The sequence below is a fragment of the Lygodium microphyllum genome, chromosome 27, assembly GCF_053477565.2.
Source record: "Lygodium microphyllum isolate KBCC chromosome 27, Lygodium_microphyllum_v1.1.10, whole genome shotgun sequence".
Lineage (NCBI taxonomy): Eukaryota > Viridiplantae > Streptophyta > Polypodiopsida > Schizaeales > Lygodiaceae > Lygodium > Lygodium microphyllum.
The window spans coordinates 57567446-57855803 of record NC_141161.1 but is presented as its reverse complement, the minus strand read 5'-3'; the positions used below and the strand labels follow the sequence as shown (position 1 = coordinate 57855803).

At 39.8% G+C, this 288358-nt stretch overlaps 1 pseudogene; it reads right to left on the bottom strand.

Annotated features, from left to right (window-relative positions):
• Positions 1-76902: 76902 nt before the first annotated feature.
• Positions 76903-238004, bottom strand: LOC148012346 (small ribosomal subunit protein uS3x pseudogene; annotated as a pseudogene).
• Positions 238005-288358: the final 50354 nt, after the last annotated feature.

Genomic DNA, 288358 nt, shown 5'->3' with positions numbered 1-288358 from the left:
CAAGTTTGTGGAGTTGTGCTCTCGCATGATTCATGGCTGTTCGGCTATGATTTCTAGGTTTGTAACTATCTGTAAGGCATTCGATAAGTTCTCCCAGTGTAGGTCATACTCTTTGTCCATCAGGGTTTGTCAAATTTCTAGATTTTGTCTCTCAGACTGTGTCCGATTTACCAAAGTTCGATTCTGAAAATCAAATGTTCAATTTATCAATGTTCGATTTAGGGTTTGTCCAATTTCCTCTTGTCTGATTCTCAAAATCAGACAGAGGTGGGTTGTTCGAGTGGTGACATGATAGGTCCGATCCTATATGTCCCATTTTGGAAATCAGACAAGATGGTCTGAGCGTCTAATTCTAGAAATCAGACACTATTACAGCCATCCAATTTCAACGATCGAAACAACAACTTGAGCATGATTCGATCCAATGCCATTGGTGCGAACAATGCTAGACCTCCTCTAGACTTTCCAAAACACAATTAGGGAAGTGGAGGAATCGTCTCATAAACCTAGATGTCACAAAAACCTCCGATCCAGCTCAATCAATCCGTTGCTAAGTAGGGGCCTCCAAGCTCTCTCTCTCTCTCTCTCTCTCTCTCTCTTTCTCTCTGTGGAACAAATGAGGCTTTCCCTTGCCTCTCGAGGTCTTAAATCCTTGTTGGGCACAACCTTAATCTCACCAATTGCACCCCTTGCTATTATGACACATCTAATCACTCATTTTTTCCATTCTTTCCTTGTTTATGCCCTATTTGCGCTTGTTTTACATCAACAAACTCTAAGCTTTCCACTTTGATTTCTTGATCCTGATAACTTACTCTAAATGCAATAAAAATCAAAAGAAAAGCATTGAAATGCATTAGGGCCAAAAACACTTCAAAAATGGCACTTGTAAGAAAGTGATTAAGTTGCTAATTAGTTGAGGTTTAGGAAGAATAAAACCTCTAAATTTGGTTTTCCAGATGTGATTAATGAGAGAATATTTGGTTCATTGAAGAGGTCGGCCATTCATTGCCCTCATCTTTTAATCCAGGTCAGGGGTCACCTTTTCGGCCGTTTATTGTCTTGGAACTCGAGAGATTTTGTATTTTCAAGATTTTCGTATGAACTTCGCATTTGTTTGCTCCCGCGTTTTCTTTCTATACACTATTCTCTTTTACCATTCCTTTTGTTGCACTTGCTTCCTACCACTGTGAGATTCTTGCTCGGTTCATTTGCTAGAATGTCTAGCAATACTACTTCAAATAACACAGGCGCAAGCACACGTAAATACAAGCTATCTATTCAGCTAGATCCGACTTACACATCTTGGAGAAGTATACATCATTGAGTATTGATAGATGAGATTGAAGCCAACAGGTTGCGAACACAAGGAATGAAGCATATAGATTTGTGGGTGGATCGAAATATCTATCCCAGGGATCCTTCTACAGGTAAACCACCTCCTTTTTTGAATGTCCATGACTATATAAGATATGTTGGAGAAGGTTACAATGGAATGCTTGGCTACTGTATGAGGTTATACTCCGCATCTTACACATATATAGCTCAAGTGCACGAAATGAAAAAAGCACTAGAAACTACACAAACAAATATTTTAGAGTTGACAAGTCAAATTGATATTTTGAAAAATGTTAACAATTCATTGCAGGATAAGCTAACACGCTTGAGAGAAACTCCAGTAGGATTTAGAGAGAGGAAGAGACCATTAAAAAATATAACCAGCTTGTGTGAGAGAGCAAAGAAAAGGAGACTAAATCTTACAAAGAAATATGTCTCTAATATACTAGGCATAAATATCCAAGAGAATGAGGAAAGAATCAAACTTTTGAAGGAAACCATGAATAAGAAAGACATTTTGAGGATTCTTAAGTCACCAGAAAATGTGGATTTGAGAGGTCCAACTCTGAGAGAGTTAGTGAAGGATTTAAAAGGCACAGTGAAAGCAAATGAAATCGTAGAGACATGTGATACTGTGGGTATAAGTCGAAAAGGTTATCGTGCTATCTCTAAATTATGGTTTAAAAATCTTAAACGCAATAGGGTAACTATATTTGGATTGCCCCGAGCCCTTGCAGTTTCGACTGCAAGAATTTCCATGAATCGCAAGATTCTACATGTTTTTGGAGATTACATTCACATCAAAAGGTCTATGTCTTATGAAAAACAAAAAAAACATGCAATTTTTTATTACAATGAGTTTAACAATATATGGGTTGATCTAAAAAAGGTGCAAATTGCAATGGTTCACATGTATAAAATCACAGTAGAAGAAAGTTATGGTGTTCTAAAGTTTGCCTTGAAGTTGGATGAAGCATAGATTCAAAAGGGACAGAAGATGGAAAGAATTAGCATTTGCCTCATGAACATGCCATTGGACCATGGCAATGGCGAGGGCAAAGCTCCATTGCATAAGATCCAATCCGAGATGGAGATTTGGTGGATTGGTGCAGCCCAGGTACCAATTGAAAATTATCAAATGTTGAAATGGTTGTTCAACCATACAGGTATTCCAAATATCATTAAGTCTCAAAGTGAAGGCGAAATGTTGGTAGTTGATGGGGTTGGTAAATTTAATGTGGAATGGCATATGAGTGCTGATTTGAAAACTATCAAATGTATGCTTGGAATATGTAATGGTGCAAATGCAAAATATCCTTGCATTTATTGCATGGAAAGTATTGGATCCAAAGATTGGAGTAGTTTGCAACCAGTAAGAAGAGCCCCAAATAGAGACTCTATAGATTTGAGTAAATTTAAAAACATAGAAGACATCTGGGATCCCATTCTTTCCATCTCTCTTAAGAATGTTCATATTTGTACTTTGCATGCAGAGATTAGAATAATCGATAAGCTTCTTAGATTGCATCTTGACTACGCATATTCCATTAAGCCATTATCTTTATCAGATGAGTGTATTGATAAATGCGAGGCATTGCTATCGAAAATGGGATTTCATGGGGGCCAAGTTCACTTGAGAAAGCATCCAATACTTTCAGGAAAAACAAGAGATATCTTGGCCGATGTCTCTATGGGAGGCTCAAAAGCTAGACGATTCTTAGGAAACCATTCAAGAAGGCAGGTGAATGCGGCTTGGGAGTGTTGGAGAGAGCTATGTGAGATCACAACAAATGTTGCAAGCACGCCGAGGCTTGTGTTTCTTAGAAGGCAGGTCTGGATACACCTTGATGTTTTTCTGAAACTCCTCAGGCAACATAAGATAATATATACATATGCGGAAGAGTTCAAAAGATCAATCACAAAGCTTGTTCAGGCGATAAAAGAGGCATGGGGAGAAAAAGATATCACTTTTTATCTGGTAAAGTAATAATTATTTAATATGGGCTTATTTTGATAGGTTTTTCAATTGGTATAAAATTTGTGTTACTTTGTATTGCAGCATATTCTTCATATTCATGGACCTTTCTTTGTGGAGGAGCATGGCCCCTTAGCAACTTATAGCAACCAAGGCATGGAAAAATCCCACTATCAAGCACGCACAAGTTATTTTCGAAGCACAAGGCATGGGGGAGGAGTTACAAAAAGCAATGCTTTGGAGGAGCTATTCAATTGGTTTTTTCGACGACAACTTCAAAGAATGCAAATAAAAGACGACAATGACACATGAGCAATCGCACTTTTATATATAAGAAAGAATATATACAAAGCTAGTTTTCCAAAACTCTCACATTCTCTTCCTCCTCAGGAATCTTTCCTCTATATCGTAGAAATTTTTTTCTCTTGTAGCCAGCTATAGATTTTACATCAGTTCGGTCTGCAGCTAAGGCGTAGGATGAAAACGCCAAAAAGTATCCTGCTCTAGAAGCAAAGTAACCTAGACCGTAGCCGAAAATCCTAATGGTTGCAATCTTTTCCAAAAACATTACTTTGTGGGCATTATATTGTAATTTTGAGAAACCTAGAAGCCTTGTAATAGCTTTAATACAAAGTATCGGCCATGCTGCATCCTCTGAGAAACTACTATGAAGTACAAAAAAGGAATCAGGGTCAATCCTAGCCAAGTAGTGGCCGAGTGCAATGTCTTTGGTGGTGTTACTAGCAGCTCTCGATCCTTTGCCACGCCCCAAGAAGTTATCTATATTAGCAATCTCCAACTGCAAATAAAACCCATACTGAATGAGCATGAAATGTAAACCTACCAATGTGTAAAAGCAAATTCAAAATTATCTTACCACTTGATTTTTATCGTACTCCAATTTAAATGGATTCCATAAATTAATTGATGATGCTATTACATTGGTGTTAGTCAATTCTTTAACATATTCAGGCTCCTCTCTTCCAAAATTGGAAATCCCGAGTTCGCTTTGAATGCGATCGAAGTCCTCATCAGTAATACTCAACTCTTTCTCAACTTCTTTGGCCTTTTCAAAACAAAGAGAGAGGGCCTCACCAGCATCAATAAACTTATCATCTAGAGTTTCTTTATCAAGTTTCAGAATCTCTTCCTTTGATTCATTTTCTATGTCAATTATCCCATTTGCAGCATCAGAAGCCTCTGCAATAATTGCAAGACAATAATCTTCCCTGAGATTAAAAAGTTTTTGAATATCTGACAGTAAAATGTACTCCTTGTCCTTGAAAGGTATACATGGTAGGGAAGGAACAATATGGTGAGAACTCTCATCAGGTTGAGGGTTTGTATCTCCTTGGCTCTCCTCAATGATAGTCTCAGCTTTGAAGTGAGCAACATCCAAATTCTCAGCAATAGAAGCCTCAAAATATGTATCTACAACCTCCTCTGTTTCCTTTTCATCTACCAGATCATCTAACATGCAAAAGCTGGCAGACTTTGCTCCTTCCAATTGTTGCTCCTCAGCTTTCACAAGGTATTTGACAAGGCTAAAAACAATAAAAGCAGCAGATTTTCTCATCATCTTGCAGTTTTTGGAATGAGTGTAGCAAAATATGTCTCTTGAATAAAACCTCTCCAGAGAGTGGGCCCTGCACTTTTTAGTAAATACTGACTTTTCATTTCTTGTTGACCCAATGGGAACATGGACATATTCAATTGTGCCAACTTCAACAGAAGGACCTGCAAGATTTTCAAACTCCAAAAAGTCCTCCACAATATATTTTTCACAAGATTTCAGAACTTTGTCAAGTTCCCAATCAGGATTAAACACATTTTTCACAACTCCATAGAATGAGAGATCCATTCCATTCTGAAGCATAAAATCAAGTAGCCTCTCTGATGGAGTGATATCAGTGAGCTCTGATACTCCTTGACCTCTCACTACCGACATTCGCTTCCCTGCAGATGTACTTGGCCTTCTCACACTGGTGGCAAAGGATGGAGAGGAAAAAGAATGCACAGGCTCATCACATGTTGATACCCTTGAGCCTTTTGAAAGCCTTCTTCTTTTACCAATTCCTGGAGAAACCCTGGATCCTAGGAATTCTATGGGTTGAGACATGTTTACAACTTCTGCCGATACGGCGCGATAAGAGAGAAACGATTCAGACGGATAGGCCCCCTCGCGCCGTATCAGTGATTCCAGTAAGAAGCCCGAATGCCACAACGGTGGTCACACGAGCTTGGGCAAAATGAGGTTGAGAGGAGAGCTAAAAGAAGACTCTACAAAACCTCCAAAACGATGTGAAGAGAGGAAAGCGAAGAAGGCAAACAGTCACCCTCGCGCCGTATTAGCAATACAAACAGAGCTCCCGAAAAACCGAAAAAAAACGTACGGATAAGGAACACACCCTTATGTAGGCGCGGAATTATGCCACCTGGCAGTATCCGTTGGTTTCCGACACGTGGCAGTAGCCGTTGGCCAACACGTGGCCGATAACCACGTGGCAAAGAAGTGGATTGGTCGTTACTTGACACGTAGCACATGGACCATAAATGCAGATACGTGGCACAATCAGCGTCGGACACGTGTCCGACACGTATCATGATTGACGTGGGTATATAAGTGGTAATTTTTCCTACGTGTACACTTTTCATTTCTCGAGCTCTTCCCACCTTGCTTACCAATACGGTGCGATACAAGACTTGTGTCTTCTCCGTTTCTTAACTCTTGCGTTGTATCGGTGGTCTTTCGGCTCAGTTCTTTATTTGCTAGTAAAAAAGAGGTGTGCCGATACGGAGCGAGGGCGTCCGAACGCTATTCTCGTTTCCTCCATATCAGCAGTTTGGTCTCACTAATACGGACCAGGTTTATTGACATTCTGCTTTTGTCATTGCCAATACGAAGCGAGGGCGTCCATACGATGTGTTCGTTTGCTCCATATCACGCCGTATCAGCATTTCGGTCTCACCCTTGTGTCATTGCCAATACGGAGCGAGGGCGTCCATACGTAGTCTTGGTTTCCTCCATATCACACCATATCAGCATTCTGGTGTCCAATACGGAGCAAGGGCGCTGTTCCATTGTGCTCGTTTTGTTCATATCGCGCCGTATCGGAGTTGCTCATTTCGTCCCTTTTCGCGCCAATTAGCCTGTTTGATTTACTATATCAGATATTGTCCTTCTGGTTGTTATTTTTCCATTTCTGGATGGCAAGGACAAAGCAAACTGCAAGAAGAGTGTATCTGGATGGGAAGGACAGTGGGGGTAAAAGAAAATTAAAATTTGATGAATCTGAGGAGGAGCCCTCTTCCAAGTTTACTGAAGCTGGTCCATCACAGGCCCCAGAGCATTTTACAACAGAAATCCCCCCTACACCTGGTGTTGGCCTTACATCTTCTATAAATGTTTCTTCTCCTGAAGTTGAGGAAGCAAAGGGTGATTCTTGCCCTATGAAAGACTCATTCCCTACAATGGCACCTAAGGCTACATCTGCTAAAGCCACTGAACCTCCCAAGCCACAAAAGAGAAAGAGGAAGTCCAGGTTCTTCTATATGCAGAGATGTTTTAGTGAGATAAGGAAAGCCCAGAGAGCTACACAGCATGTCATTCCAAAAGCTGCTTTTATAAGGGTCGTTAAAGAGATCTCTGATAGATTGTCTCAAGTGGCAACTGTCTCTGGTCTAAATAAGAAGTGGCAACTCTCAGCCATTCTTGCCCTGCAAGAGGCCACAGAAGATTTTGTTATTGATTTCATGAATGACGCTTACATTGCTGCTGCCCATGCTCATAGGATCACCCTTATGAATAAAGATTTCAGCATCATAAGCAAAGTCAGGTATAGGTTTGACAAAGTGTTGAGGCCCTTGCCTTCCAATGATCAAAAAGCCTTTGAAATCCTTAATGTTCCCCCAAAATTGTCTAGGAAAGAGAAAAAGCTAAATGTTGAGGATGTTACTCACCTTTACCCTACAAGGGGTGCCACCCAGCAGGAGGCTTTCTTGAGTGAAAAAAATCAGGAGGTGCTTGAAACTGAAGACGATGTTTACAAGAGGAAAGCCGCATTATTTGCTCCCGTCAACAGTGAGAGGATGGGCAAAGTGTATGGGCAGATTCTTGTGAATGTCTCTGCGGAACCTGAGGAGGAATATCTTAGTATATCTCCCGAGGACAAGCCCATGTTGGAAAAAATGGATGTCCAACTATCTGACTCCGTGGTTTTTTGTTGCATAAGGTAAGGTTTATATTTTTTTTTTTGCGTAAGTTAAGTCTTTAAGGTTCAAGTATATTTTGGATGAAATTTGTATTGAATAGCTTTTTCTATTGTCTGCAGGGCATTGGTCTCCTCGCTCACTCTCGATATCCGAAGAACCATATACATTGTTGATCCACTTCTCTCTGTGGAACTTTTTGCAAAATTTGGTTCTAATATTTCACCATTTTTTCGTAGCTTCGATAGTGTGACAAATTACCACATCTTTTTCCCTTATGTAGAAAGGTATTTTTCTTTTTCTGTAGAGGAAAATTTATATTCATTTGCTTTCATCCTTCTACTCACCTCTTTTATGAATTTGCAGAGGGCATTGGAGTCTCATCTACATTAATTGTCTTTCAAGGGAAATTATCTTTATGAATTCTCTCAGCGGTGTTCATGGTCAAGCACGAATGTATGTTGAAAGAAAATTACTTACTTTGATTTTATTTATAAAGAAAATTTTGAACTTACAAAGTTTCCTTTTGCAGTGCTGGTAGATTCGTTTCTACATTTTTGGATACAACATACAAGGATCTTGCTGATCCTCGAAGGCCTTGTACTTTTCTTCTACAAGAAGTTCCATTGCAAAGCGATGCGCATTCTTGTGGATGGAGAGTTATCTCAAACATTTGCAGAACAGTGGATTCAAAGTTGTTACAAATAGAAGGAGTGAATGTAAGTTAATTTCATTTGATGTTTGTGCAACCCTTATCATGATTTCTTTTCACTAACTTATAACATTTATTCTTACAGTGTAAGGACTATCCCGAATCATATGTTTGGTGGATAAGGGAGAGATGCATCGAGCTGATTCTGGACAAGGCAATCACACCGTATGATCCTGACTCCCCTCTTTCTCCCAAAACTTCAATGGCCAAGGGCACAAGCAAGGGAAAGGTCAAGGGAAAGGGTAAGGACAATGGCAATGGTAAAGGCAAGGGCAAAGGCAATGGGACCACTGCTACAGAGTCAAAGAAAAAAGGAATGCCAATGCTCTCTCCTCTTAAATTTGATCCATCCCCTCTTAAGCCCCAAGAAAAGAGACTACCTGTAAAGGTGAATTTTTTTCAACAATCAAAGAAAGGCCCTGTGAGAAAAAATATCTTTGAAGAAATCGATAAAGAATGAAAACAGCAAACATAAGCATACACGAGCCTTATTATTTTGGCTTTGTACATTTTTATGCAATTTTTGTACCTCATTGTGTAATGAAAATTTTCACTTGTAAATCGAATGTAATGTACATTTTATTTATACACATTCGAAAGGCAACTTGCTTCCTTATGAGTTCCCATTAAAAAATATCTTAAGGACAGTCTATTAAGATAAAATCCTGCCAAGTTTTCATTCTCAAGGCTCAAAACTCACAATTGTGGGAGACAAACAACTCGTACAAAAGAAAGAGCACTCGGCTCTTTTACCAATTGTTACACCATTCACTTTGAACTTATATCTAGGGGATGTATTGTCTAGCAATTCCAAGGTATCCCTCACATCTTTCAGACTCCAATTGGAAGTAACATTCACCTTCTTTACTTCTTCATGCGGCAAAACGTGCACGGCAAGTTTATATGGTGTGTAATCTGTATCGGAATCGAAGGGAACCCAAATACCCAATCTTAGTTTGTATCTCCTGTAATCAAAGCCCAAAGCAAGAGTTTGGCGAGGGATACTGTAAGCCAAAGCCAAGGATTGAGGGCATGCACTGCACCTCAAGATATCACCCTTATGATCGTGCTCTCTAGATTTCCAATGCGTCCCTATAGTGTTGTCCAAATCCTCTTCCGAAAAGTTTCTACTTAGCTAGGATACCTTCGTTCTTTGTAAATTTGCTGTTTTGAAGCAAGCCACGAAGATATGGAGGGGTACAAACCATGATAAATGTATTCTTCTTGAGATCCTTCCAGCTGTCATGGACTTTTTAATATCCTGAGATATTTTGAATTTGAAACTCTGCACCGTTACCTTGTCAGGAATCTCCTAGTTTAGGGATGAAAGACTTGGAAATGGCAAATCTTCGATATTCCCATACCTATCCGCTTTAGAGGGAACCACATACTATGCATAATATATAAAAACCTTGCATTCACTATAAAAAGACACAGTTTGATCGGCATAAATAATGTCTGCCAATACCTTATGAATGGCATGGAAAGTCCCACTTAGGCTTTCCACAGGTTGCCATTCAATACTTGTTGACGGAAAGATATCTACAATGACGAACCGTTTGTTAGAACTTGCATAAATGGAAAAGAATTATATACGTTATTCAACTTATAACTTACAATGTTTTTGTTGGGGAACACGTTCGTTTGGAGGCAAGTGCATATCCTTGGCCATGTAAACATGTTGCACCTTGACAAACTAGCCTTCGGGCATAATTTTGAAGGCAATGATACGCCCCTTCCAGTGATGTTTTATATCTTCTCGTTTTCTTCTTTTCACCTTATGAGAGCCCTTGCAAGAAGGCAACATGGTAACCTAATCGTTTACAGCAAAGGTTTTGGGCTCAAAATTTCCATCTACTCCCTGGCTATAGACTGTGCAAGAGTGTATTAAACGAGAAGGGCGCTTGGAGGAAGCCATGAAAAGAAAGAAAGCGCAGAGAAAGAAGCTCAAAGAGAGGTGAATGAACTAAAAAGTAGCGCCAAGAACCCAAATGAGTATGTATTGGGCGCCAAAAACAATATTGAAAGATCTCTCGACTTTCAAAAAACTCATTATTAATTTCATCACATCTCTGTCACGTATTTTGTCAGATTTGTAAGTAAATAACGTCTTTGGGACTCCAAAACATGTCAGACTTTAGGGGTTTTGGCTAAAAAAGAAGAGAGAATCACGAAATGGACTCCACTATCTCTAAAAAAGAGGAGACAAGAATACCATATTCTTGCACACGTGGCGAACTCTCTTTGGCCCTTTCCTTAATCCCGTGATTAACAGAAGTGCATTTTTTGAAGCGTTTCTGGCCCTAATGTATTTCTCCTGCTTAACTAAACATCAAATACCAAAAATACTTACTTGTAGTACGAATTGAGAACCTAAAATCTCCTATCTATCTCAAGCTCTAGTTCAGGGATAAAATCCTTAATTCCATGCTTGATTTGAAGAATGCAAGTGCTCAAGCTTGAGGCCATTGGTCTCGGCAATGGAACCAAAATGTAAAGGGATCTCTCGCTCAACCACCAAGACCCATATACCGCTTATTCCTTCAAGTGTTTCAAGCGAGTACTAATGGCTACCTCTCACATAGCCCACATGATATCCCTCTTTATGAGTGTAGTGAGCTTACCTTCATGTCCAATTGAGTTGCTTCCTCTCTCAAGCACTCTAATAGCTCCATGATTCATGATGCAAGCTCAAGCATCCTCAAGCATCTTCCTCCAAGCTTCATCCTCCATAGCCATGTGCAAGAGAAGAGAAGAGAAGAGAAGAAGAAGAGAGGAGATGATGGAGGGCTTCACCTCCAAGATCCCTCACTCACACAGACTCACTCCCTCGCTCACTCACACCCCCTCCCTCAAGAACTCACAAGCAAGCCAGCAAGAGAAGAGAAGGAGAGAAGAAGAAGAGTCTACTTTGCCACACACCAAAGAATAAGCTCTTCATTCACTTTTCAACTTAATGTACAGAACCCTAAATTCCTTTTGGGTGGCCATCCCCTTATCCCCTTTTTTTCAAGATTGGCCATTGTGGCAAAGTCATTTTTCCCTTTTCCTCTATGTGCCTTCTATTTACCTTCTTTCTTACTAATGCCGACCTATCTTTTACAATTTGCACAGGAGGGAGCCTAGCACGCTTTTACAACAGTTTTAGAGGCATCTTACGTTTAAAAATGCACTTTTGTCTTTGACTTGAGTTTTAGAGATCGCCCTTTTTTTAGGTGATCCAAGTTACGCTTTTTCACTTTTTCTGCTTTCTTCTTGTGCTAAGGTTAACACCTATAGCTTAGGATATCTCACATAGTCAATGTAGGTCATATACATGAATACAATTGCAATGCATCTAGTAATGAGACCATGAGTTGGTTGCAATGCAATTGTTTATGAACCATAGTTTTGAATTGTTTTATAATTTAGAAATCAACATTCTAAGGTGAAAAGACATTTCTTTCAATGATTTTAATCTACATGTAATGCTATGTTGTTGAGGGTCAATAGCAAGCATTCTTGTGCTACCAGACCCTCTTAAACTTAAACCATAAACATCCTATATACCATGCATTAGTAGAAGACTACAATTTAGAGTCTTATCAACAATCAATCATCCTTAAAACCCCTCCTCCCTACTGCTTAGGTTATGCATGCATTGATAGGTGTAAGAAGCATTTTTTATGTGTTTTTTTAAATAAAAGCAATAAGAAAAGGCTGAATTGAGGCTCATCCTTCATGCTCGAGTCATGCAATACAACCACACATATAAATCTTATTTTTTCTTATTTTTTGAATGTAATTTTTTTTCTATTTTTCCTATTTTTTCTTATTTATTTATGCATAAAATATGATTTTTTAATTCTTAATTTTGGAATAATCATGTGTATGATAATTAATTTTATATCATTTTTTATTCCACATGAACCCCATAAACATCACAAAACCCCAAAATTGACCATTTTCCTTAAAATCGCATAGTTGCAGGTTTATGTATAAATTATTATGTGACAATTTTTTTTAATTTTCTTGAGTATCTTTGATATATTATAGCATTAACAACCAAAGACAACCATTTTCAAAAAATTTCAACTAAAATCTACCATAGAAAAAGTAGAACGATCACTTATGCATAAAAACATGCTTTTTGAGACTCGTATTTCAAGGTTGGGAGGCCACTAGCGCTCTTCCACAACCTGATCTATGGTCCTTTGCACTTCAATAGTACCATCACTCTATTAACATCTTTCATCAAACCCCACCCCCTTCTCTCATAGAGTCAAGCATATGAACGAGCAGCAAAAGGAGAGAGGAGAGACAGACTAAGAAATCAAAATTTCATTTCCTTGATTATATTTCATATGCTTATAGTTAAAATCTTGCTCTTGGCATGTAGATCAAGCTTCCATCTCTCTCTCTCTCTCTCTCTCTCTCTCTCTCTCTCTCTCGATCGAGCTATATTAAAGAGGCATAAATCCATCCAAAAATGGGGCGCAAAACAAAAAACGCCCCCTCTTCTAGTCATGTAAGAATTTGCATTTTTTTTCCCATTTACATGTCAATTATTAAATGTCCACTTTGAAAAAACCACTTTTACACTATTTCTTAACAGTTTTTGCCATGTTTGAGGGACAAACAAACTCCGAATTGCGATCCCGATTGGACGACTAGCTCCATGACATAAAAAATCAATAAGCCTTGACCTCATCATGTACTTTGTGGCTCCCGGATCACATACCTACTTTAGAGCAGTAAACCTTGTGGGGATTAAATGCGGGGTCAAACAACCTTTGATCGATGAATGGATACTTGCATTAGAAATCCACTTAGGAAAACTCTAGCTTGACCACTCGCCACCACTCTATTTTGCATGAAAATTTTGTCATTGGTGCCTCCTGGCCAGTTTTTCACTCCAAGAATGAGCTGAAACACTTCAAATGAGTCCCAAAATCTAGCTCTCAAGAGCATTGAGATGTCGAGCTCTACATGACCTGACATCCATTGCTTGCCTTGGTGAAATGACACAATATTATTCACTAGCTTGTTAGGTGACCAACATGAGGATATGCTAGCAATTCTACAACTAGACTACACCCATATAGTGCATCCTTGGTTATGTCACATTTATTATCCTACCTCTTCTTTCCTAGCAGATTCATGTGGTTCTCTCATATTAGTTTTCTAATCATATTGTAGACTTATTTCTTTTGTGTGGAACAAGAAGAAAGAAGATGAAGAAGATTTTAGCCTTATCTCTCTATGTTCTCAAGTCTCCATTGCTTTCGTGTGTATGTGCTCTTGGGTGCTTCATCTCTCTCCCCTCTTGTCTGTTTTCAAAATCCCTAGTAAAGTTTGACCTCATTACTTTAATTATTATTATCAGATCAAATTAATTTTCACTCTAAAAGAAAATAATACATATAACTAACATAATCAACTTCATTATCTCTATAAGACACATAAATTATATACTATCTAAAAACTTCTAAATAGCTTAAAAATTCAATATCGCAAAAATCCATGAACATTATAGTAATTATATAAGTATTCTTAAAACATACACCATAAATTGGAAATAAGAATAATGTTCTAGTTAACATGTCATGCAAGATTTATCTCTTGTTTTTTGTGCAAAAGTAGAGTTCTTTTGTTCTTGGGGACCTTTCGACACTCACTATGCACGCATACAGCATCCGATCTATGCATCAATGGTATTAGAGCGAAGCTGAGATCGAGAGCTTCCAATCGCTTACCATCTCGTTTGAAGTTGAAGCTCTTGGAATGATTGAGCTCTACAGTCAATCTCGCGACAATCCGTCGATACCAGCGCATTCCTGGCAGTGAAGAACCCCCTACTATGATGTCAAATTGCGAAGGACCATCTCTAGACGGCGGAGGACCACTTCCCAAGCTCCTTTGCAAATCGTTTCATACTCAGAGAAGTATATAAGAAATTATCATTAAGTTTAGTTTATAAGCTTAATTAAGCTTAACAAAAGCTTTATAAAAAAAAAGCTTAGCTCTCCATAATCTAACGAACCGTGGTGGCGACAGGACACACTGCAAGACGTCGACATCGTTTAAAACATACCGATGTCTTGGTTTCAAAAAAAAAGAGATTAGTTTAAAGCTTTAAGCTTTAAGCTTACTAAGCTCCAAGTCCACTAAGTCAGAAAGGTCAAAATCTCAAGATTCAACCTCTCCCATAGCGACTATTCCTATAAAGTTAGTCATGGATGCATTTTTACTTCCATCAAAGCCCCTGTTCACACCTGTGGACTGACAGAGCCAAATTTCAACAAATAGTTTGCAACACACAATCTGCACACACAAATTATCTTCTTGGAAGATGACCGTGATATCAAATTTTGAATTTGCAAAGAATAAATACTACAAAAAAACCATTTTAAAAAAAAGAAATAAGCCTTGTAAACTTGGCTTTGAGCTACGCTCATCCCGCTAACAAGATTTTGAGTGTGTGAGGTCTTTTGGAATTTTGCAGGACGTCCGATCAAACCATGGAAGATTTTATGGCTGAAGGTGACCTACCCGAACCAATGATGGAGCAAAAACTGGATTTGATTATGATGCAGCTTCAAGAGGAACGAAGAGCACGACAAACTTTACAAGCTCAATTGGCCAATCTGCAACGATCTACCGTCGACCAAGATGGACTGCAATTTGAAGATCTTATATGATGTATGATCGATGCAACATTTGAAGTGCAATCTATTCGGAAAGAAACAAAGATAAGTAAAAGAAATTTCAAATTTCGTACTTTCAATGGGTCACACGATGGAAAGACTGTACTTGCTTTTATTAGTCAATTTGATGATTATTTTCATGAAGAATAGTATGCTAAGAAAGACAAAATTAAGTGTGTCACTAATCATCTAGTGGACAGAGCATCCCTATGGTGGACTGTTGTCTGCAAGAGCATTGATTGTCCTACTACTTGGGAGACTTTCCAAAAGAAATTTTTATAGAATTTCCTTCCACCCCAATTCCACGAAAAAACAATGAAACAATGGGATCTTTTGCAATAGAAAGATCATGAGCCTTTCACAATATACCGAGCGTTTTTGGAATGCTTTATTGCAACTTTGAATGCTCAAAGATGTACCTGAGGCAACCCATAAACGCAAGTTTATGTCTGGATTACTTTGACATTTTTATGCGGAGGTCAACATGTTCAAGCCAACGACTCTCAAAGATGCAATTTCCTTGGCCCATGACACGAAAGACAAAATTCAAGAATGAGAGAAGCAACCACAAAAATTTCAAACTAACGGTAACTTTGGTTCAAAAAAATTCAATTCAAATTTATGAAGAGTCAATTAAAACCGTTTCCTTTTATCTTCATTCCGTAAATCTTGGACATGACCACCTGCTTTACAATCAAACACAAATCCAAACCCTAAGCCATATTTCCAGCCCAATTCAAACATTACTAAACTTCCTGCTACTACCAATAATGTATCTAAACTCAAACCCATAGTTTGTTACAAATGTCATCAACCTAGATGGGAGCACACATGACTTTATTTCTGCAAAATTGGTTAAAGAACTGAATTTAGATACTATTTCTACACATTATTTGTAATGAGCGGGGATCACAAAAACATGGCATGGGAACATACCAGTCACACTGATGGTATATAAGGTGTAGGAGGGTATTTTGAGGCATCACAGAATTATCAAGAATCTCTCTTTTCACCTTCACAAGCTTTCATGGCTTCTTCTTCTTCTTCTTCTTCTTCCTCCCTTTCCTCTCTTTCTCTCTCTTCTCCTTGTCTTTCTCTCTCCTCTCCCTCTTCTCCTACAGTCCTTATCTCTCTTTTCTCCCTTAGTTAGGACAGTTAGATCTCTTTCATTACAAGTGGTATTAGAGCTTTGTCCTTGATCCTTTTCTTTTCCCATAGATTTAGGGTTCTCAATGTTTTCTCACAGTTAGAAAACCCTAATTACATCTCTCTCACAGGTACACAGGAGTACTTAGGCAGGATGTCAGCCCTCTTGAAGACTATGGCAGCCTTTCTTGGAGCTTTCCCAAGAACCATGGACACATCTGGAGGTGGGCAGACAAATTTGACAGGTCTTCACTAGTCATGTAAGTTTCTTGAGGGTTTTGGGGAAAAGGAGTGTAGTAGAGTTAGAGAAGACCAAAAGCTCAGTTACTTTTTCAAGAGGACATTCTCTCTCCTCCTTCCTTCAAGATGCCATGGAACCTTTAGCCCCAAGAACCTCAGAGATCTTGCTCCCTCCTCTTCCTCAGCAGGAATGACTTGTCCCAGAGCTTCCCCCTCACCTTGCTCAGCATTGAGAGCAACCTTGATCCATGCTTGTCTTGTCTAGAGCCTCCAGGGAGTAGCCCAAAAAATGCGGCACATTTTGCGCTGAGCTTTCTGGCTCACTCCTCCTGCTCCAGCTCAGTCCCAGCCCTCCTTGCTTCATTCCTCAGCCTTTGCACACCCCTAGGCAAGCTTGAGCACGTGTATTGAACCCCCCTCATCAGTTCTTGACAATACCTCAAACCCTACTATGGGCAACAACCATGAAACCTTCAGCCTAGCTTAGGGCACACTAAATCCCCTTCAATTTTCTCACCCCAAGAGCCTTGGGAGCAACCACAAGCTTCAACAAGTGAAGATATATGACATTGAAGGACCCCATACAACCACGGGCAGCAAGACAATGGGCAACCACAAAGCTCTTGAAGGAGGCAGCCAATAACTCTTCCCCACGCTTGAATAAGGTATGTCAATCAATTCTTCCTCTCTTTTTTACATCCAATTGTTGAGCTCAGCCACTTGATGAGAGAAATGGAAGAGATGCTTGGGTTGAGATTGCCAATGGGATTCCCATCCTCAGCCCACACCCTTGGAATGCATGCATAGTTAGATAATCTTTCAATTTCTTTCCCATTGCTCAATATTTTCACTCTAATCCCGTACTCTTGTTTGATTCCGATTGAAAAAAAAAAGTAAGAAGGGTAAGTCATGCAATCAGTGAGTTATTGAATTGCAAAGGTAACCCCTTTCCCCATCCCATTTCCTTATTGATCGTGCATATCATGAAAGGCCTAAACCTCAATTTGTAAATGCATATCATGTTGGTTGCTTAATAATAAATGTATGCCATGTATATCCTAGGTGAGGAAAAGCTCGATGCCAGGTGAGGTGGCAAGACAAAATAGGGGTGACCCCCCTTTGCCATCAAAGACCCTGAAGGGGTGCACAACCCAGAGGGGAACTTTACCCACCTCCCGATGATTTGGAGCCCAAAGATTCTTGCAGGTGCAAGTACACTTGATGGAATAGCCCAAGCCCTGATCATTTGAGTCTATAGCCCTCTATGCATTGGTAATGTCATGTATCACTTGGAAATGTATGGTGGATGCATGCAAGAAGGGCAGGGTATGCAGTCATGGAAATGGTCTCAGCAATAGAACTATGGATGAAAGTGATGTATGGCTCTATGTGGCATTGAGAACCACCGTTGAGGCCCTAGATGTCTTGGGATAAGCACCTCACCATTGGGATAAGGTATGCTCCTTGAGGGAGTCTTTGCAGGAAATTGCAGACAGCAAGTCCCACACAGTCAGCCTGCAAAAGTCGATTACAGTAAAGCCTTATTGTGTGATTGAGCGCAAGCCTATATCTTGATTCAAAGAGGGCATCCCCCCCTTCAATATGAAATAAAAATCTCCCCATTCTGCCCTACGGTTTGGGAGATACACTCAATTTTGTGCTCAGAGGTACTGTGGGACATGCAGAAGTTCAACACAGTCAGCCCACAAAAGTCAATTACAGAAAAGCCTTCTTGTGTGATTGAGTGCACGCCCCATAGATCTATTCAAAGAGGGAATCCCCCCCTTTGATGTGAACCAAAAATCTCCCCATTCCGCCCTACGATCTAGGAGATAAGCTAATTTTTTTGCTCAGAGGTACTGTGGGACAGGTTGCAGTCCTACACAGTCAGCCCACAAAAAGTGATTACAACAAAGCCCTAATAATTTACTATCAGATATGTTTTTACATATCCCTATAGAAGGGATCAAGAGATTTAATTTTAATCAAAAAATTTGGCGATTGAAGCTTCCTAGCTCAAGATATTTCCCTTTATGTAACAAGGGGTCTGGTGGACTGCACTTGGGATGGTAGGCCACAAGGGTAAAGCAAAGGTCCAGGAGGACTTCCAGCGTGAAATAAGGGACTCCCATGCCTGAATGAACGATCCTAGCTCAGCCCAAGAGGATTGTGAAGACATGTTTGAAGAGGGTGCCCCTGAGATGGACCACTTCTCTATGCTCAACCAAACTCTATGCCAACATGAGACCCGTCATGCTGAACGACATCGAGAGATGGAACAACGCCATAGGGAGATAGAAACCTGCCAAATCATTGTCATTCCGAGATGATGGACAAGATGGACTTACTCATAGAGCACATGGGTGCCCTCATCCCCGCCATTGCACCCCCCTCGGATCGACCCAAGGAGAGTGCCCCTCCCCGTGAGGCAAACCGCCCTCCCCCCTTGGAGACCGGGCATAGCCCACAAGATCTTGGTGGTACCCATGGCGTTCCCCATATCACTTATGAGATGGGGGAGCCTTCCACTCGACATGATAAACCCCTCCTTCCCTCCCCCATTATGAATCATTCAAGCCCATCCTTGGGACCACAACTCCCCCATAACGGAAGCTATATGCACACTCATGGGAATGGCCAGCAAGGGCCTAATGCAAATCTTGGGCAGCATGCACATGGCAATGGGCAACATGCACATAGCAATGGGCAGCATGCACATGTCAATGGGCAACATGCACATAGCAATGGGCAGCATGCACATGGCAGTTTTGGGTAGCAAGGCCATTTTAGATAGCAAGGTCCTAATGTGCAATTTGGTCCTCGTATAATGCATGGATAGCATGGCCCCCATGGAAATTTTGGACACCCCGCATTTGGACAACAAGTCATGTATGGGCAGCATATAGCACATGGCATTCATGGACAGTGAGGCCCAAATGAGCTGTGTGACAAGATTGTGTTTACTAAGTTTAATGGGCAGTCCTCATCCCTAGCTGAATTAGAGGAATGGACCTCTAAATTGGAAGCCTATTTTCTCATTTACCCCCGTACAGATGAGGCAAAGATTATTTTTGCCTCCCTTCATTTGGAAGGTTTTGCCCACACATGGTGGAGATTTGTTCAAAGAGAAAATCAATAGTTTCATAATTGGGAAGATTTCAAGATGCATATGATCCAAGTGTTTGTCTCCTTGGTAGAAAAAGAACGCTTGGCTAGGCAATGGTATCAGTTTGATCATTGAAATCTCACCGTGAGGGAGTATACCAACCAGTTTATGAACCTATCCATGTATGTTGAGGTAGTCAGTGATGAGGTCAAATTGCATAAATACATTTATGGGCTAGATGCACATCTTTTAGTTGATGTAATGGCTCAAAAGCCGGCCATCTTGTTTGCAGCCATAGAATTGGTTGAATGATATGGTCGAAAATACCATCGCAATGAGGGCATGTAGCCCATTGCAGGACAGCAAAGATATCCTATCATGCAACCCTCATGTGTCGGTAATTATCATAGCAACAATGCAGGGAATGGCAGCCCCAAAATCCCCACTTACCCCACTTTTAATGCTGAAAGGAAATATGGCAGTTTTGGGACAGCCACCCCCCCCAAAAGTGACCCAAAGTATGCTGAAAATAAGACACGGAATGGCTTCAGTCCTAACGGTCAAAAATTCATTTCTCTTGAAGTTTTCAAGGATCTCAAGGCTAAAGGCTTGTGCTTTAAATGTGGGAATAAGTACACAGGTGATCATGCATCCAAATGCCCTTTTAAGAACGCCATTGTCAAGTTTAATAGCATGTATGTGCTAGAAGATAGTGACAAGTTGAAAGAGGACTTGCATGACAACTCTCCCATGATGACACTTGCTGAAAATGCTGAATATGAAGAGGATCTTGACATTGATTAGTTTTATGACTCACCGGACGGGTTTCCTTTTGACCTCGGTGGCTGTCCCATGGATGACATGCTTGGGAATGACCCTTTGCACCCCACATTTACCACTATATCAGCTTGCTCGATCTTCATGGATGCATGGACTGGCTCTAGAAGGCTGAACACCCTACGGGTACATTGTAACATTGATGGCAAGAACGTATACATTCTCATAGATAGTGGTAGCACACACAGTTAAATTGACTCTTGGCCGACTCTTGGCCGTTTGACATGTGTTCCTACTAGATTACAACAACCTCTTAGGGTTTAAGTGGCCAATGGAAATGAGGAAGTAAGCTCCCATGTATGCACACAAGTGTCTCTTATGCTGGCCAAAAATTATACAGCAAAGGTGGACTTAATTACCCTTGATATGGGCCCCATGGATGTTGTTTTGGATTGTGATTGGCTTTAGCAGTTGGGAAAAATCTCTATGGATTCTCTCAACTGTATATGGAGTTTGTAATGCATGGGCAGCTTGTACATTTGGAGGGAATAAAAGAAATTGCAGATTTTCTGTTTATAATAGCAAGACAACTCAAAAAGTAATTCAAGAAATGCTCCCAGATCTTTGTCTTGCATTTGCGTAAGGATAATGATGACCAGCATACCTTGGGGAAGCAAAATGCAGCACTAAAAGCACTTTTGGCCGAATATGAGGACACATTTCAGCCCCCCACCACTCTCCCTCCTCAGAGATCGGTGGATCACCCGATTGACTTGGAGCCCCATGCCAAGCCCATCAATGAACCCCAATATCGGCTCTCTAAATGTGAGAGAGAGGAACTAGCTTAGCAAGTCAAGGAGCTTACTAAAATGGGATTCATAGAGCCTAGCTCTTTTCCTTATGCCTCCCCAATTCTATTGGTTAAGAAAAAGGACGGATCCTTCCGATTGTGCATTGACTATCGTGATCTCAATAAGATCACCATCAAAAATAAATACCCCATCCCTCGAATTGATGACTTGCTTGATCAGCTCAAGGGAGCACACTACTTCACCAAGATTGATTTGCGATTCGGCTACCACTAAATCAGAATGAGAGTGGGTGATGAAGTTAAAACAGATTTTCAAACTGATCGTGGCTTGTACCATTTCCTTGTCATGCCATTTGGGCTCACTAATGCACCTGCCATGTTTCAGAGCTTAATGAACAAAATATCACAGCCATAGATTTTCGAGTTTGTGTTGGTATTATTTGATGATATACTCATTTACAGCAAGTCACTACATGAGCATTTGAAGCATGTCAGACAAATTTTTGATATACGAAGAGCACATCGGTTATTTGCCAAGGAAAGCAAGTGTGTCTCCATGCAAATAGAGGTTGAGTACTTGGGACACATTGTTAGTGAAAAAGGCATCCCAGCTGATCCTAAGAAAGTGCAATGTGTCCGGGATTGGCCCACCCCACTACCACTACCTCCTTGTGTGGTTTTCTTGGCCTCTCCTCTTTTTATCGAAGATTTATTCACCATTATTCCACAATTGCAGCACCATTAACTAACCTAATTGAAAAAGTGTTTGTCCTTGTCACTAATAAGCTCAATAGGGAATTTGAATCTAGTCATAATGTTCAAATATAGAAATTGGGCCACATTGGCTGCCTTGTTGTCCCTGAGATAGATTTCACCCATTTAGTATAGTAATTAGTGAAAACCAATATATACTTATTACCTATCCTCTGTGCAGCTTTCTTGGTATGTCCAATAAAGTATATCCCCCATTTCTAGAAGTTTAGTTGAAGTGGAAAAACTAGGTGATCTTGCATTCGGTCCTTATCCAAGAGCTAACCCTCCTCCAAATACTACAAGCATTTCTTGGCATACTAATGGGCATCTTTCAGACAATGGCCCACCACAAACTAGTGTGTAAGATCTTCCTCATCTATCTCATACTATATGAGGAGTGAGCTTGATGCAAGCATTGATTCAATCCAATTGAATTTAACACTTTAGAGCTCCTTTTGATTTCATACAATGAAAAGTAAGTAATTTGATATTCTGTTAGATTTTATGATTCTTTTTCTAAATGATTGAAGTATAATTGTTTTAAGTTCTGATTGGAGCATAATTGGAATAGACTTTGTATCTAGATGTGTGCCTTGTCAGCAAAATAAAGATAGCACTCTTAAATCGGGTGGATTGTTGCAGCCCTTACCTATCCATGAAGGAAAATGGACCCACATTACCTTGGATTTCATCACTGGTTTACCTACAACCAAGAAGGGTTTGGATAGCATCTATGTGGTAGTTGACCGACTCACTAAAGCAGCCCATTTCATCCCTACAAAATCTCAGTTTATAGCATCTCAAGTTGCCACTCAGTTTATGGAGCATGTTTTTAAGTTGCTCCATCTACAGCCTATCATCCCCAAATGGATGGGCAGACTGAGTGAGTCAACAAGTAGCTTGAAACTTATTTGCGACATTTTTGTCATGATGTGCAAAATTCTTGGGATGTATGGTTGCACTTGGCTGAATTTTCTTACAACAACTCCACTCATTTGAGCATTGGAGTCTCTCCCTTCAAAGCATTGTATGGTTATTGGGTGCCCCTTCCTACCGTGATCTTTAATGAAAAGCTCAACCCCCTTGGAAAAGAAGAGTTGGACTGCATGCAAGCTTTACTTCAACAATGCAAGGAAAACCTCAAAAGGGCTCAAGGGCACATGAAGCTCCATGCTGATGCAAAAAGAAGACCCCTTGACTTTCAAGAGGGTGAATTGGTACTTCTCAAGGTTCCCAAGTCCCATTATGCTACACTAAAGGACGGTTCTTGCAACAAGTTGGCACACCGTTACTATGGACCCTACACAATCATTAAGAAGGTCGGGGAATTGGCTTACCATCTCCAACTCCCTCCCACTACTAAGATCCATAATGTCTTCCATGTGAGCCAATTGAAACCTTTCATTGGCACTCCCAAAGATCATGTAGAGGAGCTACCCCCCATAAATGAGGAGGGCCTTATCCAGTATATTCCTAAAGCGGTCATTGGGCAGCGTGAAAAGCAACTCTACACCTGTTCCATCCATGAATACTTGATCAAATGGAAAGGCCTACCAATAGAGGAAGCTTCTTGGCATCCAACATCTATCTTGGATGAATTTCCACACCTCAAGGAGGCCGTATTGGTTGGAACTTAACCATGACACCTGTTTTGGGCTGTAGTCTGCATCTTGACAACCAACTATTTTGCACCACTTTTGGTCCATACCCATTTTTAGCCCCATTCCCCATACATGGGCTGAAAGTACACCTTGAGGGCTCTACGCCAACACCTCACTTGCCCCGATTCGAGTTTCCTAGAGGAAGTTATGGTTGCTTTTCTCTAGCCATACTATCTGGGACAGCACACTACTAACTCCTGGACAGCCCTCTATTTTGCAACAATTTTGGTCCTGACCTAATTGCACCTCTCTCCACCCACATAAGCTGAAAGTACATCTCGTGGGCTCCGTAACGACACCTCAATTGTCCCATTCGGAGTTTCTCACACAAAGTTATGGATGATTTCCTACAACACACCCTTACGGGACAGGACAACATCCCCTATTTTTCAGGACAAAAACTTTATGAGACGGGATGGTTTGTAATGAGTGGGGATCATAGGAACATGGCATGGGAACATACCTGTCACACTAATGGTATATATGATGTAAAAGGGTATTTTGAGGGATCACAGAATTATCAAGAATCTCTCTTTTCACCTTCACAAGCTTTCATGGCTTCTTCTTCTTCTTCTTCTTCTTCTTCTTCTTCCTCCCTTTCCTCTCTTTCTCTCTCTTCTCCCTGTATTTCTCTCTCCTCTCCCTCTTCTCCTGCAGTCCTTCTCTCTCTTCTCTCCCTTAGTTAGGACAGTTGGCATGGGAACATACCAGTCACACTGACGGTATATAAGGTGTAAGAGGGTATTTTGAGGCATCACAGAATTATCAAGAATCTCTCTTTTCACCTTCACAAGCTTTCATGGCTTCTTCTTCTTCTTCTACTTCTTCTTCCTCCCTTTCCTCTCTTTATCTCTCTTTCTCTCTCTTCTCCCTGTCTTTCTCTCTCCTATCCCTCTTCTCATGCAGTCCTTCTCTCTCTTCTCTCCCTTAGTTAGGACATTTAGGTCTCTTTCATTACATTATCGCATCAAGGTTGCATTCCTAAGCACTAGATACAATGGAACACAAGAAGTGCATGACTTAGAAATTAAAATTGGTGATTATGTTGAACGTAGAAATTTCTTAGTTGTGCCTTTATAATCTAGTGACATTATCTTAGGAATGCCTTGGCATCATCAGTATAATCCCGATATAGATTATTCCATGCATTTAATGAAGATTCATTCTAATGGGAAACAAATCACATTGCATGGTATGCGCACTTTCCATAATTTTCCATTACTTAGTCATATACAGGCTAATCGTGCACTAAGAAAAGGTAGCAAATCTTATTTAATATGGGTGAATGAAATCAAAGCTAAAGAAAATCAAATGCATCCTAAGCATACACAATTTCTTTCACAATTTGAAGATTGTTTTGCTGTTAACTTACCACGTGGCTTACCACCTATACATCCCAAAGATCACAAAATAGACCTAATTCCTGGATCACAAGTACCATATAGACATAACCAAATTGAACAAAAAGAAATTCAAGCCCAAGTTGAAGAATTGTTAACTTGAGGACTCATTAGGCCTAGTAGTTCTCCATTTGTTGCACCTGTCTTATTAGTGAAGAAGAAAAACAATACCTATCACATGTGCATTGATTATCGTGCCCTAAATAAGATCACTGTTAAGAATAGGTATTCGATTCCTAGGGTAGATGATCTTATGGACAAACTACAAGGATCTGCAATATTTAGCAAGATGATAGATCTTAAATCTGGATACCATCAAGTAAGATTGGATATATCTGATATATTCAAAACTGCATTTAGAACACAATTTGGACACTATGAATTCCTTGTTATGACTTTTGTTTTAACTAATGCACCAGTCACATTCAGTCGTATGATGAATCACATATTTTTGAAGCATCAGCATTGTGTCATTGTTTTCTTTGATGACATATTGGTTTTGAGTAGGAATGAGAACGAGCGTTATGAACATTTATCTTTGGTTTTCAAATTATTGAAAGAGAATCAATTATATGCTAATCCAGAAAAGAGTGAATTTTTCCAAATACAAATTGAATACCTAGGACATATTGTTTCATCTGAACGTATTAAAGCTGACCCTAAAAAGACAAAAACAATTTTCAAGTGGCCAATACCTAAAAATGTGCACGAATTACATTCGTTCTTAGGTCTTGCTAGCTTTTACAGAAAATTTGTGAGAAATTTGTCATTACTTGCATTACCTTTGACAAAACTATTAAAGAAAGGCATTGTGTATCATTGGTCCGACAATCAACAAAATTCCTTTAGTTTACTGAAACATACTTTAACTCATGCTCCTGTATTGCAATTACCTGACTTCAATAGACCATTTTTCCTAGTAATCACAAATCCTAGTGGATCTAGAATAAGAGCAGTCCTTATGCAAGATTCTCATCCCATAGCCTACTCTAGCTGCAAACTTAAACCCTCTGAACTTAAGTATTCCACTTATGATAAGGAATTGCTAGCTGTAGTACAAGCTTTACGTCAATGGAAACACTATTTAATGGAATCTGAATTCATGATCAAAATTGGCCAACAAAGCATTAAACATCTCCTTAGTCAACCACAAATATCTGACTGACACATTAAATGGACTACTTTTATTCAAAGCTTTCATCCACTCATACAATATCAACCTGGTAAAGAAAATGTTGTTGCCGATGCTTTAAGTAGAAGACCGACTATTCATAATATCTTTGTGATATCTTTTGACTCTCTTATCCCTATGAAAGATACCTATGACCAAGACCCTAGTTTTCAAGCTGATTGGAATAAAATAGTTGCAAATAATTGGATTCCCATTGATTCATTGTCTTACACTGATGGAATTATGTTTTATGAAAAAAGATTATGTGTAACTTTTCCATTTTCGATCATTTGTTTTACATGAAATTCATTGTCCCCCATACCAAGGCCATAGAGGAATTATTTCTACTTTGCATACACTGATTGAAGATTTTTATTGGCCACACGTGAAATCTGATGTATCTAACTTTGTATCTAAATGCTTAATTTGTCAAAGAGTTAAACGACACCATGGTAAAAAATATGGTTTATTAATGCCTTTACCAATTCCAAAACAACCATGGGAATAGATCTCAATGAATTTTATCACTGGTTTGCCTAACACTAAAGCTAATCATGATATGATTTGGACTATTGTCGATAGGTTTAGAAAACAAGCATATTTCATTCCATGCAAGAAAATGTTAACTACATCTGAAGGTGCTCAATTGTTCTTGAAAACTATTTTCACTAATCATGATTTGCCAAAAGTTATTATTTCTGATCGTGATTCTAGATTCTGTAATAATTTTTGGATTACTTTGTTTGCTAATTTAGGAATAAGGATTGATTTTTCATGTGCATTTCATCCTGAAACAAATGGGCAAATAGAACCTACTAACAATACCATTTTAGATCTTTTGTGTGCATACACAATTTCAAAACTGCAAACATGGGATACACATTTACATTTACTTCAGTTTGCATACAATAACACACCACATACAACTACACAGAAAGCACTATTTGAATATGGATATAGATTACCTACACCTATTACATCATTGTCAAACAAAGTTCAACCTGCTGATGATATTGCTAACATGCGTTCTACTATTTTTTATGAAGTTAAATATATGATTTCCAAAGCCCAACAATCACACACAAAACAAGACAACAAGAAAAGAAAAGCTATGAGTTTCAAAGTTGATGATTATGTTTGGTCACGTATTGAAAAACGAAGATTACAAAGTGTTGACAAACACCTTGTTGTAAAGTTAGCTCCTAGATTTTATGGACCTTTCAAGATCATTCACAAAATCAATGACAATGCATTTAAACTAGAATTACCATAACACTGGAAAATCCACAACACTTTTCATATAAGTTTATTATGACCTTTTAGAGGCCAATTACCTGTACATCCTGTTTATGAAAACCCTCATTTGCTAGAAGAAGAAACTGAAATCCTTGAGCCTTAAACTATTCTACATACCGACTTTATGACCACTAGAACTGGCCGTAGATATTCTAGATATTTGTTGAAGAGGCCCAATGGATGCACGCTCGAGACCTAAGTGCTTACCCCTCACTGCTGGCTCCACATTGAGCTAATAGCAATTGAGAACAATTGCTATCCCCCCCGGGGGTATGATGCCAGGAGGCATATTCGACGGTGGATTCCGTGAGGTTTTGCGTTGGATTCCGTAAAATTATATTTATTGCTGGGGCTCATACAGAAGGTGGATTCTTTGTGCGAAAAGTCGATGGGGACGCCTGTCCTTTTTGGGTGTCTTGTTAATTTAATGTGCAAGTGGGTGATTCCATAGCGGGTGATTCCGCAAAATACATATTTAAATTAATAGATGTTTATGAGTTTAGAGTGCGCACTCGTAATAAATTAAGGTTAGGATTGAGTTCTAACCAATTTATTAATTTTGTAGCTAAAGACTACTAGGTATTTACTTTTGTCCGTTTAATTTTATTATTTTCTAACAATTGTGAATGCTTCAATTGATGCAACTACTTTAATGTATATAATTTTTAAATGCTAAATGTAGACTTTATGTGAGGCAAACAATACATTCATACATCATTTATTTTTAAAAAAACTTCAAAAAATGTGTCATTTAGTATCACATCCTTATATACATATGCACCATAGGTTCTCTCTCTCTCTCTCTCTCTCTCTCTCTATATATATATATATATATATATATATATATATATATATATATATATATATATATATATATATATATATATATATATATATATATATATATATTTGCATATGTTCAAAGTAACTAACTATGTATTCAAGATGTCCATCTTGTGGTACTACCATACTGTTAATAGTTACTTCTCTTGAAAATAAACATGATCATCCTATATCCTTAAAGGGTTTAACAATTCTAATCTACAACCATGGTTTGTTCATATATCTTCGTGTGTCAAATATTCATGTAAAATTTCCATCTCACAGGATTGCTTATATTCTATTGCCATTCATTTTTTAGATGAAAATAAAAATGGTTGTCCTATATGATCCAAGTATTAATATGCTAAGATATATTTGCATTTGATTTCACAAAGTCCTACTATCCTTGCACAAATTTAAGGCCAAGGTGATCTCCCCCCTTGTCAAGTAGAACATCAAGGTCCTTCTCTTCAAGCTAGTTGATATATGTTGGCCCAGCAAGAAAAAGCCCCAACTCCCAAACTAGTTGTATATCTTTAGATTGAGGGTTTTTTTGTAAAAAATGATCTTAAGGGCTTATGCCTCCACTTTTGATGTGCATATACCTTCTTTATTTTCTGCAATACATACTTTTAATGCTTCCCCTTTTTTAAGATGATTGTTTTTTTTTAATTTTATTACATTTTCCTTTTGGCCTTTGATCATTTCAATTCTTGTACTTTTGCATTTATATATATAAATTTGTTGTTTTTGTTCTTTTTTGTATCATCCTCTTCTTTCTCTTCTCATCATTTCTCTCTCTCCCCTATTAGTCTATACCGTGGAAGAAGCCTGTGATGTCATTTCTCTTTCTCTTTTCTCATTTTCCATATGGAAGAAGCTTGAGGTATCATTTCTCTTTCCCTTCTCTCATGTGAGTCGCTTCTCTTTTCTCCTCTACCATATGGAAGAAGCTTGAGGTATTATTACTCTTTCCCTTCTCTTATGTGAGTCGCTTTTCTTTCTCATTTCTTTTTTTTTCATAAATTTTCTATTTCTTCTATTTGTATGCACCATTGGAGGATACTTGTTGTATCATTTGGAATGTAAAAAGCAACAAACTCAGTAAGGTATTTTTGGAATATTAGAAGTATACTTTTTCTTTAGGTTTGCATTTACAATAGTTTTAGAAGTCCTAATAATTAAACATTTGATAATTATTACCTATCTTTCCCTTCATCTTCTTTCTTCTCTCACTATTTCTATTTCTCTTTTTGTATTTGTATGCACCATTGGAAGAAGCTTAGTATATCATGTACAATACAAGAAGTAAAAAACTAGTAAACATATTTTTGGAATACTCATATAAAAAATATCTCTCAATATTTGCATTTGCAGTAATTTAAGAGGTCCTAATAAATATATTTATTGATTGTTTTAGGTCTTTATCTCTCTTCCCCACAAGGGCCTTATTGAGCACTTCTATACATCATAAGAAGATTCTTAAAGCTATTATTATAATTGTCAATAGTAATCTTTTTTTAAAATCAAGGTGGCTATTGCCTCAAGGAGTTTCTCATTTATCTCTAGATTCTCTTTTTAATTTTTGTTTGTGTTTATCAAATATCTAAAAAGTGTTGAATGTTGTAGACCTTTCTCTTCCTTCTAAGAGACATGGATGAAGCTCCATAAATTAAGAAGAGTCATATATTGCATAATGGTGAAAATACCATATTTGACATGGAGAGAAAGATTTGCGAGGTTCTCACTAATAAAGTTGAAGCTAAAAGGTTAGAAGATGAAGGTAGAAAGCATATTAATGTGGGAATATAGAATTATATCTAGAAAGTCTATTAATAAGTGAACCACCTGGTTTTGTACACTTTATATACTTCTTCTTCTTCTTGGCTATAGCCTTTGCTTTCTATCTTTCTATTGTGCCATTGGAGACATTCCAATGCTTGCCTCTTTACCACCTAGCTTGTCACCAATCAACAGTAGGGGACATAGAGCTTTTTCTGCCTTCCTTAATCTCTAGAGTATTCTCTTGATAACATTTCTTCAACTTCCTCTTTCTCACACTCTAAACTTAGCTTTCATACCACTACAGAGGGAAAGGAATTTAGTTATAAAGTTTTCAAAGTTCATTAGCCTTAGGATAGCCATTCTACCACATCATTGTAATATTAGCAGCTTGAGCAAGCAGCAATGGCGTTGGAAAGCACTGGGCGATAGTGTGTATTCAAGTTATTTAGAATAAATTACCATTTTTGATGGGCACGCATCTTAGGTGTGGCACCAATATTTATTTTGGCACGCTTATTTATTAAAGCGCCTGACATTTATTTATTATTTTATATGTGTAGGGGCGCACGATTTAAATATTTATTATTGGACATTGTATTTGGGCATCGTGCAACTCTTTGGGTGCCCAATAGCTTTAATTTTTTAGTGGGACAAAAGCAAACACAAAAGCTAAAGTGTGCAAATTGAAAATTGGGCTATTTTTTGAGCTTGGAGATGAATAATATATAAAATACGTGCTTTGTGGAGCGCTTACTGTAACGTGTCCATTTCTTATCTTTAGGACACGTCTTAGCAGTCCATCGGAAAGGATGTCTAGAAAGTCCCGCTTGGCACTCCCATGGAATGTTACGGGGTTTGCGATCTAGGACTTTCCGTGTCTACCATGTAGCGGAAGTATTCCGAGCGTTCCCACTTAGGACCGACCTGAATTAGGGTTTTCCCTATTGGTCATTTCCTAACGGCATCTAGTGTCAAATCTGAGCGAACTACTTTACGCAGAAATGCCAGGTCCGAAGTGGATTCATGCTGCAGTTGGTTCAAGGAGAATGGGAAACGAGAGGGATGCGAAGCTTAACCTCTCTACCATAAGGCATAGTCCCATTCCGTTCCCCTAAAACAGCGTAAATCGGGATCAGTTATAACTCTAGGTCAATGCTCTTGTTGTTTGTGATCTTTCTGTTGTCTATATTGATTGAGAAAAGTTCCCGGCCAACCGAGACCACCCATCCATAGGACAGACCTATGGCCACATCCACCACACTTTCCTCAGGTTGTTTTAGTTATTTAATTACCTAACACATTTAGTTGGACATGTATCCATCAACTTCCTTAATTGGCCTGTTAGGCACTGGTTCCTTTACGTAATCATAGCACTTGACATAGAAAAGCAATGTCAAACAAGTTCCTTTTTAACAGGTTATCATATTTATCTTTGAAATACAAAAAGTCCAGCCTATAGGCTTATCCACAATCCGCACGAAGGCTATCCAGCAATCCACAGGGATCACTAATCCAAGATTCCTCCCATAGACTAGTATGAAGGCCTCGAGATCCAATCACGAGTCACATTAGCCTCTTGTGTAGGGCCTGGAAGGCAAGGGATTTACGGCCAGAGACCCCCCTGGCACCCAAGCATCCTCCTTCTCCAAGTAGCACTCAACGGAGAGACCTTTCGCGGCAGGTTCGGTCCACCTTCCCGGCGCGGTTAACAACCCCCTTAATTAGGGTCAGGCAAGCAGTCAGGGGTAACTGAAGCTGCCTCTCCCTTCAGGCCTTCAACTTGAAGCATTAGATATCCATTTATCCTTTAATTCATTGATCAAACAAAGCAAAATAGTGCTCTTAAATTTGCAACAAGCACAATCATTTCCATTGGTCATTATTGTTGGTCAATTTCTAAGGAGTGAATCCTTCTTTTCGAATGCATCCAGCACTCGATCCGGGATTACTTGCGACTTGGCAAGAACCCCTATATCCTAGGTTAGGGCCGTATCCTATTAACCCAACTTGATCAATACCTTAAGTTCATATGTTATTCCAATTTATTGGCTTGTCCTTTGCTTTCAAGCAATTATCTTTACCCTAGAAAGATACTATATTAGGACGATTATTCATCCTCTTGCAAGATAACTTGCGTAAGAATCTGCCAATCTCATTTCGAGGAATTTGGCCATTTCCTTGTGATCAATTCACCAGATCGTGTGACTCTACTACTTATTGCACAAGTGTTGCATCAAGCTATGGGACTATTTACCCTTCGAATGGAGTCACGAAACAATCTATTCATGATTACATTACGCTGACGTTGTCAGTTCTTCGGTTCCAAGTTCCATCTTTTTTTAGTGAGAGATTCCTAGAAAAACCCTAGATCACTTCTTGCAAGTAGGTCATATTGTCTCTACATTCCGTGAATGTGGGCAAGTATTTAGGGTTTAGGAGTTTTAGTTTTTGGCAAGACGTGCGACTAGGTAAATGTCTCCATGGGCTAACCCTAGTCAATTCCTTGGGATATGTCGCATTGAATTAACCCTTTTCTAAACGAGTACTCCGCGGTTTTAGGTGTTTAGGCTTATGCCAATTCAACCTATCAATTCTTGAATATAATTACACTTATATTTCCATAACCACATGACTTATTGTCTACGCGTAAGTCAAATCCTAACTTTTCGGTTTAAGATCAAGCATAGATTAGATTATAGCCTAATTTCAATTAATCATTCTATAACATGCGAGCAAGATTCATGCTAAAACATGCAGTCTTCTACTACTTTCATTTCCGAATGAATTTGTCGTATGCAGAACTTACACACCCTTCCGTTAAATTAAGTTCTTAGACCACTTGCCTAATTAAATCTTCTTCATGTAGTCCTAGCAATTTCCTACAATTGCTAATAACTTTCTTTAAGAATCATTCCAAAAAATAATAATCAATAATGCAATATATGGTTTATTCCTTTCATGCTTAATCGGAGTGTACTTTCATAATTCCGTTTTGTAAATATGGACAATAATCTAAGAACAGTTCATTGAAATGTACAAAAACTACTTGCTAGGAACACATATCAATCTTCTGCTCACTTTATTTTGTTCGTTTTATTAAAAATACTAATGACTGAATTCCTCCATCGTGAGCTAATTTTTTCTAAATTAACTAAAGCATTTAAGATGAAAAATGCATCCTATCTCCGAAAATCATCTACGCCCAATTGAATTATAACGACGTAAAATAAAAATTAGGAAGAAAAACCTGGACTTGTGGTGAGATGTCCACGTGGATGCTAGGAGACGATCCTCTTGCAGTGGCTATCCCTTGTGCTTTCTTAGGAGCCATTGCGAATTCAGCCTTTTCACCTTGGGTGCGGAGTTAGATCTTGTCCGTCTCCTTCGTACGTGAACACCCTTAGAGAATTTGCTTTAGAGGGTCTTAAAACCGGTTAGAAGAGGAAAAGTACACAAGAAGGTTTTAAGGACTTGTGGGAAACCTTACGGGAAGGGATTTAGGTGGAATTCATGCGAAATTGGGTGGAAGAATCCCGAGGAGGAGGGAAAAACAAAGGTATGAAAGGGGCACACGAAGGGCTTTGGATTCCCGGGGTAGGGGGTGTTTTAGTAAGCCCAAATGACTAGGGCTAGGAGGAAGCCCAAAAGAAGAATTTGTGGGGGGTTTAAAGTCTTTCGATGGTAAGGCTTCTTTAAAACCACGAAAATGAGGCTTTTATTGAATCACCGAGGGGGGGAAAACAAAGGGTATAAAAGGGGCTAAGAAGGAATTTTGTATGGGGGGTAAAAAGGGCTTTATCGCACCCACATGAACAAGAGCCTAGAAGGGAAATTTATGGGGGGAAAGGTGTAACATAAAGGCTTAAATAGGCCCACATGAAGGCCCTTCAAGGGGAAAATTTGGGGGGGGGGGGGAGGGGCTTATAGAGGTCTTAGGAGGGAATTTGTGGGGGTTAGTCTTAAAGAGCTATAAGAAGGGGGGCTTCTTAGGAGGCCCAACCTTGGAAGATTCCAAGTCTTCTAGATATGATAGAAGCCCACGTGGAAGGAGAAAGGGCGACTTCGTGGCGAGCTGGCGACTTCATGGCGAATGGTTGGTGGCAGGCGGAGACTGCAACGACTCCTCTTTCTCTCACGGGAACCCCACCGGCTGGACTGCAGCAGCAGATGACGACTCCTCCCTCCACACGACAGCGAGATAGGGTCTCTCCTCCTCCTCTCCCTTCACGTCCACACTCTCTCTCTATGCTGTTCGATGGCCTCCCCTTTATGCTCTCAAGGCAGCACCTCAATCGTCCCTCCTCAAACCTACACACCCTCAATTTATATAGGTGAGGGGAGGGGGGATCCTCCCTCCCCTGCATGGCATCACCATGCCTCTTTCCCCTTGCATGCTCCATCGAGGAGCTTGATCACACCTTCTATTCCCATCCCCCTCCAGCATGACAATGAGCTGGGGGGATAAGGGGAATAATTATAAAAAATTATCATTTATCCAATTCAATTATCCTTTATAGAGGCGGTTCACGCGTGCTTGTGGAAGTTCGGAATGTTACATTCTCTCCCCCGTGGAGGAATTGAGATATCCTCATTTCGAGATAAACTGGGGATATTGGTGGTTGAGAGTGCTTTCATCTATCCAAGTGGCATCCTCTTTAGGATAATCTTTCCACTGGACGAGGCATTCTCTCAAGGTTCTGGATCTCAGTTGTCTCTCCCTAACATCTAAGATCCTAGGCACTTGAATTAGGTACATACTTCTTGGACATCAAGTACATGGTTAGGATTAGGTACATACTTCTTCAATAGGGTGATATGGAATACATTATGAACTTTTAGGTTCTCAGGGAGTTGCAATCTATAAGCATTAGGTCCTAGGAACTTGAGGATCTTGTAAGGTCCACAATACCTTGGACTTAGCTTCTTGCAATCTCCTAAGGATAGGGAACTCTTCTTTTGACGTACGCGAATGAAGACCATATCTCCTTCCTCAAAGATTCTATCTTGATGCTTCAAATCCTCATTTGCCCTCTGTCTATCCTTGGCAGCTTGGATGTCTTGTCTTATTGACTTTATTTGGTCATCCATCTCTTCCAACATCTGCCTTGAAGCTTCAATCCTCAAGGTTGGATCTGAGAAGTTTAGGGGACTTCGACAGTCATGGCCATATAATGCTTGAAAAGGGGTCATCTGAGTGCTTTGTTGGTAAGAAGAATTGTAGGCAAATTCAACCAAAGGTAAGTATTGAATCCACCTTTTTGGTTCATGATAGCAGTATGCCCTAAGCATATCCTCGATGACTTGATTGACTCGCTCTGTTTGGCCATCAGTTTACCAGACCTGAGATCAATCTTGGAGAAGATCTTTGCACCCTGAAGACGATCAAGAAGCTCATCTATTCTAGGAATAGGGTACTTGTTCTTGACAGTTGATTGATTCAACCCTCTGTATAATCAATACATAGTCGAAGTGTTCCATCTTTCTTTTTCTGGAACAGTACTAGAGCTCCCCATGGTGAATTGCTAGGACGGATGTATCCCTGCTAATCTAGTAGTTGCTTGAGTTGTTCCTTCGGCTCAATTTCTTCTAGTATGGACATTCTATAAGGTCTCTTTGCAATTGGTGCAGCTCCTGGTACTAGCTTGATCTCATGATCCACTTCTCTTTGAGGCACGAGTTCTGTCAACTCTTCAGGAAATACCTCCGCGTATTCCTTTAGCCATGAAGGTCCTTCGCTAGACTCCTACTTCTTATCTAACTTGTTGAGCTTAATCAAGTAGGCAGGTAGTCATTTTCTGACTCCTTTTATGATCCGAGATGCCTTGGCCAATTGAATTTTTGGATTTCCAGCCTCTCCTTGGGTTGTGACTAATTCTCTTTTAGAGTTTTGAAAGGAAACTTGGCCCTTTCCACAATGAATGTGGACGTCATTAGGTTTAAGCCAATCCATTCCGAGTAGACACTCATGGATACCAAGGCTTATGACTCTGAATTTGACCGAAGTCGTCTTTCCTCCTAGAAAGAATTCCACCTTAGCAGTTTGCTTGGTACAAGTAACCTCACGACCATTTGCGAATTCCACAAGCAAGGTAGGTGCTTCTACTTGTTGAGATATCGAGCTCCACTCGTGATACGCCAGGGTGACCGTTGTGTATTTATGTCACCGACTTGTCAGTTGCAAACGCGGTTGGTACACCGCCCATGAATAATAGCTACATGATAGCTATCCTTATCTACTCTAGTTCGTGGCTCAGTTAGTATGCCACCTTAGTTAGTTGAGTTTGGTTTGAGACCCATATATAGGGTTCTTCTATTTCTTTGTACTTGAGTTCTTTTGGCTTACACAACTAAGAAGAGGAAAACTGTTTTCAGCCTCAAGCCTTGTGTGTCTTCCCCCATTGTGCAAGCAAGAAAGCTTCAAGCGAGACTCCTTCCTTCTCTCCCACAATCTTGACACTACTATGGCTATTCCTAATCTTTTTGCACAACCTGGTGAGATAAAGGAATGTGTACTGCCACAGTCAATCAAGGTATTGAAACTTTTACCTTGGTAGTCCGACGGTGTTTGAATCATCGAAAACTAGCGATTCGGCCCTTTCTTGTGAAGAGCAGCATGGACTGTCGCCCTTTCAAACTGTGCTTCCATGGTCGGATCTTCTTCTTCTTCGCACAATTGCCTATTGGCAATGCATGTGGTTCTTCCTCTGCCTCGGGTAGCAGCTCCCTATCCACGGCCCGTTCCTTGGAAATGTGCTCGGCGATGTCCTCCTCCAAGCTTGGGACATTGCCTCTTGAAATGACCGGGCTTGTTGCAGTAGAAACAATGAAGGTTTCGTCCATTGCTTTGAGTAGGAACAAAGTTGTTGACATTGTTATTTCTTGCTTTCTTTCTTTGTCCCTGATTCTGACCTTGAACTCTCTTCATCTGAGGCCTAAATGCTCCTTTGTTCGGGTCATTATAAGACCAAGTTTTGTTACCCCTTGGTCTAGCATGCACTTCCTGAATTATAGGCACAGCTCAAATGAGAGCGTCTTGAAGATCTAATGGACGCATAGATTCGAGACGGGTATTCACTGGTGGGTTTAAACCAGTACAAAATTTGGACACCTGTTGTGTCATGTCCATCTATGTCGCATACTTAAGAAGTGAGACAAATTTAGAATAGTATGCGTCAAGAGTGAGTCCCACCTGTTTTAGCTTGTAGAACTCATTCATTTTTTGAGTGCGATATGCAGGTTGTATGTATCTTCCTTGCATGGCTTTCTTCAGCTTCTCCCAGGTAACGGATCCTTCTGCAATCCCTTGATCCCTGCATCATTGCTTCCACCAAAGCCTGGCTTCGCCGGTGAGCTTTAGTTTGGTGAGCATAGCCTGATTGGTGGGTGCAGTACCGGCTGCTTCAAAGTAATCCTCCATGGATTCAATCCAAATTTCAGCGTCTACTTGGACGGACCTACATCTCCCGTCAAATTCGGGTTGCTTAATCTGCTTGAGAAGAAATTTCTTCTCCTAGATTACAACAGTACTTGATGTAGGAGGCGAACTGGGATTTTGTACCTGGTGTTGTGCCTTGATAAAGTTTTCTTAACGTTATTACACGATAATCATTATTGATTTATATTACATCTCCAATTCCACTATCAACTAAGCAATCTAACCACTTAACTTTTTATCAATTCTCATGCACAATCAGACATTGATAAAAATAAGTCTTATTTATATTTATATGGGCATAGCCCTTTCGAAATACAACATGTCTTGGGATGATAAGCCAATTGTTTACATTTAGTTTGGGAGAATAATGTTGTATTACATTTATCTACATGAACTGGATAATAGTATGGTTTCGGATCATGGATCTTTAGGAATCGGTAAGTCATTGGAAGTTCAGGGTATCCTTTCCTTTGGAACCCATTCTTCTCATGGCGCCCCAACACTTTAATCCTGTCGGCGGGGATTACACGAGTCACTTCGTCATATAGATATGAGTTTAGTTCAACCCTCCGACCTCTAATATGTAAAGTTGAATCTACGTGAGCTTCCACAAAAATGAATAGCTTCACGCCTTTTAGGTCTTCCAACCACTTGATCCTCTTTAGGTTGGTTTGTAGGTATTCAAACCGGTGGGCAGCTATATAGTAGATTCTTGAGGTACCCGTCCATCTTCATTCCATGTACAAAGGTGATGGATTATAGATACGTTCTAGGATGTTCATCATCTCAACCCTTTTTCGATAATGCGGGGAATGCATTGCAGTCATAAACATGACTCGAAATACCAAGAACTTGTTCCATGCTTCGTAATTTTGCAAGACAGCATTGAAAGTAAGGAGATGTTTGGAACATAAACATTTTCTTTACTTCATCTTATTAAGATTTCATAAAAACAATTCTGTTGTTGGTTGTCTCTGATACCAATTGTAACGTGTCCACTTATTATCTTCAGGACACGTCTTAGCAATCCATCGGAAAGGATGTCTAGAAAGCTCCACCCGACACTCCCATGGAATGTTATGGGGTTTGCAATCTAGGACTTTCTGCATCTGCCACGTAGCAGAAGTATTCCAGCCGTTCCCACTTAGGACCGACTTGAATTAGGGTTTTCCCTATTGGTCATTTCCTAACGGCAGCTAGCGTCAAACCCGAGAGAACTACTTTACGTAGAAACGCTAGGTCCGAAGAGCGGATTCACACTACACTTGGTTCAAGGAGAATGGGAAACAAGAGGGATGTGAAGCTCAACCTCTTTTCCATAAGGTATAGTCCCATTCCATTTTCCTAAAACAGCGTAAATCGGGATCAGTTATAACTCTAGGTCAATGCTCTTGTTGTTTGTGATCTTTCTGCTGTCTATCTTGATTGAGAAAAGTTCCCGGCCAACCGGGACCACCCATCTGTAGGACGGATCTATGGCCACATCCACCACACCTTCCTGAGGTTGTTTTAGTTATTTAATTACCTAACACATTTAGTTGAACATGTATCAATCAACTTCCTTAATTAGCCCGTTAGGCACTGGTTCCTTCACGTAATCATAGCACTTGAAACATAAAAGGAATGTCAAACAAGTTCCTTTTTAACATATTATCATATTTATCTTTGAAATACAAAAAATCCAGCCCGTAGGCTTATCCACAATCCACCCGAAGGCTATCCGGCAATCCACAGGGATCACTGATCCAAGATTCTGCCCATAGACTAGTATGCAGGCCTCGAGATCCAATCGCGAGTCACGTTAGCCTTTTGTGTAGGGCCCAGAAGGTGAGGGATTTATGGCCAGAGCCCCCTCTGGCACCCAAGCGTCCTCCTACTCCAAATAGCGCACTCAATAAAGAGACCTCTCGTGGCAGGTTCGGTCCTCCTTCCGGGCGTGGTTAACAAAACCCTTGGTTAGGGTCAGGCATGCAGTCAGGGGTAGCTGAAGCTGCCTCTCCCTTCAGGCCTTCAACCTGAAGTATTAGATATCCATTTATCATTTAATTCATTGATCAAACAAAGAAAAAAAATGCTCTTAAATCTATAACAAGCACAATCATTTCCATTGGTTGTTATTGTTAGTCAACTGCTAAGGAGGGAATCCTTCTTTTCGAATGCATCCAACACTCGATCTGGGATTACTTGCAACTTGGCAAGAACCCCTATATCCTGGGTTAGGGCCGTATCCTATTAACCCGACTTGATAAATACCTTAAGTTGATATGTTATTCCAATTTATTGGCTTGTCCTTTGCTTCCAAGCAATTATCATTACCCCAGAAAGATACTATATTAGGACGATTATTCATCCTCTTGCAAGATAACTTGCGTAAGAATCTGCCAATCTCATTCTAAGGAATTTGGCCATTTCCTTGTGATCAATTCACTAGATTGTGCGACTCTACTACTTGTTGCACAAGTGTCGCATCAAGCTATGGGACTATTTACCCTTTGAATGGAGTCACGAAACAATCTATTCATGATTACATTAGGCTGACGTTGTCAGTTCTAGGGTTCCAAGTTCCATCTTTTTTTAGCAAGAGATTCCTAGGAAAACCCTAGATGACTTCTCGCAAGTAGATCCTACTGTCCCTACATTCCGTGAATGTGGGCAAGTATTTAGGGTTTAGGAGTTTTAGTTTTTGGCAAGACGTGCGACTAGGTAAATGTCTCCATGCGCTAACCCTAGTTAGTTCCTTGGGATATGTCGCATTGAATTAACCCTTTTCTAAACGAGTACTCCGCAGTTTTAGGTGTTTAGGCTTATGCCAATTCAACCTATCAATTCTTGAATATAATTACACTTATATTTCCATAACCACATGACTTATTGTCTACGCGTAAATCAAATCCTAACTTTTCAGTTTAAGATCAAGCATAGATTAGGTTATAGCCTAATTTCAATTAATCATTCTATAACATGCGAGCAAGATTCATGCTAAAACATGCAGTCTTCTACTACTTTCATTTCCGAATGAATTTGTCGTATGCAGAACTTACACACCTTTCCATTAAATTAAGTTCTCAAGCCACTTGCCTAATTAAATCTTCTTCATGTAGTCCTACAATTTCCTACGATTGCTAATAACTTTCTTTAAGAATCATTCCAAAAAAATATATTCAATAATGTAATATGTTTTTTATTCCTTTCATGCTTAATCGGAGTGTACTTTCATAATTCCGTTCTGTAAATGTGGACAATAATCTAAGATTAGTTCATTGAAATGCACAAAAACTACTTGCTAGGAACGCATATCACTCTTCTACTCACTTTATTTTGTTCATTTTATTAAAAATACTAATGACTAAATTCCTCCGTTGTGAGCTAATTTTTTCTAAATTAACTAAAGAATTTAAGACGAAAAATGCATCCTATCCCCAAAAATCATCTACGCCCAATTGAATTATAATGACGTAAAATAAAAATTAGGAAGATGAACTTGGACTTGTGGTGAGGTGTCCACGTGCATGCTAGGAGAGGATCCTCCTGCAGCTGTCAATTGTGCTTTCTTAGAAGCCATTGCCAATTCAGCCTTTTCACCTTGGGCGCGGAGTTAGATCTTGTCTGTCTCCTTCGTACGCGAATACCCTTAGTGAATTTGCTTTAGAAGGTCTTAAAACCGGTTAGGAGAGGAAAAGTCCACAAGAAGGTTTTAAGGACTTGTGGGAAACCTTACGGGAAGGGATTTAGGTGGAATTCACGCGAAATTGGGTTGAAGAATCCCGAGGAGGAGGGAAAAACAAAGGTATAAAAGGGGCACACAAAGGGCTTTGGATTCCTGTGGGAGGGGGGTGTTTTAGTAAGCCCAAATGACCAGGGCTAGGAGGAAGCCGGAAAGAAGAATTCGTGGGGGGTTTAAAGTCTTTCGATAGTAAGGCTTCTTTAAAGGGCTAGGAGGAAGCCGGAATGAAGAATTCGTGGGGGGTTTAAAGTCTTTCGATGGTAAGGCTTATTTAAAACCACGGAAAGGAGGCTTTTCTTGAATCACCGAGGGGGGAAAAACAAAGGGTATGAAAGGGGATAAGAAGGAATTTTGTATGGGGGGTAAAAAGGGCTTTATTGCACCCACATGAACAAGAGCCTACAAGGGCAATTTATGGGGGAAAAGGTGTAGCATAAAGGCTTATATAGGCCCACATGAAGGCTTTTCAAGGGAAATTTTGGGGGGGAAAGGGGCTTATAGAGGCCTTAGAAGGGAATTTGTGGGTGGTAGTCTTAAAAAGCTATAGGAAGGGGGGCTTCTTAGGAGGCCCAACCTTGGCCAAGGCTTCTGGATATGATAGAAGCCCATGTGGAAGGAGAAAGGGCGACTTCGTGGCGATCTGGCGAATTCGTGGCGAATGGTTGGTGGCAGGCGGAGACTGCAACAACTCCTTTTCCTCTCACGACAACCCCATCGGCTGGACTGCAATAGCAAATGACGACTCCTCCCTCCACACGACAGTGAGACAGGGTCTCTCCTCCTCCTCTCCCTTCACGTCCACACTCTCTCTCTATGCAGTCCGATGGCCTCCCCTTTATGCTCTCACGGAAGCGCCTCAGTCGTCCCTCCTCAAACCTGCACACCCTCAATTTATATCGGTGAGGGGAGGGGGGATCCTCCCTCCCCTACGTTGTCAAAGAGTTTACTGTTCATAATATAAATCATGGGATTCTTATGAACACAAAAGAGCTTCACTGGAAGTTAAATAAGAAATTTGCATACAAAATTCAGACATTGTTATCCAATAACCACCTTAGTTATAGAAGTTCTTTTGTATTTAGCATATAATTTTCAGTTATACCATGTATATTTATGAAAAATAAGTCTATGGGAACCTACAACTTGGTCATCTGGAAGGAATTGACAATCTGCAGGATAAATCACATTAATTCAGGAACAAAAATATGGTCAGAACCCAAGAAAGATGCCAAAAATTGCCAAAAGTCCACTAGGTCCACATGGGACCAGGAGTAACAGACTTAAGTGACCAGCAAGTGACCTAGGTTGGTCAAAAAGTGACCAAGGACTGAGCAGGGAGCAGCCCGCGTTTTTCAGCGCAAAATGCCGGCTGCACTATCTGAGGCAAAATGGAGAGAGCTGGAGCTATGGTGCAGGAAATGGAGCATGCAAATTGAAGATCAACAGGCCCAACTACTGAAGATGTAAACATGGTGAGAGCTCCACTTCTGTGCCTCTTTGGTCTGACAAAAATGCATGCTGAAACAGTTTATAAAAAAGGAAAATCTGAGAGAAGAGGATTCCGCCTACTCTTATGGACGACTTCTCTCATTTTGTTTACCTTATTCTTGGTCCAATGAAGCCCGACTTGTACCCAAGTACTTGAGTGACTTTGGGGCAAGTAAAGGGCAAGGATATTGAAGACTTATGGGCTGTTATGGGCTGAAATAACCAGTCATAAACAGGGCAGCCCACTGTTATGGTCCATTTTTATGAGCAAAAATGGGATTTTTATGGTTGTAATGGAAGGAAATGACCACTTTTCTTTAGGACATTGTTCATGAATGGTTAGAAGTGCTTCTTCTTGAGTTTATGCTCTCATTTTGAACTTGATTATGGGCTAGAATTTTCTGTTTTAAAATAGGGCTGAAGCTAAAATTATACTTTTTCAATTCATTTCATGTATCTTTGTCCCAAATCTTGGATGCATTTGAATCTATCAACAAGATACTTGAACCAAAGGGTTAAAATCTATCTATGTACTTGAAGTAAATGCCATTAGAGGTTGCATTTGACATTCATAAATGAATTGAGAATCTGAAAATATCCTTTATGATTTGATGTATGCATCCAGAGGCATTTGATGTAATCAAGATAGACTTATTCCTTCTATTCATATATGCTAAGTACATAGTGAAAAGGCTTGACCTCTTCTTCCGTACCTAAATCATTTCTAAATTCTGGATCTTATTAAACCCCAATCTATTTTCCCTTCCCGAATCTTGAATCCTAAACTCTTCTTCTGCACTAAAAGCCGTGGTGGTAGACCTTCAACTCTTAACGCAACAATAGTGGTGAACCCGACGTGAAGGTCCGCTGTAGAAGAAGAAGTCCAATGGGAGAATCATCAAGTTTGGGAGGCGATGCTTTGCAACAGTTGGTTCGTCTAATGCAAGAGAGCCAACAACAACAACTGCAATTTCAGCAGCAATTGCAATTGCAACAACAACGGAGACAAGAAGAAGAGCGGATTGATGCTGCTGCCATTAAGGCCTTAGAAGTAGTTGGGCATGAGCTCAAGCAATTTAATGGACAAAATGTGTCCTCTTTTATCCACCTCTACACTGACAAGATGGTCTTCTTTGGAGTTCCTCAACATGCCTAGAGCCGTTACTTTGCCCGCCTGGCTATGCATGGTCTCCAGGACCGAATTCATGGTCTTTTCCAAAAAGATGCTGGATGGACTGTGTTCAAGAAGGCTCTTCGAGATGAATTTTTCCTTGAAGATTCTGGCCTTATGACAAAGAAAGTCTTCACCGAATGGGTCGAAAGGCCCAATAAGGGTCTAACCGCTACTACTGCTCTTCATCGAGAATTTGAAAGAAAATTTGCCCAACTAGATCCTGATGACCAACAAGGTATGGAAAGTCAAAAGATTGAATTATTTTTAAAGGCTGCAGATTCTTCTCTTTAGGAGAAATTGACTGATTGACTTGAAGACCCTGACTCTAAGTCGAGATTGAAGACTGCTTGGAGTGATGTCACTGAAGTAGTTAATATGATTGCTCGAAGAGAGTGATTGCACCTAAGATGGGGATCAACCCCTGCAACAACTGAATCTATGAAGGAGCTTGTTCCAGTTTCTCGACCTCTTGTCTCAATGGCCGAGCAATCAAGAAATTTTGCTGTTCCTTCTCTAAAGAGGGATGTCATGGACAAGCTAATTAAAAGCATGTAAGATCTCCATCTTAATTTAACAAAAATTAATTTTCTAAAGTAGAAAGACTTGATGTAAAATTAGAAGAAAGTGGTCAGTCAACTGCCCAAAGGCCTGCATGAGAAGGCTTCAAAAGGCGCTGCATTTGGTGTGATAGCCTTCAGCATAACAAGAGGGAGTGCGGTGCATTCCGTGAAGCTGAAGCACAAAAATTAGTCTTTTGGAAGGATGGTAAAATTCATGCAACCGAAATCGGGCTTCCTCTTGAGCCAAACTTCGGCAACGGTGGCATGAAGAAAAGACTGGAGGATTTAGTAACAAGAATGGCCTATGCAGCTGTTGAAGCTGCAACTTATGGGTTGCAAATTGAGCCAAAAAATGACATTGTTAAAGCATATAAAACTAATGCAAAATCTAAAGTGTGGACGGAGGCCTTGGAACGCATGGAGCAAGGCAAGGCAATTAAGGATGATTTAACCACTGCAGTCAATGTATTCGAGGGAGAACCAGATGGTCCGAGCCTGTGGATTCATTTTCAGCTTTTTCCCAGTTTGCTGAAATTAATAATCAAGAAGCCATGATAGAAGAAAAGAGAAGAAGAGATGAAGATGTTGCCGGTCATTCTTCTTCAGGACCGACTAAATGCAGAACAAGACGTAAACCAGACCAACCGAAGGCTGCTGAAAATTCACCGCCACCAGAATTTGACATGGGAGATGCCCCTCAAGCAAAGAAGACAGAAGGAAAAAGAAAAAGCAAGCATCCCAATTACAAGTTGCAGTCAGACATAGAGACCGCAATGGATCTTAAACGGATCCTAGAAGAAAGAATTCTTGGAAGTAGAATTGATACATTAGGTAAAATTCTCGGTATTGCAAAATGAGGATTTCATGATGTAATAATTGATGCAATTAAATGAAAAAGACAATATGTTGGTGAGGAAATTGAAGAATCTGTACAAGCTTTTTTGCAAGTACTTCATGTGTATTTGCAGGATGAAGAGAAGCTGAAAACTCAAAGGATTCGATTGGAGGCAATCAAAGAATTGATTGCAGCCATAGAAGCCAAAGATGAAGACATTTATGAAGCTGAAGCTGAAAAAGCCATAATGGTGGAAACCTCTCAATCTAAAGTGCATCCCATACTTAACAAAGAGACTCTTCTTCACAATATGCAAGAAGAAAGTGAAACCCACTTCATTCCTAGTAGTCACTATTCCCGTACCCATTGCGCAAGGGCAACTACTGAAACTGTTGTTAAAATCGGTGAGAAAGAAACTCTATGCATTGCCCTTATAGACCATGGTTCGGAAATTAATGTTATGTCAAGAAGTCTCAATGAGAATGGTGGATGGCCCATTGATGTGGACCCAGGATGGCGCATGAAAGCATACAATAACTCTTCTGGCGATCTTTATGTAGCGTGTCCTTATGTACAAGTTACTATTGGTAATGTAAAAGATGAATTTCATTTCTTTGTTCAAGATTCCTGTAGTTATCCTATCATTCTTGGACAACCATTTATTTCCGAGTCTCGTTTAGAGACAAAGGCTCTTGATGATGGTTCATCATATGCTCGGATAAGAAGCAAGGATAATGATAAAGCTGTTCAATTCCTAACTGTCTATGTTAATCACCATTGGAATAGGGATCGATTAAGAGATCATCCTATTCCTCCTAATGCTCGAGAATTTAAGGATTTTCGGGTAGCGCTGCTATAAGTGGAGTCTATGGCAGTGCATCATGTCACAAAAAATTGCCTCCACATATGAAGGAGGCAAGGTCAAAAGCTGATTTGCAGGTTTTTTCAGCCAATGGTGTGGGCTGTTATAAACAATTTTCAGCCATGAACAGGGCTGAAAGAAAAATATTTGAGCCATCCTCAGCTCCATATTCCAACCGATGGTTTACTGTACCTAAGAAGAATGGATCTTTACAATTCATTCAAGATTTACAACCCGTCAATAAAGTCACTATTATAAATTTTGGATCAGAACCAATTGTGGATGAGTTTGCTGAAGCTTTTGCAGGTAGGGCAATCTATTCCATGGGAGACTTATATTCAGGCTACGACCAATTTCATCTTGCTTTGGAAAGCCGTGACATTACCACAATGAAGACGCCTCTTGGCCTAGTCCACATGTGTAGTCTACCTCAAGGGGCTACGAATTCAGTAGCTCACATGATGAAAGCTATGCATAAAGTATTGAGGGATTATATTCCTCAATTGACTCTTCCTTTTCTTGACGATGTTTCAATCAAAGGATGTGAAGTTCATGAGAAAAATGAAGAACTCAATGAACTTGGATGTCAAAAGTTTGTCTCTGATCATATTAGTGATTGTGCTCAAATCTTGTCTAAATTAGAAGAAGTCCATCTTACTATTTCAGGAGCTAAATCTGTTTTTGGAGTCGAAGAAGTCCTTGTGGTCGGACATATGTGTGGTCCATATGGCCAAAAGCCTTCTCCATCCAAAATAGATGCAATCGGCAAAATACAAGAAGAATGTACAAATGTTTCAGAAGTGAGAAGATTTCTTGGTGCATGTGTCTTCTACCTTATTTGGATTCCAAATTTTTCCCATGTTGCTGAAAGTCTTTCTCAGCTTCTAAGAAAGGGCCAAAGGTTTCTATGGACAAAAGAACACACTCAAGCTATTCGGAAACTCAAGAGAATGCTAATTTCAGCCCCCACTTTAAAGAGGGCTAACTACTCTAATGGACAACCCATTATACTCACAGTGGACACAAGTCCTATCGGAATAGGGTGGGTAGTTGGTGCAGACGACCTTGAAGGCAACATATATGTAATCCGCTTTGGAGCAAAGGTTCTTAATGAATGACAAAGAAGGTATGCTCAAATAAAAAGAGAACATTGGGGAGTAGTAACTGCATTAAAATGTGACAGGGAGTACTTCATGGGCGCACATGTTATAGTTGAGACAGATTGCCTTCCACTCTTGGGCATGATCGCCAACTGTTCCACTCCTGACATAGCCATGCTAAGATGGATAGCCTATATTAAATCCTTAAATCCTGATTTGAAACATATTGCAGGTAGAGATAATCCAGTTTTGCTGACATGCTTTCACGTGCCAGATATATATGGATAATGAAAAAATGATGGATGAAGAAAATCAGAGTTATAGCGCCAATCGACTAGTGTAGTCAGTTATTCATTGTTTGACTTAGTAGGCCACTTTCCTTTTATGTTGTATCTTATCTATACTTTGTGTACATTGTAAAGAGTGTGAAAGAAGAAGAAATCAGCAAGAAAACGTTTTGGCCTCCATCTCTCTTCTTGTCTCTTGAGTGAGCTTCTCCTTGTGCATTCTGTGTGTGTTCGGCGCAGCATCTTGAGCAACCCCCTCCACCACGCGATCCTTGACATGGTATCAGAGCCGTGCCAGTGAGAGAGGCTGATTTTGAAGGCTGAAGTGAAGGAGAAGAAGCAAGGTTCGAGCAAGCAAGCCACGTGTAAGAAGCTCTCCCATCCTTCAACTCTTTCTCTTGGATAGTGCCTGTGGAGGCACCGGAAGCAGGGCATAGCAAAAATCTCAGATTGCAATGAGATTTGGCGTGTGTGAAGAACGCTGTGTATTGTGCACATGAGCCCTTTAGGGCATTCCCGCAGTTATTTTGGGCATCTGAGGCCGTTTCAGGTCCTGTTTTAGAGCTGCAAGGTTGCGGACAACAGTTTCAGGGTACTCTATGACTTCGACTGTATTAACCGAAAGTGGATGCGCAGGTTACAGATTTCATATCTGTAAGTTCAAAGGTGTTTACCAGTGAGTAAACACAAGGTTTATCTGCAAACAGGTTGCAGATTTCATGTATTGTTGAGCAGACTGTGAAAAATGCTGTCTGGTGTATTGCTGTGCACTACAAGTCCAGGGTTGCAGAAGATTTGCTTGCTGTTGGTATTAATTTTGTGATAATGGTAGAGAACAATGGAAGCCCCATCATTGAGAAGCTGGACAAGAACAACTACCCTTCATGGAAGTTCCGTGTCACGAACTTCCTTATTGGAAAAGGCCTCTACGAGTTCGTTTCAGGTGAAGAAAAGGAGCCGGAGATGAGTGATCCTCCAACTGCAGAAGAGACAAAGGCACGGAAAGAATGGAATGCAAAGGATAAAAAGGTCATGTATAGGTTGTCCGTAGTAATTGACAATAATATGCTGGGACACATAAGAAGTGCAGAGAATTCATATACAGCTTGGACCATACTTGAAAGTATGTTTTCTGTAAATACAAAGGCACGAAAGATTCAACTCAAGCAAGAGTTGAATACATTAAAGAAAGGGAAGATGTCTATCAATGAGTATGCACTGAAGGTAAGAAGCATTGCAGATGCATTGGCACTGATTGATGCAATGCCCCATGATGATGATTTAGTGTCATCTACCTTGGGTGGACTTAACAATGAAAAGGCTTGGAAGTCTTTTGTAAAATTTGTATATGTTAGAAAGTCATTTCCAGATTTCGATGAGTTGGTCTCTCTAATGATCACTTAAGAAATCAACATGCAGAGTGAGACATCTGAAAGAAGTGGTGAACAGGTCCAGGCTTTCTACTTCAATTCAGGAAGGGGACATGGCAGGTTCTCTTCAAGAGGCCGTGGTACAGGACGTGGTAGTGACAACCAGCAAAACAGATTGAATCAGCAATTTGGCGATATGCAGGTTTCAAGAGGTCGTGGTAACTTTAGAGGCAGGGGGAGCTTTAGAGGAAGACGTGGATGGCAGAATAGAGGTTCTAACAACTCTGGTATTGTGTGCCACTACTGTGGCAAAATAGGTCATATTGCAGCCCAATGTTATGCTAAGAAAGATGATATCCGCAGTGGTAAGTTGCAGCAAGGAAACTATACATCGTCTTCACGATAGAATGAAGACAAAAATGAACGTTTGTTCGTTATGCAGCATATGCTGAATGCTGTTACAGGAAAGGGAACACATGAAGATGTTTGGTATGTTGATTTAGGTGCATCCAATCATATGACCAGCCATGCAGAATGGTTTGGAGAGATACAGGATTTGCAGAATGCAGGTTATGTGCAGACGGGTGATGACTCATGCCACCCAATTTCACACATTGGAAAAGTTCCCTTGTCCTTGCATGATGGTAAGACAAAGAGTCTTTCAGATGTATTACATGTGCCATCTATTACAAAGAACTTGGTCTCAGTCGGTCAAATGGTAGAGCAAGGGCTGCAAATCAGATTTAATGCAAAGGGCTGCTTTGTAGAAGACTTCAATGACAAGTGCAGGTTGGTAGCAAAGGGAAGTAGAGTTGGACGTATGTTCACTCTAGATGCTCGAATTCCTACTATGAATGATGCTATGTATGCCAAAGGAAAAGGTGTTGTTGCAGACATTGAAATTTGGCACAAACGCATTGGACATGCAAATGTACAAAGGCTGAAATTAATGCAGTCCAAAGGGTTGGTTACAGGTTTGCCTACATTTAAAGTTGTAGAATTTCAGAAGGTATGTGAAGCATGTCAGTTTGGTAAGCAGGCAAGACAACCCTTTTCACATGACAAAGATGTAAGCAGAAATATTCTTGATGTTGTGTATACAGACATTTGGGGGCCTACACAAAATGTATCTCTTGGAGGTAGTTCATACTTCGTCACATTCATTGATGATTGTTCTAGAAAGTTGTGGATATATTTTATGAAGGAAAAGAGTGAAGCTTTTGAGCACTTTAGAACTTTCAAGGCTGCAATTGAAAGAGAAACAGGCTTGAAAGTAAAGTGCTTGAGGTCAGATGGAGGGGGAGAGTACCTCTCCAATGAGTTCAGTGATTTTCTGAGGTCTCATGGGATAAAGAGACAGTTCACATGCAGGTATACCCCACAGCAAAATGGGGTTGTAGAAAGGAAAAACATGCATATTGCAGAAGTTGCACGTGCCTTGATGGGCTGAAAAGAATATACCTAAGCATTTTTGGTCTGAGGCTGTTCATACTGCTGTTTATATTATGAATAGAACTCCCACAGCTACAGTTCATGGTATGACCCCCTGAAGAATGTTTTACAGGTAAGAAGCCTGATGTTTCACACTTGAAAGTATTCGGATGCATTGCGTATGTTCATGTGCTAGATGAGTTGCGTAAGAAACTGGATCCAAAGGCTGAAAAGTGTGTCTTTATTGGATACTCTTTAGAGTAGAAAGGGTATCGCTGTTACAACCCTGTCACATGTAAGTTCAAAGTGAGCAGGAATGTCATCTTTGATGAAATGAGCAGTTGGTATACATCTAGTGGTGATACATTGGATGATGATGATGATCATGACACTCATGTGCAGGCTGAAAAGCAAGAATCACAAACTCTTAGCGCACCAGAGACATCGTCTGGTAGTTCTTGGTCTGGGAGACTAAGGAGTACCTCTACATCTTCGGGTTCATCTAGTAGCACTACATGTAAAGACAAAGGAAAGAATAAAGTGTCAAAAGGCATTGATGCAGTTCTTGATGGAGACTCCAGTGGCTCAGAGAGCTTAGATGATGAGCTTGGCATTCCTTCAGTGAGGACTCTAGGTGTGCAGAGAGCACGCGTTAATGCAAAGACTCCATTGAGTGATCCAGTGGTACGCAGGTCTAGCAGGGTGAGATAACCTATTAAAAGATTTGGTTTTGAAGGTTATGCAGCTCACCATTATGCTTATATGGTGAAACTAGTTGAGGATGTTGAACCCACATGTTTTGAGGAGGCTGTTGGTCATGCTCATTGGGATGCAGCAATGGATGAGGAGATGTCTGCATTAGAGGCCAATACGACTTGGGATCTAGTATCATTGCCGAAGGGAAAGAAAGCTATTGGATGTAAGTGGGTTTATAAGATTAAGCACAATGCAGATGGTTCTATTAGCAGGTACAAAGCTAGGCTGGTTGCAAAAGGCTATGCCCAGACATATGGCATAGATTATGATGAAACCTTCAGTCCAGTTGCTAGGATGGAAACTGTCAGATGTGTGATTGCTTTGGCAGCAGCCAAAGGTTGGAGGTTGCAGCAAATGGATGTAAAAAATGCATTCTTGCATGGTGATTTGCAGGAAGAAGTGTATATGGATCAGCCAGCAGGTTATGAAGATTTAGAGCATCCCACGTATGTGTGCAGGTTGAAGAAGGCGCTCTATGGGCTCAAGCAAGCACCTAGAGCATGGTCTGACAAGATCAGAGAGTATCTTGTCAATATTGGCTTTTATGTTTCTAATGCTGATCACTCACTTTATGTGAGAAAGGGAGATGCAGGTTTGGTCATCATAGTCATCTATGTGGATGACTTGATTATTACAAGTGATAGTGATAGTGGGATTGCTGAAGTCAAGGGCTTTTTGAAGATGAAGTTTGAGATGAAGGATTTAGGTGAGCTAAGGTACTTCCTTGGCATTGAGGTGATCAGATGTGATGATGGTATATGGCTGTCCCAAAGACAGTATGGCTTGGATATGTTGTCCAAGTATGGTATGACTGCATGCAAACCACTTTCAGCCCCATTGGAGCAGAATGTAAAGTTGAGTGCTGATGTTGGGGATGAGATAGAAGACCCTACTATGTTCAGGAGGATAGTGGGGAGTTTGATCTACATGACCATTACAAGGCCAGACTTGAGCTACGATGTTGGTCTTGTGAGCCAGTTTATGCAAGCACCTAGAAATCCACATTTGGATGCAGTCAGACGCATATTGAGATATGTGAAGTCCACATTACATTATGGACTTTTCTATGAGGCAGGTATAGATGTACAGGTTTTTGGATACATAGATGCAGATTGGGCTGGTAGTATGTCTAATAGAAGATCTACCAGCGGATACATGTTCTCTCTTGGTAGTGCAACAGTTACTTGGAGCAGCAAAAAGCAATCTACAGTTGCTTTATCAAGTACAGAGGCTGAGTATAGAGGTGTTGCTGTTGCAGCATGTGAGGTAGTATGGCTACAAAAGTTATTGGCTGATTTGGATGTGCAGGTGAAAGGTCTAGTTGTCATTTATTGTGACAATATGAGCAGTATACAGTTGGCTAGGAACCCTGTGTTCCATGCCAGGACAAAACATATTGAGGTACACTACCACTTTGTGAGAGAGAAGGTACTAGTAGGTGAGATTGAATTGGTGTATGTCAGCACACAGGATCAGATAGCTGATATCTTCACGAAGGCATTGGGTACAGAGAAGCTTCAAAAGTTTCGAAGCTTACTTGGAGTTGCAGAGATGTAGTTGAGCTTGAGGGGGAGTGTTGAGATGACAAGCTTAACACATGTGGACATTGATGATGGACCGCCTGGTTAGATGGGTCCACACGTCTACACTTAACACGTCAGTGGTTATTATGCATCTCACATGGCCACTGACTCATTACATATTATATTCAGGTCGTTACACCTATTTACAACTGGCATAGTTATAGCGCCAGTCGACTAGTGTAGTCGGTTATTCATTGTTTGACTTAGTAGGCCACTTTCCTTTTATGTTGTATCTTATCTATACTTTGTGTACGTTGTAAAGAGTGTGAAAGAAGAAGAAATCAGCAAGAAAACGTTTTGGCCTCCATCTCTCTTCTTGTCTCTTGAGTGAGCTTCTCCTTGTGCATTCTGTGTGTGTTCGGCGCAGCATCTTGAGCAACCCCCTCCACCACACGATTCTTGACATATACAAAGTACAAAACAGTTGCAAAGAAGGTTAAGCATGTGGCTTTGCATTTACCACCTAAAAGTGATGGGTTGGCTAAAAAAGTGACTCAACAGCCTAGTTTATGGGATCCACATGGAGTAGGACATAAATTTACAGCTTGTTTCTTGAAAATGTTGGCAAGGTATGGGAAAGCCTTTGCATCTCAATAGCCTGATGAAATTAGACGTGTTGATCCGAACATAGTTGCTCAGGCATATTTGCCCAAGCTGCTAAAGCTTTTCAAGGAGAAGATCAGGATGTGGATTTTGGAGCCCTTTTCAGCTCCATATTCAAATCGGTGGTTTACTGTTCCAAAGAAGAATGAGTCTTTGAGGATTATACACAATTTACAACCAGTTAATAAGGTCACCACCCACAAGGAATGTTGGATCAGGCTCGATAGTGGATAAATTTGCAAAAGCATTTGTAGGCAAGGCAATTTACTCTACGGGAGATTCATATTCAAATATGATCAATTCCAGCTTGCATTAGAAATCCAAGATATCACTACCCATGAAGACACCACTTAGATTGGTTAGGATATGTACCCTTCCACAGGAGGGAGCAACCAATTCAATGGCGCATATGATGAATACTATGCACAAAGTTTTGAGGGAGAATATTCCTCAGTTGACCTTACCCTTTCTTGATGATGTGCCAATCAAAGGCTGTGATATCTATGAGAAGAATGAAGAGTTGAATGAACATTGATGAAGAAGATTTGTGGTGGCTGATCATATTGCTAATTGTGACAGGATTTTGAGCTATGTCTTGAAGAAGTGCATTTGGCTTTGTTAGGAGAAAAGTCAGTTTTTGGAGTGGAGGAAGTATTAGTTGTTGGGCACATGTGTGGACCATATGGGAGAAAGACCTCACTAGTAAAGATTAATGCCATAAGCATGATGTGGCATACATGTTAAAATGGCTACCACCGCCTCTATTGCTAGCGTACATGAAGAAGAGGGAAAAGTGTACAAGGGAGAAAGAAGGGATGTCCGAAAGAGGAGGTGAAGAATCCATCCTCAAGCCATTGTGGTAGGTACATTACCTCTTCTTTCTTTGTTCTTGTGTTTTCTTCTTTTATTTATTTTGTTTTTCTTTATAATGAGATGCATTGAAAGAGAGAGAGGAAAAAAGGAAAGGAGAGAGAGAGAAGAATGAAGGAAGAGAAAGAGAGAATATGATAGAGAAAAAGAGGAAAGGTAACAAGAAAGGGAGAGAGGAAAGGAGGAAGAGAGGAGAATGAGTGAGAGAAACAATAGGGGGAGAGAAACAAAGAGAGAGGCAACAAAGAAAGAGAAAGAGAGAAAGAAAGAGAAAGAGAGAAAGAAAGAGAGGGGGGAGAGAAAAAGAAACAGAGAGTGAAAGAAGAGGTGGATAAGTGAGGTAAAGAGTGGAAGGAGAGTGAAAAAAAAAAGAGAGCTAGAAAGAGAGGGGAAAAAAAGGGATAGAAAGAGGGAGAAAAAGATGTTGAGATATTTGCAATCACACCTACTTAGTCCCTTTGTGAGAAGCAGTGAGGGCTTAGGACCAGAATCCCATATGCAAAGTAGGAGAAAGTACCACCACTCAATTCCTATAAAGCATTGTACTTGCACTCTTTTTCTAATGCAATGATAGTACTCTTTTCTTTCTAGTAAAGTGTCATGTCACTGTCAATACACAAGATTGTGTTTATGAGTCCAAGTCTCAATCTTGGAACCTAATTCACTTGTGTAACAATTTGTCCTAGTCAGGGTTAATGTCTTCATGAGTTTATTTTTTCTCTTTCAACCTCCATAGCTTCCACATCTGCCATGCTCTAGATCCCGCGTATTTCACATTGTATCAGAGCTCAGTTGAGCATGGCCCAACTCTCCTTTCACTCCTCTCAGCTCCTTTCCATCTCTTCTCAGCTTATTTTGAGTACTAGACCCTATCTTCAACTTCATTTGCATTCCTACCTTCAATGAAGCTTCCATGGCAGCCATAGACAGCAGCACCCTGTTAGTTTGAAGCTTTCATATCTCTCTCCACAAGTCAAATCTCTCTTAACTTCCTTCTCGAGAAGTGTTTCTCAACTTCCAAAGCTCCTTCTTGGTACCTCAATCATTGAGATTGGGCAACTATAGCTTTAGCATTGCCTCTTTTCAAAGTTGCTGCCATAACTGTGTCTATGGACAGCACCTACCTACCTCTGTTGGAGCACCTATATCTCATCAAGCAGGCCATATCTCTTCAAGATTTCTTCTCGAGAGTTGTTCTTTAGGTCAAGGCACAACTTCTTGCTACAAAAATCAAGGAGATTGATGCACACCATACCCGACATTTGCATTTTTCCAAATCTGGGTGCAGTTTTGACAATGACCACTTTGAAGGCTTAGATCTCTCAACTGGAGCATAATGAATACAAACACTCTTAGGGGGAGTTAGACCATTAGTGAGGGTCCTACACCTCAAAGGGTTTGAGCAGATTCAACCTGTGGAGCGTGTGGGAGGTCATTTACCAGTTGCTAGTCCATGTTTTGACAGAACAATCATAGCCACATTTTTCCTTCATTTTCTCTCTCTTGTCACTTAAACCAAGCCAAGGCCACTCTAATCTGAATTTTTTAGCAAGTATTCAACCATAAAATCACCAAGGAGGGAAAGCTATGAATATTTTTTGAAGATCATCAAGTCAAACTCAAGCAACAAACATCAAATTTCAAACTAGTATCTTTTGATACTTCACTGCCATTGCTTGTGTCTTTTGACACATACAAAGATCAACTCATTCCTAGCTATTCTCAGTCATTTGAAGCTAATTTGCTACTGGTTTCTCAAGTCAAACATGGGCAAAGATTCTCCAACTACCCGGTTCAAAGGAGTCGAGTTTCATACTTGGCACACCCACATCAAATTGATCCTAATGAAGAAGGGCCTCTGGGCCATTACCACGAGAAAAGAAAAGAAGCCTTGTGATGCGGATCATACTATCACTTGGCAAAAGAACGACGATAAGGCTCAGGCCATTATCAAACTGGAGCTTGACAATAGCTATATCCACCATGTGGATAACTATGAGACCTCACATGATACATGGAAGAGACTTGACACCTTGTTTAGTGCACAGTCTAAATCATCAAAGTATGGTCTCCTAATTGAGTTTTTCAAGCTTGAAATGAAGTTCATCACATCACTTGCCACGGACTTCTAACCCAACTTACAGGAATCAACATTAAAATGGAAGAAGATGTTTGCATCGATGTTCTACTTAAGAGTTTGCCTCCTGAATATAATAATGTATCAACAACTTTAATCAACATGCCAAATCCTGAACTTGTTGATATCTAGGCATCACTGTTAGAGGAGGAAAAGAAGCTAAAAACTAAGGAAGAACCAAGTACCTCTAGAGATGAGCATGGCAACAGGTACAAAGGCAAGAAGAATCAACTCTTCTATGACTTTTGCAAAAGGACCGGACACACCAAGAAGTTTTGCCACGCTAGAAAGAGGTCCCAAAAGGCCTATCTAGTTGCAATCAAAGAAGAAGAAGAAAATGGAGCAAAGGAAGAAGAAGAAGAAGAAGAAGACTACCAGGAGAAGGACAAACCTCATCAGTACGTTTATTCAGATAGACTTTTTTAGTTTTGTATTTCCTAGCCCTAATGCCTCAAACATAAACTTGTAAACTCCTCAATTATCCTTGTACTACAGCCTCTGTACACTTTGTGAGGTCCTTACTACAGCCTCTGGATGTCCATCATGTTTGTGGTACCCACACTTAGCCTTTTTTGCGACAACCTCTGGTGTTTTTGTCATGTTTATGGTGTGCCCACACTTTGTAGGTGTTCTTTTCACTAAAGCCTCTACACACTTTGTACTTTTGGTTGTGATTGAGGAGGGGTATTTAGATATTTGCAATCACACCTACTTAGTCCCTTTGTGAGAAGCAGTGAGGGCTTAGGACCAGAATCCCATATGCACAGTAGGAGAAAGTACCACCACTCAATTCCTATAAAGCATTGTACTTGCACTATTTTTCTAATGCAATGATAGTACTCTTTTCTTTCCGGTAAAGTGTCCTGTCACTGTCAATACACAAGATTGTGTTTATGAGTCCAAGTCTCAATCTTGGAACCTAATTCACTTGTGTAACAATTTTTCCTAGTCAGGGCAATGTCTTCATGAGTTTCTTTTTCCTCTTTCAACCTCCGTCGCTTCCACATCTGCCATGCTCTAGATCCCACGTATTTCACAAAAGAGAGATAAGAATAACAATAAATAGATATCAAGAGAGAAGGAGAGGGAAAAAATGGAAACAATGAGATAATTAAAGAGAATGTAATGATAGAAAAATAAAGGGAGAGGGGGAAGAGAGACACAAAGAGGGGTGGCAAGAGAGGGTCCTCCAATGACTTGTTTTATGAGTTTTTTATTTTCTATCTTTGATTTCAATTGTAACGAGATGCATCAAGTGTAACTGGAGCCGAAAAGAAAGAAAAATATACAGAGAAGAAGGGAGGGAAAGGAAAATAGAGAAGAAGTGATAGTGGGGAGGGAAGATGGGGGAGAGAGAAACATTGAGAGGGGGAGAGAGAAACAAAGAAGGATGAAGGGAGGAAAATAAAAAAAGAGAAAGAGAGAGAATTTTAAATGTGGGAAGGGATAAAGAAGGATGAAGGGAGGCAAATAAAAAAAGGGAAAAGAGAAAGAGAGAAAGAGGAGCTGGGAGAGAAATAAAGAAGAGGATATATAAAGATATAGGGACATGGAGAGAAAAGGAACGGACAAAGAGAGATGGAGGGAGGAAAGAGAAAGGGAGAGAAAGAGAAGTAGAGATTAAAATGAAGGAATATCATTAATGAGGGAAATGAAAATATATTGTTTGTCATAACATAGACCAAATGGAGAATGATGATGGTCATGATGTTCAAGATCACAAGGCATATCTTAATTAGCATGTCCCATGTCCTTGCACTCAATGCAAGTTGGAAATCAGACGAAAGCATGGTTTGTCCATAGAACACATACGATGTTTTGGAAATTCTCAATCAGAGATCATTGATCAAGCGATCTCAAAATTTGAGCCAATGGTAAGAAAAGTGTATATTCCTCATGCTTTACATTTGCAAAATAATTGAATATCATATAAAAAAGTACTAGATGTGCCCATGAAATTCATACAGGGAGGTAATGTGTCATCCCAAGGAATGCACCTGTTGGGGCTCATTAGAAGAGTTTGTGGGCATACAATGGATGGAGTGCCTAAGCTAATACACCAATCAGAGGGAACGACTCATTCTATGCCATTCATACTAGAGGAGATAGTTGACCTTTTTCACCTTCCTCCAATCCTTGAGCTTGAGATGGAGGAAATGATCGATGCATTAATGCCCATGGATGCTAAGACATTTGATCCACTAAGAGAGAATGTGTCCATACCATTACATGGTGGTTTTTGAGTATCTCACCTAAAGACGTTGCTTGTGTTGCTAAAGTGTGCAAGCAAAGTATGGGTGGAGCAATGCAAGTGTGACCGAATTGTTTAGGTACATTCTACGCTCCATTGATTTTTTTGACTCTATTACAAAAAACACTAATTATGCTTTTCAAGGCATCTTTTGATTTTTTTCAAGTTACTAAAGTATCATATATTATCACCTAGAAACACAATGCTTGAGTCCCATGATGATGCAAGAGTGGTGTTACAAAATCTTGGCATGAACTACAACACCACTTATGCATGTGTCAACAATTGTGTGTTGTTTTGAGGAGATTAGAGGACTATGGAGACATGTCTAAAGTGTGGTGCTCACAAGTATCGATAGGACTTGCAAAGGTGAACCATCTCTTAGAAAGTTCTTAGATACTTTCCACTTATACCGTATATATGTCATATGTTTTGTATGTCGTGGTGAGCTTGAAAATGTGGCAGTAGAATAGATCCATAGATAGAGTCCAACGAATATCAATAGATTCATACGCATGGAGCCACATTGACCCCACCTTTCCAAGATTTGTATGAGAGCCAAGGAATCTTTGACTCAATCTTGCTATGAATGGCGTGAATCCATTTGGTCTCCGATCAACTTCTTACAATATGTGGCATGTAGTCCTTATTAAGTACAATATCCAACCAAGTCTTTCTATGAAGAAAGGAGACATGATCCTTAGATTGCTCCTTCTTGGGCACTACAAAGTCAAGAAGATAAGCTTTTACTAGTTGATGAGCTTAAGATTTTGTGGAAGGAGGGAGATTTTTTGGTGGAAGACATGAGCAAGCACCATGGTTAACAGTCTGCTAATATACGAGCCATTCTCATGTGGACCATGCATGAATTTTTTAGATTTGGAGAGTGCGAGGGTAAGTGGATTTCCATTCTTGTTGGTGATATCTAGCATAGCTTGTTTAAGTTTATGTTGACTAAATAGGGGTGTTGTGACATGTATGTTTACCTTAGGTCATCATGCATATCCATTGTGAGCCATAGTTAGACTCCCGAAGGTCACCAACCATGAAGAAGATAGTATATCAAAAGGATATGCCACCACGGGGGATTCACTAGTAGTAATAAGGAGACATCACCTGCGTGCAAGAAATATAAGAAAATGCTCCTTATCTACCCCCTATTTATGGAACCTTACCTTATAAAATGTACATTCCTTCCCTTAAATAACCCCCCTCCCTTACACTCACGTGGTACCATACAGTAAACCCTAGTGAACCCCCTAGGCATACCACCTTCTTGTGAAAGGGTCATGAACTGAGGAAAGGTTTTCTTGGATGACCTCTAGTATGAATGAATGCCTAAAGCTGGTATGAGTTGAAAATGATCCACAAGCACTCACATCCAAACGAAATGTGACAGTCCTCAAATTTCTACAAGTTGGCGCATTGGACCCACTTGCAAATTAATCATCAGTGTTGGATCCCATGCATATTTTAAAAAATATGGATAGCTTATTATGGGACCACATCACAAGAAAGAGATACACTGTAGGGGTACGAATGGATTTGAAGGAGGTAGGTAAGATGGAGGCACTTTGGCCACAGTCTGAGCATTGATGGGTCACTTGCAACTACCTCATGCTCCGTGGGTCTTGTCCACTAAAGAAGAGTGCATTGTGAAGCAAATTATGAGGTTTGTCTACACCCCAATGGGTATGATATATTCCCTTAGGTCTACTTTCTCTAAAGACAACCAACAATTAGGGCTAAAATCCCATAATTGGCATAAGATATCTTAGGTTTGTCTTGACCTTAGTTTCAAGTAGCTTGCATATTTTTCTATTTAGTGTCTACTCAGTGTTCATAACGCTCCTTCATTTGTGACAGTTTGTACTACTGATTGCAATAGCAAGACGCCTCACTCTAGAGATACATGAGGCAATTTATAGGTTATCAAATTTAGTGCAATAGTTTATTGAATCTACAAGGTGAGGAGTGGTGAAGATGGTTTGTCTCTTTGAGAAGTACTTGCCCACCAATATGCTCATGATACAAACTCACCTCCTGGTGCATTTTGTAGATGAAGTGGAGATTGCAAGACCTGTCCATACACAATGGATGTTTTCTTGGAGCACTCCATGAAAACCTTGAAAGGGCTTTGTGGAACATAATGAGCTTGGCCAAAAGATAACATGGCTGAAGGTTTGTTGGTGTTGTAGGCATTAGTATATATTTCAGAGTGGCTACCAATGGTGGATTCAGACAATAGTATGTTATGGTCACTGCAAGATGATGATAGGCTAACCGCAGATGTGGTGGTTGGAAATGGAGTAGCAAAAAGAATGGATGGTGCCATGGAGGAGAAAGTGAATCATTTTTAGATATTGCATCATGCATTCATGGAGAAGTGGCTCGCTAGGTATGAGTAGGCTAGAAAAGATCAAGAAAAAGAGCGATTGGAATTTTGATGCAATACACACCATTGATCGATTCGTTATCTTGAGGGCATGGAGGAGATGTCATGGTTTATGTCTATGTGGTGGTTACATGAAGCTTTATCACAGCTTCTTATGAGGGGTAGATGTCTCTAGCGAGGAGTGGGAATTCTAAGGGAATATAGTCCTAGGGAGTCCACCTTATAGAACATGTAAGATATCACGTGAGTTCAAAAGAAAGGGTATTATATTTAGTAAAATTTAAAATATTATATTTATAAAATAGATTTTTAAATAAAAATTTAAAAAAATCCGTAAGTTACTTAAAGTAAAAGAGGTCATTTTAAGGCCTTATACCATGTGAAGAAAGAGTATCTCTTAATATCCTTTGAATACACATTATATAGATGACTTCTTATAGCTGGACTCCTTAGGGATATAGTCTGAAGGTGACCATATATTTTATAAGCTATCACATCTAGATTTTTTATGCAATAACTAATCTAGCCATTTCACTATATAGTACAAAATCAACAGTGTGGCCTGGTTGCATAGGTGATATTTCTATGTTGAGTGCATCGACAAAATGCACTCCACAATGGATTGTGGTGTCATGGCAAAGTTCGAGCAAGAGAGCCGACGATGGTAGGCCACGGATCTAAACACTATTGTAGATGAGATGGAATATTTTGGGAACTTTCAAAGTGTTATCTCAATGGATTACCGTAGCTTCTCAATTATCATTTCGATGTACAATGGTTTAAAGTGGTATTGGAAGGAGATCGGTGTAGCGAGATACATCTAGATTTCTAAAAATAGATTTCAAGATAGGATTGATGGATCTGCATGACACGTTTGTCTTACTGTCCCATTTTGAACATATGCATGATATTTTTTTAAATTTTTGCACAATATAAAATAGTCACAAATGTTGATTCACTTTTATATGTGATATTGAACATGTAATCTTCTATCCAAATCTCTGAAAATCTTGATGGTGGTATATTGTGCCATCAGTCCTCGGACTGTGAGAGTGTATGATGAAAGCAATGTTCCCAGTGTACTTGAGGAGAGTGTATAGGTGGAGGGGTCAATATTGCGAAGGGTGGAGTTCAAAGAGTCCTCCTTCTGTGGTGACCTATCTATAGACCTTCCAGTGTACACTGAGTTGTGCCAAGAGATTGACATGGGGCTATAGGCCAGGTCATATTTGCTTTTTTTTGCTCAATTTTTTAATGATTCGCTTTTAAGGGTACTTTAGAATATGCATTTTAATTAGCATCATTTTTTTCAGAGTTATATTATCGTACTTTACCTAAATCTTTATGTTGATTATGCTAATATCATTTTCTTTCTATACAAGTTACCTTTGACGATACTTGGAGAGAGCAAGATGAGTCGAGGAATAATCAACGAGGAGTTGTAGGAGATATTTACACGTGTGTATCTGAATCAAATGGCTCAATTTAGAGATATAGCAGACCTTGAGCTGTCTCAGACATCATTAGACCATTTTTTGAGATCTACTTTGGCATGCTTTGATGCTTTGGTTTCTAATAGATCAGACCAATCTTTAGATTGGCCCCAGACCACGGTAGCGGTTCTAGGGGGTGTTGTGGAGATGTACATGCTATGAGCCCATTGTTAATTCTAGAGAGGGGTGCTACCCCTTGCTCTTTTATAGGTTTCAGAGAAGGTGGCTTAGGTGAGTATTGTGGAGGCACCAATGCAGTGTCTCCATCTGGTTGATTTGGCGGATACTTGTCACCTCTAGGATTTGTCACACCTATGAGGACATCTACTCCAATGACTCTGGGTTTTTCTTAGCCATCTGCAGGCACCTTATGGTTGCTACTCTGAGAGATACTACCCTTGTGGGCACACTAGATATATAGGTATCTCCCGGTTATGTCTAGGAGCATGGTTGCAGATGCAAGAGGACACACCTTAGACATACCCTAGTAGGTGTAATGAAGGAGACCTAGGAGAGAGAAGGAGAGAAGGAAGAGACTGCAAAGAGGAGAGAGAAAGGGGAAGAAGAAGACAGAAGAAGAGAGAGAAAGACTAGTAGAAGAGAGAAAAATACAGGAAAAGAGAGAGAAAGAGGAGGAAAGACATGGAAGCTGGAAGGAAGGAGAAAAGAGACTTGATTATTGATAAAAATGATGCCCTAATTGGGTCTCTTAACACCTTATATACCCCATCAGTATAAGTGGGTATTCCCATGCAAACCCGTGTCCTACCTGTCCATCCCCACTCTTTTACATTCCATCCCGAGCCCAAAGGTTTTTGACCTCAAAAACAAAAAGAGGACTTATGACTCACAACAAAACGGGAGGGTTGCAGAGTACTACTTTGCTCAGCATTCCAAAGGAGAATATAGGTATCAGGAAGTACAATCTCATGTGGAATTGGGGCATACAAATGTGTATATGATGTATACAACATGTGCAAGTTGATAGCATATGAGTTTTGCCTCCAATTCTTGACAATTTGGGGCTGACAAATAGTGGACATCATGCTATCCAAAATAGGCTTACTGGAGAAAACTGGTCATAGCATCCTATGGGCAGCTTCGATTGAGGCGTGGCATGTGACATGTCAAAACGAGGATCATGAAGCGTACTTTCAAGCCATATAGGTGACACTTAACTGTCATTAATGCAGGGTAAAAAATATTCTGAAATAGTGTGTTGTCTGTAAGTTGTCTGCATTTCAGACTGGTTCAAATTTAGCTACTGCTCAGTCAAAATTGCATCCTTGAAGTAGGGAAAGAACTGCACTTATGAAATGCTGATCAAGATAGGGTTTTTCCAAGGCTATTCTATTCCTCAAGATCAAATGGATAACCTGCATAATAAGCATCAAGAGCACAAGGGTCATCCATATAAGCATGGGTCACCGTACTACCACCGGGGTCAAAAGGATAATTGTGATCGAATGCATCCGTTGTATCATAGAAGTAATTCATGGTGTCATCTTCAAGCACTGATGGTGGCACAAGATCCTTACCCACCCATACAGAGCATGCATTGACTTGTCCATAAGCTCATTAAGAACCACTATGAGTTCCACATGCACTACAAGGAAACTAGGCCATAGCGACACCGATTAGTGATATTAAATAGCGGCATCGCTATTAGCGTTGCAAATGCGACGCAAATAGCAACGCTCCACAGAGAAAAAAAAGTGGGCCAAAAGCCGAGCGCATTTCATTTCGCACATTTGTGAAAGTTTTTGAGAGGGAGAGCGAGAGAGAGAGAGAGAGCGATCGTTTTGCATAGAGGGTGAGAGAGGGAGAGGAAGAAGGCTTCTCACTCCTGCTGCCGCTGTCTTTCGCGAAGGAGAGGAGGAGCCGCCATTGCAAAGAGGAGCTGCTGTCACGAAGAGGAGCCAACAAACCCTCCTTCGAATCTTTACGGTGAGTCCATTCTCTCTCTCTTTTACTTGTTTAGGGTTTAACTTGTGTATATTGAGAGAGGGAGAGGAAATGAGAGAGAAAGATAGGGAGAGAGAGAGGGAGAGGGAGAGGGAAGGGAAGGAAATGAGAGAGGGAGAGGGAGAGGGAGAGGGAGGGAGAGAAAGAGAAAGAGAGGCAGAGGGAGGGAGAGAAAGAGAAATGGAGGGAGAGGGAGAGGGAGGGGGAGGAAATTAGAGAGGGAGAGGGAGGGAGAGTGCATCCTCTCTCTCTTTTACTTTTTTTTATATAATTTGTGTATATTGAGAGAGGGAGAGGAAATTTGAGAGAAAGAGAGGGAGGGGGAGAGGGGGAGGGGGAGGAAATGGGAGAGGGAGAGGGAGGGGGAGGGGGAGGGGGAGGAAATGAAAGAGGGAGAGGGAGGGAGGGAGAGAGAGAGAGAAAGAGAGGGAGAGGGAGGAAATGAGAGAGGGAGAGGAAGAGGGGGAAATGGAAGAGGGAGGGGGATGAAATGAGAGAACGAGAGGGAGGGAGAGTGCATTCTCTCTCTCTTTTACTTTTTGTTGTATAATTTTTGTATATTGAGAGAGGGAGAGGAAATGAGAGAGAAGGAGAAGGAGAGGGAGAGGGAGAGGGAGGAAATGAGAGAGGGACAGAGAGGGAGAGGGAGAGAGAGAGAGAGAGAAAGAGAGGGAAAGTGGGAGAAAATGGGAAAGGAAGAGGGAGGGAAGGAGAAAGAGAGGGGGATGAAGAGGGAGGGAGAGGAAATGAGAGAGGGAGAGGGAGAGGGAGACATTAAACATAATAGAGAAATGAGGGAGGGAGAGTAAATGACAAAGGGAGAGGGAGAGGGAGGGAGACGTTAAACATAATAGGAAAATGAGGGAGAGGGAGAGGGAGAGGGAGAGGGAGAGGAAATGGGAAAGGAAGAGGCAGGGAGAGGGACAGGGAGGGAGAGAGAAAGAGAGGGGGAGGGAGAGGAAATGAGATAGGGAGAGGGAGACATTAAATATAATAGGGAAATGAGAGAGGGAGAGAGAGAGAGGGAGGGAGACATTAAACATAATAGGAAAATGAGAGAGGGAGAGGGAGAGGGAGAGGAGACGAAAACATAATAGGGAAATGAAAGAGGGAGAGGGAGAGGGAGAGGGAGAGGAGACGAAAACATAATAGGGAAATGAAAGAGGGAGAGGGAGAGGGGGAGAGACGAAAACATAATAGGGAAATAAGAGAGGGAGAGGGAGGGAGAAGAAAAGGAAGAGAGAAAAAGGAAATGAGAGAGAAAAAAAAAAGAGAAGGATAGCAGAGAGAAAAAGAGAAGAGAAAGATAGCAGAGAGAAAAAGAGAGAAAAGATGTTAAATATAATAGGAAAAGAGAGAAAGAGAGGGTGTGGGTGAGGGTGAGAGTGAGGGAGGGAGAGGAAATGAGAGAGGGAGAGTAAGAGAGAAAAGGAAATGAGAGAGGGGAAGTGAGAGAGGGAGAGGAGAGAGAAAAAGACGTGAGAGAAAGGAGAGAGAAAAAAAGATAAAAATCATTAAACCTAATAGGAAAAGAGAGAAAGTGAGGGTCAGGGTGAGGGAGGGAGAGGAAATGAGAGAGGGAGAGAAAGAGAGAAAAGGAAATGAGAGAGGGAGAGGAGAGAGAAAAAAATGAGAGAATGAGAGGAGAGAGAAAAAGAGAGAAAAGATGTTAAACATAATAGGAAAAGAGAAAAAGAGAGGGTGTGGGTGAGGGTGAAGGCGAGGGAGGGAGAGGAAATGAGAGAGGGAGAGGAAGAGAGAAAAGGAAATGAGAGAGAGAGAGAGGAGAGAGAAAAAGAAATGAGAGAGAGAGAGAGGAGAGAGAAAAAGAGAGAAAAATCATTAAACCTAATAGGGAAAGAGAGAAAGAGAGGGCCAGGGTGAGGGAGGGAGAGGAAATGAGAGAGGGATAGAAAGAGAGAAAAGGAAATGAGAAAGGGAGAGGAGAGAGAACAAAAATAAGAGAGGGAGAGGAGAGAGAAAAAGAGAGAAAAATCATTAAACCTAATAGGGAAAGAGAGAAAGAGAGGGCCAGGGTGAGGGAGGGAGAGGAAATGAGAGAGGGATAGAAAGAGAGAAAAGGAAATGAGAAAGGGAGAGGAGAGAGAACAAAAATAAGAGAGGGAGAGGAGAGAGAATAAGAGAAAAAAATCATTAAACCTAATAGAGAAAGAGAGAAAGAGAGGGTGAAGGTGAGAGAGGATGAGGAAACGAGAGAGGGAGAGAAGGAGATAAAGGAAAATGAGAGAGAGAGAGGAGAGAGAAAAATAAATGAGAGAGAGAGGAGAGAGAAAAAGAGAGAAAAATCATTAAACCTAATTGAGAAAGAGAGAAAGAGAGGGTCAGGGTGAGGGAGGGAGAGGAAATGAGAGAGGAAGAGAAAGAGAGAAAATTAAATAGGACCTTACAATAAGCTCATCCTAGGCTCATAGGGGTTAGGCTGATCCTCAACAAACCTAAGGGGTATATGGCTAGAGAGCCCTAGCATACTTGTGCCTCCTAGCATAATGCTCTTCCTGCAAAGAGACCTCTCATACATGGGGCTTGTCCTAGCCTCCACCACGCAAGTATACAACGAAGGCAATCAGGCTATCAGTATGAAAAACATTTATTTTTCATAAAGTTATAAATCCAAAAATAACTTTGGATATTCCATAAAAATCAATCTCTTCTTAAAAAGACAAATACAAAAAACTAAAACAGCATCATTCATATACTTCCCAAAACTAAAACAACATCACCACAATATCTCTTAGGAAAATCATCTTCAACTATCAATTTTAATTAATAAATATAATATAAAATCACTTGCAAGGAAGGACACTCTTTTATCATTAACTTCTTCCTTAGAATAGTCTTAGGAACAAATTTCTACTCTAACAAGCAAATATTTGAGCATAATAACTATTTTAAGGTTTATTCTATGAGTAATAGTAGTATATATGCAACCATCAAGCTAGAGATCATGCTTTGGTATCTGTGGAGATCCCAATCTCATGCCCTCATAGAGATTGTAGTGTGCAATAGTATGGAGAGAAGATGGGTGAGTTGTAAATGGTAAAGGAGAATTCTATTGATGATGGAGAGAAGATGAGGTGAATCACCAATCCTATTCTTAGGGAGTGCAACCTACCCATAGTCCACATCATCGTGGTCGTGGTTGTGGTTGTGGTCGTAGTCATGGTCGTAGTCGTGGTCGTGGTCATAGTCATGATTGTGGTCATCGTAGTCGTAGTCATAGTCATGGTCATGATCATGGTCGTGGTTGTAGTCGTAGTCATATTCGTAGTCGTAGCAGTGGTCGTCATGGTCGTGGTCGTTGTTGTAGCCATGGTCGTGGTCATGGTCGTGGTCGTCATAATCGTGGTCGTGGTTGTGGTCGTCGTAGTCGTAGTTTTGGTCCTGGTCGTGGCCGTGATCGTAGTCGTAGTCGTAGTCGTGGTCGTAGTCATAGTCGTAGTCATAGTCATATTCATAGTCGTAGTCGTAGTCATATTCATAGTCCTAGTCGTAGTCATGGTGGTGGTGGTGGTGGTAGTCGTGGTCGGGGTTGTAATTGTAGTCGTGGTCATGGTCAACGTGGTTGTCGTCGTCGTCGTAGTCATTGTCGTGGTCGTGGTCGTGGTCATGGTCGTGGTCATGGTCGTGGTCATGGTCGTGGTCATGGTCATGGTCGTGGTCATGGTTGTGGTCGTGGTCGTGGTCGTGGTCATGGTCGTGGTCGTGGTCATGGTCGTAATCATAGTCATGGTCGTGGTCAACGTGGTCGTCGTCGTGGTTGTAGTCATAGTCGTGGTCATGGTCGTGGTCATAGTCGTCATCATGGTTGTGATCATGGTCGTGGTCCTAGTCGTAGTCATGGTTGTGATTGTAGTCGTAACGTAGAAAAAGAGAGAGAGATGGAAGGAGAGGATAACAATTTAAGAAAGAAAAAAAAAGAGAGAGATGGACGTCGTGGTCGTGGTCGTGGTCATGGTCGTGGTCGGGGTTGTGGGTCGTGGTTGTGGTTGTCATAGTCATAGTCGTGGTTGTGGTGATGGCCGTGGTCGTAGTCATAGTCGTGGTGGTGGTGGTGGTAGTAGTGGTGGTAGTCATGGTGATGGTGGTGGTGGTGGTGGTCGTAGTCGTAGTCGTAGCCGTGGATGTGGTCGTGGTCATGGTCATAGTCATCATGGTCCTGATCATGGTCATAGTCGTAGTCGTAGTTGTGGTCGTGGTCATCATGGTCGTCATGGTCGTGGTCGTGGTCGTGGTCATGGTTGTGGTCGTGGTCGTGGTTTGGTCATGGTCATAGTTGTGGTTGTGATCGTAGTCGTAACGTAGAAAAAGAGAGAGAGATGGAAGAAGAGGATAACAATTTAAGAAAGAGAAAAAAAGAGAGAGATGGAAGGAGAGGGTAACAATTTAAGAAAAAAAAGAATGATAACAAAAATAAATTATTTGTCCTAACGTAGACAAAATGGAAAATGATGAAGGTCCTATTGCTCAACATCGTGAGGTGTATCTTAATCATCGTCTCCCATGTCCTTGCTCTCAATGCAAGCTGGCAATTAGACGAAACTGTCAATTGTCTATAGAATACGTATGATGATTTGGCAAGTTTTAATTTGAGATCATTGATCAGGCGATTGCCGATTTTCAGCGAATGGTAAGAAAAGTTAATATCAATCATGCATTGTACTCACAAGCTAATTGAATACCATATACAATGTGATTGGGTCTGGCTGGCAAATTTTCTATCCATGGAGGTGATGTCTGATCCCAAGGAGGAGTGCACCCTTTGCGGCCAATTAGAAGAGTTCGTCGGCGTGTGATGGATGGAGTGCATGAGCCAATCCACCACTTGCACGGCCAATCTATACTGTCAATTCCAGAGGAGATAGACAGCCTTCCAGACCTACCTACAATCTTGGAGCCTGAGATGGAGGAAATGATCGATGCATTGATTCCCATGGATGTCGAGACTTTTGATCCGCTTAGAGATGAAGCATCCGTACCATTATATGATGGGTGCTGAGTATCTCGCCTGAAGACACTGCTTACACTCTTAGGTGTGCAAGCAAAATATGGGTGGAGCGATATGCAAGTGTGACTGAGTTATTCAGGTACCTTGTACATACACTTCGTTGAATTTTTTTTCGGAACTATTATTTAAAAAAATTGTGCTTTTTCAAGGTGTTTATGATTTTTTTCAGGTTATTGAAATACCATATATTACCACCTGCAAATACCATGCCTGAGTCTCGTGATGATGCACGACATGTTTTACGAAGCTTGGCATGGACTACAACAACATCCATGCATGTATCAACGATTGCATACTATTTCGAGGAGAATACGAGACTATGGAGACATGTCCAAAGTGTGGTGCTCACAGGTATCGACAGGACTTGCAAGGGCAAACCATCCCTCAAAAAGTTCTCAAACACTTTCTGCTTATCCCCCACATAAACCACATGTTTCTTACGTCTGGCATGGCGAGCTTGAAAATGTGGCATGCACAAAATAGGTCCACGGATGGAGTTCAATGAATATCAGTGGATTCACGTGCATGGAGCTACATTGACTCTACCTTCCCAGGCTTTGCCCAAGAGCTCATGAATCTTTGGCTCAGTCTTGCAATGGATGGCGTGAACCCATTCAGTCTGCGCTCAACTTCTTACAGTGTGTGGCCTATAGTCCTTATCAACTACAATATCCCTCCATGGCTTTCTACGAAGAAAGAACATCTCATCCTTAGCTTACTTGTCCTTGGCCACTACAAAGTAAAAAATATAGACGTGTATCTTTGTCCATTAGTCGATGAGCTTAAGATTTTGTGGGAGGAGGGGGTCACCATGCAAGATATGAACAAGCGCGATGGTCGACGGGTCTACCAATATTCAATATTTGAGCCATTATCATGTGGACGATGCATGAATTTCTGGGATTCGGAGAGTGCTCAGGTGAATAGACCTCCATTCTCATTGGTAATATCTATATTTTATCTCGTTCAAGCTTGTATTCTCTAGGTCTGGTGTTGGTGGTTACCTGAAGTTATCATGCATGTCCATTGTGTGGGCCACAGTTAGACTCTTGAAGGTCACGAACTATGAAGAAGATGGTATATCAAGGACACGCCGCTTTCTTGCCAGAGGATCATGAACTCAGGGAAGGTTTTCTTGGATGACCTCCAACACGTATGAATGTTGCAAGCTGGTACAAGCTGAAAATGGTCCACGCGGAGTCACATCCAAACGGAATGTGACAATTCTGAGTTTTCTATGAGTTGCCATATTAAACCCAATTATAAGTCACAACCACTTGTTGGATCCCATACATATTTTCAAGAATGTGGGTAGCTTGCTATGGGACCACATCACAGGAAAGAGAGACACTATAGGGGCACGAATGGATTTGAAGGAGGTAGGTAAGATGGATGCACTTTGGGCGCAGTCAAGTGCTGATGGTCGCATGCAGCTACCTCGCACTCCTTGGGTTTTGTCCACTAAACAAGAGTGCATTGTGAAGCAAGTAGTCAAGTCTATCCGCACTTCGACGGGTATGATGCATTCTCTCAGGTTTGCATTTTCTAAAGACGACCAATTATCACAACTAAAATCCCATGACTGGCATAAGATATGTTAGGTTTGTATTATGAATGGATTGTAATTGGTGTGTGCATTTTGCTATTTGGAGTGTAGCCATTATTCATAATGCTTTCTCATTTGTAGCAGTTTGTACTACGATCACGATCGTAAGATGTATTACTCCAGAAATACGCGTGGCCATTTATAGGTTGTCAACTTTGATGCAATGGATCTGATAGAAGGAGATTAAGACGTCCTCTATTGAATCCGTCAGGTGGGGAGCACTGGAGACAGTCTGTCTTTTTGAGAAATACCTGCCCACCAGCATGCTCACGATACAAATCCACCTTCTTATGCATCTTGTAGATGAAGTGGAGATTGTTGGACCTGTCCATACGCGATGGATGTTCTTCTTAGAGCGCTTCATAAAAACATTGAAAGGCTTTGTGCAACAATGAGCTCATCCAGAAGGTAGCATAGCTGAAGATTCGTTGGTGTCTAAGGCGCTAGTGCATATTTCACAATGGCTACCAATGGTGGATCTAGACAACAAAATGCTATGGTTGCTGAAGAACAATGATAGACTGACTGGAGATGTGGTGATTGGAAATGGGGTAGAAAAAAGAATGGATACTAGAATGGAGGAGAAGGTGAATTACTTTTGTATGTTGCACCATGCCTCTATGGAGACATGGCTCGCCAAGTACCAGATTCCTAGGCAGGATCGAGAGAAAGCGTGATCTAAATTCCGACGTAGTACATGTCATCGACTGATTCGATATCCCGAGGGTATGGAGGAGATGCCACAGTTTATGTCAACACGATGGTTGCGTGGAGCTTTGATCGCAACATCTCGCAACGAGGTAGAGGTCTCAATGGAGGAGTGGGAATTCTCGAGGGGATGTAGTCCAAAGGTGATGAGGTGTTTAGGATTTTTCGTATCTATATTTTATACACGACATCTAATTTAAGTGTTTCAATGTACAATACAAAATATATAGTGCAGCATGGTCGTGCGGACGGTATATTTGCATGGAGCGTATTGACAAAATGCATTGCACAATGGACTGTGGTATCATGGCAAGGTTTGAGCAAGAGAGCCGGTGACGAGAAATTGATCCAAACACAATTATAGATGAGATGGAGTATTTTGGAAACTTGCAAAGTATTGTTACGGTCGATTACCGTAGCTTCTCCATGATACTATTAGATGTGCAATGGTTCAAAGTGGTACTTGGAGGAGCTGGAGCAACAGTTCGACAAGGTCCATTTGGATTTCTCAAAATAGATTCCGAAAAAAAATGGACAGATTTGTGGGACACCTTTGTGTTGCTGGCCCATTATGAACAGGTGCATGGACTCATTTGTTTGTTAATTGTATTATGACATGGTACATGTCACAATAGTTTAAACTCTCTTGTACGTGTTTGTGAACATGTAATCTTCTATCCAAACCCCCAACATCCTCAATAGTGGTATAGTATACCTTCAGCTCCCCCAAGTGCAAGAGTATATGATCAAAGCGATGTTCTGAGCATAGATGAAGACAATATGAAAATAGAGGAGTCGATATTGCAAGAGGTGGAGGCCACCGAAAGCTTGGACCTAGCATCCACTAACAATGATGGAAATACAGGAGTCCAAGAATTCTTTGAGAATGAGGTGGAATCATCCTTTTGTGGTGACATGTCTTTCGAACTTCTAGTATATGCAGAGTTGTGTTAGGAGATTGACATGGGACCATAGGATACTTCATACTTTGAGCATCCACTTACTCAATTCGTTGACCAATCACTTATAAGGGTATATAAGATATGCATTTTAAGTGAGATCTTTTTTTAAGGATTTATATTACTATGTTTTGTATGATTTAAATTGATTATTCTAATGTCATTTTTTGTCTGTGCAGGTGACATTTTCAGGATGAGTCGAGGGATGATCGATGAGGATTTGCAGGATATCTTTACGCACATGTCTCCAGACCAGATCCCAAGATTCAGAGACATGGCAGACCAGGAGCTCTCTCGGACATCGTCGAGCCACTCTACTAGATCTACTTCAACACGATCGAATGCTTCAGCTTCCAGCAGAGACAAGGTCGATGCTCCAAACTTGGGCCAGAGGGAGGGAGTGCTTCAGGGTTAGGGGGATGCTATAGAGATACGGAGGATTGAGCCCGTGGTTGGCATGGATATAGGTACGACTCCTCGCTCTCGTGGTGGTTCTAGGGAGCATGGCTCAGGCTCAGGTGGATGTTGTGGAGGCACAAACACAATGTCTTCGTCTCGTCGTTCAGTTGGAGTTGCATCACCTCCAAGATTTGTCACACATGTGGGGACGTCTACTCTAGTTACTCCAGTTTTTGCTCAGCCGTTTGCACAATTGGCACCCCTATGGGTGCCACTCCAACAGATATTACCCCGGTTAGTACATCAGATGCACAAGGGTCTCTTGGCTATGCCCAAGAGCGTGGATGCAGATGGGAGAGGACCCATCTTAGGCATACCCCAGGGGGATATGCATATCTAGTCGATGATAGGTGAGGAGCCATCATCATGAATGATGAGGGGAGGAGGGTGATGGCTCGCATGAGAGAGTTGTGCCAACAAGTTTTTCGGTACAACGTCTTAGATCATTGGAAGAACATACCGGAGGGGAGCAAGGATTACATAGTAGCATCCTTGCATGAGGAGTTTCCGGTGCCAGCCTCAATAGATAGATTTTCTATGGGCTGGATAATGGATTGCATGCGTGCATATATGTCACACAGACAATCGGACGCATGCAAGGCACTCAAGAGTGGGGCTGCAAAGCCCGAGTGGTTAGACGCGGACGACTGGCGCCGATTGAGGGAGGAGGCTACAGATTCTCTAGGACGTTGGAGTCAGTAGCGCGAGGTGACGAGGGCACGACTCGAGGCTGGAGTGGTCCATCATCTTGGGAGTGGCGGCCACAAGACATATTTGGAGGACTTTGTAAGTTTTTCTTTTGTTTTGCTTGTTCATTTTTTTGCAATATCCTTTGTATTGACAATCATGTTTCTAACCATTAGTATTTTGTTTTCTTTGCAGCACTCCATTACAAATTGCAATCCAATCGGCCTTGAGACTCAATATGCAGAGAGGCACGGTCTCACTTCATTGATCGACCGATTGTATAGGCGCGGTGGCCTTGTACGTCACTCATCTTTCTTGTTCATAGTTACCATGGACTGATGTGTTGTTGTTTCTTTTTTTGTAGAGTCCGTTTGATGTTCCTTTGCGATGAGATGAGCTTTTGGATGGCGAGGATATGTAGCTCGCCCTTCGATCCCTAGAGCTCACACACCTTTCTTTTTTGGTCGCCTGATTTGTGTAGACATTTTCTATATATTAGTGATATCTTGTCATGATTGTACCAATCACTTTCATTATGCGATCATGTATTTATTTCATGTATCAATGTTATGATTTAGTATATTTTGTTTTTGTTTGCACGAGCATTGTACACAGTGCAAAAACTATTTTGCATGGCTCAAATAAAGCACACAGTGCTATATCTACCCTGCCACAAAATTTTTTTTCCCCTATTAGCGTCACAAATTTTACTTCTTGAATGTTACTGGCATCATTATTATCATCGCAAACTATCGGTATCAGCGTCATTATTGGCATCGGTATCAACGTCGTTATTTGCGACACTGATACTCACGCTAATACCAATTGTTCTATGGCATTGCCAAAAATGACACTTTTTGCGACGACGGGGGAAATTTTTGTTATTTACATTTTTGTCACTTTTAACATTGGTATAAGGCCTATATCTTGTAGTGAGGCATGGCTACTATTGGGCATTCCAAGTTAAGGGCCTTAGGTTGACAGGGCACTTGCTCATGAGCCTACAGCAGTGAGATGCTCTCATCATGGCAACATTCTTGAGAAGTATCATGTGGCTCATAAGGATGTGCATGTTGCTTATAGTAATGATCAAGTGGATGATGATATTGAGCACTCCGTTGTGTGCTGATAATGATGTTGTTCCCCATGTACATACTCGTATACATTTGCATGATGTTGTCCATGTACATAGTGTTGTCTAGATGGTTGTCCATGTATGTGACTAGAATGTAGCTCATAAGAACATACATATTCATCAAATGCATGCTGCTCAAAATATTCACAATCATCATATGCATGTTGACCATAAGTAGCCACATGCACTTGCCTTTGCACATCGAACCCATGCCAATGGTCATGGTACTCATAATGTCCGTGAGAATGCCCATACATACCTTGGTGATCAAAATGTCCCTGGGTGTCACGCTATCCATGCATTACATGTGGACTAAGCTGATCATTAGGGCCTTGCTGCCCAAAATTTCCATGTTGCCCATGTGTACCTGCATTAGGGCCTTGCTGCCCAAAATTTTCATGCTGCCCATGAAATACATGCAAACCAAACTAAACATTGGGGCATTGTTGCCCAAAACTGCCATGTGCATGCTACCCATGTACACCTTGCATACTATGCTACCCAAAATTTGCATTTTTCCCTTGCATATAGCTTCCACTATGGGGAGCTGTTGTCCCAAGGATGGGTTGGAAGGGTTCGTCATGGGTGAGAGGAGGATAGGCTCATCATGTCACATAGAGGGCTCGCCCAGCTCATAGGTGTTATGGGGAAAACCATGGGTGCTACCAAAACCTTGCTGGCCACGCCCCATCTCCAAGGGGGAAGGGCAGTTAGTCTCATAAGGATGACCATGTTCCTTAGGCTGAGCCAAGGAGGGTGAGAGGGTGGAGATGAGGGTGCCCAAGTGCTCTACGAGCAAGTCCATCTTAGCCATCATCTCGCTATGACGCTGATCTTGGTGGTTTTCCATCTCCCCATGGCGGTGTTCCAATTCTTGATGCCACTTAGAATGATGGGTCTCATGTTCGCATAGTGTGTCATTAAGCATAGCAAAATAGTCCGTCTCAGGAGCACCTTATTCAAGCATGTCTTCACGATCCTCTTGGGAAAAGCTAGGAGCATTCATAGATGCATGGGAATCTATGATCTCGTGCTGTAATTCTCCCTTCATAGCTCTTGATTCGGATGCAAGTAAGGCATCATAGTAATTAGATCGATCTTCAAAATCATTGTGCCTAATAGCCATGGCAAGTCCTCTTGCTACCACCATTTCTGCAACATTGATGCCATGTTTAGGCATCCACCGGCCAAAATTTTTGCCATCTAACTTTTGCATACTAGGCCCTTCCATCCACCTAAAATCATTGCCACGAGATCTGCGTTAACACTGAGGCCTTGTACTCTTCTAAATACATCATCAAGTTCAGGACCAGGAATCCCAATCCCTTCCATTCTCCTTAGAGTATCATTTCGGGCTATGGCATACTAGGTCCATCCCTTCTCCTAAGAGTCTTGTCACTAGCAGGTCGTAGTATTCCATGACCATCTATCCTCCTAAGAGCATTGAAATTTTTAGGGTGAAGCACATCAAGGCCTTCTCTTCTCTGCAAACTATTGTCATCCTCAGGGTGAAGCATAGCAACACCATCAATCATCACTAAAATGAGATCCCCTTCAAGGTGCAGTATACCATGGCCTTGGGGGCGTAGAATGCTAGCACCCTCAGGTGCAATAAACCAAGGCCTTCCATTATCTATAAAACATTATTGCCCTGTGGGCGTGGCAAAACTAGACCATCCATCCTTCTAGGCATGTTTTGTCCATCAATATGCAACAATCGAGGTCTATTAATACACCTCTTAACCCTGACAGGCCTAGGGATGCCCATGGGCCTATCTGCACCTAGAAGCCACTGCTCTCTATCATACATCCTTAGTTCTATGATTACCTTGAGGATAATGGAAGGGTGTAGTGTTTAATAGTCGAGCTAAGCCCAAAGGAAACAATGCAGATAAAGATGACAAGAAGAAAGAGAAGGCCTCTTTTCAAAAGTAGCTCTGATGACAGGATCTTTGGCTCTTCACTCTTGCAGCTCTCGGCTTCTTTCTCTAGTTCTTCAGCCTGGCTTCCCTGTGCTTCTTTCTCGGATGGCAAAGGAGCCGAAGGGAAAATCCTCTCCTCATCTTCTTTTCTCCGAAATTGCACTCCATCTACTATGCTCTCCTCTGCTTTGATTCATTCTTCACAAAATTCTTCTTCTTCTTCAGGAGTGTGAATTACATTGTCAGGCAAAGGGAGTAATAGGCCCTTCTTTGCCCTTCAAATCTCAATCTAATATAATCTTAACCTTGATACTGAGCACTCCCTGTCTAAGTAAAACATGGCAAATAGCAAAATCAATGTAGAGATTAACTGGGTGACCAAATGCAATCATGTACCCATCCTTAAACTTCATGGACTTAGCTCTCTGAGCTCCGAGTTTGCCACTGACAATGACATTGCAGCCCTTAGCACCACTTTCCATAATGAATCTCAAAACTCCATAGCAGGCCCTTCGAATGGCAAGACCACCCAAAAGCTTGTACCGCAACTACTCAACTTGAGCAATCGCACAAAGCCCATGGTTGTTGACCTTCTCAGCATAAAGCTCCACAGTTCCTTTAGGGAAATTGAATCTCTTCTGAACTATAGAACAACAGAATCAATATGGAGACTAACTAAGTGACCAGATGCAATCATGTACCCATCCTTAAACTTCATGGACTTAGCTCTCTGTGGTGCATAGATCGGACGCCATATGCGCGCGTAGTGAGCGTCAGAAGGTCCCCAAGAACAAAAGAACTCTAATTTTTACAAAAAACCAATGAAGAAAGCTTGCACGACATGAACAAGAGACCAATTGGGTGTAATCTCCCCCCATGCCTTGTGTGAGTGCTCCACAAAGCATGTATTTAATATATTATTCATCTTCAAGCTCAAATAATAGCCCAATTTACAAAATAGCACGCTTTAGCTTTTGAGTTTACTTTTGTGCCACTAAAGAATTAAAGCTATTGGGCACCCAAGAAGTCAGGCGATACCCAAATACAATGTCCAATACAAGTATTTAAATCGTGCGCCCATGCGCATACAAAAACAATAAATAAATATCAAATGCTTTGATAAATAAGCGCGATAAAATATAGGCGCCATGCCTAAGATATGCGCCCATAAAAAATTGATGATAATTTGAATACATGCTATCCTCCAATGCTTCCCAATGCCACCTCTTCTCGCTCTACACATCAACTGAAGCATTCACAATTGTTAGAAAAATAATACAATTAAATCGACAAAAGTGAATACCTAGCAGTCTTCAGCTACAAAAATAAATTGGTTAGAAATCAATCCTAACCTTAATTTATTACGAGTGCACACTCTAAACTTATGAACGTTTATTAATTTAAATATGTATTTTGCGGACTCAACCACTATGGAATCACCCACTTACACATTAAATTAACAAAATGCCGGAAAAGGATAGGCGTCCCCATTGACTTCTCGCACAAAGAATCCACTTTGCGTATGAGCCCCGGTAATAATAAAGTTTTATGGAATCCACCGCAAAACCTCATGGAATCCACCGTGGAATATGCCTTCTGGCATCACTCAGAGCTCAGAGTTTGCCACTGACAATGACATCGCAGCCCTTAGCACTACTTTCCATAATGAATCTCAAAACTCCATAGCAAGCCCTTCGAACGACAAGACCACCCAAAAGCTTGTAACACAATGACTCAGCTTGGGCAATCGCACAAAGCCCATGATTGTTGACCTTCTCAGCATAAAGCTCCATAGTTCCTTCAGGGAAATTGAACCTCCTCTGAACTACAAAAGTCAGTTCTCTGATTCCCCGTCCTTTCTCATCGAGAACATTCTACACAGATGATGATCTCTATGCACATGGAAGTGACATGGACCTCGACACCCGAGTATCCATCTTCTTGGGACCTTCACACCCTCAACTGGTGCATACGATAGGCCATAGTCGATAATGGAAGGTGTGTGTCACTTTGTGGAGCGATTCCCCTCTCAAGAGACGAGTCGTGCATTCTTTTCTATGTTTTCTTAACATAGTGGAATGTACTCTTGATATTGATCCCGAAGTAGCATTGGTTGCTATTCAGTGTCTTGCAAATGCATTTGGACTTGAAATCTCTGAGTTGGATGATTCAATACCAAACTTGGCTCTCCTATTCCAAGCACATGGATTTGATCCTTCAAGCCAGAATCAGAGTTCCAAAATGCTAAAGAGTGCACCATTGTCAAGAACATCACATCTGAGTTAGGTGACCTGGATACAAGGCTTCAAGAAAGAGAGGCTTAGCACATTCCACATCTCGTTGTCTGGCAACTCACGGACCAAGCGGAGACACCAGATAGCACAGGAAGTGCATATGCACGGTCACATGAGCATTTTTTATTATGTGGATGAATCATCCAAAGAAACTGAAAATGCGGCCTCAGAGAATGATAATGAGCCACTGCCACCAATTCATAGATGCTGGTGGGATGGTGTTGGTGGGACAGATTTTTGCAGTAAATTACAGAGGCGGCCCTGGGGCTTTGGCAAGATATGGGGTGGCAGTCAGGTACTCTAGATGCTCAAGATGGAGTGGACAAAGCCATGGTAGCACCCGTTTGCAAGGGAGGAGCAAGGTCTAAGAGATATGAAATGAACTTAGCTTGGTATTCCATGGAAGCTCCAAAAGGGAGCTTACAAGGAAGAAAGACAAGACCTCTTTTCAAACTCCCAAGAAAGTTACCATCTTGATAGTACTCCCTGACTCCTATTGTCTTCAATGTTGTACTTATCCATGCATACCTAAAAATTTAGGGTTTCCTGAGACTGAAGAGAGAACTAAATCTAAAAGAAGGAGAGAGAAAGGAAGGATCTAAAAACTAAGCTCTGATACCAATTGTAATGAAGGAGACCTAGGAGAGAGAAGGAGAGAAGGAAGAAACTGCAAAGAGGAGAGAGAAAGAGGAAGAAGATGAGACAATAAGAGAGAGAAAGACTATCAGAAGAGAGAGAAAGATAGGAAAAGAGAGAGAAAGAGGAGGGAAGCCATGGAAGCTAGAAGGAAGGAGAAAAGAGACTTGATTATTGATAAAATTTATGCCCTAATTGGGTCTCTCAACACCTTATATACCCCGTCAGTGTAACTGGGTATTCCCATGCTAACATGTGTCCTACCCGTCTATCCCCACTCTTTTATAGTAGGGTATTGATCCGAGAAAATAAAAAAAAAATATTTGTCTAAGACTTTGTTGATTTTTTGTACATTTGGAGGTTTGAAATAAATAAGAGGGTGGGAACAACCTCTTGGGAAATCCAAGAAATCATTGGATGGAAATATTTCATGGACCGGTTTACCAAGGGGGAGTGAAGAGTAAATATCAATGGAGGAAGGTGAAGGAAAAATGTGTAATGTAAAAAGAAAAGTCATGAAATGGATTTGGAGCCATCCAAAGTACATGTGAGGCTCATAATGTCATGGCTTGGAGCCTTATGCTAATTCAAACAAATGGGACCCTTCTTGAAAGCATTAGTGGAAGAAAAATCAGGCACATAATTTTGTGAGATTTTTTAAAAATACTTCCACTCGAATTGAAAAACACTTTTCAACATAAAAGTTGTAGTCCATGAGATGAAGTTTCAGCTGGTATTTTTTTATAATTTTTTAGAGCTAGGAGTCAAGATATATGGCCAAAATGGTTGATGCCAACTTTTCCCAACTACGATCGAGACCACCTCCCAATTTTATACACACCCACACATTCTTCCACACACTTAACACTTCCATAAAACATCATTCTTAAGACTCCCAACCCTTTCCCCTCTCTTCTCCTCTTTCTCAAGCTAATAAACCATTAGAATTCCCCTCCTAAATCACCCTCAAATCATCCTTAATTGTAGTAGTAATGTATGAATTCTCATTACTCTCTCTCCATTATTGCTAGATATCATCTTATTTTATAAAGATTCTCTATATTTTTTTATAGGAGAGCTCTTGGACTCAAGATATGGGGGGAAGAATGGAGACAACTCACCTATGATGGAACTTTATTAAGTACAAAATTGGTCAACAAAACATCTAGATGGAGCTTCCACATTGGTGGAACCGCCTTAATGCAGCTTTGAGGTGTTAATTTCTATTCTATCTTAACCTCCTCCCTAAACACCCTCAAGGCTTATATAAAGAGACCTTCTCCTTTGTAATTTGCAAGAGAGATCCAAGAGGCCTTCTTGAGCCCTATTGAGCCTTCCCCATTCTCTCTCATGAGCTTATGTAGTTCATTCCCTTACTATAGCTTATGCATGATCTATAGTGTAATAAGCCTATGCTATGGGTATCCATATTGTGTATATTGGTTATGTCTTGAGGGTTCTCCATCTCTTGTGCCCTCTTAAGTTTTATTGATTCATCTATTTTTTGTAGTACTCTCTCTCTCTCTCTCTGTCTCTTAGTTTTCCTCTCTTCTCCCTGACAAGCTCCTCTTCCTCTTGCATAGCTTCCTAGTTCGCTCTTCCATGACTAGGAGGATCCCTTACCTCATTCACTTTGTGACAGAAGGGAGTTTGGCATAGTATAGAGACTGCCATACCAAATTTCCTTCATCATGAATTGGTGCCCTCGTTGAGGACATTCTCATCCACAATTCTCTACCTCCTTATGTGGGACGATACAACACAGTGTGGTGCATCCTCTACAACAAGTGTTCCAAGTGTCTCTTCTCAAATGCCTTCACCAACTCTTTTTGAAGCTAGTTGAAGTCCATGACTCCTACAATGGTCTCCCAAGGAAGCCCAAGAAAGGAACCATGCCTACCGGATGACAGCACGTATGCATGTAAAAGTTCTTCAGCTTAGAAATTCTATTCTCTCACAACGGAAAAAATCATGTTGCCATCAATTGCTAGGTTCTCATAATTGTGATGAGTGTTTCGCAAACAAAGTGAAGGCCCTTTGGAGAGGTTCTCGTCTCCAAATCATCAAATCCCTCTCTCTCTCTGGCCTAATCCACATCAAAGGAGGATAACTATGCATGAATGGTGTGGAGTTTTGTAGAGATGCAAAGTATGGAGATTACCTTCAACTATAGCTAGCTCAAAGATTGGCTCTGGTTGAAAAGGTGGCCATTACACCTTATGAAATATATATTACCAAGGATGGACACACTAAGGAAAGAACAATCACTGGTGAGCAAATTCTCTATATAGCAAAGTTGGTGGGTTCTAGAAAAAAACACTCTTGGGAAAATCCTTTATAGTTCAAGAAAGTGCATTTCCTCTACTCCCTTAAGTAGTCTCCCCTTATGAATAATAATAATGGCCCAAATTTCTACACCTTCCACTCTGTACAAAGCATCCGAGTTTATGTATGCATCAATAGGAAGATTTTCTTCCAGTAGTGTCTTGTCATGTACTTTGGGACTGAAAGATTAAGGGAGATTCTTGTATCACCAGAACCTATAATCTTCCCAATGCTAGACTACAATGCATCCTTCAATGTACATGTCTTTATTTTATTATAATAGTTTCTCATGAATCACCATGAGTTGTATGGACCAATCCAACCTCTTGCTATGCAAACTGTCCATATTGTAGCCAGCACAAATCTTAGATTCCAAGGCATTATTAGAAGCCTACTGGGGCCTAGACATCTTGCTGAAATCAATGCATTTGTGAGCCCATTCATCCTTCCCCTCATAAAATACAACTTAAGTCTAGACATGTTCATCTTTGTGCTCTACTAAGGCAACATGGCATTTCCAAGCTTCTTTGGGCGCAATTGGAAAAATGCAGTGGATTTTTTGGACAACCTTGAGATGGCCTTCCTTGTCTTCGAGAGGGATGATGAAGCATTAAAGTTGAGGGATTTTCCTTTGGTGCTCAAGGAAGAAGCTAGAATGTGGTTCCAAACTCTAAATCTGGCCCAAAGAGTTGAATGGGAGGGATTGAAAGCAGCTTTCTTGCAAAGATTTCAGCAAACTAACTGAGCTGAAGAGTTATGGCAACAACTTTTGGCCCTCCATCAAAGTGATCCTTATGGTTATGCAACTTATGAGGAAGGGTTTTTGAAGCTTTGGGGGTAGTGGTCAGACTTAATGAATCTTGGTGAGAGAGCTCCAAACTACCTTCAAAAGGATCGATTTATTTCAGGTTTGTATCCCTTGCTCAGGGAGAAGGTAAAGGTGAAATTTTGAAACACTTTTGAAGATGATTTGAGAATCACTAGGAAAAAGAATCGAAAGATTCTCTACCAAGCCCAAGCTAGCCAAGCAGTTTTAGAAAACAACATCACAACTATGGAGGCCTCTCAAGTTCCCCCAAATGTATCTAATGCACCAGGCCTTGTTAGAGGTCAAGAAGACATGATCCAAAAGAGTAAATCATCTTACTAATCAACTAGAGGGTTTGAGAGTGAATCTCGTGCAAGGTGCAAAAAGACCTATCGAGGGGAATGGTGGGAATCAACCACAAATGCGGCAACAAGCAAGGGAAATGTTGTGTTACAATTGTGGAGAAAATTGACATGGCATGTACAATTGTCCTCACCCTAGAAAATATGATCACCCTACCAAAGGTCCTTGACAACAAGTAAGCCCTCCTTGTGCTAGGACTCAAGAGCAAGAGCAGTCACGACCTGCAATTTTACAACCACCTTATGTTCAATCTGAAACCCCTATAGTTCAACCAAATGTTTATGTCATAAAAAGAGAGGAGGTGGTCAAGGATAGAAGGCTCCAAGAAGAAATAGCGATAGGTAAGATGAAGGTAGATTTAGTAGAGAACATTCCTATCAAGCGGGTATGTGTCCAAACTGAGGCAAGAAAGAAAGCAATCAATGAGGCAAGTACATCACGGGCACCTAGCGATGAAGGGAAGAAGAGAAAGACTCGAACTAGGTCTAAATTTGATATCTTCAACTTCTCTTTGGGTTCTTGGACACAACCTTATGATCTAATAGTAGATGTGAGCTCTAAAGGGCCAAAAATTACTTGGCCACAACTACTTCATGCCTCTCCAAAGCTACGATGACAATGGTAAAAAATGGTAAGCACAAGGGCAAGGAAACGTAAAATGGTTAGTGCAATCAAGGCCTCAAAGATATAGTGCCTAATGGAGGCTCAAATCAAAGGTCAACGGATTCGAAAAACATACATCGATAGTGGAGTAGAGGTTTGTGTCATGACAGAAAAGCTTATGTATCAATTTGGCTTAGAAGTAATGGAATCCTCAACCTTTAGGGCAAAGATGGCCAACAATGATGCGGTCACATCATGTGTGGGTGTAGTGAAAGCTTTGATAGTTTCTATTTTGGGAATCACTGCAGTAGTGGATGTTTATGTGGTGCCAGTAAAGGAAAAAGGATATCCCCTCATCCTAGGGAGACCTTGGCTTATGGACATCTGAGCTAGGCAAGATTGGGCAAAAGGGGATCTGGAGTTGAGGCCACGTAAGGTGGGTGGCCACGATCAAAAGGTGGTTTAAAACTTGATGAGTGGGGATCAAGAGAACCTTGAACTAGAAACATCTGCCGATGAGTGAAGCTCAATTGGATTTTCCTCATCGGTAGAAAAGAAAGAGAGTTCAAGTGGAGAGAGTGATAGCACTCTCAAAGTTATGGGCGTCACCTTAAAGGAACCTACCTCATCAAAAGAAAACCCAAGAATCGAAGGAGAAGATGTGTGGGATGCTAGCCTAGAGAAGATGATATCTAAGGATATAAAGGATGAAGAAAGGGAGGGTCATGTGAATGTTCTGAAGACGCATGCATTATTGTTTATTTCTGATTATACTCACATTAGAGATGTCACTGCAATGAAGCATCACATCCAACTCAAAGAAGGAAGCAAACCTATAGTACAAAGATTGAGAAGACTAGGAGTTGTGCAATAGGATGCACTGTTGATGGAGGTGAAGAGACTCTTGAATGTATGATTCATATACCCAGTGGGAGATTTAGAATGGGTCTCCCCAGTAGTAGTGAGGCCAAAGAAAAATGGTAAGTGGCGAGTATGCATAGATTACAAGCCATTAATTGCTGCAATAAAGAGGGACCACTTCCCTCTCCCATTTCAGGATGAAATCTTGAATGAAGTAGCACGAGATGAGCGGTATACAGTGTGTGATGACTACTCTAGCTACTTTCAGATCCGCATTGCAGAGGAGGATCAAAAGAAGACCACTTTTATCACACCATTGGGCTGTTTTGCCTTTCTGGTCATGCCCTTTGGTATCGCAAATGCCCGAGCAACCTTTCAACAATTCATGAATATGGTCTTCCAGCCTTACTTTCGTAAGTCCATAAGGGTTTTCATAGATGACTTTTGTATTTATAGCTCAACGAACATACATCTACACAAGGTTGATGAAGGATTTACTCGCTTAGCTAGGTTGGTTGGACAACTAAATAAGGATAAATGTCACATTGGGAAAAGCAAGGTTACACTACTAGGGCAAGTAGTGTCAATCGAAGGAATTGAGGTAGATCCAAAAAAGATAGAAACATTACTATCTCTACCTTTCCTAACCTCCATCAAACAACTAGTCTCCTTATTACAAAAGCTAAGATATGTGGGAAGATTTATACACTTACTCTCTCATACAATATATCCCGTGTAGCAAACTGACACACCAAGAAACACTTGTATGGAGTGAACAAAGTGAAGGACATTTTAAGGAGATAAAGAAAATGTTGGGGTCACTTCCTATAATCCTCCAGCCTTGTTGGGAAGAAGCATTCTTTGTAAACCCTAGAGTGGGAGAAGAGGCCATTGGTGCTGCTCTCCTACAAAAAGATCCAAAAACATCCTTCATGAGGCCTATGTATTTTGCCAGCCACCTCATGAAAGCCTTAGAGAAGGCTTACACCTCCATGGAGCAACTAGTGTTGGCCCTCATGTTTGCAGTAACCAAATTTCGGCCATATTTGCTTCCAAAGAGGTTTGTGATCATCACTGTGGAGGATATGTTTCCCTATGCACTACAACATATGGAAATCTCTGACAAAATAGCAAAGTGGGTGGTCCGACTTCAAGAGTTTGATTATATAGTGCACGTTGAAAAAAAAATTCGAGCATGCCTGGTTGATATTTTGACAAACAGGTACTATGAGAAAAATCTCAGGGTGAAAAGAAAGGACCTTCCACCACCCCCATACATAAAGACTCTTGTAGATGCTTATAGCCTCTACTTTGATGGTGTATACAAGAGAACTAAGGATAAGGCAACCGCAAGCATTGTTGTTTTCTCTCCTTTAGGAGAGAAAATCTATGATGAAGGAATCATCTTGGAAGGTGTCCCCTCTAAGAATGAGGCAAAATATCAAGCTTTAATTCATGGTCTCTATTGGTGTCTTAGTAATTCAATCGAGAGGTTGAATGCTTTTGGAGACTCCATGCTATTGGTAAGGCAGATGCAAGGTACATATGCATGCAAAAATACAAACCTCTCTAGTAAAATGAGAGAGGCCAAATCTCTTATGAGAAGATGTAGGGGGGCACAAGTATCCTAAGCAATTATCTTTACCCCAAAAAGATACTATATTAGGATGATTATTCATCCTCTTGTAAGATAACTTGCGTAAGAATATGCCAATCTCATTCCGAGGAATTTGGCCATTTCCTTGTGATCAATTCACAAGATTGTGCGACTCTACTACTTGTTGCACAAGTGTCGCATCAAGCTATGGGACTATTTACCCTTTGAATGGAGTCAGGAAACAATCTGTTCATGATTACATTAGGCTGACGTTGTCAGTTCTAGGGTTCCAAGTTCCATCTTTTTTTAGCAAGAGATTCCTAGGAAAACCCTAGATGGCTTCTCGCAAGTAGATCCTACTGTCCGTACATTCCGTGAATGTGGGCAAGTATTTAAGGTTTAGGAGTTTTAGTTTTTGGCAAGACGTGCAACTAGGTAAATGTCTCCATGGGCTAACCCTAGTCAGTTCCTTGGGATATGTCGCATTGAATTAACCCTTTTCTAAACGAGTACTCTGTGGTTTTAGGTGTTTAGGCTTATGCAATTCAACCTATCAATTCTTGAATATAATTACACTTATATTTCCATAACCACATGACTTATTGTCTACGCGTAAGTCAAATCCTAACTTTTCGGTTTAAGATCAAGCATAGATTAGGTTATAGTCTAATTTCAATTAATCATTCTATAACATGCAAGCAAGATTCATGCTAAAACATGCAGTCTTCTACTACTTTCGTTTCTGAATGAATTTGTCGTATGCAGAAGTTACACACCCTTCCATTAAATTAAGTTCTTAGACCACTTGCCTAATTAAATCTTCTTCATGTAGTCCTACAATTTCCTATGATTGCTAATAACTTTCTTTAAGAATCACTCCAAAAAAATATATTCAATAATGTAATATGTGTTTTATTCCTTTCATGCTTAATCGGAGTGTACTTTCATAATTCCGTTTTGTAAATATGGACAATAATCTAAGATCAGTTCATTGAAATGCACAAAAACTACTTGCTAGGAACGCATATCAATCTTCTGCTCACTTTATTTTGTTTGTTTTATTAAAAATACTAATGACTGAATTCCTCCGTTGTGAGCTAATTTTTTCTAAATTAACTAAAGAATTTAAGACGAAAAATGCATCCTATCTCCAAAAATCATCTATGCCCAATTGAATTATAATGATGTAAAATAAAAATTAGGAAGATGAACTTGGACTTGTGGTGAGGTGTCCACGTGCATGCTAGGAGAGGATCCTCCTGCAGCTGTCAGTTGTGCTTTCTTAGAAGCCATTGCGAATTCAGCCTTTTCACCTTGGGCGCAGAGTTAGATCTTGTCCGTTTCCTTCGTACGCGAACACCCTTAGTGAATTTGCTTTAGAAGGTCTTAAAACTGGTTAGGAGAGGAAAAGTCCACAAGAAGGTTTTAAGGACTTGTGGGAAACCTTACGGGAAGGGATTTAGGTGGAATTCATGCGAAATTGGGTTGAAGAATCCCGAGGAGGAGGGAAAAACAAAGGTATGAAAGGGGCACACGAAGGGCTTTGGATTCCCGTGGGAGGGGGGTGTTTTAGTCAGCCCAAATGACCAGGGCTAGGAGGAAGCCCAAAAGAAGAATTCGTGGGGGGTTTAAAGTCTTTCGATGTTAAGGCTTCTTTAAAACCACGGAAAGGAGGCTTTTCTCGAATCACCGAGGGGGGAAAAACAAAGGGTATGAAAGGGGCTAAGAAGGAATTTTGTATGGGGGGTGAAAAGGGCTTTATTGCACCCACATGAACAAGAGCCTACAAGGGCAATTTATGGGGGGAAAGGTGTAGCATAAAGGCTTGAATAGGCCCACATGAAGGCTTTTCAAGGGAAATTTTGGGAAGGAAAGGGGCTTATAGAGGCCTTAGAAGGGAATTTGTGGGTGGTAGTCTTAAAGAGCTATAGGAAGGGGGGCTTCTTAGGAGGCCCAACCTTGGAAGCTTCCAAGGCTTCTGGATATGACAGAAGCCCACGTGGAAGGAGAAAGGGCGACTTCATGGTGAGCTGGTGAATTCGTGGTGAATGGTTGGTGGTAGGCGGAGACTGTAACGACTCCTCTTCCTCTCATGACAACCCCACAGGCTGGACTACGACAGCAGATGACGACTCCTCCCTCCACACGAGAACGAGACAGGGTCTCTCCTCCTCCTCTCCCTTCACGTCCACACTCTCTCTCTATGCAGTTCGATGGCCTCCCCTTTATGCTCTCACGGCAATGCCTCAGCCGTCCCTCCTCAAACCTGCACACCCTCAATTTATATAGGTGAGGGGAGGGGGGATCCTCCCTCCCCTGTGTTGTCAAAGAGTTTACTGTTCATAATATAAATCATGGGATTCTTATGAACACAGAAGAGCTTCATTGGAAGTTAAATAAGAAAATTTTATACAAAATTTAGACATTGTTATCCAATAACTACCTTAGTTATAGAAGTTCTTTTGTATTTAGCATATAATTTTCAGTTATACCATGTATATTTATGAAAAATAAGTCTATGGGAACCTACAACTTGGTCATCTGGAAGGAATTGACAATCTGCAGGATAAATCACATTAATTCAGGAATACAAATATGGTCAGAACCCAAGAAAGATGCCAAAAACTGCCAAAAGTCCACTAGGTCCACATGGGACCAAGAGTAACAGACTTAAGTGACCAGCAAGTGACCTAGGCTGGTCAAAAAGTGACTAGGGACTGAGCAGGGAGCAGCTCACGTTTTTCGACGCAAAATGCGGGCTGCACTGTCTGAGGCAAAATGGAGAGAGTTGGAGCTATGGTGCATGAAATGGAGCATGCAAACTAAAGATCAACAGGCCCAACTACTGAAGATGTAAACATGGTGAGAGCTCCACTTCTCTGCCTCTTTGGTCTGACAAAAATGCATGCTGAAACAGTCTATAAAAGAGGAAAATCTGAGAGAAGAGGATTCGGCCTGCTCTTATGGACGACTTCTCTCATTTTGTTTACCTTATTCTTGGTCCAATGAAGCCCGACTTGTACCCAAGTACTTGAGTGACTTTGGGGCAAGCAAAGGGCGAGGATATTGAAGACTTATGGGCTGTTATGGGATGTTATGGGCTAAAATCAGGACCACGATGGCTCATAGCAGAACCCCAAGCCCCAATCAAGGTCTATGGAACCTTTTGAGAAGTGGAAAATTGATGCCATTGGGCCTCTACCACGCACTCCATCAGAAAAAGAATATATTATCATGGGGGTAGATTACATGACTAGATGGGCAGAGGCTATGCCAACTAGAAGAATCATTGCTATGGAAGTGAGTAAATTCATCTTTGACCACATTTGTTGTAGGTTTGGTACCCCTCTTGAAATAGTATCAGATAGAGGACCAGGGTTTAGAGCTAATGTGGTAGGTGAACTCATGCAAAACCTAAATATTCAACGAGGACACTCTACTCCTTACTACCCTCAATGCAATGGATTGGTAGAGAAGGTAAATGGAATGATTTGTAAAATCATCAGCAAACAGGTACATTCAAGCCCCCCCCGATTGGGACAAGCACCTTAGTGGATCTCTATGGGCTTACAGAACCTCCTTCAAAACCATGTTAGGGTTCACACCTTTTCATCTACTTTACGGACAAGAGGCTCTTTTGCCTATTGAGGTGAAATTAGCTAGACTTCGGGTATTAGGTGGCATAGTAGGCTCTCAAAAGAAGAAGTTACATCAAAGATTATTGGACCTAGAGAGGCTACAATTGGATCGTGAAGAAGCCATCAACCACTACTCCTAGGAAGCTGAGAAGCGTAGAAAAAGTTCAACAAGAAGCTAACAGATAAAAACATCAAGGAGGGATCTTTAGTGCTTGGATATGGCAATCTCTTTGATAAAAGAAGGGATGGCAAGTTTCTCTACCGGTGGGAGGGTCCATTTTGGGTCACAAAAAAAATCAACAATGGCTCCTACAAACTTTAAAACATTGAGGGAAAAGTACACAAGACCAAGGTAAATATATGGCGCTTAAAACCCTATCACATCAGGGTGGGGTCAAGTCAAGATACCAAAGAGTGTCTAGAGGCATAAATACCTCTAGCCACATTGGGGGGGAGGTTATATGATTCGAGAAAATCACAAAAAAAATATTTCTCTAACACTTTGTTGATTTTTTGTACATTTGGAGGTTTGAAATAAAGAAGAGGGTGGGAAAAACCTCTTGGGAAATCCAAGAAATCACTCGATGGAAATATTTCATGGATTGGTTTACCAAGTGGGGGTAAAGAGTAAAGATCAATGGAGATAGGTGAAGGAAAAATGTATAATGTGAAAAGAAAATGCATGAAATGGATTTGGAGCCATCCAAAGGGCATGTGAGGCTCATAATGTCATGGCTTTGGAGCCTTATGATAATTCAAACAAATGGGACCCTTCTTGGAAGCATCAGTGGAAGAAAAATTAGGCACATGATTTTGTAAGATTTTTTAAAAATACTTCCACTCCAATCTAAAAACACTTTTCAACATGAAAGTTGTAGCGCTTGAGCTGAAGTTTTGGGTGGTATTTTTAAATAATTTGTTGGAGCTAGAAGTCGGGAGATATGGCCACAATGGGTGATGCCAACTTTTCCCAATTGCCGTGAAGACCACCTCCCAATTTTATACACACCCACACTTTCTTCCCCACACTTAACACTTTCATAAAACATCATTCATTAGACTCCTAACCCTTTCCCCTCTCTTCTCCTCTTTTTTAAGCTAATAAACCATTAGAATTCCCCCCCTAAATCACCCTCAAATCATCCTTAATTGTAGTAGTAATGTATAAATTCTCACTTCTCTCTCCATTATTGCTAGATATCATATTATTTTATAAAGACTCTCTATAATGTTTTATAGGAGAGATCTAGGACTCAAGATATGGGGGGGGAGAATGGAGACAACTCACCTATGATGAAATTTTATTAAGTACAAAATTGGTCAACAAAACATCTAGATGGAACCTCCACATTGATGGAATCGCCTTAATGTAGCTTCGGTGGTGTTAATTCCTATTCTATCTTAAAATCCTTCCTAAACACACTCAAGGCATATATAAAGAGGCATTTTCCTTTGTAATTTGCAAGAGAAAGCCAAGAGGTCTTCTTGAGCCCTATTGAGCCTTCCCCATTCTATCTCATGAGCTTATGCAATTCATTCCCTTACTATAGCTTATGCATGCTCTATAGTGTAATAAGTCCATGCTATTGGTGTCCATATTGTGTATATTTGTTATGTCTTGAGGGTTCTCCATCTCTTGTGCCCTCTTAAGTTTTATTGATTTATCTATTTTTTGTAGTACTCTCTCTCTCTCTCTCTCTCTCTCTCTCTCTCTCTCTCTCTCTCAGTTTTCCTCTCTTCTCCCTCACAAGCTCCTCTCCTCTTGCATAGTATTGTAGTTCACTCTTCCATGACTAGGTGGTGCCCTTACCAAATTCACTTTGTGGCAGAAGGGAGTTTGGCATAGTATAGAGGCTCCTGCTGAGGTCCACAATTCTCTACCTCCTTATGCGGGAACACAACACATAGTGATGGATCCTCTATAACAAGTGCTCCAAGTGGCTCTTCTCCAATGCCTTCATCAACTCTTTTTGAAGCTAGTCAAAGTCCACAACTCCCACAATGGTCTCCCAAGGAAGCCCAAGAAAGGAACTATGCCTACCAAATGACAGCACATATGCAGGTAAAAGGTGTTTGCCTTAGAAATTCTATTCTCTTACAATGAAAAAAATCATGTTGCCATCAATTGCTAGGTTCTCATAATTGTGGTGAGTGTTTTGCAAACAAAGTGAAGGCCCTTTTGGAAGATCCTCGTCTCCAAATCATCAAATTCCCCTCTCTCTGTGGCCTAATCCACATCAAAGGAGGACAACTATGCATGAGCGGTGTGGAGTTTTGTAGAGGTGCAAAGTTTGGAGACTACCTTCAACTGTTGCTAGATCGAAGATTGGGTGTGGCTGAAAAGGTGGCCATCACACCTTATGAAATATATGTCACCGAGGATGGACACACTAAGGAAAGAACAATCACTGGTGAGCGAATTCTCTCTATAGCAAAGTTGGTGGGTTCCAGAAAGAAACACTCTTGGGAAAATCCTTTATAATTCAAGAAAGTGCATTCCCTCTACTCCCTTAAGTAGTCTCCACTTATGAATAATAATAATGGCCCAAATTTCTACCCCTTCCACTCTGTACAAAACATTCGAGTTTATGTATGCATCAATAGGAAGATTTTCTTCCAGTAGTGTCTTGTCATGTACTTTGGGGCTGAAAGATTAAGGGAGATTCTTGTATCACCAGAACCTATAATCTTCCCAATGCTAGACGACAATGCATCCTTCAATGTACATGTCTTTATTTTATTATAATAGTTCCTCATGAATCACCATGAGTTGTATGGACCAATCCAACCTCTTGCTATGGAAACTGTCAATATTGTAGCTAGCACAAACCTTAGATTCCAAGGCATTATTAGAAGCATACTGGGGCCTAGATCTCTTGCTAAAATCAATGCATCTATGAATCCATTCATCCTTCCCCTCATAAAATACAACTTAAGTCTAGACGTGTCCATCTTTGTACTCTACTAAGGCAACATGGCATTTCCAAGCTTCTTTCGGCGCAATGGGGAAAATGTAGTGGATTTTTTGGACAACCTTGAGATGGCCTTCCTTGTCTCCAGGAGGGATGATGAAGTATTAAAGTTGAGGGATTTTCCTTTGGTGCTCAAGGAAGAAGCTAGAATGTGGTTCCAAACTCTAAATCCAGCCCAAAGAGCTGAATGGGAGGGATTGAAAGTAGCTTTCTTGCTGAGATTTCAGAAACTAACTCAGCTCAAGAGTTATGGCAACGACTTTTGGCCCTCCATCAAAGTGATCCTTATGGTTATGCAACTTATGAGGAAGGGTTTTTGAAGCTTTGGGGGTAGTGGTCAGACTCACTAAATCCTGGTGAGAGAGCTCCAAACTACCTTCAAAAGGATTGATTTATTTCAAGTTTGTACCCCTTGCTCAGGGAGAAAGTAAAGGTGAAATTTTGAAACACTTTTGAAGATGATTTGAGAATCACTAGGAAAAATAATCAAAAGATTCTCTACCAAGCCCAAGCTAGCCAAGCAGTTTTAGGAAACAACATCATAACTATGGAGGCCTTTCAAGTTCCCCCAAATGTATCTAATGCACCAGGCCTTGTTAGAGGTCAAGAAGACATGATCCAACAAGTAAACAATCTTACTAATCAACTAGAGGGTTTAAGAGTGAATCTCGTGCAAGGTGCAAGAAGACCTATCGAGGGGAATGGTGGGAATTGACCACAAATGTGGCGACAAGCAAGGAAAATGTTGTGTTACAACTGTGGAGAAAATGGACATGGCATGTACAATTGTCCTCACCCTAGAAAATATGATCACCCTGCCAAAGGTCCTTGACAACAAGTAAGCCCTCCTCGTGCTAGGACTCAAAAGCAAGAGCAGTCACACGAACTGCAATTTTACAACCACCTTATGTTCAATCTGAAACCCCTACTATTCAACCAGATGTTAATGTCATAAAAAGATAGGAGGTGTTCAGGGATAGAAGGCTCCAAGAAGAAATAGTGAGAGGTAAGATGAAGGTAGATGTAGTAGAGAACATTCCTATCAAGTGGGTATGTGTCCAAACTGAGGCAAGCAAGGAAGCAATCAATGAGGCAAGTACATCACGGGCACCTAGCGATGAAGGGAAGAAGAGAAAGACTCGAACTAGGTCTAAAATTGATATCTCCAACTTCCCTTTAGGTTCTCTGACACAATCTTATGATCTGATAGCAAATGTGAGCTCAGAAGGGCCAAAAATTACTTGGCCACAACTACTTCATGCCTCTCCAAATCTACAAAGACAATAGTAAAAAATGGTAAGCACAAGGGCAAGGAAAGGTAAAATGGTTAGTGCAATCATGGCATATGGCCTCAAAGATATAGTGCCTTTAGTGGAGGCTCAAGTCAAAGATCAACGGATTCAAAAAACATACATCGATAGTGGATCAGAGGTTTGTGTCATGACAGTAAATCTTATGCATCAATTAGGCTTAGAAGTAATGGAATCCTCAACCTTTAGGGCAAAGATGGCCAACAATGATGCGGTCACATCATGTGTGGGTGTAGTGAAAGCTTTGATAGTTTCTGTTTTTAGAATCACTGCAGCAGTGGATGTTTATGTGATGCCAATAAATGGAGAAGGATATCTCCTCATCCTAGGGAGACCTTGGCTTATGGACATCGGAGCTAGGCAAGATTGGGCAACAGGGGATCTGGAGTTGAGGCCATGTAAGGTGGGTGGCCACGATCAAAAGGTGGTTTAAAACTTGAAGAGTGGGCATCAAGAGAACCTTGAACTAGAAACATCTGCCAACGAGTGAAGCTCAACTGTATTTTCCTCATTGGTAGAAGAGAAAGAGAGTTCAAGTGGAGAGATTGATAGCACTCTCAAAGTTATGGGCATCACCTTAAAGGAACCTACCTCATAAGAAGAAAACCCAAGAATCCAAGGAGAAGATGTGTGGGATGCTAGCCTAAAGAAGATGATATCCAAGGATATAAAGGATGAAGAAAGGGAGGGTTATGTGAATGTTCTCAAGAAGCATGCATTATTGTTTATTTGTGATTATACTCACATTACAGGTGTCACTGCAGTGAAGCATCACATCCAACTCAAAGAAGGAAGCAAACATATAGTACAAAGATTGAGAAGATTGGGAGTTGTGCAATAGGATGCACTGTTGACGGTGGTGAAGAGATTCTTGAATGCAGAATTTATATACCCAGTCGGAGATTCAGAATGGGTCTCCCCAGTAGTAGTGAGGCCAAAGAAAAATGGTAAGTGGCGAGTATGTATAGATTACAAGCCACTAAATGATGCAACAAAGAGGGACCACTTTCCTCTCCCATTTCAGGATGAAATCTTGAATCAAGTAGCGCGACATGAGCGGTATAGAGTGTGTGATGGCTACTCTGGCTACTTCTAGATTCACATTGCAGAGAAGGATAAAAAGAAGACCACTTTCATCACACCATGGGGATGTTTTTCCTTTTGGGACATGCCCTTTGGTCTTACAAATGCCCCAAAATTCTTTCAACGATTCATGAATATGGTTTTCCAACCTTACTTTCGTAAGTTCATAAGGGTTTTCATAGATGACTTTGTATTTACAGCTCAAGGAACATACATCTAAACAAGGTTGATGAAGGATTTACTCGCTTAGCTAGGTTGGGTGGAAAACTAAATAAGAATAAATGTCACATTGGGGAAAGCAAGGTTACACTACTAGGACATGTAGTGTCAATGGAAGGAATTGAGGTAGATCCAAAAAAGGTAGAAACATTGCTATCTCTACCTTCCCCAACCTCCATCAAACAATTAGTCTCCTTCTTACAAAAGCTAAGATATTTGGGTAGATTTATACACTCTCTCTCAGGCCATATATCCTGTGCAGCTGACATGCCAAGAAACACTTGTATGGAGTGAACAAAGTGAAGGACATTTTAGGGAGATAAAGAAAATGTTGGGGTCATTTCCTATAATCCTCTAGCCTTATTGGGAAGAAATATTCTTTGTAAACCCTAGCGTGGGAGAAGACGCCATTGGTGCTACTCTCCTATAAAAAGATCCAAAAACATCCTTCAGGCCTGTGTATTTTGCCAGCTGCCTCATGAAAGCCTCAGAAAAGGCTTACACCTCCGTGGAGCAACTAGCGTTGGCCCTCATGTTTGCAATAACCAAATTTTGGCCATATTTGCTTCCAAAGAGGTTTTTGATCATCACCATGGAGGATATGTTTCCCTATGCACTACAACATATGGAAATCTCTAACAAAATAGCAAAGTGGGTAGTCCGACTTCAAGAGTCTGATTATATAATGCACGTTGAAAAAACAACTCGAGCATGCCTAACTGATATTTTGACAAACAGGTGCTATGAGAAAAATCTCAAGGTGAAAAGAAAGGATCTTCCACCATCCCCATCCATAAAGACTCTTGTAGATCCTTATAGCCTCTACTTTGATGATGCATACAAGAGAACTAAGGATAAGGCAACCACAGGCATTGTTGTTTTCTCTCCTTTAGGAGAGAAAATCTATGATGAAGGAATCATCTTGGAAGGTGTCCACTCTAAGAATGAGGCAAAATATCAAGCTTTAATTCATGGTCTCTCTTGGTGTCTTAGTAATTCAATCGAGAGGTTGAATGCTTTTGGAGACTCCATGCTATTGGTAAGGCAGATGTAAGGTACATGGGCATGCAAAAATACAAACCTATCTAGTAAAATGAGAGAGGACAAATCTCTTATCAGAAGATTTAGGGAGGCACAAGTATATCATGTGCCAAGAGACTAAAACAAGGATGCCGACCATCTAGCATCATCAAAGCTAAATGAGTCAATGGTGGGAGCAATGGCTATCAAACCCCCACTTCAACAAGGCAAGGAATACTTAGAAGATATTCTACACCTCTCAGAGCAAGGAGAAGCTCCCAAACACATGACTAAGGGAGAAAGGCAGTGGCTAGCTCGGAAGGCCACAAGATATCACATGGTAAATGATAGTTTGTATTGTCTTGGTAAGGATGATGTACTTAAGAAAGTGCCTTCAAAGTGGGAAATTTAAGAAATCTTAAAATCTTGCCATCATGATGTGCATGGAGGCCACTTTGCACACGACATCACAAGTAGAAAGGTTCTACAAGCCGGCTTTACTTGGCCCAGTCTTCTACACCGAGATGTCAAATATTGGTGTCAAATATGTGAAGAATGTTGGAAATCAGGACCAGGATGTCTCATAGCAGAACCCCAAACCCCAATCAAGGTCTATGGAACCTTTGAGAAGTGGGGAATTAATGCCGTAGAGCCTCTACCACGCACTCCATCAAGAAAAGAGTATATTATCATGGGGGTAGATTGCATGACTAGATAGGCCGAGGCTATGCCAACTAGAAGAATGACTGCTATGGAAGTGAGTAAATTCATTTTTTACCACATTTGTTGTAGATTTGGTACCCCTCTTGAAATACTATCAGATAGAGGACCACGGTTTATAGCTAATGTGGTGGGTGAACTCATGCAAAAGCTAAATATTCAATGACGACACTCTACTCCTTAGTACCCTCAATGCAATGGATTAGTGGTGAAGGTAAATGGAATGATTTGTAAAATCATCAGCAAACAGGTACATTCAAGCCCCCCCAATTGGGACAAGCACCTTAGTGGATCTCTATGGGCTTACATAACCTCCTTCAAAACCATGTTAGGGTTTACACCATTTCATCTAATTTATGGACAAGATGCTCGTTTGCCTATTGAGGTGAAATTAGCTAGCCTTTGGGCATTAGGTGGCACAGTAGACTCTCAAAAGGAGAAGTTACATCAAAGATTATTGGACCTAAAGAGGCTACAATTGGATCATGAAGAAGCCATCAGCCACTACTCCTAGGAAGCTGAGAAGGGTAGAGAAAATTTCAACAAGAAGATAACAGATAAAAGCATCAAGGAGGGATCTTTAGTGCTTCGATATGACAATCGCTTTGATAAAAGAAAGGATGGCAAGTTTCTCTACCGGTGGGAGGGACTATTTTGGGTCACAAAAAAATTTAACAATGGCTCCTACAAACTTCAAGACATTGAGGGAAAAGTGCACAAGACCAGGGTAAATGGATGGCACTTAAAATCCTATCACATGAGGGTGGGGTCAGCTCAAGATACCAAAGAGTGTCTAGAGGCATAAATACCTCTAGCCATGTTGGGGGGGCTATATGATACAAAACAATTACAAAAAATATATTTATCTAACACTTTGTTGATTTTTTGTACATTTGGAGGTTTGAAATAAAGAAGAGGGTGGGAAATATTTCATGGACCAGTTTACCAAGGGGGGGTAAAGAGTAAAGATCAATGGAGATAGGTGAAGGGAAAATGTGTAATGTGAAAATAAAAGACATGAAATGGATTTGGAGCCATCCAAAGGGCATGTGAGGCTCATAATGTCATGGCTTTGGAGCCTTATGATAATTCAAACAAATGGCACCCTTCTTGGAAGCATTAGTGGAAGAAAAATCAAAAACATGATTTTGTAAGATTTTTTAAAAATACTTGCACTCCAATCCAAAAAGACTTTTTGCCATGAAAGTTGTAGCGCCTAAGCTGAAGTTTTGGGTGGCATTTTTTAATAATTTTTTGGAGCTATGAGTCGAGAGATATGGCCACAATGGTGGACGCTAACTTTTTCCAGCTACGGTGGAGACCACCTTCCAATTTTATACACACCCACACTTTCTTCCCCACACTCAACCCTTCCATAAAACATCATTCGTTAGACTCCCAACCCTTTTCCCTCTCTTCTCCTCTTTCTCAAGCTAATAAACCATTAGGATTTCCCTCCTAAATCACCCTCAAATCATCCTTAATTGTAGTAGTAATGTACGAATTCTCACTACTCTCTCTCCATTATTGTTAGATATTATCTTATTTTATGAAGATTCTCTATATTTTTTTATAAGAGAGCTCTTAGACTCAAGCTATGGGGAGGAGAATGGAGACAACTCACCTATGATGGAACTTTATTAAGTATAAAATTTGTCAAAAGAACATCGAGATGGAGCTTCCACATTGGTTGAACCACCTTAATGCAGATTTGGTAGTGTTAATTCCTATTCTATCTTAACCTCCTCCCTAAAAACCCTCAAAGCCTATATAAAGAGGCCTTCTCCTTTTTAATTTGCAAGAGAGAGCCAAGAGGCCATCTTGAGCCCTATTGAGCCTTCCCCATTCTCTCTCATGAGCTTATGGAGTTCATTCCCTTACTATAGCTTATGCATGCTCTACAGTGTAATAAGCCCATGCTATTGGTGTCCATATTGTGCATATTGGTTATGTCTTGAGGGTTCTCCATCTCTTGTGCCCTCTTAAGTTTTATTGATTCATCTATTTTTTGTAGTTCTCTCTCTCTCTCTCTCTCTCTCTCTCTCTCTCTCTCTCTCTCTCTCTTAGTTTTCTCTCTTCTCCCTTACAAACTCCTCTCCCTCTTGCATAGCATCCTAGTCTGCTTTTCCATGACTTTGTGGCAAGAGGGTGATGTCTTGCATAAGAGAGTTGTGCCAACAAGTTCTTAGGCACAATGTTCTAGACCATTGGAAGAATATACTAGAGGGGAGCAAGGACTATATAGTAGCATCTTTGCATGAGGAGTTTCCCATACCTACACTAGTAGAGAGATTTTTCATTGGGTGAATGATAGAGTGTATGCATTCATACATGTCACATAGATGATCAGATACATACAAGGCACTCAAGAGTGGTGCCTCAAAGTGTGAGTGGCTAGATGTATAAGATTGGCGGAGACTCGAGAGGAGGCAACAGACTCTCTAGGATGATGGGCATAGTAATAGTGGAAGACCCCTTTCCAATAGAAACTTGTGCTGATCCTTTCATAGGTCTTGAAACTCCAAGATATCCATCTAAAGGTGAAGAATGTAGTTTCTCCATAATTTTCCGTATAAAAGATGATTTAGAAGGAATGAAAATCTTGCCATTTAACCAAATAAGGCCATTTTTAAGGTGATAATGCACGTGTACTTCCATGAGACCTTGTTGTAATTTCTAAAAAGTATGGCTGAGCTCTTCATCCAAAAGATAAGCCTCGTGTAGTTCTTCAATCCAATCACTATGTAGTTCAGTCATTGCTAAAACTTTGCAAGCGCACATACAAGAAAGAGAATCAGCCTATATTGTATTTACCCCTTGTACGAGTGATGTCAAAGTCATAATTTTGTAGTGTAGCTACCCATCTATGCTGCTTAGGAGTAAGATTGGACTGGGTAAGGAAATACTTAAGAACCCTTTGATCACTGTGGACCCTGAATCAGCTGCCATACAAATAATGGTGCCAATTCTTTATTGCATGCAAGATAGCCAAGATCTCTTGGTCATAAACATTCATGGCCATTTCTTTATCTGTCAACTTACAGCTTTCAAAGGCAATCACTCCATGCTCCTAAAACAAAATAAACCCAATGCCACGACCACTAGCATCACACTGAGCAATAAATTCTTTGGAGAAGTCCGGGCATACTAAGATAGGAGCAGAAGTGAGGAGTCTCTTTAATTGGTTTAAGCTACTATCTACAAGAGCATCCCAAAAGAAGCCTCCTTCTTCAACCTATCTGCCAAAGCAATTGCAATAGAGGCATAATGCTTGATGAATCGATAAAATGAAGATAGACCAAGAAATCCTCTAAGAGAAGTATTAGTAGTGGGTGTTTTCCAATCTTTGATATATTGCACCTTCTTGGGATCAGCCTATATCACTTTTTCACTGACAATATATCCCAAGTATTCCACTTTAGTATGCATGGAATAACATTTCTTCTCCTTAACAAAAAGCATGTGATGTATCAATACATCCAAAACCCTCCTCATATGTGTTAAGTGATCCTATAAAGTCTTACTATAAATCACAATGTCATCAAAGAACACCAAGACAAATTGAAAGAGGAAAGATTGCAAAACCATATTCATCAAGCTCTGGAAGGTAGCTGGAGCATTTGTAAGTTCAAATGGCATCAGTAAGAAATGATAGAGTCCACAGTCGGTCTTGAAAGTAGATGAACACTACCCTTCCATGAATGTTTCCCTTCATATGGAGTGTATTAGGGCTCTTAAAACCTACCCAAGCATCCATGGAAATGGAACAACTAGTGGTAGCAAGTGGCTCATGACAAGTTCCACCTAGGTCAAAAGATACACTCCCACTTGGATAAAAAGGAAAAGAGTCGGCTCGATCATAAAAATACTCTTGCCCAACTTCTTCCTCAATATCATCATTTTCAGCATTAGGTTTGATGGCATTAGCTTGATCAATCTCATCTTCAAGATCCTCAAAGACTAACATACTCTGAAGCTTGGGTTTGAAATTTTTGTATACACACTTTGTGGCATGATCATGTGTATACTTTTTCCCATACTTGAAATATAAGCCTTTTTCCTTTTTTGCTTTGTAAAGATCCATGGGAATAGACTTAGGATTCATGTTGGCTAAAATGGATTTAGGCTTGATATCCCCTGTTTGAAGTCAACTCTAGGACTGCTTGCTATCCTAAAATTACTTTGAGGTATTGAAGCATTGAACAATAGATAAGTTGGCACTCTTAAGGCCCCATTTGGCACACGATTGCCATAAATGTTACCAACTTGTCCTTGTTTTAAAACAATCCTTGTATGTCCAAAACCAGGCTAAAATGAAGATTCTTTTCTATATTTCCTTCCCTAGTGCTCTGCAAGCTCAATAGTCTAAAAGAGAGAAGTAGGGTTTTGTGCCATGACATTAGCTAATAAAGATGGCTCTAAGACATACATATACTTGTGGAGCTTAGCCTTATCACTGATGCTCTCTACATACATGGTTACGTTGAGAAATTGATTAGTGTACTATCTTACACTTAGGCCTCTTTGCTCCAAACCATACCATCTCCATGCCAATTCCTCTTTTACAAGAGGGGAGACAAAGACTTCACCTATGAGTGTCTTGAAAGCTTCCCAATTCTCTACAAGTATGTTCTCTTTTTTAATATACCTCTACCAAGTATGTCAAAGTAAGATTCCATTTTAATAGAGATACACTGCTCTAAATCAAATGGTAAATATGACTGACCATTGAACTTGGCCAAAATGATATTATCTTTCATTTTCCTTTCATGGAATAGTTGTTGTCCCAAAATAGACTGGTCATGATTTCCAGTCATTGAATCCCCAAAGTGAGATGAAAATCTCCCAATCAGTGGCTAAGAACCACTATGCAAATTTTTCGTTGGTAGAGGACCCTTAGGAAGTTGAGTATTCAACCCAAAAGCTTGAGATCCATTCAAACTGCCCAAATAGTCATCATGCCTTTGTGAAGTCTCACCTACTTCATATTGGCTATTTGGGATGCCTCTTCGTCCAATAATTCCATGACCATGACCATTTTGGTTCGGTGGTTGAAGTGAAACTGAGGGCTCACTGTTTGAATAAGCTTTCTCCTTTGCTTCTTTAGATCCCATTTGCATTCTCATCCATTGAGAGAATTGAACCATAATTTGAGCATTGGATTCCACCAACTTGTTAATAGAAGCCTTTTTTTGATTCATTGAGTCCACTAACTTCTCAATGGAAAACTTTTTTTTATCAATAGATAAAACCATCTGCTCCATTCTTGATAATAGGGCCTCATGACGTTCTCTATGCCTTCGTTCATGTGCACACAAGGTATCATTGAGTACACTGATTTCCCCTTGTTGTTGAGGCTCTTCAGGGCTCTCTTGGGGTACATTCTCCAACATAAATATCTGATTTGCTGAGTATAATCATCCTAGACCTTATTTTTGCCTTTATGCCCTACCATAATAGTGCACTCCTATAGTATCCCTGTCAAAAAAATGGCTATAACTTGGGCTACAAAACTACGATTCTAAACATTTTTAGTTCAAATAAAAGCTAATAATTCCCTCTTTAGGACTCTCTTGGGGTACATTCTCCAACATAGAATCTCTGATTTGCTGAGTATAATCATCCTAGACCTTATTTTTGCCTTTATGCCCTACCATAATAGTGCACTCCTATAGTACCCCTGTCAAAAAAATGGCTATAACTTGGGCTACAAAACTCTGATTCTAAACATTTTTAGTTCAAATAAAAGCTAAGAATTCCCTCTTTGAGATGAGCTATAGCACGCTATAATAGATTTAAGACAAAAAATTCTGCAACTCAATCTTTGAGTTTGAAGTGTCTAGGTCTGCACCCTATTTTAACCAATGAATACCCTATTTACACCGTGTAAGGTAAAATAGTAACCCCAAATGGATATCAGACCCTATATAAAGATTATTAGGACCTTTGGGTACCATGTAGTACTTTCACATGTACTTTAGTAATGAAGTTTGTATCTGTATGGACCTGCAAATGCCTTGTAGTATCCTCTAAAATCCCGGTTTTACCCTGTTTTGATCCTGAAAGTACTTGAGCCTTTGGAAACTCTTCAGTCTTCAATTCTCCACTCAATGTACTTATGTAAGGGATAAAATAGCATGACAGGCTCCCTACATAGGCTCTAAATCACTGGGAGGTAGGCAAAGTTCCCCCAGGGTCGGCTGGTTATACCCCTTCGGGATCTTCAATAGTGAGAGAGGGTCACCTCTCTTTCTATCTCCCCTGGAATCTGCCTTTTTCCTTGGTGGGTATATCAACATGGAAATAGCATGCTAATCTAATCAATTAGCGTGAAATGCATTTCTGAAATATTCATTCAGTCCCTTTCATGAGATGCAATTGGATAGAATCTTGAAAAATTCAATAGGATAAGGGTCTTACCAATGCAATTCAGTGACTCACTAATTGCTAGTACTTATCCTTTTACAATATTTCAGCTTGGGTAAAAGAATTTAGCCAATCAATGGATTAGAGTGAGCAAACTCATCAATCAATAGATTTAATCTATTGGATTCAAATGTTATTGCTGGAAATTTCAGATTGAAGCCTCTAATTCACTCATTAGAACTAATATGCATAGAGAAAACATTGCATTACATGAATGAATTGATTCAAGCAAGGGTTGGCTGAAATTTGATGGAGATTATTAAATTCTTTAATCTCTCAAACAAGTGGATTAAGCTCAGCAAATGGATTAATGAGAGAGATTAATAATTGAAGAAGAGTACCTTTGACATGGTTAACATGGTTGATGATGACTTGATCAATCCTCATATGCTTGATAAAGCCTCTGGTGGTCCAATGTTGCCAAAATAATCTTCAAGACTTGTGTATTTAATGCTTGAGAACAATGTTGAAGCTTTAAATGCTTGAGATTGAAGCATTAAACTCGTTTCCCCCAAATTTTGGCTTCATGGAAGCTCTTGAGCTTCAATCTTTGACCAGTCGTGCTTAATCCTTGCAATTTGTTGAACAATCCTTACTGAAATGATCCCACGGGCTGAAAGATGAAGAATCTTCAAGAAATTGTTGAGAAATGAAAGCTTGGGCTGAAGCTTTCATGGTGATGGGACCTGAGATGGGCCGGCATTGGCTATGGCACTAGCCGGACCTCATGCTCATGACACACAAACACCCTCACGGCCTCGCGGACCAGGAGCGTCAATCTAATGTTAAAGGACAAACTGCCCTAAAGCTTAATCTATGCATTTATAGTTTATAGTCCAACGTTTCCCTTCCCATAAGCTCCTCAAAGGGAGAACCCATACACATTGGCAATGCCACGATCACACACATATGGAGGCAACCTCTCGGTAGAAACACCACGGCCCCACTGCAGCTCTCCTACATTGCAGGGATTAGCCCCTTGATGTGCTGCTCAACATGTAACACAAACGAACACAAATTCCTCTCTTTCATATTTCTTGTATTTCCAAGAGATATACCATGTTTCCTCACTTAACGGCCCCTTAGGAAACCTACCCTCTATCCTACATTAAGGGATAACCTTACACTCTCAATCGTGGGTCAAATTCCTAAGAAAAAAATTGCTATGCAGTCCAAGAGCTTTTCCTTTGATACCATGAACCATGCATAGTGCATAATGTGAATGGTTTAGTGCACAAACAAAAGAAAATCAGCATTGTGCATCATGCGAAACCAATCTTTTCATGATTTCCATGCTAACGTTTATGTACTGCAAGAGAAAAGACACTAAGCCTTACGCTCATGCTGCCTTTCTTTTTATTTTAAAACAACATCCTATAGGCATGATGCAACACATAAACCAGATTTTAATTCATATTTTGATGCTCAAACTCCCCTCTCACCCTACCATTTAATGTTTTGCATTCGTTGATAGGTGAAAGAGTCATTTTATGTGTATTTATTTACCAAGAAAGCAATAAACATGGACGTAAACATAGAAACGAGGGTAAACCAAAGCTAACCTCGTGCTTTACCTTCATTATATGTTGCACAAACACACATGTCATTTTCTAGAATTTTTCTTTTATTGTTTCCTAATTTTCCCCCATTTAAAATCCATTTTTCACAATTTTTTGGTATTTTTCCTCTATTTTCTTCAATAAAAATGACTAAAAATTAAGATTGATTGTGGGCTATGGCCCTTAGATTCCTTGACAGTAAAATTTCAAGTTTTTTTGGCATGATGTCTTATATTTTCCATTTATTTTGCGAAAAAAATCTCGTTTTACCCCTTAAATGCGTGTTTTACAGGTTTTATAACATTAATTTCAGCCATATCACTTATGATTTTCTAATTTTTAGATTATAGACTGTTGAAACTCATAGGATACAACATCATAATGCATAATCAGCCCATGGGAACAATGTTTCATCATCCAAATAGCATAAAAACTCATTTTGTCTTCATAAAATTTTCGGTTTTGCTGTAGGACTGCGGGTCAGCCCACAGCATCTTCACAATAAGCAATATTCATGTTTACATCGATCCGGAAGCAATCCGGTTCCATCCGGACAAGCTTTCCTTCACCATTCTTCATTTTCCTCTTGCACACAAGAATAGCCCCTTAGGGGAGAGAGAGGGAGGAGAGAGAAAGACTAGAATTGGCTCTCTTCATTCAAGCCACCATTGGACGGGCGAAGACAAGCGATATGATTAGCAGAGAGAGGGAAGATCGGGGGTATGATCGGTTAGGTAGGTTGCTTGTAGGCTGCAATCATGATCCCTCCACATCATGGCGCAAATTTCGGCATGATGCAGGTGCTATTTTTTCGTGCTCTCTCTCTCCATGATTTCATGCTAAGTTTCATCTTGGCATAAAATGCCCCAACTCCCCAAAGTTCATGCCCATTTGGCCCAAAGTTTGTCCACCTCTTCATATCTTGACCAGTTTCTTGGCCATTTCCCCGTCCGGGCTCCGATTCGAGTGCTGTAAATTTTTGCACGTTCGGCTTGACATCCCGCATTGGTCAGCAACTCCTGACAACCCGCACGACAGTCTAAAAAAATATCAAAAATCAACAAGTGTCGCTCGGACACCTTTTAAGAGTCGTATTTCACTTTGTGCTTAAAATCCTCCTAGCTGGAGCCACCGCCTTCGATGTTGAATATTTTTCCCCTAAATTTCAGATTTTTTAGCAAATTTTAGGCACATCCCAGGCTCAAAACTCCGCTCTCATTGGCAACCACGGGGTAAGGTGACTCAGCCCGTCGAATCCCACAATAGATCTGCACAAAACAACCAAAGGAAGCATCAAGCCGATACAAAATAGATACATATTAAAACACAGCACAATGCTCACCCTACCCCCTGACAAAATCAAGGTATGACATCCACAAGGAGTAGGCCTAGCATAACCTGATAGAAGGTCTGAAGCTAGTCACTAACCGAGTGCTCCAACACGGTCAAACTAAAAAGAACTATCAAAGAGGTTGCCCTAAGTGGTGGTCTGAACTATCTATCTATCTAAGGACAACACAACCAGGAGCTCCTACTAGGCGAGGACTCCTATAGCCTGATCAAGGAGTATTTCCTTGTAGCATATTTCTTCTCTTAGGGTTTTTATTTTCTCCATACTCGAGCATGTAAAAAGGAGAGAGCTGAGCGTAGTGACCCAAGGAGAACAGAGCATCGGCCTCAGGACCTGTCTCGCTACCCAAGAACCTACCAAGGCCTCGCAAGGCGACACTTAATCCTTTTCTGACACTCACTTTTATTTTCGCTCCAACCTTCCTTAATTTCTCCTTTTCCAACAAGATGCCATCCCTAGGAAGACAAGGCATCAGCCCCGAGTCTGACTCGTCCCCAGGAACCTACCAGGCCTTCGCTAGGCAATGATGAACTGCTTATAAATTTTCCTTTCTTTTCTTCTCTATTTTGATAGGGGTTAGAACCCATTTTTACACACCTTTGTATATATTTATTTTCTTTAAGATATTCAAGTTTTTTTCCTCTTTATCATCATCATTTTTCTTCTTTTGGCAGGCTTCTCTAATTGCCTCACAACTAACAAGAACTCCTAGAACAACTGCCTAGCAGGCTAGTGAAACAAGGTCACTAGGACTCCCTTCTAAAATAGATCTTTCGATGTCTGGCAATGTCTTTACAGGAGGCCACGACTATTCAGACCTCCCTCAACCATACCTAACCTAAACCTGGGACTTCATGCCTTGGACGCCGGTCCCCAACAAGAAAAGAAAATCCCCCAACAAGTACATCGACACATATAGCAGAAAAACATGGTACTCATAAAGGAGAGATATCACCTGGATAGAGCCACGAGAAGCTTCCACTCAACAAAGGCTCCTTCCAAGCTCTTCTTTGAACCTGTCTAGCACAAGACTAAAACAAGAGACCATTAATTGCACATGTACTAAACAGATGACTAGCCCTCTTGGCCTAACGAAATAAATCACTTCATTACAAAAACCGATCGGCCCTCTTGGCCTTACGAAATAAGGCAATATAGCACTTACATATCCCTCCCCAAAATAGTATAGATATACAATAATAGGCTCCTTTCCAAGGAAGAAAAAGAGGCTCGCAGCCCTAAACTAAATGCATAAGGTTATGACCCATCCCTCCTGCATATATAGCAAGAGGTGTACGCATAACATGTTGTCTAATCAGCCTATGGGTCCAGGATAATAATGGTAGATTGCTATTGGCTACTCTTTGCATCACCCATATCAACCATCGTCTGCCATATATTGCATGCTCTGATAACATTCTCCACAAGTGACCGGATCCTATCTCATTATTGATAGCAATATCCAAACTAGGACCACAGTTGAAGAAAAGGTCTTCTTCATAAGCAAGATTTACCAGTGAATCTGCAAACTCATTCTAGTAACGTGGAATCAGCTAAAAATACACACTCTCAAACTCCTCAAGTAGGGTCATGGCAGTTTGATGATACATACAAAGAATGGGATTCCGCACTGTGTATGTCCCATCTAGCTGATTCAAGATCAACTGGGAATCCCCTTTTACTAACAACTAATGAACACCACCTTGTTTGGCAATATGCAGTCCCATAATCAAGGCTTTATACTCCGCCATATTGTTAGTGAATCCTACCCTGAGATAAGCAGCTAACTTCATCGTAACTCGATGTCGGGGATCTCGAATTACTACTCCAACACTTCCTTTTTTATTAGGGTCCCTGGATGCTCTGTCAAAATATAATGTGTACGTCCACAATGGGTTTACACAGCCTGCCATCACGCCTCTATTCGTAGTTATGATAGTCAAAGTTTAACATGTTGAGAGGATGAATTGACGGCTCCATCCCACCTTCTTCATTGAACTCAATAGGGATACTTGTTAATAGTCGTAAACAATGATGGCAGAAGACTTTGATCTCCCACACAAAGGTTCCATCTTCTTGCTCAATCACTTTTTAACCTTTGCTCCACCAGATAAGTTTCCCCTAATGGTATCTTTGCTCCAGATATGGGTGCTCCAAATAAGGAATTAACTGCCCCATCAACCAGCTTTAAGCTCTTTTCCAGGTCTCAAATCATCCCCAGCATAGACCTGCAATGCATTTCCTCTATATTAGCATACTTAAAAATAATAAGGTTTAATCTTATTAAGATTAACCTTATTTTTAAATTCTACTTCTTGCATATCATCTAATAGAGCCGTAGACCTATTTTTCCCTATCCTAACAATCTTGTAGGGGCCATTCCATCTAGGTTCCAGCTTCCTTGGAAATAGCTCCCTGCTCGCATCATAATACAGAACAAATTGCCCTTTTTTAAAGGTATACTTCTTCGCTTTAAGGTCGTGCAACTGCTTTATCCGACGTTTGGCTATCTCCTGCTGTAATAAGCTCTGCAACTTCAGCTCATCCAGGTGGGCTATGGTCGTAAAACATTCAAAGAGAGAATCCTAGTCTCCCAAAGAGTGGTTAATTATAAACCGTATGGTTGGCAACTCGATTTCGAGGGGTAAATAGCCCATGGACTACTGTTCATCTAGGGTTTTAAGAGAGTGAAAGAATGAAGAATAGGCAGCTCTCCAAACCAAAGTGACCTCTAGTGACTAATACCAAAGATTGACCAGAATGGGTAGGAGGAAGAAGAGCAACATCTCAGCAAGAGTTCCAGGGTCGAAAATCTGTGCAATTCATGCCAACATTCTGCTAACCACATGGCCAAGATCTCCAGCAACATTAGTAATCAATGTGACCTCTAAAGTAAGGAGAATCAAGAAATAACAATAGTTGATGCTCTTGATGCCTAAGAAGAAATATCTTCAAGGAAATCCACCATGGGAGCTAAAAGAAATTTGTAGGAAGCTCCAAGAAAGGGGAAAGGGAACCCTCTCTTTTCAAAGTAACCACAGTTTGTTTCCAAACTAAGCCCAATTAACTCTCATATAACCTTGTTACCTCTAGATTCCATCAAAATTTTATGATGACCTGCTACTTTAGCCTTCTTCCGCCATATTTGACCTTGAAGATCTCCAGATGTAGTCTCTTACTACCTATAGATGGTCTGCAACCCTCCACTCGTCACTATCTTTACCAAGTACTTGTCTGAAATTGATTTTTGATGGAGAAAATAGGACTAAAAATAGAAGGAAAAATGGATCAAAGACCAATTCTCTAATACCACTTGTCAAGAAAAGAATTGGAGAGAGAAAAAGAGAACAAATATCAGACTTACATATAAAAGCATCACATCAAGCATGTCTTAGGAAAAAGACAACCTTTAATGCTAAAAGACAACAAATATACATATGCCTTTTCAAAGAAAATTTTAATTGAAGATAGCATAAGTTCCTTTGAAACACACAACATAGTTTGCATTGTTTCCCTTGCCAATTTTGTTAGTTGTCTTAGGATATCATTATCGTTAACATTATGCAAGCCATACATGCCATACATCTGACCAAACACAAATGTATCTATGCATGGGTTTTCTTGTTTCAACACTTCTTGCTAGTCCTTATGACCCATGACCATTACCCAAACATGCAACCCAAAAGGGCACTCACACAATTTGCCTTTTGTAACAAAGCACAATATCCTTAGTGTGTCAACTTGGAGCCATGTTTTTATTGATGGGAGAGCAACAACATTCACTCTATATCTATCAAGAATGAGTTTTTATTTATGGAAGAGCAACAACACTCACTCTATTTCTATCAAGAATGTGAAATCAAGATATATCAGCAAAGGATCAAATGCCCTCAACCATAAATGATGATCCCTTTACTAATATAGAGCCCTAAACCAAATAGTATGAGACAAAACTTGCACATAATGTGAATAATGGATGCTAACTTTTTGCAAACATGCATATTGTATATGCAACATGACAATGCCCTCATGTTGGACAACACATAGCACACAGATACACCATAATTTGTGACATCAATATGTTTTATCTTTCATGGTGCATAGAAACATGAAAGAGGGAAATATTGACGCCGGTTTATTAGCCAAATGCACAAAAGCCTAAACCAAAATATGTAGATTCAAGCAATCATTTGTATACAACCATAGAGCAAACATGTCGAAGTTGAGCCAATAGAAACGATATCCTTGCATGGCATCAAAAAGATTTTTGAATGACTATTTTGCCATGACCCATAATAATTTTGATAATGTACCCTAAATCACAATTTTCATCACATGCAATGTCAATGTTTTACGATACAAATGAATGTGGGACATGCAATTGTCGTGGCATGTTTGACAGTGAGTGATGCATTGGAGAGATAGAGAGAGATTGAAGGACATGGTCAATGTTAAATGGATCAAATAGACATGGAAGACACTAGACTACCATTGTATGCCACCTTATGGCCAATGAAGACCACAAAGAATTGATGGTAGAACCAAAAACAACCAAGTTTGACTTTTGGGAAGATGGTGCATGCTTTCACCACAAAATTTGAAGATAATGCATGTTGTTTAGAAAAAACGATCATAGCATGCAATCCATACGCTGCTGAAGGCAATCCACTTTAGCAGAAAACCCATCACATAGTTTAGCTTTATGTTGCAACTGATCAAGCTCCTCTTTGGAAGAAAAAATAGAAGATATATGAGATAGAAGAGGAATAGAAAGAACAACCACCTTTTGGTGAAGTTCTTCAATAAGTTTCTTTTGGGATTCTATAGTTTCCTGAGAGTGGTGCAAGCAACCCTCACTAGTACCAATTACTAGCCAAAGTGACCATTTCCTCAAGGGATGAATTTTTCTCAATCATCAAAGATGCATTCTTCTCCCCCAATTTAGCAACCTTAGATTCCAACTCTTGAATGGTTGCCTTTTGTGAATCCGTTAAGGTTGTGGAAATAGTCATTTGTTTATGGATATCACTAAGTGTAGCCCCTTTTGAAGACAAATCCTCCAGTGCCTTACTCAAATGAGTGGTTAGGGAGTCCACCTTATCTTGCATGAAAGTGTAAACACTTGTGTATAGTGTCTAAAGACAAGAATTGAGGGAGGTTTCCAGAGTAGATTGGACACTTGAAACCATCTAGGGAAGCATGAGTCCAGATAATATGGTGTGTAAAGATGAAGGGATCTACGAATCTAGATGTCCTTCCCTTTGCTGAAAATAAATTGTTACAGGAAAGAAATGAAGAAAGGGCACTGCCGAAAACAGCAAGAGCAAATGCTTGTACAGGGGAATCTAGTACAAGAGGATTGGAAGGACCCTTCATACAAAGGTGTTTCTGTTGAAAAAAAACAATAGGGGACTCTTCATGGATGGAGGAGAAGGGACTTAAGGTGAAGGTTGCATTGGCAAAGGAGTAGGATCAAGCACTGGTACACCACCACAAGGAGGTGCAAAAATGAGAGTGCGCTATAAGAAGGTACCATAGGAGACATTATTGAGTTGACCCTTCCGTACTCACTGAAAATGTTGATCCATTGTGGATAGTAGAAAGCCTGCCCAATTGAACTTAGCACCCTCTAGAATCTTCACAGAAGCTATGAGTAGTTTCTTGGATAGATACTTACATGCAAACTGACATAGCTGCTTTCATATAAGAGAAGAGATATGGGCAATAGATACCCTTGAATTGTTAATAAGCTGGTTGAGAAGCAAGGGGGTAGAAGTTTCCTTCTTCAAGAGCATGACAATCTCTTTAGTAGTAAGTAACTGGTTACTGCTGGGCACAAATGAAGTAGAAATGGGCAAGCACAGTGCTTCATTGATATTAGCTATAGATAAATAGAAGGTGCGGTTATAAACTAGACCAGACTGGTTTTTATAAGAAGCCAAGGAGCAAAAAATGGTCAAAGGCCTGCACGTTAGATTCAATCTACCTCTAAAAGGAGGAAATAACCATGGCTGCAAGGGGAACATATTGTAGCACGATCGGAGGGGTAGAAAAAGGTGCCATTCAGACTATATCAAAAACCCACACACATAAAACCAATAATAAAAAGAGAGAACCTACAAAACCCACAAAAAAGACCACTGCTGAGACCATCGACAGGAGAAAGATTTATGATAAGTTTGATTGGACTGGACCAAACCATCCCAAGCAAACCACATCCTACAAAAAATTCGACATGACCTACGAACATATGCGACCAAAAGCTTCGAGATATATATAACAATTAAGCACCCTGATCCCTGTAGACAAGCACACAATAAAAACCAAAAGTGTCACTCATACCATAACCCAGACACAAACTCAAAAAGGAATGATTGAACCAAAAACTTTGACCGAAAATATAAAGAACACCGATCTGACTAATAATCCCAAATCCCACATAATGTTTAGCATCCTACAGTGCGGTGAAGTGGGTGGGTGAAACTAATGACTCATTTTTTTAAATGATCAATTAAGCATTGTCCATTGTTAATTTAATCCGTTAATGCATGGCGAGTTAGAAAACGTAGCCCAACCCCTCTCAAACTAGACACGACTTAACTTGACTAGCTCTCTAGTGATGTAGTTCATTTTTACAATTATATGATGTGTGGCACTTGAGTGCATGCATGCGTGACTTTGGGGGATTCATTTTAATTACAATTTGAATGTGTCAGTAACACGTATGCATGTGCACTTGTCAATGGTTTTTAATTAAAAAATTTAAGTGGGTTAGAGTGCAATGGTGCATGTGCAACAGCGGGGTTCCTTTTACAATTAACGTCCAGTTCATTTTATTGACAATTTTATGATGTACATTCCGTTAATTTGGTGCGTGCGATGGTCAGTTGATTTTTATTACAATTAAATGTGTATTATGGTGCAACGTGAAAGAGGGAAAAATAGAAAAACTTGGTGATGTGTGGATCTATTTGCAAAGTTTGATACCACGTCCTCAAAGATGGAATGTGCAATCCATGAAAATCCATAAAAATTTGACAGAAGGTCCACTAACAATAGTTGTCCTAGCGTACAGAAAAAATGAAAACCAACTAATACCTTGACCAAACAAAAAAAATGATATGCATGACCAAAATATGTAAAAATGGATATGAAGGAGAAAAATTTGATCAATTAAGGGAGTTCTTTTTTTTTTTGTCAATGATGTGGAATGTGGAGTGTGATAAAAAGATATATGAGCAGCATTTTGATTTTTTGCGGTTTGGATTTTGCTTTGTGTGTTTTTATTTATTTGGTTTTGTGGTTATTTTTTCATACCATGACGGTATAGTACGGAGATATTTTGTTTTGTTTTTGCTTTTTTTTTTAACATTCAATGGAGCGAATTTAGGGGAAAGTATGATGGAATGGTTGTTTTTTTTTGTTTTTTTTCAAAAAAACCAATTAAAAAATTTTTCTCAACAAGGTTGAAAACCATTTTGTTTCATATTTTTGAAAAATTATCGATCATGTTTTCGAATTTTCAAAGGATTTTAAATGATAAGTACATTTTTATAAATTTTCTTTGTCTCGCCGTGTTGTTGCATGCCTCACCTTGTGCGTAAATGTGCATGTTTTCACTTTTACATACCTTGAGATTCCTCATTGTATCCATGATTCTCGTGCCGCTATCCTCGCCCCATTTGATCACGTTGACGTAAATTTATTTACCCCCGTCCTACGCACGTGCAAGAGATGGGGGATAGCCATCCTTTTAATGGGTTTTTTCCCTTAATTTTCTTAATTTTAACAAAGAAAACACGTCTTTAAATTTTTAAAAAAGAAAAGAAAACTAACAACAACCCCCTCCCCTCCCGTTTCTCGCGACCCCCCACCCTCAACTACCTTCTCTCTCCCCACCCACCCCCCCTATTTCCCTCTCTTCTCCTCTCCTCCTCCTCCTCCTCCTCCTCCTCCTGGCTAGATGGGTCCGCATATCTACACATAGCATGTCGGTGGTCATTATGATACTCACATGGCCACTGACTTATCACTTATTTTATTTAGTTTGTTACACCTACCTACAGCTGGCAAAGACATAGTGACAATCGATTATGATACTCACATGGCCACTGACTTATCACTTATTATATTTAGTTTGCGCTAGTCGATTAGTGTAGTCGATTATGCACTGTTTGACTTGGTAGGCCACTTTCCTTTATGTTGTATCTTATCTATACTTTGTGTACATTGTATAGTGTGTGGAAGAAGAAGAAAAAACCAACAAGAAAACGTTTTGGCCTTCATCTCTCTTCTTGTGTTCTTGAGTGAGCTTCCTCTTGTGTATACAGTGTGTGTTTAGCCCCGTAGCTCAAGAAAGTCCCCCCACCACGCGATTCTTGACATGCTATCAGAGCCACGCCAATGAGAAAGGCTGATTTCAAAGGCTGAAGTGAAGGAGAAGAAGCAATGTTCGAGCAAGCAAGCCACGGGTAAGAAGCTCTTCCATTCTTCCACTCTCTCTCTTGGATAGTGCATGTGGAGGCACTGGAAGCAGGGTCGAGCAAAAATCTCATATTGATGTGAGATTTGGTGTGCGAGCAGATCAATCTATATTATGTAGATTAGTACTTTAGGGCTTTTTGCAGTTATTTTGGGCGTCTAAGGCTGTTTCAAGCCTCGTTTTAAAGTCGCAAGATTGCAGACAACAGTTTTAGGATACACTGTGATTTTGGTTGTATTGACCGAAAGTGGGTGCATCGGTTACTGATTGTGAACCTGTAATTTTTTAGGTGTTTGCAGGAAGAGAACATAAGGTTTATCTAAAAACAGGTTGCAGATTACATGTACTATTGAGCAATCAGTGAAAAAGGTTGCTTGGCGTAGTGATGTGCACATGTTGTGAAAGATTGCAAAAGACTAGCTTGCTGTGCTATATCCTTGTTTGTGATAACGGCAGAGAACATTGGAAATCCCATTATTGAGAAGCTAGACAAGAACAACTATCCTTCATGGAAGTTTTGTGTGACGAACTTCCTCATTGGAAAGGGCCTTTATGAGTTTGCCTCAGGTGAAGAAAAAGAGCCAAAGCTGGGTATCCCTCCGACTACAAATGAATTAAAAGCATGGAAAGAGTGGAATGCAAAAGATAAAAAGTCGATGTATTGGTTATTTGCAGTCATTGATAATACTATGCTGGGACATATCACGAATGCAGAAACTTCACATGCAGCTTGGACAATTTTTGAGAGCATGTTTTCAATAAATACAAAGGCATGAAAGATTCAACTCAAGCAAGAGTTGAATGCCTTGAAGAAAGGGAAAATGTCTATCAATGAGTATGTGTTGAAGGTAAGGAGCATTGCAGATGCTTTAGCAGCGATTGATGCAATGCCGAGTGATAATGATTTGGTTTCATCCACTCTGAGTGGCCTTAACAATGAGAAGGCATGGAAATCATTTGTTACTTCAGTATATGTACGAAAGCCATTTCCAGATTTTGATGAGCTTATCTCTCTCATGATTACTGAAGAGATCAATATACAGGGTGATTCGTCTGAAAGAAATGGTGAATAGGTCCAAGAATTTTACTCGAGTTCAAAAAGGGGACGTGGTAAATCCTCTTCAAGAGGCCGTGGTATCGGACATGTTGGCGATAACCAACAAAATAGGTTCAATCAACAATTTGGTAAAATGTAGGTTTCTGGAGGCAAAGGAAACTTTAGAGGAGGGGGAGCTCTAGAGGAAGAGGTGGATGGCAAAATAGAGGTTTTGGAAATTCTACTATTGTTTGGTATTATTGTGGTAAAACATGCCATATTGCAGCCCATTGCTATGTAAAGAAGGATGATATTCGCAAATTATGGTAAATTGCAGCAAGGAAACTATGCATTGTCTTCACGATAGAATGAAGACAAAAATGACGGTCTGTTTGTTATGTAGCATATGATGAATGCAGTTACAAGAAAGGGGACACATGATGATGTATGGTGTGTCAATTCAAGTGCATCTAATCATATGACCAGTCATTTTGAATGGTTTGGAGAGATGCACGACTTACAAAACCCAGGTTATATGCAAACAGGTGATGATTTATGCCACCCAATTTCACAAATTGGAATGTTTTCCTTGTCCTTGTATAATGGCCAAACAAAGAGTCTGAAAGATGTATTACATGTGCCATCAATTACAAAGAATCTAGTCTCTGTTGGCCAAATGGTAGAGCAAGGGTTGCAAGTCTGATTCAATGCAAAAGGTTGTTTTGTAGAAGACTTTAATGATAAGTGCAGGTTGGTCGCAAAAGGAAGTAGAGTTGGCCAAATGTTCACTTTAGATGTTGGAATTCCTACAATGGATGCTGCTATGTATGCTAAAGGAAAAGGAGTAGTTGCAGATATTAGAATATGGCATAAATGTATTGGACATGCAAATGTGCAAAGGCTAAAATTAATGCAGTCCAAAGGATTGGTTATAGGGTTGCCTTCTTTTAGAGTTGCAGAGTTATAAAAGTTTGTGGAAGCATGCCAATTTGGTAAGTAGGCAAGACAACCCTTCTCACATGATAGAGAAGCGAGTAGAAAAATACTTGATGTAGTGCATACAAATGTTTGGGGGCCTACACAGAATGTATCTCTTGGTGGCAGCAAATAGTTTGTCACATTTATTGATGACTATTCAAGGAAGTTATAGGTATACTTCATGAAGGAAAAAAGTGATGTGTTTGAGTGCTTCAAATATTTTAAGGCGGCTGTTGAAATAGAAACAAGCTTAAAAGTAAAGTGCTTGAGATCAGATGGTGGGGGAGAGTACCTCTCTAATGAGTTCAATGGCTTCTTGAGGACTCATGGGATAAAGAGGCAATTTACTTGCAGGTATACCCCATAGAAAAATAGTGCTGCAGAAAGAAAAAACAGGCATATTGTAGAAGTTGCACGAGCATTAATGGCTAAAAAAAATATGCCCAAGAAATTTTGGTCTGAGGCTGTCCATAGTGTTGTTTACATTATGAACAGAACTCCCACATATGTAGTTCATGGGATGACTCCTCAAGAATGCTTTACTATTGATGTATCGCACTTGAAGGTATTTGGTTGTGTTTCATACATTCATGTGCCAGATGAGCTACAAAAGAAGCTTGATCCAAAGGCAAAAAAATGTGTTTTTATTGGATACTCTTTAAAGTAGAAAGGTTATCGCTGTTATAACCCTGTCCACAGGTGAGTTCAGAGTGAGCATGGATGTTAACTTTGATGAGATGGAAAGTTGGTATACACCTGCTGGTGATGTTTTGGATGATGATAATGATCACAATAGCTATGTGCATAAAGATAAACAAGAATCAGGGAGTCTTAGTGGACCAGAAACATCATCTAGTACTACACCTATAGTGAGCCCTTGGTCTAGGAGACTAAGGAGTAGCCCCACATCTTTAGGTGTATCTATAAGTGTTGTAGGGAAGGACAAAGGAAATAAGAAAGTACTAGATGGTTATGATGCATCTACCAGTAATTTAGGATTGGATGGAGATTCTAGTGGTTTGGAGAGCTTGGATGATGAGCTTGATATTCCTTCTGTCAAGACACCAGGTGTACAGAGAGCTCATACTAATGTAAAGGATCCATTGAGTGATCCGGTGGTACGCATATCCAGTAGGGTCAGATACCCTATTAAAAGATTTCATTTTGAAGGTTATGTAGCTCACCATTATGCTTATATGGTGAAACTAGTTGAGAATGTTGAGCCCACTTATTTTGAGGATGCTCTTGGTCATGTTCATTGGGATGCAGCAATGGATGAGAAGATGGCTACATTAGAAGCCAATAAGACTTGGGATTTAGTAGCCTTACCTAAGGGTAAGAAAGATATTGGTTATAAGTGGGTTTACAAAGGCAAGCATAATGCAGATGGTTGAGTTAGCAGGTATAAAGCTAGGCTGGTTGCAAAAGGCTATGCTCAAACATATGGCATAGATTATGAAGAGACATTCAGGCGCTCTATGGGCTGAAGTAAGCACCTAGAGCATAGTCTAACAAGATTGGAGAGTATCTTGTCAATATTGGATTTTGTATTTTTGATGCTCATCACTCACTTTATGTGAGGAAGGGAGATGCAGGGTTGGTCATCATAGTCATCTATGTGGATGACTTGATTATTATAGGTGATAGTGACAGTGGGATTGCTGAAGTTAAGGACTTCTTAAAGAAGAAGTTTGAGATGAAATATTTGGGTGAGCTAAGATACTTTCTTGGTATTGAGGTGATCAGATGTGATGATGGTATATGGCTGTCCCAAAGACAATATGGCTTGGATATGTTATCCATGTATGGTATGACAACATGTAAGCCTCTTTCAGCACCATTGGACCAAATTGTGAAGTTCAGTGCTAATGTTGGGGATGAGATAGAAGACCCTACTATGTTGAGGAGGATAGTAGGGAGTTTGATTTACATGAATATCACAAAGCCAGACTTGAGCTATGCTATTGGCCTTGTCAGTCAGTTTATGCAGATGCCTAGAAAGCCTCATTTGGATAACATATATTGAGGTACGTGAAGTCCACTTTACATTATGGATTTTTTTATGAGGCAGGTAAAGAGGTACAAGTCTTTGAATACATAGATACAGATTGGGCTAGTAGCATGCCAGATAGATGATCTACAAGTGGATTCATGTTTTCCCATTGTACTGCAGCAGTTACATGGAGCAGCAAAAAGCAACCTATAGTTGCTTTATCGAGTACAGAAGTTGAGTATACAGGTGCTACTATGGCAGCATGTGAGGTGGTATGGCTGCAAAAGTTATTAGATGATTTGGATGTGCAGGGAGATGGTCCAATTGTTATTCATTGTGACAACGTGAGTAGCATACAACTAACTAGGAATCTAGTGTTCCATGCTTGGACAAAACACATTGAGATGCACTACCACTTTGTGAGAGAGAAGGTACTTGCAAGAGAGATTGACTTGGTATGTGTCAGCACACTGAATCAGATAGCTGACATTTTCACAAAGGCATTGGCTGCAGAGAAGCATCAAAAGTTCTGAAGCTTACTTGGAGTTGCAGAGATAGAGTTGAGCTTGAGGGGGAGCTTGAGGGGGGAATATCATAATACTCATCCAATAAAATAGAATAACACTTAATAGTCCTACGTTGGTCGTGATATACTTCTCAAGAGGTATAACCTTTTAGACTTCACTAGCATCGCTATCACTTCAATCTTCACTTTAAACACTATATTAGGGAATTTAGAAATTCTCATATAGTTTGAGACTTCCCAATATAATTAATATTTGGCCACATGATCAAATCTTGTCCCTTTACTTAAAATTGGAGTCTACCCTAATAAATATATAGGTTGTCTTTCCAAGCCCGACTTTGAAGCATGGGTTAAGATTTAGCCACATGGCCAAATCTTTACCCCTTATTTGAAAGTGGGACTTGGGAGATTTCCAAATTCTCTGATACGGTGTTTTTAAGTATTCAGCACCTACATCTTTACTTTTTTGAGCTATAAAGAGTTTCCATTATTCTCCTTTTGAGATTAGAAGGCTTTCCCGAGCTAAACATTCATCCCACATAACATTGATAGAAGTAAACTCAAGAAAAACAAAAGATATACAAAAGCTCAATAGACAACTACAGAACATTATAAAACCTCATTCTCAACAACCACTATAATCAAATAGACCATCTTGGTCTCCATTTTCCATGCTTCATATTGCCTATTTCACCTTGAATAGTGATGGCCTGGTTAGAGGGGCACATTTGTAGTTTTCTCTCTCTTCCCTCTCTCTTCTCTTATGGGTTATTCATGCATGGTGAATTAAGAGAAGATTGGGATGAGTTATGGTTGTCCCAACTTGAACCGGATGAAGATGAGATAAAATTGATGCTAATATGTGATGACCAACACTGAGTAGAACCTAAATTCAAACCAATTCCTTGGCTGTGTATGTAACTATAAAAATACAAAATATGGAAAATCTTAGTAAGTTTCTTTTTTTAATGAAATTCGTATTTTTCTCTCATAAAATAAGAGGGGAAAGTCAAAGGTTTCTTTAAAAAACTCTTTTTTTTAAAACACAAAAAGAGGGGTGAATGCATGGGTTAAGGCTCCCTTAAGCCTTAATACTAAATCTTTATGGTTTTTTCTTATCTTTTTTCTCCTTTTTTCTTTATAGGTATATGTGTGTATGCATGTGTGTGTAATTATTTTCTTTTCTTAGTAAGAAGAGTCAAACTAAATGGTTAAATTTTGAAAAAAAAAACTTAAAATAAAAATTAAATTTGAAATATTTGAGAATATTTAGGCATAAATAAATTTATAAATTTTCAAGAAAGTTAAAGACAATCTTAGTCATTTATAAAAATCAACAATAAATGAAAGTAATCTAAGATATTTACCAAAGATTTAAAGTAAATCAAGAAAATAATTAAAAATGATTAAATGATAAATAAATGTGATAAATTAGAAAAAAAAATTCATTATAATAATAAAATAAAAGTAGTTATGCATCATCAGCTCATTATTGTATGCAATGTCTTGCCGTTCCAATCTACTTATCATCTCAAAATATAATACACATAGCAATGTTGGACAAAGAAGATGGCTATTTGATCATTATTTAAATCTATTATTTCTTATTGAATAAATCTTTCTAGGACTCTGTCAGAGAGAGAACTAGTGAAAGAGAAAGAAGAGAGAGAAAACTACAGAAGAGAGAGAAAAACTACACGAAGAGAGAGAAAGAGAGTGACGAGGAGAGAGAAATACTAGATTTGGAGAGAGAAAGACACGAAAGAGAGAGAAGCCATGGAAGATGTGAGCAAGATGGGAGAGAAGGACAATAATTGTATTAATATATCAAAAAGATGTGAAAAATTACATGTCTTCCCTTTTATACCAATGTCAGTGTGACATGGCATAATATCAATATTATTTTTATATTAAGTCCTTATTCCTAGCTTCTTATAATCCATCCCTTCCCAAAAGTTTTTGTCCTAAAAAACAAACTTGAAAGACTAGAAAAGGATGGATAGAACACAGTACTACTCTGTTTTTTACAGCTTTACAAATGGGAAAATGAATGAAGAATGACTAACATATAGACCAAAATTGAAGAATAAGAGTAGGCCTCAGCAATATACATGATCTAAAATACTTCAAAAGTATATGGAGCCATAAAATCTTCAGCAGATAATCTCAAAATGAGGTAGACAGCTTGCTATGTAAACAAACACCCTGTTGGACCAAATCTACTATAACTTTTAGTAGAAGTGTCCAAATGAGGCGTGCCAAATATCAAAACGGAGCTCTTGAAGAGTGATTTAAGCCCATGTAGATAGATTAATTTTGAGAATTAGGCATGATAAAACTGTTCTAAAACAGCGTCCTATCGTGATCCTATCTGCATCATCACTACCTCCATAATCAATAGGCTTCAGCCAGCACCAATGTATCCCTTAAGAAAGGAAACTCATCCAATATATAATCAAGTCTCCAAGAAGCTTCCTGAGGTGGTAAACCTCTCCATTTGATCAAGTATTCCACGATAGAATGAGATCGAAGCTTCTTCTCACGCTGACCTATAACAGCCTCTGGGATGTATTGAATAAGACCTTCTTCATCAATAGGCAGCAACTCATCAACTATTTCCATTGGATCACCATAAAAAGGCTTGATTTGACTAACATGGAAGACATTGTGAATCTTTGTGGAAGAGGGAAGCTCTAATCTATATGCCAAGTCTCCAATACGCTTAAGGATCCAGTAAGGGCCATAAAACCTGTGAGCAAGCTTATTACTATTGAGATGGCAAGCTCAACACGTGCGGACATTGATGATGGACCGCCTAGCTAGATGAGTCCGCACGTGTACACTTAACACGTTGGTGGTCATTATGATACTCACATGGCCACTGACTTATTACTTATTATATTTAGTTTCTTACACCAACCTAGAGCTGGCAAATATATAATGCTAGTTGATTAGTGAAGTCGGTTATGCACTATTTGACTTAGAAGGCCACTTTCCTTTATGTTGTATCTTATCTATACTTTGTGTACATTGTATAGTGTGTGGAAGAAGAAGAAGAAACCACCAAGAAAACTTTTTTGCCTCCATCTCTCTTCTTATGTTCTTGATTGAGCTTCCTCTTATGTATATAGTGTGTGTTTGGCGCAGCAGCTCAAGCACATCCCCCCATCACGTGATTCTTGACATGGTATCAGAGCCGCGCCATTGAGAGAGGATGAATTTGAAGGTTGAAGTGAAGGAGAAGAAGCAAGGTTCGAGCAAGCAAGCAACGGGTAAGAAGCTCTCCCATTCTCTCTCTCTTGGATAGTGCCTGTGGAGGCACCGGAAGTAGGGTCGAGCAAAAATCTCAAATTGCTGTGAGATTTGGTGTGCGAGAAGATCAATGTATATTTTTTAGATCAACCCTTTAGGGCTTTCTTGTAGTTATTTTGGGCGTTTGAGGCCGTTTCAGGCCCCGTTTTAGAGCCGCAAGGTTAGGGACAACAGTTTCAAGCTACACTGTGATTTTCGCTATATTGACCAAAAGTGGGTGCACAGGTTACAGATTGCGAATATATAATTTTTGAGGTGTTTTTAGGAAGCAAACATAAGGTTTATCGTCAAACAGGTTGCAGATTACATGTACTATTAAGCAATCAGTGGAAAAGGTTGCTTAGTGTATTGCTGTGCACATGTTGTGAAAGATTGCAAAAGACTAGCTTGTTGTGTTGTATCCTTGTTTGTGATAATGGCAGAGAATAGTGGAAATCCCATTATTGAGAAGCTTGACAAGAACAACTACCCTTTATAGAAGTTTCGTGTGACGAACTTCCTCATTAGAAAGGGCCTTTATGAGTTTGTTTCAGGTGAAGAAAAGGAGCCAAAGCTGGGTATCCCTCCGACTGTAGAAAAGTTAAAAGCATGGAAAGAGTGGAATGCGAAAGAAAAAAAGGTGATGTATTGGCTATCTACAGTCATTGATAATACTATGCTGGGACATATCAAGAATGTAGAAACTTCACATGTAGCTTGGACAATTTTTGAGAGCATGTTTTTAGTAAATACAAAGGCACGAAAGATTCAACTGAAGCAAGAGTTGAATACCTTGAAGAAAGGGAAAATGTTTGTCAATGAGTACGTGTTGAAGGTGAGGAGCATTGCAGATGCTTTAGCAATGATTGATGCAATGCCGGATGATGAAGATTTGGTTTCATCCACTCTGAGTGGTCTTAATGAGAAGGCATGAAAATCATTTGTTACCGTAGTATATGTATGGAAGCCATTTCCAGATTTTGATGAGATGATCTCTCTCATGATTATTGAAGAGATCAATATGTAGGGTGATTCGTCGAAAAGAAATGGTGAATAGGTCGAAGAATTTTACTCGAGTTCAGAAAGGGGATGTGGTAGGTCCTCTTCGAGAGGCCGTGGTATAGAACGTGCTGGCGATAGCCAGCAAAATAGATTCAATCAACAGTTTGGTGAAATGCAGATTTCTGGAGGCAAAGGAAACTTTAGAGGCAGGGGGAGCTCTAGAGAAAGAGGTGGATGGTAGAACAGAGGCTCTGGAAATTCTGCTATTGTTTGCTATTATTGTGGAAAAATAGGACATATTTTAGCTAATTGTTATGCCAAGAAGGATGATATTCGCAGTGGTAAATTGCAACAAGGAAACTATGCATCGTCTTCATGACAAAATGAAGATAAAAATGAGTGTGTGTTTGTTATGCAACATATGATGAATGCAGTTACAGGAAAGGGGACACATGATGATAAATAGTATGTCGATTCAAGTGCATCTAATCATATGACCGATCATGTTGAATGGTTTGGAGAGATACAGGACTTACAAAACCTAGGTTATGTGCAGACAGGTGACGATTCATACCATCCAATTTCACACATTGGAAAGGTTCACTTGTCCTTGTATGATGGCCAGACAAAGAGTCTAACAGATGTATTACATGTGCCATCAATTATAAAGAATCTAGTGTTTGTTGACCAAATGGTAGAGTCAGTGTTGCAGGTCCGATTTAGTGCAAAAGGTTGTTTTGTAGAAGACTTTAATGATAAATGTAAGTTGGTCACAAAAGGAAATAGAGTTGGCCAATGTTCACTTTAGATGTTGGAATTCTTGCAATGGATGCTGCTATGTATGCTAAAGGAAAATGAGTAGTTGCAGATATTGAAATATGGCATAAACGTATTGGACATGCAAATGTGCAAAGGCTGAAATTAATCCAATCCAAAGGATTGGTTACAAGGTTGCCTTCTTTTAGAGTTGCAGAATTGCATAAAGTCTGTGAAGCATGCCAGTTTAGTAAGCAGGCGAGACAACCCTTCTCGCAAGATAGAGAAGTGAGGAGATATATACTTGATGTAGTACATACAGATGTTTGGGGGCCTACACAGAATGTATCTCTTAGTGGCAGCAAATACTTTGTCACATTTTTTGATGACTATTCAAGAAAGCTATGGGTATACTTCATGAAGGAAAAGAGTGATGTGTTTGAGTACTTCAAATCTTTTAAGGTAGCTGTTGAAATAGAATCATGCTTAAAAGTGAAGTGCTTGAGATCAAATGGAGGGGGAGAGTACCTCTCTAATGAGTTCGTGGCTTCTTGAGGACTCATGGGATAAAAAGGCAATTTACTTGTAGGTATACCCCACAGCAAAATGGTGTTGCAGAAAGAAAAAATAGGCATATTGTAGAAGTTGCACGGGCATTAATGGCTGAAAAGAATATGCCCAAAATTTTTTAGTCTGAGGCTGTCCATACTGGTGTCTACATTATGAACAGAACTCCCACAACTGCAGTTTATGGGATGACTCCTGAAGAATGCTTTACTGGCAAGAAGCCTGATGTATCACACTTGAACGTATTTAGCTGTGTTGAATACATTCATGTGCCAGATGAGCTACGGAAGAAGCTTGATCCAAAGGCAAAAAAATGTGTTTTTATTGGATACTCTTTAGAGCAGAAAGGGTATCATTGTTATAACCCTGTCACAGGTGAGTTCAAAGTGAGCAGGGATGTTATCTTTGATGAGATGGGAAGTTAGTATACACCTGTTGGTGGTGTTTTGGATGATGATAATGATCAAGACAACTATGTGTAGAAAGATAAACAAGAATCACGGAGTCTTAGTGAACCAAAAACATCATCTGGTACTACACCTACAATGAGCCCTTGGTCTGGGAGACTAAGGAGTAGCCTCACATATTCAGGTGGATTTATAAGTGTTGCGAGGAAGGACAAAGGAAAGAAGAAAGTGCTAGATGGTAATGATGCATCTACCAGTCATTTGGGATTTGATGGAGATTCTAGTGGTTCGGAGAGTTTGGATGATGAGCTGGGCATTCCTTCAATTAGGACACCAGGTGTACATAGAGCTCATAGTAATGTAAAGGGCTCCATTGAGTGATCCGGTGATACGCAGATCTAATAGAGTCAGATATCTTGTTAAAATATTTGGTTTTGATGGTTATGCAGCTCACCATTATGCTTATATGGTGAAACTAGTTGAGAATATTGAGCTCACTCTCTTTTAGGATGCTGTTGGTCATGCTTATTAGGATGCAGCAATGGACGAGGAGATGGCTACATTAGAAGCCAATAAGACTTGGGATTTAGTATCCTTACCTAAGGGTAAGAAAGCTATTGGTTGTAAGTGGGTTTACAAAGTCAAGCATAATGTAGTTGTTTCAGTTAGCAGGTATAAGGCTAGGCTGAAAGCTATGCTCAAACATATGGCATAGATTATGAAGAGACATTCAGTCTAGTTGCTAGCATGGAAACTATTAGGATGTCAACTATTAGGTGTGTGATTGCCTTGGTAGCAGCCAAAGTTTGGAGTTTGCAACAAATGGATGTTAAGAATGCCTTCTTGCATGGTGAATTTCAAGAAGAAGTGTGTATGGAGTAGCCATCAGGTTATGAGGATTTAGAGTATCCCACATATGTGTGTAGGTTAAAGAAGACACTTTATGGGCTGAAGCAAGCACCTAGGGTATGGCCTAAAAATATTGGAGAGTATCTTGTCAATATTGGATTTTGTATTGCTGATGCTGATTACTCACTTTATGTGAGAAAGGGAGATGTAGGTTTGGTCATCATAGTCATCTATGTGGATGACTTGATTATTATAGGTGACACTGACAATGGGATTACTGAAGTTGACTTCTTGAAGAAGAAGTTTGAGATGAAAGACTTGGGTGAGTTGAGATACTTTCTTGGTATTGAGGTGCTTAGATGTGATGATGGTATATGGCTGTCCCAAAGGCACTATGGCTTGGATATGTTATCCAAGTATGGTATGACAGTATTTAAGCCTCTTTCAGTACCACTGGAGCAAAATGTGAAGTTGAGTGCTGACGTTGGGGATGAGATAGAAAACCCTACTATGTTCAGGAGGATAGTAGGGAGTTTGATTTACATGACTATCACAAGGCCAGACTTGAGCTATGTTGTTGTCCTTGTCAGTCAGTTTATGCAAATGCCTAGAAAGCCTCATTTGGATGCAATGAGACGTATATTGAGGTATGTGAAGTCCACTTTACATTATGGACTTTTTTATGAGGCAAGTAAGGATGTATAGGTCTTTGGATATACATATGCAGATTGGGCTGGTAGCATGTTAGATAGAAGATCTACAAGTGGATTCATGTTTTCCCTTGGTAGTGCAGCAATTACATGGAGCAGCAAAAAGCAACCTACAGTTGCTTTATCGAGTATAGAGGCTGAGTATAGAGGTGTTGCTATGGTAGCATGCGAGGTGGTATGGCTGCAAAAGTTATTAGGCGATTTGGATGTGCAGGGAGATAGTCCAGTTGTCATTCATTGTGACAACATGAGTAGCATACATCTAGCTAGGAATCCAGTGTTCTATGCTAGGACAAAACACATTAAGGTGCACTACCACTTTGTGAGAGAGAAGGTACTTGTAGGAGAGATTGACTTGGTATATGTAAGCACACAGGATTAGATAACTGACATTTTCACAAAGGCATTGGGTGTAAAGAAGTTTGAAAGTTTCGAAGCTTACTTGGAGTTGCAGAGATAGAATTGAGCTTGAGGGGGAGTGTTGAGATGGCAAGCTCAACATGGGTGGACATTGATGATGGACTGTCTGGCTAGACGAGTCCGCACATATACACTTAGCACGTTGGTAGTCATTATGATACTCACATGGCCACTGACTTATCACTTATTATATTTAGTTTTTTACACATATGTACAGCTAGCAAAGATATAATGCCAGTCGATTAGTGTAGTCAGCTATGAAATGTTTGACTTAGAAGGACACTTTTCTTTATGTTGTATCTTATCTATACTTTCTGTACATTGTATAGTGTGTGGAAGAAGAAGAAGAAACTAGCAAGAAAACGTTTTGGCCTCCATCTCTCTTCTTGTGTTCTTGAGTGACCTTCCACTTATGTATACATTGTGTGTTTTATACAGCAGCTCAAGCACATCCTCCCATCATGCGATTCTTGACAATTACTAGACCCATCTTTTAATATAGAATACCAAGACTTGGGCACCTTCAGTAAGATCAACTCTCCTTCTTGGAACTCTAAAGGCCGCCTCTTCTCATCAGCATACATCTTCATTTGGTCTTGAGCTTTCCTAAGATTCATCTTACATTGCTAAACAAGGGTTTGCATTCTTTCTAACTCTTCCTTCCCATGAGGATTGATCCTTTCATTAAACATGACTATGGGTAAGGGCACCTTGTAACCATACAGAGCCTCAAAGGGTAAAGCTCCAATACTAGCATCGGTAGAATTGTTATAAGAAAATTGATCCAAGTGTAACCAAGAATCCCATGAAGTTTGGACATCATAGCAGAAATGGCAAAGATAACTCTCCAACCATTTATTGACTCTTTCTATCTGTCCATCAGTTTGTAGATGAGAGGCCGTAGATGGAGCCAATTTAGTGCCCACAGATGTAAATACCGCCTGCCAAAAGATACTCATAAACTTTGAGTCTCTATCATGAACAATCACCTACGGTAATCCATGTAGTCTAAAAATCCGCTCCATAAACTGACTCGCCACTTGAGAGGCAGTAAACTAGATCTTGGTTGAAATAAAATGGGCTGCCTTGGTGAGTCTATCTACCACCACACATATACTATTCCATCCCTTCTTGGTAGCATGCAAACTAGTAATGAAATCCATAGTAATATGAGTCCATTTACTTGTAGGAATAGGTGATGGCTATAACAAACCTCTTGGCTTATGGGTGTTGTCCTTATTCTACTGACAAGGCATACACTTTATGACAAAGTCCTTGACATCTTTCCATAGTCCTTTCCAATAGAAACTTTTTTTGATCCTATCATAAGTCTTAAAAACTCCTAAATGTCCAGCTAAAGGTGAAGAATGTAGTTCCTCCATAATTTTCCGTGTAAAAGAAGAGATAGAAGGAATGACACCAAATAAGGCCATTTTTGAACCGATAATGCGAATTTTCTTCCACAAGACCTTATTGTAATTTCTAAAAAATATGGTTGAATTCTTCATCCAAAAGATAAGCCTCATGTAGTTCTTTAATCCAATCATTATGCAATCATTATGCAATTCAGTCATAACTGAAACTTTGCAAGCCTACATACAAGAAAGAGAATCAACCACCATATTGTCTTTGCATCTCGTATGAGTGATGTCAAAATCATAATTCTTTAGTATAGCTACCCACCGACGTTGCTTAGGAATAAGATTGGACTGAGTAAGGAAATACTTGAGAGTCCTGTAATCATTGTGTACTCTAAATCAGCTGCAATACAAGTAATGGTGCCACTTCTTAATTGCATGCAAGATAGCCAACATCTTTTGGTCATAAAAATTTATGTCCACTGTTTCTTTATAGGTAAGCTTACGGCTCTCAAAGGCAATCACTCCATGCTCTTGTAAAAAAACAGCCCCTATGCCATGGCCACTAGCATCACATCGTATGGTAAATTCTTTGGAAAAGTCCGAGCATACTAAGTAGGAGTAGAGGTAAGGAGTCCCTTTAACTTGTTGAAGCTACTATCTACAAGAGCATCCCAAAAGAAAGCCTCCTTCTTCAGCCTATCACTCAAAGGAGCTGCAATAGCCGCATAATGCTTGATGAATTGGCAATAGAATGAAGATAAACCAAGGAATCCTCTAAGAGAAGTAGTAGTAGTGGGTGTTGGCCAATATTTTATACATTACACCTTTTTGGGATCATCATGTATTCCTTTTACTGACAATATGTCCCAAGTATTCCACTTTAGTGTGGATGAAAGAACACTTCTTCTCCTTAGCAAAAAGCCTGTGATGTCTCAATACATCAAAAACCCTTCTCATATGTGCCAAGTGATCCTGTAAAGTCTTACTGTAGATTAGAATGTCATCAAAGAACACCAAGATAAACTAAAAGAGGAAAGGCTGTAAAATCTTATTCATCAGGCTCTGCAAAGTAGATGGAGCATTTCTAAGTCCAAATGGCATCACTAAGAAATGATAGAGCCCTCGATCAGTCCTGAAAGCAGTCTTGACTTCATCACCCTCTCACATGCAAATCTAATGATACCCTAACCTCAAATCAATCTTCATAAAGAATTGAGCCCCCTTGAGCTCATCAAGCAAATCATCAATCCTAGGTATCGGATACATTTTCTTCACTGTGATATTATTAAGATCCCTATAGTCAATGCACATTCTGAAAGATCCATCTTTCTTTTTGACTAGCAGAACTTGAGATGCATAAGGTGAAGAACTTGGTTCGATGAATCCCATCTCAAGAAGTTCCTTGATCTGCTTGGCTACTTCCTCTCATTCACACTTAGATAATATGTAAGGTGGCTTATTGATTGTCTTTGAGTCAGGTTCCAAATCAATAGGGTGATCTACTGCTCTCTTGGGAGGCAATGAAGTAGGCACCTCAAACAAATCCCTATACTCCTCAATAAGAGCTGTCAAGGTTGGATGGTTTGCTAAATTATTGGGCTGATATTGCATCTCTTTATTCAAATGCAAAAAAAATATTTATGAGTGCCTCTTGTACTCCCTTTTGAGTTGTTGAATGGTAATAAGCTAAAAATATGACCTACTAGGAATTCCCTATAAATGGATGAGCTGTCCATTGAAGATAAAATCCATACACAAATGTGAGAAATCCATAGTGATCCTGCCTAATGTCATCAACCAGTCACAATCGAGTACGATGTCTATAGGTCCCATTTCCAAAGTAATCAGGTTTACTTTTGCTTCAAAATTTTCAACCAGCTGTAAAGAAACCTATTGGCATATCTGTGTGCTAATTTTCTCTTCACCATTTGCCACTTGAACTCTAATGGGCTGCTGTAAATCTGCAGGAATACAATTCAGCTTGTCGATGATGGACTTATTCACAAAACTATGGGTACTGCCACTGTCTATTAGAATGAATAGTGGCTTTCCATGAATGTTACCCTTCATACGGAGTGTATTAGGGCTCTTAGATCCTGTCCAAGCATCCATGGAAATAGAACAACTAGTGGCAGCAAGTGTATCATTATAAGTCCCACCTGGATCAAAAGGTACACTTCCACGTGGATCAAAAGGAAAGGAGTGAGTTGCATCATAGAAATACTCTTGCCCAACGTCTTCCTCAAGATCTTCATTTTCAGCATTGAGTGCAATTGTAGTGGCTTCATCCATCTCATCTTCAAGATCCTCAAATACTAACATACTTTGAAGCTTGGGTTTAACATTTTTATATACACACTTTGAGGCATGATCAAGTGTATACTTTTTCCCACACTTCAAACATAAGCCTTTCTCCTTTCTTTCTTTGTAAAGATCCATAAGAATGGATTTAGGATTCATGTTGGCTGAATTGGATTTAGGCTTGTTGTCCCCTTGTTTGAAGTCAACTCTAGGACTGTTTGCTATCTTGAAATTAATTTCAGGTCTAGAAGCATTGAATGGTGGATAAGTTGGCACCCATAGGCTCCCATTTGGCACATGATTGTTTCCATAAGTGTTACCAACTTGCCCCTATTTTAAAACAGTCCTTGGCTATCCAAAACCAAGCTGAAATGAAGATTCTCTTCTATATTTTCTTCCATAGCACTCCGCAAGATCAATAGCCTTAAAGAGGGAAGTAGGGTTTTGTGCCATGACATCAGCTGATAAAGATGGCTCTAAATCATACATGTACTTGTGGAGCTTAGCCTCATCACTGATGGTTAAGTTGAGAAATTGGTTATTGTACTCTCTTACACTTAGGCCTCTTTGTTCCAAACCATACCATTGAGAACGGAATTTTGATGCCAAGAAATGCTTAAAAATAGCTAAAAATTATGAATATCAAGGGAAAAATATTCAACGTCGAAGGCGGCGGCTCGATCTAGGACGATTTTAAGTGCCAAAGTGCTTTAAAGGCGCCCGAGCGACACTTGTTGATTTCTGATAATTTTTTAGACTACCGTGCGGGTTGTCAAGAGTTACCAGCCAATGCGGGATGCCGAGCCGAACGCCCAGGATTTTTCAGAGCTCAATTCGGAGTCCCGGGGAAGGAGCCAAGGAACCGGTCAAGATACGAAAAGGTGGACATTAGAGCGGCCAAATGTAAGTGGCTTTTGGGGGGCCTTGGGGGGCCTTTTATGCCACAACAAATCGTGGCATCAAAAAAGGAGCAAAAACGTGAGGAGCGGGTGCATCCTGATGGCACCGAAATTTGCGCTAAGAGGATGGAGAATCAAGCATCCTCGCTGTGAACAACCACTAGATCAGACATTGGGCCTTGCTTCCCCTCTAGATGCTGGTCATATCGCCGTGCTTCGCTTCTCCAATGGTGGTCTCTATGAAGAACTCTGATTTCAGTCTTTCTCTCTCCTCCCTCACTCTCTTCTAAGGGCAGATTCATGTGGTGAAGAAGAAGAAGAAGAATGGATGACTGATGCTTGCCCAATGAAGATCGGATTGCTCCGTGGTTTAAGAGGAATGAAGATTGCTGATTGTGGAGTGTCATGAGCATTAATGGCTGCTAAAAATCAGTCCCGAGACATGGCAAATAAAAACCTGCAACCCGCAAGGAACGGTAATTTTATTTTTACAAAGGAAATTGATGTTTTATGCAATTTGCTTCATGAATACTTGTTCCCATGGAATGATTATGCATTATGTTGTTGTTTGCTATGAGTTTGATCAGTTTATGCTCAAAAAATTAAAAAAATCATAATAGTTGTGACTGAAATTAATGGTGTAAAACCCGAAAAACATGCGAAATATGGAAAAATTGGGTGTTTTTGATATATAAATGGAAAATATGATGAGACACACCAACTAAATTTGTGTTTTTGCTACAAATGAACCCAAGGGCCATAGCCCACAACTTATTTTGTATTTTCAGTTATTTAATATTTCAAAAAATATAAAAAATTGGGAAAATTGGAAAAAATAAGGGAAAAATGGATTTTGAGTGTTGAAAATTAAGGAAAAATAAGAACCATGTTTGTGTATGTATAGGGGGTTTGAAGTATGAGGTTTAGCCTCAGTTTAGCCCTACCTTTATGTTTTAGTGAGTTTTTTATTACTTTTCATACAAAAAAAAACATGAAAAATATTACCCTAAACCGATCAATAATGCACAACCTAAACGGGTGAGGGGGTAGAGTGTATAAAAGGTGTTTAAATGCTGAATGAAATGATGAAAAGCTTGCTAGTTTCTATGCATACCATTTAGGTTAGTCGATAATTAAAGAATAAGGATCTAGTAGCACGAGGGTTTCTCGGTGCTAGGTTCATGCAACACCGCATACGAGCGATAGTCAAATTCATTGAAAGAATGCTTTTGCACTAAGCACAATACTGATTTTTCTTTTTTGAGCACGTGGACATTCACAAGTTGCATGAAGCATAAAATGATAAAAGGTATCAGACAATACCTCCTGGATGCATAGCACCTGTATTCTCTAGATCGTGACCAACGTTGAGTGAGAGACAGAATATCCCAAGCTGCAGGGTAGGCGTGGGATCTAGGGGAAAGTAAAGTGAGGTATGGTACATTCTTGGATGCAATCAATTGGTACCTTGAGTGGAAATATGTGCGATATTGTGTTATATATGTTTAGCGACGCATCGAGTGGCCAATCCCCAAGATGTAGGAGAGTCGCAGTGAGGTAGCGGCACTCAGCCGTGGGAGGACGTCCTATGTTTGTACTTCGTGCCTTTAGGCAATGTGCTAGGGACTCCCTCTGAGGAGTGTTAATTGGGTTAGAGTTGGACTACGAGACGTGATACAAAAGCAAGATGTTTAGGAAGATGATGTATGTGTCATTAACGCTCCTGGTCGCAAGGCCGTGGGGTTGTTGAGTGCATGATAGAGGTCCGCCTAGTGCATGAGCCAGTGCCGGCCTGTTTTAGGTCCCATCAGTGGTGCGTTTGTCGGGAGCCACTTATAAGTGGTGGTTTTCGGATTTAGGGTTTCTAGGGACCAAAAGGAAGTTGGCTTATGTCCTCTGACAAGGATCGTCAAGCCAAAATCCAGAAAGCAGAATGTGCTAAGAGAGCTAGACGGTGGTTAGAGATCGTAAGCCGTTATTCTTCTCAAAGGAGTAGTCCAGTACGTATACGAAGTAGTGGTCTTAGTCACCTAACTGCTCCACCTATTCCATTAGGGGCAGGAGGAAGCATAAGTTCGTCCTCTTCTCCACCAAGTTTATTCACTTCAAGTGGGTGTGTGAATCTGTCATTTCAAGCTCATATTGCTAATTCGATAGTCACCATGGCACAGCCTATTGCCATTCCTGCAGGGACACCGGATTGACCAGCCTTAGGAGTTCCCTTGCCCATTTTTAATGGGTTAGCGGAAGAGGATGCAAAATTTCACATTTGTGAATTTCAGAGGTTGATGTTCAATTATTGCATCCAAGACGAGGGACATCTCATGATGTTCTTCAATATGACGTTAAAAGGAAGGGCTGCGGTGTGGTATCACATCATAGAGTCTAGAACCATAACCACCATTGATCAATTCTATGTAGCTTTCCGAGTGGAATATGCCCCTGAAAGAGGTGGCCAATATTGGTTGCGGGTCTTGAATGTAACATGTCAAGATCCTCACGAGAATGTAAAAGCATATGCTAAGAAGTTGAAGGAAGTATTCCATAAGTTGCAAACTTACATTCCCATTCCACCAGCTGCCCAATTGCAATACTTTTTGCATGGTTTGGACTTTAATATCCAAGTACAATTGAGCAGTGTGGCCTTAGCAAATATAGACACCGCTATTACGCGGGCAGAGGGAGTAGAAGCATGATTACAAATGGCCTACTCCTCTCGAATGAATGTTAATGGGGGTTTAATACCTAGTGGCAATCCAACATTGACAAATGGAAGTCAAGGGATGCCTATGACGAACCCTAATGGGAGAGGGAGTGTGGTTTCTAATGTACCTTTATTACCGGCTCCTCCCAGTGTGACTATGCCCATGGCAAGTTAGTTGGCTCCATCAAATGTTGGAGGCCAAGTTTTGAATTCGAATGTTGTTCTTGTAGGTCAACAGCCAATGCCAAATTAGATGGTTAGGCAAATGGAACGACGGGCTGACGATCGAGGCTACGAGTCGAGTGCATCTAATGTCCTTGGCAAAGTTAAGGACATGATGAAGCATTATACCGATATGATCTCCGAGCAATATCGACAAATAGCCGTCGACATTAATTTCTTAAAGAAGCAAAAAATTTTGATAGGGAGTTGACACCTTGAGGAGGGTGAACCCTTTAGATTCAGTTGTAAATGGTGTAGTGGACAGCACTTCCCTAGAAATTGTCCAAATGTGAAATGTGACATTTGTGGGAAGTCGGACCATTTAGCTACTACCTGTTGGAGTAAGATTAGTTCTCTCCAACAAGGGAGTAAAGAACCAGGCCTTGTGAATCATAGAGCGCAAGGAAATAACTTGCAGCAGAATGATGCACCTAGGCAAATATTGCAGAGGGGAAAAACAACTATAGAAGAGTTGCCACAAGGCAATGGAGTCAGCCTTATTGAGGCTGTACGAGTCCATGATGCCGAAACCTCTAACTTAAGAGCCATGACAAGAGGCAAAAAGGCTAAAGAGGTTGACAAAGATAATACAAAACTGGTTGAGGAAAACCCTAAACAAGGGGATAAGGGCACGCAAGTCCAGAATCCTAGCATAGAAGGGGGACCGCTAAAGCCGGTTGATAGAAAAGGCAACCCTAAGAAGGATGAGGAAGTGCCCAGAAAGAAGGCAAGAGCTAAGAAAGAAGCACCGAAACCGGTCCTAGACCAAAAGAGGGGATGGTTTGGCGAGAAAAGAGAGCTTTGGCTACTTATCATGACTTTGATTTAGCAAGTTCTCTTTGCGAAGTCAAACCAGATGTGAACCTCTTGCAATTGATCAAATTATCTCTAGGAGTACGCAAGGAATTTAAGAAGATCTTGCGTATTGGGTATATTGTGGAACCTCTAGGCATAGCACGAGTAGGGGAAGATTGGATTGACCATGCTGAAAAGAACTTCCCTAGGGTTCCAGCTTATGTGGATGGAATATTAGTGGAACATGCCATTGTAGACACTGGATCCTCCGTCAACATCATGAGTTCAGAGTTGATGGAGAGGTTGGGTTTAGGCATCCAAAAGGACAGCTCCACCCTTCTGAGAATGGCTGATGATAGTCTAAACCAGAAGGTTGCATTACTAAGGTCCATGTTACAGCTCCAAGTGTAGAATGCTTCTTGGAATTTAGGGTGATAAGATTTGCAGGACGTCCTAGCTATCGAGTTTTGCTAGGTAGGCCTTGGATCTTATGAACAGACTGTCAAGTGGATATACCCACCGGTCGAGTGGTTCTAGGTAGAGGTGCTAATCGAGTAATAGTCGATGCTTATCCTGAGTCTCCTCAAAGTGAGAGAGCTCCTTTATCTTCTACTGAATTAGAAATAGTAGACGATCCATCTGGTAGTGAGACATCATCTAGTGATGAATCTAAAGAGGGGTCCACTACAGAGGATATCTAGCAAATATTCCTAAATAAGCCGATAGAGCCGCAAGATAGGATAAAAGACCCGGATGTGATTGAGTTAGACCTTGGCACGCCAAATGATTCGCGCCAATTAAATTAGGTTCCATGCTCAGTTCAGCAAAAAGGGAGGACTATGTGTCCTTGATTCAAGAATTCCGCGATATCTTTGCTTGGAGTTATGATGAGCTGAGAGGCATCCCTCCGAGCCTAGCTGTTCATACTATTCCCGTAAAAGAAGGCAGTCGTCCTGTGTGTCAGAAGGTAAGGCGTAGGCCTTTTGAATTGAGGGATGGGCTGTTTGAGGAGTTACAGAAGCTAAGGAAAGCTAGTTTGATCTTCCTTGTTTAACACATAGTATGGTGTTCACCACTTGTTATCAGGAAGAAGAAAAACAACCAAATCTGATTATGTGTGGATTTTAGAGAGCTGAATAAGCAGACGGTTAAAGATTATTACTCATTGCTATTCATTGACCACATTTTGGATCAATTAGTAGGTAGGGAAATATATTCATTCATGGATTGCTTTGCGGGATATAACCAAATGGCAATTGCAGAAGAAGACAAGTTGAAAACAACTTTTATTACGGTCTTTGGTACTTTTGCGTACCATGTGATGGCCTTTGGTTTATGCAATGCACCTGGATCGTGGCAAGGAACAGCAGACAAGACCTTTGGTGACATCTCCCCAGATGAATTGAAAGTATTTATTGATGACCTGGGAGCAACCACTGTAAGGGAAAGGATGTTGATGATGCCAAGAGGCATATTTCATGGTGGATTCCGTGAGGTTTTACGATGGATTCCGTAAACTTTGATGACCGGGGCTCATACACAAAGTGGATTCTTTGTTTGAGAAGTTGATGGGGACGCCTGTTCTTTTCAGGCATTTCATTAATTTAGTGTGTACATGGGTGATTCCATAGTGGGTGATTCCGCAAAATGTATATTAAATTAATAAACATTTATGAGTTTAGTGTGCGCACTCGTAATAAATTAAGGTTAGGATTTATTTCTAACCAGTTGATTTATTTATGTAGCTGAAGACTGCTAGGTATTCACTTTTGTCGGTTTAATTGTATTATTTTACTAACGATTGTGAATGCTTCAGTTGATGTCTAGAGATAGCAGCAGTGGTGGAGGAAAGCATTGGAGGATAGCAAGTATTCGATTTATGGATTACGGGCGCATACCTTAGACATGGCGCCTATATTTTATCACGCCTATTTATTGAGGCATCGATTATTTATTATTATTTTGTATGCGCATGGGCGCACGATTATGTTATTTCTACTTGGACATTGTATTGGGCATGCCAGACTCTTTGGGCACCGTCCATTAGCTTTATTCCTATTTTGTGTTAAAGCAAACTCAAAAGCTAAAAGCTTGCTATTTTGTTATTTGGGCTATTATTTGAGCTTGAAGATGAATAATACATAAAATACATGCTTTGTGGAGCGCTCATACAAGGCATGGGGGGAGATTGCACCCAATTGGTCTCTTGCTCTTGTCGTTCATGCTTTTTACCTTGTAATTTGTGCAAAAAGTAGAGTTCTATTGTTCTTGGGGACCTTCTGGCATTCACTACGCGAGCGTACAGCATCCGATCTGCGCACCAGTGGTATCAGAGCATAGCTGAGATCAAGAGCTTTCAATCGCTACCCATCTCATGCGAAGGCGAAGCTCTTGAAATGATCGGGCTCTACAGTCAATCTCGTCGCGAACGGTCGATACAGGCAGATTCCTGTTAATCAAGAACCCCTGTTTCCATCATCAAACTGCGAGGGACCGGTCTACAGAGGCGGAGGACCACTTCCAACTCTCCTACATCAAGTCGTCAAAAACTAGAGATAAGCCATATTCTTTGCCAAGTTTAAAAGCTTTAAACTTTTAAGTTATAAAGCTTAGTCAATTAGAAGCTTAACTAAAGCTTCAAAGAGAAAAAAAAAACAATTCGTGATGAAGGACAGCGGGCTGTTCTAAGCGCCGAAAATTGCGTCGAGGATATATTCTTGTTCTTAAAATCGACGATTGATCAGAAGCATTAAACCTCTTAATCCCATAAGTCACCTAAATCCAATTAATCATTCCAGTCTTCAAAGTTCCTTCAAGTCAATTTCTGTAAGTTCCACAAAGCAACTAAGTTCTGCAAGTTAACAAACTCTGCAAGTCACATTAGTCTGGTACTTTGCAAGTCACACAAGTCAACTGGAGTCAAAACTGACTTCTGTCCACAACTCATAGAAGGGTTGTTCCTGCGCAGAAACTCCGAACTGCAAAGTTGTTCATTGGAAGGTACTCTACCCATATGCAGGTTTGCTGAAGCATTTTCAGCATACGAAGAAGGATAAAATGCAGATTTTTTGAAGATTGTGAAAGCCACACCCAAAAATACATAAGCCTTGTATTCCCGAACTTGAGCTATGCTCATCCCGCTAACTTGATTTTGAGAGTGAGAAAGGTCTTATGAGTTTTTCAGGATGACGGAACCACACATGGACGATTTAATGGCTGAAGGAGACCTACCTGAACCTACGATGGAGCAAAAGCTGGACTTAATCATGATGCAATTGGATGGAGAATGAAGGGCTAGGCAAGCATTGCAAGTTCAACTGGAAAATTTACAAAGATCATTTACCGACAAAGAAGAACCACAATCTGAAGACCTTATCCGACGTACTATCGACGCGACTCTCGAAGCTCAAACCATCCGCAAGGAATTAAAGATAAGTAAAAGAAATTTCAAATTCCGTATTTTCAATGGCACTCGAGAGGGAAAAACTGTTCTTGCATTCATTAGTCACTTTGACGACTACTTTCATGAGGAAACCTATGCAAAAAAAGATAAAATCAAGTATGTCACTAGTCATTTAGTGGACAGAGCATCTCTTTGGTGGACAGTGGTATGCAAGAGTATAGATTTTCCCATTACCTAGGAGAATTTCAAGAAGAAGTTCATGCAGAATTTCCTTCCTCACAATTTCATGAGAAAGCCATAAAGCAATGGGATCTTCTTCAGCAACAGGATCGTGAGCCTATTCCTCAATACACAGAGCGTTTTTGGAATGCACTACTCCAGTTACTCATGCTTGAAGACATACCTGAAGCGACACACAAGCACAAGTATATGTCTGGACTCCTTGGGCATTACTATGCTGAAGTTAATATGTTCAAGCCTGCTACTCTTGAAGACGCAATTTCACTAGCTCACGACACTGAAGACAAGCTGCGAGGTAGAGACAGACGTCCACAGCAATTCCAAGCCAATGGTAACTATGGATCTAAGCAATTCAACACCAATTTTAGAAGATTTAATCCAGGTCATTTCTCTTCATCATCTTTCCATAAGAATTGGGCAAAACCACCTACTTTACCATCCAATGTTAACCAAAACCCCAAGCCTATTCCACAGCCAAATCCTAATGTCCCTAGACTTCCTGCCATTGCAAACAATGTAACCAAAGCCAAACCTATAGTATGTTATAAATGCCACCAGCCTGGACATCTAGCAGCAATTTTCCATTCCAAGAAGCCACCTGCCCATATCAACTACCTTGGAGCAATGGAAGAAGACGAACATGAAGATATGCCTGATTTCACGGAAGATGAGGATGACACTACTACTCCTTCAGATACTTTACCAGGTATGCCAACTCCACATTCTTTATTGACTATGAAATGTTTGGTGCATGGAAAGGAAAAGATTATTTTGCATGATGACGGTAGCACTCATGATTTTATTTCAGCAAAGCTAGTAAAGGAATTGAAGTTACAGACTGTACCTATGCATTATCGCATTAAAGCAGCATTCTTAGGTACTAGGTATAATGGTACACTAGAAGTGCATGACTTAGAGATTCAAATTGGTCAATACACAAAAAGAATAAATTTTCTAGTTGTTCCATTACAGTCGAGTGTCATTATTTTAGGTATGCCTTGGCGTCATCAGCATAACCCAGATATAGATTATTCCACACATTCAATGAATATTAATTTTCAAGGAAAATATATTACATTGTATGGTATGCATGCATCTAATGCTTTTCCACTGCTTTCACATACTCAAGCTAAATGTGCGTTATGCAAGAGTAGTAAATCCTATCTCATTTGGGTGAATGAACTACAAGTAAAAGAAAATCATATGCATCCTAGGCATAAAGAATTTATTACACATTTTAAAGACTGTTTTGCCGAAGACCTACCACCTGGTTTACCTCCTTCACGTCCAAAAGACCATAAAATAGATTTGATTCCTGGCACACAACCACCTTGCAAAGCACCATATAGGCATAACCAGATAGAGCAAAAAGAAATTCAGAGTCAAGTTGAGGAATTACTAAATAGAGGATTGATTAGACCTAGTAGTTCTCCATTTGGTGCACCTGTTCTGTTAGTCAAGAAAAAGAATAATACTTATCGTATGTGCATTGACTATCGAGCTTTAAATAAGATCACTGTAAAGAATAGGTATCCCATTCCTAGAGTTAATGACCTTATGGATAAACTGCAAGGATCTGCTATATTTAGTAAAATAGACCTTAAGTCTGGTTATCATCAGGTGAGACTAGATAAGTCACACATATTCAAGACTGCATTTAGGACACAATTTGGTCGTTATGAATTTTTAGTGATGCCATTTGGATTGACTAATGCACCTGCTACATTTACTAGAATGATGAACCGTAAATTTTTGAAATTTTAGTATTGTGTAATTGTCTTCTTTGATGATATTTTGGTGTTTAGTCAAAATGAGAAAGAACATTATGAGCATTTGTCATTGGTTTTCCAGTTACTAAAAGATAATCAACTGTATGCAAATCCTGAAAAGAGTGAATTCTTTAAAACAGAAATTGAGTATTTAGGTCATATTATATCATCTGATGGAATTAAAGTTGACCCTAAGAAAATAGATGCAATATTGAACTGGCCTGTACCTAAAAATGTGCATGAGTTACGCTCATTCCTTGGTCTTGCTAGTTTCTATAGAAAGTTTGCACGTAATTTTTCATTACTTGCTTTACCACTAACTAAACTTCTGAAGAAAGGTATTGTCTATTATTGGTCCGAAAATCAACAGAAATCCTTTGACTTATTGAAACATGCCTTAACCCATGCCCTTGTCCTACAGTTGCTTGATTTTAATAGACCATTCTTTCTAGTAGTGATTGATGCTAGTGGATCAGGAATAGGAGCTGTACTAATGCAAGACAATCATCCTATAGCCTATTCTAGTTGTAAGCTGAAACCTTCTGAACTGAAATATTCCACATATGACAAAGAACTATTAGCTATTGTACAAGCATTAAGACAATGGAAACACTATTTAATGGGTTCAGAATTTATGATTAAGACCGATCAGCAAAGTATTAGACATTTACTTAGTCAACCCCAAATATCTGGCCGACATATCAAATGGGCATCCTTTATTCAAACTTTTCATCCTATCATTCAATATCAACCCGGAAAAGAAAATGTAGTGGCTAATGCATTAACTAGAAGACCTGCCTTTCATAATATTTCTGTCATATCTTTTGATTCTTTGATTGCTATGAAAGATACTTATCATCAGGATATTACTTTTCATGCTCATTGGAATAAATTAATTCAAAATAACTTGATTCCTATTGATTCACTATCTTATAATGATGGATTTATGTTTTATGAAAAGAGATTATGTGTTACAGTTCCATTTAGATCTTTTGTTTTGAATGAGATTCATTGTTCTCCATATCAAGGTCATAGAGGTATTATATCTACTTTACGTACATTAACTGAAGATTTTTATTGGCCACATATGGACACTGATGTATCTAACTTTGTTTCTAAATGTTTGATTTGTCAAAGAGTTAAGAGACATCATGGTAAACAATATGGATTACTTATGCCTTTGTCTATTCCATCTAGACCATGGGAACAAATTTCTATGGATTTTATTACTGGTTTACCTAATACTAAATCTAACCATGATATGATTTGGACAGTAGTAGATAGGTTTAGTAAACAAGCATATTTCATTCCATGTAAGAAAACTTTAAGAGCATCACAAGCAGCAAAATTATTTTTGAAAATTGTTTTCACTAACCATGGATTGCCAAAAGTTATTATTTCTGATCATGATTCTAGATTTTGTAACAACTTTTGGATTACTCTGTTTGCTAACCTAGGCACAAAGATTGATTTCTCATATGCATTTCATCCTGAAACTAATGGACAAATAGAAGCCACTAATAGCACTATTCTAGATCTCTTACGTGCTTATACTATTTCTAAACCTCAGACATGGGACACACATTTGCATTTATTACAGTTTGCATATAACAATACACCACACACATCTACAAAGAAAGCACCATTTGAAGTGATTTATGGTTATAGATTATCTACACCTGTTGCATCTTTGCCAAATAGAATTCAGAGTGCTGATGATATTGCTAGTATGCATAATACTATTTTTGGTGAGGTTAAAGACATGATTTCCAAAGCCTAGCAATCATATACCAAACAAGCCAATAAGAAAGGACAAGCAATGAATTTCAAAGTTGATGACTATGTTTGGTTGATAATAGAAAAACGTAGACTACAAAGTGTAGATAGACACCCAGTTGTTAAATTAGCCCCTAGATTCTATGGACCATTTAGGATCATTCATAAAATTAATGACAATGCATTCAAGTTAGAATTACCACCTCACTGGAAAATTCACAACACATTCCATATTAGTTTATTAAGACCATTTGGAGGCCAATTACTTGTACATCCTGTTTATGAAAACCCACCTTTGATAGAGGAAGAGACTGAAATACTTGAACCATAAGCTATCATAGATACTGATTTTATGACCACTAGAACTCGCCGAAGATATTCTAATATCTAGTTAAATTTAAGAACCATCCTGTAGAGGAAGCATAATGGATGCACGCTAGAGACTTAAATGCTTTCCCCACTCTGTTAGCTCCACATTGAGCTAATAGCAATTGAGGTCAATTGCTATCCCACCCCTTGGGTATGATGCCAGGAGGTATATTTCACGGTGGATTCCGTGCCACTGTGGATTCTGTGAGGTTTTATGGTGGATTCCGTAAACTTTGATGACTGGGGCTCATACACAAAGTGGATTCTTTGTGTGAGAAGTTGATAGGGACGCCTTTCCTTTTCACGCATTTCATTAATTTAGTGTGTACATGGGGATTCCATAGCGGGTGATTCCACCAAATGCATATAAGATTAATAAAAGTTTATGAGTTTAGTATGCGCACTCGTAATAAATTAAGGTTAGGATTTATTTCTAACCAATTGATTTATTTATGTAGCTGAAGACTGCTAGGTATTCACTTTTGTCGGTTTAATTGTATTATTTTACTAACGATTGTGAATGCTTCAGTTGATGTGTAGAGATAACAGCAGTGGCGGAGGAAAGCATTGGAGGATAGCGAGTATTCGATTTATGGATTATATTTTGACAGGCGCATACCTTAGACATGGCGCCTATATTTTATCATGCCTATTTATTGAGGCGTCAATTATTTATTAATATTTTGTATGCGCATGGACGCACGATTATGTTATTTCTACTTGGACATTGTATTGGGCATGCCAGACTCTTTGGGCACTGTCCATTAGCTTTATTCCTATTTTGTATTAAAGCAAACTCAAAAGCTAAAAGCTTGCTATTTTGTAATTTGGGCTATTATTTGAGCTTGAAGATGAATAATACATAAAATACATGCTTTGTGGAGCGCTTACACAAGGCATGGGGGGAGATTGCACCCAATTGGTCTCTTGCTCTTGTCGTTCATGCTTTTTACCTTGTAATTTGTGCAAAAAGTAGAGTTCTATTGTTCTTGGGGACCTTTCCGCATTCACTACATGAGCGTACAGCATCCGATCTGCGCACCAGTTGATTATTTTGAGAAAGTGCTTTCAGCGTTGCAGACAATTTTGTATCGCTCTTAACCCACTGAAGTGTGTCTTTGGAGTACCTTATGGGCTATTGCTAGGCCACGTGGTCAGTTCAGTAGGGATAGCAACTGACCCTGAAAAGATCAAGGTCATAGTCGCTATGAGTCCACCACGCACTCCGAAAGAGGTTCATAGCTTTCTGTCATTGATAGGGTACTATCGGAGATTTATAAATGCCTTGGCAGAAAGAGCGTTGCCATTAACAAACTTATTATCCTTTAGCTATTCATTTGAGTGGAGCGACCCTTGTAAGGTAGCATTTGAGGATGTGAAATAGGAGCTAGTAAAAGCACCCATTTTAAAAGCACCTAAAAGAGGCGAGGTGTTCTATATATTTTCAGCAGCCACTATGCATAGTATCAGCTACTATTTAGCCCAAATCTGGGAGGAAAAGTGGTATCATCTGATATCTTTTGCGAGTTGAAAATTGGGCATTTCAGAGATTAACTATACCTACATGGAGAAGTTGTGTCTTGTGATGGTCTTTGGGACTAAGAAATTCAGGCACTACATCCTCTATGAAAAGGTAGTATTCTATACGAAGGCGGAAGGGCTGAGATTGCTTATGAAGAAGCTGCAGCCGCATGATCGTTTGGCAAAGCGGTTAATCACTTTGCAGGAGTTTGATTATGAGATTAAGAGTAAGCCACCAAGGTTGCAGGGTATTGTGGAATGCCTTGTGGATTTCGGGGAGCCAAAAGAGACTTTGGCTGAAGGAAGTGACATTGAGAAAATGTTTAAAATTGATATAGCTTCTATCCCATCTTGGTATGCTGCTATTATGCATTATCTATCAACAGGAGAGAAGGGAGCTGGTTTGTCAAAGTCTGAAAAGAGAAAAATCAAACAACAGGCTTTGAAGTTTTCCTTGATCGCAAGGACACTGTATCGGCAAGGTGTTGATGATATCTATCGCCGATGTGTGATGCCTGTCAAGGTTCCTTTTATCTTGGAGGAGTGCCATGACTCTGCATGTGGGGGGCACTTTGCAGGACGGTTGACGGTGCAGAAAGCTTTAAGAGCTGGATATTGGTGGCTGTCTATCTTCCAAGACTCTTTTGAATATGTAAATTGATGTGATACCTGTCAAAGATATGACAGTAGAGAGAATAGGAAACGTCCACTTACGCCTATCATGGCTATCCTTCCATTTGAGAAGTAGGGCATTGATTTTGTGGGTCTTATTACCCCGTCGTCTATTACCCACAAGAGGTATATCATAGTAGCCACTGATTATTTTACAAAATGGTCAGAAGCGCGGGCGACGAGGTAGGACAATGCAAAGGAGACTGCAAGTTTCCTGTTAGAACAGATTATCTGCCGCTTTGGTCCACTGAGAGAATTAGTGTTGGACCGTGGAACTCATTTTCTGAATAAGGTGATCAAAAGCTTGACAGAGGCTTGGCAGATCAAGGATAATAAAACGACTCTTTATAATCCACAAGCAAATGGGCAAGTTGAAAGTACTAATAAACAGCTTGTGGCTATCTTGTCTAAGATAGTCTCTGAGAAGAAACGAGACTGGGACAAGAAGCTGTATGTGGCAGTATGGGCGTATAATACCACATTCAAGAGAGCTACCGACCATACTCCATTTAAATTGGTTCACGGGGAAGAGTGTGTGTTACCCCTTGAAATTGAATTGCCGACCATACGGTTTGCAATTAACCATTCTTTGGGAGGTAAGGATTCCCTTTTTGAACGTTTCACGACCATAGCCCACTTGGATAAGCTAAAGTTCCAGAGCTTGTTACACCAGGAGGTAGCTAAGCGTCGGATGAAGCGGTTGCATGACCTTACAGCGAAGAAATATACCTTTAAAAAAGGGCAATAAGTCCGATATTACGATGCGCATAGGGAGCTGTTTCCAGGGAAGCTGGAACCTAAATGGGATGGCCCCTATAAGATTGTTAGGTTAGGGAAAAATAGGTCTACGGCCCTATTATCAGATCTATAGGGATTAGAATTTAAGAATAAGGTTAATCTTAATAATATTAAACCTTATTATTTCTAAGTCTTCTAATACAAAGAAAATGCATTGCAGGTCCATGCTAGGGATGATCTCAGACCTGTGGAAAAGAGCTTAAAAGTTGGTTGATGGGTCAGTTAATTCCTTATTTGGAACACCCATATCTGGAGCAGAGATACCATCAGGGGAAACTCATCTGGTGGAGCAAAGGATACAAAGTGATTGAGCAAGAAGATGGAACCTTTGTGTGGGAGATTAAAGTCTTCTGCCATCACAGTTTATGACTATTGACGAGTATCCCTGTTGAGTTCAATGAAGAAGGTGGGATGGAGCCGTCAGTTTATCCTCTTAACATGCTAAACTTTGATTACCATAATTATGAATAAAGGAGTTCACGATGGCCGGCTGTGTAAACCCATTGTGGACGTATACATTATATTTCGACGGAGCATCTAGGGGCCCTAATAAAAAAGGAAGTGTTGGAGTAGTAATCCGAGACCCCCGACGTAGAGTTACGATGAAGTTAGCTGCTTATCTCGGGGTAGGATTCACTAACAATATGGCGGAGTATAAAGCCTTGATTATGGGACTGCATATTGCTAGACAAGGTGGTATTCGTCGGTTGTTAGTAAAAGGGGATTCCCAGTTGATCCTGAATCAATTAGATGGGGCATACACAGTGCGGAATCCCATTCTTTCTATGTATCATCGGACTGCGATGACCCTACTTGAGAAGTTTGAGAGAGTGTCTTTTCAGCTAGTTCCACATTACTGGAATCAGTTTGCGGATTCATTAGCAAATCTTGCTTATGAGGAAGACCTCTTCTTTAATTGTGGTCCTAGTTTGGATATTGTGATCAATGATGAAACATGACCCGGTCGCTTGTGGGGAATGTTATCAGAGCATGCGATATATGGCAGATGATGGTTGATATGGGTGATGCAGAAAGTAGCCGAGACCAATCTACCGTTATTATCTTGGACCCATAGGTTAATTAGACAACATGTGATGCGTACGCCTCTTGCTATATATGCAGGAGGGATGGGTCATAACCTTATGCATTTAGTTTAGGGCTATGAGCCTGTTTTTCCTCCTTGGGAGAGAGCCTATTACTGTATATCTGGATTCTTCCAGGGAAGGATATGTAGATGCTATTTTGTTTGATCTCGTTAGGCCAAGAGGGCCCGTTTTGCGAGGTTTTACTGTTTTATTTTGTTAGGCCAAGAGGGCCGATTAAGTTTGGTAGTGAAGTGCTTTATTTCATTAGGCCAAGAGGGCCAGTTGTCTGTTTAGTGTAGGTGCGGTTAATGGTTTCTTATTTGAGTTCTGTGCTAGACAGGTTTGAAGAAGAGCTTGGAAGGAGCCTTTTGTTGCGCAGAAGCTTCTTATGGCCCTATCCAGGTGATATCTTTCCTTTATGAGTACTGTGGTTTTTATGCTACATGTGTCTGAGTACTTGTAAGGGGATTTTGTTTTATTGGGAACCGGCGTCCAAGGCATGCAGTCCCGAGGTTTAGGTTAAGTATGCTTGAGGGAGGTTTGAGTAGTCGTTGCCTCCTGTAAAGACATTGACAAGCATCAAAAGACCTATTTTACATGGGAGTCCTAGTGACCCTGTTCTGCTAGCCTGCTAGGCAGCTGTTCTAGGAGTTTTGTTAGTTGTGAGGCATTTAGAGAAGCCTGCCGAAGAAGAAAATAAAGATGATAGAGGAAAGAAGTCCTGAATATCTTAAAGAAAATCAATATATACAAAGGTGTGTAATAAGGGGTTCTAACCCCTATCAAAGAAAAGAAAAGAAAGAAAAATTATGAGCAATTGATCATTGCCTACCGGAGGCCTGGTCGGTTCCTGGGGATGAGTCTGACCCGGGGCCAATGCCTTGTCTTCCTAGGGGTGGCATCGTGCTGAAAAAAAATAAGGAAGGTTGGAGCGAAAATAAAAGTGAGCATTAGAAAAGGATTAAGTGTCGCCTTGCGAGGACTTGGTAGGTTCTTGGGTACTGAGACAAGTCCTGAGGCCGATGCCATGTTCTCCTTGGGTCACTACGCTCAGCTCCCTCCTTTTTACATGCCCAAGTCTAGAAAATGAAAACCCTAAAAGAAGAAATGTGTTAAAAGAAAATACTTCTTGCTCACGCTATAGGAGTCCTCGCCTAGTAGAAGCTCCTAATTGTGTTGTCCTTAGTTAGGTAGGTAGTTCAGACCACCACTTAGGGCAACCTCTTTGATAGTTCTTTTTAGTTTGGCCGTGTTGGAGCAGTTGGTTAGTGACTAGCTTCAGATCTTTTATCAAATCATGCTAGGCCTACTCCTTGTGGATGTCATGCCTTGGTTTTTTCAGGGGGTAAGGTGCGCATTGTGCTGTGTTTAATATGCATCTACTTTGTATCAGCTTGATGCTTCCTTTGGTTTTTTTGTGCAGATCTACTATGTGATTTGATGGGCTGAGTCGCCCTATCCCATGGTTGCCAATGAGAGCGGAATTTTGATGCCGAGAAGTGCTTAAAAATAGCTAAAAATTACGAATATCAAGGGAAAAATATTCAACGTCGAAGACAGCGACTCGATCTAGGATGATTTTAAGTGCCAAAGTGCTTTAAAGGCGCCCGAGCGACACTTGTTGATTTTTGATAATTTTTAAGACTATCGTGCGGGTTGTCAAGAGTTACCGGCCAATGCAGGATGCCGATCCAGACACCCAGGATTTTTCAGAGCTCAATTCGGATTCCGGACGGGGAAGGAGCCAAGAAACCAGTCAAGATACAAAAAGGTGGACATTAGAGTGGCCAAATGTAAGTGACTTTTGGGGGGCATTTTATGCCACAACAAATCGTGGCATCAAAAAAGGAGCAAAAACGTGAGGAGAGGGCGCATCCTGATGGCGCCAAAATTTGCACTAAGAGGATGGGGAATCAAGCATCCTAGCTGTGAACAACCACTAGATCAGACATTGGGCCTTGCTTCCCCTCTGGATGCTGGTCATATCGCCGTGCTTCGCTCCTCCAATGGTGATCTCTATGAAGAACTCTGATTTCAATCTTTTTCTCTCCTCCCTCTCTCTCTTCTAAGGGAAGATTCATGTGGTGAAGAAGAAGAAGAAGAATGGATGACGGATGCTTGTCCAATGAAGATTGGATTGCTCCGTGGTTCAAGAGGAATGAATATTGTTGATTGTGGACTGTCATGAGCATTAATGGCTGCTTGAAATCAGTCCCAAGACATGGCAAATAAAAACCCGCAACCCGCAAGGAACGGTAATTTTATTTTACAAAGGAAATTGATGTTTTATGCAATTCACTTCATGAATACTTGTTCCCATGGGATGATTATGCATTATGTTGTTGTTTGCTATGAGTTTGATCAGTTTATGCTCAGAAAATCAGAAAATCATAAGAGTTGTGAGACTGAAATTAATGGTGTAAAACCTGTAAAACATGTGAAATATAGGGAAATTGGGTGTTTTTGATATATAAATGGAAAATATAATGAGACACACCAACTAAATTTGTGTTTTTGCTGCAAATGAACCTAAGGGCCATAGCCCACAACTCATTTTGTATTTTTAGTTATTTAATATTGCAAAAAATATTTAAAAATAGGGAAAAGGAGGAAAAAATAAGGAAAAAATGGATTTTGAGTGTCGAAAATTAAGAAAAAATAAGAACCATGTTTGTGTATGTAAGGGGGGTTTGAAGCATGAGGTTTAGCCTCAGTTCAGTCCTACCTTTATGTTTTAGTGAGTTTTTTATTGCTTTTCATACAAAAAAAACATGGAAAATATTACCCTAAACCGATCAATAATGCACAATCTAAACGGGTGAGGGGGTAGAGTGTATAAAAGGTGTTTAAATGCTGAATGAAATGATAAAAAGCTTGCTGGTTTCTATGCATACCATTTAGGTTGGTCGATAATTAAAGGAATAAGGACCTAGTAGCACGAGGGTTTCTCGGTGCTAGGTTCATGCAACACCACATACGAGCAATAGTCAAATTCATTGAAAGAATGCTTTTGCACTAAGCACAATGCTAATTTTTCTTTGTTTGAGCACGTGGACATTCACAATTTTCATGAAGCATAAAACGATAAAAGGTATCAGACAATACCTCCTGGATGCATAGCACCTGTATTCTCTAGATCGTGACCAATGTTGAGTGAGAGACAGAATATCCCAAGCTGCAGGCTAGGCATGGGGTCGAGGGGGAAGTAAAGTGAGGTATGGTACATTCTTGGATGCGATCAATTGGTACCTTGAGTGGAAATATGTGCGATATTGTGTTATATATGTTTAGCGACGCATCGAGGGGCCAATCCCCAAGATGTAGGAGAGTCGCAGTGAGGTAGCGGCAGTCAGCTATGGGAGGACCTCCTATGTTTGTACTTCATGCCTTTAGGCAATGTGCTAGGGACTCCCTTTGAGGAGTGTTAATTGGGTTAGAGTTGGACTACGAGACATGATACAAATGCAAGATGTTTAGGAAGATGATGTATGTGTCATTAACGCTCCTGGCCGCAAGGCCATGGGGTTGTTGAGCGCATGATAGAGGTCCGGCTAGTGCATGAGCCAGTGCCGGTCTGTTTTAGGTCCCATCAACCATCTCCATGCCAATTAATCTTTTTCAAGAGGGGAGACAAATACTTCAGTCATAAGTGCCTTGAAAGCTTCTTAATTCTCTACAAGTATGTTTTCCTTTTTTATATACCTCCACCAAGTATGGGAAAATCCCTCCAAATGCAAAGAAGCAAAATGAATCTTCATGTCATCAGTTTTAGGGAATATGTCAAAGTAGGAATCCATCTTAGAGGTCCACTCCTCTAAATTAGATAGTGAAGATGATTGACCATTAAATTTGGCTAAAACAATATTGTCCTTTAGCTCTCTTTCATGGAATGGTTGCTATCCCAAAATAGACTGATCATGAGTACCATGCATTAAACCCCAAAATTGAGATGGAAATCTCCCAATATGTGGTTGAGAACCACTATGTAATCTTGCTGTTGGTAGAGGACCCCTAGGAATTTGAGTATTCAACCCAAAATCTTGAGAGTTAGCTTCATTCAAACTACCCAAATAGTCATCATGCCTTTGTGAAGCCTCAACTACTTCATCTCGGCTATTTGGGATGCCTATTCTTCAAATAATCCCATGACCATGACCATTTTGATTAGATGGCTGAAGTGGGACTGAAGGCTCACTATTTGAATAGGCTTTCTCCTTAGCTTTTTTAGATCCCATTTACATCTGCATCCATTGGGATAATTATGCCATAATTTGAGCATTAGATTCCACCAACTTGTCAATAGAAGCCTTTGTTTGAGTCATTGAATCTACTAACTTCTCAATGGAAGACTTTGTTTGATCAGTAGACAAAACTGTTTGCTCCATTCTTGATAATAGGGCCTCATGACATTCTTTATGTCTTTATTCATGTATGCACAGGGTATTGCTGAGTATACTTACTTCCCCTTGTTGTTGAGGCTCTTCAGGGCTCTCTTGAGGTGCATTATCCAACATGGAATCTCTGATTTGCTGAGCATAATCATCCCAGACCTTATTTTTACCCTTATGTCCTGCCATAATACTGTAGTCCTACAGTATCCCCGTCAAAAAAATGGCTATAACTTTTGCAAGGAAACTCCAATTTCAAAAATTTGTAGTTCAAATTGAAGCCAAGAATGCCCTCTTTAAGATGAGCTATATCATGCTATAACAGATTTAGGATGACAGAAAATTCTACAACTGAATTTCTGAGTTTGAACTATCTAGGCCTGCACCTTGTTTTAACCTGTAAGTGCCCTGTTTTGACCCTGTAAGGTAAAATAGTAACCCCAAATGGTTACCAAACCTGTAGAAGGTTGAGTAGGACTTGTGGATACCCTGTAATACCTGCAACTATACTTTAGTAATAAAGGGTGTACCTGTAACAACCTGTAAATGCCCTACATTGCCCTGTAAAATCCCTGTTTTACCATGTTTTGATCCTAAAAATACTTGAGCCTTTGGAAACTCTTCAATCTTCAATTATCCACTCTTTGTACCTATGTGAGGGATAAAACGGCATGACAAGATCCCTACAGAGGCTCCGAATCACCGGGAGGTGGCCAAAGTTTCCCCCGGGTCGATTGGTTGCACCCCTTTGGGATCTTTGATAGTGAGGGAGGGTCACCTCTCTTTTGTTCCACTATCTCCCCCGGCATCCAGTTTTTTCCTCAGTGGGTATATCAACATGGAAGTAGCATGCTAATCTAATCAATCATCATGAAATGTATTTCTGAAATATTCATTCAGCCCCTTTTATGAGATGCAATTGTATAGAATTTTGCAAAACTAGATATGATAAGGGTCTTACCAATGTAATTCAGTGACTCACTGATTGCTAGTACTTACCCTTTTACAATATTTCAGATTGGGAAAAATAATTCAGCCAATAAATGGATTAGAGTGAGGAAATTCATCAATCAATAGATTCAATCAATTGGATTCAAGTGTTATGTTGGAAATTTTAGATTGAAGCCTCTAATTCACTGATTAGAACTAATATGCATAGAGCAAACATTGCATTACATGAATGGATTGATTCAAGCAAGGGTTGGTTGAAATTTGATGGATATTATTCAATTCTTTATTCTCTCAATCAAATGGATTAAGCTCAGGAAATGGATTTATGAGAGAGATTAAGAATTGAAGAAGAGTACCTTTGACATGGTTGATGATGACTTGATCAATCTTCATATGCTTGATAAAGCTTCCGGTGGTCCAATGTTGCCAAAATAATCTTCAAGACTTGTGTATTTAATGCTTAAGAATAATCTTGAAGCTTCAGATGCTTGAGATTGAAGCATTAAACCAGTTTCCCCCAAATTTTGGCTCCATGGAAGCTCTTGAGCTTTAATCTTTGACCAATCGTGCTTAATCCTTGCAATTTGTTGAAGAAATGATCCCACAAAATGAAAAGATGAAGAATCTTCAAGAAATTGTTGAGAAATGAAAGCTTGGGCTAGAGCTTTCATGGTTGCCCATGGACTGTTCATCTAGGGTTTCAAGAGAGTGAAAGGATGAAGAATATAGCCTCATCTGAGAGTTTACACATTAGAGAGTTGAAGTAAACCATGCCAAAGATAATTGAGAAGCATCAATGCTGAATATTTGCTGAAGATTGATGAAGAACATGGCTGGAAAAATCAGCGCAAAATTTGGGCTGATGTCCTGTACATGTGGCTGTCCATACAATCATGAAATTGATGCTCTATCTGTTCCATTTTTGCCTAGAAGGCCATTATGCATGCCATTGTTGAAGAGAAGAAAGGATGAGTGAAGGAAGAGAAAATATCTACTGAAAACTCCATGGAAGCTTGGCCAAAGCTTGGAGAAAGAGGAAAAGAAGACCTCTTTTGAAAAGTAACCACAGTTTACCCCCAAACTAAGCCTGGTTAACTCTCCTTTACCCTAGTTACCTCCAATTTTGCATGAAATTTGATGATGACCTGAAACTTTAGCCGTCCTCTGCCATACTTGACCTTGGAGATCTCTAGATGTAGTCTCTTACTAACTGTAGATGGTCTGCAGCACTCCACTAGTCACTGTCTTGTACAATACTTGTCTGAAATTGATTTTGATGGAAGGAAATAGGACTGAAAATAGAGGGGAAAAAAATGAATCAAAGACCAATGCTCTGATACCACTTGTAAGAGAGAACTAGTGAGAGAGAAAGAGGAGAGAGGACTGCAAAAGGGAGAGAAAGATTGCACGAAGAGAGAGAAAGAGAGTGACGAGGAGAGAGAAATTCTAGATTTGGAGAGAGAAAGATAGGAAAGAGAGAGAAGCCATGGAAGATGTGAGCAAGATGGGAGAGAAGGACAATAATTGTATTAATATGTCAAAAAGATGTGAAAAATTACATGTTCTCTCCCTTTTATACCAATATCAGTGTGACATGACATAATATCAATATTATTCTTACATTAATTCCTTATTCCCAACTTCTTACAGACTTTAGCCAATCTTGAGTGCTAGAGATCCAAAATCTTTGGAGGGTAGTTGGCTTTGCTCTACTTGAAAAATAAAATATCACACACAAACCCATTTGGGTATAAAATCTTTCTGATCTCCTTAATAGAAAGCGCTTCCCCTCTAAGTGATCTTCATTCTCAACAATAAGTGCTATACTTGGTAGATTTTGGTTTTCAAATCTCTCTTACTCTTCTCAAAAAATTGGTTGTGCTTCATTGTGATCTAGATCATCATTTTGTATGCTTGGTGCCACTACAAGTTCTTTAACTTTGGCCATAATCTAAAGAAAGAAATAATAATATTAATATATTATATTCAGATAAAATTATTAATTCGATTGAATAATAGTTAGAAATATTCAATATATTTTTAAGTTTTCAATGAAGAGTTTATATGAATCTAATAAATCAATACTATGCAATTTCAAGAACCTGAAACCTTAAATTCATTTTATAATGTGAACTAAGCTTCTTAATTAAATGCTTGCATAACTACTGTATTTTTCAGGCTACTAAGGTATGACAATTGAAATGAGCGCCTCAAGATATGTTATGGCCAATGGAAGACCTATTTGTTGCTTAGATAACACTAGTAATAGCAAAATCTACAAGTCTATCCTTTTTTTTGTGAGTGTGAGTACAAGCCTTTAACACTACACAAATAGAAGTAGCACAATCTAAATTCATTTTCTTGAGTGTGAGGCAAACCTCTAACACATATAAAAATGATTTTTATTACTTGGATTTCCTATTATAGTGCTAGTGTAGCTCTTAAGCATTAACAATAACAAATTCAAGTATGTATTTTGCTTGTGCTATAAGTGTAAGTCTTTGACACAACATGATACAACATTAATAATTTCACTTTTATTGTGAGTGTGAGTACTAGACTCTAATATAATACAAGTATAAGCATCGCAAAGTTTTTATTCATTCATAGAGTGTGAATCAAGCATGTGCAAGAATGAAAGTTTTATTGCTTAAACTTACTATTACAATGTGAGTTCAAGTGTTTGAACATTAGTCATAGCAAATTCAAACAAATCATATGCTTGAAAGTTATATTGCAATTGTGAGTATAAGCCTCTAACACAACATAACATAATTGACTAATCCTATTAACACATCTCTACTAGAGTATGATACAAGCTTCTAACATACAACATAGACATTATAATTAGAAACAATGTATATAATTTTGAAGCGTAAGACAAAGCTCTAACATAACAAATTTATTTAACAACTCAAAATCCAATCTAAAGGATCAAATCCAATCTAACATAACCGAAGTGAAGAAAGGATCAAATCCAATCTAAAGAAAGTGTGGTGTGTTAGAGATTGGTAAAGAGTTAACAATACCACTTTTCCGTATGGATTTCTTAGTTTTCCTTATATCTATAAAAGACTAATTAGACACTATGCAATTATTGCAACATCTCTGATAGCAAATAGACTAAATAATTAGGAAGCATTCTTTGGGATACCATAGCTTAGCATTGATTTAATTAGTTGAAGGAATGACTTACTTGAGCCCCTATTTAGGTCTACCTTGATTCTCAAAGGAGTTCACCATTCCATGTGATGCTAGTGGATGGGGGATATGTGTAGCTCTACTTTAAGAGTATGGAATCATTGGCTTTAAATGTCTCGAGTTGAGTGACAAGGGGATGGAAATGAATGTAGATGATCAAGACATGTTAGCTATCATTTCTCCAATAAAAAAGTGGCATCACTATCTTTAAAACATTTGATTCAGAGTGAAGAGGGACCATAGAGTTCTCAAGTACAACATTCCTCCAATAAAAAAGCGGCATCACTATCTTTACAACATTTGATTCAGAGTGAAGAGGGACCATAGAGTTCTCAAGTACTTCCTTACATAATCCTCCAATAAAAAAGTGACATCACTATCTTTACAACATTTGATTTAGAGTGAAGAGGGACCATAGAGTTCTCAAGTACTTCCTTACATAATCCAATATTACTCCAAAGAGGATGGATGGATACTTTATAGAATTATGATTTTGATTGTACTCATACTCAAGGCAAAAATAACATTGTGGCTTCTTCTCTCTCAAGAATGTGGGCTTTTAAATCTTGTATGACTAAACTTCATAATTATTGTATTGAAGATTTACTCAAGGCCTATCTTTTGGGTGAATAATGCAGCCATATTTTTTATAAGTTATAGAATGTCTCAATGGAGACAAATGTGTATTTTTAGCCTAAGAATGGTCTAATTGATTTCTTATAAGATTATTATTCCTTGTACTTCCTCATTCAAGCAAGAGATTGTGAAGGAAATGCATTCTTCATCTATAGCTAGCCATCTAGAGGTCTTTAAAACATATGATATAGTTTTTAAAAGGTTTTATTAGAAATGATTGATCTCCTCATATTCTTGTGTTTACCATTAGTCCTTTTATTGCCGATCCCACATTATCTCATGCCCCTTCTAAACCTCCACCTACTGCTCCTCCTATTCTTTTATGTTTTCTTAGTGGATTCCCTTCGAACCTTTTTGTTGAGTTCTCTTTCTTTTCCATCTTCCTTCTTTTCATTTACCCTTGTTTTATGATTTGTCTTATCCTCCATTACAATGTTCTCCTCTTAATCCATTACCCTCTACCTCCAATTATATTAACATTCCTCCTCAGTCAGTGCTGGATTCACCTGGATATGACAGTGACATACTCCATCAAAGACTATGGACGCTGCTTGATTCTGTGACATGATCGATATTTAACAGGCCTTTTATTCCATGGTCATGGGACATGTCTGTAGCATGTTCGAACTCTTACCTTCATTTTGCGAGAGTGCATGTTACTTCTAAGGATATGACTATTGGTCTTCTAGCTCATTTTTGTTGGTATCTTTCTTTCATGCATCAACAGTCAAACCTGAATACTTGAAAGAGTATCCCCCCATTGACCATCAATCCAAATGTGGATGTGATTGTTGCTCAAATGGATGTTTTGTATTATTTTGCATAGGCCTTCCCTACCAAGTTCATCATCTTATTGGAAAGGATGTGTTGTTTACAATTCCTTTAGAAGGTGCCTCAACATTTTGTTGATGAGAATAAAGCTCTGGAGGAGCATCTCAAGCTTAGTATGTAGTTTAAGAATAGATACCTTCATCCTACTTAGCAGTCGATCTTTTCATGATTGTATCATCTTTTTATTAATGGAAACTTTTTTTTGCTCTCCAATTTTTGGAGATCCATGCCATTTAGACTATATTTGTATATGGGTATTTTTTGTGTTGGGTGATGTATTTTTTCTTGTTTTTGATCGTGTGAAACTAATGAAGATGAAACTCTGAAGATTGATGATGTTAGTTATAACATGGTGGTAGTTGAAAACTTGGATGCTAAACTTTTATATCGTTTAATAGTTTGAGTTATTTTGGTTTTTTGATGTTGAAATGGTTCTTGGTATTATTGGTTTTCCTTTCCTATGCGTTTTAAATATAGATTCTATGACACTGATATGTTGGGGAAGTGATAGTAGCTGGTGACTTGTGATGGATTGAAGATTCTTTTTCACAAATATTAGAGCTTTTATTCTTCTTTTCTTTTTGAATTCATAAGGACGCTTCCTTATTAAGTGTGATGATATGTTGAGTGTGAAAATGATTTGTTTCTTGGGCTGATTTTTTGTTGTTTTTGTTGCTGAAAGCTTGTTTTTGGTGATTCATTGTTTGAATTTGAAGATGTTTTGAAGTGTTTGAAATGGTTTGAGTATGTTTTAGGGGTTTATGTTGGTTTTTGATGAGGATATGTTATTTAAAAGGATTCTATGATTCTCTCTGTTTGATTTTGTAAGGTTTGATTGCCTTTTGTTTTGTTCTACTTTGTTTCTCTTTTGGTAGTTGAGATGGTTGAATGGATGTTTTGAGAGATGGTTGAGGTTGTGTTAAAATATTTATGAAAGATTGAATTTTTTTTGTTTGGTTTCTGTGATTTTTATGGTCTTTGTTGATCTTCTATAAGGTTATATAGCTTCTATAGCTCTGTTCTTTTGTTGTCCTGTTGTTCTGTGGTATGTGCTGTTTGTTTTTGTTGAGTGTTATGCTGGATGTATGGATTTTTTGGGAAGTGTTCTTGTCTTAGAAAAGGATGAATGAAATCTCTATTCAAGCTAATTGAAGTGAAGAAGTAGTTGATGAAGATTCACAAAAGGTTACAGAAGAATAGTGACAAAAGCCAGATCTCACAGGACATTATGATGTCTCTGGTGCCTCTTCGCATCTAACACACCTTTTGGGAGGTGTATCCATGTCCTAAGAAGGATTATTGTGGGTGATTGTTGAGTATTTTAGTGATATTTTAATTTACTATTGAGAGTTTACTATTGGGAGAGATATCATATGCAAGAGATAGCCAATCCTCTGCAAAACAATGTATCTATCTATGAGAGACTGAGAGAGAAAACTATGAAGAAAATGAAGATGAATAATATGTGATATTATTTCCATTAAAAGTCATGTTTCTCTTGTGTTCTCTTTGTCTATCAATGAAAAATATGAAGAAATTGAAGAGAATGATGAATTTTGTTGAAGTTAAAGCCGTGGGAGAATTGCTTCTATGATACTACATGAAGATTTCTTACTGGTGGTGTTCTTTTTCCTTATTGTGGTTCTTTAAATAATGAAACAAAATCTTGTTGATGTTATAAGATATATTTTCTTGTAGTAGAAACCCTTTTTCCTTGGTGTCTCTCTTGGGGCTCCATGTTTTTGGTGCATAGCCGGGAAATCTGCCATCAGCCAGGAAGAAACAAAGGTTGAAAATGGAAGAATTGGAAGATTTCCTTACCAAGGCTACATTCTACAAAAGATTCATCCTCTGATGGAGAAAGCACAAGGCTATTCTGATGCAGTCCCTCTATGATGGTCTATTTCCATTACCTTCTGAAGTTGCCAAAACTTGCATCACAGTAGCAAAGTTTCTCCCACAAAAATGAAGAGTAGAACAGAGAGAATGAGTATCAATAGAGGATTTGGCCTTTATTGAAGAATTTCTAGACATTATCAAGTGGGAGATAGTCAAGAAGCTTCAAGAGTCCTGGTCAATGGAGGTTCACGAAAACAAGAAAGAAAAGAGTTGGAATTTGTTCATGGTGGATGCTCAAAAATAGGACACATGGGACGCATGGTGCACTGATAATCTCCTGTTTGTCCAATTAGCAACCCACTGGAAGTTGGTAGATAGAGTATCCTTTACAACATACGCTATTGAAACCATCAAAAACTGGCATTATTATGATGATGGCACAACAAGGATTCTTAGAATAATGAGTTTTGACACCTTTAGGACAGGATATCTCCCCCTATGTAGTGGTTTGAAGGCTGAATTCAGAGATATGGAAAAGAAGGAAGTAGAAGAGATGTTGGCCAAAGAGTCCTCTAGATATTGAAGCCCTATCTGATTCTATTCTATTGAGTATAGATCAACTGGTTGGAGCAAACCCCCTGATGAATGACACAATCAAGAGGCAAGCACTAGAATGAGTCCAGAGATACGTGAGAAGAGAGAAGGCAAAGAATGATCTTGCAGAAAAAGCCTCCTTTGACACCCCTAAAATCACTCTTTATAGAAGTCCCCACGGTGACTCAAGGTCCCCTTCCTAGTCAGATTCGTCCTAGAAATATTGATGATAGGCCAGCAAATGTAGTCCCATTGCCAATTTTAAGGGAGAGCACAATGAAGATCCTGATCTTCATGTAATAGAGTTTATGGTAGCACATGTGGCTAAACAATGCCAGAACCCCTAAGCATTAGTTAGCAATATTCCCCGCCACTTTCAAGATCACAGCGTTTCAGTGGTATGAGAGACAAGTAGTAGGAACATTTGGCACATGGGATGACATGAAGTTGGCATTCCTCACTAAATTCAAGTGTGAAGGTTTTGAAGAGCGGATGCTAGAGGAGTTCATGAACCTAAGTTAGTCCTCTAGAGAAAGACTAGAATCTTATGTCTCGTTAATGGAATCCATCATTAAGAGATGGACCAATCATCATTTGGATGAAAGCATCCAAAAAGGAGTGTTCCTCAGAGGCCTACAACCAAAAGTTTGCAAGTTTGTGGAATTGACAAGACCAGTCAATCTGCATGCTAGAGTGAAAGGTGCTAGACTATATGATGAAGTAGAGGCAATATTGTCAATGACCCCAAGAAAAGGAGTTCTACCTCCTACAATGTTAGGAATGGTGTATCAACCAAATACTGTTCCCTACCCCTATCAATAGATGCCTACAATGCCTTAGTGTAGTGCACCAAATCCACAATGGAAACATACAGTGCTCCCCATGATGGCTTCACAACTATCCCAATGGCCTTAGACAGTCCCTCAAATGGTGAATTAGCTTCAACAGTGGAATCCTACCAACTGGAATCAACAGCAGCCCAACAGTCCAGACAAGAGCCCTGAATCAGAATCAAAATAGAGGACCCTCTACATCAACTCAACTAGTCTATGTAATGATAACAAAGATGCCTCAAAACTCTGATACCAATGTGGCAAAAGGTGAAAGCTTGAAGGAATAATTATCTAACTCAGTTGCAAATATCAAGAAGGAACTCATGGATGTGTTGACAGAGTAGTTGCAGGCTGTGAAGATAAACACTGCCAGTGTGTCTAATCCCACAGGAGTGGTGCGAGATGCCCTCAGATCCAATACATGGTTTGGAAAATTCCATCAATAAGGACATTTAGCCACTGAATGTACCCACAAACCTACTATCCCAGGAGCTTTCTGTTCATGCTGCTTGAGGAAGAACCATATGGAAGATATCTGCTCTCTAAAAGAGATACATGACAGATGAAAGAGAGATGAAGACATAAGGTTCAATCTACTGGAGTCAAAGATGACAACCCAAGATATTGGGCCAAATCCCAGGGAGTTTGGATCTAATTTTGGACCAAGGAGGTTCTCGTCCCATAGCTACAGATGAAGAGAGTCTAGCGGTGGCCATAGATTAGAAGTTGAATGCTATAGATGCGGAGAAAAGGGGCACATTTCACCAAATTTTCCAAATCCTAGAAGGTCAATGGACTATAAACCTCTCTATAGCAAATGTAAAGGAGAAGGCCACACTACAAAGGATTGTCCCAGTCCAGCCCCTATCAAGGCCAATGCCACTCATAGCCATCAAAAGGCATAGGAGCCTGCCTCTAATCTAGTCGAGTTGGAAGTTGCCACTATTACGCATGCCAAGAAGAAGAAACGACTTGTCCAAAAAGAGAATAATCCTCTTGCCAAGACTGTGAAGTTCAACATGTTGAGAGAGAGAGAGAGAGAGTACAAGAGAGATACACAAGACATGCTCCCAAATAATGATTCATATTGATGTAGAGTTAGTATATATAGGTGAGACCCAAGTCAAGTGAGAGATGATATATATCATTGTAACATCCCCACTCAAACAAAGGTCTGTGGCTGTGAGTGAAAAAACCCTTGGGGAGAACAAGGGAAAAACCCGAGCCCCTACACATACCTACGATACAAAAATGATTTACTATAAAGTTTTCTTGAATACAATGATACATGCCTCAATCAATGTGACAAAAACTTGGAACAATACCACGTGCATGTCTTAATGAACTAAAACGAGCTTCACTAGGAGCTTTTGTGAAGATGTCTGCAACCATTTGATCACTGGGAGAATGCTCCACCATAATGGAACCTTTCTTGACTTCATGTCGAACATGATGATAATGAATAGCAATATGCTTTGATTTACTATGTTGTATACAGTCTTTGGTAATACTAATAGCACTTTGGTTGTTGCATCGAAGAGGTATACTAGATGATGAAGGATGTCCCAAATTTGCAAGTAGTTGTCGAAGCCAAACTAGCTCCCGAGTTGCTAATGATGCAGCAACATATTGGGCCTCAGTTGTAGAAACCGCAACACATCGTTGTTTCTTGCTGGACCAAGAAACCAAACATCCATTTACAAAGAAACAATTTCCACTTGTAGATTGCATGGATAAATGTGAACTTGCCCAATCAGCATTTGTATATCCAATAAGGTCAAGAGAAATTGAAGAAGATAAAGAAGAATCCTCTCGACGACGATAAATAAGACCAAACTCCTTAGTACCCTTGAGGTACTTAAGAATACGTTTTGTAGCACTCGAATGAATAGTGGAAGGGGAAGAAAGATATTGTCCCAAAAAGTTAGCTGCAAATAAAATATATGGTCTTGTGTTTAAACCAATAAATTGAAGACAACCAACAAGATTAGCAAAAGGTTGATGAATGGCTAATTCTTCATTGCGTGTTGTAGATGTACCCTTGGTAGAGCTCGAAAGAATGGGAGTGTTGGCAGAGTGCATTTGTTAATCCAAACTTCTTAACAATATCATTAATAAACTTTGTCTAGCAAAGAAGAAGAATGCCTTGTTGTTGGTGTCGTTGAACTTGAATACCCAAACAAGAATGTATCTCACCAAGATCCACCATTTAAAATGGAGTCGATAAAAGCTTCTTCATAGCATCCAAGAAAGCAATATTATTTGACACAAGAATAGTATCATCAACATATAGACCAAGAATAATAAAACATTTGTCCTCCCTTTTGATGTAAATATTTGGGTCAACAAAACATGCAATAAAACCTTTAGATGTGAGGAACTAATCAATCTTAATATACTAAGCACGAGAGGCTTGCTTCAATCCATATAATGCACGATGAAGCTGGCATACAAGATGCTCCTTTCCTGCAATCATAAAACCTTTAGGTTGCTCCATATAGATTTCTTCTTCAAGATCTCCATTGAGAAAAGCTGTTTTAACATCCATTTGGTGAATTTCTAGATCAAATAGTGTTGCAAAAGCCAAAAGCATACGAACAGTTGTGGAGCGCACAACGGGAGAAAAATGTTTCTTGATAATCTACTCCTACAATCTGCGAGTAACCTTTTGCAACAAGTCGTGCTTTGAACTTATCAAATGAGCCATCAGCTTTGGTCCTGGTTTTATAAACCCGTTTACATTTGATAGAAACACGATTTGGGGGGAGTTTAGTAAGAATCCATGTACCTTTGGAGATTAAAGAATCGTCCTCAGCTTGCATAGCTTCTTGCCATTGATCCCTTTGAGACGAATTGATAGCTTCCATATACGATATTGGATCCTCTTGGATAGACATAGCATCATCAAAGACATCATATTCAATAGAATAGAATCCATGCTCTATCTCAATAGGAAGATTGACATATATCTCCAAATGTTCATCAATCTTCTTTGGAGGTGAAGGAGGTTTATGATCATCAGAATTAGTAGACTCACAAAGCAAGTAAGGAAATGCACTAAGCAAAGACTGTGTATCATCTGAAACATCTGACAACCATGTGCCACCCATAGTTATTTCGTCAAATATAGCATCACGACTAATGATAGCCTTTTGAGTAGAAGGATCATACAATTTGAAACCTTTGGAATGATCTGAATAACCAAGAAAAGTAACCTTCAAACCTGGAGAATCCAACTTTTGTCGAGTGTCCTTGGGCACATGAATATAAGCAATGCAGCCAAATGTGCGAAAGTGAGAGACTGAAGGTGTTTTCCTTGTCCAGATTGTTATAGGAATTTTACCAGCAGGTGCAGTTCTTGGAAGATGATTTTGAACAAGACAAACCAAAGTGTATAAGCATGCAACATATAGCATTAAGAATAGTGCAATTTTTGCACTCAGCAACACCATTTTGCTGAGGAGAATAAGGAACTGTAAACTCATGATGAATACCTTGATCCTTATAGAAGTCATCAAATAGATTGAATACATATTCATCGCCATTGTCACTGCGAAGAGTCTTTATAGAGAATCTAGTTTGAAGCTCCACACTTATCTTGTATTTTTTAAATATAGATAAAGCCTTAGACTTATGTCGAAGACGATAGACATGTGTGTACTGTGAGAAATCATCAATGAAAGTTATAAAATATCGATATTGAGACTTTGAGACAGGAAAAGGACCGCAAATATCAGTATGAACCAAATCCAAGAGAGCACAGGAATGTGATGAAGTAGAAGTGTGGAAAGGCAAATGATGGTGTTTTCCAAGTGCACAGTACTCACATATTCCCATACATGGATGAGATTTAAGATCCATACCTTGCACAAGACCATGATGATGAAGATCAAGAAGTTTGGCAAAATCGGAGTGTGCAAATTGTTGATGCCATAATTTGCAATCTACATCTCCAGGGGTAGTAACAACATTTGCAACCGTATCATTCAATGATAGCTCAAATAGATTACCATGTTGAGGAGCCACTGCTATAGTATGTCTGTCTTTCTCTATATGACATTGATTATGATCAAAGACAACAAACAAACCAAGATCAACTAGACGAGCACCAGAAAGAAGATTTCTTTGCAAATCTGGAACATGAAGAACTCCTCTTAATATTCTAGTGGATGAAACAATCCCTAGATATAAATCACCCACTCCTTTGACTTGACAAGTCATATCATCTGCAAGGTAAACAAACTTCTTGATAGGAAGAGAATAATAATTGTGAAGCCACTGCGATTGGTATGCTATGTTTCCAGTGGCACCTGAATCAATGATGAATAGAGAACCATCATGAACATGAAGTACCTTTTCTAGAGAGATATCATGATGGACGAAATTGAGCTCCTGATGAGTATGATCATCATCATGTGTAGTTTGTTGAGCAATATAAACTCGAGAACGTTTTTCATCATATCTGTGTTTATAACAACGATGAGATGGATGATCTGTATGTGCACAATAATCACAAGGAGGAAAACTTTTGGACGAGCGAGGTTGCTTTGTAGTAACTCCATGCTCCTCATCATGTTGACATGCCCATCAATCAGAAGCCACATGGCCTTTCTTATCACAAAAAGAACAATGTTTGTTAGGATAAGCAAGACAAGAATATTTACCACCTTGATTAGGGCGTCCACCCTGCTAAAAACATGAAGCAGGATGCTTGCGAGCAAAAAAAGCAGCATCAAAATCCCTTTGTTCGCGAGTGACCAAAACAGCATCAGATTTTTCCAAGTGATACTCATGACGTTGAGAATATTCAATAAGAGATATACATGCTTTGTCAAAGTGGATATCATCCTTGTTAGACAAAATAGTGATGATATTGTCATATAAAGGATCTTTGATGGTATGAAGAAGTTGAGTAACAATCTGATTTTTAGCAACAAGAGCACTGGCAGCACCAAGCTGATTGATAATGTCTTTAAAAGCCTCGATATGAGAGTGCATAGAAATACCAACCTTATATTGAAGATTCTTCAAATAAGTTTGGGGATATAAAATTTCGGTGACCGATTTCTTCTCAAACATTGAGATAAGATACTCCCAAACAGCATGAGAGGTTTCCAGATGAAAGACATCCAACATAAGTGAGTCAGGAAGTGCACACAATATATAACGACGAGCCGCTTTGTCACGACAAATCCAATTAGTATGATCAATTTTCCATTATTCAAATAACAGGCCATCAGTAATCTGAGAATTGTCATTCATCACATCAATAGGTTGAACTGGGCAAGACAGGTCACCCAAAACAATATCAAATAATTCGTCACCTTCAAGAATTAGCATCATCTTTGCTTTCCACTCAGGAAAGCCTTGTCCTTGGAAGAAGGGAACCGAACATTGGCCAGACGGATATCCGTTAACAATTATGCAATTGGCCATGACTGTATGTCGAGAGAAAACAAATAAGATGAGATCGTAGAATCTGCAAACCATGAACAAGACGAGCGTAGTTGAGATGCGTGACAATCAAAATAGGGAGATGCACGTAAGAACGACCAAAAGTATTGAGTGACTAAAAAGAGAGCCTGAAATAGAGAGACGTAACGTGCAAGATAAGATGACACGTATAAGAAAAGTGCTATTTCGGTCGAACAAAGAACATGAACGAGAATAAAACATCGCTAAAAATAGCAAGATGTTTGCTTGATGTAATCAACGTCATTAACAAAGACAAGCGATTAATGAATTGTAATTGGGGATTAACGAACTCTAATTAGAATTATAGTTTTAAATAAAGAATTGTAGATTCGAGCAGAATTGTTGTCTTGAATCCTGAACTGTCATAACTTTTGATCCAGAACTCTGATTGACAAGCGGTTTTGACAGCATTCGAGAGCACAATGAGAGCTACGCACCCAGACCTGGTTTTTTTAAAAAAGACAAAATTAACTAATACTTCTAATTTGAACAAGTTCATGTATGAAATCATCACTTGTGCAAAGAATTCAATCAAGTATAAACAATGAAAGAACTTATCTTCCTTGTTGTTGCTACGCATCCATAGCTCTAATACCATGTTGAGAGAGAGAGAGAGAGAGAGTACGAGAGAGATGCACAAGACATGCTCCCAAAGAATGATTCATATTGAGGTAGAGTTAGTATATATAGGTGAGACCCAAGTCAAGTGAGAGATGATATATATCATTGTAACACAACCAACCAACAAAAGGGTAGACCATTATAGAATAAAACCCTATAGTACATGGTACTAGAGTGCCACAGAACGTACTAGAGACAGTTCCAGAAACAGAACCAGAGGTCCAGGAGATAAACGATACATAAATACCTCTAGAAACAGAAGAAGTGCCGATGCTTCCATTGCTGGAAGAAACAAGAAAGATGAAAATGTGTGTAGCACCATTTCCTAGCAGGCTAGAGAAGCTCATGGATCCCATTAAAAAATATGACTTCGTAAAAGACCTAGACACTTTTAAATCGAATTTAAATTTTTGACAATTTTGCTGATGCTATCTCCTAGCTATTGAAAAAAGTTCAAAAGCATCTTGACTCGAAGACATGGATTAAGGATTGCTCCTTCAACGACAACCAAGACCAATAAGGCTCCAGAGCGTGTAAAGGAACTGGATGTAGCCAACGCCTTCCTAGATCTCAGTACTTTAGAGATCAGCATGTGGATTAAAGGTTGCTTCATTGTAGATGCACTGATTGATGGAGGTTCATAAGTAAACATCATGACAGATGTCACAATGAAGGATCTAGGACTACAAGGTATACAACCTACACATTGGCTTATCAGACTAGTAGACTAGAACAGAATTAAGCCTTTTGGCATTCTCCCATATGTGAAGTTAACCCTAGTAGGAAGAGACTATTGGTTGACGTATCTAGTGGTGAAACCAAATTCTTATGGGACCTCATATCCTCTGATGCTAGGAAAACCATGGCTTTTTGAAGCAAAAGTGAGGACAGATTGGTTCAAAGGAACGTTGACCCTAGACAAAGGACCCAAAAAAGTGGTGTTGAAGTTGTATGGGTCGTAGTATAGTAATGGATCTACCTCTATCAAAGTCTTATCAGACTCCTCGAATGAAGGTATAAATGTTACATCAACAGAAGAAGAAGCTGTTAAACAAATATTTTCCAAGAAAACAGAGGTACAGTCCCTAAAAGTGGACACTATATGCCAACTCCCTCAAGATGCAAATTTCTTGTCAATGGGTGAATACTTCCTGCCTAAACCATAAAGGACTTGCAACATTACCTTTGATATCAAGATAGAGGCATGGATGTACTGCTCTCCCTACTACATGATCAAAGCAGAGCCAGAGACAGAGGTAGAAGATGAAATAAGTAACTTGTTCTTCTTTTACAGAGCTTCTACACAGACAAAGATAGAGACAGAGTCTAAAGAGGACAAAGATGATACTAAGGAAGATGGTTATGAAAGTGAAATAGAAGAATATATCCCACTTGAAGAGGATACATATGAGGAGGACGTCCTAAAAGCACTAGAAGAAGAAGATCTCATGCTATGGGATAGAATGAAGATGGTACCGTTTGGTCTGGTAAATGGATTCTCTCATATGCAAAATGTTTATAAGAAATGGATTAAAAAGAAGAATCTGTCTTTCAGTAGTGGCTCTTGCCACCCTCACCCATCCTTCCCAAGAAAAGACGATGATGATGCACCTTGCCAAAAATCACCAATCCAATGGCCCCAATAGACATCATAGGGTCTCTGTTATGTGACATTCTTGGATGCATCATCAAAAGATGAGTCCTCGATCCAAGAGGTAAGTAATTTTGAAATCAAACGTGAAACAACCCTAATCCCATTTCAACATCCCCAGGAACAACCCAAAGAAGAAGTTGGTTCTAGTGGAACATTAGACGAGGACACCACTCCCTTGAAGGAGTCAGATCTGTATCTAGAAGCAATCTGTGGAACCTTCATCTCTGAAGTAGAAGGTGAAAGACAATTGACTTTTGTGGATGCAGGTGGCTCTGAACGCCACCTAAAGGTGGGTAGCATCTTGCCAGAAGAGGAACTATTGATTCTACATAACTTATTAAAAGAGAACATGAACGTGTTTTCATGGTCTTATAAAGATTTGAAGGGGATTGCTCCCACAATATGTCAGCATCGCATTGATGAGCATGATGCCAAGCCTGTATGGCAACAACAAAGGCGAATGAACCCAGACTACTCTACCTTGGTAAAAGTAGAGCTACTCAAGCTTTTGGAAGCCGAGTTCATATATCTGGTGGCCAATAGTGAATGGGTCTAACCCATCATGGTCGTACCCAAGAAGAATGGCAAATTGTGAATATGTGTGGATTTTTGCAAGTTGAATTCAAAGACAAAGAAGGATCACTTTCCTATCCCTTTCACCAACTATTAGACATAGTGGCAGGCCATGAGCTTTACTCCCTCTTGGATCAATTCATTGGTTATAACCATGTGTAGATAACAGAAGAAGATCAGTCCAAGACAACCTTCACAACAGAGTAGGGGACCTATGCCTACAGAGTGATGCCATTTGGGCTTTGTAATGCCCCTACTAACTTCCAGCAAGTCATGATGGCCTCATTTCAAAATCATATGCACGACTTCATTGAGGTATACTTGGATGATTTCTATGTTTATAGTTTGATCCTTAAATATTTCTTTGATCAATATCAAGAGTATGGGATCTCCCTCAACCACAACAAATGCATATTTGGAGTCTCTTCTGGAGTCTTGTTGGGCCACATTGTCTCTGCACAAGGGATAGCAACAGACCCTACAAAGATTGAGAAGATTGCAACCTTGATAGCACCAACCAACCTCAAATAGTTGACTCGGGGATTTCTAGGCCATGTGGGCTACTACAGAAGGTTCATAGCCCATTTTGCAACAAAGGTAGTCCCTCCTGCATCAGCTTCTAAGGAAGGATGTGGAGTTCATTTGGACATAGGATTGTGATTAGGCCTTCAACATTTTGAAATAGTGCCTAGTTGAGGCACCTATCCTGCAACCTCTTGATTGGAAGAATGATTTCCATGTGCACAATGATGCATCAATTGAAGGCTTAGGCATTGTTTTATGCCAAAAAGACTCCTCAAAGTTAGATCAACCCATCTACTATGCAAGCCAAAAAGTCACTAATAGAGAGTGTAAATATACAATGATAGAGCTGGAGTGTTTGGCAATGGTGTTTGCCCTAGAGAAGTTTCGCCACTACCTAATGTCAACTCACTTCAAATTTTATGTGGATTATGAGGCCTTATCCTTCCTGATGAACAAAGCAGATGTGAAGGGAATAGTGATGAGATGCTTTCTTCTATTCTAGGAGTTTGACTTCAAGGTAATCACCAAACCTAGTCGCTCCTATCTTCTGGCTTATCATCTATCGCGTATCCCATAGAATGCATAAGAGGAGGATGATGATCCGGACCTCCCAGATGTGTCCTTGTTTTTGGTCCACACTGTAGTTCTGTGGTATGCAAACATCGCTAACCTCTTGGAAACCCAATAGTATCTTCCTGGCATCTCTAATTAGGAAAGGAAGAAGCTTTTGTTAGAATCAACCTCCTATACCATGTTAGGCAGTGCACTGTACAAGAAGGGTAAAGATTAAGTGCTCATAAGATGTGTTGCAGGAGATGAGATTGGGATTGTTTTGAAGGCTTGCCATGACGAGCCATAGGGAGGCCACTTTGTAGGAGAAGCCACAGCTAGGAGCGCTTTGCTCGCAAGACTGGTGGCTAACCCTCCACAAGGATGCCTATGATTATTGTAAGCGATGTGATGACGAATGGGGAAACCCACCAAGACCAGTGCCATGCCACTATACCCTATCCTTTCCTTGAAGCCGTTCAAGAAGTGGGGCATCAACTTCGTAGGTAAAATTGATCCCCCCGCCAAATGAAAGCAGAATAGATACATCCTAGTATGTATAGATTATGTCACCAAGTGGTGTGAAGCTAAAGATCTAAAGTGGGACGATGGTAATAACGTGGCCTTTTTCCTGTATGAGAATATCATCACCCATTTTGGTAGTCCCCTAGAGCTTGTCAATAATAGAGATACCCACTTCCTAAACAAAATCATGGAAGAATTGATAGAACTGTATAAGATCCGCCATCGCAAGTACACCCCCTATTACCCCTGAGCCAATGGCCAAGTTGAAGTTACTAATCGCATCCTCTGCTCGATCCTAACAAGGAGGATTTCCACACATCACCATGATTGGGGTGATTGACTTACAAAGGCCCTCTAGGCATACAAAACCCCTTCCAGTTGGTGTATGGAAAAAAAGTCGTATTTCCTGTTGAACTCAAGCTATCCTCTCTCTGCATGGCCATCAATGAGCACTTGGAAGATACTGAGTCCCTACAATGCTATCTCTTGCACTTGGAGTGTCTTGATGAGATCTGCAAGATGGCCATACAGTGCATAGAAGACACATAATCTTGCAAAAAAGGTTTATCATGACAGCTTCATCAAGCAGGAGTTCAAGGAAGGTGAATTAGTTTTTTCTTATGATTCCCAATTTGGCAAGTTTCCAAGAAAGCTTCAACAACGATGGATGGGTCCTTATAAGGTACTTGCCATCAATCTAAATGGCTCAGTCTAAGTCCAAACAATTAATGCCCTTGATTATCCCTTCCTGATCAATGGCTATCTCCTAAAGAAGTACTTCCCTCCCTAGGGATCTTGACAATCATAATCGACCCACCCTTTCCCTTTTGGGAGTCGCACTATCCTTCTCCTTGTGCTACTGATAGCCATTACGCTCTTCTTTATGAGGTGTCATCCTTCTGCTAGTCCCTCCCATCTCTACTTTGTTCTCCTCTTGTCTAATCTAGTAGAGGTGATGAGGATGGCTCTGATACATGGATTCCCTGCCATTTTTGGCTTCAAAGAAAATAGAAAAATAAAATAAAAATACATCGATCATGGGAGGAAAGGACTTTAGTCCTTGTCATGCCGACCTATTCTTTGACAAAAGGTGGAAACACCCTCGCGAGTAAGAAAGAAGAAAAAAAAAGAGAAAAAATTTAAAAGAAAAAAAACAAACAAAGTGTTATGGGAGAAAAGGAAGCAATTCCTTGTCATAGCAAACCTCGCTCCATGAAAAGATGGTAAACACCCTTGGGTGGGAAGCTAGCTGTGGAAAAGGTGGTAACACCCCACAGTTCAGGATAGCTGACTCACCAGCATAACTTCTTGAGATACAGTTTCAAGCCACCTCCCTTGGTGCGCTATCTTTGCAACTTCCTTACCTCCTTTGACCCCTTCAACAGACAATCTCTGTTCCAGCCCAATTGAAGTATCAGACGTGTTGGCTGCCTCCCTAGGTATGCCTCATTTTCAACACCCTGATGTGACTGATTCACTCGAGTAATGTCAACAATGGGACAAGTGATTGTTCTTTCATTCCGTTTGAGTGACCATGAACTAAGTGATCACCGTCGATGGTTTCCTACGATTTCCTCAATAAATCTGCCTCCCTGGGTATTACTACTGTGTGGTCCCTACCCTGATGGATGTGTATGTGCTGCAAAGGCATCTTGGTTTCTCCTGGGTCCGACTGCGACACAGCATGCGATCATCTAACATGGGCCAAGTTTTTTTAATCATACACCTTTTGTTTATTATTGATGGTCACGTCTTAAGTGTAGGGATGTTAGTAGTTGGTTTGATATGTGGTCCCAGGTCCCTGATGTACAGTTTACCCTTCCCGTTAAGGTTTTTAAGTATAGGGACGCATCCCTCTACGTCTATAATGCATACCCCCTATATATGCCTCAATTTGATCATGCATCTATGCCATGACCTGCTTTTACACTGATGGGGTCCCTTCCCCACCCACCCTTTCACTTTCGCTCCACTCCTGGGGCCATTCCTTCTCTCTTTTCATTTATCCCTTGTTTTGAAGTTTTTTCATGTGAACGTATGCTACCTTCATTGGAACCCTAATCCAACCTTACAACCCTATTTTTCTCTTTGAACTAACCATTTTTCCTTTTTACCAACCCCTATTTTGCTTGACGGTTCTTGAGTTTTTAATTTTTGAACCATTTTTTATCAATTAGACGTGTTTCCATTTGAACGCATCCTTTTTGCTTCGAAACAACAATATGATGTGACAGCCCTGCCTTACCCCTTTCCCTTGACATTTTTCCTTTTTACCGTCTGTCATTCCAATGCATGGTTTCTCGATTATTGATTTTTGCGGGTTTTCGAGACATTTTCGTGCATATTTTTTACATTTTTCCATGTGAACGTGCCCTATTTTCACCGGAACTCCAAATGAATTTGACAGACGTGTCCAGCCAACCTTTTTCCACATTTTTTCTTTTTTCTCCATCTTATTAGACTCGTTGGATTTTTAATTATTAATTTTTCCATGTGTTTTCAAGCATCTTTTTTGTGTTTTTCGCATGTGAACGCCTCCTCATTCCTTTGGAAATGAGTTTTGATGCAACAACCTTGTGAATCCCCTTCACTTGAACATTTTTCCCTTTTACTGCCCTTTGTTCCAGTCATCAATTATTCGATTATTAATTTTCAAGTTTTTTAAAAGATTTTTTCCATATGAATGCCTATCTCGATCGAAACCATGTTTCGACATGCTAGGTTTGTTGAGCACATTATTTTTCACATTTTTTCTTCTTTTCGCCCTACATTTCGACGATAAATTTTTTTAATATTAATCCTCGTATGTATTTTTGGACTTGTTTTTCACATTTTTCCCATGTGAACGCCTTGATTTTTCCTTGGACACCTTGTTGCACTTTTCTATCATCTTCACCTCATCGCCTGGCCCCTTTTTTTCTTTTTACAGAATTTCATTATGATGCACGAAGAATTATGTCCCAAAAAATATGTTGATATTTTCCATTCCAAAAATTTATCCAAAATGTAAAAGAATATGAATAAAACTTTCTCAGATTTTTCGGGATTTTTTTTATTTTTATGTATTTTTTTGGAACTTTTATGAATTTCCATAATTTTATGAATGATTTTGGTCAATTTTAAAAATTTCAAAAATTATTTAATGGCATTTTTCATGAGTATTTTTTTTTCAAATGTAGAAAAATATTTTCAACAATTTTTTTGTATTTTTTTTATAAAAATTAATGCTTTTTTGAAATTTTAAATGTTTTTTATGGATTTAATGATGGTGAATGGAGTTTTGGGATTTAGAAAAATGAATATGCAACTATGCGCGTAAGAACAACAGCAAGCTCACACGCCCATAGACGAGTCCGACGCATCTCCTCATGCATAAACACCCACGAAGACCATGGACACACGGACCATGCACGATTGCGTTGGAATAGTCACTAAGAAAACCTGAAAGCGCATCCACACGCGCAAATAGCTCATAAAGGAATGGATGATATAGTGGCTGAAAATTCTACAGAAATTAATGTTGAAAATAGGGTAAAAAAAGAGGTTATTTATGTTGACACTTTAGAGATATATGAGGTCATTCAAGAGTTTGCGGAGCATGAATGTTATGGGTTGTAAAATAGGGCTGAAGCAAGGGTGGATACAAAGTACAAAACAATTGCAATGAAGGTTAAGCATATGGCATTGCCTTTACCATGTGAAAGTGATGGGTTGACTAAAAAAGTGACTCAATAGCCTAGTTTATGGGATCCACATGGAGTAGGACATAAATTTATAGCTGAAACTTTACAAAAGCTGAAAATTGGTGATATAAGCTTTCTTTTGCCTGCAGAAAGAGCTTGTTTCTTGCAGATGTTGCAAAGGCATAGGAAAGCCTTTGTGTTTTAGCCAAATGAAATTGGATGTGTTGATCCCAATCATAGTTGCGTCTATGGTGATCTTTATAGTACCTCATGGGCCATGGAATTTATAGCCTATTCTAGTACCTTGGTCATATTTGCTTAAGTTGCTAGAGCTTTTGAATGAGAAGATTAGGATTGTAGATTTTGGAGCCCTCTTTAGCTCCATATTTGAATTGGTGGTTTACTGTTCCAAAGAAGAATGGTGCTTTGAGGTTTTTATAGAATTTACAACTAGTTAATAAAGTCACCATAAGGAATGTTGGATCATGCCCGATAGTGGATGAATTTGCAAAAGCATTTGCAGGAAATGAAATTTACTCTATGGGAGATCTATATTTAGGATATGTTCAGTTCCAACTTGCATTAGAAAGCCAAGATATCACTACCATGAAGACACCACTTGGATTAATTAGGATGTGTACGCTTCCACATGGAGCAACCAATTTAGTGGCACATATGATGAATGCTATGCATAAAGTTTTGAGGGAGTATATTCTTCAATTGACCTTACCCTTTCTTGATGATATGTCGATCGAAGGATGTGATATCTATGAGAGAAGAATGAATAATTGAATGAGAATGGATGTAGAAGATTTGTGACTGATCATATTGCTGATTGTGACAGGATTTTGACCCATCTTAAAGAAGTGCATTTGACTCTATCAGGAGAAAAGTCGGCTTTTAGAGAGGAGGAAGTATTAGTTTGTTGGGCACATGTGTGGACCATATGGGAGAAGGTCCTCACTAGTAAAGATCGATGCCATAAGGAGGATACAAGAGACATGTTTGAATGTATCTCAGGTGAGAAGAGTTTTGGGTGCATATGTCTTCTACTTGATATGCATTCTACATTTGGCTCTTGTGGTTGAAAGTTTATATCAGCTCTTGAGAAAAGGGAAAAAGTTTTGGTGGCATAAATAGAATATAAAGGTAGTTCAAAAGTTAAAGAGCTTATTGATTTCAACCCCAACACTAAAGAGATCAAATTATGAGAATGGGTAGCCTATTATTCTCACCATGGATACAAGCCCAATTGGCATTCGTTGGCAAGATGCTTTTGATGGGAATAGGTATGCCATTCGGTTTGGAGTAAAGGTTCTCAATGAACGGTAACGACAGTATTCTCAAGTCAAAAGAGAGCTTTGGGATGTAGTGATAGCTCTTAAGTGGGATACGGAGTATTTTATGGGAGCTCATGTAGTGGTAGACACTGATTGTCTACCTCTATTGGGCATGATACTAAATTGGTCAACTCCTAATATTGCCATGTTACAGTGAATTGCATATATAAAGTCATTTAACCTTGATTTTTAGCATATTTCGAGTAGAGAAAGCCCTGTGGTGGCTGACATGCTTTCATAAGCAAGGTTGGAAGATGAAGAGGAGTTGATGGAAGATGAAGAGGACAATGTGATAGGTGCTGAAAATGACTTTATGATAGTGTATGCAGATGCTGTTACTACAGGTACAACTATTGTAACAAGGATTTCAGCAGTAAGAAAGGAGCTTACAGCCATGGAGAAGAGATGGGCAGTAGAGAGAAAGCATCATCAATGTTATGATTGAGTGAGAACACAATTTTTGGAAGAGTTGTATGAGGATGATTAGCTAAAAATAGGCCAATATCTCAGCCTCATGAAAAAAGAAGGCTGAGTGGTCTGAAGCTAAATTCAAAATGATTAAAAGAAAAGATTATGGGTTTTTCTTGAAAGAGAAATATTTATGGAAGCATGTAAAGAAAAAGAGAGGATCTCCAGTATCTGTATTTGGATATAGGGCTTCTCAACAACAGGTGATACAGGAGTTTCATGAAAGTTTATGGGTTGGACATAGAGGAGTTTGGGGCACATTTGCCAAAATTGAAGAGAGGTATTGGTGGCAAAAACATGTATAATGATGTGGAGCATTATGTGGAATCATGCAATGCTTATTAGATGCCTTTCATGGTAAACCATAGAGATGGGTTGCAACCGACCTATCCATTGTCTATGCATTACAAATGGGTAGTTGATTTGGTTACCATGCCTATAGGTTTATGGAATATGAGATATCTTGTGCTTGCATGAGAAGACTTGAAAAATCAAGTGGAAGGTCGAGCTTTTAGTACAAAGACTACTCAAGCAGTTTTTAGGTTCTTATTGGAAGAAGTATTTTGCATGTATGGTTGTGCTGGTAAAGTGGTTGTAGATAGAGGAGAATTGGATGCGGATGAGGCTTAAGAAGGATTGGCGAAATTGCACGACGTGCGAGCACACTTTTTATCCAGTGGAACAACACTCTGTATTGGGAGAAAAAGGAGTGATCTAGGAGAATTTTGGCCAGGTATTGTGGAATTTTACCCCCCTTTCGGAGCCAACGAAAGGATCAGATTGGTAGTCTGAGCACTAGAGAAGAAGCTATTATTTCATGCATGTTTTTGTCTACAATAGATTTATCTTCTTAGGATGGATAAATAAACTGACAGGCTTCACCTCTATGAGTATTCTTCTACATCTTCTATTTCTTTAAACCCCTTCTCCTCCGTGTACTCCTCTTCTTGAATCTCCCTTCACCCTATTGTCTCTTACCCATGTGGTAGACTTTCAACCCCAAACACATCGATAGCGAGATATGCCATGACTGATTCACCTAGCTCTCGGATAATCTTGCATGAATCCAAGCCCTTCATCAAATTGAGAAGAGGGGGAGATTGCTGGAGTTATGTGCTAATACAGGAGGAGAATTCATGCTATTTCTTCAGCAATCAAAGACTCCAAAATTGGGATCATCATGCACCTTTTTTTTAATAAAAAATGGGGGGAGAGGGGGTAGCCTCTTATCATCATTTTCCTCCTCTTCTTCTTTTTCTTCATAAGATTTTTAAGCTTTAATGCTTAAAGCTTTGAGACTTGTTTTCTTTACTAAGTTTTAAGTGTGTTTGATCTATTTCGAGTTATGGCCCATGACTCACATTCACATGGTAACTTCTATGAAGGATGGCTATAGTCCCTATCAACCCACGAAAACGTCATGTTATGATCCTCAGACTATTTTGCTTGAGCCTTCCTCAATTAAATAGTTTAGAATTCTTCAAGTCCAATTTGTGGGTGAGAAGTCGAAAAGATTGAAAATAATGTCGGAATATCATATCCTCTTCCCCTTAAAGGAATTAACATGTCCTCATCTCGAATGGAATTGAGGATATTGGTTACATAGTGATTTTTCGTCAATCCAAGTGGCATCCTCTTCAGGGCATTCTTTCCATTGGATGAGATACTCCCTAAGGTTTTTACTTCTTAGAGTCTTCCCTCGCATGTGAAGTATATTTTCTAGTTGAAGTTCGAGAACTCGTTGATTTGGTATCATAATTTGTTGGTCATTAAGTACACGGTCCGGGTTAGGAACATATGTTTTCAATAGACTATCATGAAACACATTATGTACTTTCAAGCTATTAGGGAGTTGCAATTTGTAGGTATTTGGACTGATGCCAGGAGGCATATCTCATGGTAGATTCCATGCCACGGTGGATTCCGTGAGGTTTTACGGTGGATTCCGTAAACTTTGATGACCGGGGCTCATACACAAAGTGGATTCTTTGTGTGAGAAGTTGATGGGGATGCCTGTCCTTTTCGGGCATTTCATTAATTTAGTGTGTACATGGGTGATTCCATAACGGGTGATTCCGCAAAATGCATATTAAATTAATAAACGTTTATGAGTTTAGAGTGCGCACTCGTAATAAATTAAAGTTAGGATTTATTTCTAACCAGTTGATTTATTTATGTAGCTGAAGACTACTAGGTATTCACTTTTGTTGGTTTAATTGTATTATTTTACTAGTGATTGTGAATGCTTCAGTTGATGTGTAGAGATAGCAGCAGTGGCGGAGGAAAGCATTGGAGTTTAGCGAGTATTTGACCTATGGATTATATTTTGATAGGCGCCACGCCTATATTTTGTCATGTCTATTGAGGCATTGATTATTTATTATTATTTTGTATGCACCTATGCGCACGGATATGTTATTTCTATTTGGACATTGTATTGGGCGTGCCAGACTCTTTGGGCACCGTCCATTAGCTTTATTCCTATTTTTGTAAAAGCAAACTCAAAAGCTAAAAGCTTGATATATTTTTGTAAATTGGGCTATTATTGAGCATGAAGAAGAAATATACATAAAATACATGCTTTGTGAAGCGGTCACACAAGGCATGGGGGGAGATTGAACCCAATTGGTCTCTTCTGTTGTCGTTCATGCTTTTTATCTTGTAACTTGTGCAAAAAGTAGAGTTCGTTGTTCTTGGGGACCTTCCGAGATTCACTACGTGAGCATACAACGACCGATCTGCGCACTAGTGGTATTAGACCGGAGTTGAGATCAAGAGCTTCCAATCGCTACCCATCTCGTGCGAAGGCGAAGCTCCTGGAACGATCAGGCTCTACGGTTAATCTCGTCGTGAACCGTCGATACAGGCAGACTTCTGGTGATCAAGAACCCCTGTTTCTATCATCAGATCGCGAAGGACTGGGCTATACAGGCGGAGGACCACTCCCTCATCTCCATCATCAAGTCGTCAAATAGAGAGATAAGTGATAAATCCCAAAATTCAATATCTCAAATCTTCAAACACTAAAGCTTGAGAAGCTTAGCCTAATCTTTAAAGAAGCTAAAGGCTTCAATTTTTCATCGCGATATATCAGAGGCTGTTCGATTTTTTCGTCGCCTGGAAAAAATGGCCCCCCCCACGAAATCCGTCGATTAAGCTTCTTTAAGCTTAATCCATTAAGCTTAATCAATCAAGTAAGACAAGTCATCTCCTGCAAGTCATCAAACTCCAGGTCCCACACCAAAGAAATCAAGTTCTGCAAGTAATCTATGATCAAGTTCTGCAAGTTCACTAAGTCGGCTAAGTACTGCAAGTCTGCAACTCTGCAAGTCACATAAGTCTGCAACTCTGCAAGTCAGAGTAGTCAACTGGAGTCAGAACTAACTTGTGCTCAAAACTCCTAGAAGGGCTGTTCCTGCGCAGAAACTCCAAACTGCAAAGATGTTCGTTGGAAGGTATTCTACCCATACGCAGGTTTGTTGAAGCATTTTCAGCATACAAAGAAGGAAAAATCGCAGATTTTTTGAAGATTGAGAAATAAATACCCAAAAACACATAAGCCTTGTAACCCCGAATTTGAGCTACGCTGATCCCGCTAACTTTATTTTGAGTGAGAAAGGTCTTCTGAGTTTTACAGGATGATGGAACCACATATGGATGATCTTATGGCTAAAGACGACCTACCTGAACCTACGATGGAGCAAAAGCTGGACTTAATCATGATGCAATTGGAAGAATAACGAAGGGCTAGGCAATAATTACAAGCGCAACTGGCAAAATTACAAAGAGCGTCTACCGATAAAGAAGAACCTCAAGCTGAAGATTTGATTCGACGTACCATTGACACCACTCTTGAAGCTCAAACCATTCGCAAGGAATCAAAGATAAGTAAACAAAGTTTCAAATTTCGTACTTCAATGGCATACGAGAAGGAAAGACTGTTCTAGCATTCATTAGTCAGTTTGATGACTATTTTCATGAGGAAACCTATGCACAAAAAGATAAAATCAAGTGTGTTACTAATCATTTGGTAGACAGAGCATCACTTTGGTGGACTGTAGTATGCAAGAGCATAGAATGTCCTGCTACTTGGGAAGATTTCAAGAAGAAGTTCATGCAGAATTTCCTTCCACCGCAATTTCATGAGAAAGCTATCAAGCAATGGGATCGTGAGCCTATACCTCAGTATACAGAGCATTTTTGGAATGCACTCCTCCAGCTACGCATGCTTGATGATGTACCAGAGAAGACACATAAGTGGAAGTATATGTCTGGACTTCTTGGACATTACTACGTTGAAGTTAACATGTTCAAGCCTGCTACTCTTGAAGACACCATTTCACTAGCTCATGACACTGAAGATAAGCTATGTGGTAGAGATAGACGACCACAGCAATTCCAAGCCAATGGTAATTATGGATCTAAACAATTCAATTCCAATTTTAGAAGATTAATCCAGGTCGTTTCTCTTCATCATCTTTCCGCAAGAATTGGGCTAAACCACATGCATTACCATCCAATGTCAATCCAAATCCCAAGCCTATTCCACAGCCAAATCCAAATGTACCTAGACTTCCCGCCATTGCAAATAATGTAACCAAAGCCAAGCCAATAGTATGCTATAAATGCCACCAGCCTGGACATCTCGCAGCAAATTGTCATTCAAAGAAGCCACCAGCTCATATCAACTATCTTAGAGCCATGGATAAAGACGAACATGAGGATATGCCTGATTTCACTGAAGATGAGGACGACACTACTACCACTTCCGATACTTTACCAGGTATGCCTACTCCACATTCTTTATTGACTATGAAATGTTTGGTGCATGAAAAGGAAAAGACTATTTTGCATGATGACGGTAGTACTCATGATTTTATTTCAGCAAAATTGGTAAAGGAATTGAAATTGCAGACTGTACCTACGCATTATCGCATAAAAGCTGCATTTTTAGGCACTAGGTATAATGGTACACAAGAAGTGCAAGACTTAGAGATTCAAATTGGTTCATACACTGAAAGAAGAAATTTCTTAGTTGTTCCATTACAATCGAGTGACATTATTTTAGGTATGCCTTGGCGACACTAGCATAACCCAGATATAGATTATTCCACACACACAATGAATATTAATTTTCAAGGAAAATCTATTATATTATATGGTATGCATGCATCTAATGTTTTTCCACTGCTTTCGCATACTCAAGCTAAATGTTCATTACACAAGAGTAGTAAATATGATCTCATTTGGGTGAATGAACTGCAAGTAAAAGAAAATCATATGCACCCTAGGCATAAAGAATTTCTTGCATATTTTAAGGATTGTTTTGCAGAAGACCTACCACCAGGTTTACCTCCTATACGTCCAGAAGACCATAAGATAGATTTGATCCCTGGCACACAACCACCTTGCAAAGCACCATATAGGCATAACCAGATAGAGCAAAAAGAAATCCAGAATCAAGTTGAGGAATTACTAAATAGAGGTTTAATTTGACCTAGCAGTACTCCATTCGATGCACCTGTATTATTAGTCAAGAAAAAGAATAATACATATCGTATGTGTATTGACTATCAGCTTTAAATAAGATCATTATAAAGAATAGGTATCCTATTCCTAGAGTTGATGACCTTATGGACAAACTGCAAGGATCTTCTATATTTAGTAAAATTGACCTTAAGTCTGGTTATCATCAGGTGAGGCAAGATAAATCTGGCATTTTCAAGACTGCATTCAGAACACAGTTTGATCATTACGAATTTTTGGTCATGCCATTCGGATTGACTAATGCACCTGCTACCTTTAGTAGAATGATGAACCGTATCTTTTTGAAATATGAGTATTGTGTAATTGTTTTCTTTGATGATATTTTGGTGTTTAGTCAAAATGAGAAAGAACATTATGAGAATTTGTCATTAGTTTTTCAGTTATTGAAAGAAAATCAACTGTATGCAAATCCTGAAAAGAGTGAATTCTTTAAGATGAAAATTGAGTATTTAGGTCATATTGTATCATCTGATGGAATTAAAGTTGATCCTAAGAAAATTGATGCAATATTGAATTGGCCTGTTCCTGAAAACGTGCATGAGTTACGCTCATTCCTTGGTCTTGCTAGTTTCTATAGGAAGTTTGTACGTAATTTTTCATTACTTGCTTTACCATTAACCAAACTTCTGAAGAAATGAATTGTTTATCAATGGACCAAAAATCAACAGAAATCCTTTTACTTACTGAAACATGCATTAACCAATGCCCCTGTTCTAGAGTTGCCTGACTTTAATAGACTATTCTTTCTAGTAGTGACCGATGCTAGTGGATCAGGAATAGGAGCCGTACTTATGCAAGACAATCATCCTATAGCATATTCTAGTTGTAAGATGAAACCTTCAAAGCTAAAATATTCCACATATGACAAAGAACTATTAGTAGTTGTACAAGCATTAAGACAGTGGAAACACTACTTGATGGGTTTAGAATTTATGATAAAGACCGATCAGCAAAGTATTAGACATTTACTTAGCCAACCTCAAATTTCTGACCGCCATATCAAATGGGCTTCCTTTATTCAAAGTTTTCATCCTATCATTCAATACCAACCTGGAAAAGAAAATGTAGTGGCTGATGCATTGAGTAGAAGACCTACCATTCATAATATTTCTGTCATATCTTTTGATTCTTTGATTTCTATGAAAGATACATATCACCAGGATATTACTTTTCATTCTGATTGGAATAAATTAGTTCAAAATAAATTCATTCCTGTTGATTCATTGTCATATAATGATGGATTTACGTTTTATGAAAAGAGATTGTGTGTTACAATTCCATTCCGATCTTTTGTTTTGAATGAAATTCATTGTCCCCCATATCAAGATCATAGAGGTATCATATCTACCTTACGTATGTTAACTGAAGATTTTTTTTGGCTGCATATGAATGTTGATGTATCTAACTTTGTTTTTGAATTTTTGATTTGTCAAAGAGTTAAGAGACATCATGGTAAACAGTATGGATTACTTATGCCTTTGTCTATTCCATCTAAACCTTGGAAACAAATTTCTATGGATTTCATTACTGGTTTACCTAATACTAAATCTAACCATGATATGATTTGGACAGTTGTAGATAGATTTAGTAAACAAGCATATTTCATTCCATGTAAGAAAACTTTAACAGCATCACAAGCAGCATAATTGTTTTTGAAAACTATTTTTACCAACCATGGATTGCCAAAAGTTATCATTTCAGATCGTGATTCTAGATTTTGTAACAACTTTTGGATTACCCTATTTGCTAACCTAGGCACAAAGATTGATTTCTCATCTGCATTTCATCCAGAAACTAATGGACAAACAGAAGCCACAAACAGCACCATTCTAGATCTTTTACGTGCATATACTATCTCTAAACCTCAGACATGGGACACTCATTTGTATTTATTACAGTTTGCATATAATAATACACTGCACACATCTACAAAGAAAGCACCGTTTGAAGTCATTTATGGATATAGATTATCTACACCTGTTGCATCTTTGTCTAATAGAATTCAGAGTGCTGATGATATTGCTAGTATGCATAACAGTATATTTGATGAAGTTAAAGATATGATTGCTAAAGCCCAGTAATCATATACCAAACAAGCCAACAAGAAACAACAAGCCATGAATTTCAAAGTTGATGATTATGTTTGGCTGAGAATAGAAAAACGTAGACTGCAAAGTGTAGATAGACATACAGTTGTCAAATTAGCTCCTAGATTCTATGGACCATTTAGAATCATTCATAAAGTTAATGACAATGCATTCAAGTTAGAATTACCATCTCATTGGAAAATTCACAATACATTTCACATTAGTTTATTGAGACCATTTAGAGGCCAATTATCGGTACACCCTGTTTATGAAAACCCACCTTTATTAGAGGAAGAGACTGAAATACTTGAACCAGAAGCTATCATAGACACTGACTTTATGACCACTAGAACTGGCCGAAGGTATTCTAGATATCTAGTTAAATTTAAGAACCATCCTGTAGAAGAAGCACAATGGATGCACGCTAGAGACTTAAATGCTTTCCCCACTCTGTTAGCTCCACATTGAGCTAATAGCAATTGAGGTCAATTGCTATCCCACCGCGGGGGTATGATGCCAGGAGGCATATCTCACGGTGGATTCCGTGCCACGGTGGATTCTGTGAGGTTTTACGGTGGATTCCGTAAACTTTGATGATTGGGGCTCATACACAAAGTGGATTCTTTGTGTGAGAAGTTGATGGGGACACCTGTCCTTTTCGGGTATTTCATTAATTTAGTGTGTACATGGGTGATTCCATAGCGGGTGATTCCGCAAAATGCGTATTAAATTAATAAACGTTTATGAGTTTAGAGTGCGCACTCATAATAAATTAAGGTTAGGATTTATTTCTAACCAATTGATTTATTTATGTAGCTGAAGATTGCTAGGTATTCACTTTTGTTGGTTTAATTGTATTAGTTTACTAAGGATCGTGAATGCTTCAGTTGATGTGTAGAGATAGCAGTAGTGGCGGAGGAAAGCATTGGAGTTTAGCGAGTATTCGACCTATGGATTATATGTTGATAGGCGCCACGCCTATATTTTGTCATGTCTATTGAGGCATTGATTATTTATTATTTTTTTGTATGCGCCTATGCGCACGGATATGTTATTTCTATTTGGACATTGTATTGGGCATGCCAGACTCTTTGGGCACCATCCATTAGCTTTATTCCTATTTTTGTAAAAGCAAACTCAAAAGCTAAAAGCTTGATATATTTTTGTAAATTGGGCTATTATTGAGCATGAAGAAGAAATATACATAAAATACATGCTTTGTGAAGCACTCACACAAGGCATGGGGGGAGATTGAACCCAATTGGTCTCTTGCTCTTGTCGTTCATGCTTTTTATCTTGTAACTTGTGCAAAAAGTAGAGTTCATTGTTCTTGGGGACCTTCCGGGATTCACTACGTGAGCATACAGCGACCGATCTGCGCACCATAGACACTTTAGCACCTTATATGGCCCACAATACCTAGGACTTAGCTTTTTGAATTCCCCCAAAGATAAGGAACTTTTCTTTGGACGAACTCTAAACAGCACCTTGCCATGGCACAAAATGAATCATGAAATGTAGCTTGCTGTCCATGAAAACCTATAAGAAACCTTTCTTCCTCACCAAGAACCATGGCTCAAAGCACACAAGGAAATGGCACACAAAGACATAGGTAGATGAAAGCTATCCTCACCCTCTTCCTCTTTCTCACTCTCCATGAAATCTTGCAAAGGAGCACAAGAGAAAAAGAACTAAGAATGAGAAATGAGAGTTATGCAAAATGAGGAGAGAGGGAAATAAAGCATGAGAGGAGAATATAAATGAAGAGAGAGGATTGTAACCGCCTCAACCTCTCACCTCCCCAAATCACCCAACAAGCCTCCTTTTCTCGATATTAAAATTGAAAGTGCATACATAGACTAAGGTCTTTGAGACCCTTCATTTTTAGCATGAGACAAAAATGTTTAACCATCCCTTTTCCTAGTATAATATTTTATAGTGTGTGCATTCTGAGCTACATATTGTATTTACATTACTTCATATTTGAATTTTTTACAAGAGTTACAAAAGAAAAATGTCAATTTGCAAAGGATATTTCCATGTTGAGCACATTTTAGTGCTTATATTCGCACAAATTTCCTGGTGATCATTCCTCCCACACTTAAGTGTGAAGTGTCCCCGTGAACAAATTGGAGAAGAACCACGATCAACACTTGAGAAATCTTCATATTTATCTTTAGTCTTCATTTTCTTCTTGAATATCCAAATTTCCATGGGAGAGAAAAGGAAAAAAAAAATACACAATAGGGAAAACACAACTGGGACGGGGAGCCTAGGTCATGAGCATACCAAACAAAACCACAAATAAAAATTGAAAGATAGGACTCTTCAATAATGGTGCACATAAGAAATAGATGCACACTTAATATTGAGTGAAAGACAACCAAACATGAAGCATATAAATACCCAGAAAAAGATATCACTATGTAGCACATCCTTCTAAGAGATAATGCTTTGGAGCTTTCCCACTTGATTCATATTGGAAAGGAAAAGAGAGGTGAGTTTTATTGCAAACGTTAAAAAGAGAAATAACAAGAAATAAAATTCATGAAAAAAGGGATAGAAATTGGTATGTATATTTGAGGAAGGTATGTCTTGGTGAGAAAAGTTATGTTAGGATAGATATTGCATATGAATAGGCTTTACTAAGTGTACTTTCATAAGGTTAATGCATTAAGGTTCACACATTTATGTGAGAAAAATAGATTACATCATGAGAGGATAAGGAAAAAGAACCCACTTAAGATAAATCAATTTGTGATCACCAAGCACCATGACGAATAACCACCAGAGATATTGACTTGCTATGTAGATAGGGGATAGGGAGGCAATGTATAGGAGAAATGTCGACAATGACCAAGAGAATCTGAGGACAAACAAGCTAGTGAAAATGCTCTCGCCTTGCTTGTAGAGGGTGTTGGAGATGAAAGGGGATGATGAAGAAGGAGATGGGAGTAGCCTTCAATTTTCCACAGTCCAACAAGGCTCGAGATTAATGAAATCAGTTTCCAAAATCGTAGAGGGTGCTAAGACGCCCTTGTAGTTGCACAAGGGTGGTGCTATTGATGCAAATGGTTGTTCCCTCACGTACCCTGGTTGATAGAGGAGAAAAACCCAAGTGTTCGTGCAAGAAGGAGACATACAAAGTCCAAGAACCCATCTTCTTTTGCATCTTCTCAATCATAAAGCTCTTCCTTTCATCTTGATTCTCAACAATGCATCTATTCTTTTTGAGGATCCAAGAAAGAAGGGGAGAGAGAATATTGACATCATGCTCTCCATCATCTTCTTGTTCTTTCTTCCAAATATCATCATTCACTGTTTAAGAGAGAAACTGTGTGAAACCTTCCATAGCTAAATCTTAAAAATAGTGTTTCTTGCAAGCTCCATAGCCACCTCTTTCCCGTTCAATGCACCAAATGAATAGCATGCCACGGGACAAAATGAATCACAAACCAGCTAGGTAGAGGCTACAAATAACTTTCTAGCCATGAAAACTTGTAACAAACCTTTCTTCCTCACCAAGAACCATGCCTCAAAACACACAAGGAAATGGCACACAAGAAATAGATAGATGAAAACCATCCTCACTCTCTTCCTCTTCCTCACTCTCCATAAAATCTTGCAAAGGAGCACAAGAGAGAAAGAAATAAGAGTGAGAAATGAGAGTTATGCCAAATGAGGAGAGAGGGAAATGAAGCGTGAGAGAAGAAGAAAAAGGAAGAGAGAGGTTGTAACCACCTCAAACTCCCACCTCCCCAAATCACCTCACAAGTCCCCCTTTTCTTAATATTAAAATTGAAAGTTCATACATAGACTAAGGTCTTTGAGACACTTCATTTTTAGCATGAGACAAAAATGTTTGACTCTCCCTTTTCCTAGCACAATATTTTATAGTGTGAGCCTTTTGGACTACACATTGTTTTTACATTGCTTCATATTTGAATTTTTTACAAGAGTTACAAAAGAAAAATGTCAATTTGCAAAGGATGTTTCCATGTTGAGCACATTTTAGTTCCTATATTTGCACAAATTTTGTGGTTATCAAATTTGTAGGAAAACCATGTCACCTTCTTTGAAAATGTGTTCTTTCCTTTGTTGATCGGCATATGCCTTTTGTCGATCCTTGGTGGCTTGAATATCTTGCCTTATAGCTTTCACTTGTGCTGATCCATTTCTTCCAACATTTGCCCAGATGCTTCTATCCATAGGGTAGTGATCGAAAAAATTTAATGGTGTAAGAAAATCTTACCATATAGTGCCTAAAAAGGAGTCATTTGGATACTCTAATGGTATGATGCATAGTAGGCAAATTCAACTAAGGGTAGGTATTGGATCCACCATTTGGGTTCCCTATTACAATAAGCTCTCAGTATGTCTTCAATAACTTGGTTGGCCCACTTTGTTTGACCATCAATTTGGGGATGGTAAGCAATAATAAAGTAGAGGTGGGTTCCCAAAGCTTTGAAAAAACTCTTCCAAAAGTTGGATATAAAGAGAGAATCACAGTCTCGCTAATGATTCTCTAGGGTAATCCATGTAACCTAAAATTTTCTTTAATTAAAAGTGTTGCAATATTGGAAGCCTTGTAACTAGTTTTTACAAGAACAAAGTGTATAACTTTTGTTAGCATATTAATCACTACCATTATAGAGTTATATCCTCCTTGTACTAGGGGTAATCCAACTATGAAGTCCATGCTGATATACTTCCATTTCATTTGAGGGATGTCAAGTGGCTAAAGCTTTCAAGGGAACTTGACATGTTTAGCCTTAATTCTTTGGCAGTTTAGACATTCAGTGACATACTTGAGTACATCACCCAAGAGTCTTTCCCAATGGAAGCTTCTTTTGATTGTATTAAGAGTCTTAATATAACTAGGATAACCCAAAAATGGAGAATCATGAGCTTTCCAGAGTATTTTCTATTAAGTTCCCGATGCAAAAATACATAGTCTTGTCCTATAATAAGCAAGCTCCTCATTTATGGAACAATCTTGATACTTAGTCTTTAGTTTTGGATTTGAATCCTTGAAAAAATTTATCTTCACAATCTCTAATAGCTTGGATCATTCATGGCCTCTTCTTTAGCCATTTCTACGAGAGGGTTTTTGGGCATTGAAATCATTGTAGTAAGAGTTCCAACCACCCTAGAGGGTTATTCTAGGATTAGAGAATTATGAAATGATTTACAGCTTAGGGCATCCGCAATCACATTCTCCTTGCCTGGTCTATACTTGATTTCAAAGTCAAAATCTTGCAAGGTCTCAATCCATCGACATTGTCTCATATTGAGATTTGGTTGAGTAAAAATCCACTTTAGACTTTTATGATAAGTGACTAGAGAGAACCTATTACCAAGCAAGTAATGTCTCCATAATTTAAAGGCATGAATTACAGCAAGTAAATCCAAATCATGTATGTCATAGTTTCTTTCATGGATCTTTAATTTTCTTGAAGCATAGGCTACTGGATGTCCTTCTTACATAAGCACACAACCCAAAAAAAAGAGAGCTTCAGTTAGTTATGACTTTGAATTCTTTTCTTAGGTCAGGTAGCCTTAAGATAGGGGTGGTTACCAAACTCTTCTTAAGCTTCTCAAAGCTAGGTTGTTTAGCAGGTGCCCATATAGTGAAGACGTGCTTTTTGAGAAGGTTAGTGAGAGGCATAGTGATTGATGCATAGTCTTTAATGAAGACTCTATACCAACCCATTAGCCCTAGAAAGCTTCACACTTTCCTTGACCATTGTTGGGGGTGGCCAATCATGTACATCTTGGACCTTGGCAGGATCCACTAAAATGCCATCTCGTGATACTATGAATCCTAAATATTCAACTTGCTTCTTGAAGAAGACACATTTCTTATTTTTAGCATACAATTTGTGGGTTCTCATTGTTTCAAGAAATACTCATAGGTGTGGTCCATGGTCTTCTTCATTTTTGGAATATGTTAAGATATTGTCAAAGAAGACGAGGAAGTAATTAAGGTATGGTTGGAAAATGTCTTGCATCAACCTGTTGAAGGTGGCAGGAGCATTTGTTAATCCAAATGACATCACAATAAACTCATAATGATTGTACCTTGTGTTAAAAGAAGTTTTAGGGATATCTTCCTCCCTAATTCTTATTTGATAATGTCTTGATTTGAGATCAATCTTTAAAAAGACATTTGCTCCCTGGAGTCGGCGGTCAAGCAACTCGTCTATCTTGGGAATTGGATATTTTCTTTTCATTGTCACGTAGTTCAATCCATGGTAATCGATACAAAGGCAGAGTATTGCGTCTTTCTTTTTCTGAAATAGTATCAGGGCTCCCCAATGGTGAATTCCTTGGTCGGATGTATCCTTGTTCTAATAGCTACTTGAGTTGTTCTTTTAGCTCAATGGCTTCAAAAATTGACATTCGGTAGGATTGTTTAGCAATGGGGCAACGCTTGTGGAATGAGTTGAATTTCATGATCTACTTCCCTTGCAATGGTGGATGCTCTCTAAGGTCTTTTGAAAAAGCATCTGCATATTCTTTTAGCCAAGATGGTTGATCCTTAGCTTCACTATCTTGCACAACCTTATTGAGTTTAATTAGATAGACGGGTAATCTTTTCTTTAGCCATTTTATCATTCATGAAGCTTTAGCTAGCCAAACCTTAGGGCTCCTTGCTTCTCTCTGAGTGGTTACTTGTTCTCCCTTTGAGTTTTGAAATGTGATTTGGCCCTTTTTGCAATGGATATGGGCATTATTTGGAATTAACAAATCCATACCTAGCAAAAATTCATAAGCCTCAAGGTTCATAATTTGGAAGTCCATTTTGAAATAATTGCCACCCAAGCTAAATTCAACCTTGCTAGTTTGTTGTGTTGATAGAGCTTCTCTGTCATTTGCTAACTCCACAAGCAATCTACATGCAAGAGTAGTGTTTATGCCTAACTTTTTCACACATTTTAGTGATGCGAAAGAGTGGGTACTTCCATAGTCAATTAAAATTCAAAAGGGTTTACCTTGATAATTTGGTGGTATTTGAATTACTGAGAATTGGTGATTTGGACCCTTCTTATTGAGAGTGGCATGTAGTCTGGCTCTTTCCATATCAGATTCCATTTTGGGAACTTTATCATTACTGACCTCCTTTAGGTTTATCCAACAACCTTTCCCCTGGTATCCTGGCTTTGTCTGCGAAACTGACAGGTGCCTCTTCAAATGTCCTAGTTCCTTGCAATAGAAGCACCTTGGAGTCTCATTGCTCCTCCCTGTGGATGTAATGTTTTCCACTACATTTGATTTGGCTTTCTTCATCCTGTTTGGTTGGTACTGCCCTTAGGCTCTTTTTGGATAACCTTGGAAGTTTCCCTTATTTGACTATTTCTATTCCAAATTTTTGCATTGCTTGATCTTTGTTCGATCTCTTGAACTATTGGAGCTACTTGAATCAATGCATCCTATAAATTTGATGGTCTCATTGATTCATGACACATATTAAGGGGAATATTTAGACCATTGCAAAATTTGGATAATTTTTGTGAAACATCCATTGTAGGTGCATATTTTAGAAGTGATACAAATTTGGAGTAGTAAGCTTCTAGGCTTAGGCTCAACTGCTTTAGGTTGAAGAACTCATTCATCTTCTAGGCTTGATATGTGGATGGAAGATATCTCCCACGCACAACATCCTTAATCTTTTTCCAAGTGATAGCGCTTTTGAACATTCATTATTCCTTGCACCACTCTTTCCACCAAAGATGGGCATCTCTTGTGAGTTTTACTTTAGCAATCATGGCTTGATTTGAGGGTGCAGTCCTTGCAGCAATCAAACAGTCCTCCATAGATTCTATCCATGTTTTTGCTTCAATTGGAATGTCCCTCCCTTTACCATCAAAGTCTAGTGGCTTGGACTGCTTGAGGAGCAATCTCTTCTCTTGAGATTTTGTAATATTAATATTTAGGGTGACGTTTTGGGAAATTATGCAATTTTATGATCAATTTTCTCTCTAACCATAATAAAAAAAGATGTTTACTTGCGTAATCTACCTCATTAATTTAGGAAGAAAATTATGTACTACTTTTCCTTCTGATAATGATCAAAGTTTACACTTTAAGAGAGTTTTAATTTTTAATTAGAAAAAAATCTCATCAATTCGATAATATATTTTCACTATTTTTTATTATCAAGGACACAAATGGATGGAGAAAAATAATTCTTTACGTCAATAGAAAGGGAATACATTATTTGAGTAGTTTGAGAGCTCATATGACTCTTGGAAAAGGTTTTTCCACCCCAATCTAGCAATGGCATTGTGATATAGCCATCCCATAGTAATTAGGATTCTGGGAATGGATATCCAGAAATCTATATTTTAGGGGAAGATCAGGTAATCCATCTTTCTTATAGTTGCAGCAACTCAAGCGTCCTACAACCATGACTCGATCAGCCGGTATAACCTTTGTAACCTCCTCATAGATACACCGATTTAATTTGACTTGTCGCCCTCTAGTGAACATATTTGAGTTTGCTTTGGCCTCATAGAAGAGATAAATCTTGGCAACCTTAAGGGTTTCTATCCACCTTAACCTCTTTAAATTATTATGGAGGTAAGTAAGATGGTTTGCATCAATGTAGCAATACCCTCCACTTAACATCCATCGTCTTTCATAATACAAGGGTGAAGGATTGTATATTTGATCTAATATTCACATCATCTAGTTTCTCCAGCTAAAACTAGAGGAGCACATTGATGACATAAAAATAACTTGGAAAATCAAGAATCGTTCCTAAGGTTAATCTTTCTACCAAAAATCAAGAACATATATTAACAAGAGAAGTGTTCACTACTTAAGGGAAATATATTTTAGGCTATAATTATAACTATTTTTATTTAGTTGTGTCCTTTTCTATATCAATGTGTACTCTAATACCAACTATAATGTGCATGCCCGAGATTTCCTTGGTGGTACTTTCTTAATAGCCTATCAAGAGATATCATAGAAATCATGGTCCGTGATTTAGATGAAAACTCTCGGAGTTTACTAACTAGACACACTTGAGTCTACCCTACAGTGGAAGTTCTGCCCATTCCCATGAGGATTGATTTGAGTCTTTTTGGTCAAATCAACTAGTAACAATTTATTAGTGTTAGTGGTTTGAGTTACCATCCCTCATAGAAATTTCTGATTGAAACGAGCTTGCTTTGCACTAGGTTCAAAGAGAATAGGAAATGAGGAAAGTATGGCACCTTGATCCCTTTTACCCATGGTTCGAAAGTGATGCGAGTCAAGCTTTCTGATCTCTAATGGTCCATAAAAAATGTGATTTTTATTCCTTCTTAGAAAAGCTCTTGGCTTATCGAGACCACTTAGCCATAGGTCTGGATCCAAGGTCCATCCTCCTGCTTCCCTTGAGAGAGTATTTTTAATTGCCTAATTATCTACCAATTTAGGTTTAACATATAAAAATGGCTTCTTTGAATTATCTACTGATATAAATTTATTACACACCTTTAATTCACGACAACAAAACAAATTAAATCAATCCCTTCTCAATATGTTCCTTTAAGAGAAATAACTTTTTTACCATGATTTTTATTCTAACTAGAATGAAGTCAAGCCAAAGGTATTATTCTTTCCAAGTTTGATTCCTTAGTTAGTATTGGAACTTCAAGGACATTGTTTGGAAATCAAAGGATAGTTGACAGTTCGTAAGAGCCTAAGGAGTTCATGACCAGAGTCCCCTAGTATCCTCACCTCCTCCTACTGACTAGGATTCCCTATATGACTAGACCTTTTGCGTCATGATTGGTCTATACTCACTAACATGAAATAAAAAAGAAAACCCCTTGGAGTAGGTTTTATTCAAGTTGGCCTTGGGGAGGTCTAGCACCATCAAGAACACTGCCTTAGTCTTGGCGTTCTGTGCTCATCAAAATACTATCTTAGTTGGCGATCTGTACGTGATCAACCATCTTTTAGCCTAATGATTTTAGGAAAGATTAGTACCTAACTTACAATCACAAACATCTTAATTTGAATGCATTATACATTTCAAAAATTATTTCCAAGACAAATATTTTCTTTCCAAAAATAATAACATCAAGGCAAAACTTAAGGTAAGTGGTGGCAATACCTTCCAATAGTCTTCTCGGATTTCCCCTTCCTTGGGATCTAGTTTGGACTAAATAACAATTCTATTCTTGAGAATAACTCCCTTGGAGTTTTGTGGATCATTGTTTGCGATTAAAAAAAAATCTTGGTTAGTTTCATTACGAAAGTATTCTTTGACAATTCCATCTCAAGGTCTTTTATATACCGAGAATTAGCATCCCTGATTATCCACAAGAGGTTTTACTAGATCAATACAAATAAAAAACAGTAAGTCTTTTAGGGACATAGTACCTTGTACTATCTTTGGTTCCTCTTGTACAAATCCAAGTTACCCCTTGGAATTTTCAGTTAAGAATTAATTTAAAAGATTATATACATGAAATGAATAAAATTCATTTCATGTCTATTTTGCAAGGCATCCAAGCCACAATGCGTGGGACATTTTGAAAAAAAATTGTAAGAAAACGTAAAGTTAGTTGACAAGAAGCGTAGTAGTGGCCACACTTGTGTTCCATACTAAAACAATGTATTTTGACAAGAAGCGTAGTAGTTGACAAGAAGCCTAGTAGTGGCCACACTTGTGTTCCATACTAAAACAATGTATTTTGATTCAAAAAAATATCAAAAAAACCTTTTAAAAAGTAGATGAGTATGACATTTATATGGTAAAAATTTGACCAAATTTAAAGGGTCAACATGGACTAATTTTATGGGGCACATGGGCCAATGTTTTTGTTGGGACCTAAAATGGACCCAACATCAGCTCTAATGGCTCTAGTGGGGTCCTAAACATACCAAATGACCCCACACAGTCTGATAGCTAGGAGCATATGGGTACTATAAATGATTCTTCTAACTACTATATTTGTAGATGTAATTTTGGATTGTAGTTAACTAATTGGCCCTCCTAACTTTGAGTAAGGGAGTTTTCCATACATAGATGATTATCTTACCTCAAATCACATACATAAAGAGCATCCCTAGTGGACTATTGTGGCCCCTACAACTCTCCTACACTCTAGGGATTCAACCTAGGATGTGCATCTCAAACATATAAAACATCGTAACATACTCCTCCCTTAATATTTATTATTCCAAGAGACTTTTTATAACCTCACATAATCTTTTTCCCAAGAATAAATGCACTAACATACGGCTAGAGATTTTGGAGGATTATTTTGATACCATGCTTTTATGCTCTTTGCATGCAAGGTGGAATGCTCTAAATTTCACAAACAAAAGAAAAACGAGAGTGTGCTTCATGTGCACAATTATATATGTTCATGCTTTTTACTATACAAATTACAACTATGTAGAAGATAGCATTAAGAAAACCCATGCTACTTTCTTACACTTTAAAAAATAGATCTATATGCATATGAGAAGAATAAAAAAATTAGCACATTTAATCTCATTTTTCCCAACTCACCACCCCCTATTGATAAATTTTACAAGTGTTATCAAATTCTTAGGTATATACTAGTGAAATGGAAAAATTTGTATAGAAGTGCGCCTTAATACACAAAATGAGGCAATGTTGAGGCAATCTCCATGCCATGGAATTCATAAAAGTAATTCACAAATATATATTTATTATTCTACAATATGGGGATCCATCTAATCATTCAAATCTTCTTGAAATTTTATTTTTTGCAATTTTTCTAAATTTTATTCATATCATCGTCTTTTCAAAGCCAATTATTATAGAAATCATATTGATCAAGCATTAAAAAAATACTTTTTTACTTTTTAAATATGAATGCTTTATAAGGACATACACAATTCAAATTTTCTATTTTCAAATAAAATAAGACTTATTGTAAAATGTTCCATAAAATGTCTTATTTTTATTATTTCGATATCGCTTAGGTAGCCCAATAAAGCTCCACATAGCCACTAACAAAACTAGCTTCATGCTCTCTCTCTTCATTGCTTACATCATATCACACTCTAGCACATTTGTTCCCTATCCCTCTTAGCCCCTATGAACATGCACTATGAGGAGAGAGAAGGAGGAGAGAGAAATACTAGATATCTAAATTTCCACATTGTGCATCATTTTTCATAATTCAATTAGAGATTGGAAGAGAAGAAATTCAAGAAATCACAGCCAAGAATGCTCCTCTCATCTTTGACAATTATGAGATCACCATTTCATGAGAAATGAGGGGATGCTAAAAAAAGGTTTCCTTACCTCTTTCCCGAATCGTTATGATTTTGGGTTGTTTAGCTTCTTTAACTTTTAATTAACAAAAAACTAGTTCTTATCCTATACATTCAACTATTAACAAGTGGTTTGCGTTAAATCGAAGGGGTAACCAAGCTCAAATTCAAGATCTGAAAGTATAACCACATTCCTAGCATTGTTTTCTACTGGCTTGGCTTCTTGGACATTGTGTTTGGTCTCTTGATTAGGTAGTTCCTTTGTAATGTGAAAGTCATATCTATTTAAATGGGATGTCCAAAGAACTCTTACACATGAATGGATGCTTCCAATGCATTCTAAGCCACCTACTTTTGCTTACAAAACTCTAGTGCCTGTTCATTTTTACTGCAAATGCTTTATTTTCTACTTCAATTTTGGTATCTAGTCACACCTCACATTTATGACCATAGGATAGGACCATTCAGGTTCTCAAATCCATTTTTATTCTAGCGATCATCAAGTTACTTCAAATAAAATGCACAAAATAACATAGAATATAGGTCTCACCCTACCCCTCACAAATATCAAGGCATAGATTCCACAAGGGATAGGCCAAGCATAATCTAACAAGGAGATCATGAACTAGTTTCTAATCAGATCTATCAAATAGGTCATCCTAAGTGGTGGTTTGATCCACTTGCCTAGCCTAGGAAAACTGCACCAAGAACTTCTACTAGGTAAGTAATCCTATAGCCTAGTCCACTTGAATTCATTTATTTATTTGTTTTCTCATTATTTGTTCTTCATTATTCGGTACTCGGATTTGTAAAAAGGAGAGAGTTGATCCAAGGAGAAGAGGCCATTCGGTCTCAAGTCCAATCTCAGTACCGCTCTCATGAGGTGACACTAATTTGTTTTTTCCAAGCATCCTTATTTTCTTTTGGTTAGATGCTATCCTAAGGAAGGCATGGCATCGGCCCCAAGTCTATGATTCATCCCCAAGAACCTATTAGTCTTTTGTAAGGCGATAAACATTTTCTTTCTTAAATTTTTTCTTTATGTTCTTATTTCAAGGGTTATAATCCATTTTTACATATCTTTGTATTGTATGTATTCCATAAACATTTATCATTTTCTTCTTTTATTTGTCAGACTTTCCTCGCTATCTCACAACTAACAAGAATTCTTAGAATTAGCTTCTGAGTAGGCTAGGAGGATAGGGTAACTAGGTATACCTCTTAGATAGATCATCTTATGTCCAATATTATCTTCATAGGAGGCCAACAAGTGCTCAATCCTCCCCATACATACCTAACCTAATATTGGGACTTCATGCCTTGAGGGACTACCAGCCTCCAACAAAGAAAGGAACATCTCCAAATACCCATACACATTCTACTTAAAGAAAAAGAACTCAAAAAGGAAAGACAACACTTGGACTTGCCACAAGAAGCTTCCATGCAACAATTGACTCCCTCTAGGTGCTTTTTGAAACATGTCTAGTGCAACACTAAAACAAAGAACCGTCAAATGCACTTGCACCAAACAAGACACAAGACCCTATTGGCCTAGCAATATAAATCATTTCACTATAGAAAAAGTGGCTCTTGTGGCCTAGAAAAATATAATATTTATATCCCAAATAATCGGATCTCTTGGCCTTAAGTAATAAACAATACATCTTATACCACATCCCCCTTTGGAGTGGTACTAGACAACAATAAGATGCTCCATTCCAAGGAGGAAATAGGGCTTCTAGCCCTAAACTTGATGCATCAAACTATGACCCATACCTCCTAAATATATAGCAAGAGGTGTATGCATAACATAGCATCTAATGAGCCTATAAGTCTATGATAATAATGGTAGTCTATAGGTCTTGGGTACTTTTTGCATTACGTGAACTAGCCATCATCTACCATATAAAGCATGTTCAAATCAGAGTCTCCAACCACAATCAACTAGAGTCAGGACCATAGTTGAAAACAAGTCTTCTTCATAAGCATAATTCGCTAAGGAATTGGAAAAATAGTTCCAATGTCATAGAACCTGTAAAATAGTGAATTCTTATAGCAAGTAAAATAAATAGAAATACAAGAAATACACCATATGTGCCAAGAAACCATAGCCAAGGTGTCTAGGCATGAAATTATATTGCCATGGAAGGCTGAGAATCATAGATGAATGTTGCAATATGAATACTCGCCTCATGCCAAGGTGGAACATGGTATTCGCTCCATGATCTCGGTGGCTAAGAGTATGAACCCTCTTAGATGGTGGGAGGATGGAACCTCAATAGGCTAAGGCATTTATGCTTTATTACAGAACCAACTTAAGGGACACTCTTTTTAACTTGGTGATCTCCCTTTACTGATAATTGTTGAATATTGTCTCACTTAGTAATGTTTGGTCCTATTATCAAGGCTTTATATTTTCTCATATTGTTAGTAAATCCTACCCCAAGATAGGTAGCCAATTTCATCATGACTCTATGCTAAGGATCTCTAATAACTAACCTAATGCTTCCTTTCTAATTGGGATCCCAAGATACTCCATCAAAGTACAATGTATAGGTTCATAAAGGGTTTACACTGTGTGCTATCATTAGTACCTCTATTTGTAACTATGATCATCAAAGTTTAGCATATTCAGAGGGTGAATCAATGGCTCCATCCCACCTTCTTCATTGAAACCTACAAGGATACTTATCAAGATACTCGAGTAGCAATTGGTAGAATACCTTAAATTTCCAAACAAATGTCTTGTCTTCTTGCTCAATCACTTATATCATTTCCTCCACCAAATAAGTCTTCCCTCATAGTATCTTTTGGAGGTTTCAAATTACCAAGTCATAAACCTATAAGGACATTCATCTCATTAGTATGCTTATAGATACCAAGGCTTCATCTTCTTAAGATTAATATTATTCTTAAATTCCATCCCTTGTAAATTTGCTAATAATACAATGAACTTATTTTTAATTATTCTAAATATTCTATATAGTATGGACAATCCCACTTAGGCTCTCGTTTTTCGAGAAAAAGCTCCCTGTATGCATCATCATGCAAGACTAGTTGACCTTTTTTAAAGGTATACTTCTTTGCTTTCACATCAAGAAGCTATTTCATACGATGCTTGGTTACCTCATCATATAATAAACTTTGAAGTTTAAACTCATTGAGCTCTACTAAGGTCATAAAGCATTTGAAAAGCATAGCTAATTCATCCCTTAGAGAATGCTTGATCATGAATTTTATTGTAGGTAATTGGATGTCAAGGGGTAATACACACTACTCTTCATAGACTAATTTGAATTGGGTATGGCTAGTAGCTCATTTAAAGTTCATGATGTATGCCTATAAAACCTCGTATAATTTCCTATCTTTATCTTATTTCTTTTTTAAATTGATCTTGGATAGGATTTCCATAAGCTACTTATTGGTACTTTCAACTTGTCTATTCTTCTAATATGGATTGTAAGGTGTCCTTTTATTATTCTTAACTATCTCAATCAAGTTTTTGATCACCTTATTCAGGAAATGAGTTCCATGATCTCACACCAACTCTTTTGGTAGACCAAATTGATAGATTATTTATTCAAGAAGGAAGCTAGTAGTCTGTGTGGCATCATCCTTTCTTGACCCTTGTGCTTTTGACAATTTCGTAAAATAGTTAGTCACTACTATGATATACCTCTTCTATGTACAGGATGATGGGGTAATTGGACCTACAAAGTCAATACCCCACTTCTCAAATCATAATAAAGCTACAATATAGGAGTGAGAAAGTGCTTTCAATTCTCTTTACTATTATGTCTCTAGCATATATTACACCTCTTTACATATGCAAATGCATCCTGGAGATGGATTTCCACTAATATCAAAATTTTAGGGCTTTCTATATTACATCTCTTTACATATGCAAATGCATCCTGGAAGATGGATTGCCACTAATATCAAACTTATAGGGCTTTCTATGTAGTCAATTGTCTAGCAATGTGTCCTCCACAAGCAAAGTCCTATCACTCTTCCAAGATAAATGGAACTTTATTACGCATAATACATGAATGATAAACATTGTCTATCCCTTGTCGATATAGACTTCTTGTAGTTAAGACAAACTTTAAGGCTTGCTATTTAATTTTCCTTTTCTCGGCCTTGAAGAAAGAGGCTCCAATCTCTCTTATGGATAGATAATGTGTTATTGCCACATACTAGGATGAAATGGAGGCAATGTCTATTTTAAATAGACCCTCAAGGTCACTAACTTAACTTGATACTTATTTTGGCTTCCTAAAGTCTACAAGGCATTCTATGATGCCTTGCAATCTCAGCAGCTTATTCTGAACCTTGAAATCAAACTCTTGTAAAGTGATTAACCACTTTGCTAGACAATCAAATGGCTACAACTTGTTCAATAATAACCTTATCCTTTTTTGCCTTTGTATAAAATTGTAATGAATGAAGCTAAGAGGAGAGATGAGAATGAGAGGAAGAGAGAGAATGAGAGAATGAAGAAGAAAAAGAAAGGCTAGAAGAGGAGAGAGAAAAACATAAGAGAGGAGATAAAGGAGAAGACCACCCAAGCTAGAGATGAAGGTGAAGAGTATGTTCTTGATAATATTTGGATGCCCTAAACTAGGTCTCTCACACCATATATACCACGGTTAGTGTGACTCAATATCTAACCCCTAGTTCCTATGTATCCTTCTCGTTACAATCCATCCCCACCCTAAAAGTTTTTTCCCTTAAAAAAAAAGACAACTAGAGATACTTGATAGAGGGGTTGAGGAATAGGGTGCAAAGTACTATTTTGATAGATATTACAATGAAAATAGGTGGGTAAAGATTATGGATAGCATATTCTCCACTATAATCCTATTGAGGTAACTCTAGTATAACTTCTGATAGGCTGCTCCAAATGGGGAGTAGTGCATGTCAAAATGGAGTTGCGACATGTAATTTTTGCCGATGTAAGAAGCACATGGTTATAATTTGATTATGTACAAAATTATTCTAAAATATTATGCACTCTATAAGAAAGATGTGGTGAAAAGGGGACATAACTTGCTAGTCTTCAACCCATTGGACATATTGGAGGTGAGAAAATTAATTAATAATAGTGTCTAGGCACAAGAGAGTTCTTCTAGGGATAGGCCTTGCCATTTGATGAGGTGGGGGAAGCTCTTCCACATAGTCCATTGAGGTACCAATGAAGAACTTCAATTGAGTGACATGAAACACATTATAAATCTTGGTGGTAGAGGAAAGATCTAATCAATAAGCCAACTCACCAACTATCTTCAAGATTTAATAGGGGCCATAGAAACAATGGGTTAACTTGTTATTGCTACCTTATTTGAGAGTGGAGTAGCAGGATTTAGACACTTTCAAGAGGACTAGATTTCCCTCTTGGAATTCCAAATGCCTTCTTTTCTCATCAACATAGAGGTTCATGTGGGTTTGTGCCTTCTGAAGATTCACTTTGCATTACTGAAGTAGGGCTTTCATGTGATCCAACTCGGCTTTGCTCTGATGGTTGATCTTATTATTGAATAAGAGTATAGGGAGGAGGACCTTATACATGTATAATGCCTTAAAAATGAAAATCCCAATACTAGAGTGGATGGAGTTATTATATGCACATTCAACCAAGTGGAGCCATGTATCCCAATTGTATTTTACATAAGGGAAAAAGTGCCATAGGTACTTCTCAAGCCATTTATTTACCTGTTCGGTCTAGCCATTTGTTTGTGGATGGTATAGAATGGATGGAGCAATCCTGATCATAAACTTAGCATCCTGATCATGCACTATGAATTTCAGCAATTGATGAAACTTGAAGACATACTCCATAAACTAAGTAGCCACCTGAGAGGTAGTGTATTGGGTCATAGTAAGGATAAAGTGGGTAGCCTTGATGAGGTTGTTGAGGGTTGATATGACTATGTTTTTGGCTCTTTTTTGTTGGATTTTTGGGTGATTTTTAATGATTTGAATGATTATTGATTGATTTGGAAGTGTTTAAGAGATTTTTGGATAAGTTTGAGTAGGTTTGAGAGGCATATGATGTTTTTCAATAGAGATATGATGTGTCAGAATGTTATGTTTTGAGTGCTTAATAGCTTCCATTTCATTCTCTCTTTAGCTTCTATTTTGTTCTAATTTCTTTCTATATGAGAGTTTTAAATGATGATTAATGGAGTTTTAGAGTTTTTTAAAATATTATTGAATGATACTTGATGGTTTTGAATGGTTTTAGTTGAGTTGAATGCTTCCTGATGACCTTCTATATGGTATTGTAGACATTCTATTGAGCTTTTGTAGAGCCTCTGTCTCTATTATGTCTCTATTTTGTATATCTCTATAACTGTTTTGTGGGATGAATGCAAAGATTGGAAAAGCTTTTTAGTCTTATTCAAATATTAATACAAGTTCAAAATAGCTCAAAGAAACAGAAGAAATAGCTACTTAAGACTCAAGTAAAGACTAAAGTGACAGTGATATTGTTGAGCTACGAAAAGTCATTCTAGTGGCTCTATTAACTCTTTATATAAGGCATACCTCTTGGGAGGGCTATACACAAACAAAGAGGTATTATGGAGTGTTATTCTTCATTATTCAAATGTACTTTTGAGAAAGGGTATATGTGAGAGAGTGAGAGATAGCCAATTTTCCATGCTAAAAACAATGTATCTGTGAGTGAGAGATTAGGAGAGAGACTATGAAGACTATAAAGATGATGAACGATGAATACTATGTAATGATTTCAATTCAAAGTTGATATTTCTTTTGTGTCATTGTGGTTCTTTTGATGGTTTCTATGAAGAATATGAATAATTTGTTGAAGTTCTATTGTGATAAATCCATGGGAGAATCGCTATATGATGATGCACGAAGATTTGGGAAGATTATTATTGTTTTTATTTTTATGATTAATTAAACATTTCTTGTAGTAGATTTCCCATTTTCTTGGTTTTCCTCCTAGGGCTCCATGTTTTTGGTGCAGAACAGGGGAAAAGTACCATCAATAAGCACCAAAAGAGGCTAAAAATGGAAGAAGTGGCACTATTGAAAAGGAAGAAAATCAATGGAAGATTAGAGAATCCTTGCAACTATTGAAGAATTGGATATATTCATTGCTAAAGTTACTTTTTACAAGAATTGCATCCCTCAATGGTAAAAGCATGTCACTAACTTGATGGATGCTATATGTGAAGAGACTAATCCCGCTCTCTTTTGAAGCTATAGAAAGTTGTATCACAATAGCCAATTGTTTTCCACAACACTAAAAAGTGAAGAAGACAAGGAGAGAATGGCCATCCATGTGAGAATCAACCTTCATTGAAGAATTTCCCGATATCAAGTGAGAGATTGTGAAGAAGCTTCAAGAGTCATGACCAGTTGAAGTTCACAAGAACAAGAAGAAAAAGAGTTGGGATCTATTTGTGGATACTTAACAAAAAGATATGTGGGATGCTTGATGCAATGACAACCTTCTTTTTTTCCAATTGGCAACCCATTGGAAGCTAGTAGATAGAGTGTTCTTTACAACCTATGCTATTGAAACACTCAAAAGTTAGTATTATTAAGTCAATGGTACTATGGCAATCCTCAAAAGAATGAGTTTTGATACCTTCAAAACTAAAAATATGCCCCTCTGTAGTAGTGGAATAAAAACTGCATTCACAGACATTCAAAAGAAGGAATTAGAATAAATATTGGCATGAATGTCCTCTAGAGACTGAGCCTTCTTATTCTCTTATATTGAGTACTGACAAACTAGGTGGAGGTAACTCCCTAATGAATGAAACAATCAAGAGGCAAGCACTAGAATGAGTCCAAAGGTATGTGAGAATAGAGAAAGCAAAAATCAAAGCTGAGAACAAGCTAGCAGTAGAAGCCTCCTTTGATACCCTTGCGGCACTCTTTTTACAAAAGTTCCCATATTGACTCAAGGTCCCCTTCCTGGTTAAATCCATCTTGGAAAACTTGATGATAAGCCAACAGATGTAGTCATGTTTCCCTTCTTTAAGGGAGAGTACAATAAAGACCATGAATTCCATGTAGCTGAGTTCATGGTAGCATGTATAGCCAACAATGCTAGAACCTCTGGATCAATCGAACAACTATAGATGTTGAAGGTGAATATTGCCAACATATCCAATACTATAAGAGGTGGAAGAGATGTGATGCAATCTAATATAGCCAACAATGCTAGAACATTTGGATCAATCGAACAACTATAGATGTTGAAGGTGAATATTGCCAACATATTGCCAACATATCCAATACTATAGGAGGTGGAAGAGATATAATGCAATCTAATACATGATGTGAAAAGTATCATCAGATAGGACATTTATCCATTGAATATACTTGAAAACCAACTATCCCTAGAGCCTTCTGTTCATAATATTTAAGGAATAACCATACAAAATATATATGCTCTTTGAAGGAGATGCATGAAAGAAGAAAGAAAGATGAAACAAGATTCAACTTGGAAAAGAAACAAGGTGCGGGAGAGCTCCAAGAGTTATTTTTGCATGGCCTAAGGGGGATTTTTAACAAAACATGGGGGAAAAGGAAAGGTTATTTAGAGTAACCTTTTATGGGGAAAAACCCTAAGGGGGAAACTCCAAGGGAAAATAGTAACCGTAAAGGTTATAAGTAAGGGTCTAGGGACCCTTAGGGAAATTTGGAGGAAAGGGGGTTTCAATACACCACAAAGGAAGGGGACTAAAGAAGGTTTAAACATGGGGGAAAAAGGGGTGGTTCCAAAGCCAAGGGATAGGGGTTTAAGGGATTAGCACCGAGGGGGGGGGGTGTGTGATTCCAATATCCACGGAAAAGGGGGCTTAAGGGTTTATAAAACATGAAAAAAGGGGGCTTAAGGGTTTAGACACCGAGGGGGGGGGGGGTGGTGATTCCAATATCCACGGAAAAGGGTGGTTTTCCAACATTCATGGGAAAGGGCCTAAGGGGCTTGTGAGGGTTTTAAACAACGGGGGGGGGGGGGGGGGGTGATAAGCCCAAAAGAAAGGGGGCTTAAGAGGATTTTAAAACCCGGGGGGAGGGGATTTGATGAGGCACAAGAAGGGGGCTTAAGAAGTCCCCCGCTTGGAAGCTTCTGAACTTCTAGAAGGTTACGTGGGGGGAGAGTAATAAGGCCGTCAATAGACGTCAAAATGAAGGTGGCGGCTTGCTCGCGGGTAGGGCCAAATTGTGGCCGTGACGGTCTTGGTGGCGCTCCTCCCAACTTTCCCTCTCTCACACGGCCACGTTGATAATGGCAGCCCTCCATCTAGCATCACAGCAGCCCACACCCTACTACCTCCTTTCTCACGACAGCGGCCCCCTTCTGGTTAATGAGGGGGGAGGGGGGGATGATTCCTCTCCTTCGTGTCAGCGCGCATGGCCGTATCACTCTGCGAGCTCCATCGAGGAGCTTCCGCATCGTTTCTATTCCCCTCCCCTTCTAGCACAACAATCGGCTGGGGAGAGGAATAAGAAAAAAAATTTGCATTATCCTAAGGAAATTGCCATATCATTATCCCCCTTTCCTATAAGGGGTAGTTCAAGTGAAGAAAGAAATTTAGAATGTTACATGCAAGTTGCAACATATACCTTCATAGTGAGGAAAACACACATACTATTGTGAGGACATGCTTGAAGCCTTAAATGTTGTTTATGAATTAATTGCATGGATTCTAAATATGCTTAACTCCTCTTGATACATGAATTCAGGGATTCCTTTGAATACTTGCGATAGAGTTTATCCTTTTCAATGTCCTATTCTAGCGTGGCATAATACGAGTCTAATGCTCCTCATGTTGGAAATCAAAGTAAGCATCTATTAATTTGGAAATACATTATTTACAACTCGTATCACATGTGAATTGGCAATGATGCCCTTGCTCGAGGCTTCATTGCTTGTTGAGGGATTGCCATCTAGGTGTGACAGTTTCCACTTGGGTGCCATCCTAGACCTCTTCTCTTTTAGATGTGCTTTGCATAGGACTTCTACATCTTGTACTTGATTACTGAGGGCTAGTTGGGGAGCAAGATGAGCTTGCGGTTGAAGGATAATCATGCGGAAACAAGGTATGGGTCTTCGGCCAATGGGAGAGAAGGAATGCGTGTGGACAACCTCTACAGAGGAGGGGAAGAGAAGGGGACCCATCGGATTATTCTTCCTTCACTGTCTCACCCTCTTTCTCTCTCTCTCTCTCTTCCTCCCTCTCTCTCACCTTTTCCCCCTCTCTCTCTCTCTCTCTCTCTCTCTCTCTCTCTCTCTCTTTCCCTCTCTATTTCCCCCCCTCTCTCTCTCCCTCTCTCTCTCTCCCTCCCTCTCTCTCAATAGTAGCAGGGGGCAAGGAGGTGGTATCCTTTCCCATGATGGGGGGAAGAGGTGTTTTATAAGGGGGGGAGAGGTTATTACTAGGAGAGAAAGAGGTAGTCGGGGGGGGGGGGGGGGGGGGAAACGTGGTGTTGCATGGTGGTTAGAGTTTTGGGGCCTCCCAGCTACCCACGAACTTGGCCAAAAAGGCTAGGGAGGGGTATTTGGCCATGTGGCCTCCCCCTTGATTTTATCATTATCCTCCTCATCTCTATCATCTCCCTTGTTGTCATCACCTTCAGTAATCGTCTTCTTCCTTGACATATCCTTCATCCATGCCGTCTCTTTCCATGTCAGCATTATCTCCCCCTCTTCGTAATTATCACCATTGTCATCCTCTTTCTCCTCTCGCTGGCATCCTCTCTCCCCTCCATGTCAACTTCCTCTTTCCCCCTTGCCACCTATTGGCGACAACTAGGGGGGGGAGGGGGGAATGGAAAAAAATTAAACTCATTTCATTAAAATTAGGCAGGCAAAACATTACATCAAATGTGCTCGCCTATTAGTTGTCGAAGCACGTTTTATCGGTCCATCAAGAAATGAATCTAAGCGTCACCGCTCGGCACTCCTATGGAATGTTCTAGGGTTTCTCACCTAGGTTTTTTGAGTTCGCCTCACAATGGAATGTTCACAACAGAACCCACTAGGATCAACCTGACATCTAGGTTCCTAGGGTCAAGGTCTATTGACAACATTATAGCACCAGGTTTTGCACATCCTACTTTACACAGAGATACCCAATCCGAAGAAGATCCATACCACACTTGGCTCAAAGACAATGAGAAACGAGAGGGTTGGGCCACTCAATCTCTCTGCCCATAGGGCATAGTCCCATTCTAGTCCCCTAAAACAATATGAATTAGGTTCTAACTTAGCAATACCTAAAGGTCGAACGATGGTAAAACCTTGTGAGAAGCCTCCTAGTTCTCGGATACCACTGTGCCATAGAACGGACCTGTGGGCTATTCCGCCCACCCGCTTCCCTTGATAGCTTTAGTTTTCTAATTAGGTCAAATCACATTTATGTGGGGCATTCAAAATCGACTTCCTTAATTATGATTTTTAAGGAACGGGGTCTGTTTGCATAATTTATGGCATGGACATGAACGTAGAGGAATCATATCTTTTTCCAAACAAGTTTCTTAACTTATCTTCAAGTTAATCTTTGTCTCTTGCCCATACAGGAGAAATTATATATTCCCTTCTGTCCAACCGAAGTACCCCCTTCTGCCTTGCATAAGTAATTCGTCCATATCACATGGCACCACAATTTCCATCCATTATCTAGAATAGGATCTTCCAACGCAACAGATGTTGGGCTCAAGGCATCCTACAACTCCATCCTCGACTTGGCAAGGGGTGTCCAGAGCTCCACTGACCCCAAGTGATCTAGTAGTGAGACACAATTTTCGTGGTTGGCCTTTTCACCACTCGACCTTTGGTTCATAAATTGAGTAGTACTCACTTGGGAAATGTGCCATGACCTTGGGGATGATCCACCCGCACAAAATATCCTTCCTTAATTAATCCAACTAAGAACCAAGCACAATAAAGACAATCAACTTGATATCATCTTCCAAGAAAAACATTTAGTTATTCCCATGGCAACTTGTCATCACAGACCCCTGCCATATGCAATTATCATCAAACACAAGCACTTGGAATAATCATCCAATTCACATCCCATGATGAGTTTAATGCAAAAGCATCTAGGACATTATTTGATCAATCATAAAAAACAATGGTATCCTTTTTCAAACATTGCAAGAATAGTTACGATAACATTTCCATCGCATATTTGCTCTCCCCCTTGGGATCTAAGAGATTCCATGCAAGATTTACTTCACAATTTCTCCATTCTGCTAGGACATATGTGGAATTTTCAACATTTCTCAAGACATTATTTATAATAATCCCTTACTTTGATTGATAACCAAACCTTCTTCGTAGCGAGTACAAAAGCATCACTCTTTCCTTGGACTTAGGGTTTCCTAACCCTTGAGCTCTTTATTTGCCTTTGAGGCCTAGAGTTGTTTGTATCTATTATAGTCCCTAAAAAGGATTGATAACATCGTAGCTATCGGACAGATCTCAATGCATCTCAGTTTTAGCCCTTATGATTGTTGTTTGTGTTAATTGCACACAACATCAAGACTCCTGATCTATCAAACATAAGCTATTAACGAGAGCTTGGACAAAGGTCAAGATCTTTGATAACAATTCTTTTCTAGACTAAGTTTCTTGCCATGCAATCCTTTAGGTATCCAAATTGCAACATATACCTTCAAAGTGACGAAAATGCACCTACTATTGCGAGGACATGCTTGAAGCCTTAAATATTGTTTGCGAATTCATTGCATAGCATCTATATACAATTAACTCCTCTTGATTCATGCATTTGGGGAATTCAATCTTTCGAATAATTGCGATGAAGTTTATCCTTTTCAATGTCCTATTCTCACATCGTAATGCTCCTCATGCGAGAAATCAAAGTAAGCATCTATTAATTTAGAAATACACTACTTACAACCAATATCGCATGCAGATTGGCAGTGATGCCCTCGCTCAACACTGCGTTGCTTGATGAGGGATTTCCATCTAGGTGTGAAAATTTCCACTTGGGTGCCATCTCAAATCTTCTTCCTTTTAGATGTGCTTTGCACAAGACTTCCACATCTTGTACTAGATTAGCAAGGGAGCGAGACGAGCTTGCGATTGAAGGATAATCATGCAGAAATGGGTAAAGGGTCCGTGGCCAATGAGAGAGAAGAAATGTGTGTGGACACCCTCTACAAAGGGGAAGAGAAGGGAACCCCTTGGGTTATTCTTTCTTCACTCTCTCACCCTCTATGTCACATTATTTCTCTCTCTCTCTTCCTCTCTCTCTCTCTCACCTTCTCTACGCCTCTATCTCTCTCTCTCTCTCTTTCCCTCTCTATCTCCCCCTCTCTCTCTCTCCCTCTCTCCCTCTCTGTCCCTCTCTCTCAGCGGTAGTAAGAGGCAAGGAGGTGGTATCCTTTACTACGATGGGGGGGTGTTTTATAGGGGGAGAGAGGTTATTATTGGGAGAGAAAGAGGTAGTGGGGGGGGGGATGTGGTATTGCATGGTGGCAAGAATTTTGGGGCCTCCCAACTTCCCGCGAACTGGACAAAAAGGCTGGGGAGGTGTGTCTGACCACATGGCCTCCCCCTTGATCTCATCATTGTCGTCCTCATCTCCCTCGTTGTCATCCCCTTCAGTCGTCGTCTCCTTCCTTGCCGTCTTATTCATCCATGCTGTCTCTGACTTTCTCCTCTTCGCTTCTTCTCCCTCGCCACGTGTCAGCAACGGCAAGGGGGGGAGAAGGGAAAAAAAAATCCCTTTATTACGAAAGGGAGGGGGATTATGGGCTATGCAGGGATGTTACATCCTCTCCCCCTTAGAGAACTCGAGATGATGACATCTCGATTCCTTAAGGGGGGAAGGATGTAACATCTTGCCTCAATATAAGACCCCACCTTTTGAATCAATTAAAAGCAATAAAATAAAATAAAATACGTTCACCTCCCCCTATCAATGCCGTCGGTTGGCGGAGGGAGGGGGAGTTGATCTATAAGTCATTGGGGAGCTGAACACAAAGTCGATACAGGTAGAGGAAAAGATTGAGATGGTAGGAGATGATGTGGAAGAACTGCAATAGAAACCGTGATAATGATTTCGAAGGAGGGGAGGGGCACATGTGTGCCACCTCCAACCCCCCTCCTTTAAGGGCCACATGGCGATCCGTGCACAGGCGGTTGGAGTGGAGCTAAGGGGTCCTTGTCGTAGTGCCTCCCCCCTAATTATTATCCACCTCACCCCTATAAAAACCCCCTCCTTAAGCAAGGGTGATAATTCTCTTCTTTTTCCCTCCAACTATTACCATCTTTCCCTCATAAATCCCCCCCTACCTTCAACACATACGCTATTCTTCTCCCCTCCCCCACTTTGCTTCCAACCTGTGAAGGAGAGCAGGAGAGGGAGAGGGAAGAGGAACCTAGAATAAGAGGGGAAGAGAGAGAGAGAGAGAGAAGAGACCCAAGGAAAATTCCTTACTTGGACAAAGCCTTGAGCACCCTCTCTCCCCATCACCACTTCCCAAGATCTCTCCATTGACTACCTTTAGTTGACAAGGAGATTGCAAAATTCAAGACAAGGTGTAGGGAACTTTGGAACCAAGGAGTCCTCCGAGAGGAGTGAAGGTTGCATTCCAAGCTCTAAAATGGCCCCAAAGTGTAAACTCTCCCAAGTAACTAGAAAAGCTGTGACTACGGAAGGAAGATCCTAGGCAAAGATGCCACCACCAACATGAATAGGTTATCAGGCGTAAATGCTAACTCAACACTCTAAAACCAGGTACCACTACTGTGTTAAGTACTTTGAACCAAACATTTAAGCATGGACATCATTAGGAAGAAGACATACTTCGCATTGCATAACTTGCATAACTTGAAAGGTAGTTGAAAAGGCTTATTAACCATGGATTGAACATGTAGAGAATGTTGCAGTATTAAACCAAGTATTAGGTTTGAACTTTTGCAAATGCATCATAGATTTCCAATGTACATAAATATTCCGTCTAGGTCAATTGCATCCTGTAGACCATTAGAGTGAATAAACTTGCATTTGCGATGAACTCATGTACACTCACACTTAAATACTTAGGTCACGCTTTATGATTTGTGTAAATGCAATAGAAGGAATTTTCATGAATGGAAATCCCACATTGTATCATCAATGCAGGAAAGACTTGCATCTAGATTTGCATGCATCATGGATAGTTTCTGTGTCGGAGGGGTTTTTGTCAAAAGGTCGAATCCACCGGGGATCAGAAGTAGAAGGAAGTAGAGATAGGAGATGGAAGAGAAGATAGAGAATACCCAAGTGGTAAATACTATAAAAACAAATCACAATGAATTGAATCAATATGTATTGAAAGAGCCTGGAATCTTCACATTACTCAGAAGCAATCTCCAGGCATTAGATCTCATGGAGCTTCTTCATAGAACAAAATGTGCATAAAAATTGCAGCTTCTTCTATGCTTCTCAAAACCCAAATCTGATGGCTCTGTAGGCTCTGAAAGGGGGGCAAAACACCAAGACATCTGGTCACGGATCTCCAAGATCACTCCTTCTTCTTCTTTTCATTCAATTTTTAGCCTATTTACAGTGATCACATTGTCGCGATTTTGTCAATCTGTCCCTCTTGTGAAAATCCCCTAATTGGCTGAAAAGAAACTAGCTTTTTGCATGCCATCCTAATCTAGAAGCTTTTTTCTAAATTTTTCAAATTTTTACAATAAATAATATAAAAAATAGGCTAAAATTATCCAAAAATCTAGTATTTTTGGATAATCCATGCAACTCACACTAGTACTAATGGCTCAAATCACATTGACTCTCTAGATCAATAAAGAAGTTAGATGTTGATGCATTCCATACTTTTTCACAATGTGTCCTCATAACATCACGATATCCACCCCCTCTGAACCTGCACATCCTGCGGTATGTGCCAAAATTCTATTTGTCATCGGATTTTGAGTATGTGCCAAAATCCTAGTTGTCACCAAATTCTAAGTCCTCTTCATCCTTTGCAACCATATCCTTTACTTCTTCATCTTCCATATCTTCCTAGCTAGCCCCTGTATCAGGACCACTATTTTCTTCCAATTCTGGTAGCTCATAGGTAGTAGATTCCTACCTTTTGAATAATTTGATTCTTTTTCCTACTACCAAAATTTTGATGGTTGTCCCATCAAGCTCATTTAATGCATAAGCAGCATTATCAAACACCTCTCTTATCACATAGGGTCGAAACTATCTTTTGGAAACTTTATGCATGACACTATGTTGTTTATCTAAACTACTATCATAAACCAATACCCAATTACCATCTTGTATATTTTTTGGTCTTAGTCTATGTCTTTTGTCAAACCATTTCTTGTTTTGTATCCTTGCTACCCTTAACTTTGTAGTTGCTGCCTCTATGTCTTCTAACTTTCTTTCCAACTGTCTACTGCGTAAGGCCAACAACTCCTCTCGATTAAACTCCTTCTCCCAAGGTAACACACTCCATGTGACTGTCATCTCTTCTATCGGCATGATAGGTTTTTGACCATACATCAAATTTTCAGGCATATATCCTATAACAGTACTATGGGTTGTTCTCGCGGCCCACAAAGCATAAGGGAGCAATCGTGGCCATTCTTTTACCTTCTCTCCACATGCTTTTTCCAATGCCTTCACAATAGGTGGGTGACCTCTTTTACTTTTTCCATTTTCTTGAGTGTTATAGGCTGAAGTTAAAGCAATCTTTATCCCCAACTCTGCAAAGAAATCATGAGCTTCTTCTACATCCAACTCACCCCTATGTGCTATAATTTTTCCCACACAGCCATACCGACAAAAGATCTCTTCTAAGAGAAAATTACACACAGCATTTGTTGTCTTAGTACATAAAGATTTCCCTTCCACTTGATTAGTCAAGTCTTAACGAGCAAGCACAAGATACCTCATTTGCCAAAGACCTATAGGCATTGTGACCAAATCCACCACCTACTTAAAATGAAGAGACAATGGATATGTGGGTTGCAATCCATCCCGATTTCTCACAGATGAATACATTTGACATGTCGTACATGTTTCCAAAAAGTGAGCAACATCCTTATACATACCCTGCCACCAATATCTTTCTTTGATCTTTGTAAAAGTACCCCAAACAGCTCTATGACCAGCCCACAAGCTTTCATGAAATTCTTACATTACTTTTACTTGTAAAGCTCTATCACCCAAAACTCACAATGCCATACCCTATTTCTTTTTAGCATGTTTCCATAAGTATCCATCTTTAAAAAAACCCATACGCTTTTCTCTTGATTTTCTTAAACTCCTCCTCTGACCATTCATCTCTCTTTGTTAATGTAGTGAGGTATTGACCAATTCTCAGCCACTCTCCTATATATTTGTCTTCCAGAAACACTTCTACACAAGATACAAAACATCTAAAGTGTCTTCTCTTTGTTTTCCAAGCTTCTGTTAATGCTATAACTGTAAAAAAAAATTACACAGCACAACAAACAGAATTTGAGAAAGAGATAGAGAGTGACAGCAGATAAGAGGAGAATCATTAAATTCTTTAGCTCCAAACAACTGATATAAAGATGGCTCTGTCCACCCGTGTGCTTCCACTCTGTGAAGCTTAGATGGCGATCTAGACAGAAGATAGGTGAAGAGCTTAAGGCTAGCTGGAAGAACAACTCTGACTGGGTGAAAGATGAATGATAGATGGCTGTGAAGGGGTTTAGCTTTTATAGCCTGCGAAGGCCATTAGGTCGGGCCTAAACGACCTACCATATAAGCCTCCACTAGTCGGCCAGGAGATATTATAGGGAATATTCCCTTTACCATCGAGTCCGGGGCGCTACCCGGGACCCCCGCTAGGGATGCCGCTGGCCCCCCTAGGACCCCCCGACCAAGGACCACTTTCACGGCCCTCGCACCCCAAAATAGGGGCCCCTTTTAACTCCCTTACCCTGCAACTCGATGCAATGCGCCTCGAGTTGCTACCAGCTTAACCACTTTGTCTAACCCAGAGATTAGACCCACAATGGTCACCTTTTTGCCATCCGGTCACATAGACCTCATTTGATATACAAGTGAGGACTCCAATGTCTGGGCTCACATTTGGCTTCTCCTCATAATGGTGGCCTTACAACTTTGAGTACCATGGATCATTGGTGGCACCTAATGAGGGTGGGGCATTGATCATATCTAGCACCCCCCCTCAATGTCCACCCATAGGTGAACTATCTCCTCGGCCCAATGCCAAGTCTTTGAAGATGAACTTGAAGCGGATCCTTTGTAAGTGCTTTGGTGAAGATATCTACTCCATTCTCCTCTGTTGGACAGTAGACCAGTTCCACTATCCCATCCTCCATCAAATCACGCACATAGTGATACTAGATCTCTATATGTTTGGTGCGTGCATGAAACACTGGATTTTTGGCAATGGCGATGCAACTCTGATTGTCACATCTTAGCACAGTTGGTTCTTCATCCTGCACTCCCATATGCCATAGAATCCTTCTCAACCATACTGCTTTACATGCAGTAAAACAAGCTGCCTTGTACTCTGCTTCGGTAGAAGACAATGCCACTGTTGGCTGCTTCTTACTAATCCAAGAGAAAATTCCTGAACCCAAAGAAAAACAATAACCAGAAACTGACTTCCTGGAATCAATGTCTCCTGCCCAATCTGAGTCATAGTTCCCCACAAGAGAAGTTCTGGAACTGTATGTGATACCATAGTCAAGAGTTTCCTTCAAGTATCTGAGCACCCGCATCCCAGCCTTCCAATGACTGTCATGAGGTTCGTTTGAGAACCTGCTCAAAACACCAACAGCAAAATTGATATATCTGGTCTAGTGTTACACAAGTAGATCAGACTACCGACCACCTCCTATACCTCCCAATGTCTGCTAGTGCTGATGTATCCTCGACGGATAACTTTGCATTCACCTCCATAGGTGTAGCTATCTCCTTGCACTCGGTCACGCCAAATGCCTTCAAGATCTCCCATGCATACTTCTTCTGAGAGATAAAGATCTTTCCTGGCTTTTTCTAGAATTCAATCCCCAAACAATAGTGGAGCAAGCCCAAGTCTGTCATTTCAAACTCAAAACTCAAAGCCTTTCGAGTTTGGGTGATCATATCTTCATAGTCACCTGTAATAAGAAGGTCGTCCACGTATAAGACAATCACTACAGACTTTTCGCCATCCCTGTAAACATACAAGCTAGCATCTGAGGCATATCTTTTGAAGTTTAGGTTTAAAAAGAACTTATCTATTTGCTAGTACCATGCTCTGGGGCTTGTTTCAGCCCATACAATGCCTTCTTCAGCTTACACACTTTGTTCTTAGAATGGGGGGCCTCAAACCCTGGTGGGTGAGCCATGTACACCTCCTCCTTGAGGTCACCATTTAAGAACGTTGACTTAACATCCATTTGGTACACTGGCCACTTCTTGTTGGCAGCCACTGCAAGTACCGTGTGAATAGTGTTCATTCTAGCAATTGGGGCAAATGACTCTTGAGAATCAAACCTTTCAACTTGTGAAAATCCTTGGGCAACCAGTCTAGCTTTGTACTTTTCTAAGGTACCATCAGCCTTGTACTTTACCTTCCAAATCCACTTGGTGCCAATAACCTTTCGCTTTGCTGGTCGATCCACTAGCTCCCAAGTGTCATTCTTCATTATGCTCTCATACTCCTCTTGCATAGCGACCTTCCATGATGTATCTGCAAGTGCTTCTTCGAAGTCAGTTGGATCCTTTACTTCTCTCATAATCTCAACCATCAAGGCCATATTGACTATGTGAGCAGAAGCCCTCCTTTGCTCCTCTATTCTCTGAGACCTCCTTGGTCCATCTGCATTCTCCTCAATAGATGCAGGCATAGGATTATTGTGGTCATGGAGCTTCTTCACCTAGCATGACAATGGCTTTTCCGATGGGGTGATGTCAGGTTGGTGAACTTTTTCCTCATCATCTAAAGATGATGCTTCCTCCTCTCCTTAAGGATAAGGACATCTCTCGGGACAGGTTCATAGTGGACTACTTCTTCGCTTGATGATAAAGTGGAAGAACTTGCCTTCTCCTCCTCCACTGTATGCGGCTCCTCCTTGAACACCACATCACGACTCACGATGATCTTCTTTGCCTCTTGGTCATATAATTTGTAAGCCTTCTACTCATCACTATAGCCCAAGAAGATACATTTTCTACTTTTTAGTTTTAACTTGTTTCTTTTCTCATCTAGAACATGTGCATAACATTCATACCCAAAAATTTTGAAATGTGAGACAGATGGTTTCTTACCAGTGTAAGCCTCATGAGGTGTTTTTCCCTTGAGAACCTTTGTGTAGCTTCGATTTAGATTGTAGAATGCAGTATTAACATCTTCAACCCAAAAATGGTTAGGCAATCCCTTACCCTTTAGCATGCATCTTCCCATCTCCACAATGGTGCGATTCCTGCATTCCACAACACCGTTCTGCTGAGGTGTGTGAGGCATCATCAATTGATGCTTGATCCCTTTGCTCTTGCAAAAGCCTTCAAACTCCTTTGAGTTGAACTCACTACCACCATCTGTTCTACATTTCTTCACACTTTTCCCTGTTTCATTCTCAACAAGTTTTAGCCATTCTTTAAACTTATCAAAAGCTTGAGCCTTATAACGAAGGAAGTACACCCACATCTTCCTACTGTAGTCGTCGACAATCAACATAAAATAAGAAGATCCCCCCAAGGCCAGTGTAGGCATCTTACCACACAAGTTAGCATGCACAAACTCTAGAGGAGCCTGTGCTCTATTCTTCCTTTCTTGTGGAAATGCCTTTCTATGTTGCTTGCCCATCATACAAGCTTCACATGGTTCCTTCAATTCAGTTATTGTAGGTAGGTGAGCAACCATACCTTGCTTTTGCATCTCCTTTAACATTGCAAATCCAATGTGACCAAACCTTTCATGCCAAATATTACTTGTGCCCACTCCAGCGGTGGCTGTAAGAACACTTAGCTCATACATGTTGTTCCTTCTTTCTCCTTTGCTGACAATTGTGCCAGCACTATCAAGAATTTCAGCACATGTCTTCTTGAACCTCACTTCATGACCAAGATCAGTTATGGCAGCACAACTGATAACAGATTTCTCCTGATTTTGGAAACATACAACACATTTGAAAGCTTTTTGACTTCACCATTTTCAGCAACAAATGAAATAGTACCTATGTCTGCAGCAGGGCATTTAGCATCATTTCCAACTGTCACAGTGATGGATTCTTGTAGGGGCTGCATAGAGCTGTATAGACCTTTCTTGTTGGTCATGTGATGGGAGGCCCCACTATCCAACACCCATGAGTCAGTGGTAGATTCTTCTTGCGCCGACGAGTACACTTCCTCAATGGTTGCCATGAATAATTCCAACTTTGCTTCAGCCGTATTGGCTGTCTCTTTCCCTTTACTTTTAAGGGTACCATTCTTTTCATTTGCCTTCTTGACACGACAATCTGCAACTGCTTGTCCTTTCTTCTTGCAGTAGAAGCACTCTCCTTGAAACTTCTTCTTGCCACTCTTCTTCTTCTTGTCACCATCATTTTTGGTGGAGGAACCACCATTGCCTTTTGCATTGGCAGAGAATGCAGCATCTCCATTGTTGCTTCCTTCTTGGGCTTTCAGCCTCAACTCCTCCTCCATCAATAATGCACAAAATTCCTCAAAAGTCAAAGCTTGAGGTCTCACCTAAGTATTAAGGGCAGTTACTAGTCCATCAAACTTTTATGGACAAATCCGAAGACACCTCCGAGCTAGCTCTTCGCTAGTCTTTTGTATCTGAGCACCAGCCATCTGGTCGCGTAGATTCTTAATCTGAGTGATGAATGCTTCAACAGTCTCTCCTTCAGAAAACTTCTCCGCTGCTAGATGATTCTCCAAGTTTTGAATCCTTGTTTGGTTTCATGTTTCATACTGACTCCTTAGTACATTCCAAGCCTCTGACGCTTTGGTTGTATGCTGAATCAAAGTCAAAACAATGTCAGAACAACTTGTAACTAAGGCACACAATGCATCTTCATTCCTTCATTCCAAGCTCGTAGAAGATCTGCATTAAGAGGAATCATCACACTAGAATTTGATGGGTCAAGGGAAGGCTATGGTTCTGCGTCACTCCCCAACACAATCTTCAAAAGCTCATAAGAATCAAGGATAGTTGTAATTTTGAACTTCCACAAGGTGTAGTTTGTACCATCTAACTTGCCTTCGTTGAAGGTTGGTGGACGAATCCTCAGTGTTTGAATAGTTGGTACAGCAACACCACCTCCTGCACCGCTTCCTGATGCGCCAGAACTACTTCCGAAAGTCGACATAGTTTCTATTTGCTGTTGAAGCCTTTGCCTCTTGCACACTCTCCGATCTCTTGAGGCCCCTGGGCTTTGATGTATGCAATCCACTGGAGCATAGCAATGTTTGGAGTAGCACAATTGGTAATCATACCCAATACCGACAGACAATTGGTCTTAATGATTACATGAGCACCCATAAAATACTCCTTATCACATTTAAGAGCTGTCACAATTCCCCATAATTCTCTTTTAACATGTGGATATCTTCTCTGTCATTCAATCAATACTTTAGCACCAAAGCGGATTATATATATTTGTCCTTCCTCATCATCTTGCCCAATTGCCCATCCAATCCCGATTAGGCTTGTATCAACAGTAATAATGAAAGGATTTTCATGTGAATAGTCAGCCTTTCTCAATGTAGGAGCAGATTTTAAGAGTTGCTTCAATTTCTTCATTGCTTTCTGATGCTTCCTTTCCCAATGAAAATTTTGACCTTTCCTTAGAAGCTGATAAAGAGCATCGGCTACATGTGCAAAGTGAGGAATCATATCAAATAGAACACACATGCACCCAAGAATCTACACACCTCTAATACATTTTTGCATACATCTTGCATTCTATCAATCCCATCTATTTTTGCTGGTGATGGCCTTCGTCCATAAGGCCCACACATATGCCCAACAATCAAAACCTCTTCAACTCCAAAGACCAGAAAGAGTTAAATGCACCTCTTCTAGAGTGTCAAAATCTTATCATAATCCACAATATAGTCTGCAAAAAACTGTCTGCATCCATGAGCATCCATCTCTTCATTGGTTTCATCCACTGCATACCCTTTGATTGGAACATCATCCAAGAAGGGCATAGTCAATTGTGGTATAAAATCCTTGAGTACCCTATTCATAGCATTTTTCATGTGTGCCACTAAGTTTGTTGCACCTTGTGGGAGAGTACACATCCGTACTAACCCCAGAGGAGTCTTCATGGTTGTGATATCCCTGCTTTCAATTGAAAGCTGAAATTGATCATAACCTGAGTAAAGATCACCCAAAGTATAAATCACTCTGCCTGCAAAAGCCTTTGCAAATTCATCAACCACAGGACCTGCACCCACATTTCTTATTGTCACTTTATTAACCAATTGCATGCCTTAATAAATCTCAAAGCCCCATTATTTTTGGGCACAATAAACCAATGATTTGAGTGTGGGGCTAAAGAAGGCTCCAAGATCTTCATGCAAATCTTTTCATTTAGCAAATCCATTAGCATTGGCAAGTAAGCTTTAGGCACTGGAATAGGCCTCAAGTTCCATGGTACATGTGGCATAGTAAATATGACCATAGGAGAGAGACAATATTTGGATCCACATAATCTATTTCACTTGCCTAAAACACAAATGCCTTCCCATGTCTAGCCAACATCCATATAAAATAGTCTCTCCTAGTGCAAGAGAAACCCTTCTGCACCAACTTTCAATTCCTGTAATGTTTCAGATGTAAACTAATGACCTATATCTTTAGGATCCCGTAAGCTTGGCTGCCTTGACAAATTTTCATACATACCCTCACTCTCTAGTGGAAGTGGCAAAGCAATTGGTTTCACATTTTTTTCAACTGTCTTATACTTTGTCTCCACAAGTGCTTCAACCCATTGTAATCCTTCATGCTGAGCAAACAATGCTATAACATCATACATATCTAAAGAACATACTTGCAACACTTTGTTTTCAACCTCATTTTCTGCATGTATAGTTGCTGAAATTTCAGCCATAGTGTTAGTAATATTCAGCTCATAAAAGAGGCCTGAAATGTCATCATTTTCAGCTAAAAACCCCAATGCTCTCAGTTTCTTAGTAGCCCATTTCATAGATATGCATTCAGCCCTACAGATAGCTTCCATAGGCTTAAACCAACATGAATTGTTTGCCGTAAACTGAGAATTACCCATGGTAAATACATGCTTAATTTCATCAAGAGGTAAGTACACCCATTGAACAGCACTACTATAGCAGTGCATTACAACAGTGCTTGACGAAAATCCAAGTCCTTGAATTCCCTTGCATTTGGAACCAAAGGAGACTCTCAAAACGTATCCCGATTTCTAGGATGATTAATACAAATAGTAAGAAATTGGATTGCTTTCCTCCCATCCTTGCTTCTGACTCTTACATAAGTAGAACCATCGTTAAGCACCTTTGTTTCCATATGCACACCTGTAATATAGGGCTATCCCAAAATCACTGCATATGAGGAATTATCTTGCACAAAGAAGTGTTGCTATTCCTATACATCACCAATCGTCACTTTTACATTAGGACATGCAACATAGAGCTCCCCTGAAGATTTATTTGCAGCCCTCATTTCGCCAACCATGATCAGTGTCTACAGGCCATGCACCATTTTCATACAATCCCCGCTCAATGACATTTATCTCAGAACCATGGTCAAGTAAAGAAACAAAAGGAGTTTCACGTTCCCCTAATTTCACTACCGTTTCAATGGTAGCTCTAGCCCAATGATTTCTTGTGTAGTGACTTCGAGGAATAAATCCGAGAGTCTCTTCTCCATATTGTTGCATTTGCCTTACTCCACCATGCATATTGCTACAAGACAATGCACTTTCAGCCACTTTCTTCTCTTTTCCACATGCTGTCCATTGATTAGTAGCATCCTGCATAGACAATCCTGTACTTACTTCATGCTCATATTCAGCCCGAATACCCAAAAAACGAGTTTCCTCTTCAAATTGCAGCAATGCACTAGTGGTATCACCAAGAAACTGACACTTCCTTTTAATTATGCCAATGATCTCATCATCAAATTCTCGCTTGGAAATGCCAAGCACCTCTCCCAAGGTAAAATCCACCGACTGTTTAAGATCCATTCTTCAAGAACCTTCTTAAGATTTGCGGCTGTCTCAATGTCAAATTGCAACTTATATACTAGCTACTTGCCCTTCTTTTTTCCCTCTTGTTTGTTATCCTGTTTTTGCTCTTGATTGACCTCTTCCATAACATGCTCGCGAGGTGGTTGATTTGCAGTTTTACGCTGATCCACACTTCTTCTTTTCATTGTTTTAGATGTCCCTACAATATCTTCATCTCTTTTTCGTTTTTCTGTAAAATATTACACGGCGCAGCGAACAGAATCTGAGAAAGAGATAGAGAGTACACAACAGATAAGAGGAGAATCAATAAATTTTTTAACTTCAAACAACTGATACAAAGATGGCTCTGTCCACCCGTGCGCTTCCACTATGTGAAGCTTAGATGGCGATCTAGACAGAAGATAGGTGAAGAGCTTAAGGCTAGCTGGAACAACAACTTTGACTGGGTGAAAGATGAGTGAGTCATGGCTGCGAAGGGGTTTAGCTTTTATAGCCTGCAAAGGTCGTTAGGTCGGCTTGCTGACCGACCTACCATATGAGCCTCCACTAGTCGGCCAAGGAATATTCCCTTTACCATCTCCCCGGGGGCACTGCCTCCCGACCCCCGCCAAGGGGGCCGCTGGCCCCCCTAGGACCCCCCCAGCCAGGGGCCGCTTCCGTGGCCCTCGAACCCCACAATGGGGGCCCCTTTTAAATCCCTTACACCGCAACTCAATGCAAATGCACCTCAAGTTGCTACCAGCTTAACCACTCCATCTAACACAAATATTAGACCCACAACAGCCACCTTTTTGCTATCCAGTCACATAGACCTCATCTGATATACAAGTAAGGAATCAGCCAATGTTCGGGCTCACATTTGGCTTCTCCTCATAATGGGGGTCTTACAACTTTGAGCACCATGGATCATTGGTAGCACCTAATAAGGGTGGGGCATTGATCATATCTAACACCCCCCCTCAATGTCCACCCATAGGTGAACTATCTCCTCGGCCCAATGCCGAGTCTCTGAAGATGAACTTGAAGCAGATCCTTTGTAAGTGCTTTGGTGAAGATATCTGCTCCATTCTCCTCTGTTGGACAGTAGACCAATTCCACTATCCCATCCTCCATCAAATCATGCACATAGTGATACTGGATCTCTATATGTTTGGTGCATGCATGAAACACTGGATTTTTGGCAATGGCGATGCAACTCTGATTGTCACATCTCAGCACAATTGGTTCTTTATCCTACACTCCCATATGCCATAGAATCCTTTTCAACCATACGGCCTCACATGTAGCAAAACAAGCTGCCTTGTACTCTGCTTTGGTAGAAGAAAATGCCATTGTTGGTTGCTTCTTACTAATCCAAGAGAAAATTCCTGAACCCAAAGAGAAACAATAATGAGAAACTGACTTCCTGGAATCAATGTCTCCTGCCCAATCTGAGTCACAATTCCCCACAAGAGAAGTTCTAAAACTATATGTGATACCATAGTCAAGAGTTTTCTTCAAGTATCTGAGCACCCGCATCCCAGCCTTCCAATGACTCTCATGAGGTTTGTTTGAGAACCTGCTCAAAACACCAACAGCAAAACTGATATCTGATCTGGTGTTACACAAATAGATCAGACTGCCGACCAACATCCTATACCTCCCAATGTTTGCGAGTGCTGATGTATCCTTGATGGATAACTTTGCATTCACCTCCATAGGTGTAGCTATCTCCTTGCACTCGGTCATGCCAAATGCCTTCAAGATCTCCCATGCATAATTCTTCAGCGAGATGAAGATCTTTCATGGCTCTTGCTAGACTTCAATCCCCAAACAATAGTGTAGCAAGCCCAAGTCTCTCATTTCAAACTCAGAACTCAAAGCCTTTCGAGTTTGGTTGATCATATCTTCATAGTCACCTGTAATAAGAAGGTCGTCCACATATAGGACAATCACTACAGACTTTTTACCATCCCTGTAAACATACAAGTTAGCATATGAGGCACATCTTTTGAAGTTTAGGTTTAAAAAGAATCTATCTATCCACTGGTACCATGCTCTGGGGGCTTGTTTCAGCCCATACAATGCCTTCTTCAGTTTACACACTTTGTTCTCAAAATGAGAGGCCTCAAACCCTCGTGGCTGAGCCACGTACACCTCCTCCTTGAGGTCACCATTTAAGAACGTTTACTTAACATCCATTTGGTACACTTGCCACTTCTTGTGGGCAGCCACTGCAAGTACCATGCAAATAGTGGTCATTCTGGTAGTTGGGGCAAATGACTCTTGAAAATCAAACCCTTCAACTTGTGAAAATCCTTGGGAAACCAGTCTAGCTTTGTACTTTTCTAAGGTACCATCAGCCTTGTACTTTACCTTCCAGATCCACTTGGTGCAAATAACCTTCCACTTTGTTGGTCGATCCACTAGCTCCCAAGTGTCATTCTTCATTATGTTGTCATACTCCGCCTGCATAGCAACCTTCCATGATGGATCTGCAAGTGCTTCTTCTAAGTCTGTTGGCTCCTTTACTTCTCTCATAATCTCAACCATCAAGGCCATATTGACTATGTGAGCAGAAGCCCTCCTTTGCTGCTCTATTCTGTGAGACCTCCTTGGTCTGTCTACCTTCTCCTCAACAGATGCAAGCATAGGATTATTGTGGTCATAGAGCTGCTTCACCCAACACGGCAATGGCTTTTCCGGTGGAGTGATGTCAGGTTGGTGAACTTTTTCCTCATCATCTGAAGATGATGCTTCCTCCTCCTTAAGGATAGGGATAGCTCTCAGGACAGGTTCATACTGGACTACTTCTTCCCTTGATGATAAAGTGGAAAAACTTGCCTTCTCCTCCTCCACTGTATGCAGCTCCTCCTTGAACACCACATCAGGGCTCGCAATGATCTTCTTTGCCTCTTGGTCATATAATTTGTAAGCCTTCTGCTCATCACTATAACCCAAGACGATACATTTTCTGCTTTTTGGTTGTAACTTGTTTCTCTTATCATCTGGAACATGTGCATAACATTCACATCCAAAAATTCTGAAATGTGAGACATATGGTTTTTTACCAGTGTAAGGCGCATGAGGTGTTTTTCCCTTGAGAGCCTTTGTATAGCTTTGATTTAGAATGTAGACTGCAGTATTAACAGCTTCAGCCCAAAAATGGTTAGGCAATCCGTTGCCCTTTAGCATGCATCTTGCCATCTCCACAATGGTGCGATTCCTGCGTTCCACAACACCATTTTGCTGAGGTGTGTGAGGCATCGTCAATTGATGCTTGATCCCTTTGCTCTTGCAAAAGCCTTCAAATTCCTTTGAGTTGAACTCACCACCACCATATGTTCTAAATTTCTTCACACTTTTCCATGTTTCATTCTCAACAAGTATTAGCCATTCTTTAAACTTACTAAAAGCTTGATCCTTATCACGAAGAAATTACACCCACATCTTCCTACTGTAGTCGTCGACAATCAACATAAAATAAGAAGATCCCCCCAAGGCCTGTGTAGGCATCTTACCACACAAGTCAGCATGCACCAACTCTAGAGGAGCCTGTGCTCTATTCTTACTTTCTTGTGGAAATGCCTTTCTCTGTTGCTTGCCCATCATACAAGCTTCACATGGTTCCTTCAATTCAGTTATTGTAGGTAGGTGAGCAGCCATACCTTGCTTTTGCATCTCCTTCAATACTGCAAATCCGATGTGTCCAAACCTTTCATGCCAGAGCTTACTTGTGCCCACTCCAGCGGTGGCTGTAAGAGCACTTAGCCCATACAGGTTGTTCCTTCTTTCTCCTTTGCCAATAATTGTGCCAGCACTATCAATAATTTCTACACCTGTCTTCTTGAACCTCACTTCATGACCAATATCAGTTATGGCAGCAACTGATAAGAGATTTCTCCTGATTTCAGGAACATATAACACATTTGAAAGATTTTTGACTTCACCATTTGCAGCAACAAAAGAAATAGTACTTGTGCCTGCAGCAGGGCATTTAGCATCATTTCCAACCATCAAAGTGATGGATTCTTGTAGAGGCTGGATAGAATTGTATAGACCTTTCTTGTTGGTCATGTGATGGGAGGCCCCACTATCCAACACCCTTGAGTGAGTGGTAGATTCTTCTTGCACCGAGGAGCACACTTCCTCAATGGTCGCCATGAATAATTTCAACTCCGCTTCAGCCGTATTGGTTGTCTCTTTCCCTTTACTTTTAAGGGTACCATTCTTTTCATCTGCCTTCTTGACACGACAATCTGCAATTGCATGTCCTTTCTTCTTGCAGTAGAAGCACTCTCCTTGAAACTTCTTCTTGCCGCCCTTCTTCTTTTTGTCACCATCATTTTTGGTGGAGGAAACACCTTTGCCTTTTGCATTGGCAGAGAACGCAGCATCTCCATTGTTGCTTCCTTCTTGGGCTTTCAGCCTCAACTCCTCCTCCATTAATAATGCACAAAACTCCTCAAAAGTCAAAGCTTGAGGTCTCACCTAAGTATTAAGGGCAGTTACTAGTCCATCAAACTTTTGTGAACAAATCCGAAGACACATCTGAGCTAGCTCTTTGCTAGTCTTTTGTATCCCAGCGCTAGTCATCTGGTTGCACAGATTCTTAATCCAAGTGATGAATGCTTCAACCGTCTCTCCTTCAGCAAACTTCTCCGCTGCTAGTTGATTCTCCAAGTTTTGAATCCTTGTTTGGTTTCATGTTTCATACTGACTCCTTAGTACATTCCAAGCCTCTGACGCTTTGGTTGTATGCTGATTTAGAGTCAAAACACTATCAAAACAGCTTGTAACTAAGGCACACAATGCATCTGCATTCCTTCGTTTCCAAGCTCGTAGAAGATCTGCATTCGGAGGAATCATCACACTAGGATTTGATGGGTCGGGGGTAGGCTGTGGTTCTGTGTCAGTCCCCAACACAGTCTCCAGAAGCTCATAAGAATCAAGGATAGTTGTAATTATGAACTTCCACAAGGTGTAGTTTGTACCATCTAACTTGCCTTCGCTAAAGGTTGGTGGACGAATCCTCAGTGTTTGAATAGCCAGTACAGCAACACCACCTCCTGCACCGCTTCCGGAAGTCGACATAGTTTCTCTTTGCTATTGAAGCCTTTGCCTCTTGCACGCTCTCCGATGTCTAGTGCCCCCTGGGCTCTGATACCATGTAAAATATTACACGGCGCAGCGAACAGAATCTGAGAAAGAGATAGAGAGTACACAACAGATAAGAGGAGAATCAGTAAATTCTTTAACTTCAAACAACTAATACAAAGATGGCTCTGTCCACCCATGCACTTCCATTGTGTGAAGCGTAGATGGCGATCTAGACAGAAGATAGGTGAAGAGCTTAAGGCTAGCTGGAACAACAACTCTGACTGGGTGAAAGATGAGTGAGTGATGGATGCGAAGGGGTTTAGCTTTTATAGCCTGCAAAGGTCGTTAGGTCCCTACCATATGAGCCTCCACTAGTCGGCCAGGGAATATTCCCTTTACCATCTCCCCGGGGGCGCTGCCCCCGAACCCCACAATGGGGGCCCCTTTTAACTCCCTTACACCGCAACTCGATGCAAATGCGCCTCGAGTTGCTACCAGCTTAACCACTCTGTCTAACCCAAAGATTAGATCCACAACAGCCACCTTTTTGCCATCCGGTCACATAGACCTCATCTGATATACAAGTAAGGACTCAACCAATGTCTAGGCTCACATTTGGCTTCTCCTCATAATGGAGGCCTTACAACTTTGAGCACCATGGATCATTGGTAGCACCTAATGAGGGTGGGGCATTGATCATATCTAACATTTTCTTCCACAAGTACATCCGTGTTTTGTACCTTTGCTAAATATGCATACACTGAATATGCATCTACCGGTGATTCCAAACCACTTATGCCATGAATGGCTTGCCCTGCATGAGACATTTCACTATCAATGACCTTTCTCTTTTCAGCTACATGTAAAGCATGTGTCCATATTTCAGCCTTTGGACCAACCATCACTTGGCCATGCATTCTATCCAACTGTAGACTAAAAGTAGAAGCATGTACCGCCACATAAGCATTTCGGTCAACCAAGTCTTCCAACAACTTCTGTATACCTCCCTTCCCAAAATTCAAAGCAAGAGGCAATCACGTTTCTTGTGCATGGATCTTTCCATCTTTCCAAAAGATAAGGTGTCATGCAAAGGCCTCCTGATAGGCAGCACAATCCTTTCTCTCGTGTTGCAAATTGTCACACCACATACATCTTTTTCTAGGCTTAGGGGCTGTTGTGTGTCCCATTTCTTCTTGTTCTTTTTGTCCAATTTTGCAACCTTCAATTGAAGATCCCCCATGCCTTTGACCAATTCATCTAAGACATCTTCCCTAACATGAGGAACAATAGTAGGTACAACCATAGGGTTAGCCACAGAAGTAGGTGGCTTACTGGATACATCAAGTGTCTTTCCCGTAACAATGGGCAAGCTAGAAACATGCAATCTTTCTCTTCTTCTATGCTTCTTAACAAGTGCAGTAATAGCTTCCTTGACATGTCTCCACTTTGTTGTCAAACATGTCTCTGTAGTCTGATCCTCCAGCAAATCATCAAGCTTCTCTTAAAGCTCAAGATCAGCTGCTTGTAGAAACAATTCAATTTTGTGACTTGCAAGAGCTTGATGTTCTGCAAGATCCAACTGCTCAAATCGACTTTCAAATTCTCTTAACAATTCCGTAGCCCCAAGAACCTTATTGGGTTGTAAAACTCACTCTTGAAAAGTCTTTTGCATAATCAAACTAGTGTCCTAAATGTAAAATTCTTCCCTGAGTGTCTTGTTGAAGGCTACCCAGTCTACATCCTGCAAGTATAATTCAGTAATCCATGCTTTCAGTTCATCAACAGTAACACATACAAAATACCGGCTCCATGCAGATTGAGCCACCCCAAAGAATTCCATCTTCTGAGTATAGGCATATACATATGCAGATACATTCCTGCCATTGAATAAATTCACCTCATGCTCAACTGCTTGCAAAAGCATTCATCACAATACTTTCTATTTGAGTTGAAGCTTGCATCATCTGTTGTTGTTGTTGTACCTACATAAGCATATTCATATTTTGCACCAATTGTTGCAAAACATCACTGAAGAATGTATTCAAAGATTCTCCCATCTTGTCTTTCCTTCTTCTGACAACCTTTTGCGTCGGGTTCACCAATGTCGGAGGGGTTCTTGTCGAAAGGTTGAATCCATCGGGGAACAAAAGTAGAAGGAAGTAGAGATAGGAGATGGAAGAGAAGATAGAGAATACCCAACTGGTAAACACTACAAAAAAAAATCACAATGAATTGAATCAATATGTATTGAAAGAACCTAGAATATTCACATTACTTGATGGGACCTGAAATGGGCCGGCACTGGCTATAGCACTAGCCAGACCTCATGCTCATGACACATAAACACCCTCACGGCCTCGCAGACCAGGAGCATCAATCTAAGGCTGAAGGACAAACCGCCCTAAAGCTTAATCTACGCGTTTATAGTTTATAGTCCAACATTTTCCTAAAACTCCTCAAAGGGAGATCCCAAAGTACTTAGGCATAACGCCACGATTACAAACACATAGGAGGCACTCCACCGACTAATAGTCGTAGCCCCACTGCAGCTCTCCTACATCTCAGGGATTGGTCCTTTGATGCACTTCTAAACATATAACACAAACGAGCACAAACTCCTCTCTTTTATATTTCTCGTATTTCCAGGAGATATACCATGCTTCCTCACTTCACAGTCCCTTAGGAAACCAATCCTCTACCCTACGGCAAGGGATAACCTCACACTCTCAATCGTGGGTCAAAGACTTAAGAAAACAATTGCTATATAGTCCAGGAGATTTTCATTCGATACCATGAACCATGCATAGTGCATAGTGTGAATGGTTTAGTGCACAAACAATAGGAAATCATCATTGTGTATCGTGCGCAACCAATCTTTTCATGATTTCCATGCTAACATTTATGTATTGAAACGAGGAGAGACACCGAGCCTTACGCTCATGTTGCCTTTTCCTTTATCTTAAAACAACATCCTATAGCCATAATGCAACACATAAATCAGATTTAAGATTGTACTTTAACGCTCAAACTCTCCTCTCACCCTAGCATTTAATGTTTTGCAATCGTTGATAGGTGTGAGAGTCGTTTTATGTGTATTTCTTTGTAGAGAAAGCAATAACTACGGACAAAAACATAGAAATGAGGGTAAACCAAGGCTAACCTCGTGCTTTACCTTCATTATGCATTGCTCAAACACTTATGTGATTTTCTGGAATTTTCCGTTTATCGTTTCCTAATTTTCTCCCATTTAAAACCCATTTTCACCATTTTTTAGTATTTTTCTTCTATTATTTTCAATAAAAAATGACTAGGAATTGAAATTGATTATGGGATGTAGCCCTTAGGTTCTTTGATAGCAAAATTTCAGGTTTTATTGATGTTATATCTCATGTTTCCCCTTTATTTTGCAAAAAGCCCCCATTTTGCCTCTTAAACGCGTGTTTTATGGGTTTTATACCATTAATTTCAGTCATAACACTTATAATTTTCTGATTTTTAGAGCATAAATTGATCAAACTCATAGCAAGCAACATCATAATGCATAATCAGCCCATGAGAACAAATATTCATGAAGCAAATTGCATAAAACATCAATTTCCTTTGTAACAATAAAATTACCGTTCTTTGCGGATTCCGGGTTTTTATTTGCCATGTTTCAGGACTGATTTCCAGCAGCCATTAATGTCCATGACAGTCCGGAATCAACAATCTACCCTCCTTTTGCATCACGGAGCAATCCCATCTCGGTTGGACAAGCATCCGTCAATCCCATCTCGTTTGGACAAGCATCCATCAATCCTTCTTCTTCCCACATGAATCTGCCTCTAGAAGAGAGAGAGGGAGGAGAGAGAAATACTGAAATCAGAGATTTCCATAGAGACCACCATTGTGCGAGCAAAGCACAGCAAAATGACTAGCAGACAGAGGAGAAGCAAGGGCTAATGTCAATTGGGGTGGTTGCTCACAGACAGAGGATGGCATCTCCAAGATCTAGGCGCAAATTTCGGCCCTTGTTGCCCACGCTATCCTCCTCTCCCTCTCCTCACGATTTTTTCCTTCCCAACATTTCATGTGGCATGTAAAAATTGGCCCCAAGGGTCACTTATCCATTTGACCACTCTAATGTCCACCTCTTCAAATCTTGACCGGTTTCTTGGCTCCTTCCCCATCCGGACTCCGAATTGAGCTCTGAAATATCCTGGGTGTCCGGATTGACATCCCGCATTGGCCGATAACTCTTGACAACTTGCACGGCAGTCTGAAAAATTATCAAAAAATCACCAAGTGTCGCTCGAGCGCCTTTAAAGCACTTTGACACTTAAAATCGTCCTAGATCGAGCCGTCACCTTTGACGTTCAATATTTTTCCCTTGATATTCGTAATTTTTAGCTATTTTGAAGCACTTCTCGGCATCAAAATTCCACACTCATTGGTGACCACTGGATAGGGCGACTCAGCTCGTCGAATCCCACAATAGATTTGCACAAAACAACCAAAGGAAGAATCAAGCTGATACAAAATAGATGCATATTAAACGCAACACAGTGCTCACCCTACCCCCTGACAAAACTAAGGCATGACATCCACAAGGAGTAGGCCTAGCATAATCTGATAGAAGGTCCGAAGCTAGTCACTAACCAACTGCTCCAACATGGCCAAACTAAAAAGGAATGTCAAAGAGGTTGCCCTAAGTGGTGGTCTGAACTACCTACCTAACTAAGGACAACACATCTAGGAGCTCCTATTAGGCGAAGACTCCTATAGCCTGATCAAGAAGTATTTTCTTATAGCACATTTCTTCTTTTAGGGTTTTTATTTTTCCATACTTGGGTATGTAAAAAGGAGGGAGCTGAGCGTGGTGACCCAAGGAGAACAGGGCATCGGCCTCAGGACCTGTCTCGTTATCCAAGAACCTACCAAGCCCTCGCAAGGCGACATTTAATCATATTTTGACGCTCACTTTTATTTTTGCTTCAACCTTCCTTAATTTCTTCTTTTCCAGCAAGATGCCACCCCTAAGAAGACAAGGCATCGGCCCCGGGTCTGACTTAGTATCCAAGAACCTACCAAGCCTTTGCAAGGCAATGATCAACTGATTATAAATTTTCCTTTCTTTTCTTCTCCTGTTTTTATAGGGGGTAGAACCCCTTTTTACACACCTTTGTATATATTTATTGTCTTTAAGATATTCAGGGTTTTTTTCATCGTATCATCTTTATTTTCTTCTAGCAGGCTAGCAGAACAGGGTCACTAGGACTACTTCTAAAACAAGTCTTTCAATGCCTGGCAATGTCTTTACAGGAGGCAACGACTACTCAGACCTCCCCCAAACATACCCAACCTAAACCTTGGACTTCATGCCTTGGAGGCCGATCCCCAACAAGAAACGAAAAACCCCTTAACAAGTACACAAACACAGATAGCATAAAAACCACAGTTCTCATAAAGGAAAAATATCACCTGGATAGGGCCACGAGAAGCTTCCACGCAACAAAAGGCTCCTTCCAAGGTATTCTTTAAACCTGTCTAGCACAAAACTCAAACAAGAAACCATTAACCATACCTGCACTAAACAGACAACTGGCCCTCTTGGCCTAATGAAATAAAACACTTCACTACAAAACTTAATCGGCCCTCTTGGCCTAATGAGATAAAACACCTCACTACAAAACTTAATCAGCCCTCTTGGCCTAATGAAATAAAACATAGTAACACCTACACATCCCTCCCTGAAATTGTACAAATATACAATAATAGGCTCCTTTCCAAGGAAGAAAAATAGGCTCGTGGCCCTAAACTAAATGCATAAGGTTATGACCCATCCCTCGTGCATATATAGCAAGAGGCGTACGCATAACATGTTGTCTAATTAGCCTATGGGTCCAAGATAACAACAGTAGATTGGTCTCGGCTACTCTTTGCATCATCCATATCAACCATCGTCTGCCATATATTGCATGCTCTGATAACATTCCCCACAAGCGACCGGGTCCTATTTCATCATTGATAACAATATCCAGACTAGGACAACAATTGAAGAAGAGGTCTTCCTCATAAGCAAGATTTGCTAATGAATCCGCAAACTGTTTCCAGTAATGTGGGATCAGCTGAAAATACACTCTCTCAAACTCTTCAAGTAGGGTCATCGCAGTTCGATGATACATATAGAGAATGGGATTCCGCACTGTGTATGTTCCATCAAGCTGATTCAGGATCAACTGGGAATCCCCTTTTACTAACAACAGACGAATACCACCTTGTTTGGCAATATGCAGTCCCATAATCAAGGCTTTATACTCCGCCATATTGTTAGTGAATCCTACCCCGAGATAAGCAGCTAACTTCATCGAAACTCTACCTCGGGGATCTTGGATTACTACTCCAATACTTCCTTTTTTATTAGGGCCCCTGGATGCTCCGTTGAAATATAATGTATACGTCCACAATGGGTTCACACAATTGGCCATCAGGAACCCCTCTACTCGTAATTATGGTAATCAAAGTTTAGCATGTTGAGAGGATGAATTGATGGCTCCATCCCACCTTCTCCATTGAACTCAATAGGGATACTCGTCAATAGTCGTAAGCAGTGATGGCAGAAGACTTTAATCTCCCACACAAAGATTTCATCTTCTTGCTCAATCACTTTGTATCCTTTGCTCCACCAGATAAGTTTCCCCTGATGGTATCTTTGCTCCAGATATGGGTGCTCCAAATAAGGGATTAACTGCCCCAGCAACCGACTTTAAGCTCTTTCGCAGGTCTCAAATCATCCCCAGCCTGGACCTGCAATGCATTTCTCTTTATTAGCATACTTAGAAATAATATGGTTTAATCTTATTAAGATTAACCTTATTCTTAAACTCTACTCCCTGTAGATCAACTAATAGAGCCGTAAACCTATTCTTCCCTGACCTGACAATCTTGTAGGGGCCATCCCATTTAGGTTCTAGCTTCCCTAGAAACAACTCCCTATGCGCATCGTAATAGAGGACTAACTGGCCTTTTTTAAAGGTATATCTCTTTGCTCTAAGGTCATGCAACTGCTTCATCCGACGTTTAGCTACCTCCTAATGTAGTAAGCTCTGCAACTTCAGCTCATCCAGGTGGGCTATAGTGGTGAAACGTTCAAAAAGGGAATCCTTGTCTCCCAAAGAATGGTTAATTGCAAACCGTATGGTCGGCAACTCAATTTCAAGGGGTAACACACACTCTTCCCCATAAACCAATTTGAATGGAGTATGGCCGGTAGCTCGCTTGAACGTGGTATTATACGCCCCATACTGCCACATACAGCTTCCTGTCCTAGTCTCATTTCTTCTCAGAGACTATCTTAGACAAGATACCCACAAGTTGCTTATTAGTACTTTCAACTTGCCCATTTGCTTACGGACTATAAGGAGTCCTTTTATTGTGCTTGATTTTCCAAGCTTCTGTCAAGCATTTGATCACTTTGTTCAGGAAATGGGTTCCACGGTCCAACACTAATTCTTTTGGGGGACCAAAATGGTAGATAATCTACTCTAAAAGGAAATTTGTAGTCTCTTTTACATTGTCCTGCCTCGTCGCCCGCGCTTCTGACCATTTTGTGAAATAATCAGTGGGGACTATAATGTACCTCTTCTGGGTAGTAGAGGACGGGGTGATAGGACCCACAAAGTCAATGCCCCACTTCTCAAATGGAAGGATAGCCATGATAGGCGTAAGTGGGCGTTTCCTATTCTCTCTACTATCATGTCTTTGACAGGTATCACATCGCTTCACATACTCAAAGGAATCTTGGAAGATAGACGACCACTAATATCCAGCTCGTAAAGCTTTCTGTGCCGTCAACCATCCCGCGAAGTGCCCTCCACATGCAGAGTCATGACACTCCTCCAAGATAAAAGGAACCTCGTCAGGCATCACACATCGGTGATAGATATCATCAACACCTTGCCGATATAGTGTCCCTGCGATCAAGGAAAACTTCAATGCCTGTTGTTTGATTTCCCTCTTTTCAGACTTTGACAAACCAGCTCCCGTCTCTCCTATTGATAGATAATACGTAATAGCAGCATACCAAGATGGAATAGAAGCTGTATTAATTTTAAACATTTCCTCAATATCACTTCCTTCAGCCAAAATCTCTTTCGGCTCCCCGAAATCCACAAGGCATTCCACAATACCCTGCAACCTCGGTGGCTTACTCTTAATCTCATAATCAAACTCTTGCAAAGTGATTAACCACTTTGCCAAATGATCAGGCTGATGCAACTTGTTCATAAGCAATCTAAGTCCTTCCGCCTTTGTATAGAACACTACCTTTTCATAGAGGATGTAGTGCCTGAATTTCTTAGTCCTAAAGACCATCGCAAGACACAACTTCTCCATGTAGGTATAATTGATCTCTGAAATGCCCAATTTCTGACTGGAAAAAGCTATCGGATGATACCACTTTTCCTCCCAAATTTGGACTAAACAGTAGCTTATACTATGCATAGTGGCTGCTGAAAATATATAGAACACCTCGCCCCTTTTAGGTGCTTTTAAAATGAGTGCTTTTACAAGCTCCTATTTCACATCCTCAAAAGATACCTTACAAGGGTTGCTCCATTCAAATGAATAGCTAAAGGATAATAAATTTGTTAATGGCAACGTCCTTTCTGCCAAGGCATTTATAAATCTTTGATAGTACCCTATTGATGACAGAAAGCTATGAACCTCTTTCGGAGTGCGTGGTGGACTCATAGCAACTATAACCTTGATCTTTTCAGGGTCAGTTGCTATCCCTACTGAACTGACCACATGGCCCAGCAATAGCCCATAAGGTACTCCAAAAACACACTTCCGTGGGTTAAGAGCGATACAAAATTGTCTGCAGCGCTCAAAGCACTTTCTTAAAATAATCAACATCCTTTCCCTTATAGTGGGTGCCCCCAGGTCATCGATAAATACTTTCAACACATCTGGGGAGATGTCACCAAAGGTCTTGTCTGCTGTTCGTTGCCACGATCTAGGTGCATTACATAAACCAAAGGCCATCACATGGTATGCAAAAGTACCGAAGACCATAATAAAAGTGGTTTTCAGCTTGTCCTCTTCTGCAATTTCCATCTGGTTATATCCTGCAAAGCAATCCATGAATGAATATATTTCCCTACCCGCTAATTGATCCAAAATCTGGTCAATAAACGGCAACGGGTAGTAATCCTTAACCGTCTGCTTATTCAGCTCTCTAAAATCTACACATAATCGGATCTGGTTATTTTTCTTTTTCCTGATAACAACTAGTGAACACCATTCTGTGTGTTGTATATGGAAGATCAAACCAGCTTTCCTTAACTTCTGCAACCCCTCAAACAGCCCGTCCCTCAATTCAAAAGCCATACGCCTTACCTTCTGACGCACAGGACGATTGCCTTCTTTTACAGGAATAGTATGAATAGCTGGAGTGGGCGGAATGCCTCTCAGCTCATCATAACTCCAAGCAAAGATATCATGGAATTCTTGAATCAAGGATACATAGTCCTCTCTTTCTGCTGAACTGAGCATGGAACCTAATTTAATTGGCCGCGAATCATTCGGCGTGCCAAGGTCCAACTCAATCACATCCGCGTCTCTTATCCTATCCTAAGGCTCTATCAGCTCATTTAGAGTTATTTGATAAATATCCTTTGTAGTGGACCCCTCTTTAGATTCATCACTAGATGATGTCTCACTACGAGATAAATCATCTACTGTTTCTAATTCAGTAGAGGATAAAGGAGCTCTCTCACTCTGAGGAGACTGAGGGTAAGCATCGACTATTACCCGATTAGCACCTCTACCTAGAACCACTCGACTAGTGGGTATATCGACTTGACAGTCTATTTGTAAGATCCAAGGCCTACCTAGCAAAACCCGATAGCTAGGACGTCCTGCAAATTTGATCACCCTAAAGTCCAAGAAACATTCTACACTCGCAACTGTAACATGGAACTTAGTAACGCAACCTTCTGGTTGTCTTAGACTATCATCAACCATTTTCAGAGGGTGGAGCTGTCTTTCTAGATGCCTAGACCCAACCTCTACATCAACTCTGAACTCATGATATTGATGGAGGATCCAATGTCTACAATGGCATGTTCCACTAATATTCCATCCACATAAGTTGGAACCCTAGGGCAGTTCTTTTCAGCATGGTCAAACCAATCTTCCCCTACTCGTGCTATGTCCAAGGGTTCTACAATATACCCGATACGCAGGATCTTCTTAAACTCCTTGCGTGCTCCTGGAGATAATTTAATTAATTGCAAGAGGTTCACATCTGGTTTAACTTTGCAAAGAGAACTCACTAAATCAAAGTCATGATAAGTAGCTAAAGCTCTATTTTCCCACCAAACCATCCTCTCTTTTGGTCTTTGGACCGGTTTCGGTGCTTCTTTCTTAGCTCTTGCCTTCTTTCTTGGCACTTCCTCATCCTTCTTAGGGTCAACTTTCTTGACAACCGGCCTTAGCAATCCCCCTTCTATGCTAGAATTCTAGACTTGCGTCCCCTTATTCCCTTGTTTAGGATTTCCCTCAATCGGCTTTGTATTATCCTTGTCAACCTCTTTAGTCGTTTGGCCTCTTGTCACGGCTCTTTAGTTAGAGGTTTCAGCATCATTAACTCGTACAGCCTCAATAAGGCTGACCCCGTTGCCTATTTGTTTTTTCCCTCTGCAATATTTGCCTAGGTGCATCATTCTGCTGCAAGTTATTTCCTTGCGCTCTATGATTCACTGGGCCCAGTTGTTTACTCCCTTATTGGAGAGAGCTAATCTTACTCCAACAGGTAGCAGCTAGATGGCTTGACTTCCCACAAATGTCACATTCACATTTGGACAATTTCTGGGGAAGTGTTGTCCACCATACCATTTACAACTGAATCTAGAGGGTCCGCCCTCTTCAAGGCGTCGACTCCCTATCAAATTTTGTTGCTTCTTCAAGAAATTAATGTCGACGTCTATTTGTCGATATTGTTCGGAAATCATATTGGTATAATGCTTCATCATGTCCTTAACTTTGCCAAGGACATTAGATGACCCAACTCGTAGCCTCGATCGTCGACCCGTCGTTCCATTGGCCTAACAATCTAATTTGGCATTGGCTGTTAACCTACAGGAACAACATTTGAATTTGAAACTGTAATATTTCCGCACACTGCGTACCGTAAATATTGACTTCCCGCACGCCGTGTAAATCCTGTGCAAGGGTATCACCTACATCGTATTATTGGTAGCTTAATCCATACCATTCACGCTCAAAAATGAGGCTGCCACATTGTAAATTAGAGGCTGGGGTTGAGGACCGTAAAAACCGCGTGGGAACACCCTTTTTGAAGGGGCAATTGGATAAATCCAAGGCAAATTTTTTTAATTATTATCCCTTCCCCCAGCCGATGCATGGCTGGAGGAGAGGGAGTGTGGGGGCGGAATGGCCAAGGAGGAGTGAGTTGGACTGCATGAGGGGGAGTCCTCCATGTGTGTGGAGGCCCACTTCCCCACCCCCCCAAGGCCTATAAAAACCCCCCTCCCCAGGGAGGAAAGGAAGGCGTGAGAGGGAGGGCCGTGCAGAGGTAGGGAAAGTGTGAGAGGGAGGGCCGAGCTGAAGGAGAGGGTAGCGTGAAGTCGCCGTGCAGGAGGAGGGTAGCGTGAAGGAGGGGCGCCGTGCTGAGGGTACGACCAGAGGGAAGGAGGCCTTGCTGGACGTGCTGCAGCCGCCGTGCCGCTGGCCGCCATTGACGCCGCCGCGAGGACCGCCTACAAGGCCTGCTGTCGTCGCCCATTCCCTGCCATCACCATCATAATTCCCCCTTTCCCGTCGTCAAAATTCTTCCCCAATCATTACCCTCCCTTCTCCCACGTAATCTGTGGAAGCAGAAGCTTCTTAAGAAGCTTCTAAGGGGGGGGCTTCCTTAACCCCCCTTCCCACTACATCCCCCAAAGGTCTATTCATACCCCCGGACCCTTGAAGAGGAGAGAGTGAAGCTCATAAATACCTCCCATAAGCCATTTCCATGAGTTTTCCGGGATCCTAAAGTCCATACCCTATAAAGGGGTATTCCTACATAAGGGAGAAGTAAACATATTTTGAGACTACTTGCCAAGACTCGGAGGAAATTTTGAGAGCCATAAAGGGGTAAGGACAAAACTCGGAGCCCAAATCCTCTACATCTACGATGGCTCCAAAGCCAAAGTCACAAGGAGCGACTGCGGGAGGTTCATCTCCGAGCATACAAGTGGATATCTCCCCGAGCCCACAAGTCCATGTTCTTTCAAGTTTATTTTCGCTTAAAGAAATGATTAGGTGCGCTTAGTTCCATAGGGAAGAATGCATTTTACGCTTATTTTTAATGCATGTGGCAGTGGTAAAAAGACATTTGATAAAGTATCTCTTGAAACGTTAGGCAAGGTTGAAGTATGTCATGAATTCGAAACGGGTTGGCCGCCTTAGGAGACTAGCTGCATGATGCTATCTTGGTACATTATCAAAGTAATGAGTCTAAAAATATATTACTTAGGCAAAGAGATGGAATTTATAAGTGCATTTTTTCTTCTTAGACATGGTAGGAATAAGTATGTGCCGCATGTTAGGCAACATCCTCCTCGTAATGATTTCATGAGGAAAAGTTAACACCCATAAGATATTATCCGAAAAGAAATAGAAGAGAGTACGGAAATGATCTTATGGGCTTGCAAGTGGCATGTAAAATGGAATAAATTATCACTAGCTGTAGTTTTGTATGAACTTCATTGTAGCTAGGAGAACATTGCGTATTGCATAGTCATCATGCAAAAATGTCATTCATTAGGAGCCGCATTTAGGAGTCAAAGCATAAGATTCTAAGTATAGACAATAAGGTTGTAGGCATGACTATTTGATGTAAGTCCTAGTAGGACCTAGGAAAGTTAGTGTCCAGGTTATCAGGCATTTTTACCTTACCAAGGAAGGATAGGGTTATTGTGAACCATGTGATGCGTAGAAGCAGTGAATCGCATGTTTACACGTATTGGTGTAATTGTAACTATTAATCCCCACTAGATCTAGTTTATTACCTTTAGGAAAGGCTCATCCGTGACGCAAGACAAGTATATTGAGTTGACTAAGTCACCTAAACCACAAGGATTCTTATGGACATGGTTGGGTCGATATGATAGGTATCTCAAGTGCTAACTAGGGTTTAGTGCAACAAGAAATTCGACCTAGTTTTACACTGGTTGCCAAGTCAAAACCCGCAAACCCAAAGATCTTACACACATTCACGAGATGTCGAATCAATTGGATGCTCATGCATAAAATGATCTAAGGTTTTATCCTAAGGATCATTCGTTCAAATGATGAAACTCCGACTGGGTTGGAAATTCCTAGGACCGTGGACCAATATAATTAGGAATGGGTTGGGTAAGAAGACACCCTAAACCCTGCTACTCGCCTGAAGTTAATTCTGTAACCTGAATACGCCATTCAATGGGTGAAATGATCCCGTGGAATAGATACAACACATGTACAAAAAGTTGCAACATCGCATAGACTTGAGATTTGTCCACAAGAGAGTTTTGTCATTTCTTGGAAATGATGTTGGCAAGTTATTGCGCTAAGTTAACCTACAAAAGGATGAGTAATCATCCTGTTACATCACCTTTCCTGGGAAATAGTTGCTAAGGAAAAGGAAAGTTAGGTATTTGCCTGGAAGCAATTGACCAATCAATAGATTGAAGCGACATGGTCGCTGGAATCTACCATAACAAAACCTAAAGTATTGGTAGGGTATGACCCTAACCCAAGAATGATAGGAATCTTGCCAAGTTGCAATTGATTCCGGATCGAATGCGGGTTGCATTCGGAGAAAAGGAGTCACTCCTTAACAGTTTGCCAGCTAAACGACCATTGGAATTGATTGTGCTTGTAACAGTTTAGAAAGCACTGTTTGCATTGTTTGCTCAATGAACTAAAGGATGAAAAGATATCTAAATACTTCAGGTTGAAGGCCTGAAGGGAGAGGCAGCTTCAGTTACCCCCGACTGCCTGCCTGACCCTAACCAAGGGGGTTGTTAACTGCGCCGGGAACGTGGACCAAACCCGCCGTGAGAGGTCTCTCCGTTGAGTTCTACTTGGAGCAAGAGGACGCTTGGGTGCCAGAGGGGGCTCTGGCCGTAAATCCCTCGCCTTCCGGGCCCTGCACAAGAGGCTAACGTGACTCGAGATTGGATCTCGAGGCCCGCATACTAGTCTACGGGCAGAAGCTTGGAATAGTGATCCCTGGTGGATTACTGGATAGCCTTCGGGCGGATTATGATTAAGCCTACGGGCGGAACTCCTTGTATTTCAAAGATAAAAGGATAAAATGATAATAAAGAAGTTGTTTGACATTGTTTTCTTTATGTCCTGTGACAAGATTACGTGAAGGAACCAGTGCTTAACAGGGTTAATCAAGGAAGCTGTTTGTTATATGTCAAATTAATGTGGTAGGTAATTACATAACTAAAACAAACCGAGGAAAGTGCGGAGGATGGACCATGGGTCCGTCCTATGGATGGGTGGTCCCGGTTAGCCGGTAACTTTTCTCAAAGTCTTCAACGAACAGAGGATGATCATCATCACCGAAACAAGTAACGAGAACAATGACTTAGAATTAACCATTACCCGATTCATGTTGTTTTAGGGGAATGGAATGGGACTATGCCTTATGGCAGAGAGGTCGAGCCTTGCATCCCTCTTGTTTCCCATTCTCCTTGAACCAAGTGCAGCATGAATCCGCTTCGGACCTGGCGTTTCTGCGTAAAGTAGTTCGCTCGGGTCTGACGCTAGTTGTTGCTAGCTAATGACCAAACAGGAAAACCCAAATTCAGGTCGATCCTAAGTGGGAACGGCCAGGATACTTCCGCTACGTGGCAGACGCGGGAAGACCTAGATCGCAAGTCCCGTAACATTCCATGGGAGTGCCGGGCGGAGCTTTCTAGACATCCTTCCCGATGGACTGCTAAGACGTGTCCGGAATGATTCAAGTGGACACGTTACAGTTGGTATCAGAGCCGACCAACAATGGAATTGTTTTCATGAGATTTAATTAAAAATGAAGTAAAGAAATTGTTCTTGTCCAAACATTCCCTCATCTTCAATACTGTCTTGCAGAACTATGAAGCGTGGAACAAGTTTTTGGTGTTCCGGATCATGTTTATGACTGCAATGCATTCTCCGCATTATAGGCAGAGAATTGAAATGATGAACATCTTGGAGCAGATTTATAATCCATCACCTCTATATATAGAGCGAAGATGGACGGGGTCTTCAGGAATCTACTACATAGCTGCCCACCGGTTCGCTTATCTACAGACCAACCTGAAGAGGATCAAGTGGTTGGAAGATTTGAAAATCGTGAAGCTGTTCATTTTTGTGGAAGCTCACGTAAATTCGACTTTGCATATTCAAGGTCGGAGAGTTGAATTGAACTCATATGTATATGAGGAAGTAACCCGTGTAATTCCAGCTGATAGGATTAAGGTATTGGGCCGCCATGGGAAGTATGGATTCCAGCGGAAAGGATATCCTGAACTTCCGATGAATTATCGATTCCTAAAGATTCATGACCCAAAACCCTACTTTTCACAGTTCCTGTAGACAAATCCAATACAATGTTGTTCTCCCCAAACTAAATGTAATGATTGGATTATCATCACACGAGATGTTGTATAAGGCTATGCCATATAAATATAAATAAGGACTTCTTTTTACCACTATCCGATTGTGCATCAGGGTTGTTGCAAAAAGTTAAGTAGCTTCATGATTTACGAGATAGCTGAACTAAAGATAAGCTAATGTCAATTATTATACAATAATGTTAAGAACACTTTTACTCAGGCACAACCCCAGGTACAGGTTCCAAATTCGTCCCCTACATCAAGTACGACTGTGATCCAGGAGAAGAAGTTCCTCCTCAAACAGATAAAGCCACCCGAGTTTGACGGGAGAGGCAGATTCGTCCAGTTGGATGCTGAGATTTGGATTGAATCTATGGAGGACTACTTCGAAGCAGCTGGCACTGCACCAACCAATCAGGCCATGCTCGCCAAATTAAAACTCACCGGTGAAGCCAAACTATGGTGGAAACAATGGTGCAGGGATCAAGGGATTTCAGAGGGGTCCGTTACCTGGGAGAAGTTAAAGCAAGCCGTGCAAGGGAGATATTTGCCGCCTGCATATCGTACACAGAAAATGAATGAGTTCTATGAGCTAAAACAGTTAGGACTCACCCTTGACGCATACTACTCTAAGTTTGTCTCACTGTTAAAGTATGCGCCACAAATGGACACGACACAGCAGGTGTCCAAATTTTGCGCAGGCTTAAATCCACCTGTAAATACCCGTCTCGAATCTATGCATCCATCAAATCTTCAAGATGCACTCATTCGAGCAGCACCTATAATTCAGGAAGTGCAAGCTAAACCAAGGGGTATTAAGAATTGGTCTTATAGCGACCCGAACAGAGGAGCATTCAGACCCCAAGTTAAGAGAGTTCAAGGCCACAATCAGGGACAAAGGAAGAAAGCAAGGACAAATAACGTCAACAACTTTGTTCCTACTCACGGTAATGGCCGAAACATCCAATGTTTCCACTGCAATGAACTCGGTCACTTCAAAAGGCAATGTCCCAAGCTTAGCGAAGGACTCCGTCAAGGTGCAGGCCGCGGTCAAGGAGCCGCCACCTGTGGTAGAGGAAGAGCTGCCTGCATTATCAATAGGCAAAGATGTGAAGCAGAGGAAGAGGAAGATCCGACTATGGAAGCGGATTTCGAAAGAGCAACGGTCCATGCTGCTTTACACAAGAAGGGGCCGAATCGCCAGTTCTCGGTAATTCAGACACTGTCGGACTATCAAGGTAAAGGTTTCAAAACCTTGATTGATTGTGGCAGTACACATTCCTTTATCTCACCAGCGTGTGCTAAGAGATTAGGAATAGCCACAGTAGAAGCACCTACCCTACTTGTGGAATTGGCAAACGGTCGTGAGGTAACTTGTGCTAGGCAAACTGCTAAGGAGGAGTTCTATCTGGGAGGAAAGAAAACCTCAGTCAAATTCAGAGTCATGAATTTAGGTATCCATGAGTGCCTACTCGGGATGGATTGGCTTAAGCCTAATGACGCTCACATCCACTGTGGAAAGGGTCAAGTTTCTTTCCGAAACTCTGAAAGAGAGTTTGTTACAACTCAAGGTGAGGCAGGAGTGCCAAGGATCCAGTTAGCCAAAGTATCGCGGATCATAAAAGGGGTTAGGAAAGGATTACCTGTTTACTTGATCAAACTCAACAAGTTAGATCAAAAGCAAGAGTCTCATGAGGGTCCCTCTTGGCTAAAAGAATACGCTGACGTATTCCCTGAGGAATTAACTGAACTTCCACCTCCAAGAGAAGTTGATCATGAAATAAGGCTAATACCTGGAGCTGCGCCAATTGCAAAGAGACCTTATAGAATGTCTATTCCGGAAGCTATTGAGTTGAAGGAACAACTCAAGCAACTGTTAGATTAGGGTTACATCCGGCCTAGCAATTCACCATGGGGAGCTCCAGTTCTATTCCAGAAGAAGAAAGATGGGACACTTCGACTATGTATTGATTACCGTGGGTTGAATCAATCAACGGTCAAGAACAAGTATCCTATTCCTAGAATAGATGAGCTTCTCGATCGCCTTCAAGGTGCAAAGATCTTCTCCAAAATTGATCTCAGGTCAGGTTACTATCAAATCAGGATCAAGGATGAAGATATTCCAAAAACGGCCTTCAATACAAGATATGGGCACTTTGAATTCTTGGTTATGTCATTCGGGCTTACAAATGCACCTGCCACCTTCAATAGATTAATGCAGGATATTTTTAGACCATATCTTGATGATTTCGTGCTTGTCTTCTTCGACGACACTTTAGTCTATTCTAAACAGGAAGAAGATCATGAACCTCAACTACGGATTGTTTTGGAGACAATGAGGTCTCATAAGCTGTATGCAAAAATGAAGAAGTGTGCATTCTTCAGACGTCAGATTGAATATCTAGGATTCATAGTATCATCAGAAGGAATATCAGTAGACCCAGCCAAAGTCAGAGATGTGCTTGAATGGCCAATACCAGTATCCGTCAAAGAAATACGCAGTTTTCTTGGCTTGACAGGATGGTACAGGGTCTTTATCAAAAACTATGCTTTGATTGCAGCACCTCTTACTGACTTACTAAAGAAGCAGACTTCCATTACATGGTCAACTCCCGAGCAAAATAGCTTCGACCAATTGAAGCAATGTTTGGTATCGGCACCTATTCTGAAACTTCCTGACCTCAATAAGGAGTTCGAGGTAGTAACTGATGCCAGCATTCTTGCCTTGGGGTGTGTTCTTATGCAGGAAGGTCATCCCGTAGCATATTCTTCAAGGAAATTGAAGAGTCATGAAAAGAATTATGCCACGCACGATCTGGAGTTATTAGCTGTCATCCATGCTCTAAAGCTTTGGAGACACTACCTGATGGGTAACAAGTTTACTCTAGTAACAGATCATAAGAGTCTCAAATGGATTTTTACCCAGAACGAGCTCAACATGAGGCAACGTCGATGGATCGAAGTATTGGAGGAGTATGATTTTGAAATCAAGTATCGACCGGGGAAAGAGAATGTAGTTGCCGATGCACTCAGTCGCAAGGCATTCCTAAATTCCCTAATCTTGCAGAATCCATCAACGGCCAGATCTCTGGCTACAAAGAACAAGGTTATGTATACCAACAAGCCAGTCACTTAAGCAAAAGATATTATGGGAAGCTCATGATTCCCCTTTCGCAGGACATCCTGGCTATGCAAAAACTCTTAATGCAGTTAGGAAAAGCTACCATTGGGAGAGGCTCAAAGGTGACGTCCTCAAATATGTCACCGAATGTTTGTCTTGCCAACGTATCAAGGCTGAACATGTCATGATGCCAGGAAAATTGCAACCACTTGACATTCCCCAAATGAAATGGGAATTCATCAGTATGGATTTTGTGGTGGGCTTACCCCAAGTCCAAGGGGGGTACAACTCCATTATGGTTGTAGTTGACATGCTTACTAAGGTTGCACACCTGATTCCAGTAAAGACAAACTATAAAGCCTCCGACATTGCTAGAGTGTTTATCAAAGAAATATTCAAGCTACATGGGTTACCTAGAAGGATCATTAGCGATCGAGATTCTCTTTTCACTTCACACTTTTGGAGAGCTATCTTTGAAGCTATTGGAACTCAGCTCTGTTTTAGCACTGCCTACCATCCCCAAACAGATGGACAAACAGAGCGAGTAAATCAAATCATTGAGGATATGCTTAGGGCTTACTGCTGTCGGGAACCGAAGAGATGGATTCAGTACTTACCGTTAGTAGAATTTGCTTACAACGCTTCTTACCAGCAGAGCATTCAAATGACGCCTTTCCAGGCATTGTATGGTCATGATTGTCGAAGTCCCCTAAATTTTTCTGATCCTACCCTAAGGGTGGAAGCTTCAAGACAAATTTTGGAGGACATGGATGACCAAATAAGGTCAATAAGACAAGACATACAAGCAGCCAAAGATAGACAAAAGGCATATGCGGATTTGAAACGCCAAGAGAGGGTCTTCGGAGAAGGAGACATGGTCTTCATTCGTGTACGGCCGAAAAAGAGTTCTCTATCTCTAGGTGAATGCAAGAAGCTAAGTCCAAGGTATTGTGGACCGTATAAAATCCTCAAATGCCTGGGACCCAATGCTTATAAATTGCAACTTCCTGATAACCTAAAAGTTCATAATGTATTCCATATTAGTCTCTTAAAAAAATATGTACCCAACCCAAATCATGTACTTGATGACCAACAAATTGTAATGCCTAGTCAAGGAGTCCTTGAACTAAGACCGGATAAGATCTTAGATGTTAGGGAGAGACAGCTAAGATCTAGAACCTTGAAGGAATACCTCGTCCAGTGGAAAGATTATCCCGAAGAGGATGCTACCTGGATGGATGAAAGCTCTCTCAGTCTTCAATTTCCCCAGTTTTTCTCGAGATGAGGACATCTCGATTCTTCTAAGGGGGAGAGAATGTAATATTTCCGCACACTGCGTACCGTAAATATTGACTTTCCGCACGCCGTGTAAATCCTGTGCAAGGGTATCACCTACATCATATTATTGGTAGCTTAATCCATACCATTCACGCTCAAAAATGAGGCCGCCACATTGTAAATTAGAGGCTGGGGTTGAGGACCGTAAAAACTGCGTCGGAACACCCTTTTTGAAGGGGCAATTGGATAAATCCAAGGCAAATTTTTTTAATTATTATCCCTTCCCCCAGCCGATGCATGGCTGGAGGAGAGGGAGTGCGGGGGGGGAATGGCCAAGGAGGAGTGAGTTGGACTGCATGAGGGGGAGTCCTCCACGTGTGTGGAGGCCCACTTCCCCACCCCCCCAAGGCCTATAAAAACCCCCCTCCCCAGGGAGGAAAGGAAGGCGTGAGAGGGAGGGCTGTGCAGAGGTAGGGAAAGCGTGAGAGGGAGGGCCGAGCTGAAGGAGAGGGTAGCGTGAAGTCGCCGTGCAGGAGGAGGGTAGCGTCAAGGAGGGGCGCCGTGTTGAGGGTACGACCAGAGGGAAGGAGGCCTTGCTGGACGTGCTGCAGCCGCCGTGCCGCTAGCCGCCATTGACGCCGCCGTGAGGACCGCCTACAAGGCCTGCTGCCGTCGCCCATTCCCTGCCATCACCATCATAATTCCCCCTTTCCCGTCGTCAAAATTCTTCCCCAATCATTACCCTCCCTTCTCCCACGTAATCTGTGGAAGCAGAAGCTTCTTAAGAAGCTTCTAAGGGGGGGGCTTCCTTAACCCCCCCTTCCCACTACATCCCCCAAAGGTCTATTCATACCCCCGGACCCTTGAAGAGGAGAGGGTGAAGCTCATAAAGACCTCCCATAAGCCGTTTCCACGAGTTTTCCGGGATCCTAAAGTCCATACCCTATAAAGGGGTATTCCTACATAAGGGAGAAGTAAACATATTTTGAGACTACTTGCCAAGACTCGGAGGAAATTTTGAGAGCCATAAAGGGGTAAGGACAAAACCCGGAGCCCAAATCCTCTACATCTACGATGGCTCCAAAGCCAAAGTCACAAGGAGCGACTGCGGGAGGTTCATCTCCGAGCATACAAGTGGATATCTCCCCAAGTCCACAAGTCCAGGTTCTTTCAAGTTTATTTTCGCTTAAAGAAATGATTAGGTGCGCTTAGTTCCATAGGGAAGAATGCATTTTACGCTTATTTTTAATGCATGTGGCAGTGGTAAAAAGACATTTGATAAAGTATCTCTTGAAACGTTAGGCAAGGTTGAAGTATGTCATGAATTCGAAACGGGTTGGCCGCCTTAGGAGACTAGCTGCATGATGCTATCTTGGTACATTATCAAAGTAATGAGTCTAAACATATATTACTTAGGCAAAGAGATGGAATTTATAAATGCATTTTTTCTTCTTAGACATGGTAGGAATAAGTATGTGCCGCATGTTAGGCAACATCCTCCTCGTAATGATTTCATGAGGAAAAGTTAACACCCATAAGATATTATCCGAAAAGAAATAGAAGAGAGTACGGAAATGATCTTATGGGCTTGCAAGTGGCATGTAAAATGGAATAAATTATCACTAGCTGTAGTTTTGTATGAACTTCATTGTAGCTAGGAGAACGTTGCGTATTGCATAGTCATCATGCAAAAATGTCATTCATTAGGAGCCGCATTTAGGAGTCAAAGCATAAGATTCTAAGTATAGACAATAAGGTTGTAGGCATGACTATTTGATGTAAGTCCTAGTAGGACCTAGGAAAGTTAGTGTCCAGGTTATCAGGCATTTTTACCTTACCAAGGAAGGATAGGGTTATTGTGAACCATGTGATGCGTAGAAGCAGTGAATCGCATGTTTACACGTATTGGTGTAATTGTAACTATTAATCCCCACTAGATCTAGTTTATTACCTTTAGGAAAGGCTCATCCGTGACGCAAGACAAGTATATTGAGTTGACTAAGTCACCTAAACCACAAGGATTCTTATGGACATGGTTGGGTCGATATGATAGGTATCTCAAGTGCTAACTAGGGTTTAGTGCAACAAGAAATTCGACCTAGTTTTACACTGGTTGCCAAGTCAAAACCCGCAAACCCAAAGATCTTACACACATTCACGAGATGTCGAATCAATTGGATGCTCATGCATAAAATGATCTAAGGTTTTATCCTAAGGATCATTCGTTCAAATGATGAAACTCCGACTGGGTTGGAAATTCCTAGGACCGTGGACCAATATAATTAGGAATGGGTTGGGTAAGAAGACACCCTAAACCCTGCTACTCGCCTGAAGTTAATTCCGTAACCTGAATACGCCATTCAATGGGTGAAATGATCCCGTGGAATAGATACAACACATGTACAAAAAGTTGCAACATCGCATAGACTTGAGATTTGTCCACAAGAGAGTTTTGTCATTTCTTGGAAATGATGTTGGCAAGTTATTGCGCTAAGTTAACCTACAAAAGGATGAGTAATCATCCTGTTACATCACCTTTCCTGGGAAATAGTTGCTAAGGAAAAGGAAAGTTAGGTATTTGCCTGGAAGCAATTGACCAATCAATAGATTGAAGCGACATGGTCACTGGAATCTACCATAACAAGACCTAAAGTATTGGTAGGGTATGACCCTAACCCAAGAATGATAGGAATCTTGCCAAGTTGCAATTGATTCCGGATCGAATGCGGGTTGCATTCGGAGAAAAGGAGTCACTCCTTAACAGTTTGCCAGCTAAACGACCATTGGAATTGATTGTGCTTGTAACAGTTTAGAAAGCACTGTTTGCATTGTTTGCTCAATGAACTAAAGGATGAAAAGATATCTAAATACTTCAGGTTGAAGGCCTGAAGGGAGAGGCAGCTTCAGTTACCCCCGACTGCCTGCCTGACCCTAACCAAGGGGGTTGTTAACCGCGCCGGGAACGTGGACCGAACCCGCCGTGAGAGGTCTCTCCATTGAGTTCTACTTGGAGCAAGAGGGCGCTTGGGTGCCAGAGGGGGCTCTGGCCGTAAATCCCTCGCCTTCCGGGCCCTGCACAAGAGGCTAACGTGACTCGAGATTGGATCTCGAGGCCCGCATACTAGTCTACGGGCAGAAGCTTGGAATAGTGATCCCTGGTGGATTACTGGATAGCCTTCGGGTGGATTATGATTAAGCCTACGGGCGGAACTCCTTGTATTTCAAAGATAAAAGGATAAAATGATAATAAAGAAGTTGTTTGACATTGTTTTCTTTATGTCCTGTGACAAGATTACGTGAAGGAACCAGTGCTTAACAGGGTTAATCAAGGAAGCTGTTTGTTATATGTCAAATTAATGTGGTAGGTAATTACATAACTAAAACAAACCGAGGAAAGTGCGGAGGATGGACCATGGGTCCGTCCTATGGATGGGTGGTCCCGGTTAGCCGAGAACTTTTCTCAAAGTCTTCAACGAACAGAGGATGATCGTCATCACCGAAACAAGTAACGAGAACAATGACTTAGAATTAACCATTACCCGATTCACGTTGTTTTAGGGGAATGGAATGGGACTATGCCTTATGGCAGAGAGGTCGAGCCTTGCATCCCTCTCGTTTCCCATTCTCCTTGAACCAAGTGCAGCATGAATCCACTTCGGACCTGGCGTTTCTGCGTAAAGTAGTTCGCTCGGGTCTGATGCTAGTTGTTGCTAGCTAATGACCAAACAGGAAAACCCAAATTCAGGTCGATCCTAAGTGGGAACGGCCAGGATACTTCCGCTACGTGGCAAACGCGGGAAGACCTAGATTGCAAGTCCCGTAACATTCCATGGGAGTTCCGGGCGGAGCTTTCTAGACATCCTTCCCGATGGACTGCTAAGACGTGTCCGGAATGATTCAAGTGGACACGTTACAGAAACTTGGCCTCCAACATTTGATGGAGCCAATTGACTTGCCATGGACATAGTCACACTAGGAGGAGCTGGCAATAAAGGTACATTCTGAACCACACTCCCTCTCCCAATAGGGTTAGTCATAGGCATCCCTTGACTTCCATTCGTCAATGCTGGATTGCCACTAGGTGCTAAACCCCCATTAACATTCATTTGAGAGGAGTAGGCTATTTGTAATCGTGTTTCTACTCCCTCTGCCCGCGTAATAGCGGTGTCTATATCTGCCAAGGCCACACTCCTCAATTGTACTTGGATATTAAAGTCCAACCCACGCAAAAAGTATTGCAATTGGGCAGCTGGTGGAATGGAAATGTAAGTTTGCAACTTGCGGAATACTTCCTTCAACTTCTTGGCATATGCTTTCACATTCTCATGAGGATCTTGACGTGTTACATTCAAGACCCGCAACCAATATTGGCCACCTCTTTCAGGGGCATATTCCGCTCGAAAAGCTGCATAGAATTGATCAATGGTGGTTATGGTTCCAGACTCTATGCTGTGATACCATACCGCAGCCCTTCCTTTTAACGTCATAGTGGATGTCCCTTATCTTGGATGTGATAATTGAACATCAATCTCTGAAATCCACAAATGTGAAATTATGCAATCTCTTCTGCTAACCCATTAAAAATGGGCAAGGGAACTCCTAAGGCTCGTAAATCTAGCATCCCTATAGGAATCGCAATAGGCTATGCCATGGTGACAATTGGATTAGCAATAGGAGGTTGAAATGACGAATTCACACCCCCACTTGAAGTGGGTAGACTTAGTGGAGGAGAGGAAGATCTTACACTTCCTCTTGCACCTACTGGAATAGGTGGAGTAGTTAAATGACTAAGACCACTGCTTCGTATACGTACTGGACTACTCCTTTGAGGAGAATCACGGCTTATGATCTCTAACCGCTGTCTATCCCTCTCACCACGTTCGGCTTTTTGAATTTCGGCTTGACGGTCCTTGTCAAAGGACATAAACCAACTTCCTTTTGGTCCCTAGAAACCCTAGATCCGAAAACCACCACTTATAAGTGGCTCCCGGCACACGCACCACTAATGGGACCTGAAATGGGCCGGCACTGGCTATAGCACTAGCCGGACCTCATGCTCATGACACACAAACACCCTCACGGCCTCACAAACCAGGAGCGTCAATCTAAGGCTGAAGGACAAACTACCCTAAAGCTTAATCTATGCATTGATAGTTTATAGTCTAACATTTTCCTAAAACTCCTCAGAGGGAGATCCAAAAGTACTTAGGCATAATGCCACGCTTACACACACATAGGAGGCACTCCACCGACTAATAGTCGTAGCCCCACTGCAACTCTCCTACATCTCAGGGATTGGCCCTTTGATGCGCTGCTAAACATATAACACAAACGAGCACAAACTCCTCTCTTTTATATTTCTCGTATTTCCAGGAGATATATCATGCTTCCTTATTTCACAGTCCCTTAGGAAACCGACCCTCTATCCTACGGCAAGGGATAACCTCACACTCTCAATCATGGGTCAAAGTCTTAAGAAAACAATTGCTATGCAGTCCAGGAGATTTTCCTTCGATACCATAAACCATGCATAGTGCATAGTGTGAATGGTTTAGTGCACAAACAATAGGAAATCAACATTGTGTATCATGCGCAACTAATCTTTTCATGATTTCCATGCTAACATTTATGTATTGAAATGAGGAGAGACACCAAGCCTTACGCTCATGCTGCCTTTTCCTTTATCTTATAACAACATCCTATAGCCATAATGCAACACATAAATCAGATTTAAGATTGCACTTTAACGCTCAAACTCTCCTCTCACCCTACCGTTTAATGTTTTGCAATCGTTGATAGATGTAAGAGTCATTTTATGTGTATTTCTTTGTAGAGAAAGCAATAACTACGGACAAAAACATAGAAATGAGCGTAAACACTTCATTATACATTGCACAAACACTTATGTGATTTTCTGGAATTTTTCGTTTATCGTTTCCTAAATTTCTCCCATTTAAAACCCATTTTCACCATTTCTTAGTATTTTTCTTCTATTATCTTCAATAAAAAATGACTAGAAATTGAAATTAATTTTGGGCTGTAGCCCTTAGGTTCTTTGACAACAAAATTTCAGGTTTTATTGATGTTATATCTCATGTTTCCCCTTTATTTTGCAAAAAACCCCCATTTTGCCTCTTAAACGTGTGTTTTACGAGTTTTATACCATTAATTTCAGTCATAACACTTATAATTTTCTGATTTTCTAAGCATAAACTGATCAAACTCATAACAAGCAACATTATAATGCATAATCAACCCATGGGAATAAATATTCATGAAGCAAATTGCATAAAACATCAATTTCCTTTGTAACAATAAAATTACCGTTCTTTGCGGGTTGCGGGTTTTTATTTGCCATGTTTCGGGACTGATTTCTAGCAGTCATTAATGTCCATGACAGTCCGAAATCAGCAATCTACCCTCCTCTTGCATCACGGAGAAATCCCATCTCGGTTGAACAAGCATCCATCAATCCTTCTTCTTCCCACATGAATCTGCCTCTAGAAGAGAGAGAGGGAGGAGAGAGAAAGAATGAAATCAGAGATTTCCATAGAGACCACCATTGCACGAGCAAAGCACGGCAAAATGACCAGTAGACAGACGGGAAGCAAGGGCCAATGTCAATTGGGGTGGTTGCTCATAGGCATAGGATGGCATCTCCAAGATCTAGGCGCAAATTTCGACGCCTGCTACCCACGACATCCTCCTCTCTCTCTCCTCACAATTTTTTCCTTCCCAAAATTTCATGTGGCATGAAAAAATTGGCCCCAAGGGTCACTTATCCATTTGACCACTCTAATGTCCACCTCTTCCAATCTTGATCGGTTTCTTGGCTCCTTTCCTGTCCGGACTCCGAATTGAGCTCTGAAAAATCCTAGGCATCCGTCTTGACATCCGGCATTGGCCGGTAACTCTTGACAACCTGCACGGCAGTTTGAAAAATTATCAAAAATCACCAAGTGTCGCTCGGGCGCCTTTAAAGCACTTTGACGCTTAAAATCGTCCTAGATCGAGCCGCCGCCTTCGATGTTGAATATTTTTCCCTTGATATTCATAATTTTTAGCTATTTCTAAGCACTTCTCAGCATCAAAATTTCGCATTCATTACTCAGAAGCAATCTCCAGGCATTAGATCTCTTGGAGCTTCTTCTAGAACAAAATGTGCATAAAAATTACAACTCCTACTCTGCTACTCGGAACCCAAATCCAATGGCTCTGTTGGCTCCAAAAGGGGGTTAAAACCCCACGACACCCAGGACAACTGGTCACGGATCTCCCAGATCACTCCTTCTTCTTCTTTCTGTTCAATCTAAAATTTTTAGCCTGTTTACAGCGATCGCGACGCGTGCAATTTCGTCAATCTGTCCCTCTTGTGAAAATCCCCTAATTGGCTGAAAAGGAAACTAGCTTTTTGCATGCCATCCTAATCTAGAAGCTTTTTTCTAACTTTTTTGGATTTTTACAATAAATAATATAAAAAATAGACTAAAATTATCAAAAAATCTAGTATTTTTGGATAATCCATGTAACTCACACTAGTACTAATGGCTCAGATCACATTGACTCTCTAGATCAATAAAGAAGTCGGATGATGATGCATTTCATACTTTTCCACACTGTCTCCTTATAACATCATGACATCGGTTGCACTACATAATAGAGTTTCATGTTAAAAGATAGATTTAAGATGCGCATGTTTGCTAAATTAAATTGCAAGAGGCAGTTCAATAAATGAAATTCTATATGATAAATAAGGCTAGGGTTTAATTTGACTCAACTACGATTTAATCGTAAATAGGTCAAATTGTTATGATGACCATATCTTGACTTAGAGTCAAGTAAACATGCACTTTAGTCTCTATCGCAATAACTAGCCACGATGAGTCCAAAACACTATTTGAGATATCATTTTTAAACTATGATACATCTTGAGGCTAACACAAGAAAACTCAAATGTCGTATCCACAAGAAGAATGACCATCCACCATATTACAATCGATGCTTGCAACTATTTAAGGATTGTAAATGGGCTTAGTTTACTCTTGACTTGTGAGAGGAATTAACAAAAGTTCCTGATATCTTGAGGGAAGGAAACCCTAGGCTAAACTTAGAACCCCGATCAATTTCTAAGGTGGGAAAATGGTTACCAATTGACCAATTGAAATCCTAGTTTGAATCATCTAAGACCTGGACCTTAAGATAAGAACCAAAGGTTAGCAACTTAGGGAAGCTACCATCCAAAAACTATAGGATATAAATCCAGCAGCGTAATTTCTCACTCCTATTACATAGAAGAGTCATCGGGAAGAGGGTATTCTCTATCCCTCAGAAGATAATGGAAAATGACACAAAGGCAAGAAAGACCCAAGAAGGGCAACGCTAAGCATTCAAAGATGGGAACTCCACCTTAGCAGATGTCCTGAGCACTCACCTTCATTGTTGTTTGTGCTTGTAAATCTAGAATCATTGTGTGTGAAAATAATGTATGATCCAAGATCATTAAAAATTTTTGAATAATGAGTCAAGTTGAATTCATGAAGGGCGTGCCAAGTCACCCCTAGTTGGCCGCCAACCCTATCCAAGGGGGTTCGAAATAACCGTGACAGGAACATGGACTAAACCCACCACGAGAGGTCTCTTTGTGAGTTAATTTGAGTGTAGGAGGATGCTTGGATGCCAGGGGTGGCTCTATGGTATAAATTCCCTACCTTGAGGTCCTACTCAAATGATCTACGTGACTCAAGATGGATTCTCGAGGCCCTGTTACTAGTGCAAGGGTGAAAACTTGGAAGAAATAAGACACATCCTCATGGATTGCGAAAAATGTCCTTTTTGGACAAGATTTATATCTTAGTTAAAATACTAATATAAATTTTATTCCAAGGAACCTATTTGAACTATTTTCATGTCAGTCCCGTAAGATACATGAAAAAACCATGTTCTCTAAAAGGCTTAATTAAGGAAGTTGATTTTAAATGTCACACTTCAATGTGGTAGGATCTAATTTAGATAACTAAAGAACGCCTATTGAGGGAAGCGTGTCGGCGAAATCCCGAACGGGTCCATCCTATGCAAGGGTGGTCCTAGAAGATTGGGAGGCTTCTCACAAGGTTTTACAGTCATACAAGATTTAGATAATATTAGGTTAGAACCCGATTCATATCGTTTTAGGGGATCGAAATAGGATTAGGCCCTATGGGCAGAGAGGTTGAGCGGCGGATCCCTCTCGTTTCCCATTTGTCAAGAAGTGGACTAGAGAGATAGAAACAGGAGAGAGAAGACTGTAGGAGAGAGAAGAAAGAGTGCAGAAGAGAAAGAAATAGAGTACCAAGGAGAGAGAAACACTAGAATAGAAGAGAGAAATATAGGAAAGAGAAAGAAGCCATTGAAGCTGTGATCAAGGAAAGAGAAGAAGGACAATAATGTGTTAATGTGTCAAAAGATGAGAAAAATTACATGTCCTCTCTTTTTATATCAATGTCAGTGTGACATAGCATAACATCAATATTATTTGCACACTAAATCCTTATTCTTCCCAGCTTCTTACAATCCATCCCATCCCAAAGTTCTTTTCCCATTAAAAAAACTTAAAAGACTAGAAAAGGATGGATAGAACATAGTACTACTCTATTTTTTATAGCTTTACAAATGGAAAAATGAATGAAAAATAACTAACATATGGACTAAAATGGAAGAACAAGAGTAGGCCTCAGCTATATACATGATTAGAAATGCTTCAAAAGTATATGGAGCCATAAGATCTTCAACTGATAAACTCAAAATAAATTAGACAACTTGTTGTACTAATGTATTCCTTAAGAAAGAAAACTCATCCAATATAGAATTAGGCCTCCAAGAAGCTTCCTTAGGTGGTAAACCTCTCCATTTGATCAAATATTCCATGATAGAACGAGATAAAAGCTTCTTCTCACGCTGACCTATGACAACCTGTGGGATGTACTGAATAAGACATTCTTCATCAATAGGTGGCAGCTCATTGATACAATATCAAGTGGATCACCATAGAAAGGCTTGAGCTGACTAACATGGAAGACATTATGAATCTTTGTAGAAGAGGGCAGCTCCAACCTATATGCCAAGTCTCCAATGCGCTTTAGGATCCGATAGGGACCATAAAATCTGTGAGCAAGCTTGTTACTAGATCCATCTTTCAAAGTGGAATACCTAGACGTGGGCACCTTCAGTAAGACCAACTCTCCTTCTTGGAACTGTAAAGGCCGCCTCTTCTCATCAGTATACATCTTCATTTGGTCTTGAGATTTCCTCAAATTCATCTTACATTGCGGAGGAAGGGTTTGCATTCTTTTAAACTCTTCTTTCCCATGAGGATTGATTCTTTCGTTAAAGATGACTGTGAGCAAGGGCACCTTATAGCCATACATAGCCTCAAAGGGTGAAACTCCAACGCTAGCATGAGTAGAGTTGTAGTAGACAAACTCAGCCAAGTATAACCAAGAATCCCATGAATTTTTGACATCATAGCAAAAATGACGAAGATAAGTCTCCAACCATTCATTAACCCTTTCTATTTGTCCATCAATTTGTGGAAGATAGGCTGTAGATGGAGCCAATTTAGTGTCCATAGATGTGAATACTGCTTTCCAAAAATTTCTCATGAACTTTCAGTCTCTATCATGAACAATCACCTACGGCAATCCATGTAGTCTAAAAATTTTCTCCATAAATTGACTGGCCACTTGAGAGGCAATAAACTAGGTCTTGGTTGTGGAATGAAATCGGCTGCCTGGATGAGTCTATCCACCACCACATATATACTATTCCATCCCTTCTTGGTAGTAGATAAGCCAGTAATAAAATCCATGGTAGTGTGCATCCATTTGCCTGTAGGAATGGGTAATGGCTGCAACAAACCACCTCGCTTATGGGTGCTATCCTTATTCTGTTGGCAAGGCATACACATCATGACAAAGTCCTTAACATCTTTCCACAATCCTTTTCAATAAAAACTTTTGTTGATCCTATCATAGGTCTTGAAAACTCCAAGGTGTCAAAGTAAAGGCAAAGAGTGTAGTATCTTCATAATTTTTTGTGTAAAAGAAGAGGTAGAAGGAATCACAATCTTGCCATTCAACCAAATATGAACATTTTTAAGCTGATAATGTGAGTTTTCTTCCATGAGACCTTGCTGTAATTTTTTAAAAATATTGCTGAGCTCTTCATCCAAAAGATAAGCCTCCTGTAGTTTTTCAATCTAGTCGCTATGCAACTCAGTTGCTGAAACTTTGCAAGCCCACATACAAGAAAGAGAATCAGCCACTATATTGTCTTTATTCCTTGTATGAGTGATGTCAAAATCATAATTCTGCAGTGTAACTATCTACCTATGCTGCTTGGGAGTAAGATTGGAGTAAGTAAGGAAATACTTAAGAACCTTGTGATCACTCTAGACTCTGAATGGGCTACCATACAAGTGATGGTGCCATCTCCTGGTCATAAACATTCATGGCCATTTCTTTATCTGTAAGCTTACGGCTCTCAAAGGCAATCACTCCATGCTCCTATAACAAAACAGTCCCAATGCCTCTACCACTAGCTTCACACGATATGGTAACTTCTTTTGAGAAATCTAGGTATATCAAAATAGGAGCAGAAGTAAGGATTTCCTTTAACTCGTTAAAGCTACCATCTACAAGAGCATCCCAAAAGAAAGCTTCCTTCTTCAACCTGCTAGTCAAAGGAGCTACAATAGCCGCATAATGCTTGATGAATCAGTGGTAAAATGAATATAGACCAAGAAATCCTCTAAGAGAAGTAGTAGTAGTAGGTGTTGGCCAATCTTTAATACATTGCACCTTCTTAGGATTAGTCCATATCCCTTTCTCACTCATAATATGTCCCAAGTATTCCACTTCAGTATGCATGAAAGAACATTTCTTCTCCTTAGCAAAAAGCCTGTGATGTCCCAATACATAAAAAACCCTCCTCATGTGTGATAAGTGATCATGTAGAGTCTTGCTGTAAATTGAATGTCATCAAAGTAGAATAAAACAAACTTAAATAAGAAAGGCTACAAAGTCTTATTCATCAGGCTCTAGAAGGTAGCTAGAGCACTTGTAAGTCCAAATGGCATCACTAAGAAATGATAGAGCCCATGATTAGCCCTGAAATTAGTCTTAACTTCATCACCCTCTTACATGCAGATCTGATGATACCCTAACCTAAAATTAATCTTTATAAAGAATTGAGTCCCCCTCGACCTCATCATGTAAATCATCAATCATGGGTATCGGATACCTGTTCTTCATTATGATCTTATTAAGATCCCTATAGTCAATGCACATTCTGAAAGATCCATCTTTCTTTTCGACTAACAAAACTGGAGATACATAGGGTGAAGAACTTGGTTCAATGAAAATTTAAGTTAAGAATGCCAGCTATACCACCCAAAAGAGGTTTAGGACAGAAAATTCTTCAACTCAATCTTTGAGTGTGAACTGTCAAGGCTTGCACCCTGTTTAAACTAGTGAATGCCATGTTTACACCTTGTAAGGTAAAATAGTAACCCCAAATGTCTACCAAACCCTGTAGAAGGCTGAGTAGGACCTGTGGATACCCTATAGTACCAATATTTATATTTTAATGATGAATTTTGTACTTGTAAGAACCTATAAATGCCCTATAGTGTCTTATAAAGTCCATGTTTAAGAGACTTCAATCTACAATAAGGCCATTCTTCCTTAAAGCTCATTCATATGCAATGTTTGTTCTCACACGAGCTTTTCCACCAAGTTATATTCTCCTCCAATACACATAAAAGAATTACAATACATTTTTTGTTTTCTCTCAATTTTGTTTCATTTTCTTGTTTTATCTTTAATAAGATCTTCCTTGCCTTTTCCTTTTCACAATATATAATTCGGGTGGGAGAACTCCATTGTGATATTCTTAGTGAGGGTGTACTTCATTTATATATTTTTTTTTCGGGTTTTCCTATGTGCTTCATTGGTGGTTATCTTTCATTCTATATTGAGTGTGATGTTGCTCTTGTGCACAAATTGCTGAAAATCCCTATCTTTTGAGTATTTTCTTGAAGTTTTATTTGGCATGCTTTTAACCCTAGGCTTCAATGTCCTAGTTGTGTGTGTATTTTTGTGATTATTTTCCTTTCCTGTCCAATGACAATTCAAAGATAATGAAGAAAAGAAATGAAGATTGAAGAAAGATGCTGAAGATTTTTCCAAGAGCTGATTGTGGTTCTTCTTCAAGTTTGTTCGCGGGGATGCTTCACACTTAAGCATGGGAGGAAATGATGACCACGAAATATGTGCAAATATAGGCACAAAAATGTGCTAAACATGGAAACATCCTTTGCAAATTGACACTTTGCTTTTGTACTCTTTTGTCAAAAAATCAAATATGAAGCAATGTAAAATGTGTAGTCCAAAAGGCTCACATTAAAAAAAATTTGAAAGGAAAGGAAAGGTCAAATCCTTTTGTCTCATGCTAAAAATTGAAAGGTCCTTAGACCTTAGCCAATGTATGCAAATTTGAATTTTATAATTCAAGAAAGGAAAAGGAGGTGGTTGCAACCGTGGGATTTGGGAGGTGGGAGGTTGAGGTTGTTACACCCTCTCTCTTCCTTTATCTTCTCCTCTCACGGTTCATTTCTCTCTCTCTCATTTTGGCACAACACTTGCCTTCTTGTTCTTGTTTCCCTCTCTTGTGCTCCTTTGCAAGATCTCATGGAGAGTGAGGAAGAGGAAGAGGGTGAGGATGGAAGAATTGTTCAATTTCTTGTGTGCCTTCCTCTTGTGTGTTTGGAGAGTATGGTTCTTGGTGAGAAGAAGGAGAGTTTTCTTGGAAGTTTTTATGGCCAGCAATGTATTTGCAGCCTCTCCTAGCTGGTTCGTGGTTCATATTGTGTCGTGGCTGGGTGCTTTTCAGCATTGTCCTGCCTTGTCGCTTGTGCTTCTGACCATTCTGTAAAATAATCAGTTGCTACTATAATGTACCTCTTCTGAGTAGTAGACGACGGGGTGATAGGACCCACAAAGTCAATGCCCTACTTCTCAAATGGAAGAATAACCATGATAGGCATAAGTGGACATTTTCTATTCTCTCTAATGTCATGCCTTTGACAGGTATCACATCTCTTAACGTACTCAAAGGAATCTTGGAAAATGGATGGCCCCCAATATCCATCTCTTAAATCTTTATGTGTCGTTAACCACCTAGCAAAGTGCCCTCCACAAGCGGCATCATGGCACTCTTCCAAAATAAAGGGAACCTCATCAGGCATCACACATCGGCAATGCCTGCGAATTAGGGAAAATTTCAATGCCTGTTGTTTAATTTTCTCTTCTCCGATTTTGATAAAGTAGCTCTAGTCTCTCCTGTAGAAAGATAGTGCGTTATAGCAGCATACCAGGAGGGAATAGATGTCGTATCAATCTTTAACAAAGTTTCCATGTCACTTCCTTCAGCAAAGTCCTCTTTTGGTTCTCCGAAATCGACAAGACACTCTACAATGCCCTGAAGCTTCGGCGGCTTGCTCTTAATCTCATAATCAAATTCCTGCAAAGTGATTAACCACTTAACACAATATTAGTGAGTTTGGAAATCTCCCAATTCCCATTTTTTGAATACTAAAAAGGTGGCACCCGGATAACATGCCCATAAGTTTCTCACAACCATATGATGTGACCTATCATTGGAAAGCTCTTGAAAAATGGAATCTATTGAGCTATAAAGCGCTCGATTTGGAGTTATAGTGTTCAAGTTATGACAAATCCAAAGATTTGACTATGTGTCCCAAACTTATGGGAAATTTTCATATTTCCCAATATGGTGTTACTTTGCTAAATGGTCAAGCTGCTGTAACTTATTCAACAACAATCGAAGCCCTTCCGCCTTCGTATAAAAAACCACCCTCTCATAAAGAATGTAGTGCCTAAACTTTTTGGTCACAAATACCATTGCAAGGCACAACTTCTCCATATAGGTGTAGTTAATTTTTGATATGCCCAACTTCCGACTGGCAAAATCTATCGGATGGTACTACTTTTCCTCCCAAATTTGGGTCAAACAGCATCTGATACTATACATGGTTTTTGCTAAAAATATATAGAGCATTTTGCCCCTTTTTGGTTCTTTTAAAACAGGTGCTTTTGCAAGCTCCTGCTTCACATCATCAAAAGATACTTTGCAAGCATCACTGCATGTAAGCTGACAGTTAGAGGACAATAGGTTTGTCAGCGGCAACATTCTTTTTGCCAAGGCATTGATAAACCTCCAATAATACCCTACTAATGACAGAAAGCTATGCACTTCCTTTGGAGTACGTGGCGGACTCATGGCAACTATGACCTTCATCTTTTCAGGATCAGTTGCAATCCCTACGGAACTGACCACATGGCCTAACAAGATCCCATAAGGGACTTCGAAGACGCACTTCCGTGGGTTAAGAGCTATGCAAAATTTTCTGCAATGCTCAAAACACTTGCACAAAATGATCAACTTTCTATCCCTTACAGTGGCTACCCCCAGATCATCAATGAATACTCTCAGCTCCTCTGGGGAGATGTCACCAAAGGTCTTGTCTTCTTTGCCATGAACCAAGTGCATTACACAACCCAAATGCAATCACATGGTACGCAAAGGTATCGAAGACTATAATAAACGTCATTTTTAGCTTGTCTTGCTCAACAATCGCCATTTGGTTATACCCTGCAAAGCAGTCCATGAATGAATATATTTTCCTACACGCTAGTTGATCCAAAATTTGGTCAATAAACGACAACAGGTAGTAATCTTTAACATTTTGCTTATTCAACTCTCTAAAGTCTACACAAGGCCAGATTTGATTATTCTTCTTCTTCTTGATCACTACTGGTGAACACCATTCTGTATGTTGAACAAGGAAGATCAAACTTGCTTTACGCAACTTTTGTAGCTCCTCAAACAGCCCGTCCCTCAGTTCAAAAAGCATGCGCCCTACTTTCTGACGTACAGGACGGATATCTTCCTTTACAGGAATAGTATGCACAACTAGACCGAGAGGAATACCCTAAAGTTCATCATAGCTCCAAGCAAAGATATCGCAGAACTCTCGAATTAAGGACACATAATCCTCTCTTTCTTTCAAACTGAGCATGGACCCTAATTTAATTGGCCACAAATCATTTAGCATACCAAGATCCATCTCAATAACGTTCGCGTCTCTTATTAGATCATGAGGCTCTATCGGCTCATTCAAGGTCATCTGGAAAATATCCTCTGTAGTGGACCCTTCCTTAGATCCATCGCTTGATGACATCTCACTACCAGATGGATCATCTATTGTTTCTAGTTCAGTGGAGGATAGTGGAGCTCTCTCACCCCAAGGAGACTCAGGGTAAGCATCCACTATTACACGATGGGCACCTCGACCTAGAATCACTCGACCAGTGGGTATATCGACTTGACAGTCTGTCCATAGAATCCATGGCCTGCCTAGCAAAACTCGCTAGCTAGGACGTCCTGCAAACCTTATCACCCTAAAGTCCAGATAGCATTCCATTCTCACAACTGTAACGTGGACCTTAATAATGCAACCTTTTGGTTGTCTTAGACTATCATTAGCCATCCTAAGAAGTGTGGAGCCATCTTTTTGGATCTCTAGACCTAACCTCTCCATCAAGTCTAAACTTATGATATTGACGGAGAATCCAGTGTCCACGATAGTGTGCTCACTAATATTCCATCCACATATGTTGGAACCCTAGGGCAATGCTTTTCAGCATGATCGAACCAATCTTCCCCCACTCTAGCTATACCCAAAGGTTCTACTCTATACCCTATACGTAGGATTTTCTTGAATTCCTTGCGTACTCCTGGAGAAAGTTTAATCAATTGTAGGAGATTCACGTTTGGTTTGACTTCTCAAAGGGAACTTGCTAGATCAAAGTCATGGCAATTAGTCAAAGTTCTCTTCTCACGCCAAACCATTCTCTCCTTTGGTCTTTCCATCGGCTTTGGTGCCTCTTTTTAAGCCTTTACCTTCTTTCTTGACAATCCTTTATCCTCCTCAGGATTTACTTTACTACCAACAGGTCTTAACGGCCCACCTTCCTTATCAGGATTCAGGACTTGCTTTTCTCTAGCATCTTGCTTAGGGCTTCCCACGACAGGTTTTACAATTCCTTTGTCACCCTCTTTAATCTTTTGACCTCTTGGTATGGCTCGTAGATTAGAAGTTTCAGCATCATTGACCTGTACAACCTCAATAAGGCTGACTCCATTGCCATGAGGAAACTCCTCTATAACAGCCTTTCCTCTTTGCAGTATTTGTCTTGGTCCATCATCTTGGTGGAGATTATTCCCTTGTGCACAATGGTTAACTAGACTTGATTGTTTACTCCCTTGTTGGATAGAATTGATCTTACTCCAACACGTAGTAGCTAAGTGGACAAACTTTCTGCAAATATCACAAATTTTGACATTAGGGCGATTCCTAGGAAAATATTGGCCACCACACCACTTACATGTGAATCTTGAGGGGCCACCCTCTTCAAGGCATTGGCTCCCTATCAAATTCTCTTTCTTCTTAAAGAAATTGACATCCACAGTTATTTTTCGATACTATTCAGAGATCATATCGGTGTAGTGCTTCATCATATCCTTAACTTCACCAAGGACATTAGAAGCACTCGACTCATAGCCGCAATTGTCAGTCTCTCACCCCATGGGCCTAACCACTTGATTAGGAATAAGCCGCTGACCAACTAAAACAACATTAGGATTCATTGTTTGGTTTGCACCACTATTTAGTGAGGCGACCTAAGTAGCCATAGGCATAGTCATGTTAGGAGGAGCTGGTAACATAGGAAAATTTGACATAATACTCCCTCTGCCACTCGTATTTAACATAGGGTCCCCTTGACTCCCATTAGTCAAGGCCAAATTATTACCATTCCAATTTATCCTTTCTTCGTAAGCCGCTTGCAAGCGCGACTCTACTCCTGCTTGGATAATGGCAGTGTCAATATTAGCCAAAGCAACACTCAGCTGCACCTAGATATTAAAATCCAATCCATGTAGTAAATATTGCAGCAAGCATTAAGTTTGCGAAGAACTTGCTTTAGTTTCTTGGCATATGCCTGGTCATTCTCATTTATCTCTTGGTGTGTTACATTCAGAACACGCAACTAATATTGTCCACCCTTCTTAGGGGCAAACTTCCTACGGAAAGCCATAAAGATTTGGGCCATGCTAGTTATGGTTCCGGCCTCTAGACCGTGATACCACACTACCGCTCTTCCTTTTAACGTCATGTTGAAGAACATCATTAGGTGTCCTTCCTCTTGGATTCGATAGTTGAACATGAGTGTTTGAAACTCCTTAATGTGGAGTTCTCCATCTTCTTCTGCTAACCCATGGAAAATGGGCAATGGTGCTCCTAATGCCGGTAAATCTGGTGTACCCGTTAGAATCGCGATAGATTGTGCCATGGCTACAACCGGATTGACAACAGGAGTTTGTGTAGGCAACACTACACCCCCACTTGTTGTGGGTTGATTAACTGGAAATAGGGAAGTACCAAGACTTCCACTTGCACTCGAAGAGCTACTCATAACACCTAGCTTACTAGAACCACTGCCGCTTATGCGTAACGGGCTACTCCTTTGAGAAGAATAGTGTCTTACAATCTCCAACCGCCGTCTAGCCCTCTCAGCACGTTCTGCTTTTTGTATTTCGGCTTGACAGTCCTTGTCAGAGGACATAAACCAACTATTTGGTCCCTAAAAAGCCTAGATTCGAGAACCACCACTTGTTGGCAACTCCCGACAGACGCACCACTAATGGGACCTAAAATTGGCCAGCACTGGCTATGGCACTAGCCAGACCTCATGCATACGACAGACAACCCCACCATATGGCTTCGCAGGCTAAGAGCGTCTAAGACTCACTTTGCACTAAATGCTTATGACGATTTTGCGTTTGTATCCAATATGTAGTCCAATGTTCACCTTCCCTTCTCCTTTGAGGGAGATCCCATAACATATAGGCATAATGCCTCTTAATACACACATAGGGAAGCACCTCTCGGCTGATTGCCGTGGCTCCACTCCAACTCTCCTACACCTCGAGGATTGGCCCCAAGATGTATCGCTAACACATATAACATTCGCAAAAACTCCATTCTTTCATAATTCAACGTTCTAGGAGATTTTGATTTGCCTCACAAAAATTTCCCCAACAGAAGCACCAATCTAACCCACGACTTAGGTTTCCTGTCCTCTCAGTGTTGGTTAAAGTTTATCAATCAATTGCAATGCATTCCAGGAGATACCAGGTGACATGCTTGATGAAAGATGTATGACCATTGTGCACAACCGTTTTATGATTTAAAAAAACTAGCCATGTGAGGTGCGGAAAATAGCCCTTTCATGAATTTTAAGTGTTACATGCTGCACTGCTTTAGGGACTAGTACCATAACTTCCGTGCTACTAGTCGCCTATATTTAATTATGGAATGATCCCTAAATGCTATGCACAAACATTAAAATCAGAATTTGTATCTTTTCAGCAATTAGATCGTCACACAAACATGACCTCCCCTCACCGTTTAAGTGTTGCTGCGTTGCATAGGTGTAAATGGTTGTCTTGTGTTATTTTTGTATGTAAAAAATAATAAACACATACTATAACACAAAGGATGAGGCCAAACTGACACTTGACCTCATGCTTTAGCCTCGCTAAACATTCATGCACATAAAACTTATTTTCCCATATTTTTTTAGCGCGAAAATCCTAATTTTCTCTATTTTTTACCATTTTTTCCCATTTATTATTCATGAAAAATAGGTATTTTCTGACTTATTTGTGTTGGCTTATTATTTTGACTGAAACTTTAAAATTGGAAAAACCACTAATTTCCATTAAAAATGACATTTTGCGGGTTTTAGAAAATTAATAACGGCTCTAAATCATTACGGGTTCTACATTTTTGTAGTTGTAGCCCTCGAACATGAGGCAAACAAGATTCAAACAAACATTCATCGCATATGAACAACTTTTGGACCATGAAACAACAAAAACAAGCAAGTTTCTTCATAAAATTGGAGCATACCGCGTGTTTTGCGTGTTGTGAGTTTTTTAATAATTATTGCAGGCACCCCATGGACCAACAACCATTTTTCAGTGCTCAACCTCTTTCCTTACCCTCCTCTTCAGCTTGGAGCAATCAGATTTAAGCATATTTCATCCCCTCTTCTTCTTGATTTCTTGCATGCAAACCACGGCTTAGAGAAGAGAGATGGAGGAGAGAGAAAGAATAGATCTGCATCTCCACGACCGGGCACCCATTGGAGGAGCAGATTGGAGTGATGGAGAGTGAAGATAGGAAGAAGAACATGCCCAAGATCAGTTGGGGGGGTTGTTCTTTGCCCCCATAACCCATCTCTCCTCCATTTCGATTCATGGCGCCCTCTTTCTTCTCTGCGTGGAAAAAAAATCCCCCCCCCACCCCCCCCCCACGTTTTTTGATTTTTGGGGGAGCTTCCCAAAGGGTCACACCCTTTGGACTCTCCTAAAGTCCTTTCCCACTTGGCATTTTGGCCTTTAGCCTTCCGGGCACCCCCTCTTCCATGTTCCGTACCCGAATCATGGTCTAAAAAATCTTGGACGTCCTTCTTGAAGTCTTCCACTGCTGGGCATCTCCCAAGGTCTCGTCTGTCATGCCAAAAAATTATGAAAATTCTCCGACTGCCATCTAGTGACTCTTTTAAGCACTTTCCGAGCATTTCCGCTTAAAATCGTATTGATTGCCATCGCCGCCTTCGCCAAAGTCTATTTTTCCCCTAAAATTCCTAATTTTTGGCTATTTTTAAGCACTTCTCAGCATCAAAATCCAGCTCTCGTTGGCAACCACGGGATAGGGCCACTCAGCCCGTCAAATCCCATGAACACATCTGCACATAAACAACAAAAAAGAGCATTAATCTGATACAAAAAATACACAACACATCACATCACAGCTCATACCCTACCCCCTAACAAAACCAAGGCATGAAATCCACGAGGAGTAGGCCCAGCATAATCTAATAGAAGGCCCGAAGCTAGTCACTAACCGACTGCTCAAACACGACCAGACTAAAAAGAACTATCAAAGAGGTCACCCTAAGTGGTGGTTTGACCTACCTTCCTGACTAAGGACAACTCAACCAGGAGCTCCCACTATGGGAGGACTCCTATAGCGTGACCAAGAAATATTTTCTTTTAGCACATTTCTTTATTTAGGCTTTTATTTTTCCATACTCGAGCCTGTAAAAAGGAGGGAACTGAGCGTAGTGACCCAAGGAGGATAGGGCATCGACCTCGAGTCTTGTCTCGGTACTAAAAAACCTACCAAGCCCTTGCTAGGCGATACTTAATCCTTTTCTAACGCTCACTTTTATTTTTGCTCCAACCTTCTTTTATTCTTATTTTTTATAGCAAGATGTCACCCCAAGGAAGGGCAAGGCATCGGCCCTAGGTCTAACTCGTCCCAAATAATCTACCAGGTCTTCGCAAGGCGATAGACACTGCACTATAGATTTTTCTTTTCTTTTTCTATCTTTATAGGCGTTAGAACCCCTTTTTACACACCTTTGTATATATATATACTTTATGTGAGATATTTAAGGTTTTTCTTTTTTTTAGCATAATTTTTTGCTGGCAGGCTTCTCGAACTGCCTCAGAGTAGAACTGCCTTTTAAAACAGGTCTCTCAATGCCTGGCAATGTTTTTACAGAAGCCAACAACTACTCATACCTCCCTCAAACATACCTAACCTAAACCTGGGATGTCATGCCTTGATTGCCGGTCCCCAACAAACAAAAGAAAGTAACCCTCATCCGCACATATATCATTAATTACTTAAGGGAAAAAACTCGCAAAGGGGATGAAACCACATAGAATGGCCACAAGAAGCTCCTTTGCAACAAAGCCTCCCTTCAAGGACCTTGTCAACTTGTATAGTGCAATCACTAAAACAACAAAGCATTAAACGTACCTGCACCAAATACAGATAGGGCCCTCTTGGCCTAAAGAAATCAGACAAAAAACACCTACACATCCCTCCTCGAAACAGTATAGATATACAATAATATGCTCCCTTCCAAGGAGAAAAATACGGCTCATAGCCCTAAGCTAAATGTATAAGATTATGACCCATCCCTCCTCCATATATAGCAAGAGGGGTACACATAACATGGTGTCTAATTAGCCTATGGGTCCACGATAACAATGGTAGATGGGTCTCGGCTACTCTTTGTATTACCCATATCAACCACCGCCTGCCATATAACGCGTGGTCTGATAACATTCCCCACAAGTGACCAGGTCCTGTCTCATTATCAATAATGATGTCTGAACTAGGACCACAGTTGAAAAAGAGGTCCTCTTCATAAGAAAAATTAGCTAAGGAATCCGCAAACTGATTCCAATAACGTGGAATCAGCTGAAGAGATATACTCTCAAATTCATCAAGTAGTAGGGTTATAGTAGTTCGATGGTACATATGAAGGAGAGGATTCCGTACTGTATATGTCCCATTGAGTTCATTTAAGATCAGTTGGGAATCCCATTTTCTTAACAACCGCCTAATACCACCTTTTTTAACAATATTCAATCCCATAATCAGGGCTTTATACTCAGTCATGTTGTTAGTAAATCCTACCCTAAGATAAGCAGCTAATTTCATTGTAAGTCTATGTCACGGATGTAGGATAACTACTCCAACACTTCCTTTCCTATTAGGGCCCCTGGACACTCCATCAAATTATAATGTATATGTCCATAATGGGTTTACACAACGAGCCATCAAGAACTCCCCTATTCATAATTATGATAGTCAAATTTCAACATTTTTAGAGGATGAACTGATGGCTCCATCACACCTTCTTCATTAAACTCAACACAGATGCTTGTCAAGATTTGTAAGCAATTATGGTAGAAATTTTTAATTTTCCATACGAAGGTACCATCTTCTTGCTCAATCACTTTATATCTCTTGCTCCACTAGATAAGCCTCCCCTAATGATATCTTTGCTCGAGATATGGGTGCTCCAAATAAGGGATTAACTGCCCCATCAACCAATTTAATCACTAGTAATAATGTGTATAGTTTGGATGGTCCAAAAATATTAGATTTTGGGCAAAACTAGTATATTTTAGATATTATCCTAAAACAAGATATGGAGATTTCTAGAATTGAAAGTCATTAAAAGAAAATACAAGTGATGTTTTAGTTAGTTCTGTAGATTTTGTAAAAATAAAAAATAAAGAAAAGTGACTGGCGAAATCGCATGCGCCGCGATCGCACTTTACAAGCAGTAGACAGCACTTCGAACAAAGAAAAGGAGTGAACTGAGAGCTTTCTAGTGTCTTGGAGTTTTACCCCCCTTTTGGAGCGAATACAATCATTAGATTTATGTTCTAAGCATCAAATTAGTATGTCTTCTAAGAGCCCCTCCACTCTTGTTCTCAGTCTTATCCCCTCCTCTCTCATTCGTTATAAATATGAGGCATGGGGAGGCACAAGGAAGCATAAGGAGATCCCAAGAGGCTATGAGAGAGAGGTAGATAGAAGGATACCCCTCCAAGAGATTGTGAGAGAGAGAGAGAGAGAGAGAGAGAGAGAGAGAGAGAGAGAGAGAGAAGAGTTACCCTCAGAGGCTGCATAATTTCCTCTATCTCGATCCTCGACTTAGCCATATTCTCTTACCCTCTCCCATCTCAAATCTATTCTGCCTTCTTAATCTCTTGAGTCTACTTGTGGACGATGGCCTCTAAGAAAAGAATGACGCGTGCGAATGGTAATCCTACAACCAGCAATGAAGCTTCGGGCAAAGGCATTATTGTCAATCCAATTGTGGTTGCGATTATCAATTATGTATTTCTAAATTGCTCGAGTAAGTTACTTGTGAACATATGTGTGTATACATGGGTTCAAAATAAGGTATTTTTTAAATAAATTTTTAATACATTTTTTACATACAGAAGGGTGTAATATAATGGGGCTATTTATAAATTGAATAGAAAAGGGTTATATTTTATTCAAAAAAATTCATAGATAAGGATATTTATAAATAGGCCTTGAACACACGTGATGTAGAGAATATATATATATATAGTAACTTCCTCGAGCTAAATTGATAGACACTTTCTTTGATTCTCACAAGAGATACATTAGGGTCCGTACTTTGTGGTGCTAGAATAGGTCATTGAAAAGGATAAATTGCATCTCAAATATTCAAAGATGAAGTTTGTGAATTGGTTGTATCAAAGGGAGTTAAATTGCACCTAGTTGCTATGCGATGAATCCATGCATAGGATAAGCAACATACGGGACACTAAAGTATTGAGCATCAATGAGTCCTTGATTAATCTTTACCTAGATCAATATTGTTTAAGGTTTGCAAATGCACACAAATGGTACATATATGGGAGAGATTATGTAAACTTTACTTCAATGACATGTGACTCCTTGTCTTAGGAGAAAGGGAGATGAAGCCAAAATAAAATTTTGCATAGTAGGGAAAGGCTAAAAGATAATTGTCACTTAGAAAAGAAGCATAAATGCTCTTGCTAGATTGATTAATTAGCATTGGAATGATAGGACTTACGTCATATATAGTATTGGAACCTTGAGCATATGCCTTAGCCCCTAAAGGAGGGAATGTTAAGTTAATTTTACTCTTTGGTCCCAAGGGAAAGAGCGAATATGCGATGGAATTATTATCATGTCTATTCTTGTATTATTTGGGAAAAATACAATTAGTTTTGGTTGGTTGATTGAACAACACCCTAAATGTTTTTTTTTCAATCATCTAATTATTGCATTGTGATTTGGATAAATATTTCAAGTACTTGTGTTTGATGGTAAAAGCATGGCAAGGGTCAATAATGATAAGTAGCCATGGGAAATGAAGAAATGTTTTCCTAGAAGATGATATTAGGGTTGATTGCCTTGATTATGCTTGATTCTTAATTGGATTAATTAAGGAAGGATATTTTGTACGTGCGAATCATCTCCAAGATCGCACCACAGAATTACCTCGAGAGGACACTACTCAATTCACAGGCTTATGGTCGAGCAGTAGAAAGGCCAACCACAGAAAGTGTGTCTCGCTCCTAGGTCACTTGGGGTCAGTGGAGCTCTAGACACCCCTTGCAAAGTCCAAAACAGAGTTGTAGACTGCCGTGACCCCAATGTCTAGAGGTGTTGGAAGATCCTATTCTAGATAAAGGATGGAAATTTTGGTGCCATGTGATTTGGACCAGGACTTATGTTGGACAGAAGGGATACATAATTCTCCTATATGGGCAGGAGATAAATATTAACTTGAAGATAAGTTAAGAAATTTGTTTGAACTTGTTTGTCAATAGATTTCTTTGCTTTGTTTTTGTTTCTGTGTTGTAAGTTATGCGAATGAACCCTATTTCCTAAAAGGCTTAATTAATGAAGCCAACTTTAAGTGTCACTTATTAATGTGGTAGGACCTAATTAGAAAACTAAAGCTATTAAGGGAAGCGGGTTGGAAAAACCCTTAACGGGTTTGTCCTATGGTAGGGTAGTCCTAGAGAACTGGGAGGCTTCTCACAAGATTTTGCCATCGTTTAACCTTTAGGTATTGTTAGGTTAGAACCCAATTCATGCCGTTTTAGGTAACCGAAATGGGACTATGCCCTATGGACAGAGAGGTTGAGTAGCGCATCCCTCTTGTTTCCCATTCTCTTTGAACCAAGTGCGGCATGGGTCTACTTCAGCTTGGGTATCTCTACGTAAAATAGGATGTCCATGATCTGATTCTAGATTGTTATTAGTAGACATTGGCTACTAGGAGCCCAAATTTTAGGACGATCCTAGTGGGTTCGACCGTGAGTGTTCCGTTGCGAGGCGGATTCGAGGAACCCTAGGCCACAAAACTCGGAACATTCCATGGGAGTGCTACACAGCGAGGCTTAGATTCGTTTCTTGATAGACCACTAAAAGCATGCCTGGATAGGGCACCTTACACTTGTCCATTAATATTATGCCATAAAGACCAAGAGTATTATGAAAGCTATTGGATATACTAGTGTGGTAGTTGATGATGATAATGATGTTATGCGTGCATGCTTGGATAAAATTGGAGATGAATGAAAAAGATTCAAGTCATCTATGAATACAAGGGATGATATCCTTGATTTTGTAGACTTGATTTCTATGTTGATACTTGAGGAGAAGAACCTTGGATTGGATTCCTCTTCTTCTTAAAGTAAGAAAAGTTTGAATAGGTGTTTTACTCTACCAGCAAAGGTAGAGGTCGTGGTAGAGGTCAAGATGGTGATTGTAGTCAAGGTTATGTGCACATCAAAATAGAGGAGGACAATCTCGAGCAAGGGGGAGTCAAAAGAGAGCAATTGAAGATTCTAATAGGTAATAAAATTATAATGATAGAAAAGAGTGATGATATTGTGGTAAAAAAGGACAATTTCTAAAAACTACTTAAAAGAGAAGTTTGAACTAGAAATGAAAAAATCAACAAGGCAATTATGCATCTAGTATCAGAAACAATGATGACAAAAGTGGACTATTGTTTATTATATAGAACTTTATGGATACTATGACTACTTATGGTTCATCAAATAATTATGTATGGTATGTAGAATCAGGTGCCTCTAGCCACATGACTTCTTATGAAGAGTGGTTTAGAGAGATGCAGAGTCCATAGTCTCCAGGCTATTTGAAGATTGGGGATGATACAACTTACCTCATTACTCATGTTGAAACTATTCCTTTGAGAATGCAGGATGGTAAAGCTAAGTACTTAGCTAATGTGTTGTATGTAGCAAATGTTATAAAAGATTTGGTTTTGGTTGGGGTTAGATGGTAGAATAGGAATTGTAGGTTTAGTTTATATCTAATGATTGTTATGTAGAAGATCCTTAAAATGATTGCATGTTGATTGCAAAAGAGAAACAAACTGGTAGATTTCTTACTCTTGATATAAATATGCTTGAAATGAATGCTACTATATTTGGAAAAAATTCAAGTATTGTGGTTAATATTGAAACCTAACACAAGAAAATTATTCATGTTAATGTGTAGTAGTTGAAAAACATATAGTCAAAATAGATGTAGTGAAACATGTAGTCAAAATAGATGTTGAAAAACATGGTTGAAAAACATGTAGTGAAACATGTCAATTTGGAAAGCAAGCAAGGCTTGTATTTCGACATGTAAAGCATATATGCAAGAAGAATCCACTTGAATTGATAAATTATTTTAACATGTGGGATCCTACAAAGACTACAACTTTGAGTGGTTGCAGGTATTATGTCTCCTTCATTGATGATCATACTTGCAAAGTATGGGTCTACTTTATGTGTGAGAAAAGTGAGGTGTTCACTCACTTCAAAATCTTTAAGACTTTGGTTGAGAAGGAGACAAGGTTGCATATTAAATATCTAAGGTCTGATGGATAGGAATAATATCTCAATGAGTTATCTAATTTCTTACACAAAAAATTGTATATATAGGTAATATATATATAGATATACAATGTAACAAAATGGAGTTGCTGAGAAAAAAAAGGAATATTCTAGAGGTGCATTGTGCATTGATGTCAAAAAGAAACTTGCTTCATTAGTATTGGGCTAAAATAGTTGCAACTATTGTATACATTATGAGCATGATACCCACACTACTAATGTATATGGTATGATACCTGAAGAGAAGTTTATAAACAGAAAGCCAAATTTATCCCATCAGAAAGCATTTGGATGTATTTCTTATGTGCATATTCCTTAAAACAATTTATATAGTAAATTGGATTTCAAAGTAGAAAAATTAGTATTTGTGGAATATTTCCTTGAAAAAAGGACATATAGATGTTATAATCCTATTATACATGAGTTGAAAGCTAGTAGGGATGTTGTTTTTTATGAAATAAATAGCTAGTATAGTAATGTGTAGAACACAATTTTAGGAGTGATGAGCATGAGAGTGTGGCTATGCAAAAAACAAGTTAGTAGTCATATAGATATCGAGTGGACCATAAGAGTTTCCTAGTCATGGTTCTATTGATAGATCTTAGAATTTTAAATTGAGGTCACACATTATACCACAAAGTACATCACAAATGTCAAGAAAAGATAAAGAGAAGTTGAGGACTTACATATTATGACAGTTGTATCTTTAGGTTTCTCTCATGTTGATTTTGATTCAGATACCTTTGAATGAGGAGTTTGGGATTTTTTCTATTAAAACACCTAGTGTGTGGAAGGCACAAGAGGATGCTAAAGCATCTAGCAATGATCTAGGTCCATGCAAATCAAGTAGAGTAAGAAAGCCAATGCAACAATTTACATAGAATAGCTATGTAGCTTATCACTATGAATACATGGCATATTGGGATTGTGCTATGGTGGATGAAAACATAGATACATTTAAGAAGAATGATACTTAGAAGTTAGTTCCTTTAATAGAAGGCAAGAAAGCTATTGGCTGCAAATGGATTTTACAAGGTTAACCATAAGTCAAATGGATCTATTGAGCATTACAAGGCATGACTGGATGCCAAAGAGTATGTGCAAACTCATGGTATTAATTATGAGAATAATTTTGCTATAGTGGCTAAATTGGCCACTATAAGAGGTATCATAGTAATGGATACATTAAAGGGTTGGATCATGCATCAAATAATAGATGTTAAGAATTCTTTCTTGTAGGGGGAGTTGCAAGAGGAAGCTTATGTAGAGTAGCCTCGTACCTACGTGGATGAGAATAATCTAGATTATGTATGGAGGCTTTGTAAGGCATTGTATGCGTTGAAGCAAGTACATAGGGCATGGAATGATAGGATTACAAAATATCTTGTCAACATTGGATTTCATAGAGCACAAGCTAATCAGTAACTATATGTATGTGAGAGTGATGCATGTATTGCGATCATTACTATATTGGTGGATGATTTGATCATTATGGGGTGATAGTGAGGCAGAGATTGAACGTCTGAAAAGTATTCTCAAGGTTGAATTTGAGATAAAGGATTTGAAGAGCTATAACCTTAGTAGAATTCAATTGGCTTGGAACCTAGTGTATTATACATGGACCAAACATATAAAGGTCCATTATCATTTCATTCGGGAGCAGGTTTTGGCAGGTAGTATTGACTTGGTTTATATCATCACAAAGAATCAAGTTATTGACATTTTCACAAAGGCCTTGGGAGCTAAGAAGATTCAATGCTTCAAGATTATGCTTGGATTTTATGAGCTCATGTTGAGCTTGAGAGGGAATATTGAGATGTTGAACTCTACCTGAGCTAGCATACACTATGTGCCTTGGTGATGTGGAAATAAATTACTCCTTGGCATTGTAAGTGACCAATACGAGGATATGCCGGTGTTTCTACAACTGGACTACACCCATATAGTCCACCCTTGGTTATGGCACATTCATTGTGGCACCTCTTCTTTCCTTAACAGATTCACACTTAGTTATCACATATATATATATGTTGTGATACTTTTATATTAGTCTTTTATCATGATGTAGACTTTGTTATTTTAAGTGGAAAAAGAATAATAATATTTTAGCCCTATCTCTCTATGTGCTTAAGTCTCCTTTGTGTGTGTGCTTTTGGTTTCTTCATCTCCCGCTCTCTTCTCTATTTTTATTTCCATCTCTCTCTCTCTCTTTCCCTCCCTCATCTCTCTTTCTCTCTATCTCTTTGTTAATTTTTCTCTGTAATGTCCCCATTAATTAGTTTATCTTAATGTGCATATATATTCCAAAGAAAATTTATTTATGAAACCGACTCTCATTATGAAAATAATTATTATTATTAATATTGTATTATATGCCAGTTCATGGAAGAAAGACTTGGGAGACCTTCCCAAGACTAGCTTATTACTATGTTTCTAGTATAGAACAACAAAAAGAACTAGCCTAGGGGATAGTCACTTAGCAGTAAAGTGCCCTTGGGTGACGACATTGCCGAGACGGGTGACCTCTCGGGAAGATTTTCCTACAACCTAGTGGGAGGTTCTTGCACATAGCCAACGATGCCAACAAAGCCTTCCTAGCCCGTTGCCAAGTATGCCAACGCCAAGATACCAAGGTCTATGCCTTGTTTGTAAGCCTTACTGTGACAACCGCCTGACGACGGACGATGGAGAAGCTGATCAAGAAGGAGGAGACTCTATTGCGTGAGACAAAGAGACATAATTCCATTCAACCCAAGGAAGGGGATATGTAGAAGGTCTCTCATCCTCTTCTACTCTAATCTGAGAAGAGAATACACTAAAGAACTTTATCCTATTCTATCAATCCGGTTAGAAGTCATACCTCTACTCTCATCCCTATTGCGTCTACTAAAGAGAGAGAAGTATTGCTCTCCAGGAGGCAAGAAGAACCATCTAAGAGGTTTACACCATTGAATCCCGCAATATCCATCATCATTATCGAGAGTCTTACACCCTTGCCAATTGGTATTACTGTCATGTTCTTCTTCCTCTAAAAATCATAATATGTCATGGCCCCAAAGAAAAAGAATTCAAAAGCGGAAATAGTGAATCACCATACTAATATGGAAGCAACAATTGGAATTGTGAGCCTGGGAGTCACTAACAGAGTCACGAGCGTGGATAACAACCCTTTACCAATCGCGATACCACAAGTTTTTCTAAAAATTTATATCCAAATTCAATAGAAATAAGACAAGTCTCTTAAGAAATACTATGATCTTAGAGTATTCACTTTGTAAATTATTAGAATATCTTATAGGCTAGAAACTCTTAGGGAAACTATGAGAACCTAGAACTCAAGAGAAATCATGAGCAATTTCTCAAGATAGATTTATTAAGAAGGAACCCCAAAGAAATTAGTCAATGATATAGTTTAATCTAGAAGCTTTGATAGAAGATTTTAAGACCTGAAATATCTTGAAGTTAAAGAAATTGACTTAAGGCCAAGAAACTTGGTTACAAGAATAAACCTTAAACTGGAAAGTTAGAGATCCCAAAATCTAGATACCCGTAGTTAAACTCCAAGGGGAAGAGTTCATTATGTGAAATTCAAGTATCAATTGCTACTAGATTAATCATCACTTGAAAGTTGCATGATTGATTAAAGTTATAAATGCTTGAAGACATAAATTTTGTTTGTGATTTTCTAGATTATATCCTGATTGAATTACGTATTGGAACATATAAAAATTGAGGAGCCTTATACCTTCCCCAAGGATAGGTGTTGAAACCCCATACCAAAAGAGGATGGTTTTTACCGCCGCAGAAGCATGGATCGGGTCCCATGGTGAGAGGTCTCCTAGCAAGGATCCTATTAAGTAGGAGGTGGTTAGGGTGCCAGAGGGGGCTTTGGCTAGTAAATCCTTTTCGCACCTAGGAACTACTTGGTCCCTTGTATGGCCTAAGTTCTACTTGGGACACCTATAAACGCTAGCTATAGGTGGATTTGATATTGCTGACATGTAGATGCGCTGGATGAGGCAGCATGTAAAATTGTAATTTTTCTCTTATATGGGCAAGAGAACACACATTATGGAATATAATCAATGATTTTTTTTAACTCTGATTATATGTTTGTGAGTAAATTACGTAATGAACAACTATGCATAAAGGATTCTTTTTAATTAATGAAATTGTTTTTATATGTTTCACATAATGTGGTAGGTAATTCAATAACTAAGAACTTCCATAGAGGGAGCATGTGCAGGATGGATTTCTGATGAGTCCTGTCCTATGGTAGGGTGGTCTTGGTTAGGTGAGAGGTTTCCCTAAAAGCAAACGCTAGGAAGAAACTCTAGGAAGGGCCGATTCACTGACTTAGTTAGGGTTTGGTCTAAGAACCCGAATCGTAAATTATATTAGGGGAAAGATATGGCAGCTCTACAAGAGCATTGCGAGGGATTTCATAAATCCTTAGTCTGCTACTAGAAAAAAAGTGTTGTACTCCATGAACCAAGTGTAATGGCAGTCACTCCTTTCGGACAAGAAGCCTCTCAAAGGACACCTCCAAATGTGAGCTAGTTATTGGTAGGTGACTGTTAGGTCAATTAGGAACCTTCAAGTCGGTCCTTTGTGAGTAATGGTAGGAGTCTTTCCCTGTGGGGTAGACCTAGGGTTAACTAGCCGGACAGAACCCGAGCATTTTGATTAGAGTACGGATGGCGACGGTTAGAAGGAAAACTTTGGGCGACTACTAAAGTGTTACTTGTCACATGATCGAGGTGGGTACATTACAAATGATATCAGAGGTAAAATAATTTTTAAAAAATCTTGGTAGTTATAGCTTGAGATGTGAGATGTTTTTCCCTTTCTCTTGCTGATATGTGTTTTTTATCTTACCTAGAGAGATGAAGATTGGGAGCGATTCCTAGCCTTCCTAGAAATGTTTACATCGGCAATGCATTCTATGGATTATGGATGGAGAATGCAAGTAATGTGGATTCTAGATCGCATCTAAGATCCTTCTCTACTATACCGGGAAAGACATTTGATGATAAGCGGTGGATATTGCTATATCGATGAAAACTGCATGGACTTCAAACCAATTTAAAGAGGATAAGATGGATGAAAAACCTTAAAGTCATGAAGGTTTATATTCCATGAAGCCAGAGTGAATTCAACTTTATTCACTAGAGGCCGAGAGGCTAAAATAAATCAATATATTTATGAGGAAGCGATAAAGGTCATCCTAGCGAACCGAATTATAGTTGTTGGTCGCTCTTAATGCCACAACTATGTCAAAGATGGACTTCCTGATCTTCCTTTAAAGTATCAATTTTTAGATATCCATTGTTCAAAGCTTGATTATTACCTAATGGATGTATCCAAATGCCATGTTTAGATTGTATGAAGGAAAATTTATCTCCCAAATAACTAGGCATCCCAAAATAAACCATGTATTTTTCCCCTACAGTAAAAGAAATTATTTTGTCTATCCATTGAATATAAAATTGGTTACCATTCTAGCAATTAAGAATTACGAGTCAGTAGATGTATCTTAAATCCATGGTTAGATTTCTTAAGTTAATTTGTCATGATGTAACCTTCTTTGAAAATTTTATATAAAGTATTTCTTCCCTTCTGAAATGATTTCTCTTTTTGAAAAGATACGAGAAAATTGTATGGTAACATCATAGAGCTGACTAGAGAAAATCTTATGATACCATAGGAAGTTGTTCCTACCCTTAATGCTATTGAGATCCAAGAAAAGAAGTTCATGCTTAAGAAAATCAAACCACCTAAGTTTGATGGCCAAGGCAAAAACATCGAGGTTGAAGCAGAAATATGGGTTGAGTTCATCGAAGATTATTTCATTGTTACTGGAATTACCCCAGCTAATCAAGCAATGATCGACAAGTTAAAGCTAACATGAAAAGCCAAAATTTGGTGGAAACAATGGTGTAAATACCAAGGAATCTCTGAAGTGCCTATTTGTTGGGGCGTATTAAAGGATGTAGTGTGAGGTTGGTATCTTTCGCCAGCATACTGCACGCAAAAGATGAATGAATTCTTCGGTCTAAAGCAACTTGGAATGATAGTGGAAGCCTATTACTCAAAGTTTGTAACACTTCTTAAGTATGCTCCATCTATGGATATTGCGCAACAAGTATCCAAGTTTTGCCACAGATTGGATGATCCCCTGAACACATAGCTTGAAGCAATGCGTACATCCGATCTCCAAGACGCATTGATAAGGGCAAGACCGATTATATAGGAACTCCAGTCCAAACCAAGAAACAATAAGCCTTGGAATAATAAGTTTCAAAATAAAAATATAACTAGGGGCTATGCAAAAAGAGCCCAAGGTCAATTCCAGTCTATTAATACCAAAGGCTGAAAGCTCTTGAAAAATTGAATCTATTGAGCTATAGAGCGCTCCATTTGGAGTTATAGTATTCAAGTTATGACAAATCCAAAGATTTGACCATGTGTCCCAAACTTATAGAAAATTCCCATATTCCCTAATATGGTGTTTGAGAAGACATTGAAGAAATTTATCCTATTCTATCAATCCAATTAAAATTCATACCTCTACTCTCGTCCCTATTCCATCTACTAGAGGGAGAAAAGTATTGCTCTCCACGAGGCAAGAAGAACTATCCATGAGGTCTACATCATTGAATCCTACAATATCCATCATCGAGAGAGAGTCTTACATCCTTGCCAACCGGTATTACTACAATGTTCTTATTCTTCCACAAATCATAATTCTTTCATGGCCCCAAAGAAAAAGAATTCAAAAGTGAAAATCATGAATGTCCCTACTAACGTGGAAGTAATAATTGGAGTTGCGAAAATGGGAGTTACTAATGGAGTCATGGGCGCAAATAACAACCCTTTACCAATTGCAATACCACAAGTTTTTCTAAAAAAATTCTATCCAAATTCAATAGAAATAAGATAAGTCTCTTAAGAAATACTATGATCTTAGAGTATTCACTTTGTAATTTATTAGAACATCTTATATGCTAGAAACTGTTAGGGGAACTATGAAAACCTTGAACTCAAGAGAAATCATGAGGAATTTCTCCATTAGGGTCAAAAACGTTTCAAAAACGGCACTTGCAAGGAAATTATTAAGTTACTAATTAGTTGAGGTTTTAAAATAATGAACCCTCTAAATTTGGCCATTCAGATATGATTAATAATAGAATTTATTATTCATTTAAGAGGTCAGCCATTAAATACCTAAGGACGTTAACTCATGTTAGATGTTACTTTTCGGCCATTATTCTTTCTTTTTTAATATTCTACTATCACTTTTTCCACCAAAATCACACTTCTTTTTTCGTCTACATTCATTTGAATCATCGTTCTCTCCTCTTCACTTTGTTTCTTAGGTTTTAAAGCAGATTTTACTCTATCATAAAATTTCTCACCAAAATCATGTCTGGTTCTTACCAACAGTCTGCATTGGTCTCCCTTCGTCTCCCTTCATCTCCTTTCACAAAATCTTGAGAAGGTGATCAACAATCAAAAGAGTCTCCACACAGAGGACCAATACCACTTACTTGCCGATTGAGCTATAGAGATATGGTCCTCCATGGACCTGAGACGAGATCATCTCGTTAGTTTTCAGTAGACCCAACTAGGTTGGAACATCCAAGCCACATCTTTACTTTGACCCCTAAGACATCCATTCTATAAGATTTTGTTTCAACTAAATCCAAGCTTTTTCTTCAATCTCTTCAATTTGATTCATAAGAAAATGGGTAAAAGAATCCCATGGTGTTGATACAAATTGGTAGGGATAGATATACTAAGGATAATCCTCAAGCTAATAGAATAGAAAGTGAAAATTTTCACCTTGATCTTAGCACTTAAAAATAGAATATCTTCATTATACAGTGTTGTAATATCAACTTTTTAGCAAGCACTAATGGATAAGACAAGGATAATATATTATAATTAGAAGAAACGAAGTACTTTGATTTTGGGAGACAAAAATATTTACCTAGTAATAGATTAAAAACGTTTATTATTCAATTTTTAGTCTCTTAAAATATAAAAACATTAAACAAGTAATAGATAGAAGTATTAGTGATATTGTGTATCATATCAACTTTAGGACTAAGACAATTTTATGTGTGCCAGGATGCTTCGAAGAATATGAAGGATACAACTTCTTACTTGATATTAGCTCTTGGGAGTCTTTTTCTCATCATATCCTCAACTATGATCAGCACTATGGGGTTTCAAGTTTCAATATCCTCAGTTGTTTGCGATTCTTATTGGCACTATCAGATTTCAATTCCTAAATGGTGATTCACGTCATATCATGATGGCCTATTTTTTTGTGTTCTTGAGGGGAATGGGAAACCCTAACCCCAAAAAAGTATTAAAAAATCACAAAAAATAGGCCATCATGATATGGCACAAATAGGGGCTTGTGTCATCACGCAACCCCCTCGTTCACGCCATATCATGATAGCCTTTTTTTTGTGATTTCTTTGTGCTTTTTTTGGGTTAGGGTTTCCCCTTTCCCTCAAGACCATTCACACTCAACTCCTCTTATCCTCTATAGCATTAGGAAGATTCATATGTATACACTCTCAATACCTCGTCCCCTTCCCCTTCCCCTTCCCCTTCCCCCCCCACCCCTCCCTCAATGCCACATTGGATTATAAAGCATGACAAGATGCTCCCTCTTAATCCACAAAAAGATGCCTTTATAAATTAACCTATAATAAAATGCAATATATATTCTTTCTCCTTGGCTTGGAAGGCTCACTTCCTTGAGCAGAAGAGGATCTAGATTGATTTGTTGGCTGATCAAGTACTCTAGGGGAGATGGGAACCTTGGCAATTGTTTGCTTTGTCCTTGTCATCACTGTTGCGCCTGAGAAAATGATAGGAAGAGTATAAAAAAAACTATTCGCTGGTATGATCGATACGACATGGAGAGGATAAGTTGATATGGCGCGAGAGCAGCAAAGCCAAATTTTTACAGGGTTCTATTCGTGTCCTATCGTGGAGCAGCTCATACGGTGCGAGCATGGCAAAGCATAATGTTTGGTACTATACTTCTCGCTCCATATTGTGGATGACCTGATATGGCGCGAGAGTGGCACAACAAAATCTCCGTAGGGGTCCTCCTCGCTCTGTATCATGAAGGAGTAAACATATACGTGCAAAGTACACCCCTCCCCCCTGTAATGACTTATTTTTTGTGAAAACTTAAATCCATTAAAAAAATTCCAAAAATTTATCATAAGGTTATTAGGCTCTAGAAAAAAGTTAAAATTTTTTAAAGGTTTTTTTGAGCTTGTTTGCTATTTAAAAACTATTTTAAAGCAAAAAAGTGCTTTAAAATGACCAAAAAACAACCTTGAACACCCCTTTTTCGCACTATATCATGATATGCCATTTTTGGGTGAAATTTTTGTGAAATTTTTGTCATTTTTAGGCTCTATTTTGCTTAAAAATAGTTTTTAAATAGCAAACAAGCTCAAAAAAATCTTAAAAATTTTCTTAAATTTTTTAGAGCCTAATAACCTTATGAAAATTTTTTGGAATTTTTTTGATGGGTTTAAGGTCTTACAAAAAATAATTCATTACAGGGGGTTAACTTTGCACGTGCATGTTTACTCCTCCACGATACGGAGCGAGGACTCCTCCTACAGAGATTTCATTGTGCTACTCTCATGCCATATCAGGTCATCCATGATTTGGAGTGAGAAGTATAGTATCAAACATTATGCTTTGCCACACTCGTGCCATATCAGCTGCTCCACGATATGCTATGAATAGAACCTTATGAAGATTTGGCTTTGCTACTCTCGCATCGTATCAACTTATCCTCTCCATGTCGTATCGACCATACCAGCGAATAGTTTTTTTTATTACTCTTCCTGTCATTTTCTGAGGCAATAGTAATGACAAGGACAAAGCAGACAACTGCCATTTTATTACTCTTCCTGTCATTTTTTGAGGCAGTAGTAATGACAAGGACAAAGCAGACAACTGCCAAGGTTCCAATCTCCCCTAGAGTACTTGATCAGCCAACAAATCAATGATTTTTTTTATAGATTTTCAAGAACGTTGACTAAAACTAGCCTGCAAAAGAAATGGTAGCTTGCCTACAAAAGAAATGGTAGCTTGCAGCGATTCTTTCTCTTTAGGAGACAGTTGAAGACTTTGTTATTAACTTTATGAATTATGCTTACATTGTTGCTACTCATGCTCATAATATCACCTTAATGAACAAAGATTTTAATATGATTAGCAGAATAAGGTACCAAGGATTATGTTTGCAAGAGAAAAATCGATGTACTTGGATCTGTTAATTATAAGAGGATGGGTGAGGTGTATGGGCAAATGGTTATCAATGTTTCTTGCACTTCTAAGGAAGAGGACTATCTTAGCATATCTCATGAGGACAAGTCCATGCTAGTTGTAAAAATGATATTTAATTGTTAGATTCTGTAGTTTATTGTTGCATAAGGTAAGGCATTTTGACTCTAAAAAATTTTAGTATATAGAATGATTGTGCTATTGATTTCAAATAACATGCCTTTATTTTTGCTATTAGCTTTAGGGCATTGATTGCATCTCTTAGCCAATAAATCTCTAAAATTATGTATATTGTTGATCCACTATTATCAATGGAATTATTTTCGAGATCTAGTTCAAATATAGCAATGTCTTTCAAAGCTTTTGATTCCATCACAAACTACCATATTTTTTTTCATTACATCGAATACACTCACCAGAGAAATTATCCTCATGAACTCTCTAAGTGGTTTCCATGGCCAATGAAGAATGTGGGTTGAATGGAATACTACTTGATTTTTGGTTAATTATATATTTTATTTGATTGTCTATTTTAGTTACATGTTTCCATTTGCAGTGTTGGTAGGCTCGTGACTACCTTCTTGGATACCACATATCAGGATATTATTGATCCTAAAAACCCATATAACTCTCTCTAACAAGAAGTACCATCGCAAAGTCACAAAGTCATACATATACTGGTGGAAAGAGAGTGCTTTTCAAATGTCTGCAGGACAATAGATTCAAAGATACTCAAGATAGATGGAGTGAATGTAAGTATCTTTCATAATTGTTGGTTTTTTTAGGGACCCTTTTTTAGTTTACCAACTTGTTACATTTTTTCTCGTAGTGCTAAGATTACCCTAACTCATATATGCGGTGGATAAGGGAGCAATGTATTGAGTTGATTTTGGATAGGGTAATGACACTAGTTGATTCCGACTCCCCTCCATAAAGCCACAAAACATGCATAATAAAAGAACCCACAACATGATCAGCATAGATAATGTCTGCGAACACCTTATGAATCACATGGAAGGTTCCACTTAAGCTTTCCATAGGTTGCCATTCAGTACTTGTTGACAGAAATATATCTACAACCAAGAATTCATTATAATTAGTACTTGCTTAAATGAAAAAAAATACATACATTATCAACTCAAGTCTTACAATGTGTTTACTACGAAACATGCTCATTTGGAGGCAAGTGCATATCCTTCTCCATGTAAGCATGTTGCAGTTTGATAAACCACCCTTCATGCATAATTTTGAAAGAAATGATACGTCCCTTCCAGTCATGTTTAATATCCTCTCATTTTTTTCTTTTCACCTTGTGAGAGTCCTTGCAAGAGGGCAGCATGGCAACCTAATCCTTTATACTAAAGATCTTTGGCTCCAACTTTTCATCAACTCTGTGGCTATAGACAATGCAAGAGTTTACTAAACGAGAAGAGCACCTTCTGAATGCCATACTTATCGCAGAGAAAGAACCTCACCGAGAAAGTTGAATGAACTAAAAAGGAATATTAAGAAGACTAATGAAAATATATTGGGCGCCAAAAAGTTCTCAACTTTCAAAAAAATCATCATTAACCTCACAGCAACTTTATTATGTCATTTGTCAAATTTTATAAGTAAATAAGGACTTCGAGACTACCAAAACATGTCAGACTTTGGAGATTTTGGCTAAAAAGGAGGAGAGAATCACGGTGAACTCTACTATCTCCAAAAAAGAGAAGACAAGAATACCATATTCTTGCACACGTGGCAAACTCTCTTTGGCCCTTTTCTTAATCCCGTGATTAACAAAAGTGCATTTTTTGAAGTGTTTTTGGCCCCAATGCAAGATAGATTTATTAAGAACAAATCTCAAAGAATTTAGTCAAGGATATAGTTTAATCTAGAAGCTTTGATAGAAGATTTTAAGACCTCAAATATCTCTAAGTTAAAGAAACTGACTTAAGGCTAAGAAACTTGGTTACAAGAATAAACCTTAAACTAGGAAGTTAGAGGCCCCAAAATCTAGATACCCTTAGTTAAATTCCAAGGGAAAGAGTTCATTATATGAAATTCAAGTATCAATTACTACTAGATTAATCATCACTTGAAAGTTGCATGATTGATTGAAGTCATAATTGCTTGAGGACATCATCTTGTTTGTGATTTTTTAGATTAGATCCTAATTGAGTTAAGTATTGGAACATATAAAATTTGGGGAGCCCTATACCTCCCCCAAGGATAGGTGCTGAATCCCCATACGAAGAGGGGATGTTTTTACCACCATGGAAGCATGGACCGGCTCCGATGGCGAGAGGTCTCCCAACAAGGATCATATTAAGTAGGAGGTCATTAGGGTGCCAGGGGGCTCTAGCTAGTAAATCATTTTCGCACCTAGGAACTACTTGGTCCCTTGTATGGCCCAAGTTCTACTTGAGACACCTATAAATGCAAGCTATAGGTGGATTTGATCTTTGTGATGTGCAGATGCACTGGATGAGGAAACACATGAAATTATAATTTTTCTCCTATATGGGCAGGAGAACACACATTATGGAACATAATCAATGAATTTGTTTTACTCTGATTATATGTACATGAGTAATTTATCTAAACAAACAAATGTGCATAAATTATTCTTTTTAATTAATGAAGTTATTTTTATATGTTTCATGTAATGTGATAGGTAATTAGATAACTAAGAACTTCCGTAGAGGGAAGCAGGTGGATGGATTCATAATGAATCCAGTCCTATGGTAGAGTGGTCTCGATTAGCCGAGAGGTTTTTCCAAAAACAAATGATAGGAATAAACTCCAGGAAGGGCCAATTCATTGACTTACCTAGGGTTTAGTCTTAGAATCCGAATTGTAAATTATCTTAAGGGAAAGGTACGGCCGTTGTGCTAGAGCGATGCGAGGGATTTCATAAATCCTTACTCTGCTACTGGAAAAAAGCTGTTATACTCCATGAACCAAGGGTAATGGCAGTCACTCCTTTCGGACAAGAAGCCTCTTGAAGGACACCTCCGGATGTGAGCTAGTTGTTGGTAGGTGATTATTAGGTCAATATTAGGGGAGTTTTGAGGTCTCGAAAATGCCTTTTAGGATGTGGAGAGAGAGTTCTCTAGACCAATAAGAGCAAAGCCTCCGTAACGGAACTTCTATTTAAAAAAATAGAAAATCATTCTACGAAAATATATAACTATAATAATATTAAGAATTTGTATTTTTATTATGTATTTTTAGTCTCTTGTATTCATGATTATGTCAACTTTTGCATTAATGGCATAGAGTCTCGGCTACTTTTATTTAATGATGTTTCTAGATTAGTGATAATGACTTATGTAATCGAAATTCAAATTGGTGAAAAGCATGGCGCTCAGTTTTTTCCCTCCTTTCTTTTATTCCTCTATTGTTTTTCCCTCCATTATTCTCTCTCTCTCTCTCTCTCTCTCTCTCTCTCTCTCTCTCTCTCTCTCTCTCTCTCTCACTCTGTGTGTGTGTGTGTGTGTGTGCATGTATCTCTCTCTTCTACCATGGATACAGAAATTCAACCTTCAACAAGGCATCCAAGCTCCCAAATCACATCCATATTAGTGTTTAACTCATTCCAAACTGATGGAAGATGGATTTCTACTATCATTAGCAAAGGTAGTTGGATCACCATGCAACAAGAAAAACGTGGAAAAAGGCAAAGACATGAGAGCTCGTTTATCTCTACTTGGAAGGGTAGAATCTAAGGATTTAAGCTTGGAGCAAATAAGAATAGCATCAAAGAGGTACTAGTGCAACATGTGTTCATGCATAGAGAGCTGTGTTTGAAACCTGGATCTTCAAAGCTTCCAATGCATAGACCAAATTGTAAGAATTTGATTCTTAAAGTTTTTCATTTCTTAAACATGGTTTAGGTTTTTCCATTATAATATTTGTAGATGTCTATCCCTCTAATCTTGAGGAATGGCAACCAGTGGAGTCTATTGTTGATGTTATTGATGTTATACATGGTTCAATTGGAGAAGAAATGTATAGAGGCAAAAAGAAGACAGAGCTTGTAGAGAATGGAATATTCTTTTATGACCATTCTTATGTTATTCCTATGCGGCGTTGCCAATGGGGATCAATAAAACTCCTTCCTTTGCCAAATTTTTCAAGCTTTGAGTGGCCTTTGCCAACTCCAGCTACTAGTGAGGGCTATAGATGTAAGATATTTTTTGAGATCCAAAAAGCACTAAAATCTAATATCTCAAGTAGGCTAAGCAAAGTCACT